This window comes from Acomys minous (genome assembly GCF_964271855.1).
Source record: "Acomys minous genome assembly, chromosome: 13".
NCBI lineage: Eukaryota > Metazoa > Chordata > Mammalia > Rodentia > Muridae > Acomys > Acomys minous.
In genome coordinates, this window is record NC_140495.1 from 95,475,610 (window position 1) to 95,763,967 (window position 288,358).

Consider the following 288,358-nt stretch of genomic DNA (forward strand, 5'->3'; position numbering starts at 1 on the left):
TTCGGTGTTTGAGGGCACAGTCCATTGTGGTAGAGGAGGCGTAGTAGAAGGACCACAGAGGCAACTGCTGACATTGCGTCTGCATCAGGAAGTGGAGAGAGACGGATGCTCATGCTCAATTCAGCTTCCTCTTTTCTTCAGTCTGGGACGGTGGCCTGGAGAATGGCAGCACCAGCATTCAGGTTAATCTCCCCACCCCAATTAAACATCTGTGGAAATGAGCGCACGGCCACTTCTAGAGACGCGCTTCATAGGTGGTTCTAAGTCCAGTCCAGTTGGCAATTGAGATTAACTGGGGAGGATGACATAGGAATGGACTATTTTCAGATGGGAACTAGGACGGTCATTTCAAAAAACTGTAACTTGTTTCTGTTCCTTCCGTCTTACCCAAAGCCATATCTTTGTAAAGGAATGAGGAGCTCCCTGCAAAATGCTTGTAGGTGGGAAGGAAGCATTGGCCTGGTGGCAAATCCAGATTCCTTTGTTGTAAGAAGCAAGCTGGAGGTGTGCTTGAGCTCCATGGGCAAGATCAGCTGGAACAGTCACCTCCACCATCACTAGGGACAGAGCTGAGTGTGCATGGTGGAGTAAAACACAAGCCTAGATCCTATCTGTGCTTTTGTTTCTTACTGCTTTTATTAGGCTGGGTTGGTAGAGGGACAGAAGAGATACAAATAATACATATTCCAGGGAGATAGATTAGCCTGGATTACCTGATATGCACTGGGTAATTCAGTAAGGGGTATTCATGGTGGAGAGGCTGGAGACTTAGTAGCTGCTAGGTTTATGAGGCTGGGTGTTTCAGGAGACTGGGGTGATGAAATCCTTGGGGATTTCTGGATGGGCACTGGTGATCTGTTTTTGTGTTGGAAAGCTGGAGAAACTAGGTTCTGCTGTTGGGGAAGAATGGAAGCAGAATCAGAGTAGATACCGTTACCAGCAAGTAGTGAAATCAGGCAGGCAAGAGGCAACAACTTTTTCTTTAATCCTCCCAATATCGATCACTGAAAGGTTCTTCCTGTTCCAAGAAAGGATTCTTTCCTTCAGTTAATCCTTTTAGTAATATCCTCAAAGACCTGCCTAGAGGCTTGTCTATCTTCTGTTTCCAGATTCAACCAAGTTGAAAACTCAAGAGTAAACACCTTGCACAGCTCTAGGATCTATCTAAGTCATAAGCATCAAGCATAAGATCATTCAGGAAGTGGTTAACAGTGGAGAGGAAATAACATTTGGGATGGAGGCAAACCAGTGCCCATTGGTCTGTTCCCTTGCTTTCCTACCTGACATCTTCTCAAGTCACTCTTTGCAGAAGAAAGCTGCTCTCCCCACCTCAGTTTCCCAGTTCTGGGATTATAAGTGGAAGCCACCATTCTCAGCTTAATGATTTCCTTTAGGTGTAGAGTACAGGAGGTAAATTAGTACGTTGCCTGAAGTTTCTTTCCAGATCTTAGATGGCTCAGCACTTTAGAAGACTAGAAGCAGGGACCAGGGGCAGAGACAACGGTGGGAGCCATGAACCGAGAGCAGTGACGTCATGGCCTTCCCTTGACAGGTGAAAGCAGTTTGTGGGATACAGTAACAGGAGGCATATTGGCATCAGACAAGTGCTTTTTTTTTTCCTTCCTGGTCCTTTGGACACAGGGGCTGGGGTGGTGGTGGTGGTGGTGGTGGTGGTGGTGGTGGTGGTGGTGCTGGAACTCAAAGAGATGTTTGGCAATACAAAACAATGATAAGAATCACACAGGGAAGGAAATACCGAAAGAGTGACAATCCTGGGAATGTGGAAGAGAAAATGATGGAGTGGTTGGGAGCAGTGCCAGCATTCAGGAATGCTTCTGTGGAACTGGATGGTGTAGCTTCCCATGTGGAACGTGGATGTGAGTTCCTGGGGTACTGGGTTTGATTAATCATGTGCTTTGTGAGTGGACAAGGGACAGCGAGCTGCATTCCTGCCATGTTCTGCAGATGATTATGAACCTTAGAGAGGAACCCTCATAGAGCACAGGCTGCCATTCAGCTAACGGAGGATATTACAGCTAACGCCACTCACTGGCCTGCCTGCATATATATATATATGTACACACACATACACACACACATATTAGCAGTTTCCTCAGCCATTTGGTGAAGACCTCATTTGACTTGCCTGGGATTAGTGACTGTGTGTCAGAGGAGGGTCATGGACAGCCAGTAATGATTTACAGAGTTACAGCTTAGCAATGACACTCAGAAACACACACTGTGAGGATGCCCCTGTTGTCAGAGATACCAGTTTTGTTGGAAGAAGGTTCCTGGAAACCTGAAGAGAAAGGCACCTTGGTAGAAAGAAAAAGGCCTCTGCGGGTTGCTGACTGATCCCAGAGGCTTGGAGGGTGTGGAAGCTATGTACCAACTGCACGGATGAGGTCAGCCTATCACACCCTAGCATTGTGCTCTCGCACTATGCTTGTGATCGGTCCAGATCAGATTCTTTGGTCAATGATATTGTCTCAATTTGTGCTAACATCCCAGGTTTTCTTTCTTCTTTTTTTTCCCCAGAGAAAAGAAGTTAAAATACTCATATAGTCACCAATTTTTATTGACAGTTATAAAATAATTAGCATTGAAGTAAAATGTTTCCATCCCATCTATCAAAGATAACTATCTGAAGTTTTTGCTGTGCATCTGAGTTATTTAAAACCAGTCTATCTATCTATCTATCTATCCATCTATCTATCTATCTATCTATCTATCACCTATCTTCTATCTATCATTTACCTATAATTTATTAACCATCTACCTAACTTCTACATTCAATCTAAGTATCTAAAAGTCTCTTCATTCTCATTTTTGTCATCTACCTATCTGTGCACATATCTGTGTATCCATATATCTATCTGTTATGAGTGTGTACAATGGGACTTTCTGTGGATCTGCTAATGATTTAAAAAAAAAAAAACATGGGGACTCTCATATAATTCAAGGACTAGTCCTTGAGCTGGGCTTCTCCTCAGCGACTCCTGCGATGTGGCCAGGTTACCTCTCTGCCCCACTCTGAATTACCCTCTACCTCCATGTCCACCGGCTGAATCTCTGGCTTCTTGCTTCTCCTCCCAGAGTCCCTCTTTCTGCTTACAAGTTCCACCTTTCATTTCCTGCTTCGACATTGGCCGTCAAATCTTCATTAAAGCCAATCAACAAGTAAGGAAGGATGAATGTTTATAAAATATGAGGCTGGTGGTGGGCTATAGGAATAACTATACTGTCCGGCACTCAGCTCTTTGCTTGTTTGGCAATCAGTAATGAATATACAGAGACAGCCTTCATGCAATGTACAAAAGATTACCCCAACAAATATGCACATTTACATAAGAACTTCATAACCATATGTCTGAAAAAATGGATTTGAAAAATACATCTTTACATATGTGAGCAATGATTACAATGAGAAAAATTCTGCATCATGTCCCATACAGTGTATCACAATTTCTTTTTTTTAATTTAAATAATTAATTCAGATTACATCTCCGCTGTTATCCCCTCACTTGTATTTTCCCGTTCCCCCCCTCCTCCACCTTTCATCCTATTCCCCTCCTATAGGCCTGTGACAGAAGGGAATCTCCTCCCTCACCATATGATCACAGCCTATCAGGTCTTATCTGGGTAGCCTGCCTCCCTTTTCTCTGAATGCTACCAGGGCTCCCACCAAGGAGAAGTGGTCAAATAGGGGGCATCAGAGTTCATGTCAGAGTCAGAACCTGCTCTCCAAAGAGCTGCCCATTGGCTAGACCGGAACAGGGGGGTATCACAATGTCTTTAGCTATTTCTCTACCTGTAGAAATTCAAATGAGTATTTTTCCCTAATTCAGTTGAAAACAATGTGCTGCAAATTTACTCTCTCTCTCTCTCTCTCTCTCTCTCTCTGTGTGTGTGTGTGTGTGTGTGTGTGTAATTTTCTTTCATTTCTGTTTGCTGGATTTCTAGAAGAAGTAGCATCAGAAAGGCAGGAGTCAACACATTAGAAAGCTTTAGAGTTCAGGCAATTAATATCCATCACCAGGTAGTCAGAGTTCCTGATTTCTGTTACCTCTAACACCACCTGGAGTATAGTTTTCAGTGAAAAAGTCTTGCCACATGGAAGCCCGAAAACTAGCATTTAATTAGTTTTTTTTTTCATTTGTAATTCCTTAGCAGATAGGAGGTTTTGTATTTTTGTGTGTTCATTGTATACTTGTATTTCCCTTTTCTCGCCTGCCTATTAAGACAGATCCTTGCTGAAGGAAGTAGGTCACTGGGGAAACGTCTTGGTAATATATGCTAGTCCTCGTCATCTGCAGCTCCTGGGCTCCATCCTGCCATACCCTCTACTATGATGTTCTTCTGCATCACAGGCTGAGAAACAATGGACTGCGTCAACTGTGGCTCATAACTCCTGAAACCAAAGCCCGAACAATCATTCTTATTTGCAGTTCTTTTTCTCAGGTATTTTTCAGCAAACCAAAATATGTGACTTTCAAAGGCATATTTTGGAACCCAAACCTTTTATTCAGTGTGACTCTCATGCCAAAGCTTGACAAATGCCATAGATAAAATTGGAGCTGCAGAATGTGATCCTTAAATACAATGGCTCACAAAAATACTCCAGGACTGTTTAGCAATGTAGTTATATCAGATTTGGGGTAGTAGATGACCAAGGCACTGAGAACAACTTCACACCTTGGGAAGAGTTGCCAAGGATCCAAAGTGCCATGTAATGAGGATCAAGCACCAACTGAGTCAGGTCCCACTAGAAACAGATTATGTCTCCATATCTACATAGACATATCTATCTGTCAATCATCTATCTATCTATCTATCTATCTATCTATCTATCTATCTATCTATCATCTATCCATCTCACTCTGAGAGAATCAAGAATATTAACTCCAGCACAGTAAAATGCACTGAGTTGGGTAAATTCATAAGTTCATAACAATGTTTTAAAAACAACCTTTCCACGATGCTAAAGGACCGTGCTGGTGCTATGGTTTCAATAGGTATGATCCCCATATGTTGGAAGGGCCCTGCTGTTTGAGGTTGCACTCCTCCCTGTCTGGGTAGCCATTCTGAGCTTGGCATTAGGTGTAGGACTCCCTCTCCTCAGCGGGCCCTGCAGCTCTCTGCCTGACTCCATCTGGAAAGTGTCTTTAGGCATAGATGCCCCTAATGACATTCGATATATGGCCCTTGACACAGCTCCCTGCTAGCTCTTCGCTCCCTGTGTCTATAGGATAATTAGGTACTGTGTTCCCATTCATATGATAGGAGAGTTCTGCCAAATGCAAAGCAAGCATCCTTAAAGTGCTTGGTTTCAACCAATTATGTATACCTGTCCTGGAGGGCCTCCCCCTCTCCTCCCCCATCCTCTCCTAGAGGACTCTATAGCCTTTGTTCTCCCTGAGTAAAGTTAAACTAGTTCCCTGAAGTAATTTCTGAAGTGTTTGATCTCTGTCATGCTCTTGGCCTTCCAACCTGTGCCTCACATTCTGCTCCTCCAGCCTTGGTGGGCTGGTGGCCAACAACTCCCCAAGGAACAGGAGAACCACACCCATAGACTCATGTGTTTGAATGCTTGGCCCATAGGGAGTGGCACTATTAGGAAAGGAGGTGTGGCCTAATTGGAGGAAGTGTGTTATTGTGGGCACCAGGCTTTGAGGTCTCATATGCTTAAGCTAAGCCCAGTGTGGCATGCAGTCTCCTTCTGCTGCCTGCAGATAACTCTCAGCTCCTTCTCCAGCACCATGTCTGTCTGCACGGTACCATGTTTCCTGCCCTGACAATAGACAACTAAACCTCTGAAACTGTAAGCCAGCCCCAATGAAATGTTTTCCTTTATAAGAGTTGCCATGGTCATGGTGTCTCTTCACAGCAATAAGACCCTAACTAAGACAGCTGGTTAGTTTTATGTCAATGTGACACCAGCTAGGTGCCTTGACTGAATAGGTGCTTCCACCAGATTGGCCTGTGGACAGTTCTGTGGTGTCTTTTCTTGGCTGCTGATTGATGTGGGAACACCCTGCTCACTGAGGATGCTACTACCCCTGCAATGATTCGTAAGCTCTGTGATACAGCTCTAGTGCCTTGCCTGTCTGCCTGCTACCATGGCTCACAAACCATTTCAGGAACCCATAGCAACATACATACATGATCTGTGTAAGGGCCATATAGGGCTACTAAGATCACAAAGGAAGTCAGTATTCCCTAATCTCAGAAGCCTCTTAGCCTTTAAAATACCATTTCCAAGCAATAACTAAATAAAGTCATCTTTGCCCAAGCCTCTGGCTCTACCCACCATATTATGGGAAACACATGGGACAGGAAACCATATTCAGTGAAACAATAGGTGGTGTCAGCAAAATGCACAATCTACACGATAAAGGGCATTATTTAGTGGGAGTGACGGGGGGAATGAGGTGGGAAGGAAAAGAAAGAGAAAACATTTAGATTTAAGGAGAATTGAGAGTCATGATTTCAATGAAGGTATTTTATTTTGCTCCTGATTTGAACCCATGCAATTAAAAAAAAAAAAACCACAAGATGCCTGGGGAAACGTTAGCACTGTATTTAATAATAACACGAAATTAATGTTCACATTTTAAGAAGTTAATACTTAGGGATGACGTGGTAAAGCAACATTCAACCTTCCCAATGCAATGACCCTTTAATATAGTTTCTCATGATGTGGCGACCCCCCCAACCGTAAAATTATTTTTGTTGCTTCTTCATAACTGTGATTTTTGCTACTGTTATGAATTCTAATGTAAATATCTAATATGCAGGCGCATCTGTTGTAGAAATACATGCAGGCAATATTCACAGATAAGATACTGTGACTTCTGGGATTTGCTGTAAATAATATAGGTAGTGAGGATGAAGACAGACAGGCAAGAAGACTGACCAGGAGTTTACCACTGTGGAAAACACTGAAGAGGTAGCTAGAATGTGATCTCTCTCTCTCTCTCTCTCTCTCTCTCTCTCTCCCTCCCTCCCTCCCCCCTCTCCCTCTCTTTCTTTTTCTTTTTCAGTCATTTAAAATTTATTTTATATGTATGATTTACCCAACTGCGTATGTGTGAACCATGTGTATACCTATTGTCTGAGGAGCTTAGGAAAAAGGCACTGGATTTCCTGACACTGGGCTTATTGATGGTTGTGAGCTACCATGTGGGTGCCAGGAAACGAACCTGAGGCCTCTGCAAGAGTAGCCAGTGTTCTTAACGTCTGCGCTACCTCTCCAATCCCTTTTCTCTCTTTAAAAAAGTAATTATTTAAAATTATCTGTGTATGAGTGCGTACATAAGTGCAAGTAGTCAAGAAGGCCAGACAAACTACATCTCCTGGGGTTGGATTTCTTGGCAGCTGTGAGCTAGGAGGAGTGTCTAGCTCCCTCCATGCTTTTGCAGAGTGGGTGGTGCACGTCAACAAGACAAAGGCTAGGCTGGTTTCATCAGGCTAGCTCAGGAAATATTAAGGTGGTGATTTGTATGAGAACGGTCTCCATAGGCTCATGTATTTGAATGCTTGGTTCCTCAGTGGTGGAACTGTTTGGGGAGGATTAGGAGGTGTGGCCTTGCTGGAAGTGTGTCACTAGCGGGTGCTTTGAAGTTTCAAAAGCCCATGTTATCCCCAGGCCATTCTATCTCTTTGCTTCACAGTTGTCTCAACATGTAAAGCTCTGTGATACAGCCCTAGTGCCATGCCTGCCTGCCTGCCTGCTACCATGTGCTTCTCCACGATGGCCATGAGTCACCCTGTCCATGATGGTCACGACTCACCTTCTGAAAGCGTAAGCCCAATAAACTCTCTCTTCTATAAGGCACCTTGTTTAGTGCTGCCTTAGCACAGCAATAGGAAGGTAACTAAGGCAGTTTCTTATAGACTACCCTGAAATTTCACACCCAAGGACCTCCCACAGACGACTGACTATTGAGCAAATGGACTTGTGGCTTTACTTTCAAAACTAGAAACCCTGAGATCTACTGGACACCGTGGGCTGCGGGGCATCTTGGCATCAGTCTTGTGATTCCATGTGGCAAGGCTAGCCCAACTCAGTTCCACAGAGGCCCTGTAGTCTGCAGAACGGAAGTTTGTATGAGCCATGAAACAGAATCATCTAGGGCCATATTATAAGTGAAGGTTTCTGGGGTGGAGAGATGGCTCAGTTGGTAAAGTGCTGCTCGCTGTGTGATCAGGAAAACCTGCTTTTGGTCCCCAGCATTCTAGTGTTTGAAGACCACTGGGCTTGGTGGCCCATATTTGTAATCCTAGCACTGGTTAAGTGGAGATTCCTGGAGCCCACTGGCCAGCCAGGTTAGACCTACTTGACCAGTGAGAGACCCTGTCTTTAAAAAAGGGTTGTCTTTGGTCCTTCCACGGATGTGCACACACCCCTCAAATGTGTGCATGCACACAAATATACAGGAACATACACACACATATATGTATACACAACGTATGTATACATGCATATACACAAATAAAATGCGAGTTTCTGGAACCTGATTCCAGAGACTTAGCTTTGTGAGATCCAGGTAAGCTATGAGAAAGAGAGAGTGAGAGAGAGAGAGAGAGAGAGAGAGAGAGAGAGAGAGAGAGAGAGAGGAGAGAAAGGTCACGATAAGGTCTCAGGTTTCTCAGCATTTCTTGAGACTACTTCCTCAGGCCCATGCTGGCCTTGCTGCAGGACTGAGGGCCCAGCATCAGCATGCTTATAGGGTGTCCTGCTTGGCAGGAGACTCAATAGTCCCCTCTTCTCCCAGACCCCATCCTATCTGTGGAGGTCCTTTTCAGACATAGGGGCTAGAGCAGGGGATCCTGGGTCCAGCCCCGTGCAGATGCAGCTTCCGGCTCATCTGTGAATATTCACTTTTGGAAGAGCACTGTTGATTTCATGGGGCCCTTACTCCATGCCTCAGGAGGCAACCCTGTGCTTCCCAGCTGCATGGTTTCATCTCCTTAGCATTTTTAAACTAGTTTTTGGAGGTGGGGCTTCCTGTTGCAATGGCTGCCCTCTGGTCTGGTTCTTCTGATAGTATGCTCCCTGTAAAGACTCTCAGAGAAAGGACCTCTTCACAGCTTGGGATTCTTGGGAGATTGTCTCCAGGTCTTGACTGGACATTTGCTTTTCTGTTATCTAAGCCATTTGATGAATCTAAACTATCGCTCATAGTTGCTGGTTAGGCCCCAGAGTTTGCCCTAGCACAATTATTTATTGCTTTATTGATGTGCGAGTTATTGCTCTGTTAAGTACCGTAGGGTGTTTAATTGTGTGAAAGGGAAGTGTAAAAGCAGCTGTTGAAAGCTAGAGTTCCAGAGGCTGGGTACCTGAGTTCTGACAATGTGTCACAAAACAGCTTGGAAACACATACGCACACAAAGGACGGACCTCGATCCAAAGTTTAATGAGCTTGGAAGCAGAGCCGGCTGAGGCAACTGCTTCGCCACTTTGTGGCCCCAGCACAAGCAACGACATCCGCATGTTTTCAAAGAAAGAGACGTTTCTTGGCGCTTGCACATATTTTCTTTTCATCACTAATGATTGAAGCGGAGTCTGTGACAGAGGCCAAGGCATAGGGGAGAAAAATGGCTCCCGCTGGAATAGGGGCACCTGGCATGACCTGGCCTTGCTCTGTGCAATCTGGACTCCTTCTGATTGGCACACAACTGCCCCCTCTTCAAAGTGCAGCCTTGCTCCTTCAGTGCCACCAGAGAATCGGTGTCACTCCGTGTGTGTGTGTGTGTGTGCGCGCGCGCGCTCGCGCGCGCGTGCGCGCACATAAACACAGTGGCCAGAGGAGTCCAAGCATGGGTACCGTTCTTCAGGTATGGTGTCTCACTGCGCCCCACGTGTATGAGACAGTTTCTCCTCCTACTGGCCGGGACTTGCCAAGTAAACTAGGCTGGTAGCTACTCACCTGCCTCCTCAGTGTTGAGACTACAACAGTGTGCCACCGCGCCTGGCGTCTTCAATGCAGGTTTTGAAATCTGACCTCAGGTAGGTCTTCATATTTACGAGACAAGTTCTCAGTCCCTACCCATCCCGCTTTGCGGGCCCGTCCTGTTCCCTCCAGCATGGAGGGGTTCTCCAGTGTGCTGCCAGTGGGGTCAAGGCTGCAGAGGCCTCAGTGAAGCAGGGGTCGTTTTTTGCGTTAAGAGCCTCCTAATTTGATGAGTCTGAATGCCGCCTTGAAGAAACAAAACAAACCTGGGACTCTGCGTCTTCATATTGGAGGTTTTGGTCGAGCAAGGCATGCGCATGCCAAAGATTAGCAACCATACACAGGGTGAGCTAAGCCGAAGCAGGCTTTAGTCCAAATATCTGGGCTGAGGCCTTGTGGGGAACCTCTCTGGAGACCTAGCATCCCACCTCATCTTCAAGGAGCTCAGCCTTCCCCCTTTCTACCGAACCTCCCAGTATTCTATTGATCCTTTACCCTTGCAACATAGTCGGGCACCCCACTATACCATATTTTTCCCTCGGACAATCAGACGCATTTCCCTCCCCACACCAAATGTGTTGGGGGTGGGGGGGGGGCAAATAGGGTACGCCTTATGGTCCGATTGCTGCTTTTACTGTTTTTCTTGTTTTACTGCTCTAAAAACTGGGTGCGTCTTATGGTCCGAAGAATACGGTAGTTTTTATTTAGGGGAAACGCCATGGTTTTTCTGGTCCCCCTACAAAATGAAGAGCACGCGTTCTTGTTGAAGTAACATGTTTGGTTGTCTACCTAAATCGTTTGTATCATGGGTTGGGATATAGGGCAAGACTCTCAACTGAAGAGTTAGAACAAGCTGAGTTCCTGCTTTGTTTCTTCAGTCCTAAGACCCTGGAAGTGCCCCTTCATTTCTCCAAACTCAACTTCCTGCTTTATAAATAGAACAAAATACCAGCCATAGCAACAGCTCGCTGTGCATGCTGGTGAGACAATGGCCAGAACAATCCCAGCCCTATCGCTAACCCATGATGAATGAAAACATTAATATTCATTTTTTCCCAGACAGCACACTTAACACTTGCTGCTTTTAGAGAATTAAAAAATAATAATAATAGAAGGTGTGCCCTCTTCTTGAACTTTCCCTATGCTAACTATTACAGAGACTCATGAATTTGTATACTATTACAGAACTAATGAATTTGTATATGTTTACTGAAAGTAAAATTTTACTAACATACACTTTCTAGGAATTTTGAAAAACATACTTAAGAAATAGGATTCTTATGTCTTGAGTGATTATATTTCCAGCTTTTCAATCCTATTCTATCACAACCAGGCTCCTTTTGGAGAGTTTCCTCTTGTTTTAAAATCTAAGTCTGTTCTCAAGAATTCCTTGGAACTAAGTTTGCTGAAGCACATTAAAAAATATGCTGCTTAAGAGACTCGAATAGCATATACTCACTTATAACTGGACACTAGCCCAAGGGACATGGCTCATGAAAGTCTTCACTTACTAGGAAAGTGGGACAGAGGTGAGGACATCCTAAGGTGAGAGAAATGTAAGAGGTAGGGAAATAGATGGATCCAGAGGATCCTAGAAACCTACAAGAACACTATGATGGGCAGATCTGGGCCCAGGGGTTCTGCTTGATCTATGGCACCAACCAAGGACAATACGTGCAGTCATCATCAAACCCTTACCCAGATCTAGCCAAGGACCAGGACGTTCTCCACAGTTAAGTGGAGAGTGGGGACTGACTTTCACACAAACTCTGGTGCCCCATATTTGGCCATGTCCCCTTGATGGGGAGGCCCGATGGCACTCGGAGGAAAAATAGCAGACTACCAAGAAGAAACTTGATAACCTAGCATCATATTCAAGGGGAGAAGGTCTTCCTCAGTCACAATCATAGGGAAGGGGAATGGGGCGAAAGCGGGAGGGATGAAGGGAGGAATGGGAGGATGCATGGGATGGGATAGCAATTGAGATGTAATATGAATGATTTTATTTTTCAATAAAAATATGCTGCTTATAATACTCAAAAGAGCATGTTTTCCCACTGTGAAGAATCACAGAGATTGATGACTTGGGACCCTGCACATGCTCCTGGGTGAACACAGGGGTCTTGGCTCTGAAGGTGGGACTTCCACTTACCAGCTTAAACCTGACCTTGAGAAAGTTCTGCTATTCTTCTGAGCTCTGGCTTTGCACTTACTAAAGATGGGGACGATCTGGGAGTGACTGCCATAGCTTAGGTATGGCATTTAGCCACTCGCTGCGGGAATTGTAAGTTAGCAATTATGATTTGATTCTTAGATCCCCTGTTTTAAAATAAGCCCATTGAGTGTGACTGAGGGAAAAGCTACTCGGAGGGAAAAAAAGTTGTGCTAATTACTTAAATTTATTCTTGTAGGCTTGGTTAAATTCTTCTGGAAAGGTAGAAATACCTTAGGAAAAGAGCATTTGGAAAGTTAATGGCCTTGCTTTTGTCTTCTTTTTACACAATATATTCATGATTTCAGTGGTAAGTGCATGAACTGGCAAGAGATGGATGTGAAATATTTTTTTTCCTATAGATGACTAAGGTTTAGAAATGCAGCTTATACAGCAGATTATTATTGTGTGGGTTTGGGTGTCCTGAATCCCAGGCTGGCTTTGAACTTGATGTGTAGCTACGGATGACCCTGAACTTCTGATCTTCCTGCTTCCACCTCTTGGGTGCTAGGGTTAAAGTGTGCATAGCCATGCCTTGTTTATACGATAAGGGAGCCTTGAACCCAGGGCCTTGTGCATGGCAGGCAGGAACTCACATACCAAACTGCAGAGCCGCATCCCTAGTCCCTTATATATTTTGCATGGCCCACAAGTTGCTGCGGCATTGTGGGAAAATGAGTGTCGGGCAGAGGTTTGAAATACCCTGGCATCAGACAGACCTGGGCTTCTGAAAGTTTTTCTAGCTTGGGCTAAACCATCCTTGGTTTGTTTGTTTGTTTTTTAACTTCAGTTTATCATCTGTGAACTAGACAGAAAAGAAGGCCGTTTGTCTTTGTACCTTCTACTCTGCCTGGCAGGTGGTTCCGGTGAGAAATTCTCATTACCAGGCACTCTGATTAGGCTTCTATTTCCCTGATGTGTTTAAAAAGGCCCTGCTTGCCTGGCCGCCCGCCCACTCCAGCCAGCTCCCATACAGATGCCATTCGTGGGTCTATAGCTCCTTCCTTACATTTTCCTCTTGGTTAATTCCTAATCTAAAGAGACTCCATCTTGATCACAAGCCTGCAGGACCTACGTGGGCCTGCTCCTGATGAGCAGTGCCTCTCCTGGCCTGAACAGCCATTATTCCTTTACGCCAATAACCCTACAGGCACCTGTGTATAGCCCTTACAGGTCTCCCTATAGGTCATGGTGTATAAACCACACAGAAAACAGACTTGAACATATACATAGAGCTGAGGGACGCCTCTACATAGATTTTTACATTGATTTTCCTATGCAGAAATAGGATAAAAACATGAAAAGACTGTGTAAACTATAAAGCGCTTCTTCAATGTGTTTCCTCATGATATCTGCATAAGGCTTCGTGTGTGTGTGTGTGTGTGTGTGTGTGTGTGTGTGTGTGTGTGTCCCAACAGTCAGTATCAGCTATGAACGCTCAGCTAATTTCTTCTATTGCTCTCCACCTTATTTTTTGAGACAGAGGCTCTCATGGAACACACAGCTTTCCGATTGAGGTAGAATGACCAGCCAGCAAACCCTAGGGGTTGACCTGTCTTTGCTTCCTCAGGGCTGGGATTACAAACATGTGTAGCCACACACAGTTTTCTCTCTCTCTCTCTCTCTCTCTCTCTCTCTCTCTCTCTCTTTCTTTCTTTCTTTCTTTCTTTCTTTCTTCCTTTTTAATGTGGATAGGCAGGGAATCAACTTAGGTCTTCCTGTTTGAGTGGCCTGGCTGAACTATTCTCCTAGTCCCTAAAGCTCTGAATTCTATAGAAAGAGCAGAAGATGTTGTCATCTGTGTTACAGCCTGTGTCAGAGAGGCCAAATAGCGTGCTTAAAGATCTGTCACTACAGGGGCTTAGTGTCAGGCACTGACCAGAGCTGTCCCAGTAGTCAGTAGTCACTTACCATGTGTCAATAACTATGGCAAACCAAGTGGTGTTTATTTTTCCACCTTTATATCAACACCATGAAATAAGCATCTTATAAACAGAAGAAAAGATCAGAGAAATGGCATAGTATGTTCAAGGTCTTAGACTCAAACTTTGGTCTGTTTGATCACAAACCTGAACTTATATCAGCTTCTTGAAGAAAAAAAAAAAGAAAGAAAGAAAGACTGCACAATTTCTCCATTAAAGAGTGATTAGATCATATCTGGGGAGTCTTTCTGATTAAGTTCTTATAATATCTAAGCAGTCACCATGCTGGACCCAGGAAGCGCTGCGTTCAAACTTCTCAGCATTTGCTGCCTATATTAAGATGTTGCACCAAAGGGGCCTCTTGGGACTCACCTGTCTCATGGCCTCTGACTCTGCTGGAAGACCAAGGAACCTGTCACTGCCTCCATTCTCTCTCCCTCAGTAGTCTCCACCAAAGCCTGTGCTGACTGTCCTCATGGCTGGCTTGAGGGAGGAGAAATGAATGCTTTTAGGAATAAACCTACCCAAAGCCTGACGGCAGTGGTTGTATCGGTTCCCAGCACCCACTCTTGGGTGGGATAATTCTGCGGTACGGATTCTACTCCTACTCCCAGAGTTCTCCCTTGGTATTAAAATCCAGGCACCCATGGTGATAGCTAGTTTGACAACACACCCAGTAGAGGCTCCTTTCTACACCTTATGTCATTTTCTTGTTCCTAAACTAGTATTTTCTGTGCTCCTCACGCTAACTTTCTGCACTCAAGTGGTCTCGGGGTCTGTTTCTAGGAGATTGCAAGTTCAGACAGAACTTGTAGGGTTCCCGCTGCATCTTACATCGCTGGTAGTTACTCTGAACCACAAGAAGAGGGGTGGCTGTACTTAATTTCTTAGGAGTGAAATATGTTTTTCTTATTTCATTAATAAAAATTTCACTTTACGTCCCGATTGTAGTCCCTTCCCTTGTTGCCTCCTGGTCTTACCCTCCCTCCCTCATCCCTCCCTCGCCCCCTCTCCCTAGTCCTCAGTAAGGGAGCAGCCCTCCTCCCCTAACCTCTGACCTCAGCCTATCAAGTCTCATCTGGACTGCAAGTACTTCTTCCTCTGTGGCCTGGCAAGGCCACCTGCCAGGGGGGGAAGTGATCAACAAGTGGGCACCAGAGTCCATGTCAGAAGTAACCCCTGCTCCCCTATATTATGGGACCCACAAGGAGACTGTGCTGCCTATCTACTACTTCTGAGAAGAGGGTCTACGACCTCCCCATGCACGGTCCTTGGTCTCTGCAGCAGGCCCTAGGAGTAAAATCATGATGCAGCGATGTTTTGCCTTCTGCGTCTCCAATATTCCTCAGATCCTTGAGAGTTGTCCCCTACTATAGCCTAGGACCTTAGCAACATATGGGAGAGAAAATGGACCAAATATTTTCCTGAGGGAGAACTGTTTTTTTACTTTACAGCGATTTCCTTAGTGAGGCCATGAACTCTGAGGGCATAATGACTTGAACATGATATTATTTTCTTTTCTCTTTCAGACCTGAGCATTTATTGCTCGACTCCAGAAGACTGGCTTTCCCCAGGTAAGGGGCACATCTGAGCAGGTGAGCCGGAAAGCCATCCTTATCATTGTTCAACAAAGGTTTATTGAACCTTAACAAGGTTTGAGCTTTAGGCTAAGCAATGTGGAACACTCATAAACACACACACACACACATGGAACAGTTCCTTCCCAGGGTTCATGAGTCTGGGATTAGCCATTGAAATCCCTCTTTTTCAGGGTTCATTTGTGTGGTAATACATTTCATCCCGGCGAACAATCAGAAAATCAAATTGACTTCGGTATGTTTGCTTGATTTTAAAAATATGATCCCAAGGGGGAAAATAGCCTGTCCACAGAGACAAATGATCACCAATCTCAAAATAGTTTCTACTATTTTTTTTTTTATAACCCAGCCACAAACATTCCCTTTTGGATTCTTAACCTAATTTCCCAGAGTTGCCCAGTCCATCTTCTCCTCTAATTTTAATGTTCTGCCTAAGTCTTTAAGGTCTCAGTTGGTTAATGTTTAATGCTTTCTACTACCAGTGTTTGATGTTTACACTTTATTGGGTTAACCAAATTTGTAGAACAAATTAAATGTGTGCAGGTCTTTGGCAAGCCACGCTTAGATATGTGTTGCTCGGAAACCGTCTCATTGTTCAACACTGCATGCCCCAAATAGTTTCAATTAACTGTTCTTCTTCTTCTTCTTCTTCTTCTTCTTCTTCTTCTTCTTCTTCTTCTTCTTCTTCTTCTTCTTCTTCTTCTTGTTTTTTTTTTCTTCCCCTGGCAATATCTGCATTGCTTTCAGGGAGTTATTGCTTTACAGATTTACAGATGTTACAGCCTCCTCCCCCTTTGCTTCCAGAAAACATGTTGCAGCAGAAAATGCCGCATCTGTGTGAAATGGAGTGTCAGCAACAGGTAACCTATTAAGTTAGAATGACCAAAGACCAGAAAAATATGCCAGGGGTGGAGCAGCGGGAACAGGGAGGGGGAGGATCTGTGGGGGGAAGGGACGAGGAACGAGAGTTGGTGTTTTTGTTACAACAAAGATACACACTAGAAGAAAACCTGCAGAGGAATGATATACAGTTTAGATAAAGAATATTAATACAATTATCTGAAAAATGTATGTTTTGAACCTAATGGTTTAGCTTTAATGTGTATTTTTTCTTCCTCCCTCCCTCCCTCCCTCCCTCCCTCTCTTCTTCCCTCCATCTTTCTCCTTTCTCTGTCTCTCTCTTTCTCTCTCTCTCTCTCTCTGTCTTCTGTGTGTCTGCGCACGTGCGCGCGTGCACACACACACACACACACACACACACACACACACACACACACACAAAGTTAGGGTACTTGCCCAGAGTAGCCAGAGGTAGCAGGTCCATTTTGAGCTGTAGTGAACTGCCTGATACAGCTCAGCTTGTGTCCTTTTAACTTTAACAGCATAGACATCTCTTTGGAGACCATTTTTTGTTTTTGAATAAATTCAAAGGGTCATGTGATTCCACGACAAAGGGTAGGCCTGGGGAAGCCGATGTTTACACTCTATGTCCAGCAGTGCTGGGCCTGCCCAGCATGGCTTTGGCCAAACTCTCTTTACAACTTCATTGAGCACCACACTATCCACTAGACAACATGATCTCTGGAGTGTCAGCTCTGAGGACCCGTTCCAATTGTCTGCCCCAGTTAAATAGTTAGTTTTGGGAATAAGAGGTTTATTTCACTTTTGGTTCTATGATTGCATCTGTAGGTGTGTGCACATGTGAGTGCAGGTGCCTGTGGCATCCAGAAGGGGGCATCAGATCCTCAGGATCTGGAATTACAGGTGGTGGTGAGGCCCCTCACGTAGGTGCTGAGAACCAAACATGGGTCCTCTGCAGGTGCAATGTGAGCTTTCAACTGTGGAGCCATCTCTCCAGTTTCTTAAGATTCTAGGGACGTGAGGGTGTGGCTTACAGCTCTTTTAAAAAGATGTAACTTTCACAAATACATTTTTCAGCAGACAACAGCTTAATTTCATATTCCTTCCCTAAGTGCCTTCATTGTGGCCATGAGCAATTCTTTCTCCATTTTCCTAAGCCGTATTTTCTTACAGCCTTGCTGAGAGATGCTGAGTTTCGACCCAGTGTGAGAAAATATTAAGATGGTTCTGAGATTTCATCACCAGACGAAAATAAGGAATCCCCAAACTGCAGGGTCATGGATGGACTTTGGGGCTCAGGTTTCCATGGGGGTCAGATTTCCTCTGGCTCCTCAAGTCTAGCAGAGAGGGGCCGGGCCTGGAGCAGTATCTGTTTTTCTGGCACCAGAACCATGGCTGAACACTAATGCGTTTAACAGTTGGACTTATTTTTAATCTACTGTATTAGGGAGTGCAAATTCAATCAAGAACAAAATGTGACCAGTGGTGTTTTTGCTTCGGCATAGGCATACGTCCTCAACGTCCCCAATGCTGTCTTATGGTCTCTTGTGCTAGGAGCTCTTCTGACTTCTGACTTCGTTCATAACATTAGTTTTGTTTTGTTGTTGCTGCTGTTTTGGTGCAAATGCATGTGGGGGGAGAGGAAAGTAAAATAAGGAGGAGCTAGATCCCCCCTCCTCCATCAGCCTCCCCCACCAGCCCCCCCCCCACGCCACCATTAGAGAAATAATCGCAGTACAGATTTTAACAATTACTGTTCCTGCTGCAAATGTTTTTATGGATGGAATTAATAAATGTCTTCAAACACCAAGGCTAAGATACACTTTCAGTTTATTTTCTGTCATTGGATGGCATGGCTGGGCTTAGACTTTCTTCTCCTCCCCCCCCCCCAACCCCCCACACCACCCCCCTTAGTCAAAGAAAGAGATCTTATCTCTCTCCCCAGCCTGGCTTCCCGACGACGACGTCTTTTGCCCTCCTCCCCCGGGTGCCTATTTTACTGAAACCTGACTTGCAGGTCAGGGAACTGGTAACAGATTAATTTTACTCAAGGAGGAACACTAAGAATTTTGGCCAGGACACATGAGAATCCTGTTATAATATTACCATTTTCCCCCTTCTAAATTAAATATTAGGAAAAATTAAGCCAAATAGTGACACACATGGTGCAGTGGAAAGTATTTCTCTCACAAACACTGGGAGATAAATGCCTGTGTAAGCGAAAGCACAATAAATATGCAGTACGTTAAAAAAAAAACTTAGATTATGCAGGTTTTAGAGTTATAGCTAAAAGTGGTTTAATGTTTCATGCCTAATAATAGATTACGCCTATCACATTTCTAACCTTCATTTCTCCTCTCTTTGAAGTCCAGCCATATAAAGGTTGTTTGTTGAACCACGCTAAAGTTAAGGCAAATATTACTTAGGGTGATTCATACTGGCAAGAATTTGCAATGAAGGCAGTCCTGTGTGTGTGTGTGTGTGTGTGTGTGTGTGTGTGTGTGTGTGTGTGTGTGTGTCTGAGGCAAAGGAAATGAAATGTTTGTAATATTTTTTGGTTGATAAATTTATTAAAACATTCTAGAAGTTTGTACATAGTTTGTACATAGACTCACCAAAAACAGATTACACTGGGCCCTGTGGGGAAGGCAGACCTTCAAGAGGGAGAAATTCCCTGGATTTCAGACATTGCCACCAGGTCAGAGCAATACTTAATTAACTGAATACATTAACAGAAGGCTATAACCTAGATGTAAGAAGGGGGAAAAGGAGAGAGAGAGAAAGAAAAAAAAAAAAGAAAAAAAGAAAAAAAAGAAAAGGTTAGGGGAGTAGTCAAATTCATTTAATCCTCTGTTCTTTGCTTACAGATTAGCCTTTCAGAATGAGCAACTTGATTTTTTTTTTTAAAGGATCCATTTACCTTCCAGGCCTTTTCATAGCAAAACATTTTGTAGGGTTGCAAAAGAGATTAATTTGTTGCCAGTTGCTCCATACTGGCAGGGATTCTGAATAAAGAATGCAAGCAATCTATCTTTGTTTGTAAGATATAATTAATCTGGCAGTTAAAATTCTTTGGAAACATTCTGATGACTTATGTGGAAAAGTAGAGCAAGGATTTCAAAGAAAACTCAGAACTGTGTGCAGGGGAAGATAAAAGATATACGAAGTGTTTGTTCTAAGCGACACTATTCATTTACAGATCATAATGTAGCCCCACCCTAGCAATTATTCTGGAAAACAAGACAAATCTTTGTCTAGAGCCTTCTGACGCGGTCTTGATTTGACAAACAAAATAAGCACATTACTGTTGTGGTCTAATAGACTGCAAGCTGTTTTATTAGAGTCAGCTGAATCCTGTTTTGCATAAAAAAGAACTCTGTTTGCTACGGAGAACACATTTATGTTAATAGGACTTTGACAAAGTAAAATAAAATCGCATTAAGATGCTGCAAGGAGATAAGACAATGAAATCTCAGTGAGAGAGAGAGAGTTTTGGCACACACTAATTACAGTCACGTCCCTGCAGGAAAAGAATATATTTTTACACCAACTATCCATGTGTTTGGAAATGCAGAGAGCCTAAAACACAATTCCTGGTTTCCGCATTTCCTGAATGCGTCGTCAGGGGCTCCTGGGTAACGAAGGTGGTGGTTGGTTTAAAGGAGTCTGCCTGATAAACACCCAGTTCATTTACAGCAGCACAGGCAGGTTTCTTTCTGAATGCGAGCCTCCCATCATCCCTGCTTTTTTTTTTTTTTTTTTTTTTTTTTTAAGGGGCTTTCCAATATAGGGCAGCTGAAAACAAGGTTTTAGATTACATGGTAATTTAGGAATGCATGAATAGCGAAGCAGTTACCATAATAGGGTTCTGGGTAAACGTCATGGTTTTCAGAGCAAAACATAACAACATATGTTTCATGATTTGTCTCAATGATTTTTTTTTCCCTCTCTCTCTATATATATTTTTTGTTCGGGTTCTATCAAAATATTTGGAGGCCTCATCTGTGCACAGCATTTTTATAACCTTATTTTGAAAACTGATGTCTCTTCTTTTAGTTCAGTCATTAAAAGCAAGGCGATGACGGACGCCGGGATGCCTTGGGTTTTATGACTAATCAGTTCCTGGCAGCGGCCATATTTCTTCTCTAGCGAAACTTTAATATTCCTTTGGCCTTGTTTAGAGAGAGAGAGAGAGAGAAGAGAGAGAGAGAGAGAGAGAGAGAGAGAGAGAGAGAGAGAGAGAGAGAGAGAGAAGGATATGAACTCTTTTGCTACCCTGGCTACTTATTAAGCATCACCAAACAGATATTACAGCAAGAGATCTCTGGGCCCACAAAATCAAGAGGCCAGAAGAGGGGATCTATTCATCCTGGCTTCAGACACATTCTGACTGCCCTGTGATTGTGGCGAATTCTTTCCTGTTCAAAAGCGTGGGGTAGGGAGAAACCCTCGTCTGAGTGGTGGAGGTACGGAGAGGGAAGTGAGCCTCCTCGGGATAGGACGGGCTTCCATTTAAATTGCTGCTTTGGTCTGGGATGAGGCAATTTTTTATGAGAGGCTTGATTTTCAGCCCAGACTCTTTGACGTTCTTGAAGTTGCAACACCAGACACCAGGTGTCTCCACTTAGCTGAGGTAAAGGTCCTGGGAAAGAAGGTTATATCCTCAGGAAAGGTGGCCAAAGCCTTGGGTAGGGTTCCTTGCCTAGAGAAGGGTATAAGGGCTTGTTGGGGGGGGGGGGGCAGGGAACTCAGTCTGTTCTGCTCTGGTAATGGTGAGAGCTTGTTGACTCAACAGAGCAGGGACCCCAGTTTTGTGTGGAATTCATGAAGGCTGGAGCCTCTGCGCAGAGCGAGCCAGGCTGCCGTCCACGTTGGCAGTGAGTCGCCATCTTGAATGGGAAGAGACCATCACCAAGAGAGTGTGGGAGTCATTTTAGTGAATGCCAACTCTGTGGGAACCTTCCTCCTAGGAAACCCTCAATGAGGAGCTCAAAGCCGGCTTGTTAGCTTTCCTCTAGCCGTGGTTGATGTCCCGGTTCAATGTGTGATTTCCAGGAGCATGCATTTATTTCTCCCAGCATTCCTTGCTTCCTTTCTATTCTTTGGCAGGTATTACCCTAAGCAGAAGTAACCTACGCCAGCCTGCTTCCTTGTGTACTTGAAGAGCTTACATTGAGATGTTCAACCTCCATTTGATGTCAGGGGCAGCAGCCGATCCCAGTTGTTCCCAAAATATGGCATTCCGAAGAGGGAAATAAGTATTTTTCAAAGGATCACTTTTAAGGTGGACAGGATAGCATTTGGAGTAGAGGAGACTTGACGAAGGTCTGCAGAAAGGAACTGGAGCTTTGGATCCCACAAGATGGTGGGAGAGAACAGACTACAGAGCTGAATGTTCTGGGAGTGTGTGTATGCCATAGCACCCCACACCCAGTAAAGTAAATAAGTACATGAGGCATTTTTTTTTTTTTTTACATTTCATTACCCTTCAGAATGACTTTGTTAAAAAAAAAAAATCCCTAAATGACAAACTCATTAACAACCACGTTGTGCTATTTTACATGGTTTCTTTTCAGATGTACTTGACCAAAGAATCACAAGCAAAACCAAAAATGAACAAAACCCAAAATCCAATCCTGCCACTGTCATTGCACTATGGATTATTGCAAAATTTTCACCCAGCTTGATCATCTTCATAATTCTTGTCCCTCTGTGTCTCGGTTAGATTTACCATTGCTATGATAGAATACCATGACCAAAGCAACTTGGGAGGAAAGGATTTATTTGGCTTACCAACGGCATCATTGGATGTTTGTCATCAAAGGAAGACAGGAGAGGAACTCAAACAAGGCACAAACCCAGAGGTGAGAGCTGATGAAGAGGACGTGGAGGAATGCTGGCTACTGGGCTTGCTCGGTTTCTTCTAGAACCAGGACCACTAGGCCCAGGGGTGGCATCACCCACAATGACACAATGGGCAGGGCCTTCCCACATCTATTACTAACTTAAAAAGCGCCCCCACAGCCCTGCCTACAGCCTGATCTTACGAAGACATTTTCTCAGTGGAGGATCTTTCCTCTCAGATGACTCTAGCTTGTGCCAAGTTGACACAAAACTAGCCAGCATATGTTGGTTTGCCATCCTTGTTTGATTTATATATTTGAGAAATCTAGAAATTATCCTGGATATGACTGAGTATTTTGGAGGACATACTTAAGAAGAAACCAAAAAATCCTTGAGTTATGGGCACAGAGAGTTGTCTTTTGTTTGGGGTTTGGCCTTAGGGTAACACTTGGAGGCAGAGAGGAGCTGAACAAGCCAGAGCTCACATGCCACCTGCCAGAGGAAGGCGTTTTCTCTGGAGGACAAGACCACAGGAGCCGTCCTGGTCTCATTATGGAGGACATCTCTGGTCCCTTCAGCTTCCCAGAGGCCATGAAACCTCTAAGAGATAAGGGTTTTAGTGCCAGCCCCACCTCTAAGTAACAGGGAAATCTTGGAAAAATTTTGCAACATTTCAGTGTCAATTCCTTATTCTGAATTATTGAGTGTTTACTATTAAATCCTGTAGAGTCACATAAGCAACCTTCTGAGTCAGTTCATGTTTTACCAAAGTTTTTGTGGACAAGGGAACTGAGATGCACAGGTGACGAGACTCTCTGGAGGTCACCATGTGACATAGTCGAGAATATTGAATGGCAGCCTTTTAAGTCCAGTGACCCTCGGAAGATCTATCAGCCTTTTAATAACCTATGCTTCAGCTAGGGCTACTTCCTATGTATTTCCTCAGGCCACTGCATCTTCTGAGCAGAAGGCACGTAGCACTCAACTGAGTTAGTCTCTGGGCCGGTCACTAGCTACCTCTCGCATTATTAACTTGTCCAGGGGAGACACGAGTAAACATCTACTTTCTCCACAAAGAACCCAGTCAACAGATCAAAGGACAGCTCCACCAAAGTCCAACTTAAAGTCCAGTGAGATACCAAGTTTTTTTTTTTACACAGTAAAAATGAGGGCTACAAGAGCTTGGGGACTCCCAAATGCCTTCTTCACATAGGCTCACCTCATCATGGATGAAGACCTCATGAACGCTGCATCATGGAGCTCACTTTTGGCTCTTTTTTTTTTTTCTAAAAGTTTTTTTTTTTTCCGAGGCAGGGTTTCTCTGTGTAGCCTTGGTTGTCCTGGACTTGCTTTGTAGGTCAGGCTGGCCTCGATCTCACAGCAATCCACCTGCCTCTGCCTCCCAAGCGCTGGGATTAGGTATACACCACCACGCTCGGCTGTGGAGTTCACTTTTGAGTTAACCTTTCACTTCTAGTTCACTGCCAGGTTTCACTTTGTGTTGTTCCTTCTCCTCATCATTTTTCACTAATTCCTGCAGAGTGCATCCCACCTACACACAGACACACAAACACACAAACTCATAGACAAACACACAGCACCACAAGCGTAAACACAAACATACAAACCCATAAACATACAAAGAAACAAACACATATACATACAAACAAACACACATGTACTCAAACACACAAACTCACAGATAAACACACGTGTACACAAACCCAAACTCACAGACAAACACATGCATACAATATCCACACAAATTCACAAATACACAATATACACAAACACATAAGCACACAAATGCACAGGCACACATATACACACACAATATCCATACAAATTCACAAACACACAATATACAAACACATAAGCACACAAATGTACAGACACACATATACAAACACACATATCCACACAAATTTACAAACACACAATATACACAAATACATAAACACACAAATACTTAAGCACACATTTACAAACATACACACAATATAAATACACGTATACATATAAATATACAAACACACACAGACCACACACATAAAAAACACACATAAAATTTCAAACACACATATACACACAAATACACACACACACACACACACACACACACACACACACACACACACATACACACACACACACGTGAGTCAATGTGGTGCCAGGCGTTGTGGCATACGCCTTTAATCCCAGCACTTGGGAAGCAGAGGCAGGCAGATCACTCTAAGTTCGAGGCCAGCCTGGTCTACAAAGTAAATCCAGGACAGCCAAGGCTACACAGAAAAACCAAAACCAAAAAATATTAATTTGTCAATGTGGCAGGATCTAGGATCACCATAGAAACAGACCCTTGGGTGTGTTTTTGAAGGAGTTTAGATGGAAATAATTGACATGGGAAGACACGCCTGAAATGTGGGCAGCATCATCCTGGGCCCAGGGCTGGAATTAAAGGAGAAAGGGAGCTGTGTGCACCAGCGTCCATCTCTCTGCTTTCAGACTACAGTTACAATGTAACCAGCTGCCACGTGCTCCTGCTATCGTGTCTTCCCCTCAGAATCTGAGAGAGAGGCCTTCCTTATGTGGACTTTATGAGTGACTTTGTCACGGTAACAGGAAGACTAACAAGTAAGGTACGTTTCCCCCAGACACAGCTGAAGAGAAGTCAGCATTTGCTTGCATTTGCTAAACGAACATGCACAGCTCTTGTTTACTGGTTCTGAGTTTTAAGATGTCAAGAGCCGAATGTGACGTCTACCTGTGTGAGGCCACAGGGACAAACACCCATCAAGCAAGCTGGTGGCTCTCTCCACAAACACACATATTTTTATATGTATATGTATGCTTGTATTGTGTGTATAGACGTCCCTTCCTTCCTTCCTTCCTTCCTTCCTTCATTCTTCCATCTCTTTTTTCCTTGTAAATAAAGTTATAACGATTGACCTGAGTGAAGAGGTTACCAGAGCCAATCAGACTTGCCAAGTGTCTCTGGGCAAGAGGGCAGTGAGCTCACAGACAAATCAAGGGGCCTGTTAGCAGAAGTCCTGGCTCAGAGTTCAGTGACTTGATGGGGCTTTCATTTTCTCACTGAGGACTGGGCCAGAGTCACACAGTCATGTGTGTCAGAGCAAACAGCAGCGGAACATTCCCCAGCCTCTAACACATCCCCTGGGTCACATTTCCTGAAAGCTGCGTCCTTAATGATTTGATAGTTCTCGGTTTAGCTTTTCCACATTCCTGGTCAGCATTCAGGTCCTGGCAGCCTTTCCTGGCAGCTGTAGTCTAAGGATTGTGGACTGAGATGGACAGTGAGACCTCCAGGACAGAAGCAGAGGAGGGTGTGGCTGTAATGGCCTGGAGGGGATTTCCTTGGCTTTCAATTTGCACTTTATAAAAGCTGTGGTTACACTCTTGTCCTGGCTGGTTTTATGTCAACATGACACAAGCTAAAGTCATCTGAAAAGAGGGAGCCTCAATTGAGGAAAAGCCTCCATAAGATGCAGCTGTAGAGCATTTTCTTAATCTATGATTGATAGGGAAGGGCCCAACCCATGATGGGTGGAGCCATCTCTGGGCCGGTGTTCCTGGGCTCTATAAGAAATCAGGCTGAGCAAGCCATGTGGAGCAATCCAGCAAGTAGCACCCCTCCATGGCCCCTGCATCAGCGCCTGCCTCTCGGTTCCTGTCCTGTTTGTGGTCCTGCCCTGACTTCCTTCAACACTGGACTGCAGGGTGGAAGTGTAAGCCAAATTGGCCCTTTCCTTCCCAAGTTGCTTTTGGTCATGGTGTTTCATCACAGCGATAGCAACACTGACTAGAACAAGTCTTCTACAAGTAAAGGAGGAGAAGAGACAGCACTCTGACCTTGTAAGACTGTTTTGAGGTCTGGGATTCCTTAACAGATTGTGAAGGATGGGGCTTTGTTTTCCTTTTGGAAGGGAGGACCAAGCCTGTTCTCTAGGCTCCCTGTTAGCCACTGACTTCATTTTTCCCTCTGTGTGTGCACATCTCTCTGGTCTTCAGGGACATTGACTCCCAGAAAACCTTTTAAGCCTTGAACATGTAGGAGACTATGCTATTTTTCTAGTGCCTCGACAGCAATGTCATAGAATAACATCCTATGGAAGGTTGCAAGGTGTTAGAGAGCATGGTGCTTTTGAAACCAGTGAGAAAGAATTTGGTTATTCGCTGGCTTCTTTTGGCTTGCAGCTGGACATCCTGAAGGATCTTAACCTCAATGACCATATGTGATCTTCTTCTGTCTTGACCTCAATGATCATGTCACCTTCTTCCTGTCACTCCTGCCAAATGCCTTGCTGTTTCCTTTCTTGTCCTGGGGAGTATGTTTCTTCTCATCCCACGTAGAGAAAGGCAACAGCAGACCAAAGACACAAATATATCCAAGTCCAGCTCGTTGATGCAGTGAGACTCTTAGGGTTACTCACAGAAAGTGTGAGCAACTGGGCAGCTACATCACTGGAAAGCTCACTCCAGCGTGAGTGGTGACTTTCTAAAGATGTGGGACCATCTTTAGAACAGGGCCCTGAGCAACTGTTAGGCAGCTGTACTGAAGAGTCTGCAGTCATTGTTTCCCCATTATAGGCCTGGGAGAGTTTTGTAAGCTTTATGAGTCTCCTAGCTTCCTCCAATAGGAAATAGCTAATATGATCTCTTTGCTAGAGCTGAACAAAAAGTATAGCTCTTACTGCTGGTTTATTACTGAAATTATTGTGTCTTAACATCTCATATGTTATTCCTTGTCAAAAGCTTATCTTGAAAGCTGACAAGAAAAGCCATATCTTTCTGAGGAAATATGGGCCCACTTTTTAGCAGAGAGACCCGCAGAACCAATAGTTTCCCTTTTTGATAGGGCTTCTAGGATTCTCAGAGCTGTGTTTAATGTACATGCATCCCTTGCTTTTGTTTTTAGTCTGTTTTTAGGTGATGTAGCCCTTTACTGTTCCTTTATTCAGCTAATTGTTTTTTTTTCCTCCATAAAGCTGCTTCGAATACTTCAGTGAAAGAGATGAGCCCATATTTAAAAAGATTAAATTTGATTGACTTAGATTAAAATAGGAAGTCCTCTGGTCAATCAAGATGGTAACCAAGTTCTGTCAGACTCAGGAAAGAAAGACGTTGAAGAAGATGATGATTTAAAGCAGAGATCTCTTGGGTGGCTCTCGGCTGGTTCTAGTTGCTCCATGATAACCAGTCATTACTTGTCTGTGGCGTGAACTGTCTGAGTGGGCTGTTTGTACGTTCTGCTTCCCACTGGGAATAAACAACCCGCTGAAGACAGGCAGCAAGTATAAAGCTTGAGACAGGAGATCTAAGGACCTGTGTCACCTCTGCATCTAAGTCCTCAGGTGACTTCCTGTAGGACACAGAAAACGTTCAACTGGTTAATTTTGAATGTCCCTTCAAACACAATCTTCTGTAAATCCATCGCCTCCCTGCTGTGCTCTCTACTCACCCTCTTGTATAGCACCTTAAGTCGATTCTGTTTTTCTAGGAAGCCTTCAGAGGTCTGGAGGGGGGGAGGCGGGGGGAAAGGAGCTATGCGCAAGCTCGGTCTTATATCTGTATGCAGTGTATCAGTTTATTTTTTATATACATCCACTGAGTTATATAAACTGCTTTCTACATAGATTCCAAGTGGCTTATTGCTGTGAATGCAATAAAATAGGATTAAAATAAATGTAAATTAAATAAAAACAGATAACACCCTGGGAACAGAGAACTGAGGCTGGAGACTGGAGAAGGCAGGAAGGACCACGTATGCACTGTATTCTGAAACACCAGAATCTCTCTACCTGCAGAGAGCACTGGATTTCTGCACACACTTGGAAACCACAGCAAAAGGGAATGAGAGAGTGGAGACATCTCTTTGTCTTAAATTAAATTTATCCATCATATAACAGAAACATCACATACCAGTGGAGTGTTCAGAGTTGATCAGTAAAGGCATTGACTGGCTATGGTAATTTCTTCTAACCAAAAGGAAGTTCAAGAGATACCGTAGGGACCATGGGGACAAGAGCGTGCTCTCATGAGCTCTTCAGATGCAAAGTCCTCAAGTTCTGAAGCACATAGGTGGGAAGTATATTGATCCAACAAGAAGTCTTAACAGGTAGCAGAAGAAACTTGGGATTCTGAAAGTTGGTGGCATCACTTTCAGCACTTCCTTTGATCCAGATTTAGTGGAGCTCTTTGTGCGCTAGACATCCAGCTGATATAATGGTGGGTTTTCACTGTCAACTTGGTTGGGGTTTGAGTCACCTGGAATGCACAGTTCTGGTTGTTTCTGTGAGGTTTAACTGCGAAGGGAACAGATTCACCTGGAATGTGGGTGGCGCCATCCCATGGCCTGGGGGGCCTGGCTTGAGTAAATAGGAAGAAAAGCAAGCTGAACACAAGGAGTCATGTATCCGTTTCTTGATTGTAGATGTAATGTTAAGCTGCTGCCTTACACTGGTGCTACCATGAATTACCTTCTACAGTGGACTGTGTCTCCTCAAACCTTCAGCCAGAACAAGCCCTTCCTTGCTTAAATTGCTTCTTTTCAGATGCTTCACCACAAGGAAAAAAGCGGGTGACAGCACCAATAATGATTAATATACTGTGTCTGTCTTTCAGAAGCTTACAGCCTAATGAGAGCATAGCACACAATAAATTTTCTTAATTCCCTCAAAGTATTTATTGAGAAACTATTACATACCAAGGCCAGGGCCAAGGGCTGAGGGCTGGGTATACAAAATAGGGCTGTAATGAATATTTTTCTGATTAGGAATTTGTGAACAAATTAGAAATATATAAACCAGGAATTTGTTTGTTTGTTTGTTTTGTTTCAAGAGAGATTATCAGTAAGATTTACTGCTAAAAACTGTAAAGGTTGAGCAGAGTTGGAAAGACTCTAATTAGCATATGATGAAACAAGGCTACAACCTAAGAGTTCTCCTTCTCTCGAGGGCAATTTCTTGGTAGGTTTATTATGAGTACATGGTTATGTAACTTTCATAAATAATAAGGTTCTGTAGATTGAGGTTGTTGGTATATAAAAAAGTGGCCATGTTTTTCAAATGATGGAATGTGGAAAATAGAGTTGAGTTTTCAGGAAAGGAAAATTCAGAAAGAGCATACATGAAGCATGTCACAATACCCCCATCCTATGTTTGCGGAAGACATTACTAATAGATCACAGAGCTTCTTCCTGCCATACTTGGCTGTGGTCTCAAAATTCTTTCATTTCTTTGTGCTAGATGGCCAGAACTGGTCTTGGCATCCAAAAATTACATCTTTTTGCTTCTTGAAGACTTCTCATCCTCTTAAGTATGCACCAACCCTTTGTGCTACAACACACTGCTGAAATACTTTAAGTTTATTTTGAATTATTTTCCACTTTATTTATTTTTTAAGTGATTGAAATTGCTATCTGACAGTTGTTGAGAAGGGATGACAGCATGCTATGCCTAAGGACTTTCACAGCTTTGGAAAATACTAACAACACACATTTCATTTTTATGTAATATGTAACAACTTAATGAATATGTAATATGTATATAATATGTAACAACTTAATTTCTTGTTATCTATAGTAATATCATTACCATCATTATAAATCTTTAGCCAAAAATGACCTATGTGTTATTTCCCACATAGATATTATCTGCTTTGCATGTATATTTTATTGAGCCCTTACAGTAATCCCATGGGGCAGGTGTCATTAGTGTCCCCTGGTATTTGGTTTTACCAGGCATAGGTGTGTCAGTAGCAGAACTGCAATTGAAACATCCACCACAAGTCTCATTGCTTGAATGACAAGTGTCCCCCATGGGCTTCTGTGTTTGAACACTTGGTCCCCAGCAGGTGGTGCTGTTTGGGAAAATTATGGAGCCCTTAGGATGTGGAGCCATGCTGGAGGAAGTACCTCACTGACGGTAGTCTTTGAGGGCTCGTGGCCTCACCTCACTTCCTCTTCTCTTTCTCTCTACTTCCTGTGTGTAAATGAAACGTACTATCTCTGCTTCCTGACTGTTAAGATGGCCTCTCCCTTCTACTGACACACACCTGCCTTGCCAGAAGGGACTTTACCTCTCTGGAACTATAAGCCAGAAAGAAACTCTTCCCTAACTTGCTTTTTGTCAAGATGTTTTGTCATAGCAACAGGAAAGGAAGTAATACTGGCATCTCACCCAGTGCTGAAGCTCATCCCTGTTAGCACAATCAGGTACGTGAGGTTCCCATTGAAGAACAACAACAAAATCCATGTGTCTGTGTTTGGCTTCTACTTAATGTTTGCATTTGTAACCCTTTCCAAGGACCATGGTTCTTCTAATTACTGAAAGTGCTATAAAGTCAGGGAGCCCGGTAACTCATTTACTTATATTTCTACTTATTTTTATTTTTTTAGATGTATGTGTAGCCCATACTTTTCTGTTGTATTTATTAATTTATTTGAATATATTTGTGCATGAGTGCATGTGTGCCATGGTGCCCGTGTGGAGGTCTGAGAACCACCTGTGGGAGTCAGTTCTCTCCTACCATGTGGGAACTCAGAATCAAACTCAGGTCATCGGGTTTGGTAACAAGTACCTTTATGTACTGAGCTATCTCCCTGGCCTTTACTTTTAGTTTTTAAACATGTTCTCTCTCTCTCTCTCTCTCTCTCTCTCTCTCTCTCTCTCTCTCTCTCTCTCTCTCTCTCTCTCCCAACCCCCATGCCGTGAATATGTATGTGCATGTGTTTGTGTTTATGCATGTATGTGTGTGTGTGTAGACATGCATATGCCATAATACACATGTGAAGGTCAGAGGATAGCCTTGGATTCCAGTCCTTGTACCTTACTTGAGACAGGATCTCTCCAGTCAGGCCAACTGGACAATGCACCCAAGATTTTTTATTCTCTGCCTCCTGCTCCCCATAGGAGCACTGAAACTGCTGAGACTGTGGACAGGGACAGGAAGTACATGCATGTGTGTGCTGAGGACCTGAACTTAGGTTGTCAGGCTTGCACGGCAGAAGCTTTACCCATGGAGCCACCTCTCCAGTCCCATAGGGCGCAACTTGAAACAAACAGCCCCAAATTCTGCTGTTTGTTCTCCGTGCTCTGGAACCATCTTTTTCTAAGTCAGGTTAGTCCCCTGTGGCCAGTGGTCTTCAACTTGTGGGGCGCGACCCCCTTGGAGTGTCGAATGACCCTTTCACAGAGGTCGCCTCAGACTACTAGAAATTACGGTATTTACATTATGATTCATAATAGTAGTAAAATAACAGCTCTAAAGGAGAAACAAAATAATTCTATAGTTGAGGTCACCACAACCTGAGGAACTATATTAAAGGGTCACAGTATCAGGGCGATTGAGAACCGCGGCTTTAGACGAAGCCGCACAAAGATCCCTGTTCTGCTAACTCTGAGCCTTTGGGATTCTAAGGAATGTTGTTCTCTTTGAAGTAAAGCATCTCAGCAAATCAGCCACTGACCCTGAGTGGCTCCACGTGTAGGACGAAGACACATTCGTTGTTACGGGACCCCTACGCTGAGGACTCAGTGATACTGAATGAGTGTTTGCTGGAAGATGCACGGAGTCCTTAGAACACAGAACTACCCTGAAACCGGGTCTGGAGTATGACTTGGACATTGGAATATCGGGACAGAACTTATTATATAGAATTCCTCTGCATAATGGTAGAACCGGGTCTTGCAAGAGAATACCAGGTCAAGCGATAACTAAGTCCTTCAAAGCTGTGTGACATCAGGCCATGCTGCTGCCAGTGATGGTGACAGATTTAGTCATAATAAAACTTAGTATTATGGCCCTGGTAATGACCTAAGAACTCTGCCTGGTGGTACCTTTGGAGCATCTTCTCACTCACCCTTTACAACTGGCATCATGATAAGATAGGCTTGCTCTTTGGATGAGGCTCTCTAAGCCCACAGAAGTTGTATAACTCCCCAAGGCCTCTCGTTATGCTATGGATCTGGGGCTAAAGTCCACCCTATGTGGCAGTAGACCCCAGCTCTTAGCTACTCTCCCGGCTCATCTGCATCTTCAGGAGCCAGATTTTTCCTTATCAGAAGGGTGTGACCTCTGCTATTTCTTCCTGCTCTCAAGTCCTAGGATGCTGTTTCCAAGCCATGAGCCTCAGGCAGCAAAGGAGCTCTTGATTTTTTTTTCTTTTTTCTTTTTTTTTTTACTAATGTGTTGTTTGTTTTTTTCTAATTGATCTCTGCCAGCTCTGGGTAATTAAAACCCCACAGCTCTTCAAAGCCATAAACACACAGAGGCATGCACGCTCACCACCCTCATAGTGTGCTGGTGACATTGTTAATGTGTAGCCTCGAAGAAGAAAACCAAGTACCTGGTGGAAGCAGCGGGTTCTGTGTAAATAGTGGAGTGAATGCACGTAGAGCCTAGGTGAGTGGACTATAAATTTCTGTTTATTTACCAACAGCTCTAAGCATTGACCTGAACCATGGTCCTCCTTAACAACCTCTGATGATCTGTTGGCAAACAGCACTTTATATTCGAGGCAAATGCACACTGGAATGTGAGCTTCCATGCAGAAGTGCATTAGGGAGCCTGCAGTCCAGGTGAACATCCCTTATAGTAATAATAATAGAATGAGCAATTCAGAGGAATGGAGCCTTTGAGGATTAAGATGCTATCATGGTGGAGTCCTTCCTGCACAGCTTTGGTTACCATGGGGATCATGGTGCAGGATGTCTCAAGCTGTTGGCATGGAAAGGTTTTAAGTGTTTATTTACTTTTTGTGTATAATCTATGCCTGAACGGGGACAGCAACAGAACAGAGTGTCCCATGAGTGCTATGGATGAGGTATGTCACCAGGACATCACAGCTCACTGAGTACACCCTGTCAGGATAAGGAAGGAGGCCCTTTGTGCACTTTGTGAATGGCCACTGAATCTAGAGTCATGATTTCAGGAGCTTGTAGCCAAGAGACACGTGTGTAAGAATCTCTGCATAAGGTTACTGTGGCTTGGGCATCTGTCTCTACTTTGTTCTCCTTTTGGTGAAAAGATGGCATTGTAGTTAGGCCTTAAGGGAAATTGAACTTCAGGAACTTGGCATGAGAACGGAAAGGGTAGAAAGACACGAGGAGAGATGAGATGAGATGGGGCAAAGAACAAGCTAGGTCCAGGATGCGCCTGTCTGTCTTCCCTTTGTGGCATGGGTACAGTTGTCCTCATCTGGGCTTTTGCTTGCTGATTGTGATAATGAGGGTTATCTAGGGGAACACAGTGTGAAGAATGACTCGACGCCCAAGGAGGGTTTATTAAATCGGCTTGCACCAGATGCTCTTGGAAGCCTGAGGTTGAGAACTCACTACCAACTTAGTCCATGAGGCTAGATTTCTTCTCCCAACCCCAGACTGGTGTTGACGGCCTGGAGGATTCCCAGGAAGGTGCAGATCTCCAGTCCCGGTTGAAGGTGGGATAAGCTGGTTATCATATCAGGGGAGGAAAGCAATGGTGTATAGGAACTCAACAGCAATGGGGAAGGAGAGATAAACCTGTTTTTTACGATCCCAAGTGCGGGATCGGAACGGTCTTGTGAGAGAACAGGTGAGGTTAATCCATTAGAAGAACAACCACCTTTTGCGGGAGCTTGATTGTTGTCAGCTGAAAAGATCCTATGAACAGACTCTGGGAGGAGATATATATAAATGAGCCCAGAACTGGAGGCGGGGCCTTTGGAGACTTCGGATAGTTTCGGCTGTTCATCGCTCCACTTTCAGATGCTCCTAGAGAGAACTGCTCAAGGGATGGCTTTGTAGCTCTGGCTCCTGCTGAGGTTCTGGGTTCTGGTTACTCCAGGTTCCAGCAGAAGAAATCCTGCTGATTACGCCAGGAGACTCGTTCCTCGGAACTGATATCCTTACAGTTTTGTTATTGTGTTCCTTAATCCTCTTTACCTATTGTTTCGGTTAGTTGGGTTATAAGTGATGTATGCTCGGTTAATAAGTTGTAATAAAATATATTGGTTAAGAAAACTGTGCCTACACAATGGTGAAGACAAGTGGGCAAAAAGCAAAGCCTTTTCTTCAGAGCTCTCTTTTGCCTGTGTTGTCAGCGGAAGGGGTGATCCAGACTTGGGGTAGGTGTTTCCCATTTTCTATAACTGAATACTGAAAATTCTTCACAGATGCGCCCAACAGCCCTTTCAGTTGATTCTAGCTCTCATCAGGTTGACAAGATAATTACATTGACTGGCATGTCACCTGCCTGGGAGCAAGGACTAAACATGTTGTCCATCACATTCATTAGCTTATATTAAAAGGCTGGTATATACATAGGAATGTAGAAGGGAATGGGTGATTGGATGCCATAGAGAGTGAGAAAGGGAGTACCAAAGGCTTGGTCAGATGATGAGCAATACATAGCCCCCACTCTCAGAGATATTATAATAATAATAATCTAATTACCCAAAGTTGTCTTGGTCTTACAGTACTCCTGGGAGCCTGGCGAGTGGCCAGATTTTCAAGACAGCATCAACATTAAGATTAAACAAGAGGCCAGATTGGGGGGGCAATTTAATTCATCTCAGAAAACATGTACCATCTATGAGCCGGGCATTATAGGATGGCAAAGGTGTAAGGCTACACAGGAGAGATTAAGATCAGTTCCATCAGAGTTTCAGGGGAGCAAGGCTGTGGACTTGGGGGGTTCCTAGTAGCTTCATAGAAAAGGCAAGGAGTCCAGTAGAAATTGGACAATGGGTAAGATTTTTCTAGAATGAAAGAAAGCGTATTCCAATAAAAATAATAATAATAAAAAATCCAACAGAGGTGTGCTTAGTGTTCAGCATGTTGTTTACTTTGCTCATTTTATTTCATCTTTGTAGATCAATCAATGAAGGAAGATTGTAGTGAGGAGTTAACCTTCCCAGGGGAGCTGCCCCTTGAATGTAGGCCTTTCCCACTGTAGTTTTGCAAAGCAATGATAACAGTTAACATTTATGGCCTTCTTTTCATAAAGCAGGGAAACTGCACTCTTTGTTGAAGCAGCTTAGCATCACTTGCCTACAGACTTCTATGAGCGCTCTGACTGTGCCTCACTTCGAGTGTTAATCTCCCGATACCGCAACCACTGTGAGTATCTGCTGCTTCATTCAGATGAACTCTGGAAACCAAATTTTCTACTGAACCTGGACAGGTAAAAGAGGAAATTTCCCAACATAGATGTGAGTGTTTGGGTGAGCTAATTCACCTCCTGAGGTGCATCTTAGAAAAAACTAGATCCTAGCTTGAGTGGGAGTGGGAGGTAGAGATACAAGAAGTGTGGAAGAAGTGACAAAGATATTGATTAACCTGCAATGAATGACCCAGTTAGACCATTCTTCGAGGTACCCGGTAACAGTTCCCTGCTGTGAGCCTTGCATGGGCATCATGGCAGGAAACAAGATGACCTGGGAGTTTTTGAAGATATCGAAACTATTTTAATGGCTGCCTTGATGCCAGGAGAAAAAGAGTGAGCATATCTGACCTGTGCCTTCATGCTATTCTTGTTTAGGAGGAGGTTAGGCTGCAGTTTAGAAGGCCACTCTCCATGGGGGACATGAAGCATCGATGCAGCAGCATGCTCCTATACTCTGGAGCGGATTCCGGCAGGGGGCATGAGTTTGGCTGGGCTTCAGGAAGCCTCAGAAATGAAGGTAAGGGACCAGGCGCTTCATGTGTTCTATGTGCTTGCTTTGCTTCATTAGAGTCTCTGTTTAGTTGCATCCTTTAAAGAGCAGTTATCAACTGCTGGATGTCAAATGACCCATTCACAGGGGTCACATATCAGATATCCTGTTTATCAGATATTTACATTATGTTCATAACATTAGAAAAATCACCGTTATGAAGTAGTATCAAAAATAATTCTGTGGTTGGGAGTCACCACAACGTGAGGACCAATATTGAAGGATCTCAGCATTGGTGAGCTTGAGAACACTGCTTTACGGGGTGGTGTGTGTATGTGTGTGCATGTGTGTCTGTGTGTGTGTGTGTGTGTGTGTGTGTGTGTGTGTGTGTGTGTGTATTTCTGCATATGAGTTCAGTACCTGCAGAGATCAGAAAAGGGCACCAGATTCCCTGGAGCTGGAGTTACAGGTGGTTGTGAGCTGCCTGACTTGGGTTCTGGGAACCAAACTGAAGTCCTCCGTGTAAATGTTACTTTTATTTCCTCAGATGAGATGTGAGCCGCAGCCAAGATGTACAAATACACGTATTGGGATGAGCCCAGAACATTTCTTTCTCTGTTCTAGCTTTCCCTAGGCCTAGGCCTGGAAAGTTTCTAGCCTCTGTACAACCTAATCATCTGCAAACCTGAACCTTGCAGGCTTTAGGTTCTAACCTCCATCTGCTCACCGAGGCCTAGAATGTTCCAGCCTCCAAGACTTACTGCTGAGGCAACTCACCTTTTCTCACTCTTTCTTAACTCTCGATCACTGGTTCACCTTATCTGTTCTGCCTCAAACTTCTCTCCAAGCTGACTGATTCAAGCTGGCTTCTCTCTTGGCTTCTACCTGGATTGCTCTGTTTGATCCCAATTAACTCCGGCAATATGTTCTAATCTTCTGGCTCCTTCTCCTTCTCTCCCTTGCTGCTCTTAAGTAGCCTCTCTTTCCTGTGCTGTTCTTGTGAGAGTTGGGAGTATCCTATGTCTGACTCATCATGTCAAATCTTTCTCTGATTAGTCACTTTGTCTGCCACTCAATTAGAGGTGACTTTCAAACTTTGCTGTTTTCTTCTATAAACTAATCTTATTTTTATTGTTTGTGATGAAAGGCACATACTAAGGGTGTGTCTGTACTCCAGCCAGATCATATGGTAATCTAGGGTGTGTCTGCATTCCAGATGGATCACATAGACCTACAAGGTCTTTAGCTGTGACCCCTTGCCAGAACAGCCATTTTGCTGAGTTAAAATTCCTCAACCCTTACAGAAGAGATATACATGCTCTGTACTGCTGAGCTATCATTCAAACCTCAGCAATAAGAGTTTTTAAAGTACATTTGATTTATTAACACTGGGTTGGACAGTTTATATCTTTTCTCTCATGGTAACAACTTTGAGATGAAGATGGACTTTCTCAAGTTATTTATGATGAAGTTGAAAGTCGAAGAGGCTTCTTGACATCATTTGAAGGGATCCTTGCTCTTAGCCACTTTGTCATACATCCCATATCCAATAACTTTTGTTATGCTTGGATGGGAAATAAGGGCAAAATTTCAAACTCTTAGGTCTTTCAGGTAGGGGTCCCTGCAGGAGACAAACTTCTAAAAATTTGACAAAGCTTCTCCTGGTCAGAAGAAGAAAGTAAGAAAACACAATTAATAAGCTAATGATCTTAGCCTGTAAAAGCTTATTACGTTTCTCATAAGAGAAGATCAGAGACATATATGTGTATGTAATTTCACATTATAAACAGTAGTCTACATTTATAAAAGTAATTATATTACATCACTAATTTCATGATTTGTTAGAAGCCATATAAAATACAAATACAAATACTTATTACCAATTAAATATTGGACAAGAAAAATTGAGATAGTATATTACATAAATGTTCATACATGTTTATGTAATCTGCTTTGGAAATGTTGATTTGTACAACAAATTTTTAGTGCTACAAGATTATACTGCTTAAAGTCTTGTTATTGGATAATTATAGACCTACAATATTGTTGGTATGAATAGATACCATTTCCACAGCAGTTATCAAATGACAACAAACCAAATTAATAATGATACAACAGAACCAAAGTAATTTGTAATTAAGAAAACAAGAATAACTGCAGTTAAATGAGCACTGTTAACCAACCGAGACATGCTGGTAACACGTTGACAAAGGGACCCTTGCAGGAATTACAGCTGCATGCACGAGTTTGTGTAGAAACTTGCAATGTTGCCAGGCATTGTGTGGGAGCCAGGATTGTTGGCAGAGCAATGAATTAATGTCCTCAATAAAGTAGCAATGTGCTAACTTGAATTTATGAAGACTGAAATGTAGTGATCTCTAATTGCCCACTTATAGTCCTTGGGTCTGCAAATTAAATCGGGTCAGTTTCTTTTCATTGCGTTGGTGGCTGATCTGTGGGCCCTGCTGGTTTTAGTTTATCTTCTACAAGTCTTTTGAGTCACATTGCACACGTTCTTTTCTACGTTGGCCCTACTTTCAATGTAAATATGACAAATACCTGCTGGACCGAAGCCTGAGGCTTTTGCTCCTTACACATTTTCCAAATGGTCTTTGTGGGTCTGCAGGGTTGATTCTGAGGATGCATTTGCTTTGCCAGGCGGTTGGCTGGAAGAGGAGTAGCTCATGTTGGGAACTTGTTTGGTTTGTCCTGACTCTGGGCATGAGTACTGCCCTTCTTAAGGCTCAGAGGATGCAATTGCTGTTGGCCATGAGTCTGCAGGATGACGTCATGAATTTCCATTGTAGTGACAACATCAAGAGCCAGGTGTGAAGATGATCTTGTAGTCTTGGCTGGAAAAGCTGTCTAAAGGCCTTTTGGTGGTTTTGCCCCATGGTCTGTCCGGACCACCATCCAGGTAATTTCTGAATCACCACTCCTCCATTATTTAAAAAAAGATTTATTTATTTATTATGTACACCAGAAGAGGGCACCAGATCTCATTATACATGGTTGTGAGCTACCATGTAGTTGCTGGGAATTGAACTCAGAATCTTTGGAACAGAAAGTCGTTTTCTTAACCTCTGAGCCATCTCTCCAGCCCAATCATTTTTTTTTTAACCAGCCAGTCTTGCCTTGCCTCCTCACTGCCCTCCAATAATGAACAGCAGATGACTGACTTGGGGCCTGTTCCAATGAACATTGAGTTGTTCCAACTAGAAGCATTTCAGAAACATTCAAGGTTGGTGATTACTAGTTTAAAAATATCTTGGAGGTACCCGTTCTTCCTGCACACTTTTCTAGTTTTTTTATACCCAAGTTATAGATTGGACTGTATTCTTCAAAACAGAGGCAATGTGTTTCTAACACCTTGGGACCTCAGAATGCCATCTTATTTAGAGACAAGGTCTTTACCGAGAGAGTCAAGGAAAATGAGGAGAGTGAATTCTAATGCATTATGACTGGTGTCCATATTTCACCTATGAGTCTGGGTATAGCCCAAGCTACTAAAAACCCTGAGAAAGACACAAAACAGATTTTCTCTTAGTTTCCAGAACTTAATAGAAGTTTATTATTTAACTCACCTATCTATGACCACCATAGGAAACTAGTTTGTCATGTCATTTTTCTGACTGTTTCAATTTGTTAAAATTTAATTCAGCATTATAAGTGTTTACAGAGGACATAGGTGCAGAGTGGAAGGTATATGACTATTGTTTAATATGCTGTTCCCTTCTCAGTCCTTCTCTTCCCTAAAGGGACCTCAATCCACTTAGTCTGCCATCTCTTTAGTGCATATGTAAAATTAAACTTCCCTGGACACACACTTGATCCAGATGACAATCCATTCTTCAGATCTTTCTGGAAAAAAACTATAAACAAAATGTTTCTATTTTCCTTCAGCTTCTTTCTTTTCATTCCCTCTTGAAGGAATTCCAAGCAGTCTATAACTTTCAGCACTTCACCAAGACTAATCAGACAATGATCACAACAGTAAGCCCCTCAAATCACCTCCAGCCTTTTCTAGGTTGGTGCAAATACTTATAGCAACTTTTAAATAGTTTCTTTGTTTGCCTCTCAAGATACCTCTGTTACTGGCTTGCCTCCCATTTCAACAAATACCTCTCCATTTCTTTGGAAAGGCTTCCCCTAAATCTTTGCTCTCTGACTCAAACCCTTCTTCTTCTTCTTCTTCTTCTTCTTCTTCTTCTTCTTCTTCTTCTTCTTCTTCTTCTTCTTCTTCCTTCTCTTTCTTCTTCAGATTTGTTTTCTTAGATAGGGTCTGACATAGCCCACATTGGCCCACATTGGTCAGTTGAGGATAACCATGAATTCCTGAACCTCCTGTTTCCACCTCCCAAGTAACTCCAAGAATTACTGAGAGATGTGCATGACCATGTCTGGTGACTCCACAGAATTATTCTCTTATACCTGTTCCCACCCCAGTTTGGGGAGAGTTACTCTGAATTCCAAGTTTCCAAAGGCTGATCATCACCATATTTAGTTCTTAGTTTTCATCTCTCCTCTGATACCAGGTGAGGCACCTACTTGACACCTCCATGTCCACGTCCAATTCATCGGTCCCTTGTGTTAAATGCAGCCAAACTCAATTACAGGTCTCATTCCTAACTAGTGTTTTCTTTGTCTTCACAGTATGTGGAAAGACCACCCATCAGTGGATTAGATTCAACTTGATACTCACTTCTAATATTTTATATAATCTTCCAGAAGAGAAGGGTATTGACTCACCCTTCAAAAAATCTATAAAAAGCAAGAACTTCTCCCACCTGCATGACTCATGATTTGGCTTGAACCACCCTGGCCTCACACCTGGTTTGTTCAGTAGCCTTCTAATTGGTTCCCATGAATCTGCCCATGACAGAGTCTTACCGAAGCAGCTGTGATGATAGAATGATTAAAAAAATAATAGCTTTATTCACATGCTATACAGTCTACTCCCTTTAAGTCTACCGTTGTATGGTTTTAAGTACAGTTACAAAGCCATACAACTGCCAACTAAACTTTAGAACACTGGCTCCCCTTCCCCCTGCCTAGACATCCTGTATCAATGATTAGTGACTTGTTTCTTCCAAATGTTCCCCGACTTCTTGCTCCCAGGCAATTCTAAAGGTGTTTCCTGTTTCTGTACACTAACTTGTCTCGGACACTCAATACGGCAGAACCACACTCTATTTTTATGTCTGTCCCTGACTTCTTTAATTTAGCACAATGTTCTTAAGGTTTATTCTGATTACACCATGCGTCAGTATTCCATTCTTTTAAGCCATCCAGTACTATTTTACAGTACGAATATATTACTTTACATCCATCAGTTGATGGGCATTGGGGACATTTCCATCTTAGGGTTAAATATGAAGTATCTGTCTATGAATGTTTGTGAATAAGTTTTTGCACAGACATATGCTTTCATTTCTCCTGGGTGTAGAGCAAGGAGGGGAATGGATGAGTCATTCACTTTTAACAGTTTGTGGAACTGACAGATGTTTTCCAACGTGACTGTACCATTTTACATTCCCACCAGTAAGGGGTCAGTTGTCTAATTTTTCTCCATCCTTGATATCATGCAACTGTTTTGCTTACAGTGGTCCTGGTAGACATGAGTGAATGACCATTGGCTAGACTGAAATCATGCACCCCCGTTTTCTTATGTTTCTGATGGCTGGCACTCGTAGTAAAACCCACAGTCCATTAGCCAGGTCTTTCCTCCCATTCTCTCAGTCCTGTTCTCTTGCCTCATTTCCCACCTCCGCATCCCCTATGGCTTAACCAAGTCCAGCGGGTCTTGGGTCTTTACTTATTGGTCTTTCTAGGATGTATGTTTTTTTACCAAGATGTCCTATGAGGTTGCTCCTTCCCCATTTTTGGGCCTCACTTGACACCTTTTCATTGGGATTCTGCTGATCCTATTATGCAGCCCTTCCCACCACTACTCCCTCTTGGCTTCTAACACCATCTGAACATTTGAACTTTACTTTCATGTTTTTGTGCTTTCCTCCTCACAAAATGCATAGTCTTTCTATTTCTTTTCTCCTCCTTCCCTCCCTCCCTTCCTCCCTCCCTCCCTTCCTTCCTTCCTCCCTCCCTCCCTCCCTCCCTCTCCCCCCCCCTTATACTGGGAGTTAAATCTAAGGACTCCTGCCTGTTAGGAAATTAATGGCTCTACCCCTCAGCTTCAACTCTTTTTATCTATCTATCTATCTATCTATCTATCTATCTATCTATCAGTCTCATCAAAATGCTCAGGCTGCCTTGAATTTAACATTTTCTTGTCTTAGCCTTTCTGAGTGCTGAGATTTCAAACAGGGTCTTCCAAATCCAGATTTCCCCTTCTTTTTATTTTATTTATTTTATTTTTATTTAAGTAATTTATTCAGATTCCATCTCAATTGTTATCCCCTCAATTGTATCTTTCCATTCCTCCTCCCTCCCTCTCTCATCCTATTCCTCTCCCGTAGGGCTGTGACACAAGGGGACCTCATCCCCCACTATAAGATCACAGCCTATCAGGTCTCTTCCTGGTAGCCTGTTTACTCTTCCTCTGGGTGTCACCAGGTCTCCCCACCAAGGGGAAATGGTCAAATAGGGGCACCAGGGTTCATGTCCAAGTCAGTCCCTGCTCTCCACACAGTTGTGGAGAATGTGCTGTCCATTGGCTAGATCTGGATAGGGGTTCTAGATTTATTGTATGCATTGTCCTTGCTTGGTGCAGTAGTTTGAGCTGACCCGCCTGGGTCCAGATCTGCCAGCCTTAATGGTATTCTTGTAGGTTTCTAGGACCCTCTGGATCCTTCTATTTCCCCATTCTTCCTTACCTCTCTCACCTACAGTCCAAATAGGAAGTCCTAGTACCTATCCCACTCTCCCCTTCTTTTTAAAAATCTCCTCTGTTCTTCTTCATTTACTCAGAATAGTGTGTAAAACATGAAAGAAACTCAAAAGAAAAGAGTCATCTGAGAGAAGTATGGGCAGCTTTTCTTTAATCCAAAAGATGTCTTCTCTCCCCCTGCCTCATACCACAGTCAGAAAGTGCAAGTGTTATGGACCAGAAAGACCTCTTAACAGGCCAGTAATACCAGCCATGTGGGGTTAGTAGGTTATGTCTCCTTCTGATCAGGTCTATATGCTTAGGGACCTGACAGAAATTGATATAATTTAAATGTAGTAAACATTTGTATATATCCATGTAATATACATTAGATATACATTTTATTGTTTTCTTTTGCCCTAAATATGGTTATTTTAGAACAAGGGGGAAATAGGAACAAGTGGAATGACATTATAATATTTTACCTGAGGAAAGTGCTGGAGATTTGACTCCACTTGTTCTTTTGGACCCCCAGAAAATTATAGGCATCATTATACAAAAATCACGGGCATATGTGTGTGTGTGCCTGCCACTAATTTTCTGTGGTACTCTGAATAAATCATATAACCCTCCTGATATAGTTTCCCTATTATGTACCAGAAGGTTTGAACTCTGGACTTTTTTACATGTGCCTAGAAACATCAGTACAGATTCTGTCATGTTTTTTTTTTAACCTAATAAGATATTAACACTGGCTTAAATTTCAGGACATGGGGTCCTGGCAATTGGTAACCATAAGCAAACAAAATTGATAAATAAACAAAGACACCTCTCAATGTAATATAAACATAGTGGTGCTTAATGTATTCTGGTATCTGGGTTTGGAGAGATCAAGCTATGAGTTGGCAATATGGGAAATTCAGTTACTATTTCTGACCATGGTTGGGCCTACTGAAGGATACATTGTATCTGCCAGCATGACTGACTAATCAGGGAACAAGGATGGAGTCAATAATTTCAAAATAGTTGAAGGGTTTTAATAGATGGACCCTAGTGAGAGCTCTCTATTCTTTTATGAACCATAGAGTACTTCTTGTAAAACCCTCATTATGCAGAATGAGCTACTTAAAGCCAGGGAGGAGGGAGGTGATATGGGAAGGAGAAGATGAGAGCTTTGGGCTTGGCGGGGGAATCCAGTGGGCTGGGCAAGGAGACGGATGCGCTTGTTCATGGTGGATCAGTCACTACATGGTGGAACATATAGTTCACAAGACTGCAGGTATGACAATTCGGGCATGATGAGCATGGGTGGACCTTGTGGAATTAAAAAGAAAAATTTTGTTCTCGTAAAGCAAAAAATAAGAGCTTTGTTCTTCACTTACTAATGTGGAGTGAAGACCAGAGCCAACGTGAGCCTCCTTAATGACGTGTTCCAAAAGCTGGCTCTTTCTGTGACAGGTTCGGGTGTGACTGACAGGGTTTGAGGTTACCTCAGCTTCGAGGCTCGGGTGGTTGTGGCTGGAACTTAAGCTTTTTGTGGGACTTCTAGCCACAGCCTCCTTAGAAGAAGAGAGGGTGAAGGACATTGGAGAACACGACAGCTAGGTGTGGGACTTCTCCTGGCCATCCGAGTGTTCTCACGGCCTCCTGATTCTGTGTGATCCTAGGATAGCTCTACCTTCCAGTCCCCTCGGGGGCTATCTTGGCTTGTGCTTCTCTGTTCATGTCTCTGAGCATGTGGATTCAAGAAGGGAGCCTGGAGCTCAGAGGTGGTCTGTCGTCTTCATGCTGAGCCCTGGAGTTGATTAATTAGCAGTGATTTCCTGGAGCAGTTTGCCGAGAAGGATTTCTTATCTGGGTTCAGCAGAAGAGACTGCCCCCTTGGCTTAGCAGTGTTGTGCCTCACACGAGAGGGGTAAGCAAGTACACACAAGCTGTGCGTTCACAATATCAGATGTAGCTCATCCTTCCTAACCTGAGGGAGCAAGTTGAGGCCAGAAGAAGGGAAGTGACCTGCCTGGGGTCACGCAGCTAATTAGACAGCTGGTAACACACCCAGGCTTCCTTCCTTGGATGCCAACTACTTGGAAGTGTCCTGGTTGGGGGTTACGTTGATAAAGACTTCTGCTTCTTAAGGACATGAAGCTGTGGGGGAACTGGGCATGAGACAACAGTTGAACAGCCTACTTTGAGAGGAATTGTCAGCTTGGCTTTTGTTCTTGGCGTACCAGGGCCTGGAATAACCCAGGTCGGCTTCCATTATCTGTGAAGGCTGCAGGTTGATGGAGACTGCAAACGCTACCCTTCGAGGGATGAACCTTTCTAAAGAAGTTTATTATTTTATAGAGGCACAGGGAGTGTGTCCACCTCTTTGAAATAGTCTAGCCTTGAAATGTATGATATGATGCCTTTGCCTTTGGGCTTTGGAGTTCAGTAGGTGGTTTTTCTTTTGAAGGCGTTGTTGCTGGCTTAGGTCTTTGAAGGTTGTCATTTTATCATAGGGGGTTGTGTCTAACGCTATCTCTTGTGGATGCTGACTGCCCCTTCAGCCCCTTTCACGCCCACAGGTACTGAGAGTGGAAGCTGCTCTGTAGGATTGTCTTTAGAGGAAGGAGTTGTCTAGCCCGTGATGGGTGTCTGCTCCAGGGGCAGACTGCATTTGGGAACCTGTGGATGTCCATAGTGAGTCTGTATATAGCCACTCCCTCCACTCAGTTTTCCTCACGAGATCAACGGGGGGCATCATTTAGAATTTTCTCTATGCTCCCCCCCATTTTTTCCCTTTCTTGGAAAGTATTGTTCCATAGCATTTACCCCAGTCAACATCCCCCATGCGTGTCACCCTCACAGACATCCCCAGAAATATTATCCCAGTCTGGTTAGCACATAAAACAAGCCACCACAAACATACCTGTTATCAGATCGGCATTCATGCGCTCCGTAGTCACAGTTGTTAAATAAAGATAATGGCATTGTAATTCTGCTAGTATGACATGACTAGCATGTGCACCCACAAGTCCTCCTCCTGAAGAGAAGATAACAAATTTAAGCAGTGCTAATTTCTCTCTTGATGGTCCATCGTTTTTAAATTTTTTTTAATTAAATGTGTTTATTTTTAATTTATTCATTTTATATCCTGGTTGTAGCCCCATCCCTCCTCTCCTGCTGGCCCCACCCTTCCTTTCCCTCCCCCCTCCCCCCTCCCATAGTCCTCAGAAAGGGGGAACCCTCCTCCCCTACCATCCGATCCCAGCCTATCACATCTCATCAGGACTGCCTGCATCTTCTTCCTCTGTGTCCTGGCAAGGCTGCCCTGCCAGGGGGAAGTGATCAATGAGTGAGTAACACAATCCATGTCAGAGGCAGTCTCTACTTCCCATATTATGGGACTCACATGGAGACTGTGCTGTGTATCAATACTCTGTAATTTAAATAGTATGATTAACATTTAAACACTGGTAGAAAATCAATATATTTTACATTTAATAATAGGGAATAAGAAAAAAAGAAGAAAAAAGAAACCCATACATTTAATATGTGTATGTGCATACATGTGTGTGTGCCTCTGTGTGTGCATGTGTGTACATATATATACACATATATGACATTTATATCAACATGGCTAAATACTTCTGTCTGAGAATTATGGTCTTTGCTCCTATACTGGTCATCGCTGGTGTTCGTTACTCACTGCTTTTTCTGTTTCCCACTCTGAACTGCATTTGATTCCATTGCAAGCTGGTCATGGTTCTTCATGTAAATTGCCTTGAGAATGAAAACTTAAGTCTTCAGCTCTGCTGAGATTGGGCTTTTGTAGTGTTTCACTGATATTAGAGGCACAGGGCAAGGTAATACTAGGGAGCCCAAAATATATCCCCTATTACAGATACAGTGCTTACCTTTATTGTGGCCTAGTCATCTGATTTCCCCTTGAAAGTCAGAGTCAGTGCATGCATCATAATGTCTATTTCAGTCTATCCATTCTGAGACATGAAGGGCCAAGACTGTGGGCTGGCAACTCAGTGCCATCACTGCTGTGTCTGTTGGTGGAGTCATTCCTGTATGTAATATCCTCAATTTGCTTGTGCATCACTGGGGACAATGTTGAGGGGTACAGTCTTACCTTATCCCCTTAGTTCCCGACTATGGGAGGACAACGCCATATATTAGATGCTGATTCAGAAAATATGAAGCCTTCTACGGGACCTTGCGACCCTCAAGGTATTGTGACCTGGATGGCCATGCAACTGAGTCCTTCAAGGGCCATGCGGCTTGTTCTGTCAAGCCAGCTGCTTTATTAGGATGTTGGTTAATGCAAGAAGACCAGTGAACTCCATAAGCATGGGCCACTGACACTTCTTTTCAGTAAGTTTCTGCGTCATAGGTTATTCTCTGTAGGAGATCATGCTGGAGGACCAGGAAGTCTGTGCATTCGCAGATGGTAATTTGATCACAATTTCATTCAGAGACCTAAGCCTATATCAGATTTTTTATTCCATGGCCATCCATGGTGCATTTGATCCAGGGCAATCAAACTACCACTCAAAAGCTCACTGATAGCATTGGAGGTGGTGCCATAGTAGAGACTGTACAGCTGGTACTCAGCGATGGCCATGTCGAGTCTGAGCCTATGACTAGTGTGCATCCTTGTCACCATGACTGTCTTATTCCATCACTGTTGGTGATGACGGGGATAAGTTGGTAAAGAGGCTGACTGTTGTTCTATCTGCCGAATCATTTAAATCTGCCTTCGATGAGATCATCTCTCTGTGAGCATTCATATCAAGCACACACATACATTCTTTTTGCTTCACTCAGGGTGACCTGTCCACCATCTCCTCCCCAAATTACTGTGTGAACAGTGTTTAAATCATGTCCCCATGAGTGAGAGTCAAGGCAAACTATTAGCCACAGCTCATGAGTTGCTATATAGCTCCATGTCTAGATCTCTCCTTCCAAGGGAAGCACACTGACCAATGTTCTGACCATTAGGAGTATTTCCCCTCATCATTGACCTTCAGCGGTGTTCCAGAGAAGGGGTACACTGCTCCAGATAGTCCTTAGGGTTCTGCTTTCATAACATGTAGGACAATCCACAAGGCAGGACCTGTGTTTGGTTCCTCCTCCAGATGCCCGAACAGACATTCCAAAGGGTGCATAGGTGCACAATACCAGAGAGAAGGCAGCATAGAGGCTGTAGGGACCAGGGGCCATTCAACCACTGCTTCTTGTGACTCACCTGGGTCCGTGTGCCTATAGGAACCGTATGCATGGCTGGATCACTTCCACATGATGAGCGGATGTTTGAGGATGTAAGGGTGATGATGGTCCATAATTATTACTTAAGTCCACAGGTTGACCCTCACTAAACTGAATGGGTCCCAGTCATCAGCAATGAGTCACAGTCTCAAGCAAGCAGTGGCATCAGTTTCTGATGCTGTGCTGGAAGAGATATCCTTGGTGGCCTCTGACATGGAGAGCTATGTCTGGTCATTGACCTAAGACGTGGATTCTTTTCTTTCCCCACCAGTAAGAAAGGTCAGAAGCATCTTATATTCACAAGGAAAGGGCTTTCTTGAGCAAGGGCTTTGTTATTTTTCCTTCTCACTGTCATCTTCTAGCCTGAAGAGGCTATGTGCAGAGCACCACATTTGTCTTTTACATCAATGGTGTCATAGCTCTAGGCTCAGATAAGCAAGTAAGTGGTGATTTTGGAAAATATGTGCATTTCAGAAGGCAAAAGATCAACTTATATAGACAAATTACTGAGCTGGTGATGTTTTTAGATAGTGGGTTATCAGGGTCATCCTGAGAGACATCGCCTTCAAAGAAAAGGACAGGCTATTTCGTTTTCCCCATCTTTCACCAGGGATGATCAACAATCAGTGTGGGTTTTTAGGTTCTAGGGAACTGATTCCAAACTTGGCATTAGTGCTTCATTCCACTCACTGTGTGACCTGGAACACTACCATATCCGAGAGGGGCCAAGACCAAGAAAGAACTTTCTTGCAGGTTTAACACACACCGCAAGAAATTCTGCCACTTGAACCATAAAACCTGGAAGATCCTCAACACTACTAGTCTGAACATAGAACATACAGGGTGCCGTGTATGGTAAGCCCTGAAGAGTAGCATGGTGGAAACCCATTGGGCTCTAGAATAATTCCCTATGCATTAGAGAGCAATGCACTTTGCAAAAAATGGTGTCTGACTGGTTTCTGGTCCGTGAGAGAATAGAACATCTGACTATGGACCGTTAAACATCATCAGTGTCACAGATGACCACCATGAGCTACAGGTTTTACAATTTCTGATGATTGAGTAGAACTATTAATAATAATCTCCCCTCTTCTTTTATTCTCTCTTTTCTCCTCCTCTTCCTCCTTCTCCTCCTCTTCTTCCCTCTCCTCCTCCTCTTTGTCTTCCTCTTCTTCCTCTTCCTTCTCCTCAATCTGACATCTGCCATAATATGACCAGAATGCATCATTAGCTCCACAAACAGCACGCCTTTAATCCTAGCACTCGGGAGGCAGAGGGCAGGCAGATTCCTGTGAGTTCGAGGCCAGCCTGGTCTACAAAGTGAGTCTGGGACAGCCACGGCTACACAGAAAAACCCTGTCTCAAAAAACAAAACAAAAACAAGTAGATGAGGGTGCCCTGTCCCACTCCCTACTCCGGTCCAGTCACCTTTCTTTCTTTCTTTCTTTCTTTCTTTCTTCCAGTCTCTTTTTTTTTTTTTTTTTTTGGCACATATGTGTAGCTGCATAGAAGGCTTCTTGTAACTGGACAACAGAAGAGAAAAGGACAGAGCTTGGTTCATAGACGAGCTGTGCTAGTACATGGTTGGAAGGAAGATGATGGCAGACTGAGGATGTTTTCCGTCCAGGATGAAAAGGCAAAACAAGAATCTATGGAAGAAAAACACGCATGTAGACTGCTGGTGTTAGTTGGGGTGACTGGCCAGGTGTCTAGAAGGAATAATGTTAGAAGATGCAGGGCACGCTCTAGATACGTATGTGGATGAGGAAGTGAGTTGATGGGAGTGGTCTTTAAGGTTTAATAGCCTAGACCCATGTCCCATCTCTCCTCTGCTTCCTGACTATGACTGCCATGTGACCAGCCACCTCACACTCTCATTGTGATACCTTCCCTGCTGTGATAGACTACACCCTGTCTTAAACAGGATAGCCACAGTAAACCCTTCCTTGAGTGACTTTAGTAAATATTTTTGTCATGTCAACAAAAAAGTAGTATGTATATTATACATATTTATTGACTAAGGGACTAGGACTAAATACGCTTAGGAGACTTATTCAAGGACACACCAGCTAAGTGTCACAGCTGGGCTAGGAAGGATTTCTTAGTGAATTGGAGGAAGACACTCAACACACGTGCCTGGTTTCTTCATCTGTTTATGAGGATGAAAATAAGGTCTCTCTTTGGGTTGATATGAGAATGACAGGATTTAGTATACACAAGTGCTCATTAATTTACATCAGCTTGACTTACTGGCTTTCTAACTTTGCATTTGTGTATAATCAGTGTTTATACAGTAGAAGCAGATTAAATGTAAAGCTTTTCCCAGGAGAGTGTTATGCAGGTGGAGGAGGACCACCGTGAACTGTGCTGAGAGGCTGCTGCATTTGGAAAGCGAGGTCAATCACTAATAATAATAATAATAATAATAATAATAATAATAATAATAATAATAATTTAAATAAATAATTAATCATTTTACATTTCTGATATTTTCTTCAACAGGTTTATTGGGAGTTAGCCCTATAAGAGGTTGAAGAACATGGGTTAAATATTTGTAATAATGCCTAACACATGCGAGGCACACATGGTAGACAAGCTTATGGCCAGTAAGTACTAGAAGCTGAGATTTAAACTTGGAGCCAGTTGGACGTGGAGCTTTAGCGGTGCCTCTCCATCTGGCACCTGAAGAGGGGCCTGGTTAACTGTGAGAAAAGAAAAGGTGGCGGAGAAAAGGAGGATAGTAAGTGATGTCAATGCCCTATCATTGTCTCGGCAGGTCCTGTGTGTTGAGTGTCTAAGGTATACCAAGCACATTGGTGGGCACGGTGGGTAACCTAAAGTTAACGATATTATGTTCTCATGGGTCCTTCTCCAGGACTTAGAGCCACACTGAGATCCAGGTTGTTAAGTTGATGAGAAGGCTGAGGACAGTGAGCCGGTCCTCTGGCACCTGTGGCTATCTCTCACTATTTATGCATTCCCTCATCCTGACATTTGGAATCATCTATAGGAAACCTCAGAGGGTGTCCTGTGACATTGGACTCCACTTCACTTTGATTTCAGTCACTTGGAGCTACACCAGATCATCCTCAGAAGGGACTGTTGATATGACCCATCTAGGACCAAAATCTATGTAGAAGACCTGAGCCCCTGCTCAGAAGAAATTGACTGGCTAAAGCTGCTTAGGCCTGTACCACTGGCTAATGGGAGCACATGAGCATATTGTGTTAGCTTTGGGCAGCAGTTCAGGCCAGCCTTGTTAGATGAATGCTCGGGGTGAGTCATGACCTGATATGTAGTTGGTGATGTAACTGTATGTTTTCCTTTCTGGATTGAGTTATAAACATCAAGGTATGTCACATGTCCTGCTAAGCCTTATTATATTTGTTTCCTGCCGTGGCCACAGTGGATGCTGAATTACTAAGAAAAGGGGATGGTTTTTAGTGCAGGATGCTGGGCAGTCAATGTTTTGCTCGTATTAAAAATTCAGTCTCATTAATTTTGACTATCAGTTTCATTGGGTCTCACATCAACTGCAAGAAGAGCCTTTTGGCAGGTGAATGAGGGCATTTTTAGAAGAGATTAACCACGGTTGGGGGTGGGGGGCAGGGGTGGATAAACCTCCAGAGTGAGCAACACTTCCTTGTGGGACAGATAGGAAGAAGACAGAGGGAAAGCAGAGGGCCCTGGCCACACTCCTGGCCTGTCAGATCCCAGTCTCTCTGGCCTTCCAATGGGAATGGAAGAGAGCTTGTATTGAGGGATGCACCCTCCCCTTTCACAGTGAGACTGAGCCTGCTGAGTCAACCAGCCTCCTGGGGTTAGCAGCCAAGAGGGGTTCATAGCCTTTCCAGTGTGCCGATGGCCACTGTTGGATTGCCTCATTACCATCCTTCAAGTGAATTTAAGGAAGCCTCCTATACACACCCTATGGGCTCTGTTCTCACAAAAAAGCCAAATCCAGGTCCTTTTAAAATGCAGATGTGTATGAGCAGTTCATATCCAGAATCACACCAGCTCTCCGTTCTCCCTCATCAGTGTGTGGCCGGCATCTCCTTTTCTCTTGGTCTCAGAAAAGGCTTTTACTTTAAGCTGTTTTAATAGTGTGTAGGTACAACACCATTAGCACAGCTAGGCTGCCTCAGGACGTAACTGCCAACGGCATGCGGAACAACGCACATGTCCTCCCTGGTTCCTTGAAGGATCACTCTACTGCGGCACGTGGTCTCATGTCACCTCCTCACTCTGCTGTGAAAATTTTCCATTACACATCTTAATCATCAAATTTGTTCCCTCTATTTAAGAAACGAATTAAGCCATTAAAGCAGTGGGATGACACCCATTTTTAGATTGATAAGAATCTCTTGTCCTCACTGCCAAAACCCAGTTACATTTAAAAATATCCAGTTAGTGTAGGTTTTTTTTATTATGTCACTAAGTGGCAGCAATTTTAAATTATTTTGTATTTGGGGTATGAACTGTACACATCTGAGTATCATTCTGTGTTGCCTAGGATCCATTCTAACAGGGAAGAAAATTTTCTTTATCAAATGATCTGTAAACATAAGGAATTATAGCTTAAGAGGCATAAGGAATATTTGTCCAGATATTCAAACTAAGTTTAGAAAGTGTGTGGGTTTGATAAAAATGAGCCCGATGGGCACTCATAAGAAAGACATTAACTGTGAAAGATCATCTATTATGTGACAACAGGGCTAAATTTCACTTGTATCATTGAATTTTGTTTGTGTATTTTTCTGTTGTTATTATTTATTAGTATTAATTTTGAGACGGGGTTTCACCCTGTAACCTAGGCTGGTCTGAGACTCACTATGTATATCAGGATAACCTCAGAAGTCGTTGTGATCCCCCTGCCTCAAACTCTTGAGGCTTAGCAGTGCTGAGATGTAAGCCACCAAGCTTTATTCACTTAAAAAAAAAAAAGACTTTTTCTTTAATGTATGTGGATGTTTTGTCTGCATACGTCTTTGCACTACAGGCACACCTGGTGTCCATGCAGGCCAGAAGGGGGCATCAGAGTCCCTGGAACCTGAGTTACAAATGGTTGTGAACTGCAGTGAGGGCGCTTGCAATTGAGCTCTGAAAGAGCAGCCAGCGCTCTTAAAAGCTGAACCCCTTTACCAGACTCTCAAGTACCATGTTTAGGTATTACTTCTTTCCTTCCTTCCTTCCTTCCTTCCTTCCTTCCTTCCTTCCTTTCTTCCTTCCTTCCTTCCTTTCTTTCTTCTTCTGAGCTGGAACTCCCTATGTAGACCAGGCTGGTCTTAAACTCAGAGTTCTGCCTGCCCCTGTCTCCCCCCTGAGTGCTGAGATTAAAGGTGTGTTCTACTATGTCCAGCTTTGAATGCTGATTTTTAACAAGTAGATTGTATACACCCATAAAGGTTTTTGTGTCATGTCCCTTGAGATAAAAGCTTTTGGCAGAGTGGATTGGCCAGGGAATAGTTCCGTGGTCATCATGTTTTCCCTTCTTCTGTCTCATCATCTTTCTTCATCTCAAAAGTAAAAAAAAAAAAAAAAAAAAAAAAAAGGTAAAATAAATATTTTCAGATGAATATGTTTATCTTGCTGAGAGAATTTTAAAAGGCTAGAAAAATGTGTAGACAAGAATAAAGTGTATTCCTCATTCTCTTTTGTCATGTGCCAGACACAATTGTGCCCACACTCACCAACTTCCTCACCACAGGGACAGTACATGGAAGTGTTGTGGTGACCACAGCTTTGTAGATGAGCCAAAGGAGACCGTACAGTAGCATCCCCAAGGCGTGCGAGCCAAACCTGCTCAGCCCGCATGATGACACAGGCCTGTGATCCCATCAGGAAGCTGAGGCAGGAGAGTCTCAGGCTTGAGAGCTAGTGAGGGCGATGCAGTGAGCCCATCTTTCCACAATGCACTCTATTGCTGGCTGCAGCAAGGCCTCAGGGGGCCTCCTTTGTCACCTCTCTCATCTCACAGAGAGGGGCACAGACTGGATATTTATAAATGCCCAAGGTAGAAATAAAATCACTATACAAAAGAAAAAAAAACCCAACACTTTATGTTGCTGAGAATAAATCTCCATGAAAAATACATGCATGGAGCAGAAGAAGCTAATGCCCCTACATGCTTTCTTAAGCAGTCAGATCACTGAGGCTGGAGTCCTGTGGTTGAGGGTACCTTTCCTTGTCAGGGCTGGCTGCCTCATCCTAAGCAGGCAAGCCCCTTGATAATAATTTTTTTCTTTACCCAGGCAATTATTTAGGGGATAGCTGTAAATTCTGACCAACCAACAAAGCTTTAACAGAATCCACTTTTCTTGACCTCTGTGAGAGTTTTTTCCTCCATGTGGTTTGACAGCCTCTAGTTTTCAATTAATAACCCATTCCTGTCCCTTCTCACCTTGCTTTTTGCCTGCAGGTTGAGAACCACTGCTCCAGAGAGTGGAATTCCAAGATCGTAGTGTCTACTGGCAGGTATCTTTCCTCTGAGGTTTTTCTACTGGGTTTGTAGAGATGGCCACCTTCTCTCTGTATTCACACATGGTCATCCCTCAGTAATGTGTCATCAGTGTGACACATTTCTTTTATGATTCTAGTAGTCATACTGTTGAAGGTTCACCTAGATGAAGCCACTTAAAAACTGAATAACATCATCAGAAGCCCATTTCTAAATATAGCCACTGTTTGAGGTATACGGGGTTCAGAACTCAGCACTGGATGTTATGGAGGTGTAATCTGGTCTCTAGTGGAGAAGGGAGCTCTGGCCCCTTCACTGTATGGAGGACCAGGGATTTTTGCACCGTTAGAAGATGGCAACTGTTATGCGGGTGGATGCTTGAGACCTCACCCCTGCCCTGTCAGGAAACAGTGTTGTGGTGCTTTCACTAACCTTAACTGTCTACTTGACTGGCTTGGCAACATCAACCAGATGTCTAAAGCATGTGTTGGGTGGGGATGATGGACGGGATTTCCAGAGATGGGTAAGGCTGGAGGCCTCCTACCCAATGAACAGATCAGTCTAGGGGGCACTGTTCATCATAGGATGGCCGGGAGCTCATTATATAAATTCACTATACATAATCAAGGTGCCCAAGGAAGGGTCTTGCTGGAGGAGACCACTGCAGAGACATCCTTAGCGGCGTATGACTCTCCCTGCCCCTTTCTGTAGTCTGTCTTTTTTCCCCCCTGTTTCCTGCCCTTCATGAAGTCAGTAGCTTTGTCCTCCTTGCCCTTGCTGCTGCGTGATAGTATGCCTAATCAAGGGTCTCTGTACCCAAGGGCTGAACCCTCTGAAGCCAGGAGCAAGTTAAAGGGTTCCTCTCTTTAAGCCGGCTTTCTCAGCTACTTGGTCACAACAGCATAGGGTCTGAGTAGTGTAGGCAGAGAAGGGATAACATGAGCTGCCACTGAAGTGAAAATGTAGGGGACGGAGTTTGATCTACCTAGCTTCTTGGAGCTACACATGAAAGTATACAAAAGCAAGAAAGATGAGAAATCCAGACTGTCCCACCCAAGCCTCTTTCTGGGTCCCCCCAGAATTGAGTCTACTCACAGCCCTGAATTTCCTTATCTGGTAAGTGGGAAAAATGAACACGACATTTTATGGCTCTCTGCAGAGAGCCATAGTGCAGAGACTCACACCAATGCACACTTGGTTAGTGCTTCCCCTAATAATATCAGGGGGAAAAAAGCCTTTCTTTACAGGACTAACAAACCTGCATTTTTCCAGGTATCAGAAAGTCATGCTTTGGGTCTGAGATATCCACTCAGTTATGATCTGAGATTATTCTAAAAAGGCTTTGCAGCTTTGTCTAATTGGGTAATTGGGATGTTGCCAGATGAAATTCAACTTGTATTTTTTTTTAAATGCTTTGAAGAACTGGTTGCCATGGCAGTGTTCTGCAGACAAGATCCCTCACTGGCTGCCACACAGCAGCAATAACGGGTTTCTGTTTATTGTGAGTTTCAGGTTACCCCACCTGAATACCCTTCAGGGAGGAGGCGGGGTGTGGGAACCCTTAGGAATTAATGGAGTCCTACCTAGGCTATCCAGAGAATTTGTCTTAGCCAGTAAGGTAGTTTGTCACTGGAAGGGTGGAAGGGCTTAGGGCTGTCAGAAGCCCAGCTGCTCCGAAGGGACTTCCCAGAACACTTAGCTTCTAGCAGCTCAGAGCTGAGGAAGAGCTCAATGCATGCCTGCCACAATATAAACTCGGTAGTTACCTTAGGATATGAATACGCAGCCTTTCATATCTGTGGGAACCGACCTGCCTGGCAAGAAAAACTGGTTCTAAGAAGTAGTGTGGTCTTAAGATTCTACACAAACGTGACAGTGTTACTATTGTACATTTGAGTTGGCCTTTGTTCTAAATTAATTTTCCAGCGGACACAATTCCTCCCATCATCCTTCGACCTCACGTACTCCAGTGTTTATTGTAAGAATATGAACTATCTCCCCCCAGATTCAGCGTTTTGGCTTCATTAGAAGTTTTTCTGGTTCCTCCTCAGTCATGTCAATATTTACCTTGGACAATGCTTTGTATCCTTTTATTTATAATTCCAGAATTCTCCAAGACAAACTGATCATTCATGACTCGCTGGCCTCACCGTTACAGTTTAAACATACGCCGGCTTGACTCTGAAGGGAACAAGCCTCCCAAACTACTCCCGTCTATATCTCTTCACAGATCTCCACACCATGCAGATCTATAATCTTTTCACACCTCACGCTCTTTCTCATGTCTTCCCAGAATGTCTTTTTCCACTAAAGCTTAGCTTGCAAACATTTTCTTGTAAAAATTCCAGGCTCTCTCCCCCCTCCCCCCCCCAAGGATGTTTTGAACTCAGTGTGTTGTTCTGACACTTTGCACACATGCATTGTTTTCCTATGGTACACAGTCGGCCTGTGCTGATTGCCTTTCATTGTCCAGGTGACACCCCTTAGAACCACCTAGGAAGAGAGCATTTCAGCGAGGAACTGCCTACATTTGGTTGGCCTGTAGGCTTGTTTGTGATGGATTGTCTTAGTTGATGTGGGGAGACATAGCCCACTGTGGGCAGCACCATTCCCTAGGTGGGGGGGGGGTACTGAACTGTGTAAGAGTGGAGAGGCTGAGCTGAGGAAGCGAGCATGTGTTTACCCTCTCTCTGCTCTTGATTGTGGCTGTGGTGTAACTACCTTCTTTGAGTTTCTGCTTTGACTTCCCTGCAGTGATGGACTGTAACCCCAAATTATGATCTAAAATAAACTCTTTATCATATAAGTTGTTTTTGAGTGTTTTATCTCAGAAACAGAAATGAGGCTCAGAACATTCCTCACTGAATAGCTGATTACTGGTGCAAAAGACAGGTGCCTCCTGTACCTACTGGAAGGCATAGCTTAGCCTTCCCAGTGAGTAGGAGACCTAAGATGCCAAGCAGACCTGAGACACTCAGATGTGTCTCTCCTGAAAGGCCCATTCAGGGCCAGGTATCTTTCTTTAACCACACAGGGTTTTAGAAACCATCTTCCCCTCCCCCCCCCCTTTTTTTTTTTTTGGTTTTTATATATGCCTTAAGGTTACATGTTTTACATTTCCTATGTATTTCACATACAACATATCATATGCCACTTATAACAGCATAGTTTAGGAGACCCATGAGATTCAAGCGACCACTTTAAGATCAAGAGGTGAGCTCAATAAGAAAGCTTTAGATCTCTGAGTTATTTATACTAATACTAATAGATCATTAGTATCTGTGCAAGTCTCTTTTACTTCTTTTAAACTCTATACTACTTGTTTTCTCTTTTCTATTTTTTTGAGACAGGGTTTCTGTGTGTAGCCTTGCCTGTCCTCGACTCCCTTTGTAGACCAGGCTGGCCTTGAACTCACAGCGATCCGCCTGCCTCTGCCTCCTGAGTGCTGCGATTAAAGGCGTACGCCACCACGTCAGGCCTTCTATACTACTTCTTAATTTGAGGACATTGGCTGTTTCTCTTTCCTTTGTGTAAACTACTCAACTTCCCCTTTGGACCAATCCATTTTTAAAACATCTCTTGCCCACTTAAGAAGAGAGTCCCAGTTCCAGTTTCAGTTTTTGTAGAAATTGTCTCTGGTTCCCAGAAGTCTGGGTGAAGATTTCTTTCCATCCTCTTTGTAACATCATTAACTTATACACATTAGGTTCATGACAGTGTTTATCACCTAGTGATACTAGGATATTTATCTCATTTTTATCTTATCTGTTTCTATCCTGAGTTTGCATGTAATATGTGATATATTACTATACTATATACTATATACTATATTACTGTATATCACATATTATATATCATGTATTATGTGTGTGTGTGTGTGTTTTATATTTCTGGTTTTATATCCCTAGTGTCTGACTCTGGGAAGCTGCTCATACCCACTGCATCATACCCTTTACCTTTCAAAGTTTGACAACTGAAGTGCCCCTTTATGGCTGTGACTGGCTTGGGTGACATTTCCATTGATCACTGACGCTGACAGTGTTCTGACGAGCTCAGTAGGAAACTAAGTAGTGAGGTGTTTTTTTATTATTTGGCATTAGTGGGTTTTGTTTCCTTATGGCTTTGATTTCCTTTGCAGCTCTTCATATGCGTTTGCATCCTTGTAATTAGTCTTGGGTGGTTGTCGTGAGTGGCGCGAACAAGCACGTGCCTGATTTATTTTTCACAGGCTCCATGTCATAACAACAGGCTCACTGCTGCGTCCCACTTTATATCTAAGGTGAACGTATATCTGGGACTCTTCTGAGAAGGCTGAGTAGGCTCCCATAGAGTTCCCATCCACATGCCATCCCCGCTGGTCTCCTGGGGCTGAACTGTGAGAGGAAAGATGTGTTGGGTTTGGGGGAGATGCTTGTCATATCATATAATTTAGTGACTGTCTGGAACCTGGAGACTCAGACCTCAAGGTGAACCTGACTGTGCAGTGTGTTAAGACCTGGGCAGTAAAGGCGTTCAAAGTCTTTTTGCAAACAGCCGTCTGCAAGGAGCTGACTGGGAAATCAAATGAAGCCATATATATCTGGTTCTCATGGTCACTGGACCACTGGTCTGTAAGAGCTTTGGTGATTCCATGGAGGTAGACTTTTGTTCTGAAGTCCAAATGATGGAAACCTGTCTTTCTCAGAAGTCCCCGTAAAGGGTCAAGGAATCTCCCTATTGTGGTTGATGGTCAGTCTATAAACTCACCCACTATTTTCTGTACTTGTGTTGTTACATTTAGGTGGGGGAGACTGAAGACTCATTCATAGAGATCCTGCTCTGCTTTTGCCAAAATATATTCTTGCGAAGAAGTTTCTGAGTACATCTCTGCATGGGGGAGGGGCGCACACATTCCTATTTGGTGTTGTGTTTGAGAATTAAGTTCCCAAACAACTTATCATAGGTGGTCTTCACTGTCACCAAAGCCAAAATACAAAGTTCAAAATAGTTAAGAGAATGCAATTAGTGTCTAATTACTATTAATCCATAAAACTATAAATTGATAAGTTTTCATTCAAATACATATTCAATTCTCATTGTATCTAAGTGCCTCAATCGTTCCTGGAGAACCCACATATCACGTAACAGATCGAGCTATTATCATGTTAGCAAAATGAGCAATGTGCTGGTTATAAAAGGTATTCCTTCAGTATTAAGTTCCTTCTGTTCATAACTGTGAAAAAGTTTTCTAGAATGGTTTTGATATTTTCAAAGCTTCTCCTGAATGGGTTTTCTATATCGGTTGCTTTCCTGTTGCTGTGATGAAACACCACACAACAACATTTAATGGAGAAAGGGTTTATTTTGAGACTCAATTGGAAGGCATATAGCCTATCGCGGTGGAGTAGTCATGGTGACAAGAGTCTGGTGCAACTGGTCACAGTGCATCTAAAATCAGAAAGTAGAGAGTGGTAACTGCTGCTCCTAAGGCCCCTTTCTCCTTTTCCTTCAGCTTGGGGCTTTAGCCCAAGGAGTAGTGGGTCCTTCAACCTTAATTAGCCTACTTCAATATTTTCCTACAATCATGCCTAGAAGTTTCTCCCCTAGGTGAGGATACATCTTGTTAAGTTGGCAATCAATGTTAACCATCGCACCTTCCTTTTCCCGCTCCCCTGTGTGGCGTGCTTACTCATTACATAACCAGCTACACTAGATAATACTTACCTATGATGATGCGCATCGTGGTGGTTACGACATCCATATTCCTGATGCTTCATCAGGGCACGCAGAAGTGACATGCAAATCTTCATCGCCACCTAGCAAAATTTAATTAGTAAAGACGAAATCACCCATGAAGTGACTTTTTTTTTTTCTTCTGTAAATGCTATTTCTAATCAGCAGATAAAATCTGGGCTGTGGTTGCAACTCAGGGCCAAGTACTTAGTCAGGTTGTATAGTGCTCAGCCTTTGATGTCCAATGTCAGGGGAAGACATGGAAGCAAGCAAACCCCTCACAGGGCTGGAGTAGGCCAACTTCCACAGGGGACATTCGGTAAAACTACCATCCTCTCTTCTTCTCAAGGTTGAGGTCTGTTGCTCTGTTCCCATGAACATAAGGTTTGGATTTAGTGGGATGGCAGATAGAGAACCCAGGACCCTTTAACTGAACCTGTCAGAGAGTTCTACCTGAGGGGTTTGAGACACAAGAAGAGCTGATCACGAGACAGCCTGTTTTCTTTAGTCAGAATTTGTTTTGCATATAAATTCCTAAGGAGGTGGCCATACATGATGGTTGTATTGGCTTCCAGCTAACCTGAAAATTCAATTAAACAGCTTCCTCCTGACACCACAGTCCACTGACGTTCAACTATGCACATTCTGGGAAAGGCCAGGCTAGATGAAACTAATATTTTGAGAGCCGTGTCTTGCACTGAAATGGAAATTGAAATCAGAATGTACTTTTTTTTTTTGCTTCCTTGTTTCGATAGTGATTTTTCTGATAGGAAGTGGGGGTGGTGGAGGAAATGGTGAAAGGGGACAGTTGTGTTTATTATCAGCAAGTGTTTCACAGCCTTCATTGCTTCCTTCATGAATGTGCTCCATGAAATTATGGACTTGCTTTGGCTTTTAGTGGCTACTTCCTGTCTTATTTCTCAGAAGATCTTTGAGTAGTTAAAGGTCAGAGCCATTGAGACTATTTTGGCTGCACCATCCAAGGGTCTCTGTTAATTCAGTCACAGGGTTAATGAGCACAACAAACAGATGTGCTGAAAGCCCTGGTCTGCTTGGTGACAGCCTTAACTGTGTCCTCTGAGGAGGCTGAGTCTTGCAGGGGACTGTGGCAGTGTCGGAGAAGAACTCTTGGGTTCAGCTTATTGGTAGCCTTGTCACACCAGTTTGCTTCTGGCGTTGAGCTGCTCGTGTCACAGTATCTTCTAAAACTCTGGTTAGGCGAGCCTCTACTCCCTGCCATGCATGTTACCACTTGGACATATTTCTTTGACACCAATATTTTAAATTCTTGACAGTTAAGACATCACATATGCTACAGTTGCTGACACTCTGGGGCTAATATTCCTTTTTAAAAAACAGACAAATTAATAATCAAACAACAATAACAACAATGATAAAACCCCACAGGTTTATTCAGTCTCCTAACAGAACCACAACTAGGAAAAAAAATTTGGATAAAAGGCAAGAGTCACTGAGTGGCAGAAGTCACTGAGCAGCTACAGCGTGCCTCTTCCAAGACTCACGTGGTTTGTGTTTGTGTTTTGTTTGATTTTGAGTGACATTCCCTTCTGCATTTCCTGCTTTTCTCTTGGACACATTCCCTTATGGTCCAGGCCTTGAGGGACATATATGTATAGTCAATAGATTTGTGAGTGTCTAGGAATGCAGATATTGGTTTTTACTCATTTAAAATAGTCTTGAATAAAAGAAAAAGGAGCCTCCATTTGTTTCTGAGCCACAAAAGAATAGTTTCTTTCCCAAAGGTCTACTGCAGAGCTGAAAACCCAGGAGACAGGGATGGGATGGATGGGCACACTCTGTCCTTCAGGCTCAGAGCTGTGTCCTTGAGATGCTCAGCGCTCACTGGCTATGCCATGGATTTTTATCAGCTGCTCTTTTTTTTTTTTTAAATAGATCTATTGCAGTGTTTCTCAACCTCCCTAAAGCTGTGACCCCATGTTGTGGTGACCCCCCAACCATAAAGTTATTCCATTGCTACTTCATAACTGTAATTTTGCTATTGTTATGAATCATAACATAAGTATCTGATATGCAGGATATGTGTGAAATGTAGCACCCAAAGGGATCTTGACCCACAGGCTGAGAACTGCTGATCTATTGTTGGGGGAGGGGGAAGAAAGCGGCTTGTACGTATGTAGTTGAATGCCTGTGCACTTCTATGCACGCACATGCGTACATGCACATTGTGTAGAGTGCTGTGGACTCTACCAGTCCGTCTCAGGGGTCTCTCTCCTCAGGTGTTGTGTCAATTACGTTACTGTTGTGATAAAAACACTCTGGCCAGAAATGACTTCCAGTAGGTCTATGGATGCAGAGGGATAAGAATCCAACATGGCAGAGGAGCATGGCAGCCAGAAGCGGGAGCAGGGAGTGGAGAGGGCTTACATCTTTTCCCACCAGGATGAAACCGAGAGTTCGCTAACTGGAAATAAGATGAGACTATGCAATCTCCAAGGCCAACTCCCTCTTCCCCAGTGACAGACTTCTGCTAGCAAAATCACGCTTCCTAGCCTTCCCCACACAGTAGAGGGACCAAGGATGTAGGAGACGTTCGTGTTTCAAACAGCCACTATGCTACCTGCCCATTTTCTCTGGCCTAGATTAGGAAGGTTCGACAACCAGTTACGGCTAGGGATCCATTTGTCTCTACCTCCCCATGCTGAGCACGCGCTACCACTCCAAAGGTTTTTATGTGGGCTGCGCAGACAGAATCCAAGTTATAAGGCTTTCCACACAGGAAACACTTTACCAACTGAATCATCTTTCTAGCCAGCGCGAGAGAGACTTTTAAAAACTGAGGTTGTGTTTGAAGGTTTCAAGATGGAAGGGGGTTTCTTTAATCAAAGCGCTCTTCTAAGGATGCTGGAGCCAGCGGGTTGTTAGAAAGTTCTTATTTGCAGTAGGGAAGTCAGCTCTAAGCTTCCAGGCTAGGAGTCCTGTGTCTCATAGATTTGGGGTGTGTGATACTACAGGTCCCTTCCAGGTCCAAACTTATGCAGAATCATTGGTTCTACAATTACCCTTTTGTGTGTATGGTATCTGATTTGGGGCCTGACCTATTTCCTTGTTAGGGAACTTGCCACATTAGCAGTGCACATCATTTGGGGTTTTTGCAATTATACATATTAACCTCCCTCCAGCAAATATCTCTTCTACTTGTTAATGTCTATGGAGCCGTTCTTCACATGATGGATATTGAATGTGTACAATTTCTAGATAGTTTATTTATCATTTATCATGTGTGTGTGTGTGTGTGTGTGTAGGCATACACATGTCATGCCCCAGGGTGTGACTGGAAGTCAAAAGACAACTTGCAGAAGTTAGTTATTTCTTTCTATCCTGTGGGTTCTGGGCCATTAGGCTCAGTGGCTATTTTGCCTGCCCATATGTTTTTCTCTCTGAGTCTTCTTATCCTTGGGTATTTGGCGCTACGTAGATTCCATCGCCTTGCCTTTTCTGCCTATCTGTAGAAGATGCTAGTGGTGTGTGAGGGCATCTGTGGTAGAAGGCAGCATGGTGATGTGAGAGCGTTCGGGTCCAGGATCAGAGTGGAATGGCAGAGCAGACCAGGGCTAAGGGAACATTTCTTAAAACTTTCTCACATTCTTAGTTACTGGAGAAAGCCCTCTCTATAAACAGGGTCCTAGGCAATGTCTAAAACTTCATAGTTCTTCTTGGACATCCAAAGGCCCATATGACACCAAGTTTCCAACATCTGAGCCCTGGTCTTTTTTTTTTTTTAAGATTTATTTATTTTTGTGTGCATTGATATTTTGCTTTGCATATATGTATGTCTGTGGGAGGGTGCCAGATCCTCTGGAACTAGAGTTACAGACAGTTGTCGCCTGCTGTAGAAGTGCTGGGATTGAACCCAGGTCCTCTGAAAGAGCTGCCAAAGCTCGTAACCACTGAGCCATCTCTCCAGCCCTTAAGTCATGGCCTTTCATCTCAAGCTGTAATCATGTCTTTTGTTATTCTGAAGATGAGACTCACCTCTTCCTTTTCTGACCACATCTTTTCATCCGGCTCCTTTCATGAGAGCTTTTCAGTATTCCACGGACTACCCTGCTCTTCTGCCCCGGTTCCTTTCCTCGATTCCAATCCGGCCATCAGCTCATTCAGCAGAATGTATGTAATTAAAGCTGTGCCCTCAGAACTGTGAATATCAGGATCTCTCGGTGAGGTCAAGTCAAGGAGGGCTTGTTACCTAACAACTGAATGTGTTCATACGGCAGGGGGAAAATAGATGGCGGAGTTATCCATTTCTGAAAGGGCCCAATGTTGAGAGGGCCAGGAGAGGGATACATCCTCAAGCTGAGCAATATCTACATATGGTTAAAAGGAAAAATGTTCCTGGGCCCTGGGCCATGGTTGCACTGGGAGAGTGAGGCAGAAGTTCTGATTGAGAACGTTGATTTCCCACAGATTGCTCATGTCTTAAGTGAAATTTGGAGAGATGCCTTCCACATCAAAGGCTGTTTCTTTTGGCTAATCGATTGAGTTTGTTATGCCCATCCTCCTTTGAGTCTTTCCCCCCCTCTCCCCAACTGGAACATATGTCAGATTCCTCCACTGCCGGTAATTTGGAAGCTTGGGACAATAAACGCCCTTTCTGTTGTTGGTTCCCCACCGCCTAAGTACCAGGAAGGGTGGTCCTGGGGAATGTTGCTGTAGTAGAGAACAGCAATGATTTGCTCTTCTCTGGAGAAATATACAAAGTCGAATCAGTCCCTCCTTATCTAAATATTATCTCCAAAATTTGAAAAGGGCTGATAGGAAGAAACAAACCCCACCTCGCTCAATCCTCTGCTCGCATTCACATCTGCAACAGCTGCCTGGGCCTCTCGGAGTAGATTTTCTCCTGTTCTGCAGGGCTGATTTGAAACCCAGGCAGAAAATGAAAGTGAGAAAATTTACCCCTGGCATTCAAAGAAATGCTTTTGGTCAAAGTGTTTCTGACCATGACTCATTTTCAAAAGAAGCATTGAATTCACTTTGTCATCTCTGGCTGGATCGCGCTCAATCGGCCCTTTTATGATTTTTTAAAATATCCTATATAGCTAGGACGGCATTTATTAGACTCCAGCTATTCAATATTGCATTTCAATGTATAAAAGTCACTGTTCAATTGAATATTGAGTTTTCTAAGGAAATAAACCTACAGAAAAGAAATTTGCAAGAATCTAAAATAAATGAGTTTGAGGAAGATCAAACTGCCCCTTTGGCTGTTCCAAAGATCAAACGATCTCTCCTTTATAGAAATCAGGAACAGTTTGAATAGCTTCTCTCTGCCGTTGCAAAGTCCCATTTGTCCCTGTCATCGATAGCTTGGGACCGCACCATAATGGCATGAAAGGCCATGGGGGTGGAGAGAAGATGGTTTCATTCTCTGGGACTTTTGCACCTGAAATAACAGCGTTTTAATTAATTTAGTCTGAATCCCAGTAGAAGGAGTGCTGAAAATATGTCCTGGGCTCCTTCAGGAAGGAATAGTGGTAACTGTGTAAGACTCAAGAGGCTCTCCTGGGGATCATTTTGAAGGGTTCCCCCCACAGGAGAGGCTAGACTATAAATAAGGAGGCTGTCTTTGGTCACAACTCATGGAATTCCACGTACCCTTAGGAAGGACTAACCCAACCTTGTCCCCAATTGCTTCATGCGTAAATGGAGAAAGCATTAGGTACCCCCTCCCCCCACACTGGCTTTGCTCTGTCCAACTTGGGTCATCATGTTCCTTCAACTGACTGAGGAAATAGGGAAATTGTGTTGCGCATCAGTGTCTTACAGGAAAACAAGAGCAAAATGTTAAGTGAACAAAAGCTGTAAACCCCAGCACATGGTTGGTGATGAGGGAACAGCAGATAGGTAACATGTAGATAGCACGTAAAACCCCAGCACACGGTTAGTGATGCGGAAATAGCAGATCCTTCTCTTCCCTTGTCCTGTGACCTACCCAGAGTCAGTGTGAGTTGACATGTAGACAGGTCTTGCCGGTCACCACTCTATGTCCGATTACTTTCTCCCCATGATTTCCCATCTCCAGTGACCTCAAGAACACATTTTCCCTTTCTGCCTGCTGCCTGCTGTTCTCTTTTGGAACCAGGATTGTCCTGGTTGTACAGAGAGCTCCATAGGAGACATCTGTAGTATAAAGGAAGAAGGCCAGGTGACTGTGTGAGGAGGCACTAGGGAGCTACAGTTAATGGCCAAGCCTTCACATCAGGACGGTCCTTCTCTGCCTTAAACATCAGCAGCATGGCCGCCATCATGAATGAATGACAACTCCCTTAGAGTTGGAAAACCCAAGCTGTTGTCTTCCTGTCTGAGGGAAAAACAAAAGTCTCCATCAACACTGGAGACCATTCCTGTCTGAATACCCACCATCGCAATCTGTTTGCCTGGGGCTGGGTACCAGGAAGATGTTCTTTATAAACATTACTTACCTATGAAGTAGTTGATCAACTGACTGTATCTGAGAAGACAGAGGCCCCTGGAGTAGGGCATCTGGTGGCTTAAGTGGAAGGCATGATCTCTGCCAGTTTACTTTAGATTTTACTCGGGCTGTCTTCAGAAGAAGGAGCTTTCAAAACATCTACCCTGGAAAAGCCTAGAAGAATGGCTACAAGCAGACATTCCAAGAATCCTATTGCAGGTGGACCGAGACCTGGCTGGCTGGCTGAGAGGGGTCATACCTCTGCCATTATCAAGCTGGAAAGCAGGGAGGTCATCTTTAAACTGGGACTCCTGAATACTGTCCTAACCCGCAGTGGCAAAACAGGTACCTTGCACTTGCTGTGGCACTAGGCTCTTAACTCCGAGCTGGAGCTGTCTTTTTAGTGTCTTCATCCTCATGCTGGCCTGGTTAAGGGTAGGACAAGAATGTCCTTTGTGGGACCTAGGCTGCAGGGATTTCTGGGAAATGAGGCCATTGGGTTCCCCCCCCCCCCCCCCCCGCCCCAGCCCATGAGGAGCCTGGGATGGAATGCTAAGGACCATTTGTAGATTCTACCACATAAGCAGCTCATTCAGGAGACCAGGCTTGTGGGAGAAATAGATGGGAGAAAGGACTTATTGGAAGCCACTCTCACTGGCCTCTCAGTGTTGCCTAGGGCTGGTCACTAGGGCAAAGCACTTTAGGAATTCTATACCATATAGACATTACTGTTTCTTTGGGGTAGCTGATCTGGAGAGCTTTACATCCACTTGTTTAACAACTGTCTTTGAGTCCTGCATCTTGGCCCTGGTGGTGGTAGGGGCATGCGAGTTCCTTCTTTAGAAAAGGAAGAAACGCCAGGCCTTTCTTGTTCCATTTTGGGACTCACTTGTGACTTCATGCTGTTGTCTGCTGGGTTCAGCCAAAGCCTCAGGATGATGAGTGGCAAGAGCACCTTTGGGTGCCCGCTGGGTACACGGAGAGTCTCATCCACTAAGCAAGTGTTTCCCTGGTGCCGAGAACCAATGGGAGCCTGAAGCTGCTGGATTTTGGTGGATCCTGGGAGACTCTGAGTATTTTGGAAGCTGGCAGTCATGGACGCTCTCCCCCCCCCCCGATGCCCACCATCTTTTTAACATTCAGTTCAGCAAAACACCTTAAGCTTTAATAAACAGCTTCTCCTTTAATGGTGTTGACTCCAAGCTAATACGGGCAACCGGCGAATCAAGTGAAGGTAAATTTCTCATTAACAATTTATTTAACTTTGTTGAGGAGAGCAATTCCAACTTCTGTTAATTGAATTTGTAGCAAAAACAGGGATCCATTTTACTACCACCCCCGGGACCTTAATCAAACTCCAGGAAAGGTAAAGTTTCTCTCATTAGCAGATGAAGAGAGAAGAAGAAGAAAAAAAAAATCCAGGATGAAACAGAAGGTACCAAAGTAACATGAAGTTCCAGAAACCTAACAGCATTATCAAGCTGAGGCAGAGGTTGGCTTTCTGTGGTGGTTTGAGTTTTATGGAACGCTAGAAGAATCCCTGTGACGTGGAGGAGCTAAGGCTGAACACCTACCAGCCTTTGAAGGTTGGCTGCAGTATTTGGGTGCCATGTTTAATTTCTCCTTCCTCGTTTAAGATGTCCCCCTAAAACCTGGAAGATGCAGCTGAGTAGACTGGTGAGGGCACTTGCCTCTCTCAGCCCATCCTTGTCCCGAGGCTCCAGTGATGCCTGTATTGGTTTGGTGAAGAAAGGCTGAACAGGACTGCCTCAAATGACAGCCCCTCAGGCAGAGGACACTCAGCGTGTCTGTGATGAGGCTGGGATTGAATTTGAAGAGATTTAATAATTCTTCTTAAAAAAAAAAACCAAACAACTCTTTTTTTTTTCTTCAGACTTTCCTCTGGAAGCCTGGTTAAATGCGTACTATTTCTTCTTAAGTGATTTTTTGGGTCGTTTATTTCAGATTTATGAGCACCAACACATTTTAGAAGGTATAAGGGAGATGTTCAGTTGTGGGCTTGGTGTCTTAATCATTTACTCCCATGAATAACTCCTTTCCCATTATATTTCTATATAGAAAACAAGAGTTTTAAAGTCCTTACTATGTGCTGAGCATGGTTAGAGGGTCTAGAAATACACAGTGAAGGAGACAGGCTTTTTATCTGCCCCTTTTGTTTGTGGGAACATAAAGCGATTGGCCTGGTAATCTCTCTATAATTGTAAAGCTATGAGGAATGGATTTGAATTTGGATTACTCTTCCTTGGCCATTCAGTTCCACCTGCTGAGTTACAGTCTAGGTAAGAGAGGCCTGAGAAGAATAGCTCTTCTGCAGTGTATGCGGGTATGTGTGCATGGCATGCGTGCATGCATTTTTGAGTGTGTGACTTGATTGCACATTTCTTCAGCGCCAACTTTATAGCTGACACTATCATGCTGCAAAGCAAAAAGATAGGATAAACGTGAAAGTCATGTCTCTAAGTGCTGTGAGCACCCAAATGCCAAACGAAGACCTCTTGTTAGGGTTCATAGCGGCAGTGGCCATCAACAGGTGTGTCCCTTAGGACAATTTGTCTACTCCATGCATGGTTTTTGAAAAGAATGAATAAAATATATAGGAGGACACCATCCCATCTCCTCTCAGGAGGGACTTTGCTTGGTTCATCCAAAGAAGAAGAGAATTCAGTAGGGCAGGAAGCTGAAGACGTTAGGACCCTTCCCATGGTCCCTTAATTAAACCCAAGGACTCAGAGACTGTGACAGTTACTGTTGGCTAGTAACTGGCGCGATCTAGAGTTGCCTAGGAGACAAGCTTCTGGGCATGCCTGTGAGGGATGGTTACTTCTGGACATGCCTGTGAGGTGGGAGAGCCCATCCTTGAAGTGTGCGGTGCCATGCCCTTGTGAGGGTCCTGGACTGCCTAAAAGGAAGGAAGGGAGCTGAGCACCAAGCACTCAGTACTTGGCTTCTTGACTTGTGGATGCAATGTGACCGGCTGCTTGCAGCAATGATAACCACTTCCTTCCCTAACTTGATTTTGTCACAGCAACAGGAAAAGCGAGACAGAGGGTAGCCAGAGAGCAAATAGTTCTTCCGCACCTGACAAGCTGAGCTTGAAGCCAGCACAGTAGGCAGGGTCATGTGACTAGGCGGAGCCAGAATTCAGGCTGAGCCTAAGGCTCTTCTTTGTATCTGCACTCCCTTTCCCATTACAATGTACAATTATGCTAATGATATGCAAATATAAGCCAGTGATGAAACAGAGCATCACAAACACCACCTCCCCATGGTGGCTTCTTTGCGGGAGGGAGGGGGCAGATCCCCCTGGTTATATCCCTTTTTGCTTTCTTAGCCCTCATAGCACACAGATACCTCTTAACGTTCACCACACTTGCTTCCCCTGTACACAGTCACCATCACCAAGGAAATTAAAATGGCAGGAACCAGGAAGCACTTTAAGTAAGTAAGTAAGTAAGTAAGATCTCACTCATTCCAGTACATGACTAATGACATATCCTTCAGACATAAATCAGGAAGTTCTACCATTCTCTTTGCCTGTCTTAGTTGGGATATCTGAGGGAAATGGGCTTAATTCACCACTCCATTCCTAACTAAAACTTGGTTGATGTGGTGGTTGAAATGGCTCTCATAGGCTAATGTACTTGCATGCTTGGTCCCCAGTGGATGAATTATTTGGGAAGGATTAGGAGATGTGCCTGATAGGAGGGGTGTCTTATAGGAGGGGGCGTGGCCTTGTTGGAGGAGGTGTGTCACTAGGAGTGGGTTTTGAGCTTCCAAAAGCCCATACCCTGGCCAGTGTCTCTCTGTTTGCCTGCTTTCTGTAACTCAGGATGTGAAACACCCAGCTCTTGCTCCAACACCATGCCTGTCTGCTTCCCACCATGATGATAATAAGCTAACCATTTGAAACTGTAAGCAAGTCCCTAATTAAATGCTTCCACTTTCTTTTATAAAAAGAAAAATATGTGTGTGTGTTCATGGCAATAGAATAGCACCCAAGACATTTCAAGCTTTACACACACACACACACATACACACAAACACACACACACACAGAGAGAGAGAGAGAGAGAGAGAGAGAGAGAGAGAGAGAGAGAGAGAGAGAGAGAGAGAGAGAATGTTCTATGGAATACAGCATCAAGAATACATGGTTCATGTATGATTTACTTGAGAGTAAGAGGGTTAAAGGAAATGCACACTGAGGAAGAAAGAAAGAGTGTGTGCCTGCATGTGTTTCTGTTCATTTTTGCTTACTTAAAAAACAAAAAAACCCTCAAAACATCTCTAAATGTAGTTTAATCCGCTTTCCAACTCTAGACTTTATGCATCAAGATTTTGGACAAAAGGAATTTGAAAAGGACCGTTCACACCAAACCACTTCAGTGGATTAAATCTGCAGTTCAGCACATTAAACTGAAAGTGTACAAGACTCCTTGAAAGCCTTTTGTGTGCATAGCCACTATTTGAGGGAAATATTAAGAAAGATGAGATTCCAGCTACTCTAAAGAAATTTAAAGAAGTTAAGACTTTTTTTTTCTATCTCCCACTTATTTTAGAGATGAGCATGAAGGATGACCCATCTAAGCAGTTCTGCAGAGTCCAGTGTCCTTTCAGGAAAAGCTGCCACCATCTGAGATACATGGACCATGAAAAGACTTCCCGAAGGGAACCCATGCAGACAGTTGCCTTCCACAGGCAGCTTCCAGTTTAGCGCTCATTTCCTACCAGGTAGAACATCTGGACAGGAAGTTCAGCACCCACCCGTAATTCCTCAAGGAGGAAGGGATGCTACACAGCATGGATAGCACAGCTGGATGCTTGCAAGGCCAAGCCAGTGACATCTCTCATTGCCGATGCATGTGTACTGGATTCTTGGGCTCTTGATAACTCTGTCATCATACCCCAGAGTCAAGGCACCATTGGAACAGCATGCCTTTAGCAGTTGGATAGAGTCCCGATTCACCAAGAAAGCCCCATTTTGTGAGTTGTTAAATGTGAAGGTTGTGGATTGACAGGCAGAGACTGATCCTTGAGGAGCCATGACTGCTCTAAGCCACAGGCTTATCCAAACAGTCTAGAGGACATCTGAAAGTGGACGATGGAACCTCTAGTTTTTCCAAGTTGCTGAAAAGTTCCTGGTGTTGTGGCGGTTGCCTGGGCTACCACTCAGTGTTGACAGCTCTGGCCCCTTCCTGGTAGCTGAAAATCTACACAGTAACCAATGAAAGAAGAGCATTCCACTTGGAGTTTTCCATTAGGCTGGTGATTCATTTGGAAACCCATATTTTATGAAGGCTGTGAATTCAATGCCATGTGGTTGTTGAGGTGTCTATATTCAAATTGGATTCCATTAACTTTATGGTGTGATTAAGTGCCTGGACCATCAGACTAACGATTGAATTTATGTGCTTTCTGAAAGCACCTTTGATGCCTGGAAGCTTTGATAAGTATAATTTGATTCAGGAGATTGGGAGAGCAACCTAAAGAGATATCACCTCAGATGCAACAAGGATCCGGATGTTAAGCTCTGAGAGTGGAGGTGGGTTGTCACTCGTGGGTAAAGTAGAGCTGCTATTCTGCTTGCATTTTGTTTTTTTCCTTCTAGAGTCCTTGATTTTTACAGAAAGATTTAGATTTTTCAACCATTAAACCACCTAAGTCTTAACTGGGGTTCTTGTTTAAAGTGCTAGTTCACTGTCCCGGAGAGATAGACCAGTTGGTAAATTGCTTCCCTTGCAGGCACATGCCCTGAGTGTGATTTCTAGAAGTCATGCTATAAAAAGTCACATGTGGTGGCATACACTTGTCATCCCCACAGTGGGGGGCAGGTGCCTGGAACTCACCCAGCTTTGCCTACTGGATGTTATAGGCCAGCGAGAGACTCTGTCCCCCACAATAGAAAAAGGTAGGTGGTACCAGGGGAACAACTCTGGCCTCCACACAAGCATGCACACATGAATATGCATACCCACATACGTGAAGGAACACATACACACACACACACACAAACACAAACACACACACCAGTTTAATTGCCTCCACTTTGTGTTTCGGAAAGGTGGCTGTGGGATGCGAGCTTCCATGACTCCATCAGGAACAACTACAGTGCACTTGTTACGTATGTAGAGAAAGCATGGTTGGTACCCAGATCGAGACTCCGCATATTTTCTGCTCAGCAATTGTTCCATCATCTACTTCATTTATCCTCACCCGGATGGATATTTATGACATGGAAATTATCAGTGGTGTGAAAGTTACACATGCCGTGTTGGAAAAGAAGAATGTGGGCTGGCAGAAAGAGTGAGTGGCATATTGCAATCTACCAAAAAATGAGTCCTGACATCTCGCCCGAAATTTAAAGCACTCTTTAAGACAGAGAGGTTAAACGCGAAAGGCATAGTTCCTCCATGTCTGAGGCAGCCTTAGTTCCTGAAGGACAGCGGACAAATATTTTTATTCTGCTTTTCTCTTTAAAGATTTCTTGGCATTTAAATGATTTAAGCTGCAACATGTTTAGATTCAAGAATTGTTGAGCCCAAACACCTTGCTATTGTTGATAACTTGGGTTTATTAATTTGTGAATTTTTTTGTCCAGTTTCCGACTGAGTTATTGAATCATTTGTGTTGATTTAAAAGGGTTGTTTCTATATAAAAAATCATTAATTTTAATGCTGGAAATATCTTCTTCAATTTTCTTCTTTTATGTTTATGGTGAATTCTTATTCTTTCCCATGGAAAGATTTAAAAACTTCCATACAAATATTGGAGTTTCTTTCTAGAGAGAGAAACATCTGAGAAGTTAAAGGTGTGTTTGTTTATTTATTTTATTTTTGACTATGTGCTTAAGCCTTCATGACTTTATGTGCATCTCACAAATGCAGGAGCCCACAGAGTCCAGAAGAGGGGGTCAGATCCCTTGCAGTTACAGTTACTGGCAGTCTTGATCTGCCCTGATGTAGGTGCTGGGAACCATCAAACCCTGGCTCTTACCTCCTGAGCCATGGTGGCTGGAGAGATCACTCAGGAGTTAAGAGAGCTTCCTGCTCTGGCAGAGGACATGGGTTCAGTTCCCAGCATGCATTGCTCAGTGGTTAAGAGCACAGGCAGCTGGGGTTTGATGGTTCCTAACACCCATGTGAGGAAAATCACAGTGGCCTGTACTTTCAATTCCAGGAGATATGACACTATCCTGTGGCCTCCTTGGGTCTCTGTCTCTCTGTCTCTGTCTCTGTCCCCGCCCCCTCTCAATAAAATAAGATAAACCTTAAGTTGTCTTTTTTCTTGTATTTTTGTGATAATACTGCACTAGTCTTGTTATAGTTTACTCCCTTGTGAGAAAAAAAATGAAGCACTCAGATTTTTCTCATGGCTAATTTGTAGTTTTATACTTTCTGTAAAATTTCACACATGAAATGCAAATGTAAACATTTCCCCCATGCCATAAAGTGTTCTAGAATCATTCCTTGTGGGATGCATCCCTGTTGCCTTGTTGCTAACTATCGCTAGATGGATTACGTTGCCTGTTTGATAATAGACTGAGATGTTAGGTCAGATCTCTTTGTGGAATGACTCCAAAATTAGAGACCCCACCCCACCCCCACCCCAGTAAACTGTGCCATGAAATAAATCCAGTCCTTGGCAATTTCAAAGCCCTCTGCTGTGATTTGATAACTTGGTTTCTATTTTTGTGTGATATGCTTCTAAGAATCTGAGTTTTATAGTGTTCTCACCTCTGAAAAATGCTAGTGCTCCCTGCTGCTGGCGAGCTTTCTCGTCTCATCTCCACTCCCACTGCCTCATCACTCGCACCGACCTCAGACCAACATCAGCAGATACGAAACTACTGCCCGAGGTTTTCTCATGTAATTGCATTTAAAACTCAGCCCTTCTACTGTTTTTAAACACTGTGCCGCATACAGTGTCCTTCGGAAGATTAGTATAATTTTTTTTCAGACAGGTTATTTTTCTTGCTGTCATCTCAGGACATCTGTTGTAAGGGATTTCCGCCCCTCCCACTATATTCCTCACCATTATTAATTTATATAATATTTAAAATATTTATGCATCATCCTACATCTTATGATGTTTTTTTTTATAGTAGTTTTCCTCACGGGTTTTCAGTTAAGTAATCTTATTATTTACACATAATAATGATTTCAGCTGTGGGTTAATTACAGTTCTAATCTCTACATGTTGTCTTATTGCAGTCGTAAGAAAAGCAAAATAGTGGTGCTGGGAATAGTCAACCAGCCAGCGAGTCTGTCTGCCATCTGCTGCTTCTTCCACAAAATATTCATGAAGTACCAGCTCGGAGCCAGGCACTGTGTTCAACCTGGAGAGAGTGCGTCAAACAAGATGGGTGCTGTACCTGCCCAGCCTCCTAGAGCACTGGTTCCCAACCTGTGGGTCGTGGCCCCCCCAGAGGGTCTCACGTCACATATTTACATTATGATTCATAACCATAGCAAAAATTATAGCTGTGAAGTAGCAATGAAAATAATTTTATGGGTGGCAGGGGGTCACCACCACATGGCTAACTGTATTAAAGGGTCATAGCCTGAAGAAGGTTGAGAACCGCTGCTCTAGAGCACCAGCCGTACTGGAAGCAGGCGCTAACTAGTTAACTTTCGCCACAGTTCTCAGCTCCTTGGCTACTACTATATACCCGAGGTTCAGATTTGAAGCCATTTTGAGATATTATTTAATGGTGTGCTTTTTCTATGACAATGTGTGTGTGTGTGTGTGTGTGTGTGTGTGTGTGTGTGTGTGTGTGTGTGTGTGTGTGAAAGCCAGAGGCCAACCTCAGGTACCATCCTTGAGTGCTGTCCATTTTAAAAAATTTTATTACTATTACTATCATTTTTATTGTTGTTGTTTATTAAACATTTTTCATTTTTTACGTAAACATTTATATTATTACATGTATATACAATAAACTACCTATAGCAAGAAGAACCATGACACAATCAGGAATTATATAAATGTTACGTTCTTAGTGTTTTGTCTGTTTGTATTTGACAGCCTTAAAGAAAACATCTTTCCTATTTTGGTGCGTCTAAAATATTATTATTATTTTAAAGACAGGATCTCTCACTGGCCTTGGCATCTTCCTTGGATCTCTTGCATTACATGTGTCCCATCGTGTTTGACTTTTTGCTTTTTTTTTTTCTCATCCATGTGGTTTTGGGGGAGCCCAGGGAGCCACACAAACCTCTCAGATGTAGATTGCTACACAGCCTCATTTATCCTTGTCTCAGGAAGACAAAGTTACTGTGTAAGGCTTTCATTACTGTCATAAATATGGGAGACAACAACTTAAGACAAATAATGCTTGCTTTGGCCTCTGGTTTCAGAGGATTCAGTTTATATCACCTGCCTCAGATGTCCCTGAGCTGCGTCAGGTATATAACAGAGGATGGTTTGGGGGAGCAGAGCTTCTCATCTCCTAGTGGCCAGAAATGCCTACCCCCAGGCGCCTGGCCTCCCACCCACCCTCAGACTGGCTCCTTTTCTCCCAGCTGTTGTCCTCACATGATGGACTTGCCCAGGACAGCCTCACGGTGTAGCCTACTTGGCAATCCTGATAAACCATCACCTATTAGCATGTCCGGAAAACAGAAACATCAAAACAAGCTCACCTTCTCAGGATCAAGCACCCAGCACCGTTTTGCTGGGATTTGCCCAATTTCACCATAATACAGTGTAGTATTATGGTATGGTGAGAACTTCTGCCTTTTGTCTTTTAGGTCGTAAGAAATGTCTTAAATGTCCCAAACTCACTTCATCATTTTGTCTGTCTCCTCAATGTTGGTCCTGGCCCCCCCTCCCCCCATGTCTCCTGTAACCCATCTGGCTATCCTTTTGTGGAAAATTTGAGGAATATAGAGGTTCACCAGGATGCCTTGAGCAAATCAGCTGAATCTGAGAAGGCCATACTTGATGAAAATTAGTGATGAGCATGCTATCCAAGCCTCAGTAGAAAGTAGTAACTGGCCACAAGTCAAGGTGAAACCAGCACCGTACGTGAGGAGCAGGACTGCCTTCATGTGTTTCTATCTTTCACAGATATGTTGGGAACAGTAGCTTCCTCTGAGACAAACACTTTTTTTTTTCCTTTAAAAATAACCCACATCCACACACAGAGATAACGATCACTGGCAGAAGCATAATATCTGAAAACAAAGAGAGGCCGGAGCTGTGCCCTCGCCTATGGGTGCCACTCCCCCATCTTCCCTCTGCATCTACGTCTGCATACGAGAATGCCCAGAGCGCTAAGACATACCTGGTGCCAGTGCTACAGACGGAGACTATCTGGAGCGGTGGACGTGATCCCTGCTCACCCAGGACCACCCCCTTTCTTCTCTAACAGAATCATTTGTTTTGTTCAAGGACTGGCTTGACCATGTGTTATGAACCACCTTCAGCCGCAGCTGAGGACTCCCGCCTCACCAAACTCACTGGCAACGTTCTCTCCCTCATCTGTCTCTTTTTGTGTGGCATCATGGTTCTGGCCAAAGGGGTACAGGAGGTTATGGGAAATGTTATTTTTCTTCTCAGACAGACACACAAGGGGCTGGAGAGATGGCTCAGCACTTGAGACTATACACTGCTCTTCCAGAAGACCAGAGTCTGGTTCCCAGGGTCCAGGAGAGATTGACAACCACCTGTGCCCTCTCCTGGCTCCTCAGTGGCCCCTGTTCCTAGAGACATGCCTGTGCTCACACGTATAATAAACATGTCAAAAAGGAAATACACAATTGGGATAATCTTTTCATTTCCATCTTTGTTATTAATTAAATTGGCTCTTTGGCATTTTCTTATGTGTGTAAAATGCATTCTATGTTAATATTATGGTTTTCACTTCATACTATTGTTTTATAAGATGTAATTAGGCAATCCTTGTGTATTGCTTTTATAAATACATATGATAATTATTCCAAAATAAATTTAAATTGAAGAGAGAGGCGGGGGGGGGGGGGGGGAGAGACGCCAATGAAGAGAAAAAAAACTTTTGAGTATACCAGGATGTTGTTGTCATCCTTAGATTACAAGGGAGCAGCCCTGAGGATGGAAACCAGGGCTGAACTGTGTGCACCACAGAGAGACAATCAGGGTTCCCAAGGATGCCCCCAAAGCTCCTTGTATTCGAGTTTCATTCTTCTGGTTATGAAATATGGCTTATGGAGGTTGATGTTTAAACCATTTCAAGATTTAGATTTCACTTCTAGAAACACCCAATATGACTGTCATGGTCACTACAACATGTAGAAAAGTGGTTAGTGGGCATGCCTGAGGGAGGAAAAAATCAAGTTGTTTTTTTTTTTTCCAACTCTGAACATGCTGCCCTTTCTGTTAAGCCACAGCTGAGGACTCTGCAAAGCGGAATGATGGTTAGGAAGTAGGTGTCAATCTTCTGAGCTGGATATAATTATTATCTATAGCAGCCAACATATCAATGCTGGCTTTAGGAAAGGCATGGAGTAGTTCTTTGGTATGTAATTTTTAGCGAATTAAGTAGTTCATCAACTAAGGGAAAGTCCTAGGCCAGAGGGAAAGAATGTCAGCAAATGGGTAAGGATCTTTGTGTTATATATATATATATATATATATATATATATATATATATATATATATAAATAATAAAACATTTATAAATGCAATAGCCTTGCTTACAGGAGAACAAGTGGGAGATGGGCCCCTGTCAGGAAGTTCCTAGATGTCTAAGTGGTCATACTTGTGGTAGTGTCAATTATATCCTAGACTACCAGCTTGGGAGAGAAGCTCAGGTTCACATGAGTGAAGAGACAGTTACCTCACATAGTACAAGGACACACAGGCCTCTAGTTAGTGAATTGGTCAGTTGTCACATCTTATAGAAGGTGACGAGCAAGGGGCATGCTGTGAGCCAGTTCCGGCATGTTAGATAGAGACAACAGTAATCCGAAGGTGGGTATTGCTAGGGAACAGCGCCGCCCCCCTCCCGACCCCAGCCCCTATTGAGTGCATAGCAGTTTTGTGTTTGTTTTTTTTTCATCATTGTAGGGTGACATTTGGGACTGTATTGGACAGAGTTCTTTAGAAGAACAAAATGGAAAGTGTGTGTGTGTGTGTGTGTGTGTGTGTGTGTGTGTGTGTGTGTGTGTGTAAGGGAGGGGATTCTGTTCAATGGTTCACAATTGAGCAGGTCTGGTAAATCAGTAGTCTGTGCAATGGAGAGACTGAGAACCTTATCAAGGCACAAAACTTGCCTTAGCAATTCCATCTCAGTGCTCAATGCTTGTAGTGTTCTTAGAGAGTCTCAGGTCTTCAGTCCCCATTACACTGAAAGGCCAAGAGGCTGGATAATGATGTCATTGACAGATAGACAGACTGCATCATCATCATCACCATCACCACTATCACCACCACCATCAGCAGCAGCAGCAGCAGCAGTAGCAAGGAGGGGCACATTCAACATCAAGGAGCAAAGGTACACAGGCGAGAACTGCACCATTTTTATTCGTGGACCTCTTTATATCTGAGTTGTTGTCTGTTGGAGGGTGCTATCAACTGTGGTAGGGTCTTTCCTCTCAGACAATGCATCCTGGAAATGTCCTCATAGTCTTGCCTATGAAAGCATAGTCATACTTTCAAGTTGATAGTCAAGGATCAAGATCAGCCATCACAATGAATTACCTCCCTGCAAACCTAGGGCCTTCTTGAAACTGAGCTCTTTGGGCCACATCCATGGATCCATTACAGCTAGCCTTGCTTCCTTAGCAGACAGAAGGAGTTCTGAGCCTGGCAAAGCAGAAGAAGGATTCTTCCTCTTTGTGAATCTTGACTCCTATAAGTTTAATGTGACCTATTTACTTTATCCTTAACCCCAAGGTCTAACTACAGGTACAAAGGAGAATGAAGAGAGGCAATGAAAAATAACAGCACAAATTCTAACATTTACAAGGAAAGACAATCGTTGCTGTCACCAGGAGGATCTAAGAGACTTGGACCACTTGATGGAAGGGTGGTCTCTTCATTTAAGACCAGCTAATTGACTGACTGTATTATGTATGAAGCTATCTGTAGAAATTTCCGTTCACTTTAATACTCATTGTTTTTACTTATGTGTGTGTGTGTGTGTATGTTTGTGTGCCTGTATATTTATGTGCACCAAGTGTGTGCAGGGGCCTGCAGAGGCCAGAAGAGGGCATCAGGTCTCCTAGAACTGGAATTAATGGTAGGTTTTGAGCTGCCTGGGTTGGGTACTGAAAACCAAACTTGGGTCTAAATGCTCTTAACCACGGAGGCATCTCTCTAGCACCGAAGTCTTAGTTCTAAAATAACTCAATATGCTCTCTGCTTATAAAGTAAATATATTTTCAGAAAGTTTTGAGCTTTTTCAAAGAATTGAGAAGTGTGTGGGGAGATTGTGGAATGTGAGACTTCCACCCGCCTCAAAAGTGGTCTCCCTCATCACTGTCTCCTTCATGAGCGTTTACTCTTTAGTTTTTAAGGTGAGTGGTTTTTTTTTTTTAGTATTTTTGTGTGTGTGCCATATATAAGGCAGGGTCATTTCATCAATGACAAAATGTAGCCAGGATCATTTTTCTTCCTAATTACTTTGTTTTATTCTGTTCAATATTCCTCTTTTAAAATTAATTAATAGATATTATTTTTGTAGAACTGTTTTAGATTTCTAGACAAGTTGGGCAGGTGTCATAGACTCATGTAGTCTCCTTCATCCATTCCTCCCAGTTAGTACTAATTATTAACGTTGTCACTAACCTTACATTAGTATGATGCATTTGGCTCAATTAATTACCTGGTAATGAAGGATTTTTGTGCAACTCCATTATTTATTCATAGCTTTTATATTCCCTCTGTGTTCCATCATCCCATTCAGCTACCAAAGTGCACTAGGCTATCATGTGTCCTTAAACTCCCTTTCACATGAAATTCTCTTATCCCTCCCTCATTTCTGATGACCCTTGAGAGCACTGGGCAGTATCGTTGAGGTATATAGCAGCTCTCCCCAATGGGATTTTCTTGGTATTTTTCTTATGGCATTTCCCCTTACTTGGGGAGGGAGGTGATGGAGGTAGAATATTATTTTCAGTTGTTAATTAACATGACTTGTGAAGGTTGTTATGGGCCTGACCGCTCACGTGAAACAGTGCTGATCAAGGATGGGCCAGAGTGAGGGTTTGATTCCTCTCTTTTCCACACCTCATACTTTGGAAGCAAGTCACTCGGTCCTTCCATACACAGGTGGGGCTAATATAACTCCATCTTTAGAGTGGCATGCCTACAGAACTGATGTGTGATTCTCCTATGTGAGAAATTTCATTGAGCATTTCATAAGTGGAGGGGCTGCTGGCACTTTAGGGGGTCACAGTGCTGAGCATTTCATGGCTACACTGCTGCATGGTCTTTGGAAAAAGTGGTGCCAGAGTGCCAGGCCAACAAGAAGCAATAGGAAGAGCATTGAGTTAGACGTGCTAGGGCCATTTTACCAGGGGCATGGCCCTGCACACACTTCTTTTCCCCAACGCTGTTTGAGTGACAAGGGGTTCTGCTTGGCAATGCAACAGAAGGGTCACTTCACTTGCATCTTTGCTGCATGGACTTTAGTTGACTCCTCCTACTCCTCTTAGCTCTACGATCACCACTTCCAAGCCATCCCCAGAGCATCCTAGGCTGAGTGGACTCACGTCCCTGCCTCATGCCTTTCTGTCCTTCATGTATGTCATCGCTTATTGTATTAAATAACCCTGTTTGTTCACTTGGTTATCATCTGCCATTGGATGATGACTATTATTAGCTGCATGCCGTCAAGGACGTTATCTGTCCTATTCACCCTAGTACCAAGAAACTGCCCCAAATAGATTAGATTAGATTGAAAAGGAGATACAGACATTGAGGACAGTTCCATAGAAGATTCTCTGAAGCTACAAATTAACGTAGATGCAAAAGCTCTTTCACAACTCTAATGGAGTGTGAGGAGCCAGGCTCCTCACGTGGCTGCGCACGGAAAGGGAAGAAGTCCTGAAAGCCAACTGTATTTTTAGCCTCTGACCTTTGTGTGGGCGTGTAAATCCTAGCAAGATGAGCTCCTTCTGATTTTGACTGATTCTTCTTAGGACATTTAAATCAACAGGTAATTTGGCGGCCATAAAGGAGATCTGACTTAGTTATCTAATGCGCTAATTAAGGAAAAACCCTGACTTGACTTTTATGTCCAGTGGAGGATATCCTGCCAACACTCTGAAAGGCTCAGAAGACTCACGTTTATTCTCTAGGGCCGCAGAAGACCAATGGAATGCCACCCGAGAAGGAGCAAACCTGGTGACTCTCAGGATGGCTGAAAGGTACCATTCAAGCGGAGGCTTCTTGTTGGGGACTTGGAGAAATGACTACACAGCGTTTGTCAGGGGCGACTGCACCCGCAAAGACCTGAAGTGGTGGCAGCTGTGGCTTGCTCAAAACACAGTGACTATGATTGCCTCGAAGCATTGCAGGGCTAGAAAACCCCCAGTGGACTTAACTTGTATAGATGGTGAGAGCAAGGCCAAGTCTTGTCTCAGGCATATATGGATGTGGTTTTTAATTGTCCCCTCAGGGTCTCCACTTAGAGTGGAGAGACTCTACAAATTCAAGTCATTAAAAAATATAAATATATCCCTAGCTGGGCATGGTGGTGCAAAGCCTTTAATCCTAGCAATTGGGAAGCAGAGGCAGGCAGATCTCTGTTGAGTTTGAGGGTAGCCTGGTCTACAAATCGGGGTCCAAGACAGCCAAGGCTACACACAGAGAACGCCTGTCTCAAAAACAAAGCAAAACAAAACAAAACATATCCCTACTATATAATCTCATGATACTGGAGTCTTTTCATGAGAATATTCTCTTTCCCAGGGACCCACGGATGGTAGTCTTGGTACCGGAGGGAGCAATCTTGTAGAAACATCAACATCATTCTGATGGTTTATGTAAAGCCTGTTCATGTTGTTTCCTGTCTTTTCCTCCTGATACAGGGTTTCTCTGTGTAGCTCTGGCTGTCCTGGAATTCCACTCTGTAGACCAGGCTGGCCTTGAACTCAGCTCTCTGTCTGCCTCTGCCTCTCAAGTGCTAGAGTTAAAGGTGTTCCCCACCTGCATCCGGCAACAATGTCTCATGCTTTATTTTAGCCTAACAGTTAAAACAAATGTGTCCAGTGACCCTACAAGTGCTCTGATCTGGGAAGTTATACAGCCTTCATTACTATTGTAGGGACTTTGCCCGTGCATCTCTGCCTGAAATGCGTTTTCTTGCAATTTCCTTTGAGTAACTGCCCCCCCCTCCCGCCCCCGTGCCCATCTCTTGGGTCCAAGCCCCACTGTAGGTACTTGCATGGTACTCTTGAATGGCTATTCCCTCTCTGACCTCTCAAGCTGGACCAGGATGCTTCATTCAGTTTTCCCCTAACTCCCTGGAACTTATTTTGGCCATAGTGTTCACCGTGGTAGATACTCAGGATGAAGATAAACTGTCTCTGGATGACCAATCAGTGCCTAGTCACACAAGCCATGCTCAGCTGAACAGACAACAGAGGATGGGTTGATGGGCCTGGGGTAAACATCTGGTCCTCTCATGAATTTCCTAAATGCTGGATGTACTGGTCATGTAAGTAGGTTCTCTTTAATGTTATATTCACCATGAGAAGATGAAGACAAAGGCTGAGTATATCAGCTTTGTAATTATGAGCGCCCAGGTTCAAAACTCTTTTCTACCTCTTGCCAGATGTGCAATAATGGGAAAATGACTGTAAAATCCTTCTACATTCCATGTTTATCCTCTGCAAATTATGTGCAATGGGATTTGTGGCGGTGACCCACTTATCTTTTAAGTATTTATTTTATATTTCTTTATGTATGTGAGGGCTTTGTGTGCATCTGTGTGTGTGAACTGCCTGTGTGCCTGGGTCCTGCAGAGGCCAGGAGAGGGTGCTGGATTCCTGAAAATGGAAGTATGAGCAGGTGTGAGCCACCGTATGGGTGCTGAGGACTAAAATCGGGCTCTTCTGCAGGAACAGCAGGTTCCCTTTCCCTCTGGGCTAGCTCTCCAGCCCTGGCCCACTAATTCTTAATTGTGTAACTTGGTTTAAATTATGTCTGTGATTTAGTCTCATAATACCTACCTGTCTCTCTCATGGCTACAAAGTAGATTAAATATGTCTATCATCTCTCTCTGTGTAACATCCATCTCTCTCTCTCTCTCTCTCTCTCTCTCTCTCTCTCTCTCTCTCTCTCTCTCTCTCTCTCTCTCTCTCTCTCTCTCTCTCTCTCTCTCTCTCTCTCTCTCTCTCTCTCTCTCTCTCTCTCTCTCTCTCATCTGCCTGTCTGTACTGTCTGTATCTATCATTTGTCTCTCTGTCTGTCTGTCTGTCTGTCTGTCTGTCTGTCTGTATCTATCATTTGTCTCTCTGTCTGTCTGTCTGTCTGTATGTATCACTTGTCTGTGTCTCTATGTATGTGTCATTTGTCTCTATGCATGTATGCATGTCTCTGCATTTATGTATATGTATGTATGTATATGTGATATATCTACATATATCTTGCACTGTTTTTGATTGGGTTTACATGCCTGCAATACTTGCTCAAAGATGCCCCCTTTTAGGTCCACTACATACATGATTGCTGTTGAAGCTTTGCGTGGTCATTTCCAGATGCCCCTCTATTGCCTGTCCTTGGTTTGTTCAGAGCCACTGCTGTTGCTGGGGGGAAAAAAAACATCTTAGGGAATGTGGGCCAGGGCCCTCCTGGTGCTCTGCCACAGCCTCTCCTGTTTTCTGTAGGAAGAAGACCAGGGCATGGAAGGAAGTCCCAGGTCTCTGCATGAGAAGCAGGAGTGCCTTTGTGTTAAGAATTCCTTCCATCTCTGGAGTTGGGGATTTAGCAATGGTTCCAGCTTCCTCTCTGTCCTAGAAGAGCATGTTCTGGGTGGTTCCTGGGATCCATATCTTCCCAAGTGCCTCCCAGAACCACATCCCTCAGCTATGCGTGAGGGGCTCCCCTCCCTCCAGCACTGTCCTGTCCTCATTCTAGAATGTTCCTAAGTCTAGGAACATAGGAAGGGGGCATAGGCAGTGATTAATTAATCTTTCTAACTAGGGACAAACCAGCAGCACACAGCTATTTTCATCCTGGAATCGCATTTTCATGAGGGTATTTAACGGCTTGAGGTTTTTGTTTTTTGGTTTTGTTTTTGTTTTCTCATGATTCCCCCCTCCCCCACCCAGTCATCCCTGTGCAGTATAATGGTTAATTTTAGGAACTCTGAGTTTCATTTGTATTTAAGATTTTTTTTTTTTACAATCTATATATAGGTTGGCCTTTAATAATCATTTATACATTGCTTCTTTTTATATAGGTCACGTGGTCCCCTGGGAGGGTAACAAGATTAGAAACAGCAAATACAGTGCAGAATAAATTAAAATGCTTCAAACTGCATTATGTAATTTCAGAAAATTGGTTTCACACTGAAACGTTTAAATAAGAAAGCCAAATGAGTTAAATAAGGGGGGGAAGAAAACCCCACCAATCCTACAGCACATGCCAAGATGGGCATTGTTTAGCAAGTTTACCCTTGGAGTGACGGATGGCCTCTCCTCACAGTGCTGCACCTCCATGAGAGCCAATCTGGCCAATAATGGGTAAAATTGATATTATTTTTCTTTTTTTCTTTTTTCTTTTTCTTTTTTTTTTTTTTTTTTGGCTATTTCCAAGTGCCGGTTTCATTCCTATGGAAGAGGAATAGTATTTATTAGTCAAATGCCATAGGGGCCATCTCAACAATAATTGTATTTTCATATCTAATTTTCCAAATTCTTGCACACAAAACAGCGTTGTTGCACTTGGCACTGCAGGCTCAGGGGTGGGCGTGGGACGGGAGAGGCTGGACAACCAGCCGCTTAATCAGTCTGGGTAATGAAAAGTGGGTTCTTCTTTCACAGCTGCATGGAGGTGACAGAGCCCTCAAGAGACTCCATTATCCTGGCCGGTTTTGTTGGTTTCTCTGAAGTTCAGCATTGCTTTGCTCACACTGAGTCCTCAGGCCTTTTTCAATTTCTCTATCCGCGCATTAAAGGCTTCTTCCTGTACATGCAGTTTTTCGTTTATCTCGTTCTGTGGAGACAATCATAAAAAAAAAAAAAAAGTGGTTATGACGGAGCTATCTTTGGCTGCACATTGTCTTTGTGGTTTTGACATACCATAGTGCCTAAAGACAGACATGATCCCTCACACACCTTCCTGTTTTGCAGACGGAGCCGTGTTCCAGCCTGTGGTGATTTGATAACACTTTATCGTATTTCTTTGCACATTCCCGATGTATAGTATGTCTACTGTGGACAGGAAGTGGTATTTGCACAGCCATTTTTCACACAGGCTCATGCTGTAAGATAGGACAACTGACCTGCATTTCTAGACAGACTTGCCAGGAAGGGCTGAATCAGAATAACTGCTCTGGGCTCAGTTGGTGCGGTGTTGTGGGCCCCTCCGCCCTTTGCTTTGGCCTTCCCTCGAATGCGTTCTACATGGGATCCCTGGAAGCTTCGGTGTGTGAAATAGCAGCACAAATAATCTCACAAGGAGGGCAGCTCTCATAATTAAGAGCATTCATTGTACATTACAACTCCTGCATGCCTTCCACTTTGTGATACATATTTGGTGCTAAAAACATCTCTCATAGTCCGTTGATGACGGGTTTTAGTGAACATGGCAGCCTCTGAGCAACGATATTCTGCACACTAACACACCTACCTGTGTAATCCCAGAAATACACCTCACTGTATTTGCACATTTTCTCAACACTAATGGGGGCAGGGGTTGGAAAATGCTTTCTTTTCATCAAGGTGAATAACACAGTTGCACACAGGGACAGTAGAAGTTGGGGGACTTGTTACTGTTGAGTGACCCGAGGACTTTGTACTCTTGTGCGTGAACGAAGTTAAAGTCTAGAATATTTAAATATATAACATAATTTTAAATTCTTATGGTAACTTTTTCTGAGAAACTTTTATTATCTAATTTAAACTGAATTAAAAACACTACTGTTTCATGTGCAGATATGATTAAAAATACTTTTATATATTTATGTGAATTTTGAGAAAATAAATGTCATAGGTGATTTTGAACTGTTCCCCTGATTATCATGAAAGGAGTTGCTATTTCTGATGGGTCACATTGGTGTCAATAATTCTAGATTCGGAATTAGTATGAGTATAGAATGGGTAGGGAATTCAAGGTGGTTCTTCACCATCATCATCATCATCATCATCATCATAAACATTTGACTTCTGATTTCTTCATTTTTCCTCTTTGTGAGCAGATGAGGGAAGGGAAGAGATAAAATGGTCCCCTAGTCACCCTTTTTCACAGATACCCCAATGCAGTACTTTGGCAGAGCTAGGAAGAACATGTTTTATGTGCTATCATCAACTAGCCTATGGCTCAGTTTGACTCCATCAGTTTGGACAAGCCACCTATCCTTTCTTTTTCTAGAACATGAAGTAGCTAATAGGGGTGAGTTAACATTTCACATTAGCTTTGCATTCATAATCCAATTCGTTATTTCACAATAAATATACTCTGCTAACGGCACAGCTAACTAATACATTATCAAGGAATTGTAAAAATTGTTACACCTTATGAATTGACAGACATTTATGGTCTATTGCACCGTGTAGACATTGAAATGGTCTGAAGAATCATTTTTATACTGTTCTAATGGGTCGGGAAGATGTGCTCTAGCCAGACCCAGACCATGGGCTTCTCCTCTCATAGATGCTCTTCTGTGTACACCCAATCACCTTATGTTTCCCAGAGAAGGTCCAGGAAGGTAGCGTGAGCCTAACAGAGTACAGTACTGGCAGGAGAGAAAACTTCTGGATGGTCAGACCTTAGCAATCTGTGCTTTTGTTGTGCTACAAGCAGAGCCTGAGTGAAAGAACTTCACGTCCACTCACTGGATCTGCTCATTTGCTGTGTCTCCTTGTTCCTCCCCAGAATGTTTCTGACTAGACATGTTGCCTTTAGCTTGAGGGCGGGTCCCATTCTATCTCCTTTAGGGACTGTTTTGAACACCCTGCCTCGTGTTCAGTAGCTTTCACTGACTACTACCTCAGATGACTTTTCTAACCCGGGCAGCTTACAGTTGACCTATGACACTGCCAACGGTGGGGTGGTAAACTCTGTCCACTTTTTTTGCTCTCCTTATTTTATTCCTTTGCTGTGTCAGGGCCAACAGCCAACATTTAACTAAGAGTTTAGCATTATCATTCCTATTTCTCTAAAACACGATTCTTTAAATATATTAAAGTTTGTTCCATTGGGTCTTGTTTTTATTATGCAGCTCAGGGCTAAACTAATTTCATTTCAAATGTATCTTTAAAATGAAAACACCTAAACTATATTGGCTTAAAATGTTTGGTCTATTTTGTGTAATATTAATTGACATCTGAGGGCCAAGGTAACTTCATTCTTAATAAACCTCTAAAACTGCAAAGTGGATCATGGAAAGAATAAGTGGATGAACATAAAAAAACGAAGGGCTTACACTCCATTCCAGAAGGTTCTGTATTAGAGAAGTTGGTATTGGCTTGGAATTACAATAGAGGCGTAGCTCTGAGACAATGTACTGAAACATGAATTCTCTATTGACCTTTTCTGCAAAAGCTGCAATAACTGTATGGCTTTTATATAAAGAGGAAGAAAAAAAAATATATGTATAGAGAGATCAGAAACCCTGAGAGCGAAATGCATTTACTGTGTGCGGCAGACGCTTGTATCTGGTGCCCAGTGTCGCACAGTTTTGAGAAGAGGTGTGGCAGGTTTTAGAACTAGGGTCACTTAAAAAGTGGAAAGTAACTCAACCCATGTGACACCGAGGGGAAAAACTGAAGCGAGGCTCAGGGCAATCCCCCAGCTTGGAATTTGTCCAAGAGGAAGGCAAGCAAGGAGGAAGGCATGAAGCCACAGGTGTATTGGCGTATTAACAGTCAAAGTAGCCTTGACCTGGTGTTAGATGTGTGGCTTCCTTGGGTGGCTCTGGAGTTACAACTGGGACCAGGCTCATAGCACCTCTCATAGCCTCTGCTGCACCTGGAAACTATAGACAAATGGCATTTTGCCCTCACCCCCACCCCTTTTGTTGATTTGTCACCGAAAGTGCCCTCTTCCTTTGCCTGGAGTTTGTCAGGATTACAGAGAGAAAATATGAAGGCTGGTTTGCTATCTTGAGACACTACAGGAATCCAAATCATCTTGCCACTTTGTTGGGGGAAAAATCAGCAGTAATTTGAGCCAAGCTGTTTCGATCCATCCAGCACAGAGATGCTCACAGTACCTACGGGGTCTGGGTGTCTCCTCTCTGGTCCACGTTCTCTCTGTGCACAATTGCACTTAGCTATACAAGCTACTGAACTTCCAGGATGGCTCCGTGCTAATGGGAAGATAACAAGAGCTTATGCCAACCCTATTCTTTCTGTCGGAGAGGAGAGGCACCGATGCTGCAGACTCCAATGCTTTAAAAGAAAAGCACCATGAATGGTTAAAACCACGCAGCTCCCTTAGTGGAGCGTGGCCTTGGTAAAGATGTTTTCAATTGTGGGTCCTGCAAACAATTCTCTTGCTTGTCTAGTAGTTCCTCGGCAATAATTTCAGAGCTGTGGGATTGCAAAGGAGCCCTGGGCCATGATTATACATAAACTATATTTAGAGGAAATGTTATCAAATCTAAAAGGGAGGTATGTTCTGAACTCGGCTTAATTCAGCTGCACTCTGCCCTTCCACACAGTAACCAGTTATTACATTCACAGGGATGTTAACAATAGCCCTTTGTGTAGAACGTGTTCTTCCACTATTTCTGGTAAACACCAAACACCCCTTATTAAGTAGGGGACTTTGGCTGGTTCTGTTGGCACCAGATTGTTAGATGCTCGTGTAAATATTGCAATAACGCTTGATGATTCAACGAGCAACAAGGTACGCTTAGGACAACCTAAGCTTTTGCTCTTCCCAAATTATTTATTAATACAGTGTGCTTTTTATATATGGGCCTGAGTTCAGATTTTTAAAAAATTAAATCTTCCCCTCGGATGCGTAAGCGTTATTGTGGTTTACGGTCTTTTCTCAAGATAAGCAATTCTTTAACTCTAAGCATTTGGCGTAGGAAACTGTGGGTTCCTGTAAGTCTTTACAGGGAGGTGGTACTTGTTATTTGTTTCTTGGACAGAATGGAGATGTGTTAAACACAAAGTAACCCTATGAGAGGGGATGGGCAGTTGCCCAGAGATACACTTGGTGCAAATAGCTTAGCAATTAGTGATATGTGAAGGCAGGAAGTTCCTGAGAAGAACTTCAAACCTGAGACTGGGTGAGGTGACTTAGTTAAGCATAGTGGATTGATCTGTAGTGTGAACTCTTCATTGATCCGCATTGTGAACTCCTCAGAAGCCCTTGTGTGTCACCCACGCTTGTGTAAGGCACATTTAGTGTGGTATGGCTCAAAGTCTTCACTGTGCTGTTTTTCCTCCCCTGGGGTTTCAATGTCGAAATATTTAGTGAGATGATAGGACACAGCACACGAGGTGCTACTGACAAATCTTGCTTTTGTCATCGTACCGAATCCACCATCTTACCGAGTCCACGAGACTCAGCTGAGGAGTGTGGGGCCTTGTGAGATAAAGTGTGCAAACCGTTAAGTCTGGCTCTTGCTTGGCCAGAGTGGAGCAGTGCATACAGATGCTAAGGGGGGTGCCTAATTCACCGAGCATAACGGGGAGTTCACGGCCCATTCCAGTACCTGAATGTTGATCAGAACCTCATCTGTCACTCGAACCAGTGCTGACTTTACATCATCAATGGTGAAGCCAAGTAAAGGATCTACCTCTGCCATTTCACTCTCCAGCAGGGGCTCCTGAGGACCTTGCTCTTGATCCATCACCTAAGACATCAGCAAGACATGGGTTCAGACATCTCAAGGAAACAACATTAAACTCAGTGCTTGAGTGCTCAGAGGCTTCCGGGCAACCTTAAACTTCTACTCTGTGCCATTGGCCTACTGGGAGCAACATCCAGCTGGAAGGAGAGTGGGGTTGTATGTTACCACATATTTTGGGGGATTGCAAGAGACTTTGGGGGGACTTCAAAGGTGGAGCCTGGCTGGGTAGGACTTGGGGGAGGAGAAAAACAAAAGAGCACCTGACCACCATCAGCTGGCCTATATGTGAATCAACTCTAAAAGGAATATTTATATTGGCCAAGAAGAAGTCAGAGGCAAAGGCAATGGGAGAACATGGGGTTTCTTCTGTCTTGTGCTCTCATCATGCCTGGCTGGGCGAGGAAAAGCACACTCGAATGTACCTTCAGTTCAGTCTCTGATGTTGGCAGCGACTCTATGAAGGTTGAATAGATGTCCAGTGAGATTCCTTCTTCCAGGGGGGCTGGGAAAGGGTAGTCCGCAGGCTTGACAACCTCAATGGTTTGCTGGAAAAGAAGAACTTTTGGTGAGTGGCACCGTCTCAGCCAGTTCCCTCACCAGATCGGCATATTTCCAAATCTTATTTAAATCTTATTTAAGTGTCACCTGATTCGTATCTTTGACGCCACTGCCCTCTTCGCTGCCGAGCACCATCTCTCACTCACGATTAGCGTTGTCTTCTTATTGTTTCTGTATCCTGCACTTGAGGGTTTATTTGTTTGCCTTGGTCTCTGCATCATGGCCCTACCTCTCACTCCTATTTACGAGAGTAGGGAGAGAGCCAAGCTTCAGACCCCTGTGTATCCGTCTTCTCCGCTGATGGCAGAGGGCTCGGTACTTAACTACACCCAGTCGACAGCTGACTGACACAACTTAGCAGGATGCCGATGCTCTTGCAGATACCAGCAGTGTGGCTATCAACAACTCGGGGCAATAGGCTTGGCCTTGCCAATGACTCAAGACAGGACACAGACACACACACACAGATACAGACACACAGACACACAAACACACACACACACACACACACACACACACACAGAGAGAGAGAGAGAGAGAGAGAGAGAGAGAGAGAGAGAGAGAGAGAGAGAGAGAACCTAGCAGTGAATACAAGAGAATCTCTGGCCTTCAATGTGTATACAATACCAGAGCGCTGTGAATCAGCAAAGGGACTCACTGAAAACTCATGGCAGGCAGACTTCCCTGGAAGCAACTGATGATACTTTGCCAACAGGGCATATATGCATGCCATAGAGGAAGACTGTCAACAAAGGCCGTGTAAGAGAAGGAGAGCCACCGATGCCAACACTGGCAGGGTTCACCCAGCCACTGCTAGGTAGAGAGAAAGAGGAGATGAGGGCACTAACGGCATTAAACCTCTGGATCATTTAATTAGTTCCTCTTGTTCCAATTCCGTGTTTAACAAGCAATGTTTTTTTGACCATAATTTAATTTCCCATCTCAGTCGATCTGTAAAGACATATCCACTTGAGTGTTCTGTCTTTTTTTTATGTCTTCTACATCCCTCACTATAAATCAATAACTTGTCCCAAGCTACATAGCAAACTCTCATGAGCTTGTTGGTGAATCTCTGAGATGACGTCACTCACTGCTGTGCTGATGGAGCTGGGCCTGAGCACACGGATTTGAAGACACAGCTGTGGAAAAGCAAGCCCTACCCTACCTACCACCTTAGGATGCGTTTGGAAAAAAAGAATCATGAAGGAACCATGCAGTCATTTCTAATGTCTCTGTGTTAAACTCCATCATTTAGATATTGTTTTTCCCTTACAGGTTTTTGGATAGTGCTGGAGGAAGATTTGTTTTTGTGGGTTTACAAATGCATATGCATTTGACCTGAATTTATATCATTAGCTTTTGTGTGAGCCTATAGGACGTTGCTATTTAGTTGTAGATATATCCAGGCAAGGAGATTCGGCAAAGAAGAAATCACTGGTATAAGATCAAATAATTATTTAGTGACAGTGGCAGAGTTGAAGCCTGGGGCAGTGGCCCTTAGCTTTGGCCATTTTAAGTAAACTATAATTTATCATCAAGTGGCCATCCTGGGAAACGATTGATATTGCTAAGCATTTAGCTTTTATTCTATAGGATGATGTCATTGCTGCTTTTATCCTGAGTAGAATAAATGTTCATCAGAACATTGAGGAGACATCAGGACAGTGGGGTTTTCTTCCGGCCACATTCACAAGCTGTTGCTTTTTGCCAAGTGAGGGGTAAAGGACCCTCACCTCCTCACTGTTACGTGCCCCTTGTCATGCTTGCCTTGCAAACTCCCAACTCTTCTATTGGTTTTCACTTTTTCCCAGGCAAGAAAAAAAGAGACCAGCCATACTGCAGTGTCCGTTGAAACCTTTCAGGTAAAATACAGAACCTGCCCGAGGGAATTGGAGACCGACCTGGGAAGGAACTGGGGTGTTAGCCTGGAGGCATGGACTTTCATATATGGCGAGAAATGCAGTGCGTATAGTGCAGGGTGTATTGGGGGGTGATGACGAGAAGACTCCGAGCTGACTGGATTGGCTGCTGACACTGAGCATGCGCTGACAGATTGGGGGGATGCACTGAGCTTGTGCTTTTGGGTTCCGGGGGAGATGCTTTTCTTTTCAAGGAGGTAGAATGCTGTCTTGTTGTCGGTCACCACATTCCTGCTGTGCTCTGGGCACATGGGCTGGGAGATTTCTGTTTATTTGCCCTCATCTACTGACACTCTTTACAGAGAGCCTTTCCATTTGGTGAAGCAGAGCCCATGGCCTGCCCTCTGCTGCCCCAGTCCTCCTTAGATTCTACACTTAAATGCAAACAGATGTTTGTGTTCAAGTCTTAAATTGTTTTCTCCCTGACACCTCTGTGGTCTAGATTGATTGACTGAGTTCCTTTTAAAAGATGTGTATGTATGTATGTATGTATGTATGTATGTATGTACATTTGTATTGTGGTGTCTTGGATGCTAGAAGATGGCATCAGATCCCTAAAGAGCTGTAGAGTTTTGAGGTGACTACCATGGGTGCTTGGAACTGAACTCAGGTCCTCTAAAACTCTAACCACTTAGCCATCCCTCCTCCTCTTCCTTCTCTTTTGTTTTTGCTCTCTCTCCGCCCCCCATCTCTTTCTGTATGTGTCTATGTATGTGAGAGTGTGTATACATGCCTATGTGTACGTTTGACTGTGTGTATGTGTATGTATATGTGTCTGTGTAAATGTATATTTGTGTAAATGTTTATTGTGATGTGTAACTGTACATGTGTCTATGTGCATATATGCGAATGAGTGTATGTATATGAATGTATGTGTGTAGATGCGTGCATCTGTGTGCACATATATATGATGTGCATGTGTAAGAATATACATGTGCATGAGTCTATGTTTGTAAATGTATTTCATCTGCATATGTATACATGTGTGTGAATGTATGGGTTAATGTGCGTGTGTGTGTGTGTGTGTGTGTGTGTGTGTGTGTGTGTGTGTGTGTGTGTATGCATGTGATTACCCTAGCATACACATGGGCTCTTGGATCTCTCTGGCTTCACACTTCCTTTCTTTGGTAGATTGAAGCTTACATTTATTCCCAGAAGCTGAAATTATGGCTGACAGTTGAGGTTTTCTTTCTCCTGATTTTTTAAATGTGTGTAGTTCATATAACTATTAAATTGATTCAATTCCTGCACAGGAGGGGGGGTGAGAATTTCTTTTCTTTGCATGCTCTGCATACTGTTAATGAACCAAACCACAGCTGCTTCTCTCTTTCACGAAGAATTAAATTTAGCTGTGTTAGGCAGTAGACGAAGGTGCAGTTTTAAATACAGAGTTTGAAATAAACAAAAGGCTCCCAAGTACCACAGTGAGTTTTTCCCTATGGAAAGTGGTCGCCTTCCTTAAAAAACAAGTCAAGGGGAAATTAGAATCAATAATTGTGGTGAGCACACGGAGCCAGCAAACATGCTTAAATGAAACCTTCTGATGCAATACTTTCTTTAAAAAATACAATTAGGCCTTTGTATTTTTTTTTTAACAAAACCTCATGTTTTACAACATCACTGGCTCTGTAATAAAATCTATTTAAAACAGAGAGGCATGGTCAGCTTTATTGAGTTAGAATTTCTGAGAGAACATTATAATTTCCTCAAGTCTATGAATAGTTGAAGCAAATTAAATAAAGCCAGTTTTATAACTATTTTTATACATTCCTGTAGGATGGCAATTGTCTCATGGTTTTTTCCCCCTCAACAGTCTAATATGTTACCTTTTAAATCTGGAAAAATAAAAACAGAAAAAGGATAAAGTAAGCTTATTTAAAAAACAAAAAAGCAAAAAACGAAAACCAACCTATTTGGCCTGAATTTAACCAGCTCGCAGCCCCACCCCTTTTCCACAGAAGACCAGCACCCATGGTATTCAGAACCAAGGGCAAATGCTCAGGATGCCTTGCCTCAGGCCTAATGCTGAGCTTAAAGCAGCCAGGACTTTCTGATATATACACACATCCATTTGGCCAAATGACTGGTTTTGCTTGCCTTTCAAATAGCCCCTAAATATTACTTTGGATGTAAAAGCAATCAATGTGTTTCTCTGGCCATTTCTGGATGCTTCCACACAAACAGACGTAATAAAAACAGCCACGTTGCTCCATGTGAACACCACTTATATATTTTTTTTTTCTGATTATGAGCAGGTCATTCGAACTGAGGTGAGTACATTAAGAGCTCTAATAAAGAGGAGAAGAGATTTCCAAACACAATAATGGATTGTTCAATGAACATGTGATAAATAACGTCCACAGATGTGGTCACTTGCAAATTAGTTTTGCATAACTTACTTTCTGCATTTCCCCCAGATGTTATCTGTTACATGGAAATTACCTGAAGCTGGCTATATTGTTCTTTGTGTGCGCATTACATTTGTGTTATTTAAGATACTTTGTAATCTGTGCTTGACTTGTGCTACGGTATTTAAGGAATATCAAATGATGGCTTTCTGGCATAATTTAACACTCATCAGTACAAAACCTCACCATCAAATACTGTGTGTGTGTGTGTGTGTGTGTGTGTGTGTGTGTGTGTGTGTGTGTTTTAATGTAAGTCCTTTACTTATGAGCCAAATCAAATCACCAGAAATCTTTTGAAATGTCCTGTTTTTAATATGAACTGACTATCTACCATGGGAATAAATGCTAGGAATTTTGACCTCTCCTGGGGGTCATTTTGACTCTGAAAATATGCTTATAAGAAATCAGACTCCATCTTCAGATCTTAGTGTGTCTGAGCAGTCCTGTAAAGATGTCACATGGTTCATGTTGCGGTACCCCATTCTTTCTTCTAGATTTTCTGAACGCACAGTACCAACACTATTGACTCCCAGCCACTGCGTCTCTTCGTGGAATGGTTAAACCGTAAATGGTTTGTGGGTTATGTTTGTGCCATTAACAAATCCTTAAGGTGGTAAGTTTGCAGTTATTAAAATCTGTTATTAGATCCTCCGTGACGTTAAAGAATCTACTGAGATTATAACTTTCCACTCTTTGGAGTGGGTTGAGAAGCAAGAGAAAAGAAAATCTAGTCAGTTCTGTTGTGAGCCAAAGACAAAAAGTGGGCTTGCTTTGAAAAGACATTTGTTTGGAATTGTTGGGGGATGACTTCATATGTAAATCAGAACTTACTAAAATATGTCAGAAGTTTCAAAAAGCGAACTTGATTGCCAACTTTCCCCACTATTAACTGAAGGGAAAAGGCAGTCACAAAAAAATTCCTGTAAAGTTTTAACTGTTCATCTCCTACCCAGTCCCTGGCCTCCCTTCCCCAAAGGAAAGGCATGACTCATTTGCAAGTCTAATGAAGACGTGCTCATGTGCTTCTGGACAAATGTTAACAACAACACATGCAGCCTGGTTACCCACAATATACTGTAACTAAAATCCTGGCCTGTGAATGGCACCTGCAGGTCACAAGGAGGCCATAAGCCTAAAATGAAAAGAGAAAATTCACAAGCTGGGATGGTCAGAGAAAGTAAGCAATCCACTTCTGGAGTCGTTTTCTCTTTGTGTTCCCGCCGTTACAAACTAGTCCTATACCCATTGCTACAGATATCACTTCTGTTGGAAGTGCCCGGCACCCTCCCTCCTCCCCTCCTCTTCCCCTCCCCCTCCGTTGTCTTCTTCCTCCTCTTCCTCCCTTGGGTTTTTGACTTGGAAATGCAGAAACAGCAGATTAATTTTTCTCTCCTATGCTTAATATGCAGTATTTACATTTTTGAAAAGGTTCAAAACGTTGCCAGGCTCCTGCAGGCTATGAATTGACATCTAATAACGGGTGCTATTTTTACCCACAGCACACTGGTAGCTTGAACATTTATAACTTAACAGAGCTTCGGGACCGGCAGACCCACATACACACACATGCTAATCACCTAAACAGAGACCTCTGGTAACAGCGCACAACAAGCCGAGGCAGGAAATGAAGACGCCCCACTTCAGCTGAAGCTGCAGTGAAGAATTTAAATTGGCAAGCCCCAGAAAACCAATTTACAACCTGGCTAGGGTACACCAGTTAACACCTTGGGCCCATTTTTATGAATATACTTCGACTCGGTCTTGTTTGTCTTAGGCTTGAATTTTTTTTTTTTTTTAAGTTGGACAATTAAATAAACTGATTCTAGAGCCTTTTAAAGACCTTTGGGATTTGCACGGGTTCTTCTGTCGATGGGACCTGGGTGTGCCCCTCCTCTGGACTGCCGATGGTCAGTGCCATGCTAATGAATCGAAAAAGACCTAACTTCTCTAGTGTAAATGCAATTTAGAGGCAAAAGATGTTTTGTTCTGGCTCTGGTGCAAACATTTCCTGAGGCGTAGAACTGTTCGTCAGATGCCCAGATATTTTCTGAGGATGCAATAATCTGGAAGACGGAAAGCTGAATTATAGACTCTGGGCCTGGCTCTGTTCCTAATTGTGTGATGCGAAGAAAATCCCTAGGCCTCAGTTTATTTATCTATAAAACAAGGGTAATGATAATTGCTACCTGGCTACTACATCGAATTGTTTCAAGCACAAATTAGATAATGCGGATAAAAATGCTGGGCGTTCTTCAAAGGGAGAGGTATTATTATACCTTATTATTATTTATAATGACTGTTATTATTCAAAGGATCATCTTGTTGGGGGGGGGGGATCACTGGAAGACAGGCTACAGCAGCCGTATTTGACAGTATGGGTCCAGGCTATCTGTTTTTGTTAAAGTTGCGTGGGCAGACTGGTCAGCTCAGTAGGATGTGCTACCACAGTGCTTCCATTCAGTGAAATGTCAAACACACCCAATGCCAGCTCATTGGATGAGCTCCCTGGGCCCAGTGACATTCTCTTTGGTATTATTAGGTATTTCACAACTGTGTCACGTTATCAGAAGGTTAAGCAGCTCATCCGCTTAGTAGAGAAAAGGGTATTTACTCTCTTCCTTGCCTGATTTATCAGTCTATCTTTTGTTTTTCTGTGTCAAATGTGGTTTGTGGTGGCCTAGATCTCACTTGTTCCCTTTGACACATTTTTTTTTTAAATCAAAAGTAAAGAGTTTGGACATTACAAGGCAGGCTTGTGAGAGGTCTTGCTTGTGAAAATGAAGTCTCAGTGATCTTGAAAGTACTAAATTTGGATTTGTACTTTTAATTCTTACCCTGACTATCTGGCAACTTCCTCAGAGTGAGAGTCAAAAACTCAGTTATAAATAGCTGGGAAACACCGAATGCGTTTTCAGAATAAGTTTTCAGACCACCTGCAGTATGCTTGTTTGCCCAACCATGTTATACTCTATGATAAGCACTCAGAAACAATATGAAGTATTAAAAAAAAACCCTATAGGCATACATCCATATTTGTTGGCTTTCATTTGGGACAATATATTATTTTTTAGGGGTTTAGGATTAAACATTGAAGCATGTTAAATTATCTCTTTTTTTTTTTAAGGGTCTGACTCACCATCAGTCAGTGAGTCAGAAAGGTGAGGTAGGCTATTATCTTAGTAGAAAGGCAGTTTTGAACTGTCAGATATAAACTCAAAATCTTGATTTTTGCCCTTTTGGCGTTGGCCCTGCTGAGGGCTTATGTACAAATGAAACTACTTCATGGTTTTCAAATTTTAGAATATTCTCCCCGTTTTTTTTTTTAACAGCTAACTACGTGTAATTTGCAGAAATTATCAGAGGCAGTAAATTACAATGGTTAGAAGAGAACAACAATGAGGATATTAAAGCATTCTCTTCTTTGTGGGGAGTGGGGGTGGTGCTGATCAGGGCTGCTTTCTGTTATTTTGACAGTTTAAAAATCGCCAAGTGAGAGGAGGCTGAGTCTATTCGGATGAAGCCATCACATAATTCCCAAAGAGTTCTGAGTGAATTCCACTTCGGTTCTAGAGTAGTCAGAAAAATTGGGAAGGGGAAAAAAAAACCCTTCTTAAAACCACAGTGAAAAGAATTTCATTTAGAAATCTAATGTTTGGGAGGCTCAACATTTAGGATGTTTATAAAGTGCTATGAAACTTAGAGAGGTCAATGCTGTTATTGTTCCTGACTTTGAAGACCCGAGACATCTATTTTAAGCAATCTGACATTAAAAAAAAATGTGCTGACAAATATAGATTTGAAAAACAACACAGGAAGTTGTAAATCAGCCGGTAACCCTTCCCATCCAAGGAAGCAAGAGACCATGAAAATGTAGCCATTTGCTTTAGTCAACCTCAGCCTTCATTTTTTTTTTTTTAAACTAAAGAAAGTTTGCCAAAGGCATGATGTTTACATTTTGGATTTTTTTTCCTTGTTCATAGTTTGTGTGCTACCCTCGTCTCCAATAGGCTCATAAGTTATTACTAGAAAACATGTTGTCATAGCTATAAATATTTCCCTCTCTGGTTAGCTCTGCTTGGTCTCCCTGTTCCTCATTTTAATCTCTGCTGGCTGATTCTTTAATTCTATTAAGTGCTGTCTTCTGGCAGGGAAAGGGTTTCCTGTGTTGAACACATCACTTCGGATCACTTTCTGGAGCTTGTTACTGTAACTCAGGCTTGCTGAGGAGGAGCCTGGGCCCTTCCACTTCCCTGTTCAGCCTTTTATTTTATATAAAGGGTTTGTAAGCATGGCAAGCATCTGGGGAAATCATGAGTTTCCTTGCAAATAACAGACTGGAAGGAACCCTAAGGTTCTGGAGTGTTGCTGTTGTTGTTGTTGTTGTTTTAATCAAGCAAGAAATCTTAGAAATTAAATCGAAGCCAGGCTGTCTGTTTATACACGCAAAGTTCACCAAAAAAAAAAACCTTATGCCTATTTTTAGCAAATTATGACAGTTGAGTCTTAAATATATGTCTGAAATATTTAGGTGATATCTTGATTCTAGGCTGGAATGTTCTAGAAATCTCCCCCTCCCCCCCATACTCCACCCTGCCCTGCCCTATGTATATTGGAATCCTCCGTGGCTCTTTCTGCTCCCCTTGAGAACAGTTTCTTTGTGATGTCCTCAGGCCATCTCTGTTCTAGCCACAGAAATTACATTCCATGTTGCTGGATTTCAAGTGACCTTTGCTCTGTTTACACAAGACAGAAGTTGCCTGGACCCAGTGTTTTCCTATAGTGATGTAGGATCCTCAACTCCACATTCTTCCGTGCTAACTGGAGTTTTACTAAACAGGCCTGGGCTTGTCCACTTACACTGTTTTGTTGTCTTCCCAAGCTCCCTCCTCCTTCCATCTTCTCTCCCTGACTGATATCAGCAGCTTCCAGCCAGCTGGACGCAAAGTAAGGTGGTTGTTCCCGCGGCCGCCTTGTGTCTGACATGAGATCAGCCACCAAGCTCACTGGGGACAGCTCCAGGATGTCTGCTGATGGGACGACCGCCATACTCTTCCCCCTTGCTTTTTGTGATCTTGCTCATTTGCATCTTTGAGGTCCAAGCTCTTGCCTTCAGACCTTGGGCTGTAGCTGTAATGAGTGACCAGCCTTTTCTAACTCCTTTCCAGCCCGCAAAGTGCCTGAAACACAGTGGGTGCTCCATACGTATTTACTAGATAGAAAGAAGTTTAAAGAAAGACGGAAGGGCTCTGAGACAATGGCGCTCGGTATGAAAACCTGGCAGCTAGAGTTCAATTGCCCAGGCCCCATGCAAAGGTAGACAGAGTTGTCCTCTGACCTCTATGTGTGACACACACACACACACACACACACACACACACACACACACACACACACACACACACTCACCACCACCACCACCACCACCACAGTCACCAAAACATTAAAGAACAGAAAGATCAAAGGAACCAAAAAAAAAAAAAAAAAAAAGAAAGAAAGAAAATGGAGGGATGGGTCTTGTCCACGTCCATCTTCCCAGAGAGCGCCCTCTGAGGACGGCCTTTCCTCTGCATCGTTGTTCCAGCTGGCCCTCTGGACCCATCCGTTCATTACAATGATGTTGTTCTCCTTCTCTAGGGTGGTGCTTGTCACAATGGCCCGGAGTTGTAGCTGGGTGTGAGCCATGTTGTCCTGTTCTACGGAAGTAACCGGAGAGCGAGGGAGAGTGGCTTGCTTATATCTCAGCGACCACCTAGGTCAGGGGCACACTGTGAGCTGTAGGCATTCGGGGTGCTCTAACTTCTGTTTGACGATGGTTTGTTTTGTTTGAGAAGCAAATTTTGGCGTGATGAAGGTGTGATGAGAAATGGTCCCACGTGGTAGCTTTTCACTGGTTTGCTGCTATTGAAGGATGGTGTTGACTGACAATTAAGCTCTCATGAATTGACCAGTGGTGGTGTTTTTTGCTTGTTGCGTAGTGTGTGTGTATGTGTGTGTGTGTGTGTGTGTGTGTCTGCATGTGAGTAGACACACAGCTGTGTATGTGTGTGTGTGTGTGTGTATTAGTGTGCTCTCAAATTCTGAAGAGCCATCATACCTTCATCTAGAGCTCAACAGCTTCAGAACCTGTCTACAAGGCAGTAGAGATGTTGTACTCCAGGACCACGGCTCCCAGGTTTTGTACTGCTTTTCCATTTCACACTCCTGCCACACCCCACTCCTAGTGCCCCGAGAAATGTAGGGGGTGGAGCTGTGGAATGGGTGAGCCCCCAGTAGAGTGCCACCTGCCATTCGAAAAAAAGAAAGAAAGAAGGAGAGAGGGAGGGAGGGAGGGAGAGAGGCAGGGACAGAGGGAGAGAGGAAGGAAGGAAAAATTCTAAGGAGGTAAAGCATTCATTTATGAGAACCAGGCTAGGGCTGGCTTACAAGCACATCATAAGCAAGCTCAGGAAGACAAGGATTTAGTGACATCATTCTTTTTGAACTCCCCCAAAACAAAAACAAAACCAAAAAGCCCCACTAAAACCCAGAGATGTTAAATGACTGAGCCAAGGTAGAAAATGGTGAATTCTAGTCATAAGTTGAATCTACATTGACAGTAAACCTGGTGTTATCTGATCCTTGGGGTTGGGGGGGGCGTAATTCTAGGACTACACTAGTTCTTGATCAGCTAAAATATCTGTCTGTAGTTTATGGGTGAGGAAATGGCAGGTCAGAAGAATAAAAGGACACACACACACACACACACACACACACACACACACACGATCTGAAAAGAAATGTTCTCAAGTAAATTCAGAAAGACAACTTGTCCCCAGACCAAGCCCTGAACCTAAGGCATGGGGGCTTACATTTTCTCTAATGTGGCACTAGGTGAAAAGCACTGAGGTTTACTCCAAAGCCCAAGAACAGGACTAATCTGTGGTGTAATTGAAAAAATGGCGTCAGTGGTGATGGAGCGGCACGCTTTGCTCAACCAGTCATTTGTCCTATTGGTTGTAATTGTAATTATTGTTTTTAACCAGGACCAGTTTTCTCCAGGAAGAAGGATGTGGAAAACCATTCAATAACCTAGACAGAGTAAAAACGATTTTTAGGAGTCGTTATGGTTGTGTGAGCCGACCTCTCACACCCTGCGTTCTAATACACTTGAATCTATTTCCATATTTTTAATTAACACTTAGTTTTTAAAAAAAAACTTCCTGAAGGCCATTTAAATCAAAATGTTGGTGGTAGGGGGAGCAAATTTACTTTATCAGAAAATTGACTAAGGGCTATGTTGGCGGCTTTTTATTATTTTTTATATATTAATGATTAAAATTAAATATGGCCCAATGACTCGGGATGGAAGACAGTGGGTGAAATAACTTTTTCATGGTTGATATGATTTTCAAGTCTAAGCTGGGTGAATGACATATTAGTTCCATTTTGGGTAAGTTTTTGGTCCACCTGGCCCCTAATTCTAGAGCTGATTCACGCCTCTTGTGGAAGGAGTCGAAGGGTGGGACTAAGATGTTCTCCCAGCTGAGACCTCTGGGGCATCATTGCATTGTCTCAGCTGTACCACGGGGACTGTAGTATTGATTCTGCCCTGTGGAATTCAGACTGCCTTTTTCACTGTCCCTATCATTCCTGTCTCTGAGTGGGAAACAGAGGAGAGAAGTTTGTAACACTCCGCAGACTGTATGGAGCAATCCAGCGCGCCATAGACTGTGTCGTCTGCTGTGTTGACACAGAGTCCCCGTCACAAGCCACAGCAGCTGGGAGAAGGCCTGCTCTTCCCTGACTCCAGGACCAGGGCAGCCAGTAAGATGGAGATGCAATAGCTGTCCAGCCCATGGGTTTTAAGTGCGGTTCAGGTCAGTGTGTAGAAAGTACCTGTACTATGTCTAGTGTATACGACAACTTAAAAGTATGCATTCATTTGTGTGTGCACGTGTGCACATGAGTGTGTGTGTGTGTGGCTAGCAAGTGGCTGGTAGTGGGACAGTATACAATATTAAGAACACATGGTGTGAGCTCATATGGCCAATAAGTCTCCATCGCATGACATCATCCTCGATAGAGATGAAAGATGAGAGTTTTAAGATTCAGCCCCAGTGGCCGTCTCTGACTCTGTTGCCTGCCTTTGGATCCCTTTTCCCTAGCTGTGCTGCCTTGTGTAGCCTCAATAGGAGATGTGCCTAGTCCTACCGCAACTTGATATGCCAAGATGTGTTGCTATCTGTAGGAGGCCTCCCTTTTCCCAGAAGAAAGGGATGGGGGAGGGGGAGAGGGAAGGAGAGAGGGAGGGAGTGGGAGGCCAGGACAGAAGGGGAGCTTCCATTAGGATGTAAACTAAATTAATTAATTAATTAATGAAAAAAAAAAAAGAAAGATTTCCCCCTCCTGAACTCTATCCACATCCTGGACTCAGGCTGCTTCTTATTGGAAAATCCAGGGTTGCTCACTCATTTTTAAAATTTCTTCTTGTGACTACAGGAGCCTGCTCTCCCAGTGTGGGACTTATGGGTCTGGAAGACCCTAGAAAGTCTTTCTGGTTTTTCACTCTGTGTGAACATTATGGCCGTGGAATCTGGTCCATGTCAGTTTACTCCATTCAAGGAACTTGCTGGTACTTACAAACCAACTCTGTGCATTGGGCACTTATATTTATGTAAGAACACCAGTAAACAGCATATCTTGTAATAGGCTGCTTCCACACATTGCCCTATCAATCTGGGGAAAAAAAGCTAACATTGCTGCGGTAACCAAAACCGAGGAAGGACAAAGCGACTGTTTCAAGATTCCCCTGCCAGAAATAAGAAACCGGGACGAAAAGCCATTCAAATAATAAAGGTGCATTGTGAAACCGAGCTATCTCATTAATTGGGTTAATCTAATTATACAGTCTGCAATTAAGCCTTAACATATCTCTGATTGTGAGTCTTGCTGTAAACACCAGCCATCTGATCAGCATCACTGCCGGGGGAGGAGAGTGGGAAAGGCTTTACTTCTGAAGGAGCTGGTGTTTAAGGTGTATTTTGGGGAGCAGGGAGCCTATCAAAATGTTATGAAAAGACACACTCCATTTCTTTAGCTTCCTGTGTGTAGCGCACTTCTTTATTCTCATTGGGCTGGACGGTGTAATGTGTAAATATGGACTTCTGGGAAGATAATATTCCATATCTCTAAATCACTTTTCTGTACAGTCTATTTTGTGGTAATTGGCTCATCTATTTGCTTATTGGCGAACAATTTTTTCCTTTGGTCTCAGACACGAAAGTGTAACATTGTAACTGATTCACTCTTTTAGCGGAGCCAATTTTTTTTTTCCTATCGCTACGTAAGACGCTTTATTATTTTAACGAGAATTTTCTAAGGTGTCTGCAGGCTTGCCTCTGCATTTCACCATTCCCTCGGCATCTGTCAGATTTAATCACCTCTAGAGGTACCTTACACGGATTACCTTCTCTGAAGTGCCATCTCGCGAGCTTACGTGTGAGATCACAGAGCGGAGCTGCCTGCACCAACAACTGCCGTGATAATTTATTGTAAATTATGTTTGTTGTTGTTGTTGTTGTTGTTTGACAGAGAGGTAAGGCATGAGGAGTGTTTCTATTTAGATTCATTTTCTATATTATTTCAACATAAATACAGAATAGCTCCGCAGGGGGGAAAAGAGTGAGAATGCAGACTAACCCTTAAATAGGTTCCAGTGACAGGAACATTTCTTCTCCAAGCTGTGGGCAGCAGGAATGGCACGCTGTTCTAGGTGCCGCATTGCACAGCACAGTTAATGCAAAACCTTGGTGCTTTGCGTGCTGTGTGGAAGCTTCCGGTTGCTGGAGGCCAAGCCTGATTTAGAGGCTATGACTGGGAAATAATTGCATAGCAACCTGATCTACAACGAAGCTTTACTTCACAGGGCTGACACTGTAAACTTGTAATCCACGGGCCCAGAACCAGTCCTGAGAGATTGCAAATGTTCCCTGCACAGAAGGCGGGTCCCATTCACAGACAGTCTGGGAACTCAAGACCAGGTGAGCCTCGTAAGAGACAACGACAAGGTTTTAACCGAGTTGCTTCTATAAGGAATGTAAAACACGTGCGTCATATGATTAAAATCCAGAACTAGGTGGAAGTGAATCACGTTAAGTGACTGCCTTTAATTCAGTGAAGAGAGTGGAAATTGAGCCCTATGGAGCTCTACTGGTCTCAGTGTACCAGCAAGACAGCCCTCTTAAATAAGCAAGGCTTTATTATTATTTTGCTGTTATAATTCTTAAACGAGACTGAAGTGTAGGGCTGGCATAAGTGAAGGGCTAATGTTGCTGGCGTGAGCCGTGGAGCACAGGCCTGGACTCCGTACACTCTCCATGTAGCGTTGCTGGGGTATAGTAACCTGGCTTTGTTTTGACACACCCATGGTATGGTGCTTGAGCGGTCTTTAAGACATTCATTAATGGACAATACCCACTGCTCCCTTGGTTTTATTTTTAAGATTTATTTTATTTATGTTTGTGTGTGTGTGTGTGTGTGTGTGTGTGTGTCTGTGTGTGTGTGTGTCTGTGTGCATGTGCACATGTGAGTGCAGTGCCCAAGGAGGCCAGAAGAGAGGTGGGTCAGATCCCTTGGAGGTAGAGTTACAGGGATTTATGAGTTGTGCACGTGGGTTCTAAGACCCAAATTCCATTCCTTAGGATTGAGTAGCAAACAAACACTCTAACCACTGAGCCATCTCACCAGCGCCTGTTGCATCCCTTCAAAAACTATTTCTTGCTTCTGTTTTATCTTATTTGTTTATTTTTTGGTGTGGTGTGGTGTGGTGTGGTGTGGTGTGGTGTGGTGTGTGTGTGTATGTGTTTGTGTGTGTATGTGTTTGTATGTGTATGTGCCTGCACATGCACATGTATGTTAATGTCAAATTGAAACTGTGCTAGGCCCCCGTACTCTGGTAGTAATTTCTCCACTATACATAGTACTAAACACAGTAATATGTAGACATGATCTAGGCATTTGTCATGTATTAGATATGATATAAGCAAGATTTGTCCTCACAGGGGGTATGGTGTAGAGATCTAGAGATTTTGTTAGAAGGCTAGAGAAACAAACATCTGTACAATCAATTATAACACAAATGTAATCAAAATGGCTACTGTTGAGGGCCACTGGGTTATTCCACCCTTTATGTAAGTGACAGTGGAGTAATGTGCCAGTCAGAGATAGCCACAGATGAGAACAGGAAGGGAAAAGCCATCATGGGTTCTGGGGGACGCCTTTGTCAGGCAGCTTTTTATCACAATCTGACCCGAAGCCAAAGAAATGAATAGCAACAAACCACTTAGAAAATAAAAATGTGTCAAAACCAGATTTGTCTCTTAGGGAATTTGTGAATAACTGTTAGTTTCTGGTACGTATTTCTTTGATTATAGAGAACAGGAGAAATATTGTGTTGGCTAATAGTAATTTTTTACTTAAAATGCTTATACTTAGCAGAATTGGTGATAGATTATGGAAAACACATTTGACAGCTAGATATACACAAACAAAACAAAACAAAACAAAAAACACAAATTCAGATCCTGGTAACTATTGACACTTAAATAGATAGTCCTTTTCCTCAACAGCTGTCCACAGTAAATGACTGACTCTTTAGATGCAGGATCAGCACCTAAATGTTGCTACACTTTCAAAGGACTACGTATTCATCCCAGAAAAGAGCCTCAAATAGAAAATCTTCCTAAAATGTAAGTTTACAGAATGAAGGTGAGCATTTAGGATGAAAATTAATGCTGCCTCACTTCCTAGTCAAAGTATTTTTCATGTGTTTTGTTTTGTTTTGTTTTTGAGATATTGATCTCATTTACTTCCTGAGACTCATTCTTTATGTGTAAGATTTTTGTTTTTGTTTGTTTGTCTGCTTGCTTGCTTTGCTTTTTTTTTTTTTTCAGATGATCTCCATGGTGATCAAGGGATGCTGTGGAGATGTGAGAAAGCAGGTGATGGTTTCTCCTTTTGAAGACAGTGGCTCTGGCTCTTTAGCATCTCCTACTGTGCAAAAGGCTGATTTGCAGGTGTAGCACACGCCCACCATTTACAGTAAGACTAATTCTGTTTCATCTTGAACTAAAAATGTGTGTGGTTATCTGAGAAACAACACCTGTCTCAGACCAGTTTTGTTTATAAAATACTTGATCAAAGAAATTGTTTCTGAGTTGCTTGATGAGGTTGATAAGGCAGCGCCCTATTTCTCAGGCTTGATTGGACACCACGGATATGATATGGCAACAATAGTTTTTAAAGGCTGGAAAATAGAAGATGTTTAATATGCACTCTTAAAGGCCTTAACTTGAGATATTATTTTTATCTCATTCTCAAAGTGTGACTGTCAATGACATAAATACAAAATATGATTTTTTTCATATTTCCTGATATGGTGTTAAAATGTGAACATTTCAATTCAAGACTTCAAATGCTAACATTCCCCTTTCCCACCTCTGTCGGTCCCATGGGACTTCAAAGGTTGTGTCCAACTTGAAGCATTTTTTAAAAGGCTTTCTTAAATATATTCTCCTTTTACAGAAAAAAAAAAGGAGCTCCATATTTTTCAAATGTATTTATGGCTAGTGTGTCAGCATATACTTATAATACTAGCACCAAGGAGTCTGAGACAAGAGGATTGTTAGCCTAACGCGACCTTCAGCTACATAACAAGGACCTCTCTCAAACAAAGCTTCTCAGTCATTTTGTCATTTTCCAGATGTCTTTACTGGCCACGACACCCAGGTCTGGGACTCAGCAATGGACAATACAGTTTCTCTTTCTTTTCCTTCCTTCCTTCCTTCCTTTCCTTCCTTCCTTCCTTCTTTCCTTCCTTCCTTCCTTTCCTTCTTTCTTTCTTTCTCAAGATTTCTTTATTTTTATTTTTTTAAATTTTTTAAAAATTTTATTTTATTAATTTATTCATATTACATCTCAATGGTTATCCCCTCCCTTATATCCTCTCATTTCTAGAGGGGAGAACATCCTATTGGGACTCTAGATGAAAGATTTCTTTATTATGTATACATGTTTCTCCTGCATGCACAACTACAAGCCAGAAGAGGGCACCAGATCTCATTATAAATGGTTGTGAGCCACCATGTGGTTGCTGGGAGTTGAACTCAGGACCTTTGGAAGAGCAGCCAGTACTCTTAACCTCTGAGCCATCTCTCCGGCCCCAATTCTTACTTTCAAAGAGGTCACAGCTCAGTGTGTGGGTATTCAGTGAGGTTAAGGGTGACAAGGGAGAAAAATTACTCAAAGAGTATGAAGACCATCCTAGAAACACAGCTATTCGTTGGCAGAGGAGAGCAGAAAGCCAAGGATTCAAGGAGGATGGGTGAGCAGAGGATGCCCAAGTTGAGTCAGGGTGAGGAAGAGTGTGAATACAGGGTTGGATAGGGTGAAAGACAGCCGACCAACAGGGGAGGTGACAGCACACATTGAGAAATAGACACAGAAGAAGAACATTCCAGAGCACAGGACTTACACAGAGTTGCAGAGAGATAAAGCCATCAGGCCTGGGTCCAGGCCAAGCTCTGACATCTAATAGTCACATGACCTTTGGGAAAACTCATTTGATTGCCCATAACCCTTAGGTTTTTTCACCTCTTACACATAGGTAAGTGGTCTTCTGGTCATGTAATCAGCAGAGGCAATTTTCTTGGAACTACATCAAAAATTCCAAAATTGGAACAATGAAAAAAAGATGCTGTAAGAGTTTAACAACAACAAAGGAATTTAGTCTAGTCAAGGCCTGCTAACATTTAACAACACGAAAATGTAAATGTTTTAAATGCTTCAAATGTGACTTACCACCATGCCTACAAGTTAGTGTGTGTTTCTCTTTTGTTATGGCTACAATGAAAAGATAGAGGGGAAAAAAAAAAACACCCAGAAGAAAAATAAATCAAGGGGCCTATTTTCCATATGTTTGAATAATATCCAGCAATTTTTAGAAATGAATTTAGCAAAAGTTCGAACAATGCATTTCCCTCATCATTTGCTGAGAGGAAGCCTCTTGATTAATGTAATTAAAGGGTTGCTTGTAACTCAAGACTCAATTAAGAAAATAAATTTGGCCTTATTACTTTACTTCCAACTGGTGGTTTTCCTAGTGTGATTTTTGAGCTAAAATCTGTGGCTGCTTTGTTCATGACACATGAATTGTTTTAGCACATCCTTTCCCCTGCTGTGCATATGATTAAGAAAGCAGAGGTTAAATAGTGCACTAAAGAACTGGGTAAATTCATTCTATTTTTGCCCACAGTGCCTGTTAGTCCTCCCCCTCTCCCCTTAGGACTGCAAGAATGAAGAAACCCATTATCTTGTCCTGAAATTATTTAAGATATGTTCTTATGCTCACAATGTGGCTTCTCTCCCTTCACATTTTCCAGTACACTGATTTTGTGCTATCCGTGCTGAAGGTCTTACACGTGCCAGAACAGGCAACCAAACGCAAGTGCATTCTAACCTTTATTAAGCGCGCGCGCGCGCGTGTGTGTGTGTGTGTGTGTGTGTGTGTGTGTGTGTGTGTGCTGGACACCGTGATAAAAATTTCACACGCATTATTTTATTTTTTACCTTATGATAATCCTAGGCATGTGTTCATTCTCATCTCTGGGTGAGGAGCAAGAGGCTCTGAGAAGCTACGTTGCTATTTGCAAGGCTCCCAGATAACAAGGGACAGAAACCAAGGTGCTAATTCTGGTGTCTTTTTCCTCAATCTGGGCTCTTATCCATGTTAATTTTTTGTTGTTGTTAAAGAGCTTTGATCTCTTCAATAGTAGAGCATCTCATATACGGTTGACACGGTGCATGGGTTTAATTTCAACTGTAAATAAATCTTAGGTTCCATTCAACAAATTCGAAGCAGTCAGTCTTGCCTTCACTGTGCTCGTAGTCTAATGCTGTGGGGACTCTAGTGTCTCACAGGCCAGCATTGTGGGGGGTGAGGCAAGGCAGAGGGGAAAACACGCACTTGACAAGCTGCAAACAAAACAACCCACTTTGCTTTGCTTCCCATAAGCATGTGCAGCCCATTGCTCTAGGTCGTAGCGTTGACAGCCATGCAGCTGTCAAACTCAGCCCTGAGAAGCTTCTTTGATCCTCTTTCTTCACTTATGCACCAGTTGATCCATAAGTCCTTCTAGGGCCACTTTGGACTACTATATCTAAAATAACTTCTTTCAACCTTTTGGGCCTCCATTTTGTTCCAAGATACTGAAATCACAGCTGTCACCAAGGTAACATTTGCTCTTCCTCTTTTCCTCAGGCAGCCATGGACAAGAACACCCAAAGCAGACTATGCAAGGGTCACAAAAAGGTTGTCATCAAAGTCTACACAAAGGTGAATGGTGTGTGTGTGTGTGTATGTGTGTGTGTGTGTGTGTGTGTGTGTGTGTGTGTGTGCACGTGCTGTGTGTATGTCTGTGCTTGTGTGCTCATGTTTATTTCAGCTCACAGCTGTGGAACGTTCTAGTCCATGACTGACCAGTGGCACCATGGCTTCAGGCCTGTAATAAAGTGAGTTGGCACATCACAGTGGAGAAGAGTTATTCCCCTCTTGGCCAGGAAGCAAAGATAGGAAGACAAAGGAACCAGGCCCACACGGACCCCTTCTCAAGGGTGTGCCTCTGCTGACTGAAGGCTCTCCTGCAAGATCCCCGCCTGCTGAAGCAACCCCTCCCTGACCCTTCTTCCTGAAGGCTTTGTCACATCCCAGGAGCAGCATTCCAGGGACCAAGACTTTGGCACTTACACCCTCAGGGGACCCTTATTTCAAGCCACAGTATGTAGATTTTCCAAATGTGAGCACACAGAAAAACAAAATAACAGAAAGCTAACAAATCTTAAAAATGCAAAACTACCGATTAAATTAAATGTGTCAATGACCCTATCCATATCTAATACTGCATTTTTGTAGTTTTTTAGCTTCAGACTCTGACCAGCTCTCCAGACACAGCAATACTGCAATGTTTTTCATAGACAAAATATTCAATTGTTCCTCTATCCTGGTTAGTAGAAATGCTTTTAATCACGGATGGTTTAGGGCCATTTCAGCCTCAGAAGTTCTCACTGGTAATAACCAGTGCATTTTAGGATTGACGCAAACTATCAGCAGACATTAGCAAGTTTCCTTCAGATGTGGGCCACAGATTTAAGGTTCTGATCAGTTTCTTTTATGTAAGGGACAATTTGAGATGTTCTTTATTCTTGAGTGAATGACAGCCATTATCCAATTTTGTGCTGATGCCCTCACTGGGGAGGCACGTCATGCATGTCAAGTGATCTTAGTAGATACTAGGATTCTTTTCACTAAAATGTAAGAAATTTAAATGGCTTCTCCAGCGCTGCCACGTGAGCTCCTCTTCTCCCTTAATGATGTTAAACACTCTAGAAGCCTGCCCACTGGTGCTTAGCATCTTTTACTGGTTTTTCCCCCATGATCTGAATTTGGGGGAAATCGCACGTTAGGGTTTTTTTTTTTTTGTTAGAAGAACTTGTTATGATTTTTAATACTCTTGCTTCATCTCTCATGATTGTATGATGATTTTTTTCCTCCACTGTTTTTTTTTCTTTTTCTTTTTCTTTTTTTTTTTCTTTTTTCTTTTTTTTTTAGTAAACCAATTTTCAGATGACAAAAGATGTCTTGCATGGAGATCCAAGTCAGGAGGTAATCATTTCTCACTTGTTGAACTAAAACATTCCAAAAGTCTGTCCAAATTACAGTTAAAATGGTATACTCAAAATGTATTGAATCAAATGTTTGCATTTCATTTGCACTTTGGTTTTTATTCCAAGTCTTCAAAAATATATTTTAGAGTTCTTAAAATGTCATTTAAACTCATAGTAGAACTTGACTGGCTTTTCACGCAGCTGATGCTTAGAAGAATTTTCCACATGCCAGCTTCTGGTTTCATGCATCTTGGAGCTAGTTTCTCCTCCACTGTTCATGTATGTCCAGAGCCTGGCCACAAAAGTATACATTCACACTGCAATGTGACCTCGGACCTGGCACCACCTTTGTACAACGATGTCACAGTGGATGGTAGGAGAATCCTGTACAAAGATGGCTGCAGAAAGTTTACTGTACAAGTCCTCTGCCTCACGGTGAATCAACAGCCTTTCCACTATGCTTCTCTGGCCTTGGGTCACTAATTGTCTGTAGGACTCAACGCTTATATGCCGCACTCTCCATATATTGATCTTAATGTAGTTAACACTAAACTCTTTCCATCGCAACTTCTCTCAGCATTATGAAAAAAGTGATTTTTACTAATTATGTTGATGGCATAATCACTCTTTTAGGTAATTACTCATTTGACCTCCCTGTTCCTCAGAACTGTGCCGGCTTTGATTCATCTTGAGGTCCTAGATCAAGGATCCCCACCTCCTTAATGCTATGGCCCTTTAATACAGTTCCTCATGTTGTGGTGACCCCCCCCCCCACCATAAAATTATTTCCTTTGCTACTTCATGACTGTAATTTTCCTAGCTGGTATTTCTGATGGTCCTGGGTGACCTCTGTGAAAGGTGACCCACAGGTTTGGAAACCATCGCCCTAGTGGTCATTAAATTTGGCATCAAAGTTTCTTTACAGTAGAACAGTTGTCTCTACCTTTCCATCCTTATAGCCAAACCCTAGCCATGTTTTGTAATTCCCCCCTTTCTTATCTGGCTAATTAGTCTCTCTGTCCCTAATGGCTTCTACTTCAAAATGTTGTGTGCATCAGAGCCAAGTTACTTCCCTCAAAATTCCACTCTTATGACAGTCTCACACTCAAAATCTACAAGCTAAAGTGCTGTCAGTAGTGCTTTTTACCACAGACAGAATTTTAACTTGAGTTCCCTTCCCCTACAAACTAAGGCTACTTTTATATTTACCAAATAGATGGATTTGGATGAGTTGGCCTGGTAAGCCAGTTGTGATCTGATGGCAGTGTTGAGTGTGGGATGTTTTCTAAATAGACAGTGTATGTTTTCAAGGGGGATGATTTCATCCTCAAGCAAGATTTGCAAAACCAAAGGTACCCACTGCTTGCCATGAATTAACTTCCTGGTGCATACATACTAGCCTTCAAAGAATTCAGAATTGTTATTGATTTCTGTAGGACTCTGCTTCTTCTGTAACCTCTGCTGAAAGAGATTGCTAGAGTAACTGTGGTGACTCATAAAGCGTTAAGAGTAGATGTTCTGGAGGCTACTTTAATGACTTAGAAGAACAAAAAGACAGAACAGAAACGAACACCATTTATAATTAGCAATAGCCATTTGCATATAAACAGCAAATGTTGCCAGATTCAAATTTGATCTTATTAAGAGAGTGAGAACATAAATGTGCAACCGAAGAATAGAGGTCTTGTGGCATCTATAAGTGTGTGTGTGTGTGTGTGTGTGTGTGTGTGTGTGTGTGTATGTGTGTATATGTGTGTATGTGTGTATGTGTATGTGTGTATATGTGTGTGTGTGTGTGTATGTGTGTGTATGTATGTGTATGTGTTTATGTGTATGTGTGTGTGTTTGTGTGTGTGTATGTGTGTATGTGTATGTGTGTGTATGTGTGTATGTGTGTGTGTTTGTGTGTGTGTGTTTGTATGTGTGCACGAGTGTGAGGGCACACGCTACATATGATACAGTTTTCTTTTCCCATACCCGTGAAATTAAACTGCCTCTATGTAGTAGTATCTAAATTGCAATTGTCTTTATTGTTTTATAGACCAGAGTTTATTATCTCTGTAGTCAGGCTGATTGCCTACAATTGAAAATGATTTGGATTTAAATTAATAGAGTTTTACTGTACATAATTTGTAAGAAGGCTTAAACTACTACATAATTTATTTTCCAATGCAGTTAAAATATAACATAGCATTTATTAAAATAATTTTCTGCTAGGGTAATACAAAAACTTATCCAGTTTTGGCGTGGTAGGGATTGCTGGAGATGAGATCCAGGGCTTAGTGAATGTTAGGCAGGCTCTCTGCTACTGAGCTACAGCCAAGATTTCAGGAAAAAAATATTCTGAGGGAGAAGAATATACAACCAATGCTTTGATTCTGAGCTTCTAACCAAAATTTTAGAATAATGAAACATGAAAAGCTGTGGAGACAGGAGAAGTGGCTCGGAAGGTAAGAGTGCTTACTGTGTAGTCGTGAGGATCTGAGTTCGCACTCTAGCAACTGCATGAATGCCAGGAAAGGCCTCATGTGTCTGTCACCACAACAGTGTGGGCGCTGAGACAGGGGGGTTCCAGGGGTTTGCTAGAGACCCTGTCGCCAGGGTCTAAAGCTGAGCATGATAGACCGAAGCACGTGGTATCCTCCTCGCCCTCTATAAATGCACAGGACATCATTTGTGTACACATATGCATGTAGAACACACACACACACACACACACAGGGTAGGAAAGGGTCGCTGTGTTTGTTAATAGCATAGTGACTTTGGTGTATTTGGAAAGTATTTAGTTCCTAAAGTGACAGAAAACTCTAACTTCCAGGAGACTTTCAGGAACCAATATTTTATCTTGTCTTCAGGAAGAAAACCGTTCAAAGGCACCAAGGTGGCTCGGCTTTGGGGAACCTAGTCTCTTTCCAGGCGCTCCTCTGCCTGCCTCTAGTTTAAAGACCAACCCAGAATGACTGCTCGGCTTTCAGGTATCTCTTTCACATTCTTGACAGAAAGATAGACAAGTAAAAATAAAACAATACGAAACTTACCTCCCACCTCCCAGCCCCCACCAGCCATCAATCTTTCCCACCAAACAACAATAGCAAACCATCCCAAAGCTGCAAAACCCGGTAGGTCACGTGGCCTCTGTTTCACTTACTCTCCATCCTGCTAACTGTCTTCTGTGACTAAGAAAGCAGGAAACGGACGGACGCTGAGAGACAGTACCTAGACTGGACCACCAGATGTTGTCCTCTGTGTCCCCAACTGTGAAGTAATAAACCATAGCTCCTATCTTCCTATATCACCAGAGAAGGGGGTGGTAGGAAGACTTATTTTAGCCAGTCATGCCCAGCTGCAGCAGATTACAATTTAAATTTAGTTAATTGACTGTTTTTTTTTTTTTTGGTTTTTTTGTTTTTTGTCAGCCAGAAGCTAAAGGTGTTAAGCCACTGCCTACAGTAAGTGCTGTGACCCCTGTCAATACTTTTCTTTTTCATTGTGCTCCATGGAACGCAAGCCAGTGACCCGGTTTTGCAGACAGCACAGGGACCCCCTGGTAGGACATCAAACCACAAGGCTTCCAGTGCCTTCAGGGAAAATAACTTCAGGAGTCAGGTCTGAGCCCAGGCTCCCCACGCTTTTTTTTTCTTTCTTTTGCTTCTCTGACTCTCTCATCCAGAGTAGGTTTTGTTCTAGGTCACGTGACAGGAAAAGCAGAGAGAGGAAAAGTAATTTAGGAATAAACAAACTTTCCCCCCAAGGGATGTCGGTGATAAAACAACATGAACATTTCCAGCTGAATCTTGTGCACTGGAAAGAAGGCCTTTGCTGTTTGAAGAGGACAGTGGGGATCTCCGAGAAGGCAGGTGTGGAGACTTAGTGCCATCGGAAAGGAGAGATTGCAACAACCCGAGGCTGGTTGGGCTGGCCAGAGACGTAGGCTCAGTATTTAAGGATCACAGTTACCCAGTTTTAGACAATTTCACTTTTGAGACATTGTCCAGACCAAATTGACAGAGGTTGCTTTATTATCCGGGGGTCTAGCATGGGCTCTAGGACATCATCTCTTTGATGGTGACCTTTCCAGAAGAAGGCACACCCTAAAGTATGGGATGGTGTGAAGGTTGTGATGAATCTCCTTGAGGAAACCTATTTTATCTTATTTATTTGAAGTCTGATGTATTATGTCTTGGATATCACCCCTGTTGGCAAATATCGTTTTTTCTAGAATTTTTGTTTTTTTAAACCCAGAAGGCAAAAGATGCCCAGCACTAAAATTTCTTCACCTACTTTTTGTCATTATTTATTTATTTTAATTTTAATCATGTGTGTTCAATATATACAGCCCTGGATTATACACAATATCTTCATACAAGTGTATGTTATGCATTGAACATAATTTATCTCAACCCTGTAGCCCCCTAATGTCTTTTTTCTGAGTTTGTTTTTTTTTTTTTTGGGAGGGGGAAGGGTAGGTTGGTAGGTTGAATTTCTCAATTAGGCTTCTAATCTAATATGGTCCTACTAATTAAGGCATTTTTGCTAAAGGAAGCTGTACTCCCGCCACACGTTTTCTTATGCTATTTCTGTTTTGAGGATTTCTGTTTGTCCTACAGTTCTAGTGTGGATGCGCTTGCTCTTAATCTCTTGATCGGGGCTAAGGCTTCAGACAGAGCTGAGCTCACTTCTCAAGTTCTGAGCTCTGCAGTTACCTAATAGTCTGTAATTACTGACGTTTAGACTTTGAAAATCCAGTGTTTTCCCATTTCCATTTGCAGGAGACAGATTTAAAGAGATTTACATGAAGAGCAAAAAAAAAATCCATTGTATTTTAAAGTCAAATGCTGCCTATATTTTTCTTGTGTCCCCCTGAGCACTGTTAAGGCACCTCCTTTCCTTCTTAAAGAGAATTTCCATTAGGGTCTAGTGAGGTGGTTCTCACCTGTGGGTCGTGACCCCTTGGGGGGGGGTCAAATGATTATTTCACAGATGTTTACATTATATAAATATTGCATTAATGTAAATATGTCCGAGATTTACATTACAATTCATAACAGTAGCGAAATTACAGTTATGAAGTAGCAACAAAAATAATTTTATGGTTAGGGCGTGCTACAACAGGAGCAACTGTATTAAAAGGTCGCAGTGTTAGGGAGGGGGAGAAGCACTGGGTCTGGCGGTTCTTAACACATGTTGGGGAGAGAGGCAGGCTTTGAGTTTTGCGTAGTCACTGGGGGGTCTGTGTCTTTACCATAAGTGAATTTGAAAAGGTTGCATAAGAAATCCATGTGCTGGTGCAGGAAAACACAACAGGGGAAATACAGGTCATCTGAGTCCACCAATTGGAGGATTTTGCATATTTTGAAATCTACTTAGAAATTTGTATCAAGAGGGAAGACATACTGGGGTCTATGTGAGTGCGTGTCTACGCATGTGTGTATCTGTACCATATGACACAGATCACACTTTCACATCCAGAAAATTGATCGTAAGAGGAGAATCAGTGCTGGGAGAAAAATATAAGTAAGCGAGTGATTTTGAGACAAACGTCTAATAAGCGACAATGATTTATTCCAGGTGAAAAATACAAGTCTTCTAATGGGGCTAAAAATTTAATGGCTTGAAATTTTAATAGTCACCTTTTGCAAACACTTAAGGAACACAAGTTCATAGTGTAATTAAATTAAGAAGTTTTTTTTTTTTGTCATTACAAATCATAGTCTTGATGCTTATAACATGAAAACCAGTTTTCATTGAACAAATCTGAAAACTGTCTTTACTGAAGAATTTATCTTTCTACTTCAGGGTCTGAGGTTTTGGTTCCCACTTTAGTACTTAATTATTTAAGTTAAAAATCAAGGGAAAAGTGACTTCAATGAAATAATTAAGACGTAAAGATGAAAAGCTGCTCCCCTCTTTCGTGCGTGTTGATCTGCAAATCCTGTGAACTGTAAATGCCTTTTGGATTTGAAAAGCAGCTTAATGTCTAGTTACAAATCGAAGAAGTAACTCAACTGGATAGAATTTCCATAATTCTGACTACCTTAATTTTTTTTTTTTTTTTTTGCCACTGCCTATGGAAGAAACGAATCTTTCTTAAGGGCAGGCAAATGGAGCTTTAAGCAAACCTCCACAGGAGGGCACCATAACGTGACTCTGCTTCAAGCTGCAGCCGCTGAGGTCCACTCTGTCCTTATCCTGGGTTTGATGAAGTGTCTCAAATAGACTGCGCAGTCCCTGAACTGGAAAATTCTGTCGTCAAAACTCAGGAGAGTAGGGTTCATGTGAGTCTGCGCATCTCTATCGGTTAAAAAAATGACTGTAAGCAATTTAATCTTTCTTTGGAGGGATGCAGTGATTGTAAAATTTTTATCTTAAAGCACAGTAAAATGGGCCCGACGCATGCTTTAAACAAAGCAAAAGCTAAACGGGTCAAAGCTACAGCATGCTTTAAAAACGGCTGGTGTATTTTAGAACCGGGAAGCTAATTAATCAAAACTGAAGACATTACAAAAAAAAAAAAAAAAAAAAAGAAAAGAAAAAAGTGCACTTATTGCTTATCATTGGGATGCGTTTATAAATTGTTTGCATAGATCACATTATTTTCAAATGATAAATATTACTTATGATGACATGTTTAGCTAACTAGATGGTAGATAGGTAAATCAATCTTAGCAAACATGGAAACAAACTCAAAATATAAATTCTAGAGTGCCTCACTCTATTGCCATACAGACTCTGGAAATACCTACTACAGTGTTTACGGTGGATATTTGGCCTAACTATAAAGCTTTTAAAAATGTCCCTTTTCCTAACTCACAACTTCAGTAGTATATTTTCAAACCATTCTCCAAGAGATAAGAAATGTTAATATTTTACTAGATTTAAGTCGATATAAAAGTAATTATGATCTTGGCAGTGGCCATGCCTCTTTGTGAGACTGGCCTTATTATCCTGAGGACTAACAGAGCCTTGTAAGACCAAGCCAGCTGCACTGAATAGACAGTTTCATTAAATTTGAAAAGTAACAGGCCTGGTGGATATCGATATAGATTATATGGTTCCAATAACTGTTTATGTAACATACATATTTCCAGTAAGAAAACTATTCATCTCATTATAGTTCTTGCCCAAAAATTTCATGTGGGCTAATCTTAACAATGTGTGTGTGTTGGGGGAGGGGTCAGGGCACTGGGAATTTTGAGAGCCTCTGTGTGGGGATGCAAGTGACTTACTTTCAAATCATGGTTTGATAGTCTAGGAATTTGTTGTTGAAACCAAGTAACATAAGTGCAGCATAAACCTGACAGCTACCGGAGGCTACATTCCTTATTAAAAACCGATGCGATCAGGATTTCATACCAAATGAGCCTGGAGAGATGTCTCAGTGGGTTAAAAGCACTTGCCATGGGCAACCTGAATTCATCCGCAGAGCACATGGTAGGTGGAACTTATTCCTGAAAGTTGTCCTCTGACCTAAACACACACACACACACACACACACACACACACACACACACACACACTCATATTTCACACACACACAAACAGAAAAAATACCATATAGATGAAAACACTGCTTAAGTAGAGGAGCTGGTTAACGCTTGGTGATTCACACCTGGCTTGAATAATTAAATTTGTTAGTAATTAAAATGCTAGCTCGTTGCTTTCTCAGAGAATCTAGACACACTGTCTCAATTTAAATATCTTTTCTTTTAGCTCCCACTGACAGACCTTTATGTCAATAAATAATTCAGAAGGTAGATTTAAAAATACAAAAAGACTTGGATATGTGTTTATGCATAATACTATTTAAAATATTGTCAAGTGGATTTGGCAACTTTTATATAGTCAGATACTTTAATAATTCAACCACAGCTGGGCGCGGTGGCCCACTCCTGTAATCCCAGCACTCAGCGAGGAAGAAGTAGGCAGATATATCTGTGAGTTTGAAGCCAGCCTGGTCTACAAAGAGAGTGCAGGACAGCCACGGCTACACAGAGAAACCCTGTCTCAGAAAAAGACAAAAAAAAAAAAAAAAACTCAACCACATTTAATCAGTTTTTGTTTTTTATTTTAGAGATTTATTCTATTGTATATCTCATAATATTTTATTATTGAGCAGTGATGGAGATCAGTCAGTGCTCTACCACTGATTTATGCCTCCAGCCCTGCCATCCAGAGTCTAGTCAATCAGAACCTTTATGAGATGCTTTATTGCTTCAAAATCTTAAGAGATTCATTGTTATGAAATGCCATGATATCAGGAAGTCAAACTAATTCAACTTCTGAGTCAGCTTCCCCTAGAGTTTTGTACCATTTTGAGATATCGGCATGTTGCTTGCACATAAAAATGTCTTATTGATAACGTTTTATTTTGTTTTATAGTTTCTTTCTCTTTATCCTTTTTTCTTTTCTTTTAAACATTTTTATCATTGTTATTATTCATATGTGTGTATGTAGGTGTGTATGTGTATATGTAGGTGTGTGTGTGTGTGTGTGTGTGTGTGTGTGTTTTGAGAGTAACACCAAGCCTGAGAGCTACACTAGCCTATGAATATAAGCATAAATACATAGAAAGCAATTTGACAACATGCCTGTTTAACACACAAACAGAAATAGCACCCCTCCTCCCTGGGGACTGTGACCTTCCAAACCATGAGTTTCATGTTTGAATGTTCAGGTATGAATTCCTTTTTGTCAAGTAGGCCTCAAACCCAATCCCAAAGTGGTGGTTGTCCACTAACCCCATGCTGCTATTGCACAAGTGGGCACATCTTGCCTGGAAGGTCAGAATTAACTTCTAGCAATGCCATCAATAATTTTTCTCTGCTGTATTTTCTTAGTTTTTAAAAACTGGCATATATTCACAATATATAGTAATGCACTTCAAAAGGATATTTTGTACATGCGTATGATGTATTTCGACCATAGCCCTGGTCTTCTTCATTCCTGAAGGTAGTTACATATCTCCTTTTATGTACATATACATCTATGATTTATGTGTCAATGTAAAGTCTAGGAACCATAAAGAGAACACATATTTGTTTTGCTGATCCTGGCTTAACTCCCTTAATATGACAATATTAACTCCATCTCCAGTTCATCCATCTTTCTGCAAATGATGTAATTCCAGTTTTCCTTATGGGTGGACGAAATTCCATCGTGTATGTACAACTTGGTTTCTTTATCTCCTCTACTGTTGAGGATCTGGGTTGGTGCCACACCTCACCCACTGTGACCAGTGCTGGACTTATCAGCCCTGTGAAGGGACTTGTGACATGTGCACACATAGTCCTCTGGGCTTCCTTCCTTCCTCTTTTTTCCAAAGTAAGAGAGATTTTTTATTTCTTCAGGAAAAACAAAAAGTCAAAATGAAATCAAATTGTGATGAAAGCAAGATGTTTCATTTCTTAAGCACTAATTAAAACATTGCTGTAAAAAATACATTTAATTTCTAAGTTTGACTCACCTAAAACAATCAATTTTGAGAGGCAATTACTGTTTTTCTTTTAACAGGAGAAAATAGCAAATCAGAAAGCCATAGCCCTGGATTGTACCTTGGCTTTTTCTTCAGGGGAAGGAAATGGTACCTTAGTAGCGAGGATTCATCATCCCAGCCCCTCAGTAGTTGACATGAACTGCCCCATGACCCTATGATGCTGACCTTGGGACTTAAATAATCTCGTATTGCATTTTGGTCAACATTTTAAACTGCTTTTTACCTTTTGCTTTTTTGATAACTATAACTTGCCAAAATAATATTTAGTGTTCTGATCAACCACCGAGACAAATTGCAGACTAACGCTAGCTCCATTGCTGTAGCTCAGAGTTCAAATCTTAAGTACAGTGTTATTTGTTATCATTTATTTTTATTAGTTGAAACAGGTGATACTAGTTCCTTTTTTCTGACATTTGTAAGTCAGGAGCTAGGTGCTGGATGTGCTTATTTTGTTGTGGCAATGTCTTCATTACTTTCATATTGTGGTTTAAAAAAGAAACTCATAAAAGCAACTTAAGGAAGAGAGGATTTATTTTGGCATACAGTTCCGGCGGGAACCCAGTTCATTGTGTGAGAAAGACATGGCAGCGGGCAGGGAAGTGTGCGCGTGGGGGCAGGAAGCTGTGAGGTCATATTGCCTTCACATTCAGGGGGGGAAAAAAAGCACAGGAAGTAGGGTTGGCCTCTTGTAAAGCCTGAAAGTCCACCTCTTAGTGGCCCATTTCCTCCAGAGATGCTTGGCCTTTTCAAGCAGTGTCATCAGCTGGGCCAGAGGGCTCAAATACACAAGCTTTGGACCTTTGGGGGAGATTTCACTCTCAAACCACAACATGCAAGAACACTCAGCCTGAGATCTCTATTCTTAACAAGCTTTGAAGAGTGTATTTTTTTTTTACACAGCGTCCTAAAGGAGTTCTCAACAGTTTATTCACCATGTGTGACTGAAACTTTATGTACTGTGTTATATCAACCCTACATCTCCATCGTTATCTCAGCTCTCTTAACCTTCATTCTACTCTTTGAATCTATGAATTTGCCTGTGACAAAGCTTTCCTTCTTGTGTGTGTTAGTTGGGTTGTATAATAAAGTTTAATTGTTAATAAACTGAGCCAACATTTGCCTTCTGTGTAACTAGGCTGTTTTTCTCATAAGTGTTTTGCTGTAGTTGGTTTGTTTCACTTAGCACGATGTCTTCCAGGTTGATCTATGTTGTAAGATGCTTTTCTTTTTAAAGATCAAATTGGACTCCACTGTGTATATCTACATTTTCTTTATCAATCAATCTCTTGGTAGATGCTAGTGGTCACCCTTTCTTAACTAGTTATATGCTGTAGTTAGAGTGAACAGGAGAGTGCTAATAAAACGTCTTCCAGATTCGCATTCTCTTATTTTAGATAAATCTCTTCACCCTGTCCAGTCTCCAAGAAGAAGGAAGAAAGAAAGAAAAGAGGAAGCAAACAGGACCCAGGAGACCCACTCCTGGCCCTGCGAGTCCAGGGCAGCGGCTACATCTTCTAATGGCTGAAGACTGGGTGGGGCTGAGAAAGCAGTCGAGGCCCCTGACCTCTGTGCAGGTGAGACTTCTTAGCCTGGCCAAGTCTCCTGAAAATTTACTTTTGAAAGCAGACTTCTTTAGATCTTTGACTATTAATTGACATCATCAGGTTAACCATGTACCCACAAAAAGGAACCTGGCATTGTCCTAATTCCTCTCCTCATAATTTCCAGGGATCAAAACTTGCTGTCCTTGTTTTCTTTTTAAAAATGTGATATGAGTATGGAGGTATTATTTGCTTTACTCAGTTGGCAAGGGGATTGCAAATGATCTTACTTATGATGCTAGTTCCCATTGCTATGGCTTTCCCTGGAGATCTGTCATTGCCTGGTGACACACAGCACTGCTTTGTGACTAGGCCAGGCCAACTGTGGTACTGTCCTTATGTCCAGGAGAGAGACTTTTGTGGTCAAACATCTGAAAATTGACATGCCAAGTATTAAAGACGTGTATGTAAACACAGGTATGAACATTGTATATTTAAAACAAGAACAAAACAGAAAAATAGAAAAGACAGTAACGCGCTAAAAGACTTTGGAATTAAGGACGTCATAAAGAAAGACTTTTAAAGAATCAGAAAGGCAACTCACTCATATTTTTAGAGACACCCAAAACGTTCTTGAAACAAAGGGAGTTTCGAAACTGATTAGTCTGAGGACCACATAATCTAAAGAACACTGATGTCAGTGACACACTGGCTTTAAGGCTCTGGCAATAAGATTTAGATGTGAGTCTGTAACAGATACCAATGTCAACGATGCATGAAGACATTGGCGAAATGCTTTGCCCGCCTGCTCTTAATGTTTTCCATAATTACACTGTGACTTAAATAGTTTATATGGAGAGATGACTGTGGAACAGGGAGAAGTGTTCCTGCATCAGCGTTCAGAGTTCAGACATCTAATTATTTCATCCCTGAGGATATTTTAAAATATCACTGGTTAGGCACTCAAAATTATTTTAGATTTTTTTTTAAAGAAATTGAGTCATTCCGATCATTTGAAAAAAAAATGTTCTTGCTGAACAAAAAGGTACATTACAGAAGACAGAGAAAAAAAAGATAGAGTGGAAGGTATTCCTATTTTGCTTATATTTTAGATGTATGAGAGAAAATTATTTTTAAAAAAACCCAACCTGTGCTATTTGAAGAGAGTTATGGATGAAACAGACACATCTAATTACTATTTTGATTTTGACTGGAGAGATGCGGTGGGCAAGGGTTTGGGCTGTACATTCTTTGAGATCTAGAACCTTTTGAGCTATGTGGTAATTAACCTGAAGCAATTTAAATAGCTTTCTTCAGCATTCTGAGAACATCGCTGGGGGAAAAAAACCCTCACTATTGTAAAAATTATCCTTGAGATTTATGTAGCAGAAAATTTATGGGTCTTCTTCATTGCAACTAAAGAGCTCGGAAGGTTTAAAGTGTTTATAAATTCCAGTTGCACTCACACAGATATTAAAATGGTGATATTTTCATCGGTTTCACGAATGCAATTGGTTTGACTCAATAAATGTTTAATGAGTATTTTCCTATGTTTAGATCTGTAGAAGTGTCGAATAAATAATAAATAGCCCTACCTTTAGGAAGCTTATCATCTAATTGAAGGCAATGGGTCAAAGGTCACACTTCGTTATTTTGGTAAGTACTATTCTCCGTGCATGGATTGCTTTTCTCTAGCCATGTTTGCTTAGACTCACTCTTTGGCTGCGGCGCGGCCCCAGAGAATTCAGATGCTTTCAAGCTGCCTCTGTTGTGTTGATTCGGTACACATGCTCTTCATCCCTAATTGTAATCAATCTTGTCAGATGGGGTTTCGCGTGCTGTGTATAATATAGGAATTTATCGCAGGCTATTTTATAAACTGAAAGTGTAACATCTGACGGACTCCTACAACTATTTCCGATGATGTCTTTTCTATGGGCCAGTAGATAAAGGGTGTTTATGTGCATGTGTGTACATGTACCCCAAGTTGGGGGCTGCTAGAGATCATCCACTGCCAAGAACAAGTGGAGAAAATGGCGCAACCAGTTGTCATCAACGAGCCTTCTCCATCAGCTTTCTGGGGGGGCTTGTGGGACAGGCACAGGAGTGACCATTTGGACCCTATGTAGTTGCTAGGACGGATTGCTGTTGCTGCAGGGATGTGACATGGGCGGGTTTGAGTTGGTAGTTCATCATCTGCATTGTGCATCAGCATCTTTCTCTGTGCATTCCTGCTTGTCCCCCTCCCCTTCACAGTTACTGATTCTGAACTCCATCTTGACATCTGATTATGGGAATCCAAGCTTGTAATATGGAGTGTTGGTTGGATTTCACTGACGAGGGTTTTTTTTTTTTCACCAGTGATTCAGGGATAAGCAATGGATAGGCTTCTTCAAATTTTGAACTTACTTCCTGTTGTGAGAACAGCTAAATATCAACTTGACTATGCAATTCTAGAATTTATTTGATATTTTCCTACAGATCTATTGCATTTAATGATGCTAATCAAAATTCTTAATTTGGGGGGGGCTCTCCTGCTTCCTTCCTCCTCGTCTTCCTCCCTCTCTTCCTCTTCCACCTTCTTATCCTCTCTTCCTCTTTCTCCCCTCTTCTTTTTGTTGTGGATCATTTAATGATGGGCACTTTGACACTGAGTACCAATATCTTTATTAGACTCTGCCTTGGAGTTTGTCATTCTTTGCCCTCTTCCAGAATGATTGTACCTTTTGTTCTTTAAAGCTTGTCGTCAGGCACTTTGGAAGTAGTGTTCCAGCATCATGTTTGGACGGTCGTATCACCATTCCTCTCTTCCTAGTATTTGGAGATAGTGGGGCTCTGTGAACTATATCCCCATTAAAACCCCAGGACCCTTGTCTGTCTTTTTCTTCCCATTGATTGTACAGTTTTCTGGAACTTGTTCTGCATGTCACAGGTTGCTTTCCCCACTTGGTTGTTTTTAATATTTTTAATATTCAATTAAATCATATTTAATATTATTTTAGATATTTTTAAGTCCTTTAATGACACCATCTACCCTTCTGTTACATTATTTTGCTTTCCACTACATACATGTCCCCTTTAACTTATTTAGGTGTTCAAAGCATGTATATGTTAAAATTCTTCCTTTAAGTAAATCTTCATCTATCTCTACTGATTCTATTTATTCTTTCCGGACACTGGCTTTTGTTATTTTGTGGGTTCTTCTTTTTCCCACCCTTCATCCCCCGGGTTTCACCCCTACCACAAGATAGGAGAGAATGAGAGATGGAGGGGGAGAGAGAGAGAGAGGTAGAGATTCTTGAATCTGATTTCTTTCTTTTTCAAACACGACTACTAACAAACCGCAACCAACTCCTCTGAATGACCACCAAACACCAACCTCACCTATCAAGGCTCTGTCATTATATACCCAGAATCCCAAATGTCACACAATCACAGAAACTACCTGCAGCTGGCAAAACCACTCCTCTGCTAGAGCACGAGGCAAATCATAGTCAGCTGCTGCAAAGCAGCCCCATATCCCCACACATGGGATTAAAACACAAACATATTCTTATGATATTTGTGTGTATGTGTGTGTGTGTTTTAAGAAACCAAAATTCCAGAATTCTCACTACACTTGCCCTCCTGTTTCTTCCTGCTCCAATCCTCTTCCCTTCTTCTCCTCCCCTCTCTTCCCTTCCTCTTCCTTTATTTCTTTCTTGTCTCCATTTTACTTTTATTTGTATTTCCTTTATCCTTTCCACCTTTTCCTTCTTTCTGGCTTTGGCACTGCTATCACATGTAATTTAAAAACTGTTATTTAGTTTTAATGAAGCAGACCTAATGAAGATGGCCTAGTGCTCTCTGGCCATCAACTAACTTCTACATGAAGAAGCTCAGGGCTGTGCCACAAAGTAGACTAAATTACTACAGAGAGAATCCGCCTCCACTCTGTGGAGTTTTGAAAGGTTTTGAGAAAAAGGCAGGTGGAAGGAAGGCCCTCCCACCTGAGTTACTGTGTCCTGGACATGATGCTGCTCTCAGGGGGAAGGTCAGGTCAGAAGCAGCAGGCGCTGTTTAGAGGTGGTACTCCCAGCGATCTCTTAGTCTTGTCGTCAGGTGGGGAAGAACAGAGACCTTTCCACAGTTCATCCAAACTAAACACTCTTTGCTCTTTGGATTTTCTGTTGTGTCACTTGTGACCCCGCGTTGTGTTCATATCTGGGGAGTTTAAGCTTGGTTTTCAGCTCCCTCCCTTAATACCATTTATATAGCTTTGCTTTCCTCAGCTTAAGTTGAAAATCCAACAAAGTGATTTGATAAGCACACCCTTACATCCTTACCATCCCAAGAAGGACAACTGTGACGGTTACAAGTCACGGCTACCTGAGACACAGGAAAGCAATGACAGAATTTGCTGTTTGGTTTATGACACAGGAAATCAGACTCATAGTACTGTTTCCTCAAACTGTGCCCTGGAATAATTCTCCTCCACCACTGAAGGTTCCAAAGCAGGGTTTGTCTAACCTGGTGGCTTTCTCTAAAACTGTTTCAGAAGCAAATGGAAATTCATCCCTGCGCCTTTCATCTGTCTGTTTTGCTATACTACTTTTTAATTTATTTTTTTATCATGAATTGGAAATCAATCTCTAAGGACCGAGGAGGGGTGGGCAGAAATGGACATGGGTTTGTGGGAAATAGTACCAGACGTTTAATCAAACCTAGTTATGTGCGACAAAGTTTGCAGTTGTTGAATGTGGCGATAGACACGGTGCTTTTAAAAGAAGCTCTGTGACTTTCCATAATTAATTGGTAAATATTTGATCATAAACTTAGTTGCTTGAAGGGTTCCTAGTGACTTTTCTTTTTTGAGGACGGGAATAACAATTTGATGGGTTGTCTCGACTCTATTGTCATAATGACCTCCTGGTCTCCACTTATGAAAGTAACACACTCACACATGCACGTGCACGCGTGCACACACTCTTCCCCCCCCTCTTTCTTACACATGCTCAGATCTCTGCTTATTTAAAAAAAACTATGTTTAATTATGTGTATGGTATGTGTTTATATATTGGTATGTGCTTTTGAGTTCATTTGCCTGCAGGAAAGCGTTGGATCCCCTGGAGCTGTAGTTTCAGGTGGCGCTAAGCTCCCAGATCTGGGTGATGAGAATACAACTCTGGTCCCTCCTCACCTCCAGGAGCAATAAGGGCTCTTAACTGCTAACTCATCTCCCCAGACCCTGACCTTTGATTTTGTTTAAAGAATAATTATTGCATGGAAAACTGTTTACTTTTCACAAATAATTCATAACTTACTTTAAACGTAGTTGAGCAGACATTTCCCCAGTGAACTGCCTGTTGTTTATTTTTGTACTGAACCAACAACTTGACTGGTTGCCATAACTGTGTATTGCTCTAACTTGCCTTCTCTCCCTGACCTTGGAAATTAAAACACATATACAAATCATCATGTTGTGGATGCAAACACACACCCAGAGTCTAACCTTTGCTTCGTGTCAAAAATAATACTCTCTTTATGGAAAACCAAGCCGGTTTCATGGAAAACAAGTAGGGAGGTTTCATTTCAGGCACGCTTTGGGGAAAATGTTCCAGTGGTAAAACTCAGTTAAAAAAAAAAAAGAGGCCGCAAATTTAAAGGAGAGTTGGGGTGGGGGGAGTGTGTGGGAGGCCTTAGAGGGAAGAAAGAGAAGGAAGAAATGTAATTAAAATACAATCTCAAAAATAAATAACACCACCAAAGAGATCATTCCAAATATTGAAAACAAATAAGCCTCAGTAAAGTCCCCTTTAGCACTATGTATATTCGCACAGCCAAAGGCTTCAGGCTGTTTATTGGGCTAAGCCTGCACCGTGCTGAGGACCATTAAGCTAGTTTATGCGCTACAAGCGTGAACTAGCTTGTCTTCATAATCTGGACTTTCCAGTTCCTCCAAAACAGACATGATGAACATGCTCAGTCCCTTCCCCTGTTGCTGGGTTGAAAGGTCATGGCTCCCTTCTGGACTCTAAGTCTTTGTTTATGTTGTCACCAATCTCCACATTCTCAAAACTGAATCTGGGAATGTTCTGGGGTAACCTGTCTAAATTCTGTCCTTGAAAGGCCGCTTCTGCTCTCAACTCCTTTGACATAATTTTACTTTGCTGTTGCACATGGGTTCCTCCATTTCTTAGCCTCTTGGCTTTGTTTTATGGATTTAACTTAGGCTGTTAATTCCCTAAATGTTTGATTTTATTTATTTATTTTTTAACACATCAGAGTTCCTTCATGCCAAGTTCTATATAATGCCACTCTTCCTTCCGCCCATTTTACTGTTTCAACAGCCATCAGGTATTGTACAGGACACCCAATGGATTTGGCTGCTAAGTGAAAGCATGATAAATTTGATTTATTTTTTCCACAACAATGCTAGTGTACAATTTCCTCCATGTAGAACATGGTTTTTTTTTTTTTCAAACCAAGTTACCATTAGGATTTCTTTTCCTAAATGCTCGTTTAAAGATTTTAACATTACGAAAATGGAAGTAAATTGAATCCTGTAAAGTTCGAATAGGCATAAAATTGATGTGTTTTTCAAAAACTGAATCCATGAACTAGATGGTTTTGTGGGTAATATGAAAAGGGTACATAATAATTCAGAGCAAGGACACTCCTTCCTTCTGAAGTTTTCCCACCTGTGTGTTCCTGGAGCCTAGCTTTCTTCCCCAGTGCAGCAGAGTGTCCTGGCCTGGAGCTGGTCAGAGTCTACAGGATAATTTTTTCCTGGCTCTTTTGTTGTCTTTGGCTTTAATTATTTTGCTATTTTCTTTTCCTTCCAAACCTTGCAGGCAGCTATATGCTCTAGCTGAGCCTAGCCATAGTTAAGAGCTCAGCAAGTGGCTGTACTGTGCTATTTTCCTTATTAAGTATGGCTTTCCCCCTCCAATATGTACCTGGAAAATACTCAGCATTATTTTGTGTATCTATAGCTAAAATATATGATTGAGTATAAAGGAGAAACCAGCGAGCCAAATAACCTCGAGAGAAACCATATTTCAAACTATTAGCAAGTTTGGGTTTTAGTTGGCATTCCGTTTGCAGAGCTGGCGTGATCAGCCCTAAACTAATTCCTCTGAGTTAAGGTTATTTCTAAATAGATGAGATGAGATGCATACACATAATTCAAGGTTTAAAGTTTAAGAGCACCCCCCCACCCCAAAAAAGTAGAGTCAAACTGACTTGGCGGTTCCTGGGTGGCAGTGAGGACGGGAGGGGTGTGAGGGTCAGGGGAGGAGCTCTTTTCTGGCAAGGGGATTAGTCGTTCAGGAAAGAGAGAGGATTTGAAAGGAACTTTGGTGGTGCAGCTAGCGTTGGACAAGTGCACACTGAGGGAGGTAGGAAAATACAATGGCGGCAGAATCTCTAGAACCTTCCCATCGAGACGTGGCCTTTGTTTCAGCTCCCATAGGGTTCTAAGTGGCCGAGGGACCTCTGTAGGCACAGGAATGCAACCAGTGTAGAGCTGGACCAAGGCCAAGAGGATATTGGCTTCTGCTTTGTACCTGGGTAACTTTCGTTTGGGGAGCCTGCTATCATTGCTGGGTGGGTTTCAGCTACGGACAGAGACATTCTTGATTTAGACCACAGTGAAAGTCAATGGGCAGCTCAGTTTGTGGGTTCTTGATTTCTAACAAAGCTGAATAAAATCTTACCTTTGGAGATCTTCACTCATAAACTACACATTCAAGCTCTTGCCCATTTCAAGGTGAGGGGCTTGTCTCCTCATTTATTTATGTAACCATGTTTTTTTGTCACACATTTTATCTTCCAGTTTTAAACAAAACATTTGTTTTTAACTATGTGTCTGTGTGCAGGTCTGTGCACTGAGTGCAGGTTCCCAAGGAGGCCAGAAGAGGATGTTGGATCCTTGGAGCTAGAGTTGTTGTGAGTGATCCAGTGTGCCTGTGGGAACTGAACTTGGGTCCTCTGTAAGACCAGCATGGATTGTTAACCTCTCTCTCTCTCTCTCTCTCTCTCTCTCTCTCTCTCTCTCTCTCTCTCTCTGTGTGTGTGTGTGTGTGTGTGTGTGTGTGTGAGAGAGAGAGAGAGAGAGAGAGAGAGAGAGAGAGAGAGACAGACAGACAGACAGACAGACAGACAGACAGAGATAGAGAAAAGAGAGAGACAGACAGACAGACAGAGATAGAGAAAAGAGAGAGAGACAGACAGACAGACAGAGATAGAGAAAAGAGAGAGAGACAGACAGACAGACAGAGACAGAGAAAAGAGAGAGACTGACAGACAGACAGAGACAGAGAAAAGAGAGAGAGAGAGAGAGAGAGAGAGAGAGAGAGAGAGAGAGAGACAGAGAGAGAGAGAGAGAGAGAGACAGAGACAGAGGAGAGAGAGAGAGAGAGAGAGACAGAGAGAGAGAGAGAGAGAGAGAGAGCACTGTTGAAGGCTATCCTGCCAGTCTTCTAGAAGACTGAGTAGTTTACCTTCATGTTGAAATTTATAATTTATGTGGACAGGATATTTCCTTATATTGTGAAATGAAGGTCCAAATTTCTTGTTTTCCTTGTGAAAAATAGTCTTTCAACCCTTAATCATTTACGAAAAATATCACTTCTTTCTCTTTAAAACGTAATGTCATATTGTAAATGACTATGTAAATATGGCTGTATTTTTCTTCTTTTATTTCCTTCCAGTGGCCTGCCCACATTTATGCCAGTACACATTAATCAGTGTTCTGAAATCACTATCAATATATAAATCCTGGAACAGTAATATGTCCTTTAATTGGAATCTTCAGCATTATCTATTCTTTGCCTTTATTCACTGATATTTTTCACTTATTTTAAGCATTTGTTTTTATTTTTAATTATGTGCATATGTGGGTGGGTGGGGGTGGGGCATGTGGACATGAATGCAGTTGCCCCTGGAGGTCAGAGGAGGATGTTGACATCACTGGACCTGGAGTTACAGGTGCTGGGAACTGAAGCAGGGTTCTCTGTGAGAGCACTTCTCACTCTTAAGCACTGATCTACTTGTCAAGGCCTCCCCCTGCCCCCCCATTTCTTCATACACTTAAAAGGCCAAATGGCAAGGTACAGCTTCAGTTTTGCTCATAGCACTCTGCTGTCTGCATGCAAGTATGCCTCAGACGTTTGTAATTAGACGCTTAATGTTTTTGTTATGTTCTTCTAATGCCATATTATTGTTTTCTTTTCTAGTTGCCTCTGCCTGGCATATTGAAAACTTACCCCGTCTATCTGTCACGTGCTCAATTGGCTGACAAGTTCTTTTACAGGTTTCATCATTTTTTTTCTGCAAATACCTTTCTATTCTACAGATACACGAGTGTCACATGTGATAAGCACTTCAGTTCCCACTTTCCCCATTCTATATTCCCAGGCTTCTTCCTTCTGTTTCTCCAGACTGTATGGAGCTGCCGGTGTAGAGGAGGCACTGGTGACAGATGGCCTCTCCCTGACTCTCAGGAGGCTAGGTTTTGGTAGGGGACCATTGATGGCAATGTGTGATGTAGGCTTTGCAGCAACCTTTAAAGTCTAGTTATACAGTAAGAGATTCCCCCGTCACTCTGCATTTGCTAATAGGTTTCATAATGACTACGCATTGGATTTATGAGATAAAATTGCTCTGCACCACCCAAGGAAGAGGACACAATCCCTCATTATTATTAGTGTGTGCAGCTTCCTTGACTGGTTCTTGCATTCTGCAAAGATACTTGCCGCGGTCTCAGGAACCATTAGGTGTTACATTCTTGGGTTTGATTGGTTAATATTCTGTTTCTGGTTTTTTTTTTTTTTTCATGCATTCTCAGAGAGGAGGGAGCATACAGAGTGTTTTTTTCTTTCTTTTTATCCTCCTGGTCAAGTCTGGCCAGTACAACTCATCCTGATCTCTTTCTATATACCCTGCAGGTGCATTCAAAATTAATTTCATTTCTTTCCTAATTATTAAGTAACACAGACTTGGGAGCTTTCCTTGGGAGCAGGATTTTGGGTTAGTTTATTTGATACATAGCTATTAAAATGGTCCAAACTTTATCACTTTTACATAGTATGAAAAATCAGTGGAAATGCTTATCCTTGAGTGCCTTCTGATCCTTAGGCACCTGGCTTTGTTGACCATATTGTAGTCTTTGCCATCCTTATATTTAAAAAAATATAACCTTATCAGGAATTTTTCAGTTTCATTAGTTTTTCTGAAGAACCACCCCAAAGCTTACTACTGTTATTATTGTATTTTTTTAAACCTAATTTCTACTCATGTCTTTCATTTCCTTCTATATCCCCTCGTTCATGTTCAATTTGTTATTTTTCAGTTTTTAAAATTGTCTTTATGAGCCTTCTGTACGTGATCATGTTTTACATATGTGAGTGAGTGTGTGAGTGTGTGTGTGTATGTGTGTGTATGTGTGTGTGTGTGTGTGTGTGTGTGCGCGCGTGTGTGAGTGCACCACATATATGCAGGTGCATGAAGGAGCCATAGGATAGCACTGGAGCCCCTGGAGCTAAAGTTACAGATGGTTGTGAGCAGCCACATGCATGCACAACCTTGCTCCTCTGCAAGAAGCAGCCAGGAATCTTGGAATTTTTTTCCAGAGCCTATGATTCAGTGACGCATGAAGTCAGAAGGGGGGGGGGGTGGGTGGGGCTGTAAAATCTTAGACCTGGCTGTGTTCCTTCCGGGTCCTTTCTCTTAGACTTTACGTCTGTAGAGGTTTAGCTGTTGCTGTCTCTTATTTCTGATATTGGTGGCTTCGCCTTCTCCTCCTGTCATTTGTTTCCTGCTCATCCATACTAGAGACACCAGTTTTAATGAGTTTTTAAAAAGCCTCATTATTTGAAAATTGATCTCTGTTCTTTATTATTTCTTCTGCTTGGTTGTATTTAATCTTCTCTCATTTGCTAGAATTTCAAGTTAAAGGTTGAGGCCATGAAGTTAAGATTTTTTAAAATATAATAGTTTTGTTTATTCTTTGAGAATTTCATACATGTATACAATGTATTTTGATCATAGTCATTTTCCAACTCTGCCCAGCTCCCTGGATTCTCCTCCCAGCTTCCTGCCTCCCTCCCTTCCTCCCTCCCTCCCTCCCTCCCCCTTCTCTCTCTCCTTTCTTTTTTCTCCTTTTCAAAACTCAATGAGTTTAACCTGTCTAAAAACACATGGAGGTGGGGGGTGGGGAATCCACTGGGCCATGGCCAACTTACTAGTCACCACACCCATAACAAAGACTGACCTGCCCTTCATTTACTGATTTAGCCTTGTCATGTAAGTTTTGCTTTGCTTCTGTTTTCATATCTTTCAAGATTCTTTTGTTATTTCTTGTATCGTTATGTTATTGGGAACTATTGTTTATACACGTTTGATGTCTATAACTGACTTTTATTTTATTTTTTAAAATGTGTTTTACTTTTATTTTTTTTAAAGATTTATTTATTATGTATATAGTGTTCTGCCTGCATCTAATGCCTGCACGCTGGAAGAGGACACCAGATCTCATTATAGATGGTTGTGAGCCACTATGTGGTTGCTGGGAATTGAACTCGGGGCCTTTGGAAGAGCAGCCAGTGCTCTTAACCTCTGAGCCATCTCTCCAGCCCCTATTACTGACTTTTAACTTAATGCAGTTTCAATAAAAAAACTTGGTATATGGTAAAAAAATCACGACCTGTGTCATAGTGCAGAATGTGTGGGCTGCTTTCTCAGGATCCTTTGTTTGTGTAGTTGTCTGTGTTGTCTGTGTTGTTGTCCTATAAATGTCAATTACACTGACTCGTTTGCTAGCTTTAGTCAAATTGTTTATGTCTTTGCTAATTTTATCTCCCTAGTCTATCAGTTATTGAGAGGAAGTGTTGAAATCTGTTTTTGTGGATTTATCAACTTCTCATGGTTCTGTTGAATTTTTACTTGCAATTTGAGTGTCTCTTATGATGTACATGCATGTACAGAGTGGCCGTGGATTCTGGTTCAGTTGGCCTCTTTGTCACGGTAGAGTAACCTTCTCACTGACAATTGGGTAAGCCTGACATCAGCTGATGACTATGACACTATTACCGCTTTCTTTTTACTACGGTTAACTGGGTGTTACAGTTAGTATTGATTGCCAACCTGGCAGAGACTAGAATCACCTGGAATTTGGTCTCTGGGCAAATCTATGAGGGATTACTTAGATTAAAGATAACATCTGGCAACCTTTGTGAGAGATCCACTTGATTATGTTAATTGAGTGGGAAGACCTGCCCACCGTGGGTGACACCATCCCCTCTCCGGGAGTCTTGAATTACAAAGAGAGAGGGAGTTGAGCAGCGAGTGTTCATCGCTGTCCTCTTCCTGGATGAGGATATGAAATAAGCAGCTGCTTAGAGTCCCTGCACTCCTCAGTTCCCCACTATGATGGACTGAAATCTTACATTCTGAGTCAGAAGACGCATTTTCTCCCTTCGAAGTTGCTCTCGTCAGGGTGTTTTATTACCGCAACAGGACAAGAAGTAGACACTTGATACCCACCTCCCCGTTCGTTTCACTTCTTGTGTGCTTGCACGCTTGTGTTTGAAGTGCACACCCTGGAAGCTTGGCCCTGTTACATGGATTGGTACATTTCAAGTGCCAACTGATTGAGTTGGGTTTAAGTCTGCGGTGTCACCATTTGTGTCTCTTTGTTCCTGGTCTCCCGTTGCCCCTTTTCCTGCCTTCTTTAAGGTTGAAACTAATTTTATTTCATTTCCCCTCTTTTATTTGCTTCTTGGCTATGAGTTTTGGTTAAGTATTTATGTGGGGACACTGTACACCTTCAACTTGATCCAGTCTACCTTAAATGATAGTCCATCGGTTTGTGCAAAGTCACTTTCGACGGCATCTTTTCTTATCTCTTTCCTGTTGGTGCCTGCACTAATGTTCTCTTACACTTTAGTTTCTATATGACATAAATCCAACAGTGCACTGCTTTCATTTTTACTTTCTGCAATGCCTTATCTTATTAGTTAAGAATCGATCCACACAGGGGCCCGTTTGTGTTGCTACCATTTCTTCATGCAGCTGCTATGAGGACTTCTGTAAGGTACCGCTCTCCCCTGCCTGACGAACACACCTCGACGTTTCCTGTGATGTGAGTCCGCCCATGATGAACGTTCAAGCTTTTGTACCCCCGGAGACTATTTCACCTGCATTTCACAAAAACCTTTCGGGCATACACAGTCTGGATTGACGCTTTGTTCTCCGTCTGTGGTCCACTGTCTTCAGCAATAGCTCCCATCTTTGGGCCTCCATAGATAACTGGTTACCTCACCCGGGAAGGCTGGAACAGGAGCAGATCGCTTCCTTCCAGCTATGTAGGAATTAGGCTGACTTGGGTCATACATTTCAAACTTGCTGAGGGGAGGTGCTGACCACTGACCCCTGACTCTCAAGGCAGTGCTCCAAGGTCACGCCCACTGACCTGCTTTCCTCTGGTTTCTGAACTTTCCCTATCTTGTGGCTTGACTCCTGCCAAAGTGTCCACTCTGATGAATATATATATATATATACACACATACACACACACCAGCCAGTGTCCGGAATGGAGCACTTCTGCTACGCCGACCATGTGACCTTGTTCCTGCACATGCAGCCTTTTCCTGCCTCTCTGTCACCTGATCCTCCTCGCTGCTTTGGCAAGTCAACATGCACTCTACCTTTCTGGTCTCAGGATGCTGTCAATCGTTCTATTGGCTTCTCTGCTTTGTAGGGCTCTTCCCCTATTTTTCTAGTTCCTTCCTAAACCTCTGTAAGTGCACAGGGGTAAGATAGCACATCAGTGCTGGGCCACTCAGAAGTCTCTGTATCTCTCTGAGATTTTGGAATCTGTGCTGGCTAGTTTTATGTCCACGTGACATAGGCCAGAGTCATCTGAGAGCTGGGAATTCCCATTGAGGAAATCTCTCCACAGAATTGGGCAGTCTGTGGAGCATTTTCTTAATTAGTGGGTGTTGGGGAAAGGTGCACCCCATTGTGGGCGGAGCCATCCCAGGGCTGGTGGTCCTGGGTCCTATAAGAAAGCAGGCTGAGCAAGCCAGTAAGCAGCATCCCTCCACGGCCTCTGCTTCCGCCCTGCCTCCAGGTTCCTGCCCTGCTTGAGTTCCTGGCCTAGCTTCCTTTGATGATGAACTGTGCAGTGGAAGTGTGAGCCAAATAAATCCTTTCCTCCCCAACTTGATCATGGTGGTTCATCATAGTAATAGAAACCCAAGCTAAGACAGCACCTTAGGGCCCGACAGTCCTAGAAGGTCCTGGCCTTGAGATGGACCTTGGGCATCATCCCTTTCTACTTTCCCTAATTAAAGAGTGCTCTGGTCTAGGTACAGCATCAGAATAAAAGACACACAAGCCAAAAGGGCTGCATTTTGAATGAAGTTTTTTTTTAAAATATGCTTGGAATTATTTGTAAACTTTTATTGTTAACATATTCCTACTGTTTGAGAGAGTGAGGACATCTCTGCATTGGTTGCATAGTCAATGAAGATGAACAGCACCACCACTACATGAGGCTCAGACTGTGCAGCAGAAATGAACAGTCTCTCCAGTGACCTCTGAGGGCTTCTTAAAGAAGCAATCACAAGGTTATCATCACTGTCTCGGTGCGATGGCTACACAGACATGTACACAGTCAGACAGCATACACATACAAACATACACATAGGCAGACAGCACACATATAGAGGCAGACAGAATACAGATAGCACAGAATCACAGACACATTTTGAAGTGAGCATTCAGACACAGACACACAGACATATGCAAAGTCAGCATCTAGACACATATCACACACACACACACACACACACACACACACACACACAAAGACAGACACCACATACACATAGGTAGCATGCAGACACAGACAGGACACAGGCACACACAGGTGCACACAGATAGACATGGACACTCCTAAAGACATGAACACACAAACAGACATGATCACACACTTACGTACAACATGTAGATACACACAGACACACAGGCATGTACACAGACATATGCATAAAAAGACAGATATAAACACACAAATAAACATGGACACCCAGACACACAGACATACACATATACATATATACCATATATTCACACATATACACACATATGAATATGCACATAGGAAGACATACATACTCAGACACACATGTAAACATGCATACATACACATTCAGCATTTTGGCTCTCTAGTCATAACACTGTATTAGCATTAGATATCTGTAGCATAAAACAAAGTTTGCACCAACCACACACAAAGAGCTCAACAGAAAAACAGCGATCAGGCACATTTCTTCTAATTTATGGTTAGTAAATACACTATGTACTTAAAACTGCATTGCATGTTTGGGGTACAGAAACCTGATTTTCTAAACTGCGGGACACATGCGCATCAAGTCCCACAGGCTGTGACAAATGCTCACCCCTGCCTAACTTACTTCCTCATTTTGGGGTGACGAAAACAGCTTTTCATCCCCCCCCCCCCGCCACAAATATTTCCTTTCATCTGAAAAAAATGTGGGTTTTTTTTTGCAAAGCCGCTGAGCACACAAAAATCTATAAATAAAGTACCCCTCACCCCCCCCCCCCATTGGCTTGGTTGGTTACATGTCAGGCCCAGCTGTAGTGCCAGAGTTCCAGGGAAAAGGAGTGAAGGAAGGAGGGCATTGAACTGCACTTGTGACATGTACTTTTTGTGTTTTAATTTGAAAGGAAGAGTCAGGAAACTGGTGGTTTTAATGATCTTTGAAACCTTAGAGTGTTTGCCTTTAATGGTTCGGTGGGTGTTTGTGTTGACTGTTGGATGTAAAATAGATGCCTTTTAAGGCTACATCTGGTGTTTGGAATTTGAGTAAAAGCACTGTGCACCTACTGTGCGCATCTATTACGAATTTTTTTTTTTTACTGAGTTTTTATGGCTGAGGCATAAAACTCAAAAACAATACAAATATTGTAGTCATGATTTAATGCAAGGTGACTCTCTTAAATGGACTTAATTCCAAATGTCTGGCCTTATTTTAATTTTAATGACTCCATGTCTAAGCAATAATCTAATTTAAGCTTTTTGTTTATTTCAAGTAAAGTCAGACAATGTGTGCATTTTTTAAGAATAATCCTTGGGTGACACAAGTTGATGTCTCCCATTAGAGATGATTAGGTGAGCCTCTTTTGGGGGGGGGGTGTAAATGCTGTAAAGTGTCTCTTACGATTTGCAGAAACATGGGATGTAGAATTGACCGTGTAGCTTGCCTCTTCAAAGTTTTCACTGCTGCATGTTAACTATTTTCTGTGTCTGTTCATTTTGGATTTATTGCAATGACTTTCACAAGTAGGATCAAGTCCAAATTCCTGGAGCATTTTAACCATAAAAGGCGTAGAAGTATTTTTGCAACCCCATGGGCAGTAATCTGATATTTAGGGGTTTCATAAAAGGAACGATTAGCGTATGGGCTCTCGGAACGAGAGCTTTGTCCAGCGGCCTATCACGGATGCTTAGTTCAGAGCCTGTAACACGCTCAGCATCTGAAATACTAAAGGGACAAGAGCAAGAGAAACAAGATTTATGGAGTCCTCTGAGTTTCTACATATTTCAATCGCTCTGTAATTTATGTCTTGTAATACTCCTTCTAGGATAGAATTTGGCTGTGGTCTTAGTGTGTGTTCCTCTGAAATATGCATATTGAAATCTAACTCAAGTGTGCAGTATTGGGGTGAGGCTTTTCGGGTGAGTGAGCCCTGAGGACAGAATTCCTGCCTCATATAGATTAGCGCCTTATTAACGGAGCTGCGGGGAGCTTTTCTCTTCCAGCGAAGACACCTGAAGGAGGTACCATCTAAGGAGGAGAAAGTGAACATTCTTGAGACACTAAGTTGCCTATTTCTTTGACTTTGGACTTCTAAGCCTCTTTGATTGTGGGAAATATTTCTGTTATTTCTAAGCCACTCAAGAGATGACTTTTTTTTTTGTCACAGCAGCACATACGGACTGAGACAGAGGGCATGTCCCAAGATGGCGGTTCCAGAGCGTATCTCTGACTATAAAGACACTACACTCCGTGATGAGGAGGGAGGAAGTTCAGCTGAGGGAAAGGAAAAGACAAGAAAGGGATCATCCCTAATGTGGCCTCCTCAAACGCAGCCACAGTTGCACTCAACTCATGGTGAGGAGCATCTGCTCTGTGCTGGTCTGGGTCAGGAACCAGGGTATGAAACAAGGTAACAGATAATTCTTTCCACCCCAGATTTGTAGTGCAGTCTCCTGTTCTGGGTCACAGGCACTGCAGGAGCAAGCTTAACTTGCTGGCTTGACTTAGTCACCTTCCCCAGTCAGGCCCCATTTTGTTTAATCCTTGTGACATGGGAGGCTAGAAAAGGACAGAACCCCTCTTGTTTTGTAGGTGAAATAAAATAATTGCAGAGATTAGGAAAACTACCGTGGGGATGTGTGAGGAGTGCTGACCTTTGACCCAAGCCTTCCCATCAGCTTGTGTGTGTGTGTGTGCCTTCTGCCTGATTTAAGGACTATGTCTCCATTTTCACGTTATGTATACAGGGTACATTCATTGGTGATTGCTGCAGATTTTACTGACAATTTCCCTTAAAATGTTTAACTGTGAGCTGGTGAGATAGATCAATTGATAAAGGGTTTGACAGGCTGGGTGTGATGGCACATGTCTTTAATCCCAGCACTCGGGAGGCAGAGGCAGGGGGTTCGCTGTGAGTTGGAGGCCAGCCTGGTCAACAAAGCAAGTCCAAGACAGCCAAGGCTACACAGAAAGACCCTGTCTCAGGGGGAAAAAAAAGAAAGAAAGAAAGATAAAGGATTTGCCGTGCAAGCATGAGGATCTGAGTTTGGTCTCCAAAATTCACATTAAAAAGCTAGGCCATGGGGCAATCCTGGCATAGAGAAGGTGTAGTCAGATGGATGTCTGGGGCATTCTGGTTTAGAGGCTAGCCTGTTCAACAAGTTCCAACTCAGTGAGAGACACTATCTCAGTAAAGACTCTGTGGACCATAGCTGAAGAATGACGCTAGATGCTACCTCTATTGTGCGTGTGTACCTGCACACAGATGCGCACCCATGCACATACAGAAGCATTCCATCCTAGTATCTTACTAATAGCATAGAATTCCATTCAGCGATTAGGAAAACACAAATACATTTAGGGACTGGTGAGTCGAGACTGCTGCCCTTAGCATGGTCTCCTTCACAAACATGGTTCTAAGCTTCCCATATTCAGGAGTTGGCTTACAGTGCACGGTAAGTGCCATGGTGACCAGTGATGGTGGGGACCTCCACAGTATTTTTTGTTTGATTGTTTGTTTGGTTTTGGTTTTTTGAGACAGTTTCTCTGTGTAGCCTTGGCTGTCCTGGACTCACTTTGTAGACCAGGCCAGCCTCAAACTCACAGCGATCCACCTCCAAGGTATTCTTAGTGTCTTGACAAGGGCATTGAAAGAAGTTATGGTCAGGAAATTGTAAACTGTTTATATGTGAATTCAACTTCTTGAGCTGTCAGGGCCCTCCCTCCCTTCAACACTAGAGCCCATCGTCCTTATTGTCTGTTAGACAATAGTGAGTCCAGCTGTCAGTCGACCCACTGAGCAGACTAGTGATTCCTTTTTTGGGTGATGTAGCCACAGTCTCAGGTCCTACATGAGCACCAGCGCTTCTACCCTGCCCAGGCTTCTACTCAGTTCTCTTCTGTCATAGAACCTGATTCTATCCCAGTTTCACAGCTTCTCCTCCACTCCTGCCCAGTGTTATCTGGATCACACACACACACACACACACACACACACACACACACACACACACACACACACACACACACACACTATCCAGACATATAATGCAATCCAAGATGGCACTCTGAAGGCCAATTCATGGGCCTCTCTCCTGGTATCAATTATTATAGTCAAATTTTGAAGAAAGAAAGAAAAAAGGAACCAACAGTGAAAAACAGTAATTGAGGTGGGTTGAGTAAAGGGGCCACTTGCAAAAGTCTGGCTTGGGGGGAAAGTAATGATATGTTTGTTGTGTGTCTGCTAATTCTGGGGTTATCAGGGTTGGGGAAGAACCAGGTTGCCATTATCCAGAGAGAAGGGGTCGGGATAGCTATTGTAGTTGCCTGTGGGGAGAGAGAAGTCTCAAAAGACGGTGACATCAGCAGTGAGGCAGTTGAGAGAAAAACCACTTCTTGTTCACATCCCTGGTTCATGTCACCAGTGACCCAGACAGAGGCCCAAGGAGGAAGCCCATATAGTGAGGGTTTCCCTTGCAGTGGTACCCGAGAATGGGGCAGGGTAAGAGAGGGCAGAGGTGAGTCTAGTGAATCAACAGAAGACACCCAACTATGTCCTGTCATGCATCCCTTGTTGTGGTAGTTGCTGCTGCTACCTGGACAGTTCATGATGTTGAATTGCTGGTCTGTCTTTGTTTTGTGAAAACAGAACAATTAAATATTCGGAACTTTAACCAAAGAGTTTATCTGAAGAAAACATTCAACTTTAAAAAAAAAAAAGTGCATTTCTAGTACTTATGCTAATTTGTACTTAATGGTCATATTATTTAAAATACATTCATTATTTATCAGAGGCTGATGAACTGCACCCGCCTCCCTCTCCTCAGCTGTGGCTGTAATTTAATGCATGTAGCGTGTCCATTTTCACACACTGTGTGTTAAGGGAAGCACACATAATAGATTAGCATTATTTACTGTGTGAACGAGACCATCAGAAGGTTCTTGGGTAGAAAGCACAAGGAAGTTGAGAGGGTTGTAAAAGTGATGAATATTTAAAATAACTTTGTTACGATGTTATTTATGCCACACTTAATTTTTTAAGGAATGTATGTTTGGAAGGCAGTAAAGTTGAACTAGGTCCCATTTTGTGTTTTAACTGTTGAAACTTCCGAGGGTTATCAACATGTCACCTACAAGTGGGCCCCACAATCCTTCATTACTGAATGTCTTCATCACATTTCCCGAAGGCATCTGGGACAGTGGCTAAGCATGCAGCCATCTTCCTGGGTCCCATAATCCTTAAAGTGGCACCTACCTCCTACGGCTGCCTGGAAGGGTGCACAGATTGAGCATTGCTAACGTATTTGGAGGCACCAGGCAAATGGTAAATGCTCAGCTATCTTGATTGGCCTTGCATTTTTTTTTTTTTTTGCTCAGTTTTTACACTTTATTCTGTGGTCTCTGTTCAAGTCAATTCCTTCCGTTCAAAGATCACCAGAAAGCTTTCTGATCCAACTTGTTCTACTAACCCAAATCTTTCCTTTGGCTGCAAGTTGCAGCCTCAGTGGTTTACCTAATGGATGTCAGTTTGTGTTGCTAGTGTTCGGGTGGTGAGCAACCAGGGCTGTAGAGCAAGCTGACGTCAGAGACTCATGGTAAAAGTATGGTCTGTACAGGAAATTGATGACCTTAGATACTAAGCCCCAAAGCACATATAAGGATGTTAGACCCAACCAGTTTTGCTCAGTAGATGTGATAACCACATAGCTAATGGTCTCATGCAATACCAAGACTTGGAAATGTTTGAGTTGGTCAACCTGGGGACTGCCTCTTACATCAAAGCCCCTGTTGGGCTTTCACTGCACCACAGTTCTGCTTGTGAGGGAGCAGAGGTGTGTACGGGCTCCCATGGCAGACACAAAGGACTGTGCAAGTTGGTTGGGTATCTAAAGGGTTCAGATGTGAGGGAACGTGCCTTGGCTGCCAGGGCAAAGCCTTGTTTCTAGGAAGATTAGCTCCAAACACTTAAGTGCGTCTCTCTGGACATTAGTGTGAATCATTAAGATATCAATCAAGGGATGGTTGTCTCTTAGCATAAGGCAAAAGAAATTGATGGTTGAGTTGTGTGTAGATATTTGCTGAGCAACAGTAGTGTTGAACTGGCTATCTGAACCAGAGTTATAGCATTGTTTTAAGAGTGTCCACCCAAGGCAGACTGGACAGGATGAGACTGGTAGCGACACAGATGAGACTGAGCAATTGTGGGTGGGTTGCTTCGTACACACAGCGAAGGGAGCAGACATATGTTACCTAGGGCTTTATAATAAATCGTTCTGCTTAAATGGATGTTTAGGGACATGGAGTCCTATGGAACAGGCACCTCAGGACGGGTCTGCCAGGGGCCTTTCTTCAAGCACTCTTAAGGCTGTGATCAAGTGATCAAGAAAACCTATGCTCTCGCTGGGCTCAGCCAAGCCTATGCACATGACACTGTGGAATGCTATGGGACCTCTGCAGTGGCTCCTGGGTGTCCCATGTCACAGAAGAATCAACAATGCATAGATGTCAAGGAAGCCAGCACACAGGCCTATTGTGTATCAGTGTCCTTTAAAATTGACACATTTCATCTCAAAGAAGCACCTTAAGACAGAGTAGACAATTCAGAGGAGCTACAGGCAGTCCCTGAAACTGACCTGACTCACTGGGCCCTTTCCTTCCCAGAGTAAGAAAGAAGCGTAGCTGAGGGTCACTCTCAGCCAGACAAGCCAAGCTGGGAAGAAGAATCTGAGACTAGGTCAGCTGCCCGGAAAAATGTTTAGATCATCCGAGCCACCTGAAATAACACTCTCTGACCAATTGAGCTGCCTGCAGGCTGTGCAGTGTGCTCCAAGTCCCCAGCTTTTGTAAGCTGTCACTCATGCTGGGGTGGGCTTTGGTGATGCAGCTGTTTTGGAGTCATTTCTGCTCTGGTAAGTAACTCCTCACCCATACTCGTGTGGAAATAGTCCCAATAAAACTCATTGGCTCCCTAAGTTGGACTTTGGCGGTATCCGTACTTTGGGCTTCCTATCTGTGGTGAGTAGGTGTGTGTGTTGCATCCCCCCCCCCCAGGGAAAGTTTGGTCACACAACAAGACACTGGAGCCCTGTTCAGCCATTACAGAGAGTGGAATCATACATTTTCTAAGAAAAGTTCCTAGGTCAAGGAGACCACTGTGTTAAGAGGGGGAAAGCTAGACATAGCAGACAATATGTTGTATGTTATCTCTTACATATGTAAGTTAGGGTTTAAATGAAGACATGGAGGTAGAAGGCCACTACCTGGGAAATGAGGAGGGGCAGCATGCTGGGAGGCAGAGGGGGAAATATCATGAGTATAATAAAGTTGCATTATTTCTGCATAAAAATGTCCGGATAAAATCTATAATGGTCACAATTAATATACAGTAGGGAGCAAGTGGGGACAGAGGGAGTGCACTCAAGAGAACATCACGGTTTCTTTACAGACTAATTCTGAAGGAGGCATTTCATCCCTTCCACCAAAAGCCAGCCACTGACAAGTTCAGTACTCACTCTTTCAGAGCAGGGCCATGGGCTCTGTTGCCTGAGGGCGGGAGAGCAGGAGGACGTTTAAATACAACACAGGGACTACATCAAGTCTGGACCATCTGGGACACCTGCTTTGTAATGTCCACTTTAAAAGTAATGTAAAAGATACACATAGTAAAAGATAACTACTTTCCCCAAACTCCCAGGGACAACCCCGCCCCCAACAACCCATTGATACAATTCTAAAACTTAAACACACCACACTGAGTCCCTCGTATGTGTGTGCGTGCGTGCATGCATGTGTGCATGCGTGTGTGCGTGTGTGTGTGTTTGTGTTTGTGTGTGTGTGTGTGTGTGTGTGTATGTGGTGTGTGTGTGTAGAAGAGCTAGGCTTAAAGCCAGCTCTGGTCAGAATACACATTCGCTAATGCTGTAAAGGACAACACCCTGGTCACCTAACAGCAGTGGCCTGTAGGGGCCATGTTGCCTCAGTGAGGTTTATCGGAGTTAGGAAGACAGAGGAGGCACCTGACTTGTCAACTGAATATTAATACACAATGTTTACTGAGGACAGTTTGATTTTTTTTTTTTTAAGGAATAGATCATTCTCTATTTTTCAAGCCTTGAAACATCAGCATAGGTACATTTTCCCCACCAAAATCCTCCATCTCTTCCACTGAAAAATCCTTAATTCTTTAAGTTATCAGTACTAAAATAATCTACTGTTGAGGAGGGGGGGGGGGAACGGATGAAACTTTTTGTGTGTCCTAGGTACACACATCTGGAAACAAGGGCACATGGCTGCTTCTGCCTCCTGTGATGTCATCATGCCACTGCTGGCGGGTGGGAACTCCAACCCTCCAAGTCTGGAAGCTAATCTTGCCTCTCTTGCTGCTGTCATTAAGAGTTCCAAGCAGAAGAAAGAGGGATGCTTGGACCCACGCAAGCACCCACCCCTCTCCTTCATCCATCATCCACGCCTTATGTCTGCCCCTGAGCAGCACCTGCTTTACCACAGAGCACATTGCAGGGTGCTCCCTCTTTGTCCGGTCGTCATCTGCATAGAACGTTGCTGGTGCTCACAGTTAAGAATACCAACAAGGCAGCCAGCCTCTTTCTACCTGTTTCTTATCCCCTCCCACACCCACTGGGCCCTTCCCTTGTACTTTGTGCACAACGCAATCCTTATTGCTGGTTCTCAGGCACGTGTAAAGTACACGCCAAACCTTAAAGATGGTGGTCATCAAATGCAAACACCTACAAACACCACAGAGGAGTATGACAGAGCATTTTCTAAAGAAAGCTACCAAAAAAACCATATATATATATATAGGTTCTTGTACCTGCTTATATTTGTTAACACAGACCTGCAATTTAGAGCTGGGTGTGGGATATCTGTGTAAACAGCCATTTCTCTCTGATCCCCAGCCCCAGAGACCAGACCATCCTATTATATGCGCTACCCTGGCTAGGACCGGCACAGTGCAAATTATGGGCCTTATTGATGAGATGAACACTTGGAGAGGATAGGATAGCTTAAACTGTCTAGAAGAATCTGGGATTTATGATGCCGTACTTGTGGATAAATCAACTAACGCAATTCTCAGCCGATTCCTTGAACAGTTGGACAAAATATTCCAGTGCGAGCAGCATTGTGAAGCTTCAGATCTGGTCAAAATAGGTGATCGATTACAAACTGCCGAGGCCTGTGTGCCAAGGCCTGGGCCAAGAGTCAGTACCGTAAGAGGGAGGTAGGCCTGAGCTCAAGTCTTCTCCAGCCTGTCCCCTCCAATTTTGGATAATTTCATTATTTAAAAAGAGCATTTATGTAGCTCCAATCTTGCTCCAGACAATCTACTGGTTTTCGTTTGTCCTTGGGAGCTCTGTGGACCAGGTTGATCCCTTTCTGTGTTTGTTACTGCACTGAGTGGAACCTCCTATTCTTCGGAGGCTGCTGGCTCAGAGAGAAGTCCAGGTTGCTTTCCCTTAAACAGTTGAAAATGTTCCTTTTAACACTTGGGCTGTGCAAACAGATGCAGCTACCTCGGGCATGTCTGGACGCCTCAGACAACACTGAAAAGGCTGCTTTATCTGGGAACTGGATCTGGGATTATTAATGGATTCTGTGGGCATGCGATCACAGAACAGAGACATGTTGGCCTTTTTCAAATTGCATCTGTTCCTCTATGGCCTGCCATCTATTGGCCAGATAAGACTTTAAATAGCAAATCTCTGCGGCTAGAGTCCTTGCTTTCTAGATCTCACTTTTCTTGCCCTGGACATTCTTTGTGTTGTGTGATTTAGACAACTTGAAAATAGCGAGACGCCTCTCCTGCTCGAATAACTATGGAACTTTCATCTGCAGTAGAAAAGAAAAGCATGCAGCCTAATCATGTGATCATAAAATATAGCCCTTCAAAAGAATCCAGGCGCTTTCATGGTGTGCAAGTCTCTGAAGTAAAAAAAAAAAAAAAATGCAAGGAAGACATAATGCTGAATAGTGAAAATAAAGAGGCCAAAGTCAAACTTTGATATTGATGCCTGTACTCTTAAAATCAAACAGCCTCGTGCTGATGGTTGAAAACTATCTTAGCATACAGACCCAAGAGCTTAGGAGAACCAGACTTACTTGGTACACTGTCAATAAAGAGTGAGTGCTATCAGCAACTTGAAATATCCTCTAGGTGTATTATGTAACAATTTCCTGCAATACTGGAATATGTAATATTCCATCTTGCAGGGAATGCTCCTTAAGCAGGAAGGTAAACAATTCAAAATAGCTAAAGGAAGTTCCTGAAACTGGCCAGATTCACTAGGCCCTACCCTGCGTGGCTAAACTCTAAAAGAAAAGAGTCTGCCTTAGACGAGAGGCAGGCCAAGCTTCAAAGAAGACTGAGTCCAGAGCAGCTGCCTTGAAGGAGTAGAAAATAGGCAAGATGCCTGTAAGAGGTTTAGATCAGTCACATGGAAAGAGACTTTCCAACCTGTTGAGCTGCCCTCAGGCTCTGCAGTGTGTTCCAGATTCCCAGCTTTGTGAGTTGTCACCCACATGGGGTGGGCTTTGGTGATGTTGCTGTCTTTGAGTCATTTCTGCTCCTGTAAGTAACTCATCACCTGTATTCCTGTAAGTAACACCTCACCCATATTCATGTAAGTAACCCCAATAAAACTCATTGATTCACCAGGCCGGAACTTGGGTCTCTTGTGGGCTTCCTATCTGTGGTGAATAGACATGTGTGTTGTCTCTTCCTGGAAACAGCTTTGTCACACAACATAATTGGTGTCCAAAGAGGGGCAGGGCAGAACCAAAGATGAGAGGGGAGAAGAGTGAATATATGGTCCTGGCTATGGGTAGCAAAGCATACAGCTGAGGCTGAGGAGCCTGGGGAGTCGGGGGAGCATCCGTGGAGGACATTGTGACAGACTTGCCCTTTGCTGAGTGATGTGGGTTAGTGTGCCTTGTGCTATAACAGCAGTTGCACGGGTCTTGCTATAAGTAATGAGAAGGGCAACTAAGGCCGAGTCATCAAGATTGAGTGTCTGTGGAAGGAATCACAGACTTCCTCTATGCCTGCTTGATGAGTGGGGTCCACCACATGATCACAGAGATGCCCTGAAAACAGCTAAAGCTTTAGAGGAAACTTCACAGACGTGTTAGTCAAGCAGAGGCAGAGGTTGTCTGGCCTTTGTGGCACGTCATTAGAAATGCACCTGTGGCCAAAATGGCGGCCGATCAGGTTTCATTTGTCTAAAGCAGGAATTGGTTTATGTAAATGAGAAATTGGAAGAAGAAAGGGAGATTCAGTTAGCGTCCTCCGTGTTAGCCTGTGATTTGGCAAATAAGGCAGATAAAGGAGAGGATGGTGACTTGCAGCTTCTTAAAGCATGGGAGCCAGAAAGAAAAGAGAAGTTAGATATATGCTCAAAAACCCAACTGGGATCCAAGAACTCGGAACCCAGAGACAGAGAAGGAGACCACGGTAATACCCTAAGGGTCTGACCTTTAATAGGAAAAGAAAAAAATTGCGATCCAACATAAAGAGGGGAGCCTTCACAGTGGTCTGGGCATTTCCAGGGTGATCAGGAAATGCTTAGCACTTGAGCTTCTGAACTTAGGGGAGACATTTTAAGCAAGAAATGAGAGAGAGAGAGAGAGAGAGAGAGAGAGAGAGAGAGAGAGAGAGAGAGAGAGAGGCTGTTGCAGTCTGGTTTTGTGAGGTTATGGGACATGGGAACAAAGGAGACCAGCCTGACTTGTGTGGGGGCAGAAAAACTGAGTCATGTGACACACACACACCCACGCTTAAGGCAAAGGCTGCATAACCTGAGGAACTGTGAGTGATATCAGCCCCTGCTGGACTTATCAGTCATTAGGAACACTTGGTCATCTTCATCTGAGGTCCTCACAATAGAAAGGTTTGGATAAAGGAGGGATAGATGCCCTTGAGAGAACGGATATCATGAGAGAATAGAAGGAGAGAAGGTGGTTTGAGCCGCAGTTCACTGTGCCAGAGAGAACTATGCTTACAGAGGGGTTAAAGAAAAGGCAGATCCAGTGGCCAGTGGGTGATCTGAAGGACGACAGGAGGTTGAACCATTTCGCTGAGCCCTTTGCTGGGGCAAAATCTTTCTAAGCAGGAAAGTCTTTGGCAGATCGTAACAACAGACCAGTGTCAAGAGTGTCCATAGTGCAAGAGAGCAATGTAGGGGGGCTGAAGAGATGGCTCAGAGGTTAAGAGCACTGACTGCTCTTGCAAAGGTCCTGAGTTCAATTCCCAGCAACCACATGGTGGCTCCCAACCATCTATGATGAGATCTGGTGCCCTCTTCTGGCCTGCAGGAACACGCAGGCAGAATATTGTATACATAATAATATAATAAATCTTAGAGAGATAGAGAGAGAGAGAGAGAGAGAGAGAGAGAGAGAGAGAGAGAGAGAGAGAGGGAGGGAGGGAGGGAGGGAGAGAGGGAGGGAGGGCGGGCGAGCGCAATGTAGAGATGAGAAAATGGCGAAGTGGAGGGAGTGGTCTGTCTGGGTTACACAAAGACAAAAGTGGCCAAGATTTGTGTCAAGTCAGGGTCCCTAAGGAGAGAATTGATAGAAAGCCTAGTTCTATGCTACGCAGCTTCTTGGGGGCTGGAAAGTCTTGTCCCACAATAAGGTAATTACGGTAATACACAGCCGTGTGAGATTGAAGCAGGAACTGTATTTCCAATAGGCACGTTTCATTGGTTGTCTTCTTAGACCATATGGACATGATATGGATAATGTTCCATATTCTGTCATAGTGACTTCACTCCACGAACACGTCTTAACATTTGGTTCTTTGTTGGTGCCACTTAGGAGATGGAGACAGGAAGAACAGGAGTTCAAAGTCATCCACAAAAAGACCGAGTTCTAGGCCAGCTTGTGATACATACGATCCTGTTCCAAACACCTAAGACATGGCAGGGGAGATGGCTCAGAAGGCAGAATCCTGCTGCCAAGCTTAAGGACCCATCCCTGGGAACTATCAGCTCTGGCAGTTTGTCCTTTGGTCTCTAAAAGTATGGAGTAGTGCATATTCTTGCCTACATGCATACAAAAGAACATAAATAAAAAAATGTTTTCCTTCCTTTCTTTACCGCCCCCCCCCCCCCCGCCTTCTGTTTTGTCCAGGTGCTGGCAAGATGGCACATCATTTCAGAATAATTGCTACCCTTCCAGAGGATCTGAGTTTGTTTTGCCACTCATGACTCCCTATAACAACACATCCAGGGCATCCAACACCCTCTTCTGGCCCCAGTTGGCACCTGCACACAGGGACCATGCATACCCATACATAGACCCCCACTCCCACCCCAAGCTATATCACAATTTATTTCATAGTTGTTTTTCAATATTGCACACAAACACTCATATTCCTGCCCCTCGTCTTACTATCTACTTGAGATAAACTCGGCAAAGTATAGAACTGCATGAAAGGTGACTGATCATGTTTCAAAATTGCCCGGTTGTCACTGGAATGCTGACCCATTTCAGTTCCTGCCAGCCCACTGTAGAGGTGCTTATCACCACATTCTCACAAGACAGGGCGCTGCAGTTTAAACTTTTCAGGATGGAGGAGTTTTGATTGGGGTGGGAGAGCCACCCTGAAAGTGGAGCCTCCCTTTAGCCTTCGCCTACCATGAACTCACATAGAACTCACTGTGTATCCAGGCTGACCTTAAAATTGTGACAGGCCATACCCACCACAAAGGGCTTTTAATTTGCATTTCCTTGAGAACTGAAAATGGTGGAATTCTTTGCGCGAGTCTATTGGCCATTTCTGCATCTTCTTGTGTAGATATGCCTTAATTTAAAAAAAAATTATGTGTGTGTGTGCCTGTGTCTGTATTAAAGTTTGCGCACATGCATGCAGGTGCCTGCAGAAGTCAGAGGGCATCAGATCCCTACCAGCTGGAGTTGCAGGTGTGTGAGCCAATTGACATGGAGGCTGTGAACTGAACTTAGGGCCTCTGCAAGAACAGTGCAGGCTCTTAAGTGCAGGGTCACCGCTGCAGCCCCATCAGCAAGCACAAGTCTTTTGTATTAATTTGCAACTTGGAATTACAGAGAGCATCAAGAGGACCATTCCCTTTCTTTTAGATGCTTGAGTTTTATATTTGTCAAGAGTTACCTCCTACCCCCAAGTATTAATTTACAATTCTGAAGTAGGCAAAGACATCTGGTATCTGCATGTTGACTTCTAATGAGCTGTATTTTTTGCCATTTCACAAGGTGTTCTGTTGAGAAAATATCTTGTGTATTGTGTGGATGCATTGCCTATCAATTAAAGAAAAAGAAAACCTATGGCCTATAGGAAAGGGTGGAAGAGAAGGTGAGACATCTGGCATGCAGACAAGATTCAGGGATAAAGTCAGGTGTGGAGGATTCGTCTGGGGAGATGTGAGGATGACAGATGCATGGTACCTGAGCAGAGGTAACCAACCACATAGCAGAATGCAGATTAGTATACGTTGCCTATTTCAAGTTATGACCTAGTCAGAGAAGAGCCTAGCTATATGACCTAGGCATTTGTCAATATATTTTGAGTCTTGTGAATCATTATTCCAGGAGCTTGGGGCTGGGAGGAAAAACACGAACCCTACTACAGTGTTCCATAGGAAAGAAAAATTTGATAATTAAACATGAGTAAAGGAAACAAATTTTCTTTTCGAGGCAGCACATGAGCCCTAGTAAAGGGCTTAGTGAATGGTCATTTTATAGTTTAAAGATTGACTTAGGTTTTTAAATGTGGTGTTTTCAAATCAGGCAATGAAATACTGCTTCTATTAGTATTCATCACTTAATTTGGTAAAGTTTTGAGCACTGGTTGAATGTAGCTGGGCCTGTGTGGGGGCAAACCAAGAAAAGTAATAATGGCTGGTGCCCCATGATGGAGAGCTATAGTTTTAGAAGTTAGCTTCTAAGGCAGAAAAAGGAGATCGTGATCTCTATCAAGGGAATCAATGCTGAAGAAAGAAACATAGTATTGGTAAAAAAAAAAAATCCCTCTGTGTCTTCCCTCCCTCCCTCCCTCCCTCCCTCCCTCCCTCCCTCACTCCCTCCCTCTTTTCCTCCTTTTCTCTTTTCTACCTTCCTTCAGTAAAAACATTTCTAAAGCTCAACAGTGAACAAATAATCATATTAGACCGGCAAAGAAATAGAGAACAGCAGCTGAGGCCTTACATGCCCGGGTGGAGGAAAGTGGGGAAATGTAATTACCAAAAGCCAAGCCTTGTTCATTCAAAGACCAGGCCACAGACATGTGGAGATGGATGCTCCAGTGGTCCAGGAGGGCAGGAACACTTGAGTGACAGGCTCAAGAGCTGAGGTGCCAGGTGAGCTGCTATGGAAACCATCTTTAAATTATGCACCTGCCATTTATCAATTGTTTGGCTAGAGACAAATTCGCCCAAATTTCTCTGAAAAGATTGATATTTAAGGGAGGATGATTATTTTTCAGAGCTTGAGGGAAAAGGGCGAGAGTGAAGTTTGATGAATTGTGGGCAAGAACATCGACCACTTTCTTTAAGTGATAGATTCTCCAGTCACTTTGTCACACATGCCAGGGAGAGCAGATAAAGTTATTTCAACACAACAGTTTCTGATGGATTTTTCTCAGCATAACCCATTCCACTGGGTCAAACGACAAATTACATGCTGCGTGGTGTTGCCTTCTAGTGGCTTGCTAATGGCCTAATTCAAGGTAGAAACCTCTTTCGAGATGAAATTAAAAAAAAAAACACCACTTGTGCAAGCTTAGATATAATTTTTAGAGACCTACTTCATTTTAAACTGTGTATATATTTGTGTGTCTGAGTGTGGGTATGCATATGTGAGTACAGGTGCTGGAGGTGGCCAGAAGAGGGCGTTGGATACTCTGGAGTTGGAGTTATAAGGCATTGTGATTTCAGGATATACGTTATAAGGGTAAACTTGAGAGGAGAAAAGCTATCAGTAGCTACCTTTCCATTGTCTCTTTCTTTTCCAATCTGCCCAGACTTGAATGCTGTTTACATTTCTCTCTTCCTTAAGACAGTGGCTACAGTGGATTGTTACAAAGGCTTCTCATTTTGTTTATCCAACTTTATACTTTAAATGAATAAAAGAAAACTTATGTTCCAGTCTTGTTATTTTCTTTCTTAAACTACAACGTCATTAACACCCATAATCTAGGTAACTTTTGAAATAAGGGATTTAAAAAAATGTTTCTTTTATCTTGTTTTTGCTTAAGAGTGTATGCTCAGAACATGAAATTATATCCCATTGACATCCGCCGAGTTGGAAGGGCTCTGAATACCTGTGTTTGCTGACCTTAAGTGCTATTATTTTGGGATTTGAAAGTCTGCCAAAGTATAACTTCAGGCAAGGTAGGCACTTAGGTGTATTTATGATTCTCTTTAAATATCTCTGTACGTACATCTATCACATTCATAATAGTCATATCCGTGGCACAGTACTACTTGTAAAAACAAGGTTTCTGCCAATAGCTACATGGGATGTGCTATGGCCTGCCCTGTAACCACACATGCTACAGTGTGAACGGTTTCTGGGCAGCTACACTGGGGGCTTGGGGAAGCATCTGCATGACGACGGAGCATCTCCGGCAGAGTAGTAAGCCTGTGGGTTCCTGGGGCTAGCCCTCAAACTGCCCTTTTCATCGCAGTTCAGAAGCAGAGAGAATTATTGAAACAGGCCAAATCTTATGAAAATTTTCATCTCCCAAGTGCACATGTGTATATATGAATTGTGTGTGTTTAAGCACACTCACATGTGCACACACATGCACGTATACATGCACAGGCATGATAACCTTTCCGTGTGCCCATGACTCAAGATCTATTTTGTCGTCACATTGCTTAAGTTAAACTGAATAAATATTTTAAGACGTGATGCACAGCTCATGATTCATGAAGCCCATTTTATTTTCGTGGGGGAAAAATTGGGATGTTACAGTAGAATGCCAGCTTTTCACTCTATAAGTGACTCTTCAGCTAGACCCAGTTTGTAGTTAAAAGTTAAATATGGCAGAACAGTTGTAAAGCATTTAAATTTATGGGCTGAGAATGCACCAATTATTTTTCCGTTTAGCTTTCATCTTGCGAAACTCCAGGTAAAGTCTCTCTGACCGACTGTCTGTCTGTCAAGATGCTGGTGGTGAGTGTAAACATACACCCGCCCTTAGTTTGCAAAATGTGCCTTCTCAGAAATCAGCCAGGAATTATTTGCTTCTTTTGCAAGTGGTACTCAGAGCCATTCATGTTGTTAAGTGCCAGCATCAATCTGGAACAGACAGGGCAAAATGCCCCTTTCCACTTGCCAGCCAATTCCCACTTATACCCTGCTACCTGGAGGCAAGCCAGAGCAATGTCTACTGTGGAATCTTTCTGTTCTTTCAGGGCCATGTGCATGTCTATACATCTTAGTGTTTACCTACCTTTAAAATAATTCCTGGGACACTGTCCATATTATTCTTCACGCCAATACTCACGATGTCCTTTTAGGGTCACTCATATACCTGTACCTAGCACCCTAAGTATCCCTCCTAAAGATGTCATAGCTTTCTATGGCATCACATTTAACCGTTTCCCTTTTGATTTGGTGATTTTAAAATAAGTTCTTATTTTATGCATTTGGGTGTTTTGCCTGCATGTGTGTCTGTGTTCTAAGTACATGCCTGCCACCTCCAGAGGCCAGGAAGGGTGCTTAGAGACTCAAACTGGACTTTCCGATGGTTGTGAGCCTCCAGAAAGGAGCTCGGGGTTGAATCCAGGTCCTCTGCAAGAGCAGTAAGCCCTCTTAATGGCTGAGCCAGCTCCCTAGCCTCAGACGTGACAGTTAAAATGTTCTAATTTTGATTATTGGTATATGTGTGTCCGTATGTGCACATGAGTACAGTGCCCAAGCAGTCTAGGATATCCTGGAGCCAGAGTTGGAAGTGGCTGTGACGCACTGCAGTGGGTGCTGGGACCGGAACCTCGGTCCTTCGCAAGAGAAGGATGTACTCTTAACCACTGAGCCATCTCTGCAGATCCCAGTTTGACAAAATTTAGCTGCTATAAACTTTGCATTTTCCTTACACATATTTCCCCTGTCTGACTTTTGTTATACATTTCTTTATTGTATGAACTACTTGTAAAGTATTTTAAACGTCATTAGGAATTTCCAAGTGTTTTTCTTCAAGTGACTTAAAGAAACCGATCTGTTTCATCAAACAGTTGAAATGCTCGGTATGGTGGCTCACTCCTGTAATCACACCGGGGAGGACAAGGCAGGAAAGCTGTAATGTATTTGAAGTCAACCTAGACTACAGAGAGAAACAGACCCTGCTTCCATAATCTGATTTCCCTTCCCCTGCTCCCCCCCCCCAAAATCCTGCCAGTGTATAACCATGGCAGTAAGAAGTCTGAGGCAGGGGAATTTCAAGTTCTAGGCTAGCTTGAGCTATACAGTGAGACCCTGTCCTGAAAACAATGTAGAAAAATCAGGTGTCTTATTCCACATTAAAGTAAAAAAAAGTTTCCTTACGCACATTTCTCATGTTTTAATAGTTCTGTAATTCAAACCAGGTCCTTTCAATTCCACTGTCTATTCCCTCTTTCATTAGCACAGTGTTCATATTTACCCAGTACTTTTCCCTAGACACTTAATTTTAAAACCAGTAAAAATAAATTCCCCAACTCTGGCAAATCCTGTACCTAGGTTCAGCAAATCTTAGCCCTGAGAGGCTGGTGCAACCAACAATAGAGGGGGCGGACCTTCCTTTCAGAGATGCAACAGGAAACAGATGGACAATCAACTTCTCTATGGGAACTATGGGAGCCAGAAGACAATGGAGTGACTTTAAATTGTGCTAGGAAACTAATTGCCAGCCTGGAATACCACAGAGAATAAAACTTTTCTTCAAGAATGAATCTTTGTTGGGGGGGGGTGGGGCTAAGGAGATAGATATCTCAGCGAATAAAGGCTTGCTGCCAAAGCCTAAGGGCCTGAGTTCGATCCTTAGAAGCACATAAGAGGCTGGGCACTGGGACACATTCATCCAGTACTGTAGGGGGATATACAAAGCTGCAAGGCCTTCTGCTCACCAAGCCCAGTCTAATCAACGCGATATCTAGGCCAGTAAGTGCCCCTGTCTTAAAGATACATTTCTGCCAAAATTCAAGATCCTGTAGTTTTTGGAGAACATCTTTTTATTTAGGATAATTATTTGGATGGGACTACCCCACTGTGCAGACCTCCTGCAGTCTGTTTATATTTTCTGTGATTGGGGACTTTAATGTGTGGTGGGTACTGGTTATGGGAACATTGTCACCACCTTCTGGAGTGCAGTGCAATTTTGGATTAGGGGAGGTTAGCATCACACATTGTTGATTTAAATACTCCAGAGAATCTTAAACTTGAATTCGGCCCACAAAAGGACTGACTTCCCCAAAGGTGATCCTTTGGGGGTGTGGCTTGGCTTACAACTCTTGGGTTTACCTAAACTCTTCCTTTCTGTCACTTGGTTTTTCTGTTCCAAGGGTCCACCAAAGACCCACATTTTATTTTCTAGGTCTCTTAGCCTCCTTTAGAAATAGACACTTAGGTAGAAAGCATAACTAAATGCCAGGCTTACCTCTGAAATTCATACTTTTTAAAATGATGTATTTATTATTTTTAATTATGTGTATGTGTGTGGGCATGTGAGGTGAGTGCATGTGTCTGTGGAGACCAGAAGGGGGAGCCAAAGTCCCTGGGAGCTGAAGTTACAGAGAATTCTGAGCCACCTGATATGGGTGTTGTGGACCTGAACTAACGTCCTCTGCAGAAGCAATATGCTCTTAACTGCTAAGCCATCTCTCCAGCCTCAGATTCATAATGCTTTTGACCTGATAGCTGAGATCTCAAATACTTAAGTTAAAAACATATCTTGTCCTGTTTTTCTAGCAGCGAAAAGGTTAGAGCAAGGTGAATTATAGTTTGCTTATACTGCATGTGTCTGCCACTGGTAAAGAGACCTTGGGCGAATTTAACTAATTTTATAGTTTTGTATAAGGTGGAAATCTGGCATACAGACAGGTCCCCCAGTTGATATTAAATAATGTTTTCCTAAGTACTCATATATGCCATGTGGTAGAAACCTACACATAAAGCTTCTACCTAAATTTTATAATATAGATAATGATCAACAATACTTAATCTATTGCTGAGAAGTCACAGGGTTGTCCCATAACAGATGTCAGGACATTTGACTGAATGTCAGCCTCTTCATTTCAGGCCATGGTGCTTTGTCTCAATCCACCCCCCTTGCCCCACATTAATCTCTTGCCTTTCTCTTTCTTTTCTGAGGCAATTAATGCTCATTTCTGAGCCCACTTGAGGTATCCAGAATAATTATGCCTCCCTCTCAAATTCCTCCACTTAATGAAATTTGCAGACCTTTCAACATTGAAAATAGTTACACGAATTAGCATACAGGCATTAACAAATACACAGCTAGCTGGTGTTCAGATACCCAGAGATCTCTTAACTGAGCTCATGCTTTAGGTTATTTCCATGGTTGATTGGACTAGGGCACACTGGTCTGTTTTTTCATTACTATAGCAAAATCCTCGGGGCAGACTAACTTCATAAAGAAGAAAGGTTAATTTCCTTTGTATTCCTAGAGATTAAATGGCAAGTTGCTTACTCAGTGTGGACAGGAGAGGTCCTCATGGTGCGTGGTAGACAGGGACACTATGGCAAGTGTGAGTGGGAGGAAGAGCTCTCATCTTGACTCAAGATGTCATAGAGACATTAGGTTGCACAGTCCCTTTTGGGGATGGTTCCCTAATGGCATATCCTGTGACTGGGCGCTGCCCTGTTAGGGTCCCATCAGCTCCACAGTGTTACACTGGAGATCAAGAATCCAGTATGTGTCTCTGATGGGCATACTTAAGCCATACCCACGTCATACCCTGTGCTCAAAATAAGCTGCTTAGAGTGCACTCAGAGTTGAGTCATGTTCCATTTGGTGCTTAATCTGACGGAAAGGTGGGAGATTGGTGGGGTCCCCTCTCCACTGTTTCTGGCAATGACTGTGCCTGCCCCTTATCCTTCTAGAAGATGGTGGAGCTGCTTAAGGAGGAGGAGACTTGTCTGGAGCACTCTCCGTACTGCCTTCATCTCACTGAGATGGTTCCCCGCTCGGGGCTCATTCCCAGTAGCTGCACTTGTGTGATTTATTGACAGTGCCTCCTTGTATCTCCGTAGACCATTTACTTACCCTAAAACCTTCCTTCTTCTGTTTGTCACCCAAATGATTATTTAGGATTAATTTCAGGATATCATGTGTCCTGTGTGATACCATAGAATGTCATTTTAGAAAAAAAGATGCCCATGACCTTCTTCCTGGGGAACATTCTTGCTGAGTTGCTTGACTATACTGACCCACAGGAAAGACTGAGAAATTCACAGGATGATGAGTACTTGTGTAAGAGGAGCCAACATTTAGCAAGAAGAGGCCAGTTGAAATTAAGGGAGGGGGGAAAAGCTTCAGAGGCTGTCTGTGTTTAGTCAATGAGCCCAAATCCTTTGTTGGAAATACAATGCCCTGAATGCAGGTTTGCTTCAATAAAGACTTTTGAGGTTTGAAGTAGGCCTTAAAAAGGAGCAAAGGGGAAGGAACACAAAACCAGAAGAGACGGACCTGACTTGCTCACCTCTGAAGTACTCTGACTTCATTTGGGTGGAGGTGTCAGAGCCCCATTCAAGAGAGCATTGTCCAACGATCCTTAGATCCCTAAATATGCGTTCATCAGTGCTCCCAACACACAAAGATAGCTTATTTTCTTAATTGGAAGCTCACCTGGCCTAAGTATCCTTTTTCGTTACTTCTTGGTTGTGTTAACTTTTTAATTTTTTTTTTTTTTTTGCTTTAAAAAATAATGGGATAACCATTGAGATTTAACAAGAATAAATTAATAAAAAAATAAATAAGATAAAAAAATTTATTCAGATTACATCCCGATTGTTATGCCCTCACTTGTATCTTCCCGTTCCCCTCTCCCTCCCTTTTTTACCCTATTCCCCTCCCCTAGGCCTCTGACAGAAGGAGACCTCCTCCCCCACCATATGATCACAGCCTATCAGGTCTCATCCAGGTAGCCTGCTTCCCCTTCCTCTGAGTGCCACCAGGCCTCTCCACCAAGGGGAAGTGGTCAAATAGGGGGCACCAGAGTTCATGTCAGAGGCAGTCCCTGCTCTCCACACAACCATGGAGAATGCACTGTCTATTGGCTAGATCTGAACAGGGAGTCTAGGTTTACTGCATGCATTGTCCTTGGTTGGTACAGCAGTTTGAAGAGTGGATAAAGAAACTATGGTACATTTACACTATGGAATACTACTCAGCTATTAAAAACAAGGAACTCTTGACATTTGCAGGCAAATGGATGGAACTAGAAGTGATCATCCTGAGTGAGGTAACCCAGACTCAGAAAGACACACATGGTATATACTCACTTATAATCGAATACTAGCCCAACATGGATGTCCTCTGAGAGTCCTCACTGAGCGGGGCAATCAGAACAGATGCTGGGACTCACTATTGGACTCCAGGTGAGAGTGGTATGGAAGAACGGGGAGATAGAAGGAACCAGTAGGTCTAAGAACCCTACAAGAAGACCTTCAAGACTGGCAGATCTGGAGCCGGGGAAGGGGGAATGGTGGGGGAGGGGGGGTCTTCACAAGCTTCTTTACCAACCAAGGTTGTATTAACTCTCGAACGATTGTGACCTGGAGTTGCTTTGAGCAGTTCTGGATTCAGATACACTAAGTGGTTCAGCCGCTCCACCGCCCATTACTCACCTCGGTTCCAATGACAATTTCTTCCCTGGTCGAATAGAACATAAACTCGTAGAGCCTGTAGTGCTGGAATATGCTGAAACACAAAGCAAACACGCCACTAGCATACCTTAACAGCAGGAGAGAAGAGCAAATACCCGAAGGTGTGTGACTCAAAGGAAAAGGGGCTTTGGCCGAGCTAGAGATAGTCCACAGAGGTACAGAAATCCACCTCCTTCATTCCAAAGTTAGCAGACTGGGAATGCTGGGAGATTCAAATTTTGCTTTCTGAGACACTGACAATGTCAGCAGATCCATCCGTGACACGAGGGCAGGGGGACCATGCATGTGCGTCTAGGGTAGAGAAGCATCCAGAGCAGCCATTCTCAACCTGTGGATTGCGACCCCACCCCACCCTCTCCCCCACCCCTGGCATCGCATAATGGATATCCTGCATATCAGATATTAACATTATGATTCACAACAGTAGCAACATTGCAGTTTTGAAGTAGCAGCAAGATAATTTTAGGGTTTGGGGGGGTTCACTACAACGTGAAGAAATGTATTAGAGGGGTGCAGCATTAGGAAGGTTGAGAACCACGGATCTAGATAGAGTGTGTTTCCTAATTTGAAACATAGCACGCTTTCAGGCAGCTGCCGACTTCACAGCATTAGCTGTGTTTACCTCTAGATCCTGGTGTGAACGGGGCTATGTTTCGGTATAAGAAAACACATAACATCTCATATTGCCAAAATGTTTCAAGATTAAATCAATCTCTAAGAACCCTGGAAAAATGGCATGGCAAGGTCTGATTTTTTTTTTTTAAGATTTCTGACTTCCTGTGGGATGTGTCGTCACACATCCAAGGCTGGCATACGTTAAGGCAGATCATTTCCTTTCTTCTCACTCGAAAACTAAGTGGTCAGTTGACTGTGGACTAAGAGGGGCTCAAAGTCCCAAGCACTTATAAACAAATATTTCTAGCAAGTTAAGAGCTTGGCAGTGTATCATTGAGAGTTAAAAATGTTACTGAAGGGCTGACTTCTCATATCCTGTTTGTGATAATATTTGAATTTTTCTAATTCTCTCCCTGCTGGTTGGGAAAATTAATAGACTCATAATACAGCAAAACGCCCAAGAACAAAAAAGAAAAAAGAAAAAGAGAGAAAAAAAAAGATATCTTAGTGGTTTCTCTTTCAGTCTGTTGCCTTCTGCTATTTAGGAAAATTGATTTTAATATAACTGAGAAATTAACATTTGCAAAAATGTAGCTACAGAGCATGTGTAATAATAGCTTCTTCTGGATGCTGTAATGGATCAAAGTTTCAATTCATTTGAAATCAGTGAGGAAATCCTCAGGCAGCTGGGCCCCTCTGAGTTACATTAGCAGTGGGTCTCCCTAGGAGCACAATCCATTAAAGAGTGCTGGCTGTGTGGGCCCAGTCAAGTTTCCTTTCTTCTCTGCAGACCTGGAATATTGCATTTACTCATCAACACTCACAAGACCAGCTTGGTTTTTGACGTTGCTCTGATGTATGGGCTAGAAAAACAGGAAGATTAGTGGACACCGATAATGCAGATTCCCCCTCCTTCATGTTAGCGACCTAGAGAGAACTGTAGGGTCAAAACCATCGCCCTGGCAATAACAGGGTTGGGGCTGTGAAAAACAAATGCCGCATTTGGGGGTTAGCTTGCTACCCTCTAAATCGGAAGTTTTCAACCTTCCTCAGACTGCGACCCTTTAGGACAGTTCCTCATGCTGTGGTGACACCACTGTGAAATTATTTTCATTGCTGCTATATAACTGTAATCTTGCTACTGTTGTGGAGTGTAATACAAATTTTTCTGGAGACAGAGGTTTGCCAAAGAGGTCCTGACGTACAGGTTGAGAACCTCTGCTCTAAATGAACTACAAGAAAAACCCGCTTTGCCCATCTTGGCCACCTTGTGCTAGACATGGAACATAGGGTAAAATATTTCCACCCTGAAATGTCATAATCCTTCAGTCCCGGTGTCCTTGTTACATGTAAGGTTGTCCCATGTCAGTCCAGAGGAAACGTAAACAATGAAAATGGCATCCAGGACTTGGATATGATGGTTAAAGATACAGTAAGAAAGTAGGTCCTGGACTAGCAACAGGATGTGTGCCCAGGGGAAGATATTTAAGGGGACACTTCCTGAGAGACAGACCAAGTTCCCTCCCTGAATCTCTGCACCTTTCAGGGTCTCCAGGGAGCTAATAGGGACCTCGCCTGAGAACCAAGTGACAGTTCAGTTATGTTCTTGTCCATCCAGCTCTCAAGTCAGACCTTGAAGCAAGATGAAATTAAAGAAAAAAAAAAAAAAGGTCTGAGCTGTCTGTCTGGATCTGTGTCCTGTATTGCTGTGTACAAAGTGGGGATGTATTGTGGTTCTCTGGGAAAAAGAACACTCAGTGAAAAAAGGAGTAAGCAACATTTGCAGTTATAATTGCATGTCATATATTATATATTATACATAATATTATACATATTGTATAAGTGGATAGCTCTGTGTGTGTGTGTGTGTGTGTGTGTGTGTGTGTGTGTATGTGTGTGTGTGTCCTTATTTAGATAATTGCCTAAGCAGACAGCAGCAGTACCCATACTCATGTGGAGAAGAAATTTTGGTAGCAATATTTCTAGACCACAGGTTAAAAATATACCATTGAGACTAAAGTGAGAGTATCTGAAGAAATGCAACTTTACTGACAAGTTAAATTTTACATCATTTGACTATTTCCTCCTTCCTGAAACATGACCTCCTGGAGGGAGAATTTTATAAGAGTCGGAATGACAATAAATCTTACAAATCTGGAGAGATGCTGAAACCAGGGGCTCAGAAAGTCCAGAAAGTGACAAGATTCAGAGGTCCCACCCAAGGCTGTGTACACAGAGGCTGGGGAGAGAGTCATCAATAAAGCTACGTGCCATGCTGTGCAGGGAGCTCAGAGGATATGGCTTTCGTGAGTTGTCACCCAGGCTGGGGGTGGGGTGGGTTGACTCAGGTGTCTTCGAGTTATCCATGACCCCATAAGTAAGTCTAACAAACTCATGATTTCACTAAGTTAGACTAAGGCAGAATTATTTCTTTGGCCTGCCTGTTCATTCTCTTGGGGGGGGGGGACAGGACTTTGTCCATATCTCTCCAGGGATAGTTATGTAATGCACATGCCATGGGCTATGGTCCAACAACTCCTTGCCTTAAGTTGAGTATGGTTTTCAGTGGTTAGGTCAACGGACTATGAGACCAAACTGAAACACACAGAGTTTTGATAGTTGGTGATCGTCATACTTATAAAACCCAGCAGTCGTTGAAATGAATACATTATGTAATTTCACTGCCACTTAATCTCTATCTGTGGACCCATGAAGGATTCAGATCAGTTGGGGGAAAGGCTCGTGTTTCTTCATACAACATCATTATCGATTCCAGATACCCTAATAACTGATATTTTATCTTTTGTGTAATAACTACATTTACACGCATAGTTACTTTGTAGTCACAAAGTAGAGATTTAGCAGCATTACGCTTGGATTTTCTGTACTGGACTAATCTCTTTAAACCCTCTTTTTATCAGGAGATCTAAGATCGGGCATGCGGAGCTGTTAAGATGTACAGTGATGAGCATGTCCTGGAGAGACGAGTTGAAACAGGGAAGGGAGCTTGTCCCTCACTGTCAGGAAAGGGTCATCGTGGCGTGGCTTTGATGCTGTGGTTAGCGGATGCCATATGCATATAAACCTTAGCTCAGGGCTCAGCTATATAATATATATATATCCCACCAGAGCAGACTAGTGTGGGGATGAAGATGGAAACCAATGCCAAGGTGCATGATCAAGTTATCCTGTCGGGGAGAAGGGCCTCAAAGCACAGATTCTCGTGTGTGTGTGTGTGTGTGTGTGTGTGTGTGTGTGTGTGTGTGTGTGTAAGTTCAGGTGCATGCTGGGTGGTAGAGGTGAGAAGACAACCTAGGCCTTCACTTTTGCTTTTCCCCTTGTTTGCAGATGTGGTCTTTCTTGGTCACCACTGGAGAGGCCAGGCTGGCTGGTCCAGGAGCTCCCAGGGATTCTCCCAGCATCCTCCTATGTCCCTATGTGTCTGTCCTGGTCTTATAGATACGCATGGCTTTTTGTGGCTTCTAAGGATTGGATCTCAGGTCCTCAAGCTTCTGCAGCCTTTTACCCACAGAGCCATCATCTACCAGTCCCAAGGGGGCAGGTTCCTGCTCACATCCCCCTTCCCCCACTAAAAGGACTTGTCTTGCTCTAAGAGATAAGGAAACTTCTATGCCTTTTCAGTGAGACTAACACATTAGGAAAAATGTTTTGTACTTTAAAATAAAATCCCACCATATTAAATGCTGTCTTATAAAAAGTACTGTGCCACACCAGAAGTCAGTATATAAGCTTTATCATGTTAAACACACTAATGTTTATAAAGCTTCCAGACAACAACCTGGATCTTTGCCAAGTGAGCCTTGAAGCTGTGGAGGGCATTCGGTGGCCCTCTGTGTTGAAGAATACTAGATGTAATGTTGAGAAATAGAGACACAGTTGAAAAGAGAGAGAGAGCGAGGAGACTGTGAAGAAAGACGTAGTTAATCTTAGTCAGAAGTGAACTTTCATCTACCAGTGATCAAGAATTTGTGAAATGTCTCTTTGGAGAGAGGCATGCCTCACACACACACACACACACACACACACACACACACACACACACACACACTTTGTGACAGGCTCCATAAAGACAGATTTCAGGCTGGGAGATGGCTCAGCACTTGCGGCGCATACCCGAGGACCAAAATTTGGGTCCTCGGCACCCATTCTGGGTGGGCATGGTGGACCACCACCACTTATTCCATGGCTCAGGAGGTGGAGACAGTGTTCCCTGGGACAAACTGGCTAACTGAATATGCTGAGTCAGAGGGCTCTGGCTTCAAGAGCGAGACTCTGCCTCAATAAATGAAGCGGGAAGCAATGAGGAAGACACGTCGACTTTGAGCCTCTAAATATGTTTGCACATGTATGCCCCCTATAAGCTGACACACGCACACACACCACACACACACACACACACACACACACACACACACACACACACAAAAACTGAGACAGCTGTCTAGCTTTGGTAATGGGGTCACTGTGATATGAAAATACTTCCACTCCACCCACCATCATTTTCTAAGTAGAAACCAAGACTTAATAATGAAACCAGGCAGTGGTGGCACTTGCCTTTAATTTCAGCAATTGGGAGGCAGAGGCAGGTAGATCTCTGTGAGTTTGAAGCCAGCCTGGTCTATATACAAAGAGAGTTCCAGGACAGCCAGGGCTATAACACAGAGAAGTCCTGTCTTGAAAACTGAAAGAAAAAAAAACTTAACAATGAGTTAAATTGGCCATCAATTCAAAATATCTTAGGGTATTTAATAAATTTGATGAAATATGTGAACTTTTTACTTTTTTCCATACTGTAGATTGAACGTATAGCCTTATGCTTGGTAGGGATAAACACTCTACCAAGAAGCTGAATTCCTAACCCTCTTTGCAAATACTAATTTGCTTAGGCTGGTCTTAAACTTAGCCCCAGTATCTTAGCCTTCCCTACCTGGGATTACAAGCTTCTGCCATAAGGACTTGCAACTTTTTCATGGCAAACACAAGTCATGTAAAATCAGCTTTTAAGCAGAGATGAATGTTACTCTTTAAAACGTAAGCATGGCTCCATGGATAAACCAGCTACCTAAATTGTAGATGCAGTATAACTATATGCAGTTCTGTTGATAAAATGCTGCTAATTACACCCCCAGGGGGAAAAAACTGTCCCCAGTGGTGATGACAGGCCAGATAAAATCACAGCTTCATTCAGGGATCAGTTTAGCAACACAGTGTGAGACAAATGTGTAAGTCCCATTTTCATTTGTTAGATGGAAAAGTTGAGTCTTTTCTACTTTTAAAAAGTATTTTTTTGTGGGCTGGAGAGATGGCTCAGTGGTGAAGAGCACTGGCTGATCTCGCAGAGGACTGGGCTTCAATTCCCAGCATCCACATGGCAGTTCACAACTGTCTGTAACTCCAAGATCTCAGACCCTCTCACAGACATGCATGCAGGCTAAGCACCAATGTAAAAGAAACTTAATTTCATGTTCATGTGGGTGTGGGTGTGTCTGTGACACTCCTGCATGCCAATGAACAGCTTGGAAGGGTTAGCTGATTCTCTCCAGCTACTTTGTGGGAGGTGGAAGTCAGATCATCGGGGCTTGGTGGCAAATACGCCTTTACTCACTGACCTGTTTCTGCTGCCCACCAGTTATTTGCTTGTTGAGTAGTTTTTGCACACAGTCTACAACATCTGAATTTACTGAAATCTATGTTATCTTTAATGGGTGTGTTCTAGAGGTCATGGAGTAGGAGATAAATGGGATGAATACAAGTCCTACCTGATTTTTAAGTAATCGATGATTGCGTTCGCTTCTTTGACATCAAAGGTGTGCAGCTCCTCATTCTTCTGTGAACGGTTTGGTCCAATTTCTGCCATCACGTCCCCGACCCACTTAATGCTGTCTTCTAAGGACATATGCAGTGCTGAAACCAAAGCCGGGGGAGCCTTTCCATTATCTTGATAGCTATTGTGGGGGTACAATAGTCCATGATGTCCTAAATGTGCCCAAACTTACCTGGTCCAGCATTTGTGGTCTACAGGGACAAATCTCTGTTTCTTTGCAACAAGTTAATAATTGCATTTTGGATGAATTGGTAGAGGTTGGGATAGTCAGCACCATGACCATCAATACAAATGGTTATCTGGACAGTTCATTTTCATTAAAAAACAACAAAACCACAAATATTTTTCTAAATACTACTTTTAAATAAAAAGAAAATATTTAAAACATAATTTTAGTAAAGAAGGAGAAGAAAAAGAGGAAGAAAAAAGAAGAAGAAGAAGAAGAAGAAGAAGAAGAAGAAGAAGAAGAAGAAGAAGAAGAAGAAGAAGGCTATATAAAAATTAGAGAAAAGTTGGCTATCACAGGTGGCTAAGAGACCCAGATAATGGGTGCAGCCACTGTGAACATCAGTGCTGGACTCAGGAGGGATGGCCAAATAGTAGAGTCCCCTGATTCTTGGCTGGGTGGTACCATGTGGAAACTTGGCCTGGAGACTTTTGATAGGAGCCAAATATATAGATATTTCAAAATTTATAGCCTTTACGTTTCATTTACTTTGTATCTCTGTATGTATCACATAGGTCGTGCATAGGGTAGAGTAAGGTTTCATGGAATTGGTTCTCTACCCTAAGCACTGAACCTGGGTTATCAGGCTAGGTGGCAGGTGCCTTTGCCTGCTGAGCCATCTTGCAAGCCCTTTAAATATTTATATTGAAAATGGGAACTTCTGTATGAAATATCACCACCATTAAAGACTTCAAAGACATATAACCTGCTTGTCAAACGTGCCTTGGTGGGGCAATCAGATCTGGATGGAAATGACACAACTACCTCACCGCAAACTCATGAGGAGCAGCTTGGTGGTTCTAGAAGATTCCCAGAAAACTACAAATAGACACCAACAAAACACACGGTCACAAAACCAAACAATGACATGCCTCCACAGGCTATTTCCCATGACACTTAGTCAGTTGAAAAACAAGACTAAATATCAGTAACCTCAGTCTTAACTCTAGGGTGCCTTCTGTGAAAATATAAAGTCCACCACCCTTTTGGATTGGTACCTTGTCTTTGGTTTTCTCTTTCTTGTGGCAGGTAGAATAGCATCTGCAGTCCGTGTGCCCTCTCCCGAGCATCTTGGAGAATGGATGCCGGGAACTGGCGTGTCTAGAGAATCTTTCCTGACACTGGTGGGTAGGTGTGCACAGAGTTGGCACCAACGGGTAAGCATGCACGCGAAGCAGGTGGCTGGAGGCCGAGGTGAAAGGTCTCAGAGAGATGTGTATGCACTGTGTGTCGTCAGGGTGGGTGACAGTCAGCTGTGGTGCCCAGCTGAGGGGCCCGAGGGGAATTCGTTGAGAAAGCTGCAGCCCAGAGTTGAAGATCTCTTAGGAAACCATCAGTAAACCTTCTCCGTCCTGTACGAGGACGGAATGTTGGAGGATGAGGACAGAGATAAAGGTGACATGAGAATATACAGAGAGTTGGATCTTCCATACCTAGAGTGGCTGAGGCAGCCACCTACCCTGGTTCTTTGGAATGTACATTCAACAAGCACCAGACATCAAAATCACTAATATATGTTTTAGAAAGACATTACAGGCAAACACTAGCCTACAATTTTTTTTAGTTCAATTTTTTCTTCTATCTACAGCAATTAGAAAGAAATGTAAGGTAATTGAACCCCACTGAGCACTGCAGTAAATATACTTGGTGCTGGGAGGAGCCCTGGAAAGCCCAGTCCCCAGAATTTACCAGGGGTAATCCTTATGCAATCACACTCTCCTACAGGTCTGATGATCACGTAAGGCATGCAGGACTGTAGGAAGGGGCTTCCTGTTTCTCACCTCAGGTAAAGCACACTCCAACTGTACGTTTCTCAATTCACAACAGACCTTAAAAATCACTCCACGGTTGAAGGGAATTCAGGAAGGAAAGATGAGTAGGATGAGAGCAACCCGTAATCAATGAAAAATCAAACTCATTAATTCAAGAAGCTAAGAAAATGGGAATTTAGATTGTTGATTTGAAATTGGGATGGAACTCTAGTTATTAAACACAGAATGCATCTATTTATGACAGTTGCTTATGTTGGCCCATGGCTGACTCTTGAGAACTGGTTTTGGGAGGCTTCCTGATCGCCTTGAAAATTATAGGTGTTCCCCTTTCACTTATCTGACTGAAACCCCACAAGTGAAGGGAGAAGACCCAGAGTGATTAAAGCAAATGTATTCTGGGAAACCGGGGTTAGGACGGAAACTCTAGGTTTCTAATTAGTAAGAAAACCTGGGGGTGGGAACCAAGTAAAGGGATGCTTGCTAGCTAGGTCACCAGTCTCATCACTTTAGCATTAAACTCCTGCAGCTAAGATGAACAGGCTGTTGGGGCAGCCAAATAGGAAATTCACAGGAAACTTCTGGACAGCAGTGTGCATCACTTTAGCACATGCCAGTTTGTATTCGTCCATGAATGGGGTGCATAGGGTGTACCACTTTTTCATCTATTATGCATGTACTATTTCTACGGAGAACCAGTCTCAAGCGTATTCTACATATGCTGCTCAAGGTGTGTGGTGCTTCCTGGCCCTTTACATATGTGTCCATCCTAACATGTACCCATTTCTGGTCCACTACATATGTGTCATTCCTAGCGTGTATCATTTCTCATCTATCACATGCTCACTTCTCTAACATTCTACTGTGTGTCCGTTTCTCAGTTTTGCTCTTCCCTCTAGGTTTCTGACTCATGCCTGCTGTGTCTGATGTGGCATCAAAGGGACAGACTCTTGTTTGCTGAGGTTGACCTCATGTCACCTTAAAGAATTAACTGAGTCTTTCTGACTCTTACTTGTCTCTATCTGAATAACAGCATATAAATTATTTGCCCTCTTCTATTGTTCAGGGAATGCTGACAAGAATGAGGTGTCTGAACTTGTTGAAAGATGTGTGTGTGTGTGTGTGTGTGTGTGTGTGTGTGTGTGTGTGTGTGTGTTTAAAGATATATTTTCTGCCTTTCGTGGGTACAGCTCATAAAAGCATACTCTTCAGATAAGTTTTTATACATTGCACTTTATATCTTTGAGATGATCTGTTTTGATTTGGGGTGAGCTCTCTGCAGACTGGCTTATAGAAACGCAACAACAAGTTTCAGACAAGGATCAGGCCAGGAACCCAGGTGTCCGAAAGGGGGTGTTTTGTGGTCTGGGCCACTGGACAACCAAGGCTGGAGCCATGGTGGAGAGGGGCGTGATGACTTCCTGTTGAGGAACCCCATGGGCCCTTGGCCTAACTGTGAACACACTTTACCTTTTTGCTTTGTAAACCAATGAAAGCTGTAGTCCTTGTCACAGTCTAATTACATCAAAGGGTTTGAGGGGAGATTGTTGTCTGAGCAGAGGTAGCAGTGACTTTGTTTGTTTTCCCCTCATTTTAAATTTATAGTTTCATTCTCTCTTGATTTAGCTGGATGAGACCAGCAAGTGCAAGTTTGACTGATACCAACCATGCAAAGATCAACTAAAAGGCCACCTGGAGGCTGCTGGGAGGTGTGGGAAAGGTGTAAAACGGAAATATCCACTCAGATTTGGATTGCAAAGCTCTGAAAAGTGGTCTCCTTCTTCTCTTCTCTTCAGACTATGAATACTCTGCCCAGAAGTTGCAAAGCTCAGGGCAGCCTCATCAAACGTCTTTTGAAACTTTAATTTTTGTCTGACTGACGGATTCAAGTTTTGCTTTATATGCAGATCCGGCCTGAAAAGGCATCCTCCAGCCCCTGCGGTTCACACCCTAGTTTCCACATCCTCCCCAGAAAGTGTTTTTTTTTTTTAAAGACTCATTCTTGTTGTGTGTCAAGTTCATCTTAGACTTTCAATTCCCCCCTCAGCTCCCACGTACTAGGATTCCTGTGCGTGTCTCTATGCCTGGCTTCACAGGCAATTATGATTTTTTTCTGTATTCTTTCTGCTTTCCTGTATGTATATAAATAAAAAAACACATTCCTTTATAAACAAAAGTGCATGGTTTTTCATTTTTTTTTAACCCTAGTAATACATAGTCCTTTCATACGGTACCCAGAAAGCTTCCTCATTTTTCCTTTTTTTCTAACTACATAGTATTCCACTTTAAAGCTAGATTAAATAATACTTGGATCCCAAAATCATTTCAGATATACAGAAAGATATCAGACTATCCTCAGATATCTGGAGTGTGATTGGTGTGGAGAATACCAATTAGAATATCTTTGGCAAATCAGCAGAGAATCTTAGTCTTATTATGAATTCTTTGAGGATTTGCCATTCAATGAGAAAGGAGCTGCCACTGTTGTATCTAGGAAACTAACCCGCAGTTCTGATCGAAGGAATCACAGTGAAGCAAGCATCTTGGCTTTCAAATATTAATTTACACAGACTACATTTTCTCCCCTTAGGACAACAGAGAGGGACTGCACTTACATTGAAGATTATGAAGTAACATGCCCAACAAAGTCATAAATTTTGAATGTTGGTTGATAGAAAAGCTCATCTGTTTGGCCCATAAGAATCCAGACACATAGTAGTCTAAGAGGATGGCGTCTCTTAGGCAAGTCTGAAGATTTTTAAAATTCAGAAATACTCCCATTTTCCTGTAACAAGAAAAACACAGATGTTGCATGGGATTTAATACTGAACAGCATCTAGGAGTTTTAAAAGCAAATACTTTAATGAAAATTCTAGAGTGTTTCTTCATCTTAAAGTACTCAGTCATGTCAGAATCCAGAGGGAGGGAGCGAAAGAGGGGAGGAGGAGAGGAAAAAAAGAATGGAGAGGGGTTTGCTCTGTCTCTCTCTCTCTCTATCTTTCTGTCTCTGTCTCTGTCTCTGTCTCTGTCTCTGTCTCTGTCTCTGTCTCTCTCTCTCTCTCTCTCTCTCTGACTCCCTTCTCTTCTTTCCTCTTCTCTTCTCTTCTCTTCTCTTCTCTTCTCTTCTCTTCTCTTCTCTTCTCTTCTCTTCTCTTTCCTCCAAGTCTCCATTTCTTACCTGGTATTTTTTCCACCTGAGACTCAACATTCACTACAGGCCTTCATGCAGTCTAGGCTGGCCTGGAACTAGCTATGCAGCCAAAGATTGACCTCCCAGCTCCTGATGCCCCCGCCCCAGTCCCATTGCTATTTGTTGGGATTAGAGGCAGGCCTGCCAAATGAGGTTCAAGAGAGCTCCAGATGCTCTCCATACCAACCCAGCCACACATACCTCTCAGCAGGATCTCTCTACAAATCAATCTACTGAGTAAGTGTGTTTTATTGCTGAAAACAGACTGTTAAATATTCTGTCCTTTTCTCTCTGTGCAGAAAAGAAGTGGTATATATTTCACTTGTTTTGTGTTAAGTACGTTTATTTTTTTTTTTCAAACATACTTCCTTTCTTTGAGTCTATTTCTTATTACTTATTCTCTCTCAGGATGTGTTTAGCAGTTGGTCCTTCCCTGAGCTGTTGTTGAATCTTTCTTTTTCTATATTTTTCTTCTGATGCACATAACCTTTTCTTTTTCATGATCTCTTCCTACAGTTTTTGTAAGTGTGTTTTACGTTCTTCTTGCAATTGCTTTATATGTTTTTTTTGAAAATTGTGACAATATTTGCCTGTATTTTCAGCGTGTCCTGCTTACATCTTTCTGGCAGTGTCTGTGTTCTATTCCTGTTCTGTTCTGCTCTGTGTTCTGCTGCTGTGTCTGTATGCATAGTCCTCATGTGCTAGTTATCTTTGAGCGGACTGAGTTTATGTCTGTGGGCAGCTGCTTGTGGGAATGGATGTGGAGACCTGGCTCTGATACACACTATTAGATGCTTCCTGTGTAATTGTATCAACTGGTAGACACTTCCTGTGCCATGATACAAACTACTTGGTACTTCCTGTGTTCTGATAACAAACTCCTAGGCATTTCCTGTGTGCAGTTACTTTCTGTCAAATTCTTTTAACGTTTATTTCTGTTTTGATTAGTGAGATAAGAGAAGGAAAATGTATAGGTCATTTTACTTGTACATAAACAGTCTGTTTTGCAGACATGTGTGCTCCATTTCTGCATACCCTGGCCCTCAACTGCAAACTGGGCTTCTTGGCATGGCATCTAGGGTTTTCTCCTCCAGGAAGTGTCCTGTACCTTTTCTTCCTCCTAAGACCCATAGCCGTGTGTATCTCCCTCAAATTGTCTGTGATAATTGTGGGGGATCATGGCTTAGTCCTTCAGCATTCTCTTGTCCTGACAAAGGCTTAGTTGGTTTTTCCTGTTGCTTATATGTGACCTCTTGGGACAAGTTGGGTGACGGCACCTGTGGCCAATTCACCCCACCATCTTCAAAAGGGGAGCCTTGGTCCTTTGCATATTCAAGTGTGATAGTTAAAACAAGTTTAGAAGTTAATAAAATATTTTTTGACATGCGTGCAACAAGTCAATGTCCATTGCAAGTGTTGGTAACTGAGTTATGCAGGATGATCAAAGAAAGAGAGACACTCAAGGACATAATGAAGCTTTGACAGAGCTGGGAAGAATGGCTTCCGTGGACCGAACCCCAAGCAGCCTTGTAGAGCGTTTTTACTGATTGTTACACTCAAGTGCAGCCCCATCAGGGGAAATCACAAGTCTGATGATTTTAAGCAATGATTATATCTCCCCTCCCTTTCTCGTCATGCCTCACAATCCTGTTCAGCCTCTGAAATTGGTCTGAGAGAAAGGCTTTGCTGTAGGTATCTGATTATTTATTAATCCACAAGGACAGATAGCTTTTCTTCCATTGTACAAAAATAAAGCACAATAAATAAGTAGCTTTGATTGCTACTGGCAGCCATCTGGTAATCTTTGCCTAAAATATCATGTACCAGAAAACTTAAAGGCAGTTTGACTTCATAATTGAGTTTGATAGTGACATTATATATAATATATGCCTATGTTTATACATATTTATGTGTTTACATATATAATATTTATGTATATTCAGCCACTTAAACACTTTAATGTGTATTTATACATGTGTGGATGCCAGAGGACAACTTGCCAGCTTGCCCTGTGTTCCACTGTCTGCCTCCACATGCCCAGCTTTAACATGGTCACTGGGTTCCGGATTCCAGTCCCCGGTGCAAGATAAGCCCTTGGTCCATTGAATCATCTCCTCAAACCCTATTGATGGCTTTTACAAATGATTTTTTAAGAACTTTTTTTTGTGTAATGAGGAATATTGCCCCTTCACATTTGGGATACAGTTTTTACAAAGCATTCTGAAATTGAGTTTTATTTTTGCAAAAGGAAGAAATTGGGTTATTTCCCCCTCATGCACATACTTATTTTTGCCAGAATGTTCTAGAATAGTTGTTCTAGTTTATAATTATACTGTTTGCCTTTATTTTAATTTCAAATGAATCTTGTGCTTACTGCCAGGGAATTATTTTACTTTTTTAGATCACAGCTTCTCTTTGGCAGGTTTCTTCTTGTTGTCCTACGATCTTGTTACTGTTAGATGCATTGGTGAGTTGGACAATCTCTCCGGAGGCAAGAGGCGGACTTTTCCATTAAACCACAAGACACCATAGTTTTTTAGTTCTTTACCTAAAAAATATCTTGAACAGTCTCTGCTAGAGTTTGATTCTGTTTTATTTTATTTTTTATTTTTTTTTGTTTTTTTGTTTTTTCGAGACAGGGTTTCTCTATGTAGCCTTGGCTGTCCTGGACTCGCTTTGTAGACCAGGCTGGCCTCAAACTCACAGCGATCCGCCTGCCTCTGCCTCCGGTAGAGTTTGATTCTGAAGTCATCTTCTTTTCACGAACTAGAGTGTGATGGCTTATCTGTTCCCTCCAGACAGCTGCTGTCCAGCCCCGACAGGGAACATTGTGGGGCCTGCCCACTTATTGTCCTCCCTGGGCCAATTTCTGCTGGACGTAATGAATGTCTGAAGTTTTGGTCCACCGAAACAGGAAAACTGCAGCACATATTACTTGAAGTTGAATTATTTTCTTGGCCGTTGTGTCAGATGTGTAACCCAATGTGCCCTCATTGCCTTAATACACACGCATTGCTGTGAGTTTTCTTACATTTAACTTCTGGTGTCACTAGCTTCCTTTTCGGTAAGGCAGAGTCCACATGAGCTTCATCCTTGATATCTTCTTTTAGCTCAGACACTCATTTCTGTGCATATATTACCAGCTCTTTAATCTCGCGCTTTGTGGAATTGGTCCAGTCTTTAGTCATGAGCTTTCAGTTAGCGTTTCTCTCACTCCTTTTCTTTAAACTTTCACTTTGTCTGCCATCTGCAATCTGTGTGTGCATAAGTAAATATTTGACCTGATTGTACATGCTCTTTGCTTCTTGTTTTTACTTTTTAGTGCCTGTGTTTGAAGGAACTCAACATCTTTTTCAAGTGTATTTTGGTGACTACTTCCTGACCTCCCTTCACCCCAACTTTGGCTGACATCCCCCCCCCTTTGCCTAGTCCAAGTGGACTTGCTCACTTGGCTTGCTCTTTCTATTCTTCTCCTGGTCATTTTCCTCCAAAGGAGGTGACACAGGGGTAAGGGGGGGTCATGTATAGCAAGGTACTGACTGCCACACCTGCAACACAGTTTCTGTGTCTTCTACTGGCTGGTTTGGGCATAGGCGAGGATGGCACAAGAGAGACATGAGGGAGAGACACAGCTAGTGGCACATGAAGGGGAAGCGGCTCACTGGCATCTCAGGACATTGTGATGCAGCAGGAGTATGGAACCATCTTCTTTGCCTCATCAAAAATTCCAGCATCATTCTGAACTTGGAACGCTTTTCCCTTCTGAAGTGAGTCCTCACGCAGAAACCAACTCTGCAGACCGTGGAAGCAACTCTGGAGAGGTCTGGCTACAGCAGGCTATTAGAAGGCATCTTGGTAGACCTGGTGTGGTGGTGCCCGAAGGCTGAAGCCCAGCACTTGAGAAGGGGTGTTCTCTTGAGCTTGAGGCCAGCCTGGGTGACGTTGTAAGACTCAGTTTCCAAAAAACACAGGCCAAAAAAAGCAAGGTTCAGTGTCATTTTTATTTATTTATTTTCTTTTTTTATTAATTTACTCATATTACATCTAAATTGTTAGCCCATCCCTTGTATCCTCCCATTCCTCCCTCCCTCCCGCTTCCCCCCCTACTCCCTTCCCCTATATCTGTGACTGAGGGGGACCTCCTCCCCCTGTATGTGCTCATAGGGTATCGAGTCTCTTCTTGGTGACCTATTATCCTTCCTCTAAGTGCCACCAGGCCTCCCCATCCAAGGGACATGGTCCAATATGGGGCATCAGAGTTTGTGTGAAAGTCAGATCTCCTTCTCCACTTAACGGTGGAGAATGTCCTGTCCATTGGCTAGACTGGGTAGGGGTTCGAAGTTTACTGCCTATATTTTCCTTGGCTAGTGCCATAGTTTGAGGAGGACCCCAGGGCCCAGACCCGCCTGTAGTTTCACTATGGAATACTACTCAGCTATTAAAAACAAGGAATTCCCAAAATTTGTGGACAAATGGATTGATCTAGAAATTATCATAATGAGTGAGTTCACCCAGAAACAAAAAGAGTCAAATGGTATATACTCACTTATATCGAGACACTAGTCCAAGGGGTACGTCCCCATGAAAAACTTTACATGTCATTTCTATTTATAAAGTTGTTTTTTTTTTTACTAGCCTCTATAATTTTAAAGGGTTTTTTAAAATTCTTTTTAATTTTTATTTTAGGTGTATGTGTGTTTTACTTGTGTGCGTATCTGGGCACCACTTGTATGTCTGGTACCCAAGGAGGCTGGAAGATCACATCTGATCCCCTGGAAATGGAGCTACAAATGGTTGTTACCCACCTGGTAGGTGCAGCGAATCAAACCCCAGCCCTCTGCAAAAGCAGCTGTGCTCTTAACTGTTGAGCTACTTTCGCAGATTTTTTTTTCATAAAACTTTGGGGTAGACTTGTAAGTACGTCTGAGTTACATACAAATAAAATATTGGAAATCATGAGAAAGACAACAGCGTGTGAAGTCTACTTTAAAATGTATCTTAAATAACCCCTCATATTTCTTGGGTTGCCTGTTGGTATAAAGAAAAATTCTTCATTGTGAAATGTAGGGAAATTTGACGATGCGTTGTAATTTATTTAAGTAAGTTTATAGCTTTTCAAGCTGCATGATCTGGGACTGTTTTGGTCACCAGGGAGAGGATAATTAAATTACACTACTGTCTTTTTGAAAAATATATAACCATTACTTACAAGAATGCTATTTTCCAAGGAAAATAATTGAAAATATATGTAGATTACTGTTGCAGAAATTATATTTAAAAGCATGAGGAAATTTTTTAAAAAATGGCTCCTGAGATAATGCTGTCCTAAGATCTGATGCCCCTTTGTGTGTTCTCAGTGTTCAGGTCTCTGCACATGTCACCCTGCATGTATGGAAATGTCGTACAGCTGTTGTATGTATTTCCTATATTGCCCTGTTTTATGTTGTGTTTTGTTTTGTTTGGGTCTCTGGGATAGACTCCGGCCAGGTGGCCCTGGCTGTCCCAGCTGTGAGCTAGAAACCAGGCTGCCTGTGAAGTGGTGGAGAGCTTACGCTTCTGTCCCTGACTGCTGTGACACCTGTGGTGTCCTGTGCTTTGTTCCACATGTACACTCCTGATGCTTAAATTTATTTTCTGAATTTGGTGATCTAACAATGAAGGATGGTCAATAATTGAAAAAAACATTGTGTCCTATAATGGAGGGTACACAGGTAAAGCACAGCTTATGGTGGAAACACACAACTCTAAAATCTAACATTTTATTTAATATTAATTACTATTAAATAATAGACATTTGAAATTTTTAATGTTGACATTTTCCTTACTATTCATTACAAGTAAATTGGAAGCGGGATTAAATACTTGTCACTTTGTCACTTGCATTGTATTACTCTCACTTAGTGTTGAGTATTACTTTGCATGACAAACATTGCTTTCATATAGTGGCCTGCACGTGGGAAAAATAGTTTACATAAAGCCACATTTTGTTTCATTAATGCCATGAGTATTTATTTTAAATCAGTTTTTAAAACTGTTTTGAGTTTGTTTACGTTTGTGCCTATGGTGTGTGTGTGTGTGTGTGTGTGTGTGTGTGTGTGTGTGTGTGTGTCTGCACACCATAGCACATGTGGGGACAACAGAAAAAACAACCTACTGGAGTTGAGTTTTTTCTTCCACTCTGTAGGTCAGCGCTTAAACTCAGGCAACAGGATCCATCTGTGACTAGTGGTTTTGTTTTGTTTTGTTTGTTATCAATCCCTACACTCAAGAATCAGAATTCCCAATAAATATTTATTTTGTCTGACTAATTCTTGGGAAGCTGCAGACAGTAGACAATAATGGCTCAGTCACTGACATCACTTCCCAGAAGACTCTGCAAGCATTGGAGGTGAAGTGCATCTTGGGAAAAAAATCTCTCAGTGTTACTTGCGTGCTCTTGATGAGCCTCCTCTTCTCAGATTCCTCTCCTGCCTAGAGTATCTGTCATGGCTCCTCAAAGGGGAATCACGTCAATGCCATAGCATTTGTAAAATCTATCTGTGGTCACCGCTGATGGAGTCATTTTCCATGAATCCATTATGGTCTGTGACACCTTGCTTGTGTCCTGAGTACTGGCTTGCAAACACCAGATTTCAAGGGCACATCACACCGACCCAATACTATACCCTCCAAGGCCAAGCAGGTTTCCACTTCAAAGTGGGGTCATTTTTCTTTAAATGAGTGACGACAAAAACATCCTTTGCTATAAAAGATTTTGTGTGTGTGTGTGTTGTGTGTGTGTGTGTGTGTGTGTGTGTGTGTGTGTGTGTGTGTGTGTGTGTCTGCATGTGGGTATTATGTGTGATTCAGGTGCCCATGGAGGCCAGAAAGAGTGTTGTATCCTTTGGAGCTGGAGTTATAGGCAGTTACTTGTAAGCTTCCTAACGTGGCCACAGGGAACAGGACTTGCCTCCTCTGTAAGACCAGCCTGTGCTCTCAGCCACTGAACCACCTTTCTAGCTGCTAATAGACATCTTTACGGAAATCATGTTGATTGACTTATCTGGCTAATAAATTACGTGCTCTAGGTACTGTATACCCAAGACAGTGCGATGTTAGAATTACTGTGACAAATTCAGCCTTATCCACATTTTAAAACAACACATGCTGTAAGAGTCTAGAGTAGAGCATCTTTTTTTTTATTATTATAAATATCACTGGTAAATGGCTAGTATGGAGAATTTCCAAAATCATAACTGTGTTGGATAGTTTTATGTGAACTTGACACAAGGGTCATCTGGGACCCTCAAATGAGGAAATGCCTCCCTAAGATCAGGCTGCAGTCCCACCTATAGGAAATAGTCTTAATTAATTATTGGTGGGGTGGTGGGAGGGGGAAAGCCCATGGTGAGTGAGGCCACCCCTGGAGTTCTAGGAGAAAGCAGGCTGAGCCAGCCAGTAAGCAGCATTCCTCACGGTCTCTGTCTGCATCAGCTCCTGCTTCCAGGTTCCTGCCCTGTTTGAGTTTTGTCCTGACTTATTTGGATGATGAACAAGTGATACGGAAATGTAAGCCAAAGAAACCCTTTCCTCCCAAGTTGCACTGGCCATGATGTGTGTGATCACAGCAATAGCAAACCAAACTAAGACAATAACCTAGTTAACTCTCAATGTTATTAGCATATTTACCATATTATACTAATGTAATTAATGTTACAAAAGGATGTTCTTTAGACTACTAGACATATTGACAATTTCATGAGTAGAAGAGAAGAGGGCACAGGGCAGAAACAGGTGGCTCTTGGTCAATATGAACAGGTCCCCGAGGCTTGTTACTCACCAGCAATGGCTGTTGAGCTGTGCAAAGAGCCAGTTATTTTTGCATTTGTGGTGGTGGTGGTGGTGGTGGTGGTGGTGTGGTGTGTGTGTGTGTGTGTGTGTGTGTCTCCCCAAGACTTGGCATATTTTAGTGTAGACATAGTTTGAAGTAAACGCTTGCTTTAACATGTGTAAACACTGCCCCATGATGCTTAGCGGTGAGCCTGGAAGTGCGCTCTACTTGACAGACATTCTGAAGTCCTTACTCTTGAATGACATCCACGTCTTCTTCTTCCAGCAGGTCAATGATCTGGTCAGTTGAGAGAACATCTGGAGACAGGATCTTTTCATTCTCCTGGAATTCAGCATTTTTCCATTAAGCAAAACAAAACAGAAAACAATGAGTTAGCTGAATCGTACATTTTGTATATTAACGCCAATGACATAAAAAATATCTCAGTCATTTTTATTTTCGGTTGTTATGTGGCAGTGGCTCCCCTCTGAGAAGCCACACAGTTAGATGGTCCATCCTCGGGCAGATGCACAACTGAGGGGTGCTTTATGATTCAGCAATCACGGACTGTCTTACACTGTCCCCCTTGAACTGCAGGATCAAGAGGCAGAAAAGCGAGGAGAGACTTGTTCACTCTAAGGAGCTCAACATGGAGTCAGGGGAAGGAACCACAGGTGAGTGAAACATGAGCCCAACATGGCGGCGGGTGGGTTGCGGGGGGAAGGAAGGGGGACTGATCAGAACACACAGTCTGTGTGTACAAAATTCTCAGAGAACAAAAAGGGACACTTCAGAGAAAAACTGACATCCACAGATGAGCTGTAATAAGTGGGGCCTTCCTTCTCGAAGCAAAGGCAAGGACAGGAACATGGGTGGACCTTACAGAAAAGGTCCCTGAACCAATTCCCAGTGGAGCCTAGGGCAGGCACCATGAATGAGATGAGAGACAGGGCGGGCTGTGCTCACTGCAGCAAGTTGTGGGCGGTCCTAAAGTTAAGACGATGGTATATGCCTCCTAAATTCTTAGAAAGTACTACAGCTGTATGTGGAATCACAGACATTTTAGACACTGGCCAGGGGAGAGACGGCGAGCTATGGAGTTTTCTATCACTAACACAGGTGACGGGGATGCATGAAGGTTTGATTGGGGAAATGACAGGACACAATCATAACCCTGGGCAGAGGTGGGAAAATGGGCAATGCAAGCATATGGAAGAAGAGATTAGAGAAAACAGTCTTAAAACACATTTTTGATGGAGTCTCAAAGGCAGGTGTTTCAGGGCCCTTCACAGTGATGCACGCCCTCTTTCAACAGTAGACTTGACAGTGGAGTGTGCAGAGCAAGGTCCAAGTATTTAGAAGTCAATTAGAAATGGCAGGAAGATCAAGTTTGAAGATGCTGGTTAAGGAATGAGACCGTCCCAGTTCATAGTAGGAGGAGAAGAGTTGTGAATTAAGATAGAAGAGGAGACAAGATCCAGCCAGGACATGAAGGTGGCTGCACAGAGAGACCTAAGCTTGTAGGGAATTGGGCAACCAGTAAATGCTTGTCAGTTCATCAAACAGGGATGGAGCTGTTTACGTGATGGGATCCAATAAGTAAGAGCAAGGTGATGCTCACTGTAGCTAATAACCAGGCTACACAGCAACCATCACACCCCGCCCCCATCAAGACAGCGTGGAACTCACTGTAGAGCAGAGGAGGGCTTTGAACTTCTGATCCTCCTGCTTGCATCTCCTGGTGCTGGCATTGCAAGTGTGCACATACCATGGCTAATTCACGAGATGCTGGAGAGAAATCCAAGCCTTCTAGGCCTTCCAGCCTGCTACACAAGCACCTCACCCACTGAGCTGCAGCAGCAGCAGCCCCACTGCTTTCTAACGGAAAATTCCAGAGTTAGCACAATCGTTATCGGTTAGTGTTTATAGCTTAATATTAGATTGTTATACTGATGGTGCACTATTCATACAGGGTGAGTAAATTAAACTCAACCAGCTCGTATGATTGATTGGAGCTGATATTTTAGCTCCTTACTGTGATATACTTTGCACCTGCTGGGCTCTCAGACGCTTCTACACCCAATCAAATCGATGGGTTTGGGTACATGATAGTATTTTAGTCAGATGCATGGTGTTATGCTTGCCTAGGTGTGTTTTGACTGCACACACGCTTTAGTGGAACTAAAGTATACTTGCTCCTATACTGACAATTCTCTCACACACTCCTTCCATCCTCCCTTCTGTTTAGAATGTTACAAACCCTGCTGGGTCAACATGTGTTACTAAGGGATGGCAGAGTTTTGTCTCCATCCCACCACGATGGTGTTGCTGGCTCGGAGAGAGCTGCAGCTGAGGTGACGGTTTGGTTGCTGATTAATTTTTATCACTTAAGCCAACTCATTGGATCTTAAGTTCAGATTCGGAATTTAAAAGCAAAATCACTTTCTGTGTTTGGGTTCTCACAGGACGGCCACGATGAGTCAGAATGAGAAAGAAGTCCATGGAAAATGAACGACACAGACATACAGATCAATTTACTTGACAAGAAAGATTCAGGATAGGAAAAAAAAAATTAGGTCACTTAGAAAGAACTATATGAAAGAGAATCCAATAATACCAACCCTTTGACAGCCAGAGCTCAAGCAATGATGGTCCATATCAGTGTCACTGGTTTTACTAAAATTTGTGCATTTAAGATAATCAGCTCTCAGCAGAGGTTGCCTGTCTTATTGGTGTTAGTGTTAATAATGGCAGCATTTAAACAAATACATATTTCTAGGCCTATTTTAAATGAGACCTCCTCCCCTTCCTCCTTTCTTTTCTCTTTTATTTTTGTATTCTTTTCTTTTTGTATTTCTGTGCTGCCTTGCACTAGAAAGAGTACCAGGTGACTAAAAACCTTTGATCTTTCAGTGCACATATTCTGATCTGAACAGCCTAAAGATACAACAGCGATTCATAAACAGGCTAAACTTGCCCGTCTGTCTCTGTGGCTTTCTGTGCCGCTGTGTCTCCAGCTTGGAAGCTCCGTGGCTACACAGCACTGCTAACTCATCTCATCCCACCACTGCTGGATGTTAGCATCTATTCCAAAACCAACACTTTAAGCCTCCTATTATTCACCAGCTAATTTTCATCTGCTCTCTCTTCCTACAGTGTCACCTAAACACTCCACATTTGCAAATATGTTTTCTCCCCAGAACTCAATCCTTTAGGAGCATGTCCACACCCAGCCTTGATAGTGCTTCATATAGGAGTGCCTCTAAAAAAAAAAAAACTCATTAATGGAAAGACAACATATTTATCTGATCAGGAAAGAGGGCTTTCCCAGTTAGAAGAAACACAAGCTTGTCTACAAATGCCAGATTTTGAAAAGTTTTCTTTTTCAAGCCTAAAAATAAATGAAGTAAGGAATAGTGTTGTGTTAAGCCATATCGGAGTCTGAGGCAAAAGAAAAATCAGGAATATTGATGCTGTCTTTATTTTAAAATTTGAGCCATCCCAGCATTTCTGGCCCCCCACTTTGATTTTATCAGCATGGTCCATTGAAGCATCCCCTGTCTGGATTGCTGAGGTACTGGCTGGCACCTCTTGGATGCTGAGCTGGGTGGGGCCTCACCCCCTCATTATGACTTTCCTACGGGGGCCCTAGAAGCCAATTATTTTAGAAGCAAATAACTAACCAGAGGAAAGCAAAACAAGTAAAATAAAAAAAATTAGCTACCTAAAATATGGGTAAAAAAGCAACTCTCTAGTAAATATGATTAAAAAGTAAGGGAAAGCGAATGTCTGCCACAGCAGGTGGAAAAACATTAAAAACTACAAGGGGGTGAATGATTTCCTAGGAAAATATAAATTGTCAACTCTTCGTAGGGATAAAGGAGAAAACTGATCTTACCGAACAGGATCCAAACTGGATACTACATGTTGTAAAGCTAATTTGCCCGTCTGCTGTTATACCTGGCTGTTAATAATGGTACTCTGCTAAGAGCTCAGGTTTTAAAAGCTTCACACGTACATTAAAAAAAAAAAAAGCCCAAAGGTGAACAAAGAGAATACAGGAACCCCAAATCACTAGTGAACTTGGGCTGTCATCTGAGTTAAAAATAGATCTGGACAAATGTGAGTTCCACTGTGATTAGAGGACATGGGACCATCACCTGGACAGAACCATCACTCCAGGAGGGAACGTAAGCTTACGCGTCTAATTCAGCATGAATTCCGTGACGGTGACTGCTATGTAAATGTCGAGCAGGCCCCTTCTAAATGGAGCAGCAAAAGACTGGCAACTTTAAATGGAAAAGAAAACAACGCTAGGCAAGAGCCTGCTTGCCAAAACGAACAGCCACCGTCCTCTCTAATGGTGGGACAGTAGTCGGTGTTGTGGAACGTGGGGTCCAGGCTAGCAACTTTACTGTAATTCAACATCTAGAGTCATTCTTCTCTATTATGGTAAGACGATAAGAAAAATGAAATATGCGGCTTAAGCATCAGACACAGAGGAACAAAAAGGCCTCTATTTGAAGATTACATCATAGTGTCCTTAAGAAGGCTGACATTGTACTAAGACTCAGCTAAGAAACTGGGCAGGGTGGTTCTACATCGCATACATACACAAAGCCAGACTCTTTTCCTCTGCTTGAGGAACTAATTAGGAATGGAAATGCCCAAAGCCTTGATTAAATTATACTTTGCTCTGAGAATAATAAAGGCATAAAAATTATCACAAAATCCTAAAACTTTTGTCAGCAGTTGAGGGGTAAAAAAAATTGATAAAAGAAATATATTAGAGGCTCCTTCAGATTCAAGACATGAAATTGCTCTCAGATAATAAATGCGACTCGAAGACAATTCTGAATTCCGATGGGATTGTCCTAGGACTTTACAAGATACCATTCAAATTCTTTTTTTTTTTCTTCCCCCGTTTAAATTCTTATGGGAAGAGAGAGACATTTGGGTTAAGATGGTGGGAGGGACCTTCCCAAACTAGATGTAAAAGATGAATAAAACATGGTATGACCCTGATAAAGAATGGATGGGCTAAGGGCTAGGCAGATGGCTCAGGGGATAAAGGCCTTACCACGAAATCACGAGGACTCGAGTTCAGATCCCCAGACCTCACGTGAAAAGCCAGGGGGTACACGCGCATAATCCTAGCACCCCGGTGGCTGAGACAGGCAGTTCTCAAACTCTGCTTCATGATCCCCTTTGCGGGAAACAACCCCCCCCCCCACACCCCCCACAACCCCCCCAGCCCTCACCCCCACCCCCTCACTCTGTCTCCAAAATAATTTACATTAGATTCATAACAGTGGCAAAATTACAGATATGAAGTAGCAATGAAAATAATTTGATGGTTGGGGGGGAGGTCAGCACATGAGGAACTCTTACTAAAGGGTCGCAGCATTAGGGAGGTTGAAAACCACTGGACTTGAGGGATTGGTGAGGTCCACATCCCAACAGAAGAACCTGTCTGCCTCACAAATGAAAGCAGGAAGTGACTTGAGGCAGAAATCCTATGTGGCCCTCTTGGCTTCCACATACATGTAAACACACACACACACACACACACACACACACACACACACACACACACGTCAGTCAGTAGAAAAGAATAACAGGTTTTTTTGGCTTTGGGGTTTTTTGTTTGTTTTTGTTTCGGCTTGTGTGTGTGTGTGTGTGTGTGTGTGTGTGTGTTTCAAGACAAGGTTTCTCTGTGTAGTTCATGCTGCCTTGGACTCACTGCATAGAGCAAGCTGGCCTCAAACTCACAGAGATCCGCCTGCCTCTGCCTCTCCTAAAGCTGGGATTACAGGCATGCCCCACTGCATCTGGCAATAACCTTAAATACATAATTTACAAACACATTGAAAATCTGTATTCTGCTTCAATGACTGGTCCCTCATTTTACCACCACCTGTTATGTGTGTGATGGGAGGAGACAGGCTGGCATACTCAAAAATGTATTTCAAATATATTTTTATATTTTTATTTATGAAATATATTCTATAAATAACATATTCATATATATTTGGTATATAATTTATATATTGTATGTAGATAATTTATATATAATATATTTATACATAATTTATGTATTACATATAAGTATATATAGTGCATATACAATATCAATTATGTATAATATATTTATTAAATAGTTTATACAGTATATATAATTTATCTATTATGTAACTATATAATTTATATTTATAATAGACATATTTAGATATAATTTATATATTGTATGATTATATGTAATACACTACGTAATTATATATGTATGTAACATGTATATAATATAGGTAATATATAAATTATATCTTTATAAGAATATAATTTGTGAATAATATATAATATATTATTAGTTATATGTTATTAATTATATATAAGTTATATATTATACTTGTATAAATATATAACATAAGATTGCTAACAGGGTGTTTTAGAGGACCACCTATTGTAGATGGAGTCTATCTACAGATTCTTACCAGACATGTGGACAGTCACTAAGATAAACATCAGCATCTTTCCCCGTAAGATAACGCCTGTGTTCTGCTGAATTCTCAGAGGCAAGAGGTTCAATTTTTTGTTTGTTTGTTTTTTTTCTTTTGCCCATGCACATTCATACAAATAAAGGCTGAAAGTTTAGTCTTGCATTTCAAAAGACATTTTCGTCCAATATTACTGAAGAAACTGGGTTGAATAGTTCAGATACTAGCAAGCAGAGCTCATGGGTTGCCACACCCAGAATCTACTCTCCTGGTTTTGTGCCCCAGTGCCCTCTCCTCTGCTCAGGGCACCCCAGTGTGGCTTGTACTTTCTGGTGCCTGCTTTGTCTCGTACATGGAAGGCTGCCTGTGATTTAATATGCTACCATAATTGAACAGGAAAACCATTTTATTCTAGACGTTGCCCATCACCAACACATGGGGTACCACAGTGATTGAAGCCTGTGCTTGATTTCCAATTGACTTGGCCAGAAAATAAATATTCCATTCTTGCATGCCGCAGACAATGAGATGGGCTTCTGGCTAAAACAATTTAGATACGGAATTTACCAGAAGAAACCCTAAAGTGGAAAACTGTGAGGAGGTCAACTCTGCGAGGACCCAAGGGCCTTTCCCTGCAGCAGTCTTGGGAATGGCCTACAAGGATTGTCTGTTTTCATGTGTTCCTTCTAACTGCAAAGTCCATAGACAGATGGGCAGTCCTGATGGTGGACCATCTTGCTGTGGTCTACAAGGACTCGGTTTTACCGGTGTGGAAAATGGAAAGTCCACCACTTCGCATATTAACTGTCATTCTTTGTCAAAGAGTGATGCTAAGTGAGTCTCTGGTACAACTGGGCTTCTTCAGTTTGTTACTAATAAAAAGACTGGGCTAATAAAAATTGAAATATATAGGTACATATGTGTATATATTATGTATATTAGCTCATACTTTCTATTAAACACACACGCACACAGGCATGCACGCACGCATGCATGCATGTTCTTAAATTCCGATTGATTAAGCCTCAAATTACTAAATGTTCTTATAAGCAGCATTACATCCACTGGTACGTTAGCGTGTGTGCACAGGGAGACTATATAGTCTTGGAAGTTTTGTATATGTTGAAATGACGCAGAATTTAATTGGAAAGTTTCCTATGCTGGTTTTAAAATTATGTTAACTTACATTAGTGATCACAAGGGAGGAATGGGCTTCGAATTCAGTTTATCATGTTAAAATGTGCATTTAATGTATGCTAATTTTATTTAGAAAGGCTCATGGGAGAGCCTGCAGGCTTAGCGGACTGCCTGCAGTATTGGGGGACCTGGTGGGGAGAGGGAGGGAAAGACTGGCTTGCTTGTCGGAGAAGCAGGCATGAAATTATTGGCTTTGTGTTCCCTCACTGCTGAGACTGCAGCGAATGCTTATCTTCCTCACAAAGACTGTTGTTTAGACTAATATGGAGGCTGAACAAAGCCGTGTTAATTAACACTTCATTATTCACTCTTCGGAGTCTTTAAAAAAAAAGGAAATAAAAAAATAACATCCTTGAAACAGTATTTCATAGACGAAGCGAGGAGGCTTAAACATTAAAAAAAAATTAATAATAGATGGTTTAGATGATGCGCTTGTGGTTAAAATCTTAGCACAGGACAGTGGCACCTGCTGTCAAGGTTGAATACCTGAAGTTCGCCGTGGGGACCCACACGGACACCATCTAAGAGGTCTCTTGACCTCCACAGTGAGCGCTAGCAATTAGGCTTTCATCCACCCACCCCCAAATAAGTAAAAATATAATAAAAATAAACCTTCAAGCATTAAGCCTATGGGCAAAATGGCTTAATGTCTCCTTCCCCACCCACCCATAGTTGGTCTAGGAGGGGACCTTAAGGTGACAGACCTTGTGTTACCAAACAGGCCCCTGGAATACCAGGGACAAGTTCCCAATGAGGCAGGAAGCAGAGGCAGAGAAGAGACCCTCAGCTCAGGGTGTGTTTGGTCCTGTTTCCTGGCAAAGGGCCTGGTGAAAACAGAAACTAAACTGCAGGTAACAGCAATCTTTAATAGCTTTTGATCAGTTGTGACTGATTTTCACCATCATTGGCAATTGCAAAAAGGGTCTGGTCCCCTTTAAGATTAGAGATTACTTTTTTTTTTTGTTGTTTCCAACTGAAGATTTGCATGGTTGTGAGTGTGTGTGTGTGTGTGTGTGTGTGTGTGTGTGTGTGTGTGTGTGTGTTTGTGTGTGCGCAATGGACCTTTCCGGAGTAAGCTCACAAGGTTTGTGATGAGCTTCAGGAGTCCGGGGGGTGGGGGGGTGGGAGGGGGCATCCCTGGCCACAACAGAGCAGTTTGCAGGCCATCACAGGTTGCACCCCAGCGACTCTGACCTTGACCTTGAGTGACCTCGGCGTTAGCAGAGGACGCAGTCCCAGACAAGAAGGGGGTGCATACCTCAGAGTTAGCTGTGCTGCCTGCTGGTGTCACGGCGGGGGTCATTCCCCCTGGGATTATTCCGGTGGACGACCCTGCCATGTTGTCTCTAGAGGAAGCAGCCCTCGTCACCTAGGCAACAGGGGTGGGACCCAGTTGTCGCGCAGAACGGAACCCAGGCCCCGCCCATTCATGGGACCTATGAGGCCACCTGCTGCTCGAATTACAGTGGAAACTGAGAATTTTACTTAAGTAGCAATTCCGGTGTTGACGCAGAAGGCTAACTATAAAAAGGAGGTGATAAACGATTTGGGGGCTTTGGCTATTGACGATCTAAGCAATTTCTGTGACGTTTAGAAAAGTCTTATCGTGGCACTGTGATCTGTAGAAGGAAAACTGACCCTAATTTTGGAGGTGCATATTTAGCTAGTGAGGGAGCTGATAGTCTGCAACTTCCTCCAAAATACCGAGGGAGGAGGAGCGACTTGTGAATTGAGACTGCCCTTAGAGGTGGAGTTAGTCTTTCAGGCACATATTTGACATTTCCATAATAAAAAAAAAAACTTGAAAAAAAACCCAACTATATATTATACTGGGATTGTGAAAAGCTTTAGTACACACCATGCTTGTTTGGTTTGAAAGGTTCTCTTGTAGCCCAGGCTGAAGATGACCTTGAATTCCTCCTACCTCCACCTCCCAAGTGTTTACAATCAAGGCCATTTTACGTAGTGCATAGATTGGGCCCAGGGTCGCCTGAGTGCTGGGTGCTGGGCAAGCACTCTAACCCCTGGCCTATAAATCCGACCCTGGGTGTTTCAATGCATTTACCTGCTTGGAGGTTGCTACGCAAGATACTTACCGGCGAATACAAAAACTGTGGGCTCAGGTCCTCCATGCATAAAATAAAACTGCAACCGCTACTGGCCTCAAAGCTCCTCAAGGACACGGGACAGATTAGCGCATTGGAAGTGTTCAGGGGGGCTCCTGGCACCTCCTGGAGTTCTTAGTGCCGGTGTTTGTAGTATTCTTTTCCTGATTGGGTCCATCCTGTACAAAACTACTAGTACCATAAACAGTGTGCATCTCTCCTGCTCAGAGCCAATTTAACACGCTGTCTTACATAGCTATGTAGCTGCACCTCTCCTTCAAGTGTTTTCACAGTGCAAACAACCCAACTCCGGTATAGTCCACTGTGTCCCGGAGTCCTCTCTAGAGCAGTTGACATATGGTCCATCTCTTCAGGCACGCTGTCATGTTGCTTTTTCTTAGAATTTTTACTCTTCAAGGGGACTGGCTGAGTTCTCAGTAAAAAGTATCAACTCAGCAATGTTGTTGTGCCTTCCAACCCCATTTTTAAAAAGGACTATATTAGAATGTGTTCAATTAGTGGAAAATACAGTCGATTCATAGTGTTTGCCAGACTTAACATGAGCTACCGACGTCAAAACTCATTCCAGTGTTTAATCTCCCCCCCCCCTTTTCCCTTTTGATCTTTACTCCAAAGAAATGAAATGCAGCTAGCCACCTTCTGTGAGGTTAGACTGGCTCACCTTCCTGCAATTTAGTGCTTGCTAAACTGCAAACACATTCATTTCTCCTAAGAGTAGTTTGTGGTTTCCTCGACGATGAGACGCATTTAGCTGCTGTTTGGTTGGTCTGCCCTTTCTTTGGCAAATTGACAGTGGTCCTCATCACTTTTCTAGTTTTGGATCCTCAGAAGCAGTTGGAATATTATATTAAACATGGACTCAATGCCGGGAAAGCCACCTCAGGAAACCTGAAATTTCAAAATTCACCTTAATACATTTAATGTTACAGTTTACAGAGAAGTGAGCTTGGAGGCAGCCATTTAATTTTATGGGGCAGAATGCCAACCCCTCACCCCCACCCTGCCCCTGTATAGAGTACTGTTGAAATCCCATTAGCCGGAAGGTTTCTTTAACTTGTAGAGGTTTCAGAGGACCTTAGCATCATCCCACTTTTTTGAGAGAAACATGCCGGTGGGTGAGGAAGACATCTCATCAGGGCTGGCTCAGCTAAGGCTTCCTGCTCAGGCTCCTCTCGGACTTACAGTCTTGTATTGCCACTTCTCAGCTTTGCATTGTTGTTTCAGTACTGGGAAGGAAAAAAAAATATCGATCTTGGGGTTTACAGTGATTTATTTATTTTGATCTTAATGGTCTCTGACTTTTGGCACATTTACAAAATGTGGGATGATTTGGTCATTTAACTAGACCCCTATTGTAATGAAAGTGTCCCAGTCTCTATACTTGTGGCAAGGAGTATTTTCAGAACTTTTCTAATTCAAGTATAGGCTGCAGGTTGGAGAAAAAAAAATGTGTTTTTAAACCTGGGAGAGCTCTGCATGCAGAAACATAGAAGACACTAGTTTGGTGATGAACAGAGATGGTTTTGTACAGCAATAAGTGACCAAACATGGTGATCCTGAGATCGCAAGGCTGCTTTCTGTACCAGTTAAACATTTCACCTTCACTCTTCATGACCCCAGCCTTCCGGGTTCGTGTTAAATATCAGTCAAGTTCTTGGACAACTGATGAAATAATGTCGCAACAGAGACCCACAGTGTCTTAAGAGTCCATGCACTATCCTTCCTGAAATTTTTGACTAAGTAATTGATATCTGGGAAATTCTTTAGAGGATCGGGCCAGAAACATTCACGTTCATGCTTTAAATGGTAGGAAGAGAATCTGGAGTTCTGGAGATGGAATTTAGCTCTACAGAGGGCACACAGGGCACGCGGTGCTGTGCTGTGAACTGCGAGTGCCTTGGTTGCTTCTGGCTCTGCAGTCTGGCTCTGTTCACTGCATGGAGATGTCCAGGATGCATGCTCTGCCTTCTTCAAGTTGACAATACCTTGAAGTTTCCATTGCAGCGTAGAAACCTCAGCTTGACAGCTTCACACGTTGACTCCCCGCAAGGATCTGATCCTATTAGACGCTACCTGGATTTGCAGGCATTCCAGAAACCTTAATGGGCGAGCCCAGGGCTTTGAAACATTTGCGGTATCCGTACCTACAAAATCACCACTATGTATAAGGTCACAGTCAACCACCAGCTCAGATGGAAGCCAGATTTCCTTGGATCACAGCCACAACAGGCTCTGAGTGCCTGGGAAAACACTTTGTAGGTATCTCTTCAGGAGCAAGGTGCTTGTCACCAGGGAAGGTATTCTAAATAAGTTTACATTGTGGGTGGGGCCTGGCACGTTTCTATTGACCTAGTGCAAGGCACTTTGCTTCTCTGTAGTGGTGTGATCTCTTGTTAGTCCACACCCCTCTCATCCACTCCTTTCTTGCCAACATTCTGGTCATTTAATTCCCCAGAATTTGCCTTTTGCTCTTAATTCTCAAGGCAAATATGGCTCCAAATGGCCACCAATGACCTGCTACAGGCTGAATGCAAGGCTGTTTTGAAACTCTTTCTGCCAAAGTAACTTGGAATTCAAGTCTGAATCCAGCCTTCCACAAAGTTTCAAGAAAAAAGACAAATTGCAGACAAATCATTTTTCTGGAATATACCATGAATGACCTCCTGTTTGGTTCCCACCTGACTGTAGAGACAGGTTCTAGAAGCCTGTGAAGGGCATGGTCAGGGTTAATCAAGGAAACAGCATTTCTTTTCTGGTAATGATTTGCTATGTTAGTTCCTTTTACTGTTGCTGTGAGAACAATACCCAATTCAAGCAACTTAAGGAATGAATTATTTACTTCAGCTCAGGATTTCAGAGAGCTCTGTTCAGGAACACCTGTTTCCATGAGCTTAGCCTAAACATCATGGCAGAGGTCACATGGAGCATTGGAGAGCTATTTGAGTTCACGGATGACCAATGTTGACAGTGATCATGAGCTTTTGTTTTGTTTTGTTTTGTTATCTCCTAAGTATGGTTTGTCAGGATAAGATATCACCAGGTATCTACCTCCGTGAGTGAAAACCCTTAAGACACGTGAGTGAAATAAGAGGAGCTTCGAGGATTAGGTAGTGGTTTGGAAAAATTTTAAATGTTTCATAATTGATTAACTACTTTCTGTACTAGTTAATCTTCACTGGTAACTTGTTACAGTCTGGAGTTATCTGGGAAGAAGGAACCTCAGTTAAAGAAGTGCCCATGGTCTTGTCTCTGAAGACTTGTCACGGTGGATGGTTGATGTGGGAGGAGGGCCCAGCCCACTATGGGCGGCACCATCCCCAGGCAGGTGGTTCTGAGCTGTCATAAGAAAGAAGAAAACCGAGCCCAGAGAGAAAGCCAGAAAGTAGCGTTCGTTCCTCCATGTTCTTTGGTTCAGTTCCTGGCCTGACCCACCTCAGTGGTGAGTTGTAACCTAGAAGTGTAAACCAAAGGAACCCTTTCCTCCCTTCACTTGCTTTGTTCAAAGAGTTTTATCATAGAAACAGAAGGCAAACTAGAACGCTTTCCCTGACAGGCATGCAGGGCAAGTGGTGTGATGTGACTTTTCTTTTTTTATTATCAATTTATTCAGATTACATATTAATTGTTATCCCCTTGCTTGTCTCCTCTCGTTCCTCCCTCCCTCCCTCTTTCACCCTATTCCCCTCTCCTAGGTCTGTGACAGAAGGGGACCTCCTCCCCCACCATATGGTCACAACCTATCAAGTCTCATCTTGGTAGCCTTCCTATTCTTTCTCTGAGTGCTACCAGGCCTCCCCGCCAAGGGGAAGTGGTCAAATATGGGGCACCAGAGTTCATGTCAAAGTCAGAATGTGACCTTTCTATTCCTTCCTTTCTCCCTTTTGGATGGGATGTCTCTTTTGTGCCATTGCTTGTTGGAATCATATAAACTGTTGCTTGGCTTTTTATAAGGCCTTGGATCTAAGAGTTCGGCTTGCCACTCAAAGGAGACTGCAGACTTGGATTTTGGAACAATATTAGAAGCATCAAGGACACCGAAGCTTATGGATATACAATTTATATTAGAAGGAATCAGGACCCTATTGGAGGCTAGAAGTGAAATACACCTAAAGTGACCTGTTTGGGTGTTAACCTGAAAAAAGGGGAGTGGCCTATGATAGGTAACCTTCATTATCAGCTTGACTGGGTTTACATTGCTTAGGAGATTTGTGAAGCATACTTCCCTTGTGTTATATGAGGATGCTTCTGAAGATGGTTGAAGGATGTGAGATGTACCATCCCTCGGGCAGAGGGTCCAGATGGAATCAAAGGGAAGAGAGAAGGCACCAGTGCTCCCTTTACTCTCTCTGCATCCCTGTCTGCCATGATATAAACAGCCCTTCGTTATCATGCCCTCAGTGCCACCATGAACAGAGAACCCTTTGAAACTGTGCCCCAAAACAAACCATCCCCTCTTGGAAACTTGTTCGGTCATGTATGTTGTCACAGTGGAAATACGGTGACCAACGCAGAGAGTAACCTTGCTGTAGTGGTATACAGTCTAAGAGTGGCTTCCTGTAACAGGCTGGGTGGGGCTCTACTTTCCCAGGCAGATGTGGTTAAGCTGTTCTCCCTCATCCTTTCTCTCTGCTGAATTCTTCTGCTCCTCTGAGAAGCATTCTGTCCCTTCCTCTAAATCGGGAATCATTTTCTTTGCCTGTCCCCGGGACATTTAAAAGACAGTCTGTAAAGCGTGCCGTTGTCTTTCTGTTCCACTTACTGAAAAGTTTGTCCCTCATGCATCGCCCCTCCCTAGCCACACCAAGCCCTGCAGTTGTCCCTCTTTTGCTTTCTGGATGCTGTGCCCTCAATGGCTGCCCCTGGGTCCTGCCCTTCGTGGTATGTGGACATTTGCCTCTTGCCGATCAATTACCCATCTCGGCTTTTCCACGAGGTCTTGTGTATTAGCGGTCTCATCTCTCTAGGCTCTAAAAGGTGGTTCTACCACTCCTGTTGCCTCTGGCTTATGGTTGCAACTGGCCAATGAGAGCTCGAATAATTGGGCACTGAAGGGTAGAGACATGAGGTCAGAGTATTCTCCCAAGTCCCTCCCCGCTGGACAACATATTGTCAGTTATTGGGTTCTTCTTATACGAAAGATACTGAAGGCAACAGCTCATCCCTCTGTGCTTGTACGCTCTGCAAGTGTGGGTAACTATTTCTCCCTTTACCATTTTAGACCTAAGGGTGATGACTCCTTCCTGCAGCTTGCCTAGCCCATCTTGACCTCCTTCATAAATATTAACACAGTCATAGATGGGTTTGAATTAGCCAGCTACATATGACCAGATGGTTTGAGGGGTTTGGGGGAGGGGGGGACGGGAGTGGAGAGATGGCTCAGCAGGTAAGAGCACTTGCTGCTCTTGCAGAAGCCCTGAGTTCAGTTCCTAGAACCTACAAACAGAGCCTCACAGCCTCCTGTAACTCCTGTTCCAAGGGGCCAGATGCTCTCTTGTGGCCTCTGCAGACACTGAACCCATTTGCACGTAGCCATACAGACAGGCACATATACACATAGCTAAAGATAAAAATATAATAAAGGCACTTTCATTACTTTTACCCCTTCCAAAAATACCTAGAAGTGACTTTGTGCTGGAAACTCTTCTGCTTTTCAAATACATTTTTGAGCAGTCGTCCCTTTGGGAATCCAGTAAGTGCCTTGACTGAGCAAGCATTGCCCCCTTCTCCGCGGGACCTCTCAACTCATCCCGTTTTTTAAAAAAAAATATAGGCATTCCTGTTTTATCTGTTTTACATAATAGCTTTCATGCAAATTCTGTGAGGAAGGATTTTTGAGCTTTAAAAAGTTTCCAAAACCACCAGATAAATCTCTAAGGGGGCTTCATCTCTGAAAATTCTATTACCATATAATTTCCCCAAGCGTTCATTGCCTGAGCCGTTCCCTGCAGCAAATACACAGTGTGACTGTTATTAAACATGGTGTTTACGAATGTGGGGAGGCGAAGTCACCTCGCTGGCTCAGCTGCTCAACCAGAATTTCTGTAGCCAGACGAGGGCGCTGGATCTCCCAGCGCTTGGGCAAACTGACTCCCTGTGTCTCAATGGCTACAACTGGGACAGGCAGATGGACCTGGAATGCTCGAGGTCCCGTGATTCTGTGGCCCTCTCACTGCCTCACCCCAGCCGTGTGGAACACTCTGGAGCTGAGATGAGTACATGGGATTTTTATCTGGATCCTTCCACCTCTCCTTCTCTGCCTAACCCCTCTTCTCCCTACCTTCCCTGGTGCTTTTATAGTAAATGTCAACTCAGCCAGCATCTTTCTCTTGGTAGACTGGCAACCCTAGTGGGCAGTAATGATGAAAAGTATGAGACAGTGTAGCCCAGCACCTACTGAAAGTGGGCATTTGTATATTATAGGAGACCCTTGAAGATGGACAATTATTTTGTAGCACGAAAGAGTGAGACTCCAGCAGAGGATTTCCAAACTGGGGTTTACACCATGGGAATAGAAAACCCTTCTGAAGCCTTCTTAGACCTTACTTCATATGCTTAATTCCGTATACTCAAGTTAGGGCCGCAACTGTGATTTCTTCCACCATCTGCAGAATGTTCCAATAAATATTTTTAAAGAGTCGAGATGAGAATTTAATTAATCAATAGAAATTATCCTTGCAGTTAGGCTTATTCCCAGTTCTCAACACAATAGCAAAATCCACATATTATTTTTGACTTACCACTCGTGTTAACCCTTTCCAGCCCACCTTGAAGGCATTTAAAAATGTGTCTCACCTGGAGCCCAAGCCAGGAAGGCAGCAATGACAACTGACTTCTGAGCTGTTTTTATATATGGAGGGATAAACTCAATATTAAGGGTTAGGTTTAACTCAACATCCACCTATGTGTGCTCAGCAATACTAGAGACAAAAGACTAGATCAAAGGAATGGCCCTCATAGTTGGGAGAGGCTCTAAAATCTACGATAGGGTGTAGGAAAGCAGTTACTTAATTTGCCCAGGATAACCTTGACCTTGACCTTGCTTTGTTGACTAGGCAGTTTTGAACTCTCAAGCTCTCCTAGCTTTCTCAGTAGGCACGCCTACAGAAATGTCCAACAAATCACGCTCACCAGTAGCTAGGTGATATTGTCACAAATGTTTCACCAGCAAACTAGATAAAAGAAGAAAAAGAGAAGAAAAATATTCTGCCCTTCTAGAAATTTCTGGCGTGTGAATTTGTAAGCCCGGGTGCCGTTTCAAGATGGAAGCCGGTCCCTCTCCTTAATTATTAGTTTGGAAAGTGTTTGTCTGTATGTTGAGTAGTTAAGACCCACAAAGAGCCGAGTATCACGCACAGTGTTTAAAAACTGGAAACTGTACTCGCTGACCGATGACTGAACAGTTTTCTTTAAAAAGTGAGGAGTGCGGGGGTGGGGAGGTGGGGGGGCGGGGCGGAGAAACACACTGAGGGATTCAGCAATGCAGGACTGAGGGAATTCCAGCGGGCTGCAGCTTTCAGTCCTAGACAGGGGCAAGCCTGAGAGGAAAAGAAATGTCAACCAAATAAAGCTTATCACAACCTACACTCTAGCTAACCGCTTTTTGTGCGCTATCTCCTTTAAAGCTCGTAACAGATGTGATCGCTGGGGCTTAAAGGAGTTAATTATTTACCCAGCATTACAGAGCTATTTAGTGGAGGTGATAGAATTTAAACTCAAGACTATCAAATTAAGAGCCCATGTTACAATACACTGTATTGTGACTCAGAGCAATAGTGTGCACGCAGCAGTCTGAGGTTCTACTAATATTTAACTTGATATTCATGTTTAAAGTACCTATTGTTAGTCATGTTTTCAATTTGTAATTAAAAGCATGTACCGAAGTATACCATTATCCACACATGAACATACTGGAGAGTCTCCATCTGTTAAATTGAGTGTTAGAGATGTTTTGCTTGCGTGTAATTTTTAAAAATCCGATCTTGGTGCCTTTGAGAAACGTATAAATGTTTCAATTTTTTTTTTCATGATTAAACCAAAAGGCATGAGGCTCGGGAGATGGCACAGTTGATAATGGGGCTCTCCATGCAAGTGTGAGAACATAAATTTAGATTCCCAGCACCCATGAGTAAAGCCAAGGGCTGCGGGGGAACAATTTGTAATTCCCATGGTGGGATGGCGGGGACAGGAGGTTCCCTAGGAGCTAAACTGGGCAGCTCCAGGGTCAGTGAGAAAGTCTGTCTAAAAATACAAAGTTGGAGAATAACCGAGAAAGCATCTGAGATCAACCTCTGATCACCAGCTATTTATGCACACAGTAATAATAGTATCTAAATTAACAGCACAGGCAGTGCTAGGGTGACCTTTAATATGACACCATACCCGTGTGCCATAGGTTTTCTTGTTAATGAGTTGTCAGTGATTCCAGGTGATTTGACTTTGTTACAAGGATGAACACAGCAGATTCCACTCTGTACATTTGAGCTGCTTGGTGATTTTTATGAGCTAAAGTCTGATTTTGTGTGTGTGTGTATGTGTGTGCGTGTGTGTGTGTGTGTGTGTGTGTGTGTGTGTGTGTGTGTGCGCGTGTGTGCACGCGCGCGCGCATTGTGCTCTGCTGTGCTGTGCTGTATACGTGTAAGTACGTGCTGCCCACAGAGCTTCAGGTGTTTTTATGTTTTGCTTGTTTGGTTGATTTTTAAAAATTTCTCTCCACCTTAATTTTGATACAGTGTCTTCCTCTGAACCAGGAGCTCACTGATTCTGTTAGACTGGATGGTCAAGAAAGCTCAGAAAGAACTTGAAGAAGGTATTAGAACTTGGAAGCATCCCCCATGCTTACAGACTGGTAGGATTAATATAGTAAAAATAGCCATCCTGCAAAAAAGCGATCTGTAGATTCAATGCAATCTCTACCAAAATCCCAACATAAATTTTCACAGGTCTTGAAAAGATGACTTTTAGTTTCCTATGAAAACACAAAAATCCCAGGATAGCTAAAATAATAATAAGTGAACTGCTGGAGGTATTATCTTTACCTAAAATTATACTACATACCTATAGGAACGAAAACAGCATGGTACTGGCACAAAAGCAAAGACTCCCACATAGTGTTGCTCTCTGTTGTGGTTTCAGTGAGATTGGCAACTCCGATAGGCACATATATTTGAACGCTTGGCTCCATTCCTGGTTGGTGGACTGTTTAAATGACTAGGGGGTGTGGCCTTGTTGTGGGGGTACCCTTGGAGGTTCCAAAAGCCAATGCCAGGCACAGTCTTGTTCTCTCTCTCTCTCTCTCTCTCTCTCTCTCTCTCTCTCTCTCTCTCTCTCTCTCTCTCTCTCTCTCTCTCTCTCTCTCTCTCTCTCTCTCTCTCTCTCTCTCTCTCTCTCCTGCCCTCCTCCTGCCCTCTTACACTGTCTCTCTCCATCTTATGGATCAGATGTGAGCTCTCAGCTACTGCCCCAACACCATGCCTGTCTAGCTGTCAAGCTCCCTGACGTGATGGTCATGGATCAGAGAAGAATCACTTTGCCTCCAACTTGACTTAAAAGCCCTCTTACAGTAAAGGTAAACTAGATTCATTCTGGTTTACGATTAAACCTCTGGTTTCTGGGATTGAGCTACGTCCCACTTGTAACCTTAACTACAAATGGTTCTGTACTGCCCGTTCCAGAAACGGAAGCCACGTCTTTGTTTCAAAAGCTGTTTATAACCATTTTGCTAACCTACCTTTATTTCAAAAGCTTATATGACTACTTTGTTATGACTACCTATTGTTGTGACTACCTTGCTATGCTCACCTAGCAACCATGCCTTTGGTTCAGGAGCCTGTGTAGGACTAACTTGTTATGCACACATGCTGCTCCCATAGCCCCACCTATTTTGCCCTCCAAATCTCCCATTTGGAAATTCCCTCCCCCTGAGCTTTTATATGTCTTTATGATTTTGTCTGCTGCACATCCAACGCTGACCTCTTGAACATCACTTTAGGGGGAAGGCAGCCAGTGTACACACACACACACACACACACACACACACACACACACACACACACACTCACACACACACACAAACCCTTGTTTTAATTATTTTGGCCATTATTATTTGGGCTAATGGTCTTTCTTCTCTTCTCTTTGAGAGATTAACATTATTCCTCTGAAACTGTAAGCAAGTCCCCAATTGCATTTTTCCTTTTATAAATTGTCTTGGCCATGGTGTGCCTTACAACAATAGAACAATAAATGGACACTTTCAAAGGTTGGTTAGTATGAAGAGGACGGCTGTGGTCCTATAGAAATCATATCCCAATGCGGGGAAATGAAAACATTGAATAAGAGGAATTATAGAAATAAATTTAAGGTAATAAGAAACAGTGATTTCTCTTCTCACCTAGAAAAAAAGGTAGGGACACCCAGAAGAAATGTTTTAAAAACTGAAGGTTAAGGCTATCTTTGTTTTTCTTGCTTCCATGGTAAAATAGGCCAGCAACGGAAGGGTAAAGGGTTTATTTTACCTCACAGTTCAAGGTACAGTTGTTCATGGTGGGGAGGTTGAGGCACTCAAGGGCTCGGAGCAGCTGGTCACATAGAAGCCAGAAGCCAGAAGCCTAGAGGAAGGAATGTGTGCTGCTCAACACTTGGGTCCCTTTCTGTATGCTGGGGCCAGGAAATGGTTCCACCCACAGTGGGCGGGCCTTCCTGCTGCAAGGAAAACAGTCAAGATGTGCCCATGGGAATGCCCAGAAGCCAGTTTCCCAGGGGACTACAGGTCTGTGAAGTTGACAATTGACATTAACTATCACAAACTATTAACAATCTTACTAACGGCAAAAATTCAAGTTATTCATAATTCGTTGCTTGCAAGATTGACAATCACACGGGTGTGGCGATGTGGACACTGGTGACCATCTATAGTTGACAAAAAAATAAATAGCACTTTTGCATCCTCTTATGAGGAAATGTGCAGAAAAAAATTTTTAAAAAAATTATTTTCCAGTCTTAGACTTGGGAATTTTATTTTCTCAATTGTGTCTTGAAGGCATAGTTATATTACCTAAAATATTACTGTTCAATTTTAGCGTAAAGTTCTTAATAATTGTAGGGGAAAGCAATAGTTAATATCTGGTAATCAGGGCATGACATAGAAAATGAATTTAGATTCATAAAATGAAATTTTAGGTGGTTGCAAAGAAGGGTGCTTGAGAAATCATTTATAATAAATTAAGAGAGAGAGCAGTGCAGTGTGAGGCATATGCATGTGCATCTATAAAATGATATTGCGTGTGCATGTGTGTGTGTGTGTGTATGTGTGCATGTTATTCTCTGAGAGCTAAAGGAATGTTGCCTAAAAATACTACCTGCCAGAGATTCTTTTTTTTTTTCTTATTTGCACTTTACAAATTTTCTGTAATTAATATGCAGCGTGATTTTGACTTGTGGTAGGAATTTTCAAAGTTGGGAAAAGTGCAGAGGGTGGTGCGATGACTTCCTATGTGTCTGTTATTCCACCTCAGCAATTTTCTGCTGTAGTTCTTAAGGAGAAAATATTGAAAGAAGTTCAATTAGCTAGAATCCATTGTGCTCACATTTCCCGAAATGACATATTCATTGTGATTTTAAACAATACATTTCATGTCTTCCCTTTAAAAAAAAAACTTGTTTCTTGGTAGTTCAAATACTATTTTCAAACTACTGACCTCATCATCCAAAATTTGGAGAGGAAAGCTAAAATTATTTTAGTGCTGTTAATAACAATAGATCAGATAATATGATTTTTAAAAATATTTTTAAAAATCAGAGCAAAGCCCATCTCTTTGCTTTCTGGAAGCTTCTCTTAGATCTTTTAATAAATGAGCAAGAAGCAGGTGGGTGGTAACATTTAAAGGTGGTGTGGCCGTGTGTGGGGGCCCCCACTATCTCTCTTCATTTAGCTTGAGGATCAGAGGAGAAGCTGGCATGACACACTTATAGCGAAGGGTCACCCTGCCATCCTTTCCAGGAGCACTTTCATTCTTAAATCCAGAATCTGGTGTATAGCACATTTTTATGCAAGTGGATATGGTAAGAAGCTTCTAGAAGTTAAAAAGCTACATGCACTCCAAAGAATTGTGGGCTTACATCCAAAAATACAGGCTTCCGTGAGTTTAAATATTTTCCCTCTGAAGAAGAAAAGAGAGAGAGATTCACAGTGTCCCCTGTAGTATATTTATAGCTTAGCACCTTTCTTCCGCAGTCCTGTGTTTTTTTCCCCCATGCTTTAAAGGCCCATCCTTCACACTGTGTGTTAGTGGGTGTCTGTGCACTTTGATGGACTAACCCCTCTGGAGGACTTTGTGTGCTATTTTTTTTAAACACCCTGGATAGCATGCTCTTGGAAGGTGAAATGCTGTTTATACCTTTTATTTCCACCCGAGACTGGTTCTGAGACGCTCCCTATAACTGGACTGTAAAAATAATAAAGCCAGCACAACGTGAGCATAAATGTAATGAATGCCAGGCTTTCATGTAGAGAACTGTCAATATTTATTGACATTTGTTCTCGTGGCATAATTTAGGCCACATTATATTTATTGGCTCTGGCTTGATTGCGCCGCTCCATTAACTTGGTAATTCCATTATAGTTTAAGGGGGATTTTAGCTGCTGGGTTTTAGTTTAAATTTTATGCAGAGCCCAGAAGAAGTGCTCTGGCCACTGAATACATTTCATAGAAATAAAACAAACAATTAATGAGTGAAAGCTGGTTTTGGAGGGACAGAAAACAATAGAATTATGATAAGGAAACTTTCTAATAACACACACTAAGAAATTGCTCATAGAGGTTACAGCCATGAGCTGTGTCAGGGGTCTGGACTCTTTCGTGTCTCGGTTGGTAGAAGTGGCCACAGCAGAGGGAACAGTCATCGCTGTGGACATACAAATTAAGCCCACGCAGACAGGACAACGAGAGACCGTGCTTACAGGGCAGGAAAATGGGCAAATTAGCTTGGGACTGTATTTTAAACAATGTTGCAGTAATGTGTTGACAATAACGTTCACCCTGTGGAAACTCCTACTAAGAGCTGCCAAAAGGATTGGAGGAGGGATGGTTCCACTGAAAAAGTGCTACTGCAGGGGCATCAAGAGTTTAGTTCAGATCCCCACGCCCTGCACACAAAGCTGGGGAGAGGGGGATGGGAGGGACTCTGGAGTTTTCTATTGAACTAGTTGTGCCTAAGCGGTGAGCTTCAAGTACAGCTGCAGATTGTGACAGAAAAAAAAAGTTGAGAAGAAAAAGATCTAACAGGCAGGCACACATGCATACATGTACATAAGCATGCACACACACACACACACACACACACACACACACACAGAGGCATGCACACACATGAGGATATATTAGGTAAATACTCCTTCATCCTGGGGTCAGTCTCACCTATAAAACATACAGGATACAATGTGTTCTTTTAACACTGTGTTTATGAACAGATCATAGCTCACATCTGACTTTTAGCCTTTCTGTCCTCAGCCCACGAATTTGCCTAGCATACTGGTTTCCTCAAAAGGTCTTGCAATATTATAAAAAGCAAACCCTTTCAAAGCCCCAAAAAGAACAAAACAAAACAAACAACAAATGAGCGAACACACTTTACTTGGCATTTGTCACATCACCCTGAACAAAGCCCCTTCAATGAGCTTCAGCGCTCTGACCTGAAGACCAGCACCACCAGTTAAATAAATAGATGACTTCACGGGGATCGGAAAGTTCTGGCAGGGGGCGATTCGTTCTCATGAGCCTTAGCTCTGACAAAAATCTATGTGCTGGAAATAGCCTATGTGCCTGTAACCCCGCCCTCATCATGTTAAGAGATTGGGATTGGCTAGTTCAGAACCAAGCTGGAGCATATATGCTGGAGAGTCTTGATAGTGGTGGGAAGGTAGGCTAAAAATTCTGCTGAGGTGGTTTGCTGACGGCGGTTACAGGGTGAACACTCTAGACATGTGTACGGTTACCAGCTGTTAAGAAAGCTTTTTTTTTTTCCCTTCCTGCAATGCTGGCTCTTTACTTCTTGGATTCCCTTAGAGAATGGTCTGTGAGCTTTTTTTTTTTTTTTTTTTTTTTTTTCTCTGCTTCCAGGAAGTAAATGGTAAATAAGAGCCGACTTTGGGGACATTAGCAGCTATTTTGTACTGTAAACTTTAAACAGGCAGGGCAATTTAGGCAATGATATTAACAGCTGGGTGGCCCTTCCTCCTCCTGGGCTGAACTAGGACACAAAGCCTAGCACTGTCCATGCAGATTCCAAGGGGAGTGCACAGCAAAGCAGCCTGTGGAGCTCCTGTCAGCAGGAGACCCCCTGCCAAATTACTACTGCACTGAAAAAAAAAAAGGCTGTGGTGATGGCACTGGGTGAGGTCATCACAGTAGACTTGTGCTAATGCTTCCGTCATTCCTGATCTGAATGTAACACCCGGGAAATTCATTTTCAGTAGCAAAGTTGTAGCGAGAATTGCTTCTTTGCTCTGCTGGAGGCTACATTATTGTTAGTTTAAAACCCACTTAATTCTCTGAGAATGCAAACAAGCACGTCCATTTGCTCCATACCTCACTAGGGCCAGCATCCAGGCCGTGAGCTCCACACTAGGCTTTATGATCGGCATGCACAATTCTGCTGTGCGTGAAATGTTCTACCAGTGAGCTAAACTCAGGGGAAAAAAATTAGCCTTCGCCAGCTTAAGAGTCTACCACTGAACTATATGATTGATTGACCCTCTCCAACGTCACTTCTAAAGAAAAAAAAATAGAAAGAAAAGAAAGAGAAGCAATTCTTCACATTTCCATCAAGACCCTAATTTTGCATTTTTTCCTTTTTTTTTTTTTCCTATTTTTTCCCCTCTGCATTCTCCAGTGTCCAACGGAGAAATGGAGGCTTCTAGAAACATGAGTTCTTAGAAAAGGAAGGAGCTGAGACACAGGGAAACCATGTGGTCTTGCTGTGAATCATCATAAATACGAGCCAAAGAAAAGCTGGGCAGAGTATCAAGGCCCTGTTTCCCTTCCAGGTTTTGCTAACTCTGGCTGCGTTTTCCAAACACTGCAGGGGAAGTTCAGAGTTTCTGCGTCGGATTCCTGGATCTTTCCTATGACCCGAAAAATTGCTTAAGCTTACAGATGCCTTCAAGATGGATGTTTCCCCACCTTTCAAAAACACATCAGCAGCAAAAGGTGTTAAGTTGGATAACCTTCCTTCGTACACTCAGACAAAAGCACCGGAAGAGTGATAGTATATATTTAATGCAAAGGGTGATTCAATTTTCAATAAGGCCAAATATCTGGCTGCATACATTTGTTAATCAGTTTCCTCTACGTGTTTTCTTTTGGTAATGTGGTTCCCATTATCCTTCCCCATTCTGCCTGCAGAGCACGTGTTTAAAAATTCAGTTAAAAATTGGTACCCTTGGTCCAATTCCAAGGGGGGGTAAAATCAGCAGTAAAAAAAACTAATCCCACAGCCTTAAGAAGAACCTTTCAAAGCATGAAAGAAAGAAGAAAAAAAAACAGTATTAGTACTAAAGTTTGAATAAAAGAGCTATAAATGAGTCCTGGAACCTTCTTTACATTGTAATGCACATAACAGCATGATGTCTATATCAATTAGCTTGAGTATTTTTTAACATCCGTCTACCGCAAGTATGTAGCCATTTAGTTTACGGTTACGATTGCGCTCTCTCTCTCTCTCTCTCTCTCTCTCTCTCTCTCTCTCTCTCTCTCTCTCTCTCTGTGTGTGTGTGTGTGTATGTGTGTGTTGCTTTCCGAGAGCAAAAGCTAAGGCAGCAATGTCCAGAGAAGCAGTAATCCAGGAATAATTTATGTCAGCTATGAATCTGCCTTGTTTCATTTACGCTTATTTATGGATGTGGGGTAGATACAGCGCCTCAATAATCCGTGCATGCAGAACAGAATATAAAATCTGACTGTAACTTAATCTCTGTGAGTTAAAGCAAAATGCATGCACACACACATTTTTTTTTTTGGAATGCTTTCCAGCAATTGTCCATGTGAAGACTCCTGTCTTTTGGCCGTGTTCAGTCTTCTCCAGGCCCTGGTTCTCGCTCAAGGTGTCTGGCCCATGTGTGTGAGGTGTGAAGCGGGACAGGGTTTGCTATTCATGACCTGAGGAGAATCTAGGTGTTTGACTGGTCAGTGATGCACACGAGGACAGTACTTTTGATGGGACACTGTCCATTTCAGGCACGATTCCTTGACGTTAGACTGTCTTCTAATGTGTTTCTATTTTGCATTTGCACCAATATGGAATACATCATAGATTGTCTTCCTAAGAAATCTGTTTTGCTTCGTTTCCAGGTGTAAGCACTTGAGGATGACTAATCCTTCTGAGTTGTGATTTTACAATACAAATGCTTGTGATCATTGAGCCAAAGATATGCAGTTAATTTCAATGTAGGTAAGGACAGCGCTTTTTTAAATTGAGGAATAAATGCCATTTATTTCCTTTATTTTCAGTATAATTTACCTGTAATGTTATATGTTTTGAAACCGTTGACTCACACATTTTCTGAAATTTTAACAATCATTCGTATATTTAAGTTTGGGGCACCATTATGACATCACCATTTGTGTGTACGTACATGCATGTAGATATATTTATATATATGTACGTCTAGACCCACATGCACAATATGTCCTCAAACATTCATCATTCTATCAACCTATCTATCACACACACCATCCTTCCATCCCCATCTTTAAAATGCCCTTTTGAATATGAACATGTATGATCCCAGATAAAATCTTAGCACCTTGTTTAAGAAGGCATTACCTGGCACTCTCCCCCTTCCATCCCCCAACTCTTCCATACAATTTGCAGCTACACAGAGTCCAGATGTGAGTTTTAGTATCTGTCCTGATCCCTCGCTGGGTGGAGTCTCTCAGAGGACATCTATGTTGGGCTAATATCCACTTATAAGTGAGTATATACTGTAGATGTCTTTCTGGGTCTGGGTTACCTCACTCAGGATGATTGTCTCTAGTTCCATCCACTTGCATGACAATTTCAAGATTTCCTTGTTACTTTTAGGTGAATAGTATTCCATTGTATAAATGTACCACAGTTTCTTTATCCACTTTTTGGTTGAGGGACATCAGGTTGTTTCCAGATTCTGGCTATTACAAAAAAGGCTAGCCAGGCGGTGGTGGTGCATGCCTTTAATCCCAGCACTCAGGAGGGAGGCAGAGGCAGGCAGATTGCTGTGCATTCAAGGACAGCCTGGTCTACAAAGTGAGTCCATAGTTGAGCAAATGTCCTTGTTGTATGGTGGAGCATCTTTCAAGTATATGCCCAGGAGTGATATGGCTGGGTCTTTAGGTAGCATTATTCTTAATAGGCTGGGGGATCTGGACTCAAGGGGGGGCTGCACAAACTGATGCACCAACCAAGGACATTGCAAGCAGAGAACCTAGATCTCCTGTTCAGATGTAGCTGATGGACAGCTCATTCTCCACATGGAGAAGGGGAGGGGAGGGGGAAGACGGGGCATGGGAGGGGGATGCCTCTGATACAAACCTCTGTCCCTTGCCAGAGAGGCCCTGTGGCAACACAGAGGAAGGGGATACAGGCTATCCAGGTGAGACCTGATAGGCTGTGGTCAGACAGTGGGGGAGGAGTGCCCCACCAGGCAGAGGTCTAGGGGTAAGAATAGGAGTGAAGAGGGAAGGAAGGAGGGTGGGAACAGGAAGATAAGAGTGAGGGGATTATAATCAAGATGTAATGTGAATAAATTATAATAAAAACTGTAATAAAAAATTAAAAAACAAAACAAACAAACAGAATATCAGAAGCTCATAAATAGAAGAAGGAGGTTTTTCTCATGAGCACTTTCATGGACATGAAAAATATTTGACATTGACCATGACTACATATATTTAGAAAACAAATCTAAATTTTGTGTCTTAGCATCATTTCAAGTACAATAATACAGAATTGTTTTTGAAGAAGAAGAAGAAGAAGAAGAAGAAGAAGAAGAAGAAGAAGAAGAAGAAGAAGAAGAGAGCATCACCTTGGAAACAGCACTGTCTGTGTTCCCACCTATGGCTGGTAAGACTTCATTCTGCGCCCTTATTTCTTGGCCTGTTTTGCTTTGCATACATCAAGATGGGAACTTGTGTTTGTTACCCTTATTCCTGCCCACCCTGGTTCCCCCTAAACAGCAGGACACTTCTGGCCCCTGTATGTTGGAGGTGAGAGAAGGCTGTGGTTCCTAATGCTGTGCACGCTACAGTGTGATGTTCTGTGTGTAATGGTCTGTGCCTTTGTTAATCACACAGTGGAAGGATTCAATGTACTGAATCATTTGCTTTAGTACAACTTCAGCACAGCACCGTAGATGCTTCGTGGGTGCTTCCATGGAGAGAGCGACTCTGGAGACAGTCACCATATAAACACATCTCTTCAGTTCCTCTAAGTGGCGCTGGGGACATTGATGAGAATAAGTTGAAGCATACTGCCACATGACAGAACTTTTCTATAAGCGTTGAGCCTCTCGTGCTGTATTCAATAACATCTGTGGTTTAAAACTCACCATAAATTTTGTTATGGTGGCAGTCAAATTCAACATTGTACATAAGAATATTTTGACATGGTGCCTGGCAGGTGTGGATCACTCAACACGCGCTTAAATACCCACCAATGAATGCATTGGCTATCAACCATCTCTGTATGGCGTGTTATATCGCAAATGGGCACTCACGTATAATTTTTTTTTATGAAAGTGTGAATTGCACCGAAGGTTAAAAATATGAATTTTTTAAAGGTTCACAAGACCCCTTTAATTGGACCCACCCTTTTTTTTATATTCTCTCAAGTCTATCCAACAGGATGAGTCTGCCCCACTCCACACCGTCTCCTGTTCCACTGCCCTCTTTTCTGTGTCCTATGAATTTTCTCATGCACCTTCAAGCCTTGTCCCTAAGACCACAGCATGGTAGAGTGACCATAACTATGCTGACATGTACAGTCTCGAGATACATGCAACTTGCAATTGAGCATCAATTAGAAAAGAGAAGATATTGTTTCTCTATGCAGGTCTCCCAGTACCTAAATCATGATACAAGATTGCAAAAAAAAAAAAAAAAAAAAAAAAAAAAAGGGATCTTATATACTATAGAGGTCGCCAAGACAAGTTTGTCCTGGTTTTGATCTTCAAGTTGAATACGAATGACTTGAAGAGAAGAGTCCACATATAGAAAAATAACTGGGAGTGACCGGCTCAGCACTGCTGATGTCATCCAGGCTCCTGGGATCACTGGGATGATGACTGTTAGGGGTAAAGGCAGATTACTGTGGTTGGAAGAAGGCTGGTTTGCAAGATGAGAGCTGTGCTTCCAGGCTGGCGCCGAAGGCGGTGAGGCTGAGCTACAGCTGCCAGGGAGAGATTAGCGTATTGTAGGTGAACAATGGACAGAGGTAAAATCTGCCTGACAGAAACAATACGACCAAGAAAGACTATTCTTAAGGGAGAGCTGTACAAGTAAACACAGAAACGCACAGAAAACCATCTGGTTTGCGCTTTATTCAGTAAGTGTTTTCCCAGAGAGGACACATGTATTTAGCTATATATATATTTTTTTCCAGAATATATGGCAACTAGCTTTCTCATCAGAGTGGATGCCAAGTAACTAGGCTCTTATAGTTGCCAAGTTTACCTTAGCATAAATAAGACAATTGCACGAATGCTTCCCCAGGTCATGGGGTGGGGATGGGGGGTGGGGGGCTAGTCTCTTCTGCAGAGGTAATTATCCAGCAACTGCCATCTAACTTGGATAATGAACACACAACCGTGTGTGCAGTGCAATACGTTGCTCTCTGATATTATTTCTGTACGTATGTGAATGCCACTTAGGCCAATATAATTTTTTGTTACTATTAATTATCTCAACATATCCCTGTGTTATATGATACTTTTTTTGAGGAAAATTAACTTAGAGAGGAATTATATCCTACTCGTACATTGCTAGAGAGCTCCTATTCCCTGGATCATTTTTGAATTCTACAAAGTTCATTAAATTGGTATGAATAGGGCTCAGCTAGCTCACCTTTCTCACTGTGTAGCGTGTTGCTTGAACCCGTGTGTCACACTCTATATGGTCAAAGATCCATTTAGTGGAAGACTGTTTCTGTTCGCTCAAAAGGACAAAAGGAAGCTAGAGACTAGAGGTTACTCAAGTGACTTCCAACCACTCACAGACTTAATGTGCTTATTTATTTGCTTCATGGAAACATTTTATTAACATCTATGGCCAATTTGTCAGATTGTGTCATTCTGTGTAACGTTGTAAAAATATTTCAGATTTCTTTTCCTTCCTAAAGATCGATGTTCCTTTTGAGTGTTTGTAGACTGGCCACCCACGGATATTTTTCAGGAGGGTGATGGGGGTGGGGGCGTGAGATGTGGGGAGCAGAGGGTATATAGACAATGCATTTTTACATCTTCATTCCAAATTGCTAGGCACCTAAAGAAGATAGAGTATTATTGTGATTGCAAACATTGAGTTGGGTCTTAATTTGGTGACTTTGAATTAGCTTTTCATCTGAAAATCGGCTGCAGAGGGACACAGGGAAGGAGTATTCAATTCTCATCCTTTGAAAGCAATCAATCAGGGGACAGTTTCTCTTTAATGTCTGAATTTGACCTATACCTGCTGAGTCAATTTGGTAACAGTGAATTAAAACTACAATAACAAGATTCAGTGATCTTTAATCATCCTTTTCCTGATTTTCCTATTGGAAATTCAAAAGCCAGGAAATGGCAGGGAAACTCCCAGCCTTAGAATCAACATATTTAAACAATCTCCATAATGTAACATACCGGGGCCAGCTAGCAACCAATCAGGAAATCAGAATTAGACCACACAGTGGGACACATTTGGAGGAAAATTGGTTATTTTCATTTGAACAGAATCTTAGTTTTCCCCCTGTTTGTATTATTTTGTAGGCTAACTTAACTGGGGATTGAAATGACCTAACTAAGGTTCAGAATATTCTATGGTGAAATTAAAAAATAAAGATATAGTTAATTTTCATCCAAAGGAGATGCCTTCAGTTGCATATTTAGAGACTGAACATGTAACTTTCTGTGGTAAACATCACCAGACTTCGAGAAATGGGAAGGACATTAAGAATTTCTAGGTTCCAATACTCCCCATCATTAACCGTTAGAGTTTGAATCCAACTAAACCATAACAGGTATGATTCCTTATTGATTTAAATAGTTATTACAGATAAGATGAGAGATTAGAAATATGTTGGTGAAGACATGAGGAGGAAAAAAAATCTTTGCATACTGTTGCTGAGGATATATTGTTCTGTAGTAACATATTATAAAAATGTCGTGGAAATTCCTCAGAAACTTACAAGGAGAACCGTCATGTGATTCACTGGTCTCTCTAGAGCAATGATTCTCATCCGTCCTAATGTTGTAACCTTTCAATACAGTTCCTCATGTTGTGGTGACTCCCCCCCCAAAACATGAAACCATTTATGTTGCTACTTCATAACTGTTATTATGATACTGTTATGGATCATAATGTAAATATTTTTGGAGATGGTTAGTGGTCAACAGAGTCACGACATACAGGTTGAGAACCATGCCTCTAATGGATACCTAAAGGAAACAAATGGTTTGGAGAGATCTGGCATATCCATTGCAATGCTTTGGGTGAGAAATGTTCCCCCATAGGCTCATGTGCTTGAAAATAGCACTCAGTTGGTGGCACTACTGGGAAAGCTATAGAACCTTTAGAAGAGGCCTGGCTGAAGAATATATGTCACTTGGAGGAGAGCCTTGAGAGCTTAGAGCTTCTCCCTCCAATTTCCAGGTCCTTCTCCCTGCTTCCTGTGTGTGGACAAAATGTGATCACCAACTTCCTGCTCCTGCCTACAAGATGTCCCCTCCATTATGGACTCTAGTTCTCTGCAGTCTTAAGAGCTTTTTTTTTTCTTGATTTAATTTTTATAAGAGTATTTTACCACAGCAATGGAAAAAGTAGTTAATATGTCAATATTCGGTTTAGCCTTTCTCAGTGCAGCCAACATAAGAATTAACTTAAGTGTCTGTCAGAATAGATAAATTAAAATGCTGTATGTGTTCACAATAGAACATCATCCAGCCTTAATAAAAGGAGAGTGTGTCGTTGCAATGATGTGGATCAACCAGGTGGGCATTGAGTTAAATGACATAAAGTAGGAAGAAAAACAAAATTAGATGAACTTCACATGTGTGGAAACCAATATCCTGCATTGACAGCAGTGTAGACTAAGTTGATAGATGGAAGACCTGGGGTGGTGGCCAAAGGACTTGTGTTGGCTGGGAGGTCTTTAGGATCTGTTTCCAAACACAGTGACAATCATAAATAACAATTTGTAATACTTGAAATTTTCCACGAGAGTAGATTTTTCATATTTTCTTTAAAATAAAGATTTATTATGTATATAATGTTCTGTCTGCACACCTGCAGGTCAGAAGCAGGCACCAGATCTTATTATAGATGGTTGTGAGCCACCATGTGGTTGCTGGGAATTAAACTCAGGGCCTTTGGAAGAGTAACCAGTGTTCTTAACCTCTGAGCCACCTCTCCAGCCTGGATTTTTCATATTCTTACCACAAATATATAAAAATTATGTAAATAAATATATGTTTGCCAGTTTGCCTTAGCCATGCTGTACCTACATAGGTCTCAAACCATCCAATCACTTTCTCAAATTTGATCAGTTATTGACCATCTGCTAAAGTTTGGGTACAGGTTGGGTTCAGAGCATGAACCTTGCTATGTGATGAGTGTGGGCTGCCCTCCTGGTTCTGCCAGATGCCCAGTGACAGTTGACAGGTCACTTACCACACATCTCAGTTTCCTGCTGAGGAAGGTAGCATTTGTTCATCTCTGTGAGCAAAGTGAGTGGTCAGTCAATACTGCTGTTAATATTGTTGAATAAACCATCTTTGAATAGTTGAATATGGAAAGGAATTTTGGGTTTAATGACCACGTTCGAAAGCATTTTTCATCCCATATAACTAAAAAAGTGATAGTTATAGTAGTCAGAGATACAGTTACTACACCCAACCATGTATTTTTATAATTGTAACACTTCTAGATTTATAGACCAGGAGCTTTCTGTGATGAGCACCTGGGAATGGGACAGAAAACCTGGAACCCAAAAGTAATTAGTTGACTAACTGGCCACCCAGAAACCATATTACTCACGGTTCTGTTTTTTTTTCCCATCTCTCCTGTCTTCCATCAATGTGTGTGCTTCATTGCAATAACAGTTTGGAGAGGGAAAAGTTGGTTCCAAATTTTTACCAAGCAATGAAAGAGAGAAGCTCTCTCCTCTCAGCTATCAGAGAGTAAGATGGAAACCAATTCCTTTAGAAACTCCCTGCAAAGGTCTCTCTGTGTTTTCCTCTCACTGGGTTCCCTCTGGCCATTCAGTGGGAGAAAGAGTGTGCTGATATGTCAGTCAGGAACCATGTTTAGGTTGGGATGGTGTCCTCACAACTTCTCCTGAGCTGAGAGTGCTGTGTTGGGAGGTACAGGATCACAAAGAAAAATTTAGAGCATGCTTATCAAGAGACGATCAGCACAGTAGGTAGAACAAAATGTCCCACTTATCTCTCCAAAGTGTATACGTCTTAAGATCATACTTGGTGGTGGGCATGGGTCTGCAAAGTTCAAAAGATGAGGTCCTCAGTGCATTCTGAGGAGGATGATTATGTTTCACAGCTGCACAAAAATGTTCACCCTCAAGAGCAGCCTGATTGGGAGGAAACACTTAGCGCAATGTATGAGAAATCCAAGATGGCATCGATTGCACACTGTGTCTGATCCGCAGAATAGCAATGACTACACAGCCGCCAAAGGAGCATACTCAGAGCTCCAAAACACAGTGCTGCTGTTTCCCAGAAAGAAGGAAATCCTGTTATGTGCATCGTCCATGCCCTCCCACCACAGGAGCATGGGACCACACTCTGGTGAGTTCTCAGGCAGCCCTGGCTCAGTACGGGCCAAGGAAATGGCTTTTGAGGAAGGGGGTGCTATTCAAGTCAAGCCTGAGCAAAGACTGCACCACCTACACCACAGGCCTCATGGACCTCCTCTCACAGGCCAGGGCCATGCTCAGTGCCCAGAGCTGGATTGTGCAGAAGTGGATACTAGGGGCAGCACTGAGGCAGGGGCCCATGTCAAATGGGGCATGCAATGGAACCAGAGATTCAGGAGGCACGAATCAACAGAGCCACAAGTTCCTCAGGACAAGAAGCTGAGCTGGGCCAACGTCAATGGTTTCTGTGAGCTACTCAACGAAGACTTTGAAGGGCCTCCACTTGCCACCTGCTTGATGGCCCACAAGATGCAGTGCCCATAGGAGTAGGAGGCCATCCAGGCCTTGATGGCCAGCAACAATATGGTGAATTGAACGGGAGCAGGAGAGCTGGCCCTGAGGACATGGAAGCAGGAGAGCTGACCCTGAGGACACAAGAACAGGAGAGCTGGCCCTGAGGACAGGGAAATAGGTGAGCCAGCCCTGGGGACATGGGAGCCTGAGAGCTGTCCCTTCCCTGAGAACACAGGAGCAGGAGAATCAGCCCCACCCTGAAAACATGGAAGTCGGAGAGCCTGCCCTGCCCTGACAACATGGGAGCAGGTGAGTCAGCCCTGCCCTGAGGACATGGGAGCAGGAGAGCCAGCCCTGCCCTGAGGACAAGGGAGTGGGCCCTGATCCAGGGATCTGAGAGAACCTCACCCCAACATCTACCCCATGTATGACCTACTGAAACACATGAAGGGGCTGGACCTGCAGATTAAAAGATTAATAATCTCCTTGACACATGGCAACAACAGGATATCCCACAGCAGTCCCAGTGAGGATCTAGTAATGCTGGTGTAGGCCTCAAACCAGACCCATGACTTCTAACAGTGAACAGTTGAAAGTAAACATTTATGGACAAGAGGCTATACTGTGTGACACACTACAGCTTCTGTGACAAAATGTTTTTGTTTGTCTGTTTGTTTTATTTTACCGGGGGGGGGGGGGCAGGGAGGGGGGAGGAGAGGGATTTTGGTGCATAACATGTAAATCATAGACATTCAATAAAAGTGAAAAAAAAAACCAAAACCCACACTTAGTGGTGACTAAAGCTCTTCAATTATTTTATAGATCATTACACACATTGCTTTTGCAAGGGTTAAAATCATCATTGTGGTCGCAACCAACCCATTATGATACGCTGAAGGAGTTGCTTATATTTTTGTTCACGTTTTCTCAGTTTCTTCCAGAAGAAATGAATCGTGGAAGATTCTAGTACTGTTGAGGAGGAGGAGGAGATCCAGGTGAGTTACATTGAATGCTATTTAGAACATCTTGGGATTCTGAATCTGAAGGGATGTATTTGAAGCCTCAAACCCAAAGACAAGAGACTATTGGCAGTATTTTGTATGAACACGTAACTGAATTTTCTTTAGGAAAAAAAAATCTTATTAAGAAAGATTGTGTTCTCTATTTTGACACCATGTGTGAGTCACATATGGGTTTCTGAGGGCACAGAAGGCATCCAACTTGTGGTAGGCTGAAAATAATCACAGTTTCAAAGTAGTTGGCCTCCCAGTGAAGAACACACATCTCAACCAAAGAAAAAGATCATCAGGGGATGTAGTGTGCACAGGCCAACAGTGGCTTCAGAGTCAAGAAACTTTTGCAGCAACACATTTGACTTCTTTGGAATAGGATGAATTCTGAGCTTACAAAGAATCCCCAGTTTGCAGATTTGTAGCCTCAAAGAATGGAGCATGTGGGCCACTCCTTTAGTTGTCAGTTCTTTGAGAGCGGGATGATTTAAAAAAAAAGCTCACAGAAGAATAATGGCCCTCCATCATTTTAGGGATTCACAGACTCCTAGAATTTACTTGTATAGACATCCATATAGGCATCTACAAGAATAGTAGTCTTATCACAATTCAAATTTGAATATGTCTTCCTTGAATTTTAAGATGTGGTATTTGGCTTGCCACAAGCATAATTTTAGGGACTTGAAAGAGCTGGTTCCATTGTTTCTCAGAATATATTTCTAGTAAGACAAGGAGACAGGCCTCCAGGAGGGGTAAGACGGACAAAGTATTAACTCACTCTTCCAATCCTGTGTGCACAGTGGCACTAATGGCCTTATATGCAGAGAGAACAGCCCCATGCTAACACGTGAGCAGACTAGGCAAATCCCCTCCCCCTCTTTCTTTTGTTATAAACAAATTGCTTCACTACAATTTTTAGGCTACATCCTAGTTTGCTTAATATGTAAACTATTAGAATATGCAAAACAATTTAAATTCTTGGCATGTATCCTTCAGTTTCTTGTCTTTAAAATGTCAAGAAATGTTTCCCTCAAAATAAATAACATATTATGTTTATGAAAGAATTCAAATACTTTCCTGAAGACTGTTCCTTATATTCTACACTTTTAAGCCTATTTTAGTTCTGTCTTTTTATTTATGTTTGTATTTAATTGCTAATAAAGTGAGTGTTTCTAAAATCAGAGCTCCCACTGGAGATGATCCAGCATGTCAGCCAAAATGATGAAGAAGACGCCATTGTTGCTAACTCCCAGAAAAACTATGTGGAAAATTTGTAATGATTTGTAAACATTTTTGCACTTACTATGATTTGGATATGGATTGTGGCCCAGAAAAGATGTGGATTTATTTTGATAGTCTGTTGTAATTAGCTCAGCAATGTTTTCCTAAGTTATGATTTCATACTGACTATTAAAAATTGCACATTTCTGAGATGCATCTTTTAAAGAAGGTATGGGGTAATATGGTGACAATTAGTAGGGTCTACAGACAAGCACGCTTGAACTGAGTGTGGTATAAATAGTCCGAAGAGTCCAGTAGACAGTGATATTCTTTAGGTACAATCCTAAGCACCTGGTCAGTTTATTTTTATACAAATATGGAAAATCTCATGCAATAATGAGAGAAATGTGGACTTTCATGATGGCGTAACTGGAATCAGCTTATGACTACAAAGATGCGTCTTGACTCACACACTACACAATCAAGGTCTTTCCTGCTAAGATGTTTGCCAGGTAGGACTGGAAACCTGACTGAGCATTCAAGAATGTTTGGTCCACACTCCCTATGATCTTCAAAATGGTGGCCTCATCACTTCAAACTCAGGGCTGGCCCTGGCCCTGTGGTTTTCTGTCCTGATGACCTAGGAGGGAGAGAACTACAGAGATGTTTCTGAATCCATCCATCCCTGCCTCCTGCTTGCCCTAATCCCTGAGAAGAGGTTTAGTGTATGCCTAGGGTGGGATTCTGTTCTGATGTAAGTCCTCTCAGTGAATGCAAAGCTAAGGGCTCTCTTCCTTTAAACCTTCCCTTTGGATTGCTTGCGAGGATTAATGAGTTAATATCGGAAAATGCTACAGGGCGAATCCTCACTTGCCTGAAAGAGCATACAATTTTTATTTTGTCTTTTATGTTTTCTGACAATCCTTTCTGTCTGCCACCAGGCTTTGAGTGGAGTTTGCAGAGAATTTAGGACAAGATGATGAATCTTACTCAAGGGCATCTCAATGGCTTTGCAAAAACATAATGCAATAATGTGGATCTTGGGCCCTGTGTCGTGGAGAAAATGAAGACAGCCAAATTTCAGATAAAAGACGATATAGCTCTTCTGTTATTATTTAGGAGAAAAATTACATCAATGAACTCTCCTCCTAAAATCTCTTTTATCACTGCGTATCTACCTGGTTTTATAACGAACAGCTAGGAAGTTTAAAAAGTCACCTGATGGAATGTTTAAGGCTGCATATTACTTTAAATAATACATAAACAATTTATTTTGTGTTTCTTAGAAATAGGGAAGAGAGAGAATTCAGGTTGCACTACTGTTAAGTAAGGTAATGCCTGGTGCTGGGTAGTTTTAATTGTCAACTTGATGCAATTTAGAATCACCCGGAAAGAGGGTCTCAGCAGACGGTTGTCTACATTGGGTTGGCCTGTGAGAATCTGTGTGAAGGGATTGTCTTAATTGAATTAATTGATGTGGGATGGCCCAGCCCACAGTGGGTGGCGCCATTCCCTAAGCAAGAAGTTCTGACCTGGAGAGATAGATGCAGCATATGATTAAGATCTAAATGATTAAGCAGCTAAATGAAACCTGCTGAATCAGTTGCTTGTCTTGCTGCTGTGACCATACACCCAGCAAGAAGCAACTCAAGAGAGGAAGAGTTTGTTATCTTGGATGCTACAGAAGGGATACTGTCCATCCTGGCAGGAATGTAAAGCAATGATGGCATTGCATCTACAATCAACAATCAGAGGGAAGACAGGGAGTGGCCCCTGGCTATAAAAGCCCAATACCCTCTCCAGTTAGTCACTTCCTCTAGTGAGGCTCCACCTCCTTAAGTTTCCACAGCCTTTCAAATCAGTGTCACCAGCTGGGGACCAAGCTACAAGAACCGCCCCCCCCTTATGAAATTCAAAGTAAAAAGAACAGATAACATATTAAATTCACATGCTTGCAAGGATAAAACCATTAGCTGGTTGGCCAAACTTTTTGTTGCTTATTTCTCCAGCAAATTTATTGAACATGGGCCTGCAGACATCTGAGCAGACTTGCTCTGCAGGACACTTCACTCTGTGCTCTTTTTATTTATTTATCCGCCTTCAGTTAAGTTTACTATCTTACTATGTGTTTGCCTGCATGTATGTCTATGCACCATGTGACTCAAAAAAGCCAGAGGAAGGTGTCAGGTATCCTAGAACCGGAGTTACAGATGGTTGTAAGCTGACATGTGGGTGCCGTGAATGGAATTTTGGTTGAGCTCCGAAAGAGCAGCCAAGATCTATCTCTTTAACCACTATTATGTGTTCTTGATCAGGTCGGTGTCCCTTATTGGATTAAATGACACCATCACTAAAGGTAACAAGGTCAACTATTAATCAAGAAGGAATGAAATTAGAGTCGATCTGATGCCTCAAACACAGAGTTTTAATAATATGGTTTTTTTTTTCACTAGCCAGCAACTCTAAGCCTTGAGTGTCACCCAGGAGCAGAAGGAGAGGAGCAAACACTTATAAAGGGATTAAAAACTTTGGTTTTTATGAAACTTTGTCAACTGTTTCTCTTTTCGAGCAATATAAATCTTTCATCAGTCGCATGCTATTGAGCCTTGAAGGGGAGAGGACTTTGTCAATACTTTGATAAAAGCACAGGAAAGTTCTGGCATATAGCTCTCTTGGGTGGGATGCCATACTATACAGGTAAAGTGGAAAGGGTATTTATCATAGTCAGGATGAGGAAAATTAAACACTAATAAGAGATCTTGCAGCCACACATTAAGGAAAGAGTATAGCTGTAGTCCCATACAAATACATTAGCTGGCTTTTCAGATTTAGCTGAAGGCCTAAGTTCTATTTTAAACCAATGATTAAAAATTAAACATGAGAGTATGAACACCAAGTGTGTTCTTTCACTTATGAGTGACCAGAGTCTTCAGGTTGAAGGCAAACACAGGCTCATGAGGCCACGCAATTCAAGCAGGTACAAACACGGCGGCTGACTGACTCCACTCAATATTTTTCAGAGGTTGGGGTAGGAAGGGACTGAGTCAGGCGTTCCGGTGAATCACTGACTATTCTGAATTCCAGCCCAACTCATAACCTTCCCCAGAAGACTTGCCATTCTGCCTCCAGCAGGCTGTGCTTCAGTTGCCCTGACACGGGTATACCTGTGGCGCTCATTAACCCTCCTGGGAAGCCGGTCTCCGAGCAACACCCAGCATAGCTCTCTGAAAAATGGAGTTCTAGAAGTCAGTCAAGGAGATGGAGCCTTTGTCTTGTTGTCCCTTAAGGTGCGAAGGAAATAAGTTAGTGAGGGATGGATTGAGTGCCCGCTCCACACACACCACAGGACGCAGCTCTCCCCTTCTCTGCACTTCAGCCTTCAGAGCTCAGAATTCCGGAACGTAGCTACTCCATTAACGTTTAAACGGTGCTGGAAAACGCTGCTTTTTAGACACGGAAATATCACTAGCTGTCCTGCACTGCCAGCAGATGTTCCTTTTTCTAGGATGCGCTTCTTCACCAATGACCTTACCGTTCTTTTGCAAGCACGGAGCTAGCTAAAAAGGAACAGAGATTTCCTCTGCCTTGTGAGTTTGTATTCTCTGCTCATAATCAAGTCAGTAACTCTATATATGTGGCTTCAAAGGAAGAATTTTGAAATAATTGAATCATGACGGGAGTAGTTAAAATGTTCACAATCCCAGAGACAAATTTCTTGATAACTCTCTGTTCACCAGATCTATCAAGGATGTTTCTGGAATATTGCTCTGCCTTTCAGCAGCAAGTCCCACCAATTCATCTGGGTAATTTCTGATTCCTGAAGAACATAGCAGGCAGAGCTTAGAATTCCTGTCGCTTTGAGTTTATCCCTGAACCATCAGGTTTCTGAAGAGTTCTTTCCACTTCTCCTTTTTCTTCTGTCCTGTTCTTCTCTTCCCCTCCTTTAGTGTGAGGACAAGCAATTCATGTTTAGCAAGCTCCAGCTTTAACGCGTGTGGTAAACACACACACACACACACACACACACACACACACACACACACACACACACACACACACAAAAGTCCAGCAACTAGCAAAAGTAATCCCCATGCTGTCATTGTTCAACATGAGTGATTCTGGCAGGGGATGTAACACATCCATGTCTCAGACATACCCACTTACCAACACCAACGTGATTTTGGGAGTTTCCAATCATACCGGCTTGGAGGAAGTACAGAGGCAAATGGAAAATGGACATGAGCTACTTTGAGATTATTATTATTTTTTGAAAGCCTTGAGTTCTGGATCCTCCTCACCTTGCATCCTGCACAATGATCTGAAGCATGGCTTGCCAGGGTGTCCATAGGCAATGCTGACCTTTGAGAGGATTGTTTTCTCATTCCCTCCTGCACACGTTTACAGTTGCCTCTCTTCCTTTTGACATTAGCATATGAGAAATTAACCCAAAGTCACAAAACTGAGGCAGAGAGCAAGAATTCGAAACTAGTTGGTCCAGCTGCTGAATATTTTTAAGTGAAATTTTCTTTTATGCATTTATGTTCATAACTGATCTTTATTGTAAACATTTTGGAATATATGCCAGTTTGTCATCCATTTATGAATCTCGTGTATCAACAAAATTGGAAAACCAAGATGGCCTTAGGGACCAAGTATCTAAGTACAGTTCTTCACGTGGACTTAAATACAGACTACAAGGAAGTGCACATCATTTTCCATCATTAGTTCTAGGGTTTAGGGATCTGAAGGTGGGAGGTTACTGTGCAAAAGGCATAAAGTGACCTCTGTGGGTGACTGAGCTGTTTTTCTGCTTAATGGGTGTGGTGGCCCTACAGGTCCACACATTTGTCTGAAGCCACCTTCATGCTTAAAATGGGAACATTTTGTTAAAGCGTGCATCAGTAGGCTGCAGTTTTAAAGCAGGGCTACCACCATCCACTTGCTGCATGGCTGGGCAAACTAACTAAATCGCCCAGTGTCTTCTGGGTACACGGAGATACTATTTGTACCAATCTCATTACCTTTGAGAAGTATTAAATCAGACACACCATATAAAGACACCACCATCACATTTGTCCACATGGAACAAAAGATTGAGGTGGTGCTGTTGGAGGCAAGTGAAAAGGACTTTCTTTTCTCACAGACACTTTATTCTATATGTGTGTGGTGGGGAGGGGAGGGTTCAGAGAGTAAGTAGGTAAAAAAAAATAAGAAGAAGAAATGTCTGATCAGGATGGTACCCAATGTGATTGATGACTGAGGAGCAATCAGAGAACACATCAAAAAACTCCGTGGGGAGTGTCACCCTAGGTCGTGACCCCCCAAATGGCAGAAGACCAAAGAAAGCCTGTAGCAAGTGTGTCAGGTGTGTGAAGCACCTGCTGGGGGATCAAGAGTCTGCCTAAGGGAGTAAAGGCACGAGAAAGGACAAAAGTCTTAGGATGCTTGGTAGCTCACCCATGTAGTGTGTAGGAAGATGAGGAAAACTAAAGGCAGGACTTTGCTGAAGACAGATCTTTCATTGCTGTGTGGAGCAGGGACTCAAAAGACAGAAGAGAAGTGTTGGAGAGAGCAGGGGAGAAACGGTGAGGCTTGGACTGAGATGGTGGGGCAGCGAGGCCATGCTTGGGATCTGTTTAGAAACAGAGAGTGGGAGGTCTCGGATGTGCAATGGTTTGGATGCAGAAGGGCTGCTGAAATCTGTTTATTTCTTTCCCCCGCCCCCCTCTTGACTACTGGTTATAATATTGTTGCTATTTCCAGGTGTGACAATTAATGTTTTTTTAAAGCTACTGACAGGAAGGGTTTGTATAACGAGTGCTAGTGCGGAATCATTCATAGGGTGAACGTCTAGCTTTCAGGCCCCGCAAGCCTTTTATCAATAAAGACAAAGACTTACTCCTGGCATCAGACACTTTGCGTTTGGGTATGTGCAGTCCTGAGTATGAACGCTTGTGTGAACAGTGTGCTCAGGACACTCTGGGTCTTGGTTTCAGGAACAATGTTCAAGAATGAGATTCTAGAATACTCTTCATGCTATGCTCCCAGAGTTCACTTGCTCACTCAACTTGCATGCTTCTGTGTGACCTGTGATGTTTTTATGGAGCTAAGACAGTAACCGTTCCTCGTGTTTCTGTTCTCTGTTCCAGAAGCGACAAGAGCGAGAAGTTCTTGTGTCATTCTCTCGAGTGGCCAGAGAGAAGTTTATACATGGTTCCTTTTCATCTCAGAAGCCAATGGCTGGAGCCATTACCCCTTGGTGGGGAGGTGAGGCATGCGCATAGCTGGTCACTATGGATTTCCCGTCTTAATGGCTCTTCCTGTGTTTTTTTAGTACCTGCCAAGGAGGTCATATGTGGGTGCCAGATCCCCTCTAACGGTAGTTACAGTCGCTTGTAAGCTACCACATGAATGTTGAGAACTGAACCTGGGTCTTGCTCTTAACTATAGAGTCAGCTCCCCAAATTCCAGCTTCAAAATTTTGTACATTCAAAACGCCACTTAGACGGACTACATAAATGTTCCGTACTGGAGGGAGTTTGCACATGGGATGCTCGGCAAGTGAGTTCAAAAGGAGAGGTCGAGGACTAAGAGACACAAAAGAGGAGCTGTTTGCTCATGCTACTTTAAGTTCTGGAAAGAACTTGGCAAGGTAAATAATGAGATGGAGGGAAAAAGAAAGGGTGAGTGATGGAAAGAAAGAGAAGAGAGAACGAAGCACGGGGAGAAGAAAAGATAGAGAAGTAGACAGAAGAGAGAAGAGAGAAGAGTCAACGAGAAGAGAATTGAACTCAGGCCAGTGGTGTTTCTGACTTGCTTGAAAGTACAAAATCTGAATATATGCTTGAAAGGAAGTTTTCCTGTGATCTCTACACCACTTTGGAAACATGAAATGTTTGCCAGTGTACATGATCTACCGCTGGCAGTGGACACCAGCTCCATTCCTAATAAAAACCTGTAACTCACGCCTTGTGCTGCAAACTGTCATTGCTAGAACTGGGACCCAAAACCTGTTCCACCTAAGAAGAGAAGCCTTCTCCCTGTGACTCTGGTGCACTTCCTTTGACTGAGGGAAAAGCCTAATTCATGGACCACAAACCAAGCCCTGCAGATGAAACAGGGCACACCTTGCTCCTTTGTTGTTGTTTTTCTTTCCCCTCCAATTGGCACTTCTTGCCTCTCAGCTTTGAAACTGGTGAATTAAAAAAAAAAAAAAAAACGCCTCTGGAAAGAAAGCGCTGTGACTGGGGAGCTTGCGAGACACACAGTACCGGGAGCAATCTCTTTTCTGTTCGTAGCTACATCTGGCATTGCTTTCTCTTCTTCAGGAAGGTCAGGCAGACACAAAGACCCACGACAACACTTTCAGTCACACCTTTGTTCTCATCCCAATCCAAAAGAAGCAATTTCTTGTAGGGACTTTCAATAATGTTTGTGGTGATTTTTTTCCCAAGCACAATACTAGTTTATATTAATTGCTGCTCATATGGGGAGTTTGTCCAAGTTCCCAACAGGAAAGAAGTGTAAGATTTATTAAATATTTTAATCCCAGCTCTCCACAAATAAATTACCTAACTTCCTGGTCTAGAAGCTTAGTCATCTTCCATTTGTTTTGTGGGCATAAGGAAAGGATTAGTTATTATTTTCAACATGATTCTTGAATATTTTTACTACATATATATATATATATATATATATATATATATATATATATATTTGTATGTGGCCATGTGCATGTCATGATGAGAGTGGATGTCAGAGGACAGCTTGTGACAGTCAGTGCTCTCCTTCAATCATGTGACTCCAGCAGACGGGGCTAAGGTCAGCTGCAAGGGCCTTCATCCGCTGAGCCATCTCACTGGCCCTCGGCATGATTTTTAATATTAGAAGGCCTACTCTGCTATTCAGGGTGTGATGACATGAATTATTATTATTATTTATTTTATATTATTATCATTCCTAAACCCTTTTCATCCTTTCTCATATCGAATGGCTGGATAAGGTCACCTCCACATCTACTAGATACCCCCAAACCATAATAAACTGAAGCTTGGGGTCTCTCACGAGGAATTCAGCCCATTGCATTCTGATTATCTGTAGCCAGTCCAATGCACATTTCTGTGTGGTTTCTTTTTTAATACGTCACCCATGAGCTAAATAAAAGTGAGGGAGAGAGACTTATTTTTATGGCACAATTTGAAAGATTCTTCCCTTTTTTTGAGACATTTCACACGATGAAGATGACTATTTCTGAGGCCTGGTGGACATGGTAGCTCAGTCTCTGAGGGAAGATAGAAACAAGGGATTCCGCAGAGCAAGCAGGCTATGGGGACAAGCCATACTGGGCTAACACGGGTTTCACTGAGAGGCCCTGCTTCAATGGAGAAGGTATTTGAGTTACTATGGACAATTCCTGGCATCAGTTTCTGCCCTTCACATGCACACACAAAGTGTATCTTACACTTACATACACATACACACATACACACAAACACACACACATACCACACTTACAACACAACTCATATACATGCATATATACACATATACACACACCACACACAAACACACGCCCATGTGCACACACACACACACACACATACACACACACACACACACACACATGAGCATGTATAGCAAACTGAAAAAGGAAAAAGAGTAGTTGATTTGAATCTGGCCATTAAGGTGGTAAATAAAATAAAGGACCCCCTTTGTTTTTCTATTGGCCTTTGCTTGAACTTCAGTCTGAACACAGTTCAACATCTCCTCAATTTTCTTCTGAAAAGACTTCCCTCTATTGTGTCAGTTTCTAGAACATTCTATTTTATAAACAAAACAAAACCCCTCTAAGATGAATTTCACAGGGGACCAGGTTCTGTATAAGCTGGCATTTTCATGTGTTTCTCTCTGTGGTTTCTGTCTTTCTGTCTCTGTCATCTGTCTGTCCCTAATAGAAAGAGATAATGTAGTCTTCACAGGTCACAAAAATCTATAACTAAGAATGACATCTGGCAAGATTTTTGTTTCTATTGACAAATAAAGAATTTTCTGGAAAGAAATTGACTAAAGGGCAAGCACACACTGTCCACTCTTTTCTGTAGGTTGGAATGCAGAATTCTTTTTTTCTCCTCCTCCTCTGATGATTTTCATTTAGCACACACATCAAAAGAATGACAGGGCTAAGTCGTGCTTTTGCACGGCACCAACGGTGACACATCTGATGTGGCTTAGCAGCTTTCCGCAGGTAATTGAAGGCACATGAGCACACCCAACTGTTGCAGAAAAGGATCCATCGTCATATTCTTCACACCGTTTCACCGCGGTTGCACCTTGCATACCCTGTGCCCTGCCCCAACTCTCCACTGATAGTCTGTGCGTTGTGTCAGCAGATACGGTCACACACGCTGGATATTAACTCACCTGTCTGCTTCTGGGTGAAGAGATAAACTGTGAGAGAGCAAGAATCGTCTGGGGACGTTAGGGAGTTAACTGTGAGGAATCAGTGTTTGCAGAAGCCCCTGACCAGCAGGCAGCTATCGCGGAATAATATGGATCGTTTGCATACTCAGATAGTAAATTCACACACAATGCATAACGGACGACTCTGCAGAACTTTGCCATGACACTGAGATTCTAATTTGGTCGGAGACTACAGGCAGCCTTTCCCTCAAGTAATCTGGGTAGTTGAGGCATTTCTTTTTTCTCAGATTCCAAGGTGCCAGCAATTTAGTTTTTAAATACGGTAGTCATCTGAAAAGGTACTGAAGAAAATGAACAGCAAATAGCCAACATCACAGGCAGTTAGCCAGGGTCAATCCACAGTGCCTTTATTTCCCACGTCTCAATTCAGGCAGCTACTTCTGGCAATTGTACCCGAGGATGCTTGCAACGATTGCAAGCTGAATGCTACACTTTCCTGGCCTAACATCTCTGTACGGGGCTATCTTCTGCTTTCATGTTCCACAGGAATTAGATTTAGGGTCACAAGAAAATAGGAAATAGATGGCTAAGCAGAAAAGGGCATTGGCTGCCAGGATAGGCAGCCTGAGGTCAATCCCCAGGACCAGTTAGAGGAAAAGAGAGAACCAACTCCTTCAAGTTGTCCTCTGACCTCTGTATGCCTGCCCACATCCACGTGTGCGCAAACACACACACACACACACACACACACACACACACACACACACACACACACACAGAGAGAGAGAGAGAGACAGAGAGACAGAGAGACAGAGAGACAGAGAGACAGAGAGACAGAGACAGAGACAAAGACAGAGAGAGAGAGAGGGAGAGACGTTTTTGTTCTAACCTCCTTTACTGGAGGGTCAAAGATAAGTTCTTAGGATTTTCCTTCAGTCACGGCAGTCTTTTGTACTAAATGGTAGTAAAATATTATTTCCGGGTTTTATAGTACCTAGAGTTTAAGCTCCTAAAATCTTAAACATAATACGTCATAATCAGATGACTTATCAGTTAAAAAACATTAGCTCTTGCCATGACTGTCCCCCCCCCAAAGACTTGCATAAACAATGGTCACTCTAGAGATAGAAAAGATAGAAATTTGGAATAAGCAAACCCAGCGGGTACTGCCCATCATATATCGCCTTACAACAATTATGAGTCTTATTTGGGCTCTATCACTTCAACTTTAGATAAGATTATTAATGGCCATTCTTTAAGGAAATAAATAGGAAATTCCAGGCATTAATCATTGTGAAATATATTTATATACGCATTTATGTGTTTACATTGAGATAAAAGTTTCCATATGAACTATACACAAAGTGCACATGCTATTTACAGTTTTCTTCATTTGTGGAGTTCTGTGGAGCGCTTTGTGTGCTGTCTTGTTTTTACGTTGGATTCCTCCCTTCCCCTGTGGCTTTACTCTATTGTATAGAATTCTATTTTCTTATTGAGAAGGTTAGGGGCATGCATCTTTTGTGATGCAACCTAGACACTAGTGACAGATCCAGCACCTCCTGGCCAGGGACTCATAAGGAGAGACACTAACAAAGGAAAACCATCCCCAATAACCTGAACCCCCAAATTAAAATATTTTTAAAAACCCACCTGTAGCTATGATGGGAAAGCTTGACATATTTGGCATAGGTCCAAGGATGGGGCTTCATGGTGGGGAGTGGATAGGGTCATATTTCACTGTGTACACGCATGAGATTCTTAAGCATAGAGACCAATTACAATGAAATAAGTTCTGCTCCTATCCGCCATTCATCCAGTCACAACTGCTTCCCACCCATGTTTATTTCCTAGCTATGTAGAGACTTTGGTTACAGCCACAGGTACCGACACATTGTTACATCTGTATAAGGCTATGCTGAAGGATATCATTTGTTACATAATCCTTGTTTTTCTATTGCTGTCCAAAGTTTGGTCGCCCCACTTCCCAAAGTTAATAGATGTTTTGTTTCAATTTATTTAAAGGAAGAAAGAAGAGAATTGCTAACCTGCCAGTTTTATTTTATTTTACTTTTTTTTTTTTATTAAAGGTTGCTGTGTAACATTCATTTATGAGTGGTGTCTTGGGTGGTTCTGGTTGCTATAACAACAACAAAATAGCATAGACAAGGTGGCTTAAATGGCAAATATTTATTCTTCACAAAATTAGATGCTAGTGGACTGTTACTTCCTGGCAGCAGGGTTGAGTGACTGGGGAAGAGCCTCTCTTGGTGTGGAGAGATCTGCCTGTGTCGTCTTCATTAGGGAGAGAGGAGTGAAGACAAAGAGGCTTTTTAAGGTTTATCTCTCTAGCAGTGGTTCCCAACCTTGGGGGTCACAAACCCTTGGGGGTCAAATGGCCCTTTCACAGGCAGTTACCTAAGACCATCTGTAAACAGATATTTACATTGACTCATGACAGTAGCAAAATTACAGTTAAGAAGGTAGCAATGAAAGTAATGTTATGGTTGGGGACGGAGTGTCACCACAACACGAGGAACTGTGCTAAAGGTTTGCTGCATTAGGAGGGCTGAGAAGCTCTGCTCTCTCTATAGGCGCAGGTCTCATCCTGAGGGCCCCGCCCTGATCACACAATCATCTCCTAGAGACCTTTCCCGGACCCCGTTATGTTGGGGACTGAGGTTTCGCTCTGCAAACTGGAGGTGGGACCACAAATGTTGAGCGCATAGAGGCTGCTTTAGGATCCAGAAAAGAGCTGTTATAGTGTTCAGGCTGTCGCAAGCAATACTTAGCATCTTGTTGAAGAAGATGGGGGTAGTTGGAAACACGAATCAGTCTATCAGTTGTGTTGCAAGTTCTAAGTTCTCATCCTTAAAGTGATCGGGGGGGGGTGGGGGGGTGGGGGGGTGGGGGGGGCACTGAGTGGCTTTCAGTTAGGGTGTTGGTTAAGGGTTTGTTGTGTGAGAATAAATGCCAGAAGAGGGTTTTTTGTTTTGTTTTGTTTTTGTTTTTTTTGTTTTGTTTTGTTTAGGATCACCACCTTGTTTTCTCAAGTCAAGCAAAGTACAAGACCCACGCCCATAAGAGTAAGATCGCTTGTATGTGTCCTGCTGAACATAATAAAGTCTGTATACTAGCAATGAGCAGAAACAAAATCAGGCTTGTTTTTACAGATGTTTAGCTAACACCTCCAATCACCGGAATCGTCACAGGCATTTTCTTTACCGGGTGGCAGAGGAATGTTTTGCATTCTGAAAACGGAAGATTTATACATTTAAAAAGAAACCAGAGGGTATGGTCAAAGTCTTTGCTTTAGCGACCATAGAGATCCCTATCCCACCTCAGAGAAGGAAGCCGCGAGGAGGGCAAAACAATTGAGGAACTGTTTAACACACATGGTTAAGTGACGTGTCTGATCTTTTCTACAGAAAGCGTAATCACTCACCCTGGGTGTGAGAGCTTTGCAGTACCATGAGCTAGGAGCCGGGGGAATGTAAATCAACACTTTGGCTAGAAACCAAACTGATAAGGAACAAAACCTGGCGATAATTCATAGGTAGCGGAGTGGTAGCATAACCCGCGATGACTTTATGTTATTCTGTAGGCAGAAAGGGCCTCCGAGCTGTTCCTAAACACCGCGCGATATCTGCGAAGGTGAGATGATCATTGTAAATCAGGACGGAGCTGGAAAGAAAGAGCTGTAGCTGGAGACAGATGCTCTAATTAGCAAGATACCCATTTCCAAATTATTATGTTTTCAAATAAATCCTGACATGCAATTTTGGAACACTGGAAAATAATACCAAGCCAACCCGAGTGGAAACAGGAAGTAAATCTTGGCAGTGTTGTACGCCCTCAGCATACTACTAATAATTCATTACATTGCTGAGGAAGGGGTAAGGAGGGTGGTGAACAGAAGGGTTTTCAGAACCAGCCTTTAACTCGGGGCGATTTTTTTTCTCTCAGACTCATCAGAGTAACAAATTGAAATTGGCAAAGTCAGAAGAAGAAGAAGAAGAAGAAGAAGAAGAAGAAGAAGAAGAAGAAGAGGAGGAGGAGGAGGAGGAGGAGGAGGAGGAGGAGGAGGAGGAGGAGGAGGAGGAGGAAGAAGAAGAAGAAGAAGAAGAAGAAAACCCACCTGTAAATCCTAAAGCAGATAGTTCAACCAGTTAGCTTAAATTGATCTGTAAGGACCCTCATGTTTGCAAGTACCAAATAGGGTTGTGACGTCTCTCTTAATTTTATTCTCTGGTACGTGGGATGTATCATTACACATCCCCGAAAAATCTATACTGTCCCTTCATGCAGGGGTAAAATCCTACTTTCTTTTCACTAACTCCATTTATTCTATAAGTATTGGATGAATGGAAATCCATAAAAATATTAAACATATTCCCAGTCTCTCCAGTTTCAGATTCAAATTGCATCTGTGTTTGTTTCTGCTTGTCATCGCCGAATCCTTACTCACCTAAGGTTTAGAACCCCCACCCCAGGCACCCCCACACCCGGCTGGGGTGGTCCATGGCAATAGAAATCAGCTTTTCATAGAGAAAGGGCGTATCAAGGCAGGTGTGGGGAGAAGTACTTTTTTGACTAGCATAGGGAAGGGGGAGGAGCCAGGTAGCAGTTTTCAAATCATGAGCCGCTTAGCCTAGGAGGGAATTCTATTGCTTTCTACTAATGTAGTTTTGCCATGTGGATCCCAGCCCTGTGAAATCAAGGTCTGTGTAGGAAAGTTGAACCTATGTTTTAGAAATTTTCCATTTTGTTTGTGAGGATGGGTGTTTTACCTGGATGCATAGCTGAACTCCACACATGTGCCATGCCCCTGAAGACCAGAAGAGGGCATCAGACATCTAGGAGTGGAGGTTCAGACCTTAGTGAGACATCTTGTGGGTGCTGGGAATTGATTTTGGGTCCTTTAGAAAAGCAGCCAATGCCCTTTACTGCTGAGCTGTCTTTCCAGCCCCTGCATCTGTATTTTAAGTTGACTTGCAGGGAACAATCAATGCATTGACATTTGGGTATCATTGGCTCAGTGGCCACGGGAGAGTTTTTTTTTTTCTCCTAGCACTCTCCACAACCTCTAGGATTTTGGGGTCCTACAAAACCAATAGGAAGGAACAGATGCTGTGACTTAAAAACAAATAACGGAGCTAAGATGTCAAAAGAGAACAGGGAGACTGACAAGACTGGGGATCAAATAATTTGAGGCTTGAGCATCTGTGTAGACTGTGTTGGACACATGTTGACAGAAGCTGTTGGAATCAAGAGCCACAGTCTGGGAATCAAGCAAAGGAAGGGGAGAAAATGGTTGTCCTTTAGCTGTCATTTATGGCAGCCCATCACTTGTCACTAGAAACGAGTCGAGAGTCTCCTTGAACAGCTCAGTCACAAGTCTTAGAGATCCTTACAAGAAATGCTTAGTATCATTTGAAGCTTATCTGGGGGAGTGCCGCTGTATGCGGCCGTTGCCAGAGTGACAAAAATAATGGTGATTATGCCAGGAAATACTCTGAAGCCTTTAGAAGTAGCACCTCAACTGGTCATTACAACACTTCCCTGAGGCAGACAATGCTCATGTTCCTGTTGTAGAGGGACACACCACCAAAAGAAACCTAAGGCTTTGCTTAAATGTTTCATTACTGGGTAGGGAGGACTGGAATTGCACACTGAATACCACCTACCAAATCCATATTTTTAACCAGGATGCTACTCTCTCTTGAGGTTTGCAGCATATTATGCACTGTAGATGGTATATATCATGATACAGTGAAAACCAATGAATGAATAGATGGGCCATGCCCCAATAAAACTTTATTTATAAAACACACAACAGGCTGTTCAATAGTATTTTTAAAATGTCAACCCCCCTGGTTTTACATAACAACCTATGCATTTATTTGTTTCCACATGAGGTCCTTCATGAACAAAGATGCAATATTAATATTCTGTTCTGGTTTATTTTTAGAAATGTTTATCCTTCTTACTTCCCACACGTAAAGGGCCGTGAACTCAGAGGAGACTTACAAAGATGTGATGGGTTTGCCTTGAGATTGCCATTCAACTGGTTGGTCCTGTGATTTCTGAATGAGCTGGGCTTGAGAGACGGAACTTTCTAGAAACAAAGATTTTGCACTTGGAAAAATGTAACTCCTCTGGATGCAGACTTCACCTACAGTTTCACTTACCTTGTATTTTCACTCTTTAATGATGTGTGTCCAAATCAGATAAAAACCATGACTCTTGAGGGCTGCACTCCTGAGTGTGCTGTTTTTGTTTTATTTTGGTTTTGCCTGGTGCATGTTTACTCCAGCTGAGCATTGACTGAAAATATTTGCATCTCATTTTATCAAACTGAGGGGACCTTTGCAGTCCAAGCTCCTTCAGATGGCCTGCTAATGAGTAACTAGCAGACAATTAATATTAATAGTGGCTTTCAGAAATTCTCTAAACTCGATTCAATTTTGTTTTTCTCCATCTGGGAGTGGGGACCTTGGCAGCTGCCATAAGTGACAGAACTTGTAAGACTGAGTGAGGAGACAGACAGCTGAAAGCTGTGTTAACTTCAGAAGAATAAGTACTGACTCTTATTGGTGGGGGCCATCCAACAAGTGTAGTGTGTGTATGTGTGTGTGTGTGTGTGTGTGTGTGTGTGTGTGTGTGTGTGTGTTTTCACTTGTTTGCCAGCTAATCATCCTCAAAGCCTGTATGTATATGGGCATAAAAAAGAGCCCTGCATAATATTTCATCAGTTCTCATGAAAAATCTTTTGTTCCAGTGATAGTAGAACATTCTGGAACTGTGAAGGGCTTGAGCACACTACAATAGACACGGGAGAGTGGACAGTGACTTTGTTTTTCAGTAACTTCCAGTGGTTTGCTTGCATTACCACTGCAGTGTTTGGAGGGAAAACAAGGGTCATACTTTAAGCAACCCTGAAAGACCTGAGCCGTCTTACCTGAGCCTTCTTTCTTTCCTGAGCATTGTGTGCCTGGATGCCATTGTAAGCTGTCCCAGTGCCAAAGGTCATTTGTTGATTCCAAGGGGACTGATGACCACATCCAGGAAAGAGCCAAACAGTTTCTCACGTTGCCTATATAAGATGTTCCTAACTCAAAGCTTGAGAACTCCTTAGGTGAGCTCTTTTTTCTTCTATCTTTTGGGAAAAGAGTGGGTTAGCAAATCAGAAACAAATGTGGTGAGGAGGATGGCACCAATGCCCACTGTTGGTCAGTCATCAACCGGGACACTTAACTGTCACTATTACAAAGGGCCCCTCTGGGGCATCTGTATTGTTGAGGCAAGCACAAAAAGGTTTTTGAGTCATTTCATTTATCTCTACAAAGGAAATGATGTTATGTTCCACACGTTTGGAGTTTTTGGGGCACTGAATGGATGCACACAACGAGTAAATGCGATCTCCAGATCTGTCTTGAGGCCAGGGACTTCTAATGCTGGAACTGAGCCTCATCCATTCAGAACCAGAATGAGAAGGGATCTCATAAAGAACCTTAATGGCATTACTGAAGAAGAGAGGAAACACCTAATTGCTCTGCTCAAGAAACTCAGCAGGTCACAGTGAAAGATATTTTCTTAGAGGAAGTATCAATGCCATTATTAACGTCTCTTCCTGAAGCCTTCTGGGTTAGGCTATTGAAAAAAACATCTGTGTCTTACTGTCCAGTCTGTTGCTCTATATAGCCTGTCAGAATATAAGATTTATTTATTTTTATTTTTATGTGTATGGGTATTTTGCCTGTGTACATAGACATGTACATTATGAGCATGCCTGGTGCAGGGAATCCCCTGGAACTGGAGTTATAGATAGCTGCAAGCTGCCGGACGGGTGCTAGGAACTGAACCTGGGTCCTCCAGGGGAGCAGGCAGTGCTCTTAACTGCCAAGCCATCTCTCCAGCCCTGACCTGTCAGGATTTAACATCATTTCCTTTGCAAAATTTTTTGATTTTAAGTTTGTTTGCTGATCCCTATGCTACCTTGTTTGCTTCTGCAAATATCTTCCAGCATTTCCCAGGAGCATCAGAAACTCCCAAATTCTAGTAATAATGAGAACCCACATGAAGATGACAACATGCTGTTGTGTTGGCTCATATACACACCTCACAAGCATCTTCTTAGCTAATCCTTATGATGGCTCAGTGAAGGATGCACTTATGTTAGAATATTGAGAAAGTGATGAAGACATATGTGGGTTTTTCTTTCCATCCTACTGGCCCTTTCCTATCCCTTACTCTGTGGCTCCATTGCCTGCTATTTCAGTGTGTGTGTGTGTATGTGTGTGTGTGTGCACCTAACACACTCTAAAATGTGATTTTACTCAATATATACATACTCACACCCAGAGGGATTTATCCTTTCTTTGTCAGTGGGCTTTCTTGTCCAACAAATCACTGATAATACCAGCAGTAAAGCTGAATGAAGGTGACTTTCATATCTCAGCTGAAAAGGGAATCAAATAATCTCAGTTTCCCAGAAAGAATAACATCTAGAAAAGGAGAGAATCACATCTACTGGGGATATATATTTTGAATTTCTGGTCCATGTGTGTCTCCAGTATTATGATGAATATAAGTGAAATTCAAGACTCACTCTTCCCAGTAAGAAATATGTAACTTTTACTGAGAGGCAAGAACTACGCTTATCTGTGGATTTAAGGGTATATATTATAATGTACTTGAGGATTATGCTGGCCTAGTAAAATGGTAGTTGTAGGCTTTCCTACAAGAGCTATGACTTCACTAGCCTTAGGTTGTTGGCTAGGTTTTCTCTTTTTTGAGTTACCCTAAGTACAATAAGAGAGCTACTGGTTACTACCAGGATACATGTGCCACTATGTGCAGGTTCTGGTATCCCTAAGGGAAGGTTGTCCACATGTCCTTGGACATTTGGCCTGATGCTCTTGACTTACACACTAAGTCAGTCTGCTGGTAAATTGATTTATAAAGAGAACCTGTCTTCAGATTGATCAATGCATGCCCCAGATCCCTATTCAGTGAACAGGTACCTGGGGAGAACATCCATGCCTAATAGCAAATGTTAAATGTGCTGCTACACTAGCCTAAAATAAACTGGGAACGTGGGATGTACCAAATGAGACCAGGGCTGGAAACTAACAAAACAGCTATCGTTTAGATGATAAAGATGTTCAAGTGCATGGCACAGAGTTAGTGACAGAATCTTGTATATACTAAATGTGTGATAAACACTTGCTTTGACGAGTGGATTTCAAGGTTGCTTATTAGAAGCCATTGCCTCCCTCTGCTCCCACTCTTCAGTAGAAGGCATTTACTTAAGAAACGGGAAAGATCGCTTAGTTATTTTTAACTGTCCTTTAGAACAAGATTTATGCAAGAGATTTCTTTACTTTCTTGCTTTCCTCTTCCAGTCTGCTCTTTGCCTGTCATAGATCATTTTTCTCCCTCTCTTGTTTTCTTCTCTGCCCAAGGGACTCATGACTTCCACTCTTATACGTATCTATGCCATATGGGCAAAAGAACAGAGGGGGGCAGTCATTTGTTTTATCTGTCTCTGTAAACAGTCCCAGAAACATGAGACCCGACCAAAGGAAGTTTATATAATCAGATGCCTGACATAGGGAAATTATGTCAAGACTAGGGGTACAAAAGAAGGAGATTTGGGGGTATGACCTAAAAGGGAGCTTAAAGGGGAATCTTATTTTTAATAAATAATGATTAGGATTTCTTCAAGATCTAAATTAGTCTGCCTTCCCCCCCCCCACACACACACTGAAAGTGCTCTTGTTAAAGGCAAAGCCAAGAATCTGTAAAAGGCATGAGTCTAAGAGATAAACATCCTCCCATTGAAAAAGTGTGGGAATATGCTGTGCCAAAAACGATACTGCAAACCATACTTCTATCATCCTGGGATGAGGGGGAACCCCTGGCACAAGCTTGCTGTTCAAGAGCCAATCTTTCTGTTTTCCTAATGTGGGAATCTGGAATGGCAACTTTCGGGAGTAGTTTGGAGACTGAGGTGCTCATCATAGGACAGGAGGAAACGTCTTTGACCACAGGTTTCCACATTCTTCACAGCAGGCTCATAGAGTTAATCACTCAAATTGGCTGCAGAACAAACAGGAAAGAAGGGCAGCGGTCATAGCATGCGTGGAACCACGGACCTGAACATTTGCTCCAGGCTTGTACTGACCACTCTTCCCCGAGGGAGGGATGGAGGAAGGTGGTAGGGAAGCACCGATTAAAAGCTCTCAGGGAGATTTCCCTTTGACCACTTGACTTCTTATATGACTGCGTCCTTGGGTAGGTTGTGCCAAATAACGTCTCTGCCTCTTTCTTACCCTTCCAGGAGTGAGCCAGTCAGAGATGAGGACATGGCAGTGCTGCCTTTTTATCACACTCATGCTGTTTGTTCTGCTTTAACGTGCAGTGAGCCTGGGAGTTTTCTAGCAATCTTGTCAGGAACAGTGATCCCTTGCCTTATTGAAGGGAGAATAGGAGTTAGAGAGATTGTTCAATAGTTAAAATCCCATGCTGCTCGTGTGTAGGACCTCTGATCAGTTTCCCGCGCCCACTTGGGTACTCACAGATGTCTGTTTAACTCCAGTTACAGAGGATCCTATGCCCTCTTCTGGCTTCTTTGGGTACTGCATGCACATGCGGGCAGAACACTCATACACATAAATTTAAAATAAACATTTTTTTAAATAAAAAGAATAATTATGTGATAAGAAATTGAAAAACAATTCAATTTTCATTTAAATTATCAAAAGTGAAAATGATGTTAAATCTACTTTTTAAAATCTTTATTCTTTGAGAATTTCTTACAATATATTTTGATATATTTGGCCTCAGCCCTCAACGTCTCCTAGGTCCACACCCCTTTCCCTACATACCCATTTTGTGTGTCATTTATTTGTATTTGTTTATGTTGTTGCCTATGTATTCTTGGATATGTGATCTTCTATTGAAGCATGGCTACACTCTTACAGATAACAGACTCTTAATCTCCCTGAAGCTATCAGTGGCCAACAGTGCCTCCATTAGGAGTGGGGCTTTGAGCCCATGTTCCTTCTCAGTGTTGGGATTTGGCCCAGCTTGAACTTTCACTGTTTTTGTATGCGCTGTAACAACCACTGTGAGTTTATATGGGGAGTTGACGTTTTTGTGGCTGAAAGTCAATGCTTCCTTGTAGTCATCCATTCCCTCTTCTACAAAGATCCTTGAGCCTTAGGAGGAAAGGATATGAGTATAGAGGTCATACATAAGGCTGGGAATATTTGAGCCTTGTATTCTCTTCACTTGGACCAGTGGGGAGGAAGGCTTTCATGGTAATCACTACCTACCGCAATTAAAAAGAATCTCTGATGAAGGCTGAGGGATGCAGGGTTCAGTAGAAGAGTGTTCATCAGTCTTCCCTAGCTGAGGACCTATGAGATGCAATATCGATTGGCTTGGAAAGACAAGCTCACTGGTGCAACGGTGGCACAAACATTGTGGGGTTAACCAACCACTGTTTGATAAGATTTAAGGCTCACCTTTACCATGGCTAAGAACTTATGATTAGACAGTCTATAGGCCACAGGGCAAAACAGTTTACTGCTATTTTGCTAAAAGAACACATTAACAGATTTCTAATGAGTTATTATAATACCTGTAGGTTGTTAACTATTTTAGTTAAAAGGGGTCATATAACTATGCAGCAAATACTTTAGAAAGGATGAGAAAACGCAATACTAGGAAATAAACAAATTAGGAATCTCTTAAGATGGCTGTTTGATTTTGACAGTCAACTGTTTTTGAGTAGTTGTAGCCTTTGTTAATATGGGAAGGGAAATAGTAGTGTGAGAGATTGAAGGGTTGCACTTCCAGCTATTTCAGTCATTCTGCTCCTAGTCAGGAGTATTAGGATTGCGTTCATTTTTACTGAGAACGGAATGGAAAAGCAACAACCAAATGAGACGTGGCTATTACAATGGAAATTGTAGTTCTTCCCAGTTCACTGGGCAGAAGAAAGATGGCTTCTCTGGATGCTGTAATGCTTCTTTAGGATATGCCACGGACTCCTGCATTTTCTGAATATTGGAAGTAAAGGGAACTTGAGCCCTTTTCAAAAGAGATGACGGAAAGCCTGAGCACACTGCCTCTGTCCCTTATGGAGCCCCCCGCCCCCAACACTTTCCATATCCCCCGGTGGTTCCAGGCTCAGAGAGAATGCTAGGCTGGAAACCTGAGCTGATGCTCATCTTTTGGTGGTGCTCTTTCCTCCCATGGCGCATCTGCTCTCTCTGAACTTCTCTTTTGTCGGGCAGAAACAGGGGTGCGGGGTCTAACTCTGCCATGATGTAGATGATAAAAGAGCCAAGTAAAATCGGGAGCATGGTACACCTGCACTGTAAGCAGATGAGAACATGCATGAAGAATTAGATGAGAGTGTCTGGTTCTTCCTGTTTTCTCAAGCACAACGTTCACTGAGGATCTACGAATGGATTTTTGGTTGGGGACTTTCATCCTTTGGAGGTTCCAGGGACTTTATGAGATTCAAGGAATGGATTCTCTACTCCAAGATATGTCCCAGTGGCTATGTGTACATGGATATTATGTGCATATAAAATTTCAGTATTCAACTGTACATATCACAGCAGAGCACAGTGGAGTAATCGCAAATGCCCAAGACATTTCTCATTCTGGGCTCAACTTCTGAGACAGAGCTGTAACTTTCCTTGAATTACTCATGTTTGAGTTTCAGGTTAATTGTTTAAATTTTAGTACAGAGGTAAATCCCCTTAGCATATGGAGGTCACATGACTATCAGTTGATGATGGGAGTGGTGATATATATATTAATAAGCTCTAACGTTTATTCAGGGCTCTGAGGTTCTGGCTTGGTAGACACCTCCAAAGATAAAATTGGCCCTGGGATTGTTTTTAATATTGTCAAGTTAGCAGAAAAGGAAGCTTAGGAAATCTTAAAATTCTACTAGTAAGATGTCCTCAAGTTGGTAACATTTAGTAGCTATAACTATGACAAAATATTTTTGCTAGAAACAAAATATTTAAAAATGCGTAATAGACCAGATAAAATCAGCTGTAAATTTAACTGAACTTTTGAAAAAGGGCTGTTAATTAGGTAACATCTTTCATTAGTCTTCTATGGAAATTTCCTCAATTAGTCATAAAAAGGTAAAAATAACTTGGCATGGTGGTACAAACCTATAATCATCCTAGCACTGAGGAGACAGAGGCAGGAGGATCACTCCTGGTTTGAGGACAGCATGGGCTGTATAGCAAGTTCCAGGAAAGCCAGGGCTACACAGTGAGACCATGCCTATAAATAATTAAGTTATTTTCATTAATTTACCAATGTTAGAAATAAAACCAAAAATGAATCCCTCACTATTGTGCTGCCTCTGATTTTGATTTAAGGGGTGGCTGACCTTAAGATGCTTTTACACATAAATTGTTGTGATGATGATGATGCCGATGATGACAATGATGACGACTACAGTGATGATGATTCTGGGTGGTTGAGATCGCTTACTTTAGTGGTTCTCAACCTTCCTAATGCTGTAACCCTTTAATACTGTTCCTCATGTGGTGACCCCCCCAACTATAAATTTATTTTACTGCTACTTTATAATTTTGTTGCCGTTATGAATCATAATGTAAATAGCTGATAGGCATGGGGCCATGGCTCCCAGGTTGAGAACCACTGGCTTAGTGGGTAAAGAGCTGGCCACACAAGCAGGACAACCTGAGTCCATTCTTGTGGTGCTGAAGTGAAAAGACTGGGCACAATGGTGTGTGCCTGGAACCCCCGTTCTGAAGAGGCAGAGGCAGGAAGACCACTCTGGCTTGCTGACCAGCCAGTCTATCTGAATTGGTAAGCCTCGGGTTCAGTGAGAGACTCTGTCTCAAACCACGTTGCCCTGTGGTTAAAAGCACATGCTGCTATCACAGAGAACCCAGGTTTGGTCCTCAGCAACCACGTGGCAGCTCACAACCATCTGCAACTGCAGTTCCAGGAGAGCTGACACCCTCACCTCTCCTCTGAAAGTGCCAGGAAGTCTTGTGATGCACAGACACATATTTGGACAAAAGCACTCATACACACAAATCAAAATTAATAGCCGAATGCGGTGGTGCACATCTATAATCCCAGCACTCAGGGAGACAGAGGCAGGTAGATCTCTGTGAGTTCAAGGCCAGCCTGGTCTACCAAGCGAGCTCAGGACAGCCAAGGATAACACAGAGAAACCCTGCCTCAAAATCCCTCCAAAAATAATAAACATGTTTTAAATAGAAAAATAAATTGCGGTCTGGTCTCCACACACACGTGTGCGCACACACAAACACATACACACAAAATAAATACATGCATAAACAAAGAAAAATCTCTAATCTGCCTATATTAAAAATCATCTCAGAAGGTATATCTAGAAGCCCCTGGTGGGTATAATTCAAATCAATTCATTCTACACATTTGAATGTGTAAATTCAAAGCAAATCATTTCTTTTGTGCCTCCAACTTTAGAACTAATTTTTACTTGTTCAGTCTTTATAGTCTTAAACATTTAAAATAAAAAAAGGCTCATTCTGAGGTGACCAGTCTTCTCCCCTTAAGATGTTTCTAAACAGTCTTTGAAAATTAGCAGCCATGACGTCACGGGCAGATCACACGTCAGTTCGGAGTGAAGGGCGTGCAGAGAACGCTAATATTTTTCTCAGAAGAGAGGAAGTTTAAATTCTTATTCACGTGGAGAGGAAAATTCACGAACTAAACCTTCTATTAAAGAGCCCCCCCCCCCAAAAGAATGTAATTTAGAAAATGTGGCCTGGAGATACCAGCGCATAAAAATGCCTTCATTTTCATCACAGCCCACTTCTGACTTAACTCGCCTTGAAGAGAGGAATGCCAAGGCAAGCTTAAAGTCCTTTTCTCTGAAATTGGGAAATCTGCCAACCACTAGCAATTGAGTAATTATTTCCCCCACAGGACACTTCAGGCTTATTGGAATGTGGTTTAAGAGAATAATCAGACTCAAAGAAATCCTGATGCCAGGGTAACGCGAAGTGGTCACGATGTTCTTTTGGGGGGCATGGTGAGCTCGGTTTGTATAAGCGTGTTCATGGTCTGCTTCCGGAGCATGCGCAGCTCAGGGACTCCCAGGAGACTTCTGCAGTGTTAGAAAGCTCTGGCGGCTTCGTTTATCCTTAATCTTTAACAATAAACACAGTCAACATCTTTTGGGCTATCACTCTACAAGGAATATTATACTTGGTGCTGCTGATCAGATGTCAATTCTGTTTAAACAAGTGTCCTAAATGTGTTTAGTAGGACACCGCCCTTTGTTGAGAAAAAAAAAATAAAGTTAATGTATAAGTTTGCAAAAAAAAAAAAAAGTGTCACTCCAATGACAAGTAGTTATCATTTAGACATGTCACAAAAGCCATATTAAGTAACTTATACACATTGTCTTTGTAAGGTTGCTAGTTCTCACTAATTTCTTACCATGGCAACACTGGCAAGATGGGTCGGTGGTTAAGAGCACTGGCTCTTCTTCCAGAGGACCTGGGTTTCAGTCTCAGCACCCCCAAGATGTCTCGCAACCACATGGAACGCCTGTTCTTTTGATTTCTTTGAGCACTGCTTGCACAAAGGTGCACAGACATGGAGGCCGACGAAACACTTCTGCACATTCAAATAAATAAATAAATAAATAAATAAATACATTTAAGATGGCAGTACTTTCACTCTGTAGTATCGTGTGGGGCTGTAGAGGGCCTTAGTAATTATTTCCCAGAATGAGCTAGTTCATATGACACTAACTCTTAATGTTCACGGTGAATTATTTATATTTATCCTCGGAGCCACCTCAATGAAAATTTTAATAGATCCAAGACTTTATGTCTTTGAGATACCTCTCATGCTATCTAAGTTAGTTTCTCCATCAGGACTGTGGCAGCCCAACCCACGTGACACCTCCATCTAAAAGCCAAGTAGCACAGGATCCGGGAATCTGAACACAAAATGTTGTTCGCAGGGTATCATCTCTCCAGGTCTTCAGCGCTGACTGTGGCTTAGGCTTTAAGCAGATGGAAGTCTGAAAATATTTACTAAGATACGGAACTAAAGTATCATTAGGGTTTTTTTGTTGTTATTGTTGTTTGTTTTGTTGTTTTTGCCTCTAAATGAAAGATTTGCTGCTGGCACAAAGTTGAGTTGCTTGTAGAAGACAGAGTACAATATCAAAAAATGATGCTGTTTTCTACAGAACAATCTCTCCTCCCTACTGTTTGTATTACCTAATAAATGGCAGTTATAAATAAAAAATACTAGAACACAATGTATCTCCAACTGTGGAGATGGAGTTTATGTCCTCAGGTAGAAAGGATGTGAGAAGTCTTGCAGTTTTTTTTTTTTAAGCTGGATGTTTGACACAGTCCAATCCAGAATTAACATATCACTTATATTCTGTGGGAGACAGTATTGTTCATGCAGGAGCAAGCATTTTAATACCAAATGTCTTCTTTCCTATTTGTTTAATTTTGTTTCTTAATCTTATTTTTTTTAATTAAAGCATCCACATAAAGAAATGTGTACTGAAACCCAAAACACTTATGTAATAGCACTTTAGATTTTACCACAATGCTTCATCTATTTTTAAAGGCAATTTAAAAGTGTATCCCACACTATGTTTTTTCCTTATGTATCTTGGTGCACTTTTATAAAAACAAGAAGTTTCTTTACATATGTGCAACATCTCCGTTAAAACTAATAATACTTCTCTAGCATTCAATTCCTGTTTGTATTTGTGCTTGCCTTATGTGTTTTGTATGTTTTGCCTTGTATGTATATGTATGCATTGTTGTATGTGTATATGAATGTGTATGTGCATGTGTATATGTACATGAGGAGGTCAGAGGTGTTCTCTGAAGCTGGAGTTACTGATAGTTCTGAGCTGTCTGATGTGGGTGCTTGGCATTGAACTCAGGAACTCAGGTCCTCTTCAAGATTAATACATGCTCGTAAACCACAGAGCCATCTCTCTAGCCCGCATAGGGCTCATTTTTTAAGGGCACAGTCTAATGGCTATGAGTATCAGAGCCAAGGCAGCCATCATTCAGTTGGCTTAAAATTGCTTCATTATCCTGCTAACAGTTCAAAGTCCTTTGATCATCAACCCTAGTTCTCACATTTGCCCCGCCTTCCAGGAATGAATAACCTATGCTTTGTTTTTGACCATCTGTATTTGGGGCATTTTAGGTTTCCCACATCTGCTAATGTCCCTCTGTGTCCACCCCGACTCATGCAGCATAAGGGTTTTAAGATCTCTACACAGATGCATATTTCACTCTTCCGTTTCTTTTCATCACCAAGTAATTTTTTTCATTGCATGGGCATACCACAGATTTTCCGTTCACCAGTTGATGGATATCCACATAGCTTCCACTTTCTTTAGAGCAAAATACACCTTTTAGAATAAAAATTCCAGACACAGAAATGAGAGAACAACATAGTAAACCACCAAGCAACATCTCCCAGTTCGTACCAGTACACTCTCCTGGTACCCACTCCTGTCTGGTGTAATGCATGCATCACCACTTTCTTAATCACCTGGTTATCTAAAGCAAAGCCAAGACACTATTATTTTACCAATAAAAATTTCATTGTGCATTTGTAAATGGTATCTTCATATACTTTATGGTATCATAAATAAATAAATAAATAAATAAATAAATAAATAAATAGTAACTCCTAGGTGTCATCAATCTATGGCTCACTGGTATCTTTACATCAAGGATGATGTTTGTCTTCATATATCAAATTTGATTTGTCTCGTGGGTATTAAAATCACCTGATAGACTAGAGGAAAATTATTCTTTCTTGGGAATTGCTAGGCAGGATGACTTTCCCACCTGCAGGGCTGTCACATGCAGAGTCTGCAGGTTTCTTCTGGTTCCTAAAATATCTGTGCTGAGTTTTAGAAATGCATGAGCCCAGAGGTCAGAGAGGTCAATAAAGCAGGAATTGCAAAATCTGGAATTCTCAAGTTAGACCCAAGACTCCATGAATCCAAGCATTGGGATGCTGATAGACCTCAGGAAGGATAATTTATCCAGGAGTCCCTCCATGCACCCAGGCCACAGATGAAAGTCAAGCATAAGGCCATAGTCCCAGAGATGGCAGTGGTGCCATGGCCAAGGTGGTGAAGCTAGTTAAGTAAACATCCCAAACCATCATCTGCTCTCTTCTTCGGTGTCTTTTTCCACTGTTTTGTTTGCCTTTCTTCCCTCTCTGGGGAAAAATTATACTGTTTTTTTATTGAAATAAAATGAGGCTTTTAAAATAATATTTAAGGGCTTCTAGAATTTTTTGTCACAAAATTCATGCTTTTCTAGGCTATACAAGGAAATAGCAACATTATTCTCCCATTATTATTGTAATTGTTGTTACGTTTACTGAATACTTGTATAGTTACTGAGGTTGTGTGTTTTGCCTTGCAATTGACTGATGACCTTCACTGGTATAGAAAATGGTGTGTGTGTGTGTGTGTGTGTGTGTGTGTGTGTGTGTGTAGCATGTGGGGATTGCAGTTGCATGCTTTCACCTGGGTATGGCATGAGGATTACAATCATGAACCCACAGCAGCTGCGACTGCCTGCTTGAATTCAGGAAAAGAAATAAAAAGAGACTCATCATGTGAGTAGGAGGAAGACTGTCTGGAGGAAGGGGGTCATCAGGAGTCATTGTGGGAGACGAGAGAGGGTGAGGGGATGTGACTGTCACCACCGCAGCGTGTTGTATGCAAGCATCATGCACGTGCCAGTCTTGTAACAGTGATGGGTCCGGTGCTATGCATACTGAGACATGAAAAGCGTGACAACTACCATTGAAGTAGAATGGGAGGATGTCTTGGATGGAGCAGTCTGTCTTAAGCATGTGTCCCTGGGAGAGGTTAAGGAACACGGGAAACTATGACGTAATATCTGAACACTGGTACATCTGTCTAGACTGATATGTTTTGTGGAGTTTTTGATTTGAAGGCCAATAGCTCCCAGTTTCTCTATGGAGTATTTGATCTTCTGCCTCCAAATCAGTATCAATTAATGATCTTGGGGTTTAGTAAGGGGAACCAGGCCAACTTCTTTGGAGATGATGTAGTTTTCCCAAGTTCTTATATCTGATTAGATAATTTAAAAGACCACAGACCAAACATGGTTAAAGCAAAGAATCAGTGGACAGATCAGTGAATAAATGGATGGATAGTTCAGTAACTGCCTCTCTTTCCTTACTCAAGGTTTTGAATGTTTGGTCTAATCAATGGTGAATACTTACCAATTGCTCTACCAAAGACTCCATCAATGCCATGCATTGAGTTTTAATAGGAGAGAGACAGAGACAGAGAGAGAGAGAGAGAGAGAGAGAGAGAGAGAGAGAGAGAGAATATGCCCTACATGGGATATAGCACCTACAGAGGGCAGGTGTCTTGGTAGGCCAGGGCTAAAGAAATATCTCAAAATTAGTTCTCAGAATCAACTCTAAATGGACAATTCAAGGTCTCTGTATCTTTATCTGGAGACCACATACAGGTTATTTAAACTCACTTGAAACAAACATGTGTTGAGTATGCTGGACACAGTCTAGGCTCACTTATCCACAATCCAATAACCTTTTCAGCAAGATGAGACCCGGTGAATGCAAAGCACTTTGCTCCTTAATGGGAGGTTACTTGGAGAAATCAAGAATAATGTTAACATCTGGAACCACGTCCTCAGGGATGTGGCCATTTGTGCAATCTTGTGTTTTGTGACTGGTCTCTTCATTCATTAGGAAGAAGATTTCTCTTCTCTTTTCTCCTCTGAGCAAAAAGTGATGGCACTAGAGGCCATGGAAGGTTGATAATATGAAAAGCAAGGAGCATTTCAGAAGGATTGGGCATTCCATACTGGCATTGAAAACACATTGGGACCACAGTGTCTTAGTTTCTTAGCACAATCATTGTCCCTGGGGTGTCATCTTGTAGATGTGGCTGTTCCATTTTAGGAGTTCCATGATAAACAACTGCCACATGAGAAAACCAAATAAGAGCAGGAAGAGGAAGCTTGTTAGGTCTACTGCCAAAAATAGGACGTCTTTCATTAGCCATGCAGTCAGGAATTAGACAGAGGACACATAGGATAAGTGAGCAGTGGCTCTTTGTGGCTCTTACAGCCAGCAAGATGGAGCTCTATCTTGCTTGCAAAAGGCTGTCTAAAAACTTTCCTGAGTTCCTGCCTCAATTTGCATTTTGGAACCCAGAGAAGGAAAATTCATTTAAAATAGATTATCTGATGACAAGGAGTCAGACTTATGAAAAGAATACTTAAGCTTTATAGCAATGAGAGAAAAAAGAAAATGTTTTCCTTACTGGAGTATAATCTTTGTGAAATTAAACATGTGTAATGGTTCTTCCAAACATGTCAAGAAACTTGACAATAGCAATGAGGTCAGAAGTGGAAAAGATGGAAAACATCTCAACCAAGGAAATACATAAATATATGATGTGACACATATAACCACAAATCCTAATTCACATGCATTATGCATCTTTTTTGCCCAACTAGATTAAAAGATTACCATGTGGATCCACATGATTAATATTAGTCAAATATCACTTCAAAATTACTCTTGAATGGAATCAGGAGCGAATCAGTAAAATACAAAGTTTATATTGTAAGCGTCACAGATGGTCAGTGGATATCTTGACGGAACAACGATAAGTATATGCCTTCAACCATTTCAAGGAAATTCATATTTTTCATTTTCTTTTGCAACTAAATTAAGCTCAAGTTCTGTTTTCTGTTTCTATTCAGATGTGTCTGCCCAGAGAAAGTAATAGACCCAGAAATCAAATCAAATATAATGTGTTAAGGAAAAAAAAATCAGTTGACTAGAGTTAGTCGTCCTAGATATTAAGTGTTTTTTGTGGTTTTTTTTTTAAGCAGAAGGACCTTGGCCAGGCCTAACTCCTCTTCCTGTGCTTGGAGCTACTCAATAAATCAAGGAAAGTAGATTTAAGTGTCTTTTTGGTTCTAATACAAATAAAATTCCAAATTGCCCCATGAACTTAATCAGCAATCCTTAGACCGGTTCATTTTACACTCCTTCAAAATGGAGACCAGCTCTTGCAAATTTTACAAGAAAAAAAAATGATTCATTGGTCCATTTCAGTTTGCCTCTGAACATGGTGTCAGATTCTCAGCCTGTATGGAGGCATTGTCTGTCGATTTATTTTTTTTCCAAAGAACTTTTACTGTGATGATTTGATAAGAAACGCTATTTTTTCCAAAGGTATTCAGTTATTCCCTTGGTTTCTATTAGGGTAGATAAGTCCTTAGAGTTTTTTTAAAAATGAGTTTACATTTTCATTCTCTTTTCTTTGATTCAAACTGAAGGCTTTCTACTTGGACTATTTTATCTCTCTGCTTGAGGAAAGCCAGGCTTTAAGTTCTCCCTAAGGCATCCCTGGCTGCGTGCCACACCATCTGTAATGCACACATATCTCCACCTTTTCAGTCTACCCAAGCTCAGCTAGTTCTGGGAATTTCATATTACCAGAGTCTTTGAGGAGAAAGGCATTCACTCTCGACTGATTTATTCTTTACTGTTGCTCTTGAACTCGGAATTCAGCTCGCGAGTGATCTAATACAGAAACAAAATGCTAAGATTTCTCACAATGAGTTTTAAGTAACAGAAAGTTCTGGAACCCATTCATTGTCTTTATTGCAGTGGACTGGCCGAGCACATTTGGACACCTTCGACGGATTCCAGATTTGAATTTAGGAGACTTTAAGACAGGACAAATGCTTCTTAGGAAAGCTGGCTTGTCATTGACATGCCTCTGTAGACTGCCTTTTTCTCTTCCCAAGGTACTATCAGATTTTTCTCCTTATTTCTTTCCCTAGTGACAGATTCAGATTTAGTTTTTTTTTCTTATCATCATGATTTTAAAAAAAATATGCCTTCCTTTTCCCAGTGCAAGCTTCCAAAAATTAAAAATTTAAATTTAAACACTGAATATGGATTTTAAAAGAAACCGTTTCATACATGTGACGCCATGTACGTGGAAACTGGCAAACAGAGGAAAGCTTAGTCACAGCAGGAGCTCTCCTATGCAGGCTTTTGGTTATAAAAGTGCTGCAGTGGAGAATAATGAAGGGAAGCCACCCACGGTTATAAACTAGGCAAGAGTTCTAATCTCAGCACTCACATAGTCAGCTATGAGGCGTCGAGGACACACGGTCTGCTTCAGCATCGACTTTCGTCACCAAGTAAAATTGGGATGTCTGTTCAAAAGATAAACATACTATCTGAAAAACTGCTCAGCATCAGCTTTCATTAGTAAGAGGTGCCAGGCGGTGGTGGCGCACACCTTTAATCCTAGTACTGGAGAGGCAGAGGCAGGAGGATCACTGTGAGTTCGAAGCCAGCCTGGTCTACAAAGTGAGTCCAGGACAGCGAAGGCTACACAGAGAAACCCTGTCTCGAAAAACCAAAAAATAAAAAATAAAACATAGGAAAAAAGTGAGAGGTTATTTTTATGAATCCTCTGTGCTAATAGCATTGTATTTGTCATTGGGCAAGGTACAGGGAATTAGATGTCATAACTGACCTCTAGGAATCACAGCCATAGTCAAGCTTTGCTGACTGGGGATGTAACTCAGTGGCAAAGCCCTTGCCTAACAAGCCCAAGGTCCTGGGTTTAATTCTCAAGCACTCACTGCAAAGAATAAGTAAAGGAACAAGTCAATATTTAAAAATTAAAACTTATTGAAACAGCCAGGTGTGGTGGCACAAGCCTTTAGTCCCAGAACTTGGGAGGCAGAGGTAGTCAACTCTTCGTGAGTTTGAGGCCAGCCTGGTCTACAAGGGTGCCCGGGACTGCCAAGGCTATTCCACAAATAAATGCTGTCTCAAAACAAACCAACAAACAAAACCAAAAACCTTCCTGAAACAGAATAGACTTCAGTACTCAGCCTCTCAGTTGTACCAGGCATGTAAAAACTCAATCAATAAATAACTGCCAGATATTCCCCTGTGGTCCTGGGATCTTCCCCAAGCTGAAGTTCACAGCTGGGGTCTGAACACACACCAATAGTGCAGCTTGTGTTTACAGGGCACTTAGCATGCTGAGCGCTGGGCCAGGTGCCTTGTTCACATGACCCATCAGCCACTGGAGCGTCTTGTTCTGTGGCGTTCGTGTAGAACTCTGCTGACCTCTCAGGGAATCTTTTCAGTTTCTGCAGAAGTTCTTGGGGTGGAGATAGTGTTTTCTTTAGCTGTGATTGTTCTTTTCTTTTCTTTTTACATAGAGTTAGTTATGCTGTGAATGTCTGTCTTTGAGCCATTTCTCTTATATATATGTGTGTGTATGTATGCACAAATGTATGTATACATCCCCACATACGTATGCATATGTACATATACATGCATGCACATGTGTGTATAGATAAACACATATATGTATATATACACATGTGTATATATGCCTGTGTATGTCTCTATCTATGTGCATGTACATATGTGTATGTATATATGTGTATACATACATGACAATATACACAAACATTATATGCATACACATATATTCATATGCATAATCACATAGGCATATACATAATTGCATACATATGCCCACACATATACATATGTAGTGAGATTTTTGTAATTTTGGTTTCTTTAAAAAACAGAAATACAGCAGTTTATGCAGGGCCTCCTGGGTCCAGATCTGCCAGCCTTGATGGTCTTCTTATAGGGTTCCTGGACCCTCTGGGTCCTTATCTCCTCATTCTTCCATATCTCTCTTACCTGGAGTCGCAGCATCTGTTCTGATCCCCCACTGAGTGAGGACTCTAAGAGGACATCCATTTTGGGCTAATATCCAATTATAAGTGAGTATAGTATTACCATGTGTGTCTTTCTGGGTCTGGGTTCTTTCACTCAGGGTGATCATTTCTAGTTTCATCCATTTGCCTGCAAATGTCAAGAGTTCCTTGTTTTTAATAGCTGAGTAGTATTCCATAGTGTAAATGTACCACAGTTTCTTTATCCACTCTTCAAACTGCTGTACCAACCAAGGACAACGCATGCAGTAAACCTAGACTCCCTGTTCAGATCTAGCCAATAGACAGGGCATTCTCCATGGTTGTGTGGAGAGCAGGGACTGCCTCTGACATGAACTCTGGTGCCCCCTATTTGACCACTTCCCCTTGGTGAGGGGCCTGGTGGCACTCAGAGGAAGAGGAAGCAGGCTATCTGGATGAGACCTGATAGGCTGTGATCATATGGTGGGGGAGGAGGTCTCCTTCTGTCACAGGTCTAGGGGAGGGGAATAGGGTAAAAAAGGGAGGGAGGGGGGAACGAGAAGATACAAGTGAGGGGATAACAATTGAGATGTAATCTTAATAAATTATTTAAAAAATAAAAATAAAAAGCCCACAGAAATATTATGGGTATGTTTCTGTTTTAATCTCAGGTGTAGGGTTTTGGGGCTGATTCCAAGCAGGTGACTATGATTTGCCTTGTGCTCTGGCAGAGGCATGATTTTGTCAATGTCAGATAGTTTCTACAATTGTGTAGTATTTGAAATTCTGGGGACTCTCTAGGGGCTACGTAAATGCTAGGGTCCCGAGAGGCAGTGTGTGTTGCTGGTTGGTGGTTGGATGATGTTGCTTGCTCTTGGTTGCAGTTTGCTAAGTCATATGAGCAAAGAAACAATAATAAGGAGAAATTAGATCTCGTGATGATGGCAAAGATCAAACTTGCCCCAAGGAATTCGATAATTCGATGCTCCTAATCAGTAGAAATAGTCAAACAATAATGTTGTCCCCTTTCTCATCTATCCTTTTTCCTCTCTTATTTAGTGCTGGAGGTGGCAAGGAGCAAGAAAAAAGAAGGGTGGAGACGGGTGGAAAAAGACCCCCCCACCTACATACATGTATACACACATACATGCATATATATGTACACATGTATGTATACATGTGTATACACACATATGTTATGTGTATTTGTATGTGTATAATGTATATGAAGACTCTTGTTCTTAACACTAGATTCCACTTGGGCTCTTTAGTCTTCAAAGGACCAATGACACAAAAATAAAATGTGCAAAGAATTTTCAATTGCAGACCCAGAGCTGAGTCAGGACCATTTCTCAGGAAACATCACCTTATTTTATGATGGATATCTCCAGTATGAACACATAGCACTCAAAGCCCACTGTGCCGTCTCGTGAGCATTGTCCATCTGCTGTTGCAGACTTTCTGTGGTTCTGTTCCTTCCCCTACTTCACACACTCTCAGGCAATCTTCTCACAATGAGCTACATGCTAAAATTTATTTTATTTAACCTCAGACTATCATCTCTCTGATAATAGTGTCATAGAATAAATCTGCTCTCTCCACACATACATCTGGGTTGAAATTTGCCAGTGCAGGCTGAGGCCAAAAAGTTCCTGGCAACCTTATATCAACATCTGACAACTACTGCAAGAATATCTGTACCTTGGTGACTCCCAAGTGTGTGTGTGTGTGTGTGTATGTGCATGTGTATATGTTATTGTATGTATGTATAGTGTATGTATGTATGTATGTATGAATATATGTGTATGTGTGTGTGATTGTGTATGAATGTGTAATTGTGGGTGTATGTGTAATTGTGTATGTATGTGCATGTGTGTGTATGTGTGATCGTGCGTGTATATGTGTGTGTGTGATTGTATATGTATGTATGTATGTGTGTGCATGTGTATGTGTGTGTGTGTGTGTGTGTGTGTGTGTGTGTGTGTGTGTATGTGTGTGTGTGTGTTGGGGGCACCTAGAAGAAGAATCACAGTTACCCAAATTCTAAAAGACATTTGAAAAGTTGTGGGCTTAGAAGTGAGAGAAGAGATTAATTAGCTAGAAAAAGAATTCAAAACCCAGGGAGCTGTCAGGAGATAGAAAGAAAATTATTTTCTTCCCTCCCCTTTATTCTTTATAACAGATCAACAGCTTGCAAATTCCCTTTTTATTACTATGCAATCAAGGTGCATTGCTTTCTCACAAGACAATTAGTTCTTATTTGTTTGAGTGAGTACTCTATTATTCAAAAGGAAATAGAAGAATTCCTTGTACCAAACATCTCCTACCTAATACTAATCTGTAGCATTCATGTTGGCAATAGAATGCTCAGTTTCATTACATCCTAATAATGATCACAAATGACAGTTTATCTGTGGCATTTGTAATGACGTTGAGAACAGTGGGACTTGTATGTTGACCATTCCTCATGTGGTAGACAGCCGTGCATCATCTCAAGTCTCCCAGCAACTCTGTAGAGTGAAGCCAAGTCCACTGTTATTATTGTTTTCCTTTTAGATCTATGGAAAAGAAACATAAGCTCAGAGAGTACAAAAAGTGAACAGGAAGCCCCTACTGTGCCTGTGGCAAGAAGGTTAGAAACATTCTTGGGTGTTCATTTGTTGCTAGTTGGTTCATACGCAGACTGTCTTAAAGATTAGCATCTAGTAACGGAATCAACTACTGACCTGACTCCAACCAAACATTGCTATCTTATGATTAATAATTTCATGATAAGCCAGGCATGGTGGTGGACATTTTTAATCCCAGCACTTGGGGAGGCAGAGGCAGACAGATCTCTATGAGTTCAAGGTTAGCCTGGTCTACAAAGCAAGTCCAGGGCAGCCAAGGCTACACAGGGAAACCCTATCTGGAAAAACTTTAAAAAGCAGAAAGAAAGAAATAGAAAGAAAAGAAAAAATTAACTTAAAAAGTTCATGGTAAAGTAATAAGATAAGTCAAAGAAAAGGAACACAACCACTTGCCAACACTACTGCAGAAATTAGAGAAATTTAAAGAAGTTTCCTTCAAAAAGCTTTACTTATTCTTTTTTATGTGTATATGAGTGTGTAGCTGCATGTATGTATGCATATCACATGAATGCAGTGGCCAAGGAGGCCGGAAGAGGGTATCAGAACCCCAGGAGCAGGATTACAGGGAAGGAGGTCCCCCTCAGTCACTAACATAGGGGAGGGGAGTAGGGGGAAAGCAGGAGTGAGGGAGGAATGGGAGGATATAAGGGATGGGCTAACAATTTAGATGTAATATGAATAAATTAATAAAATATTAAAAAATAAGAATGGTTGTGAGGCACAGTGTAGGTGCTGCTGTGGACCCTGGGCTCTCTGAAAGAAGAATAAGGGCTCTGAACTGCCGGCCCCTCTCCATCCCCAATAGATCTCTCAAGGATGGGTAATTAAAACTAAGAAATCTGAGGGCTGGGAAGTGGGTAGTCCAGTAAATGACCAGCCTTGCAAGCATAAAGACGTCCAGTTCACACCCCGAGCATCCACATGAGAAGCCGTGACAAGCCCCAGGAGCCTGTAAGCCTAGTGCCAGCAGATGGTGATAATTTCTGGGCTTTCTTGACTATTCAGTCTAGGAGAACCAGTGAGCTCCTTGTTCAGTCGAAGACATTGTTTCATAGTTAAGGTGGAGAGAGATTTAAAAACAAAACAAAACACCCAAAGCTTTGGTTTCCATAGGCAGGCACACACTTACACTTATGCAGACACACACGCACACACACACACACACACACACACACACACACACACACACACACACACACACTCAGGAAAAAAAAAGCAACAACAACAACAACCCCAGAATTCTGAGGCATACCTGCTCAAGGTCAAACAGTGTGTCACTCTCATATTTTTCTCTGTCAGGAGAAGTTAATTGCTCTAAGTAACTAATTTGTTTTAATGTTGGGAGGTCTCTATGAATCTTTCTGCGTTATTTAGATAAATAATTTGCCACTACCATTGTTTTTCAGCAATTCTGTTTGGCTATTTTAGTGTGTGCTCTTTCCATAATCTCCAATACTGAAATTCCCATCAATTCCGACCTCCAGATTTTATTAGGTTCTGCATGCTCAGGAAATAACATCATCAAAGTAGAGTTATCTTCACACAAGCGGGACAATTATATTGATATATCATGTGTTGTATTTTAATTTCAAAATTATTGCCTCATTGTTTTCTTGTGCAGCCCAGTTTTATTTCTTTCTTCTTATCATTAAAGGTACAGTGACAGGCAATTCACCCTTAGAAAAAGCAAAGGGAACAGAAAAGGCTTTCTTTAAAAAAATAAAATAAATAAATAAGTGTAGCTAGAAAAAATATCTCCCACAGAGCAAATTCCCACAGTGTGATAGAGGATGTAAATTTAGCCCAGTGTGAGTCAAACAATCAAGTTAGGAATTTTAATTTAATGGTTTGTTCCTTTGAATTGTTAGAGGCTCCACTCATTGTGTAAGTGTTGTTTGAACTGGAGAAAATTAAACTAAAACGTGCTGAATTTATCCCAATCAGGTTACTCTGGGAGTTCTCATTCATAGGCAAAATGATGGACAAGGAAAGAGAGAAAGAATATAAATTGATACGCATGCAAAGATGTTTATTTGATGCCACTTCATAATGATTGTACCATCCCTCAGTACCTTAGAATTCAAATATTTAGCGTCCTGGTGGCTGTATCCTCCTAACACATTTAACAGGCTCTTGGGCAATTAATCACTTTTCAGTTCCACACAACCTGGTACAATCCTGTGTCTTTGTGTATGTTGGTGAGAAACCTCAATCCCACCCAGATTCAAGTGGTCTGGAGTCAGCTTGGCCCCCACTCACTTGGCAAATAAATGGCTCGAAGAAGGAGCAAAATGAGACGTAAAACAACCCATCAGCATCTTTATAATTTACTGAATAGGCCAATTGGTCTAATAGGACCAGATGATTGTGGAGCACATGTTTGGAATTGGAATCACGATTGTAAGATTGGGTAACGCACGGCTCGGCTCTCTTCTTGGAAAGTAAGAACACATTTTAAGCGCCCATCAAGAGAGAAGCAGCTTGGCTCTGAGCCCTTTGTGTGTTAATTCTCCAGGAAAGAGATGCTAATATGGTGAACTACTGGGCAAGGAAACGGGGCTCTTACTATGAAAAGGCTTTGAGGTTTCTAGGACTTTCTGGGCACTTCTATTTCCCCATAGCCTATATTTCTCTTACCTAGAGTCTCAGTAGGATGTCCTCACATCTATCCCACTCTCCTGGTAAGTGAAGACTTTCGTGGGACATGCCTTTTGGGCTAGTGCCCAATTATAAATGTGTATATACCATGTGAGTCTTTCTGCTTCTGGGTTAACTCATTCAGTATGACCATCTCTAGTTCCGAATGGCTTTGATATGAACTCTGGTGCTCTGTATTTGACCACCTCCCCTTGGTGAAGAGGCCTGGTGGCACTCAACAAAAGAATAAGCAGGATACCAAGATGAGACTTGAAAGCCTATGACCATATAGTGGGGGAGGAGGAGGTCCCCCTTGGTCATAGGCCTAGGGGAGGGGAATAGGGTGAGAGCGGGAGGGAGGGAGGAATGGGAGTATACAAGTGATGGGATGACAGTTGAATTGTAATCTGAATAAATTAATAAAAATTTTTAAAAAAGACTTTGAAATATGAGCAGACACGTTTATTACAGCCATATGCACTCACCAGTTTTGTTTCAGGTACTCTGACCCTAAGGTTCAGAGGGACCAGATCGTGTCAGGCGCCAAGCTGCCATTGCTTGAGATAGAGAAAGGACTCCTTCCATTTGACAGCATGGATTCTGCTTGCCTGAGAGCATTTGCTATGCCCCACACAGCTGTTATGACTTCCGGTTCGTGACTCATGTGTCAGGAGGCTGAGCTCTGGTAGATCCCTCCTTGCTGGCTGCAGGCAGGGGGATGGTGCTTAAGTTACCAAAGTCAGGTAGCTCTACCCGCTGCATTCAGCATCTATAAAAGACATTTCTCATGTGGTGGACAAGCACGTGAGCGTAGGGCAATTCGGCTATAAAGAAGAAAATGAAGCAAGGAAAGGCATCATGAGTGTACAGGTGACCTGCTGTGTCCATAGAGGGTGATTCGGATCACTGGATGGTTGGTCCTTGTTCCTGTATGAAGTTAGGTTATCCTTTTCGTGTGTGTGTGTGTGTGTTTTGCTTGCAAGTATACCTGTGCATCACTTTTGTGCCTGGCACCCAAGGAGGCCAGAAGAAGAAGAGGAGTTGGATCCTCTAGAACCGGAGTCAAGGATAGTTGTGACCAGCCATGTGGTTGCTGGGAACTGAACCTGGGTCCTTGGCAAGAGCGAGAAATGCTCTTGACAACGGAGCCATCGTTCCAACCCCAGGGAAGTTACTTTATTTATTTTTTTTTACTTTATTAATTTATTCTTGTTACATCTCAATGGTTATCCCATCCCTTGTATCCTCCCATTTTTCCCTCCCTCCCATTTTCCCCTTATTCCCCTCCCCTATGACTGTTCCTGAGGGGGATTACCTCCCCCTGTATATGTTCATAGGGTATTAAGTCTCTTCTTGGTAACCTGCTGTCCTTCCTCTGAGTGCCACCAGGTCTCCCCCTCCAGGGGACATGGTCAAAGGTGAGGCACCGGAGTATGTGAGAAAGTAATATCCCATTCTCCACTCTACTGTGGAGAGTGTTCTGTCCATTGTCTAGATCTGGGTAGGGGTTTAAGGTTTACCGCCTGTATTGTCCTTGGCTGGTGCCTTAGTTAGAGTGGGACCCCTGGGCCCAAATCTGCCTATCATAATGTTCTACTTGTAGGCTTCTAGGACCCTCTGGATCCTTCTACTTTGCCATTCTCCCATGCTTCTCTCATCTAAAGTCCCACTAGAATGTCCTCCCCTCTGTCTCGGTTTCCTGGTAAGTGAAGGCAAAGCAGTCATCTCTGTTATGAGAGGGAAAATACAAAATGGTATAGGATAGTAACTGTTTTAAAATCCTGACGGCAATATCATCCTCAGCTAAGCCTAGCCTCATTTGCATGGCTTTCCATTGGCCTGAGTAGTCTCTCAAGCTTTGGATGGATGCTTTTCAGATTAATGTGTACTATGTATTGTTTGTTCAATGCTTGGGACAACAGTTTTGGGAATGGTTTTCCAGAGCCATCAGCAAGCAACCAATAAGCATTGACTTATAGTTCAAAGCAGGACTTGCCATAGAGTTCAAATCAGTGCAGCAGCTAGCTGGATTTTTAGGAGAGTTTGTAGTGTTGGGGAAGGGGAATATGGTAAAGGGAATAATTGATTAACTGATAAATAAATGATCCAGAGAATAATTGTAATTTGTGTACTAAACCCCTTAATTTGCCCATGTACATAATTCTATTTGTTAAAAATAAATACATTTATTTGAAATTGACTCCTTTAAATGAATAATTGCACTCTTATTTTCATGTAAGTAATAACAATAGGTGTGTGGTGTATATATGTGTTCATATGTATGAGAGTACATGCATACACATGTGGGGCCCAGAACTTGACTTCAAGTGTCTCCCTCTATTGCTCTACACTTTATTTATTTATTTATTTATTTATTTATTATTTATTTATGTGTGTGTGTGTGACAGAGAGAGAGAGAGGGGGGGGGGAGAGAGAGGGGGGGGAGAGAGAGAGAGAGAGAGAGAGAGAGAGAGAGAGAGAGAGAGAGAGAGAGAGAGAAGAGAGAGATGCACCCGAATGCAGGTACCCAAAGAGGCAAGAGCATCAGATTCCCTGGAATTTGAATTACATGCAGTTATGAGCTGCCCAACATGGATGCTGAGAACCAAATTCCATTCCTCTAGAAGAACGTTTCGTGATACTAACCCTGAACTATCTCTCCAGCTCCTCCACTTAGTTTTTGAAGCAGACTCTTCTCGTTGAGCTGGTCAATTCGGCTAGACTGAGAAGGTCAGTGAGTCCCTGGGTGCTGCCTAGTTTAGCAACACCAGCACTGCAGTGACAGACATAAGCTAGGTGTTGCCGTCCAGAGGTGTAGAGAGGCCAGCAGCACAGGCTGAAGACCTAAGCAGCCTCTCAGAGACCCACCCCTGCCCCTCGCCCTGGAGAGCTGGAGAGCTGAAGAGGCGCCACCCAGAGAAAGATATACGGGGTGCCCAGAGGTAAAACTTGAAGCTGCAGGGCCTGGCTGCTGGAGTTCCTCAGGTCGGGCCTAGACACTTTGCTGCGAAGTATACAAAGTTTACAAAGGGACTCCTTGACAGCGAAAGGGGTCCAAACCTCATTTATTAGGTTTGTGTTTCAAAAAAACTCAGCGAGCCCTGCTTTCACTCAACGTGGCATTGGACACAGCTTAAAAATTACAAGTTTACAACTTCGCCTACATTATAACAACAACAAAAAGCCATAATACATAAACATAAACCCCAGATCATGTTCCCATACTGTACTATGTACTATACCCAACAGAAGCACCAGCCTAAGTGGCAAGTTCTCTCCTCCGGTCTTGTGTTTTCCTGGGATGTAGATGAAGTGTTTCGTGTGGACTGGCCATTTTAATTCATCATAGGGTTGACAGGCCATATTGATGCATACGGTATCTATCTGTGGATGATACAGCTTAAGTGTTACCCCTTACAGACAGCAAGAAAGAGCTTGGATTCTAAGTGCTACCATGACACCATACATAGCCACGGACTTAGGGTCTCCAGGCAGGGAAAAGCCCGGCGCCCCCTAATTTCCTTAGAAGCTGTTGTTGACTCTGCTACCTGTGAGTGAACATATTTCACATTTCCAATGGATAGGCATGAGTACTAACCACATTAGATCTTGTTGGATTTGTAGAATCTTCTTGGAATTCCAAAGCCCCATGTCGGGGGTGTGGGTGGGGCAAACCTAATTTTAATAATAAAGAATGGTCGCACCGTGGATACAGAAGATGACATCAGAAGAGGAGGATTCTGCTCGGAGAGCCCTAGGAAGTGTTCTCTGACAGGGTCTGGTCGATCTTCCATCTCTTCATACACATCCTTAGGACTTCCAAGGCAAATGGAAACAGAAAATATACACAGGACAGGGGCATATCTACGGCAAAGCGGAAGAGGGTCTTTGGCTCCTAATCAGACACATGTAAAGCACTGTATATTAAAAAAATATTTTTGTGGGAAACACAGCGGGTCCCAGAGATTCTTTGAACTGGAGGTTTGCACGAAGCTCGCCGGCGTCATGAGATGCTCAGAGCAGTTTGTGCCGCGCCCAGGCCACAGCCGGCTCTTCTATGATTTTGGCTACTTGTTCTGAGTTGCGATTGCTTTGCTGGCACTTTCACCAACATGGCCGGCAGAGAAAAGCGAGGTGGAGCAGTGCCAAAGGAAGAGAACCTGACACGGCTTTCTGTTCTTAAGAACGTGGCTTCTACATCATTCCTGATTTTTAACCTCACAGAAACTTACACGTGAATTTGACAGTTGAAGTAAACTGGAAAAAAATGTGGTAAACTGTTTCCCTTTTCGGGATTTCCTCATCCTCAGAATCCTTAGGAAGCCTGAGTTTTCCTCTCAATGACATGAGGAATATTCTTCAGATGATGGCGGCATCATGGAAGAACTTGTGTTTAACGACAGTTTTAAATAAGCTGTTTTTCCCTTAAGACACCACCCCACTCCACACTGACCCCTTGCTGGTACTCTCACTCGACCTTTTCCTGTCTCATGGACAAAAACTTTTTCCTTTAAAATGGTGATGAAACTGACAAAAATCTCCCTGCCAGGAATTACTGATAATATTCCATCTAGAGTATTAGGATCCTGTTTCAACAGAAAAAAAAAGTTTTACTTTGTTTTAATAAAGTGTCTTAGAAATCAGAAGCCCTGAAACAAGGTCTTGGAAAGAAAGCCATTGCCCCCCCCCCCAATATCCAAGTAATACCAAGTGTTTGGGGGTTTTATTTGTTTGTTTGTATTCCTACCTCATCCTCAAAGCCAGCAGTGTCTTTCTGTCTTCCTTATAAGGATAGTATTTTTTTCTTAAGGTCTGTAGCTTCTCATATCTGCATTGTCCCTTCCATCATCTAGTGGTGACCTACTCTCAGGGGCCTGGGACTAGGATGTGAGCACAATTATGCAACATTACTGGCCCTGTGAGCACTGTCGGGCTTCCCTGCATTGCTTCACACATGGTGCACAGTATAGACCATCCCCCGGAAGAGCAGAGCTGGACCTACTGTGTGGGAGGTCTCTCTGTCTGGGGCAGGAAGTGGGACTTCAGAAGGATTGAATTAGTGGTGACATCAGCTCACAGTGGAGAGCTGGGCTTCAAACACTGTGCTTCTGACTTAAAGTCTGGGGTTTGAACTGGCTTACTGTAAAATCCCGGCTTTCATTCACCATAAATCAGTGATTAAAAAAAGAACATACTTAAGGAGTAAAACCTAGGGTTAAATGAAACCCTACACATGTAAAAGATATTCTCCACTTCCTCATATAGGGGTTCAAAACAGAGTCATCTCTCTTTTAATATTCAAATAAAATTAATCCAGGCTCCACTTTGCTGTCATGAACATATCTCTGTTTTTTCCTTGGCCTTCTTTTCCCATAGCAAACCCAGAAACATTGTGTGTGTGTGTGTGTGTGTGTGTGTGTGTGTGTGTGTGTGTGTGTATGTATGTATGTATGTATGTATGTATATATAAATATAGATATATACAACTATACTATATATAGTATGTTATATATTATATAATACAAACAAAATATAAACCTCATTCATTAAAGAAATCCAAAATAATCTCATGCACTTACCAGGAACGAAGACTATCTCCATGGTTGCTGCAATGGCTACTGACTCCACAGGGAGTCACTGATGGAGATGCACTACAGCACATGCTCCTGAGGTCATCGGGGAGTCTCCTCTACATCTCAGAACTTCTTGCAGATGATTAGACCCTGGCAATGGGAAGTAAAAGGAGGCTTCTCCCATAGTGTCAGGCAGAGCTCCCATTACTGATCCTCAGGCTCCTAGGACTCTACCATAGGCTTGTTCTTTTTTGATGTATGCTACAGCCATTTCCTCCAAAGCAATGCAGCCCACTGTGTCTGGAGGCCTGGTGCATGGGGACATTTATTGCCTCAGAAACAGATCCCATTCAGAATGACTGCTTTATAACATCAGATCCTGGTGCCTGAGGCCTCCTTTGGGTCCAAGGTTTACCTCACTTAATGTCAATTTTTTTAAGGTGTTAGAGGTAGAGTGGGATGCAGGTGGCCAAAGCACCAAGTACCTAATGGTATGTCTCTCTCATGTTCCAGCTGACTGCTTGATAATGCATTCCTTTGCTCCCCAAAGTCAACATGTTCTCCAAGAGGTCACATGAATCTAGAACCTACAGACAAAAAGAAATACCAGGCTAATAGATGATAAATAGATAGATGATAGATAGATAGATAGATGATAGAGATAGATAGATAGATAGATAGATGATAGATTAGACAGATGATATATATATATATGATAGGTGGATCATAGATATATAAATAGATAGATGATAGATAAATAGACAAAAGATAAGTTATAGATAAATAGTGCATGATAGATAAGATGAGAGATGATATACATATAGATGATAAATAGGAGATAGATACATAGATCAAAGATGGGTAGATGATTGATAGATGATGGAAAGATGAGAGATATAATGCCCCTCACTGTGTAGAGCAAGGCCAGATTGCAATGCCTACCTGCAAGTTCTTGCAAACATTGGAAGCTGTTGATTCTAAGAAGATTCAGCATTCTCCATTCCAAAGGAGATGCCCCAGCTTTCCCATCATCCCAGTCTATGAGATAGATGCAAACAGATTGCTCTAATTGGTCTGCAGTTTCCTGTCTTATTCAGCTATCTAAACCATTGCTCTTAAGTTGAAGTGATGCTAAGAAATCTAGTCCAGAAAGCTTAGTTTGGAAACCAGAGCGCAGACATGCAATCCCACGACTGAAGTCCCTTTGACGCCCACAGCCCCTCACTCTGACTTTCTTTATCTATCTTTACTCTCCCCTGCTTGAGCCTTGCTGTTACTCTTGACCCTTCCAGTCCAGCTTCTGTTCAGTTAGCTACAATCCCTACTTGATTTTGATTCCCTTTGCTGTAAACTATTGCCTTAGGATCCTATCAGGGACAGCGCAGTGGATTCCATGGTAATGTCTTTGTGGGCACCTGGTTTGTGTGACAGAATCTCACACTTTCCTTTTATTGATGATCTTGGCAGTTCTGGCGAGGTGTTTTATGGGATGGCTCTTCATCGAAATCTCTGATACTCTGCCCATGACTAACCTGAGGGGTTGGAAGAGGAAGTCCACAGAGGTACCATTTTCAGGATGCCATTATGATTGCTTGTAATCATCAGGGTTCTGTCTAGGAAGTTCTTCTTTCCTCCCTTTCTATGGTGTGCTCCTTCAAAGGAAACCTCTTCACACCGAGTGACTGGGGGCCTTGTTCCCCTCTTGAGAGTCGAGCATCTACATTTATGTCTGGAATGCTTCGTCAAGGGAAATGTCTCTTTGTACTCATTTTTTTGGTCACTATTTTTTTTGTCACTGTAGACTCTCTTATTGTATTTAAAACTGTACATATATGTGTCTCTGTGCCTGTGTCTCCAACTTGTGATTGAGTGCTGACAGAGGCCAGAAGATTTGATTCTTGGGCTGGAGAATAAGAAAGTTTATTATTTTCGGACTCCTGGGCTGGAGTTACGTATGCTGTGAGTCTCCCAACATAGATGCTGTGAACTGAACCTGGGTCCTCTGGAAGAGTAACGAGAACTCCCCTAAGTCGAGCCATCTCTCTAGCCTCACCCACGTCTGTCTTACTCACTGGACCCAGTGCTATTTTACTTTGTACTTCAAAAGTTGCTGCTTCAGCACTTTGGAATTCCTTCAGGTGCTTGCCATGCCCTGTTGACTCACACCCAATATCCTACTGCCTTTTTTAAAAAAATTAATGAATTAATTTGTATTTTGGCAATCCTCTGTCTTTTAGCACTACAGGTTCAATAATCTCATCACGCTCAAATATTTAAGCTAGAATTTTTCGGAAGGATTCTGATTCCTTTTGTGGAAAAGATGATATTAAGAACCATGACTCTGAATTTGAGCCTCTCACTCTACTCCATCTGTTAATCTTAAAAATTGCATCTCCAGGTCTTGTGTTCCCACTTGGAGACACTTACACCCTCTTCCTCTTGGAGTTAGTACCAGTGTGAAAACATAATTCACACGGGGGCTGGAGAGGTCACTCAGCAGCCCATATATTTACTGCTCCAACAGAGGACATGAATTCGGTTCCCAGCATCCACATGGCAGCTCAGATTGCCTGTAACTCTAATTCTAGGGAATCTGATGCCCTCTTCTGGCCTCTGCAGGCAAACAGACTCACATGTGGTACATTTACATACATGCAAGGGAAATGCTTAGACATATAATATAAAAAATAAACAAATAAGTAAAATAAATAATTTATGCATTAAATTATATTATTAATAATAATATTTTATTTCTATATATGGTGTACAATCCATTATAGTATAATTAACTTTATTTGTTTTTAAGCTACATTGTACATTTAAATTTTTTGCCAAGCACCTACACACAGATAAAACATTAAAAGTGACAATTATTTTTTATTGCAAAATTATCTCACTAAATTTGATTACAGATTCCATAATTACTCATGCTCCATACAATCTTATATCGCTCAAAATTAATATCATTCTACTATAAGAATTGTATTGACTAATAAATTAAAATATTGTAATTCATACTGACACTAAGTGAGCCAATACTTTGGTACTAGCATGCTCTTGATGAATGCATGTATAAATAACATGTGTATGCACCTATTTGCACGTTTCTGTAAGTATTCATATATAATCAGAGGACCTAGTCACAAAAGTAGCAAGAATGAAGATGTAATTGTGACAGTTATAGCATCAAGGTGACAGGTGATAAAATCCCCCAACTGGTGCTCTGAGCTTCTGGCCTCCCCATCCCTTGTGAAAACAATTGCTCTTTCAAATGAGGACTTGCAAACTTCCTCTGACTCACAAACCCCTGTAAAGATGCTTCCAAGGGACCAGCAGGATGGACCAGTTGGAAGAGTGCTTGCTGAGGACTCAAGTCCCATTCCAAGCACTCAAGGAAAAAGACAGACTCGGTCTGGTGGTGTGGCCTTCTAGGCATGTCACCGGAGAGATGGACAGTGGAGACTGGCAAACCAGCCATGCACAGGAGACAACTAGGGTTTCTGACACTCCTGGGCTGCCTGAAGTCCTGAGCAGTGGGTCCTGGTGGAAAAGAAGGGATGGGAGCTCACGCACCTGGGAGCGGATCTCTCAAGCCTCCTTTCTGTTGTGATTTGTTTTCTGGAGTCATTTAACAACACACACACACAGACAAAGACACACACACAGACACACACACACACACACACACACACACACACACACCACCACCACTAAGAACAACAAAATTCAAAACAACAACAACAACCAACCAAATCTGTAGTACACTTCCTTCCCAAACTGATAACAGACATTTTATTTCAAACTGTTCCTTTCATGTGAGATTACGATGTCCGGGGCTCGTTTCCATTTCTATGATTTTTAAGAGGGAATTTGCATGGGTTCTCTAATGCACATCTCTTTCAACTTTGCTGGAGTTTCCTTCCCTGCACTCCAGTGGTGCCTATTTTAAAATGGCTGTAGAGAGTATCAGGGGGTTTGTTGAGCTGGAATTGTGTCCTGTGGGAACCCACATCTGTGTGGGACTGGAGGGGTTAACTGAATAAAACGCCACACATTTTTCTGAAGCTGTACTTAAAGCTGATTATTTCAAGGTGGCTTTCACAATTATGTCCGGATGTTTTAATGAGGTTGTTTTTCATTTTTCTCAAGACTTCTTTACTTTCACTGCCCCCCCTCTTTCCTATTGATTTTCCAGCCAGTCTCCTTTATGTTGCCATTGGCAGAGCTAGCCACATAAATGACCACAGTGTTGTCCAGATGTTTCCCTCCACCTCACAATCTCTTCTCTCTGTCTTCTGAGTGCTCATCATCCGAGGAGAATCTACTGGTGATCCGATTCCTAGTGCAGACCTTTTAATTGCAGCCTAAGACCCAGACCAGGTACACTTTTTAAAGTGTATTATTATTTTTAACAATTTATTTATTTACTGAGCATTTTATATATGAGAGCTCCATTTGCATCGTTCCTCCTTCCCTACTCCTTCTCCAGCCCCTCTGGTATCCCCCTTTCCTCCTCTCTCATTCGTGATCTCAGTGTTGCTCCTAAGCACAGATCACTTGGGATTGGTTAAACACTATGAGGCGGGGAGAGGAGGGCCTCATCCCTGGAACAGGCTCTCTCAGTAGGATTAATTGCCCAAGGCTTTTCACTTAGGGGTGGGGCCCCTTGAAACGTTCCCCATCCTCATAGGCGTGTCAACCGGATCTGTCATCATGCTGGTCTTGTTTAGGCAGCCACATTGTTGACATCCCATAGGTGCAGCTCCCCAAGCATTTATAGATTACCCCTGTCTATATTGTACTTTAAAATATCGATTGATTGACCCCTCATTTTGATTGCTGTGTGTTTGCTACACATGGTACCGAGATTTAGAAGGAGTTTTCATACAAATATATCATGTATTTTGAGCATATCTTGCCACTTCTTTACCCTTCTGTTTGCCCTGTCACCTCCCCGTCGGTTTTGTTTACTTTCATGCCATATATATATATATTTGCATGTATCTTTATAACATATGGGATCCACAAATGAAAGCTTGTGGTATTTGTTTTTTAAGCCTCCCGGATCCATTTTCCAGCTAATGGCGTTCGTTTTAAATTTCAGCCCGCCCATCTTAGTTGTAGTTCTTTCCCGTTGTAGTGCCATTGCTTAAAGATCCCTTTGGGCTCAAAGCCATGACATTTCATCGTTTATTGCATTTTTTATTATAAGCTTTGGGGATCTGTTTGGCCTGCAGTTCTTTGGTCCCAGCCTTTTCCCTTGGATACAACCCCCCCCCCAACCCATCCAGTGAGGGCCACCTTCCCTATTCTATCAGGAACCAGCATTCAATTAAGTTGCCCAAGGAAGGCAGGGCTGTGACACTTGTCACATGCTACAACTTTTGGACAGTTCTGTGTAACAGTATGTAACTAGACCGTACAAGCTGATGTCAGAGATTGGAGTCAGAATGTGCCTGCCACTCCTTCAACAGAGGTTCTGTCAGGTCATGACAAAGACTGGCAAGATTTATGGCTTCCTAAAGAGGGATGTCAGCCTCCTAGACTGTAGCTGTAAGCAACATTGGTATGCCAGACACTCCTCTCCTTGCAAACACCATGACACAGAAGCAAGATCCCTCCTAGCATGTTGTGTATTTCCCAAATGGTAATCATAGTAATTAGACCCGATTTCCCTTATTTTCCTTGACTATCTTTGAATCCAATAGTTCATTCTCACTTTAGTTCAAGATCTTTATAACTCTAATGGACTATGCTACTTTTTTTACTACAGATGTGGAGACATTCTGAATTGTTCTTTGAAATGAAAGAGAATGCATCATTTTGTAGTACAAAAAGAATGTGCATTTAAGGTAGGTGTCAAGCTCTCTTAGCCAAGTGCATCAAACTTGGGAGCATTTACATGGCGGCCCCTCTGCATATGTTTGGGTATTGAAGCTTATTGTTTGCTTCCTTAGATTGTATAAATCATACTGAAATGTTCTACCACTCGGTAGGGAGAAGACAAATTAGGTGGCTTGTTTTGAAAAGGCTTTTTAAAAATTTGGGTCTTTGTATAATGCTAATGTTAGTTTCCAAGACTCACCTACCATTTTTCATTGTTGTGAAAATACTAAAATAATAGATAATGGGAAACTGTGTTTTTCTTAGGAACCCTAAGGATTAGCAACTCTTGTGGGAAAACTGTCACTTCCCCCACAGCAAGCCGCAGATGTTTTCTCTACACACATCTAAACAAGCATTTTGAAATATCCATTTGTAACTGATATTTTCTCCTTTTAGTCAGCTGTCTGGCACCCTGTGGGCCAGGGAGCATGGCTGGCTGTGTGGCTAAAATTCTGTATTATGCACATTCATCAATAGGAGATGATGGAAAATGAACGTATGGAAAATAATGTTAGAAAACAAAAGTCACAGTATCCAGGTCTCTGTAGCATGGAGTATGTTCATGGGCAGGAGCCCTTCATGGTTTCTTCACTGGCCTAGGGTGACTGATTTGGGTCTAGTCCTCTTCTGCATAAGTGATTCCAAATTCAACAAAAACCTTCTTGAATCTATAGTAATCTATTAATAAGATGAATTGGCATCAAATTTAATAATTGAGAAAGGACAGCACCTAGGAAAGATAAAGTGGTGTTTCTGATGAGAAACGTGTACAGGAATATCAAACTGAGTGGCTGTAATCTTAATCTGAAGAAAAGGAAACACTATACCTCTTATTTGAGATGTCAGCTTGCTCTCTCTCTCTCTCTCTCTCTCTCTCTCTCTCTCTCTCTCTCTCTCTCTCTCTCTCTCTCTCTCTCTCAGGCAGCACAGTGGATCCCAGTTCTACATTCAACCCATGCCACCTCCAGCTCACAAAAAGTCTGATTCTGAAGTCAGCATCTTCTATGCTTTGCTTACCCTGAAGAGCACTGTCAAGCTGTACGCTTTTTGCTTTGTTTTGTGAAAATTTTATGTTTTTATGCAGACAGTAATGACTTTAAGCAATCCTGGTCAATGGCCCCAGCAACAATGAGCCAGGTCCTGCCTTGCCCTGCAAGGGGGTGAGGAACACCAGCTCACTTCATCAGCACCATCTATCATGGCTTGCCTTTCTAGACTGTTGCTCCCTCTGTCTTTCCTGACTGTGGCAACCTTCAGGGTAAGCCCAAGTTCCACCCATTCCTCAATTCTGCACCTCCTCTCTCCCACTCCCCTTCAGGGCTGACTGGCATCGACTTCTGACAGAGCCCTTGAGTAGGAACCGATCTGTCTCAGTCTCTCTTCCTTGACATATGTTATCTCCAGTCTCAGTGGGTAAGTACAGGCTACACATGGTAACCACTCCACAATTTGGGGTGTGCAGCATTATGCCAATGTGTCACATCTCCACTAGGGTGTTCGATGGACTTGGATGACCAGGGCAAGTTCCTTCTCATTGAGAGAAACCCTCCGAGAAGTTCATTTGAAAATATACCTAATGGATTGTAAGTGGTGACTAGAATTGCCCAGAAAGATGTCATAACTGATTAACTGTCCACTGGTGAATATTTCAGAAATGTCATCTATCACTCCTTCCAGACAAATCATTCTGATGGTGCAGTTTCAGCATCATATCTGGCACCTCTGCCTTTTCCTGATCCCTTGGGAAACCAAAACTAAATCAGGGAAGTATCTTAAAGATTGGTATGCCCTGCAGTACAACTGCATTTTAAAAATGTGACTTAAACCCAACCGCACTGCCATTGCACTTGTAGGCAATTTATTCTTAATGTGCTAAGTCAGGTTTTTGGGGTAAAGTAGCTATGTTTTATGACGGTTGGTCATTGGGCATTTTAGATTTTAATAGCATTTTATTTTGTGTGTAGAAGAAAAGAGAAGAATCATAAGTTGGTGTACTGTTGCTTTAGATCCAATGTGTAAAATTAGTTCAAGTCAATTTTAAAAAAACTATCAAGTTTCTGAGCATTCATTGACTCTTTATAGACTAGTGCGTTTGCATAAATGGGCTTACCACAGGAGGCCAACTAGAGGAAACATCACTCAGAGCTAAGACTACATGATTATGGAGAGGGGAGAGTTTCTGGTTCTTTTTTATTTATTGTTATTTTTCACTTATGTGCATTTATGAATGTTTGTGTGTACATCTGTGCATGTGAGTGCAGTGCCTCTGGAGGCCAGAAGAGGGCACTGGGCCTCCTGGAGCTGGAGTAACTGATGGTTGTGACCTGAATGACATGGATGCTAGGAACTGAACCTGCATCTTCATCAGGAACAGTGTACACGCCTAATGCCTGAAATGTCTGAGTCATGTTTTTAGCCTGAGAGGTGAGTTTCCCATTGCTCACCCAGTGGGAGAAAACTATATTCTGAACGCTGTTCTCTCTCTGCCCTTAGTGGGCAGAGCTGGCACGCATCCTCAACCCTGCCTCCACGTCATGGCAGACAGCAGTCCTCTGTATGGCTTGTGTGCCCACCTGGAATCAAACTTGAGCATGATCACTGTGATCAATAGCTTCAACTTTACTGACTCCCTAGTGTGCTGTAAGCAGATACTGTGGCCCAAACATTGTCATTGTCCCCTCCCTAGAGGTCAGTGGGGACTTCAGAACACTCTCCACTGAAGCCCTGGTTTGAACCAGAACCCAACATGGCATTCGTCCCCCCACACCCCCCGTCCCCCTTCCCTCCCCACTCTCTTTCCCTCTCATCCTGTCTTCTTGCTACTTGCCTCTCTTCCCTCCTTCATGCCTGTCTTCCACTTGAACTAGATTCAGCATCACTTTCACATTTCTAGCTTGAATGTTTGAAGAAATTAAAACAATATTTCTGGCTAGTGTTCTGGCTAAAAACAGAGCCCTTTGTAAAATGACACACATTTATTTTCCAAAGACAAACATTTCATATTAAATGTTTATTAAATTATCCGCAGGCTTTAAATCTTAATTAACGCATATTAAGTTGAAACAGTACAAAAGAAAAACCAAAAGAATTTGCTTATGAAGAATGCTTTGAGTTAGTGAAAGTGAATGGAAGCTGGCCATTGCTTGTGTTGAAGGCCATTTTGTTTACTACTGTGTTCTGTGAGTAAATTTAGCACACCAGTGAGATAGGTACCTGGATTCCTCGAAGACTGTGCATCTGAAGACTCCTCATTATGCAAATAAGCATCCCCTCATGGTATTCTTTGCTTAGGGACTCCAACCTGTGTTTCAAAGTTTTCTTGGTTCTCCACAGGGAGTGGTAACAAGTAAGCAGAAAGAGATGCTTTAAAATGAAAAAGGAGGGAAAAATGCAATCTGCCATGGTTACAGCTCTCTTATAGTTCTGGGAAATAGAGTTCACGATTAACACTGGTAGGGGGGACAATGACTGTATGTGTGTGTGTGCATGAATGTGTGCATATGTGTAAGTATGTATGTGTGCATATGTGTGTGGGTATGTATATTTACGTGTGTATGTGTTTGTATCTGTGTGGGTGGGCATGTATATGTGTATATGTGTGTACAGGTGTGGGTGTGTGGGTATGTATATGTATGTGGTATGTGTATGTGTGTGTATGTATGTGTACGGGTGAGTATTGCAGTGGTTTAAATAGGTTTGGCCCCCATAGTTTCATGTGTTTCAATGCTTGGCCACAAGGAGTGACACTATTAGGAGGTGTGGCCTCATTGGAGTAGGTGTGGCCTTAGGGAAGGAAATATGTCACTGTGTGGGTTGGTTTTGAGGCCAACTATGCTCAAGTTTCACCCAGTGTGGAATAGTCTTCTCCTGCATGCCTTTGGATCAACATATAGAGCTCTCAGTTCTTTCTCCAGCACCATGTCTGCCTGCATGCTGCCTTGTTTTCTGCCTTGATGATAATGGACTAAACCTCTGAACTGTGAGCTAGCCTCAATGAAATGTTTTCCTTTATAAGAGTTGCCTTGCTCATGGTGTGTTTTCACAGCCATAAAACCCTAAGACAGTATGTATATGTATGTGTGTGTGCATGTGTGTGGGTAGGTATATATATGTGTGTGTGTGTGTGTGTGTGTGTGTGTGTGTGTGTGTGTGTATGTGTGGGTATGCATATGTGTATGGATGTGTTTTAATGTGTACGTGTGTATAAATGTATGTATATGTGTACCTATGTGTATGTATGTGTGTATGCACACACAGGCATATGAAAGCTTTGCATTTGCAAAGGCATTTAATAACTCTCAAGAGCAACCTGCGCGAATATAAATCCTGAGATGTTGGTGGGTGGAGTGATGCTCTGCTCAATTCCTTGGTCTGCAGCAGTCCCTGAGTGCTGGCCTTCTACCATGAATGAACACATCCCATCAGAGTCTGGGTATCTGTAGGCAGTCAGCATAGCTCTCACTGCCTCACTAGCTTTTCTTTGTGTTCTTTAAAAAAAAAAATCAAAATCCCAGAAATGCTTTTCTTCAGAAATTGTATTCAGAACCCCAACACAAAGTGAGATAAAAGCCAAGGAACTGTTTTGAAATGGCCAGAGCTTTGGGGATCTGGTTCTTAGGGTCTCTCTGGTGCAATGTCCTCCCTGTTGCCAGTCCTGGAGATTATCCTAGTATCCAAGGAATTTTCTGGTTATTCACTGGTTTGGGTAAAGACTGTGAATGTCCTAGGAACAATGTGAACATCTGGAAGCAGTTTTATACTCAGCCATTACACTGTAGCCATTCCTAGTTCTGCTCTTTTATTAGCTAGCAATAAGCAGAGCTCTGAGCAGCTGAGAACCAGGGAGGTGGGCTTTGAGTTGAGGAAGACTGAAGAGAAAATGAAAACCTATTGGTTTATCTTGGGGAGAGCAGACATATTCTCACCTGTTCATGGTTTGGATACTTCATTTCCCAGTTGGTGACATTGCTTGGGACGTTTAGGAAGTGGGACCTGACTAGAGGAAGTAGGTTACTAAGGGCATCAGTTAGAAGCCTGTAGTCCTGCCTTTAGTTCTGAATGCTGACACAGGATCTGCCACGCTGTGAGACATGTCTACTATACAATACTACTACCGTGGACTATAGAGACCCCCAGAGACCAAAGCCAAGGTAAACCTTTCCTTGTGTAAATTTCTGTCGGGTGTTTTGTTATAGTAACTAATACATAGATTAAAGTTACTACTCACACTCTTTCCCGGAAGCCTTGGGCTTGCCATTTTGGTATTTGCTCTATTTGTTGGGAAGCTAAGAAGCTTCTAAAAGCTCATTCAGAATATAGGAAACTGGCTCAGTAGTTCAGAGGAAAAAAAAAACCTCCTTAATTGTCCCAAACTGTTCAGTGTAAATATGAGTTTCCTGGGCACCTTTGACTTGGAGATCTACTTTGAAATATTCTGGAGTCCTGTTACATGATAATTCATATTTGAATTCTTTCCAGGCTAAGCTATGCGTGCCTGAAGGTGCCTCAGAAATAAGAGAAGGCAAGAGGGTTATATCCGTATGAGATTTACCCTAATCTATGTCAGATCCTGATTTCATGCTTACTCATTATGTAAAGTGATCAGTAAAAGTTATTCATGTTTTCCAAGGGTGATGATGGAGACATGTGGCAGATGTGTAAAGGAATGTATAATGTTTTCAGGCTTGCTGCAAGCATGGTAGAATTTCCTTGTGTAACTGTGAGTACTGCAAATTTTAGGAAAGGATGTCTTTGATTAGAAATTCAATTTTAACACTTATCATGTCATGTCCTTTTTTTTTTTTCACCATTTAGGTCTTCAGACATTTATCAATTATATATGAATTCTCAGGTATATAAAGTTCAAAAACCCTCATACTGTGAATTTTTCTTTCTCACTCTGTAGTGCTTTGTAAATGTCTTCTCATTCTTTCTCACCTCCTCCCCGTCTCTTACTGAGGGCGAGTCTGTCATTATTGGGATGCTTTCATTGTCTTTGCGGGTAAAACGTATTGCATTCCTTGTTCGTTAAAATGATACGTAATCTTTGCTCTTGGGGTGGTTTGAATGAGAGAGCAGTTTCTCATCGTCTCCGACATTTGAACGTTTGGAGGGGACTTTGGAAGTGTGGCTTTGCTGAAGAGAGTGTGCCAACCTCCTCCTTGCTGTTCAAGACGTGAGTTCTCAGCTGCTGCTCCAGCGTCCACGCCTGCCCGCGTGCTGCCACTTTCTCCTCCCTGATAGGGATGCTCACTAACCCCCTGAGAACTGTAAGCCCAAATAAACCTTTACTTCTGTAAGTTGCTCTGGTCACGATGTCTTATTAGAGCAATATATTTAAAAAAAAAGGTAACTGGTAAGATCTTCAATCTTCTTTTTATTTTTAAAAATTAATTTATATTTTTAAGTTTTATATGCATTGGTGTTTTGCCTGCATATATGTCTATATGAGAGTGTCAGATATTGGATTTACATGCTGTTGTGAGCTGCCATGTGGGTGCTGGGAATTGAACCCAGGTTCTCTGGAAGAGCAGCTAGTGCTCTAACCACTAGACCATCTCTCGAACCTATTTCAACCTTATTTCTTTACTTTCAGATCTCTGTAGGTGTCAGAAATATATTTCTATCCCATGTCAGAAGCACAGCTCTATCATCTCTGTTTTTTCCTAGACACAAATGTGGATCTCCCCTCTGTATCTGTATTATTTATAATTATCCTATGGGTTGGAAGCAACATACTACTTTAAAATTTTTATTTTCTTGAAATACATCTCAGTATTGTCTATTATTATCATATTGTGATCACAATCAATAGTCTGGTAATATTTATTTTTTTTAAAGACACTCTATATAAGTTTTCAGATTCCCTCACCAAGACTAGAATGCGCTTCCAAGTGTCTGACAATAGATGCTTCTGGACAACGAATAATTCAAACAATGACTTTTATTATTCTTCAAAGAATTCATGAGGATATCAAGAGCTCTTCACTGTTCCTTATCTTCATCTGTTAAATTTCTGAAAAAGATGTGGTTTTTTTTTTTAAATCTCCAGTTCTCTCAGTTTTTGCTTCTTATGACGCCAGTTCCAGACTCGTGAAGGATATTTACTACTGTTATTTTTCAAAACAACACACCATTAAATCACTAAATTATCCTGTATTGTGCTAGTTTTTGCCTTCAGTTTTATTTCGACAAAGTTAACATTTTATCATGACTTCAGATTCATATATCTTGTGTGTAGCTTTGTAATTCTTTAAATTTCGATTCATTCCCAGCCTTCTATTTTAAATGCATCTGTTACAGGAATCATATCATCATTTTCTGCAAATCTCTGTGACTTCAAACTGATGATTTTGATTATATTACTATAATTATTGTTATATTAAGATTTATTTCAGCTTAATTATTTAATAAGTTCCATTGTTCTCATTTCATCATCATTTTCTACCCCCTTGTTTAATTTGCAAGTTAGATTTTATGTTCTTCTCTTAAAACTTATTATTTGCATACGTTCATTATCCAAAATAGTGGGTTTTGTTATGGCATTTTCAGACACTAATCATGTCCTTTGACACACTTACGTCCATTGCCCTTGGTGGACTCCATCACTCCTTCTTCAGGGCACCTTATTTCTCTCATACTATTCTACAGTGAATGAATTAGAATAAATCGCCTTACTGGCTTAAAATTTAAAGCATCCTTTATGCTGATATAGTTATGTGTGTGTTTAACCTAAGAACGGCTTCTCTAGTGATGTGGGAACAGTATCTGTTATATCAATTATCTACCACACTGATGCTGTAAAAAGCACATCCTCTTTTCCACCCTTTTAACCTTAACTGTCTTCAACATATTCCTACTATTGCAGGCTACGTATTCCTCATCTGAAAATCTAAAATCCAAGATGCTCTCCAAATTCTAAAAAAAAAGAGTTTTGAGCATTAATGGGAAGTTAATTCTCTACTTTCCCAGGTAACAATCTCTCAGTGTCTTAGTTAAGGTTTTTTTTTTTATTGCTGTGAAGAGACACCATGACCACGGCAATCCTTATCTAGGAAGACATTTAATTGGGGCTGAGAGATTCAGCCCATTATCAGTCAGCATGGGAATCACGGGAGCGTGCAGATGTGGCAGCCAAGAGTTTTGCATCTGGTTCTACAGGCATCAGGATGAAAGAGCAACCCTGAGCCTGGCTTGAGCTTGCTTGGAGCTTCAGAAACATCCAAGCACAGCCCTAGTGGCACACTTCCTGCAACAAGGACACACCTCCTAAAATCGATAACTCCTATGGGCCTGTGAAGGCTATATTTTACTCAAACCGCTACACTGAGATATGTCAATTTTATGTCCTTCCCGTCCGAGCCGTCTTCCGCTTATATGAGAAGCTGACCCTTTTCCTGTGCGACACATTTTTTTCAAGCCCACAGTTTGAGTGTTGGGAGAGATTCACGGATATTCCCTAATCAGTGAGTTCCTGGGAAACACAGGAAAATGTCACACAGCTTAGAAGGATATGGTGCCACCACAGGCATTGTCAATATGAGCATAAAAAGAAAAAGAAAAAAAGAAAGAAACCAAAATTAATCAAAAGACATGAGCAAGGACACTTCATACTCATCAAAGGTAAAGTCAACCAAGATGGCATCTCAGTTCTGAACATCTATGACCCCAATACAAGGGAAAAAGAAAAAAAGAAAGAAAGAAAAGTTGAACCTCCACCACAAACTGTGCAAACATGAGACAGACAGGAAACAGTGTGGTGAGATAACAAAATGGCACCCAGCAGTGAGCATAGAAGGGGGTTCTCTGGGCCAGCCCTAGAGGATTGTTCTTAATGCTTGATGTATATGTGCCTAGCTGAATTTCAAAACTGCATGGGACAAATGTCACCCCTTTATAGCCTTAAATTTCCTACATTTTTGAATGAAAATATCTATAACTATTTCCCAATGTCCATGCCACCATTATGTTTGGGGGAAGGAGTGTTTGCATCTTAAAATCTCTCAGGTTCACAGAGGGATAGGTCAATATAGGAACACACATAACTAGACTCAGAAGACACAGGTGATATTTTGTTGCTGTTGTTGTTTTTGTCTTCTTCTTCTTCTTCTTCTTCTTCTTCTTCTTCTTCTTCTTCTTCTTCTTCTTCTTCTTCTTCTTCTTCCTTCTTCTGTAGCTGATGAGACTCATAGTCTGGAATTAGTGTTAGTGGGTCAAACTTTGGGGCTGATTACAGATTGGATATAAAGAGTCGCTTTGGAAGGGTCATAGCTATTCAATCTGTGAGTCCCTGATAGTAGAATTCTTAACAGGTGATGGAATCATGTGGGTGCTAACTTCATCAAGGCTTTAAGCCATTATGGCTGCTGCAGCTGAACGTGCCCATAAGTAGTCATGCTTGGTTGGGAATATAGGGTAACAGACCAGTGGAAAATGAACCCTTCTTCTGGCCTGTCCCCAATTTGGGGACTTGAAAATATCCACTCCCATAACTCAGGGTTAAAGGCCAAGCATTACTTCTGGAAAAGCTGTACTTTGCCACTAGCGCACTGCACGTGCTCCAAAGACCCTATAAAAAGCCCACCCGCTCAGCCCAGGCCACAGCTTTTTCTCTTCCTGCGCAGAGGCAGCCATCATTCTGTATTTCTCACCAGGAAATCTCTTGTGTGAGGTTTGCTGCGTGGTGTGACTTTATGATAGTCTCTGGCTCCCGATTGCCAAGAGACCCTTGTGTCAGAAAATCCTTTTGGGGGAGGGGGTATCTGTTAGTCCCCCTCTTTTTATCTCTTTCTCCTTCCTAGCTTCCATGATGCGAGCAGCCGCAACCAAACCCACGCAGATGGATACTCTCCCCACACCACTTCCAAAGCATTGGCATCAGACACACTTGGGTCGAAATCCTCTGAAACCATGATCCAAGACAAACCTCTCCTTTAAAAATATTCTCTATTTCAGGTGGTATTTCATATCAGCGATGGAACCCTGACTGCCATCAGGTCTAAAGGGCAGGCTCAAAGGGTTAAATAATGTCACCTTAGACATATCTGTGTGCCAATAGTGGTAGAAGGAGGACTTGGAACATGTGGCGGAGTGAGGAGGGCTGAGGTGGTGAAAATGATGTGAACTATACAGCCAGAGTCTAATTTAGAGGATCTTTGTACAAGGGGAACTACTAATGTACCATGGAGTTGAAAGACTGGAGAAACCCTCGCTTATGCTGTCCCGAGAGACGGAAGGACCAGGAAGAGCTTCTTCTCCTGCCCAGAAGCAGCTATCCCTGATAGCACTGTGGGTCTAGCCGAGGAAAGCTAATTTTGGATTTCTGATGTCCAGACGCAAAGATGAGATTTGTACCCTTTAAATCTCAGCATTTCTAAAGAAGAGCAAGAGGAAGCCCACGCGTGGTTGAGGATGGTCACTGTCTTTCTCTAAGGCATTTCCTGGTTAGACTACAAGTGCGTAAACGGTGTGTGTGTGTGTGTGTGTGTGTGTGTGTGTGTGTGTGTGTGTGTGTGTGTGTAAGTGGTGTTTGTGTATGCATGTGTGATGTATATGTTTAAAACCATTGTTTGTATATGTGGTATAATTTTAGGTCAAATTCAGAGTTACAGTTATTTACTTTTATTATGTTTACATTTGTATCTTTCTTCTCCTATCCTGAAAATTGCAGTACTTGGTGACAAAACATTTTTTTCCTTACTCAATCACAGGTTATGAACAAACTGGCCCTAGAATGATAATATTCTAATGATCACTAAATATCTTATCATAAAAAGCACTTATGTTTTAGATTCTATACCATTATAGAGTATAAAATCAAATTACTAAGTCTTAAAGTCATTTGGAATATATATTCTCTCTGATTATGCATCAAATGGAAGCAGAATTAGCTTCGCATGTTTCACTTGTAGATTTTTAATGATTGCTTTTCAGCTGAACTTTATTTAATAACCATGTAAAATATTTTTATGGTTTGAATATTAAGCCTATAAATTTAAAAAGTTTGGCATCTATTCTAGTCTTTTCCACTCTCCCCATTATCCATTGTGAGGGCAAATACTTAAAATCCACTGGGAAAATGTTACTGATTTATTTTAATGAATTACTCAGAGACTTCATTATGTATCAGTGACGTGAATACAAACCCAAGACCATGCAAACTTTAAAACATTTTCAAAATACAGAGAAAAAAATCAGAGGAGGTACCCCAAATGCATCATCAGCCTTATGATTGCCTATTTGTTGTTTGCTATCTGTAATTGTTATTTTGTGTGTGTGTGTGTGTCTCGTTTATTTTGAAACAAGATCCTGAAAATAAGCATTCTGTTCTCATCCCTTTGTTAATAATTATCTCACAAAGGTAAGCAATTTTCAAAACACAAACATCAATCATTCACTCAAAGCCTAAAATACAGAGAGTATCAGTGTGGGAGCCTTGACTCATTTTTATAATTCTCTCCCTTCTTTGAGCTAGAATCCAAATAAAGTCAACTCGCTGCAAATTTTTCTCTTAAAACATTTTATTTTTAACCCGTAGTCTCTATTTCATAGCTATGTATTTTATTATTTTTTTTAACCTGGACTTGTCCATTGAGCCATTTAGCTATTCTACAGATGTTTCCATGGCTTGCACTTTACAGATTCTCTGCCTTGGATGCTATTGCAGGCATTCCTCCGTGTATCCCCCTCTAAAGTGTTATGTGAATTAAGATTTATTCAAAAGTGATGTTTGGTTTTCCAACCATGAGATGCCTTAGATGTTTCTGCCCTCATCCCTTTTCAAGGGTCTGTTCCTAGGTCCACTAACTCAACAGAGGCTTTCAGAATGATTCTGTTTTGATTCCAGCCAAAGCCTGTTTTCATTCTAACTGAAATTCCTCCACAAATCCAAGCTCACCATTCTACTACTTGTTTATATGATATAATTCACCTGGAAAGATCGGATTAGTCCTTGATTAATATAAAGATACTCAATTTTTTTCAAATTAATGGGGGGTCCCTCGATATCCTTAATCAGCAGGTTCTCTTTCTTTGTTTCTGTTCTGTTCTTCTCTTCTTTTAAAAAACCCACTTGGATGTCAGCATTTGCATGCATTGGATGACTCTCCAGCCCTGGAATTAGTTTCACTGTTACTGCTCAGATTTTTTCCCCCATCCTTAGACATGTCAATTTGGCTCCTAAATCATTTTGACACAATTATAGTAAATTTTGATAACTTCTTCCTTTTTTGATGTAATACTTCATGCTCATTTTTACATTTCTTGCCCTAAATTTGAATCAGTCATTTCTCCAAGGATCTCTGATTCTTTTTTAGAGTAAAATGCAATTATATCCAGGCCAATAATTTGGGTACCAGGGGTGCACATTATTAGCTACTAGGTTGATGGTAATTTCTAGATGTTCGTAGGATAAAAAGTTTAAAATGTGAAATCACTTCTTATTTAAATTCGGGATTATGGCGAGACTATGTTTTAACTAAACCCCCTTTGAAAAAACAAAAATGTGTATTTATGTTTTTTCTCCCTTTATGGGAATCCCAGTTACCAAAGACACTGGTCCTGGTAGAATTATCATCCCTTTTTTTTTTTTTTTTTTTTTGATTCCCCATTATCAAAATGGTGCCTGAGATGGCCAGCATTATGATGAAGTACCTCATGGCTAATCTTCATTCTTTATCCCTCATCATTTATTCAGTCAGAAAATGCAGTCAGATTATATTTTGAAGTCTCACGCTATTACCTTTTACATTCAACAATGCCCCTCATTCGATTCACATATTGTTCCGGTTATTTAACTTAGTAAAAAAAAAAAAACAACCAGAAGATATATTTTTAAGCACACCCTCACATTTACAGAAAACCTTAGCAGATAGTAGTGGTCCATATGCCCAGCTCTCCACACCTCCCCCAGGCCGTTCTGTTATTGGCGTCTTGCACTAGTGAGTTATGTTAACGCATAGTGTTAAAAGTAAAGAGCCAGGAACTGGGGAGATGGCTCAGTCAATAAAGTGCCTGCTATGCAAGGATAAGAGCCTGAGTTCAGATCCCTGAAACCCAGGTAAAAAAGCCCAGCACTGGTAGGGATGGGGGGAGGGGACCAAAGGATCCCTAAAGCCCTTTGTCTAGGCAAATAAACATTGTGGGTTCATTCAGAGAGCCTGTCTAAAAAAACTAAAGGTAGATAAGATAGACAGTGAAAGTGGCTTAGTGAGTAAAGATGCTTGCTGGGCGAGGCTAGGAACCCAAGTTCGATCCCCAAATGAGAATCAATCCCACAGATTTGTCCTCTGACTTCTGCACGGGCTGTGGCACACTTACCCTCACCCCCTACCAACACATATACATGCAGCACCAAATAAATAATATCTGAAAAACATTAGATGGGAAGTGATTAAGGAGGACAGGTGACATCCATGTCTGGTTTTTACACATGAATTTACACATGTGCAAGTCTGTTCCTACACATGCAGATGCCTACACAAACCAGTACATATTCCACACATACAACATTAACACAATCTACTGACCAAATATTGATATTGCTTTTAACTTATTATATCATTCATCGCTACTCATTGCTTTTGCTGTGTATTTTGTGGGTCTTAACAAATGTGCAATGGCATGTTGTCTTAGTTACTTTCGTAGTTCTGTGAAGAGACACCATGACTTAAGCAGCCAATAAAGAAAAACCATTTAATTGAGGGCTTGCTCCTAGTATGAGTAGGCTAATTCATGGCAGGAAGTACAGCAACAAGCAGGCAGGCACGGCACTGGAGCAGCACCTGAGAGCTTCCATCTAATTCACAAGCAGGCAGCAGAGAAAGACTTAGCCTGTTGTGAACTGCTGAAATTCTCAAAGCCCAGCCCTAGTAACACACCTCCGTCAGCAAGGCCACACCTCCTCATCCTTTCCAAACAGTTCCACTGACTTGGAACCAAACATTGAAATAGATGAGCCTGTGAGGGGTCACTCTCACTCAAACTACCACGCATGGACTCAACATTATAGCAATAATGTACTATAGCCATATTGCTATAGTTTTAGAATCACCTTCTAAAGATTGCTGGGCTTCCTGTGTGCATCATTTCTTACTCTCTCCACCAAAACCTAGAAACTACTGATTTAAAAAAAATCAGTTCATAGCTTTGCCTTTTGCAGACTGTCATATCTGAGACTGTGGAATATTTGAATTCTTACCGAGATCTTCCACTCAGCAAGGCACATTGCTGTTTTTATTTTAGCATGGTTTTAGAGTTAATTTATTTTTTTATCACTGAATAATATTACATTTTATGGATGCATGTAATTTATTTGCCCATAAACCTAGTGAAGTATATCATAGTTGCTTCTCTTTGGGGCAATGAACAAAATTGTTATAAACACTTGGTGTGTAGGATTTTTGTATAGATTAAAGTTTTTAACTCATTTAGGTAAACGCCAGAGTGTGATTGCTGAGTTTTATGGCAAGACTGTTTATTTTTCATGGAAGGTGTACATTGTCCCCAGATTTATCTTTCAAGTGCCATCTAGTGATTTCTACACCATTAACTGGAAGGACCTCCATTCACTGAACTGCCTTGGCTCGTCGGTCATGTAGGTGCATCCATATGTATATGGCTTTTATTCTTTCCCATACGTCCTGTTCCCTCTACCGTCTCACAGTTAACCACTTAGGAGAACGACATATCACCATTCTTAAGGAAGAAGATAGCCATTTTCTAATCTATGTTTATGTTCATCTTCTCACGCTGTTAGCTCTTTACAGTGTTTATCAGTAGAGGAGCTCGGTGGTAGTTTTAGTTTATTACTCGTAGGGCAGCCTTCAGTGTCTCCCTATCGAACAAGACCAGAGATGAGTGACAAGAAGGGCAACTAGGTAGATACAAATCTGAAGTGGAGGCTTTGTCAAACCTCACGACCTTCCTGTCAAACCTTTCCAAGACTGAGGACATTACATAGCATCAAATTATATATAAAATATTTAAATTAAACAATGTTTAACAGTATCCAATCGTCTTTCATAGTTAAGTGGTATTTAAATTCTACCGTCATAGACATTCTCTTTTGGCAATCGTTGCCCCATGGTTTCTTACTATATACAGCATGAGTTTTGTTTTGTTTTCAGTGTGTGTTCTCTTGTTTTGGAAGCTTCGGGACTTTTCTCTATTTGACATTATTAAATTTCATCAAGATGTCTAGACGTTAAGTCTTTTCTATTAGTTTCCGTGTGACATGAACCCCCTTTCCCAGTGCTGGGCAAATCCCAGTCCCTTTGCTTTACTGTCCATTGCACTGCATCTCTTCAAACCTCCGTCAGATTCTTCCACTGTCCGTATGTTTTTGCTCGTGCTTCTAATCTGCACGAGTCTTATTCCCCTTGTACCTCCTGCCCTTTTCTTTCCGTCCACTATTGCAGCTCACTATTATTTTCAGAGCTTGGTGCCCTTGATTCAGAGCCCAGATCACATCTCTCTCTCTCTCTCTCTCTCTCTCTCTCTCTCTCTCTCTCTCTCTCTCTCTCTCTCGTCTCATATTCATGTATGGTCTTATGCATTTATATAAAATTTAGGACTTGCAAATGAGAGGAAAAAATACTTTTATCTTTCTGATGCTGTTTTTTAATTTTTTTTCAAGAGAGGGTTTCTCTGTGAAGCCTTGGCTGTCCAGGACTCGCTTTGTAGACAAGGCTGGCCTCGAATCCACAGAGCTCCACCCCCTTCTGCCTTTCCAAGTTTTGGGATTACAGGCATGTACCACTGTGCCCAGCTCTGGTTTGTTTGTTTTTTTTTTTTTTTTGCTTTAATATAATTATTTCCAATTGTATCCCTGTTCTTGCAAACATGTAGCTTTCTTCTCTTTTATGGCTGAGAAAACCCCACTCTGTGTGTGTATGTGTGTGTGTATGTCTGTGTGTATATGTGTGTCTGTGTGTATATGTGTGTGTGTATGTGTGTATGCATGAGTGTGTGTGTGTATATGTGTATGTGGGTACAGTCCAATGCTCTACCCCTAAGCAGCGCCCTCCCATTGTATATGTCCATAATTTAATGTATCCTTTCATTTGTTCATCTGTAGTTAAACACTTACGTTGGTTTCAAAACTTAGGCATTGTGAACAGTGCATCCACAAACACTGGTGTGCACATATCTCTGTGTCATAGTGACCTTACTTCCTTCATTTAAATGCCCAAGAGCATTTCATGGTATTTGTTTCAAAGCTGGGTCACATGGTAGATTGTTAGTTAGAAGGGTTTACCATACTGATTTTTAAAATCATGTTTTCTTTTTTCTAAAAAGATGTATTTATTCATTTTATGAATATGAGTGTTCTATCTGTGTGTACACCTGCATCCCAGAAGAAGGCATCAGATCCCTGTATGATTGTAAGCCACTATGGGGTTGCCAGACACTGAACTCAGGACCTCTGGAAGAGCAGACAGTGCTCTTAACTACTGAGCCATCTCTCATGTTTTCTTTTTATGAACAAGGAAGGCTCAATGATCAGTGAGGTGATGTCTTTTTTTCTTAAAGTGTGTGTGTGTGTGTGTGTGTGTGTGTGTGTGTGTGTGTGTGTGTGTAATGTAGGCATGCAGCATTCATTTGTCCAAATCTCAGGTGAGGTTTTGATGGTTTATTATTAACACCACCTGTGCAACCAAAACCAACCAGGAGTCTTCAGTCACAAATGCACTGAGAACCGCGTCACTCTGAGGAGTTCAGGGACAAGAGCCTTTGCATTTGTCTATGTTTTCATCTCATTAAAGATAATTCACCTTATGCCCCATATGTGGGATAAGAACAAACCAGAGTGATCCCAAGCTGGTCAAATCAGCCTCCAACTCAATGGTATGACATACAGAGTCCCCAAAGCTGTCTCATTCTTCAAAAAATGCCTCCATTCCTACTCCGACCTTTTCCGGTTTGCCATAAAGTTTACATCCTGGTTTGAAGTTCAGTGACCCACAATCCTTTTGAGTTCAGTCAAACTGCAGCCATAGAACTGTCTCTAAGCCCTGTGGACAGAAGCCTTGTCGCATACTTTCTGTCAAGTGTTCATTAGTGATCCTCACTCCATTCTAGTTACTCGGGTAGTCTCTCCTACACTCGACACCATCTTTCTGCTCAAAGTTGTCATCCCTTCCTCTGCTCCCCAGGTCTGTACCTGCCATGACCATCCTGCCACCTTTCCCACAGTGGTGCTCACCTCTTTGTTTGCTCCCACGAGCTCACGTCTACTCCCTGGAATCTGCACGGTTCTGTTCAGCCCTGCTGCCCACCTTCTAGGCATCGCTTATTTACCTCTGTCCCACCGTGTCACGACCGTTCTCCGCGCATCCAGACTTGCCTTTCTCTGATCCATTCCCTACATATGCCCGCGTGTCTTTGCTTCATCCATATTTTGCTGAAACTTTGCCACCCAGTCGCCGTGGAAGTGGCTTGCAAATGTTCCTCCCTGGTCCCCCAAGAAGCATGATGCATATCCATTACTAGTAGAGAGGGAGGCAGTTGGTCGTATGATCTCATCCTGCGTCTAAGGGGAAAGTGGGAGACGTCTGCTCTTCCTGAGTCAAGATGACATTCCGGGAACACGGTAGACATCGGTCAACATCTAAGGGACTAATGAATGATGCTTAGAGATGATACGTTATTTCCTTTTACTTAAAAAAATATTACAGCACATTCATTGTGTATATACACGGTCCTGGATTCCATGAGGATGTGTCTGTAGAAGTTGGAAAATGTACATTACATCTTTCCCCCTAAGTTAGTCTTTTTCATTTATCTAGGGAGTTTCACTGCTTTTCATTTCAGATTGTATATGCCCACATGATTTTATATAAAAATCTATAATTCAAAAATGAGAGAAAACAGTATTTGGGTTTTTCTTTTTTTCTTTTTTTGAGACTAGGGTCACCCTCCTCACATGAATACTGCCAGCTCTAGCCGTCTTTCTGCAAATGACATAATTTCATTCCTCCTTATGACCGGATGAGACTCCAGTGGGTGTGCATATGATGTAATAAAGGCAAACTTGGTAGCACAGCAGTTAAAGACAGGATCAGAGCAGCAACGTCTATGACAGGAGAGAAGGGGGGAACTATTGGGAATCTATACAATCTAATGTGTGTGTGTGTGTGTGTGTGTGTGTGTGTGTGTGTGTGTGCACTTGCTCATCACATATGTAGATGATGTGTTCTTTGTATGGTAAGTTCATTACCAAAATTGGTGGATAACAAAAAAAAATGTTTAAATATTCAATCACCCCTTAATTTTGCTTGCATCTTGCCTGGATTTTTAAGACCTCTTTTAATAAAAAAAGAAAGCACCTTGACTCAATGCAAATTCAAAATTTGATCTAACACAATTATTTCCCAGTATATCTGTGGGATGTTTAAAAAATAATGAAAAGACTTCCAGGGTGTATTAGGTTTCCATGGCAACAAACCACAAATGTACTGGCTTAAACAACACACCTTTATTGGTTTACAGTTCTGAATGTGGTGCTTGCTGGGCAGCCAGCAGCTCAATCGTCTTTCCTGAGGCTGTACAGAATGTCCTTGCTGTTTTTTTTTTTCCTTCAGTTTTTAGGAAATTCCCACATCCAGTCCATTTGCTCTCCTTTCTGCCTTCAAAGCCACACTAACAGAAACTCTTCTGTCACTGTCCTTTACTGGTGAGGTTCATTGTATTGACATGACTCCCCATGGATAATATGAGATTATTTCCCCATCAAAAACCAGTCGATTAACAATTATAATAGCTGTAATGAGAGCTGGAGCTGTAATGACTCTTTGTGACATAACGTGACCTGTTGACACATTCTGGGGATTGGAGGACAGCTTGGAGAAGGGAACGCATTATTTTTGTCTGTGTACATAGCCACATCCTCCTTTTAAGAGCCTCAAAACTTAGAGATGAGTAATGGTGTCACAAATCTCTGTTTTTTTAGTTTTGTTGAATTATTCGTATGAGTGTCTTGCCAGCACGTGTTTGCACACAACATGTTTTCACTGTTTGTAGGGGCCAGAAAGGGCACTGGTTGCCCAGAACTCGAGTTATAGATGGTTGTGAGTGCTGGGAATCAGGCCTTGGCCCACTACAGGCGCAGCCAGTACTCTAAGCACTGAGCCATCTTGCCAGCCTTGCCCTATTGTGAATCTTAAGCACTTCCGTTCTGAATGACAACCCTGATTTGGCCCAATCAGGACATGTATCTATTGAGGTGCAATTGAGGGCAGAAAGTCCAAAGTCTTTTCCTCTTGAGTGGCCTCTCTCAGATAGTAAAACATAGATCAATTACTGTAATTAAAGTAGTGTGATGCCCACTTGATGGGACAGCAACATAGACATTCGGAACGTATATGTGAATATTTTCTTCTTGATTAAGAAACGTCACTTTTTAACCTGCATAGAGATCTTTCCATGCTTATATACGGACATCCCCAAGACTCTCCATCTAAATCAACATTTGCGTGGGATGCATGCCTTTCACCAACTCGCTGGGTCTGAGCCATCTTACCCACCCTTACCTAAAGTACAAGGTTAGTGCTGTCCCCGTCAGGTTTGCTACAGGACATTTTGGTGGTTGGAATTTGGGCTTTCATATAATTAAAGACAAAAGCAAGAAACCAGAGGTGCTCTTACTTCGAGCAGAGTGTGATACTACAATTAAAAATAATGAGGCATTCTTACCTAAGTAATGTCTTGCTTTCCCATTCCCTGTAGCTTTGCAGCTACAGAACTTCATCGCTTTCTGGTTTAGCTGTTAAGTCTATAATAAAGTTATAGATGATGCTAACTCATTCTATTATTTTATAAAATAGGCACTTTCATCTTCTTTATATGAGAACATGACGCATAAGTAGATAATGTAAAGAGAGCTTAAAAATTCTGGACCCGGGAGTGGGTTCTGGAGAGATGGTTCAGCCGTGAAGAGCACACACTGTTCTTGCAGAGGACCCCTGTTCAGTTCCCAGCACCTACATCTGGCAACTCCTGAATGTCTGTAATACCAGCTCCAGGGGTTCTGACACCTTCTTCTTGGCTCCCTGTTCACCTTACACACACACACACACACACACACACACACACACACACACACACACACACCCCTCCTTAAAAAATAAAATTTGAATTGGGTTTTAAAGTCTTCTTCCTTCCATAATTCCCATATAGGTTATTTCTCTGTACTCTTATTATACACTGAAGCAGTTTTCCTACTACAGTTTAGACTCATTCATTGGTAAAAGTGAAGGAAAAGAAAATTATATTTTAAAAACTGTTAGTAATAGAAAAAAACGTGAGTAAATAAAAACCAGAAAAACAATCCTAAAATATAAACATCAAGATGATCAATGAAGACAATACGTTTAATTCTACAAATTGAAGGCTTTCTAATAGCCAATTAAATGCAGTAAAGCACACTCTCAAATTATTCTTAAAAATTTGCATTTTATAGCACATGGGGGGGCAATACTGCCCAAAATATAAAGAAGCTTCTACAAACAAGAGAAAAAAAATGACCTGTGGAAAAAAATGCTAGCAATATGAACAGTCCACAAAAATAGACATTAAGATGGCTCCTAACCATCTGAAATGATGCCTAACCTCATTTATAACAAGAAAAATGCAAATTAAATGTTCTGCTAGAAATGTTTACTCCATCAGATGGGCAAAAATCCAGTCTGACAGCATACTTGGCTTAAAAGGCTATGTGTAAATAGACACATTTATATACTGATGTTAAGAACTAAATAGCATGAATCTTGGGAGAACGAATCTCCAATATTTTACAAAATTACAAAAGCATTTATCCTCTGATCCAGGAGTTACCATTCATGGGCATCTATTGCGGACAAGACTTTTAGCATTAAAAGGAGGAGGGCAGACTCTAGGCTGTGGGAGGAGGCACAGTAAGGATGAGTCACTAGAGGGTGTGTGCTGTAGGATGGAATGAGAGACAGGATCAGTCGTACAAGGCCATGAGACAGAACTCCTAGATAGCTTTCCGAGGCAAAGACCAAGCTGTGAGTGGATGCTAGTGCGACCTAAAGTTGTGGGGGGCGGGAACGGTGAGTAACCACACACAGCCCTTACACCTGAAAAGCAAGGAAGTTAGCCAACTGCGGGAGAAAGAGGGAGAACAGGGGTACCCACCATTGGATCTTTCCTCATTTATTTTCATTTGATGATTGTGTTAAGTAATGTTTGAGGCTTGTTTTGAATTATTATAAAATAACATTTAAAAAGTGATACCCTGAAACTGGAGCACACGAAGCTCCGCCTACAGCCTCTGGAATCGATCTTGTGCATCACGAATGATTCCAAGTTGCTTTTTTTTTTTTTTATCAAACTCAGAAGTTTGATTTCATGTTGCTAGTAGGCTAAGCCTTCATAAAAGATCCACAAAGGTTTCTATAACTCT

General features: G+C 42.4%; 2 protein-coding genes and 5 long non-coding RNA genes across 13 annotated transcripts; 4 read left to right on the forward strand and 3 right to left on the reverse strand.

Annotated features, from left to right (window-relative positions):
- The first annotated feature begins 9,442 nt into the window (after nucleotides 1–9,442).
- LOC311580336 (uncharacterized protein) lies at nucleotides 9,443–50,749 on the forward strand. Of its 4 annotated transcripts, XM_084751813.1 has the most exons (13): nucleotides 9,443–9,733; nucleotides 15,620–15,664; nucleotides 15,862–15,923; nucleotides 16,493–16,548; nucleotides 21,659–21,987; nucleotides 22,275–22,413; nucleotides 24,899–25,032; nucleotides 32,635–32,815; nucleotides 35,399–35,511; nucleotides 35,933–36,074; nucleotides 38,855–38,964; nucleotides 39,172–39,288; nucleotides 50,635–50,749. In XM_084751813.1, exons 1-5 carry the CDS (start codon nucleotides 9,601–9,603, stop codon nucleotides 21,678–21,680), a joined length of 318 nt encoding a protein of 105 aa, XP_084607939.1. In that variant the 5' UTR covers nucleotides 9,443–9,600; the 3' UTR covers nucleotides 21,681–21,987; nucleotides 22,275–22,413; nucleotides 24,899–25,032; nucleotides 32,635–32,815; nucleotides 35,399–35,511; nucleotides 35,933–36,074; nucleotides 38,855–38,964; nucleotides 39,172–39,288; nucleotides 50,635–50,749. The 4 variants fall into 4 exon arrangements, 1 of the variants encoding a protein (XP_084607939.1); XR_014773430.1 differs by lacking the exons at nucleotides 21,659–21,987; nucleotides 22,275–22,413; nucleotides 24,899–25,032; ... (4 more) ...; nucleotides 39,172–39,288; nucleotides 50,635–50,749 and adding an exon at nucleotides 16,972–18,336 and having other exon boundaries at nucleotides 16,436–16,548; XR_014773431.1 differs by lacking the exons at nucleotides 21,659–21,987; nucleotides 22,275–22,413; nucleotides 24,899–25,032; ... (4 more) ...; nucleotides 39,172–39,288; nucleotides 50,635–50,749 and adding an exon at nucleotides 16,976–18,336 and having other exon boundaries at nucleotides 16,436–16,548.
- LOC311580338 lies at nucleotides 13,776–31,069 on the reverse strand. Its single transcript, XR_014773434.1, has 2 exons — nucleotides 31,025–31,069; nucleotides 13,776–13,842 (listed from the first exon to the last, which is right to left on the reverse strand). It is a non-coding gene; the product is annotated as an uncharacterized lncRNA (long non-coding RNA).
- Nucleotides 37,578–46,690, reverse strand: LOC311580337. The gene is made up of 3 exons (XR_014773433.1): nucleotides 46,565–46,690; nucleotides 45,785–45,898; nucleotides 37,578–37,708 (listed from the first exon to the last, which is right to left on the reverse strand). It is a non-coding gene; the product is annotated as an uncharacterized lncRNA (long non-coding RNA).
- A 34,772-nt stretch (nucleotides 50,750–85,521) lies between the features above and the next one.
- CABCOCO1 (ciliary associated calcium binding coiled-coil 1) lies at nucleotides 85,522–189,608 on the reverse strand. Of its 2 annotated transcripts, XM_084754443.1 has the most exons (8): nucleotides 189,463–189,608; nucleotides 180,767–180,855; nucleotides 172,129–172,298; nucleotides 167,454–167,598; nucleotides 161,020–161,092; nucleotides 91,155–91,277; nucleotides 90,595–90,735; nucleotides 85,522–85,916 (listed from the first exon to the last, which is right to left on the reverse strand). In XM_084754443.1, exons 1-8 carry the CDS (start codon nucleotides 189,541–189,543, stop codon nucleotides 85,842–85,844), a joined length of 897 nt encoding a protein of 298 aa, XP_084610569.1. In that variant the 5' UTR covers nucleotides 189,544–189,608; the 3' UTR covers nucleotides 85,522–85,841. The 2 variants fall into 2 exon arrangements, with proteins under 2 accessions (XP_084610569.1, XP_084610570.1); XM_084754444.1 differs by lacking the exons at nucleotides 85,522–85,916; nucleotides 90,595–90,735; nucleotides 91,155–91,277 and adding an exon at nucleotides 115,839–115,998.
- LOC311581904 lies at nucleotides 107,552–184,569 on the forward strand. Of its 2 annotated transcripts, none has more exons than XR_014773924.1 (6): nucleotides 107,552–107,695; nucleotides 123,203–123,382; nucleotides 140,345–140,532; nucleotides 177,390–177,511; nucleotides 181,111–181,187; nucleotides 184,387–184,569. It is a non-coding gene; the product is annotated as an uncharacterized lncRNA (long non-coding RNA). The 2 variants fall into 2 exon arrangements; XR_014773925.1 differs by lacking the exon at nucleotides 184,387–184,569 and adding an exon at nucleotides 182,979–183,481.
- Nucleotides 189,609–197,410: 7,802 nt separating the features above from the next.
- LOC311581906 lies at nucleotides 197,411–206,773 on the forward strand. The gene is made up of 3 exons (XR_014773928.1): nucleotides 197,411–197,743; nucleotides 199,060–199,136; nucleotides 206,674–206,773. It is a non-coding gene; the product is annotated as an uncharacterized lncRNA (long non-coding RNA).
- A 1,550-nt stretch (nucleotides 206,774–208,323) lies between these two features.
- On the forward strand, nucleotides 208,324–224,528 carry LOC311581905. 2 transcript variants are annotated; one of them, XR_014773926.1, is made up of 3 exons: nucleotides 208,324–208,423; nucleotides 215,646–215,709; nucleotides 223,095–224,528. It is a non-coding gene; the product is annotated as an uncharacterized lncRNA (long non-coding RNA). The 2 variants fall into 2 exon arrangements; XR_014773927.1 differs by lacking the exon at nucleotides 223,095–224,528 and adding an exon at nucleotides 217,887–217,939.
- The last annotated feature ends 63,830 nt before the right edge of the window (nucleotides 224,529–288,358 follow it).

Coding starts and splice junctions, on each gene's coding strand:
- CABCOCO1 (XM_084754443.1), bottom strand. CDS start 189,543: ATGGCAGGGTCGTCCACCGGAATAATCCCAGGGGGAATGACCCCCGCC. Junction 180,856..189,462: donor GCAGCACAGCTAACTCTGAG/GTATGCACCCCC, acceptor GCTGAATTCCAG/GAGAATGAAAAGATCCTGTC. Junction 85,917..90,594: donor AGGTTCTGATCAACATTCAG/GTACTGGAATGG, acceptor TTGTCTCCACAG/AACGAGATAAACGAAAAACT.
- LOC311580336 (XM_084751813.1), top strand. CDS start 9,601: ATGGCTCCCGCTGGAATAGGGGCACCTGGCATGACCTGGCCTTGCTCT. Junction 15,665..15,861: donor AGAAGACTGGCTTTCCCCAG/GTAAGGGGCACA, acceptor CCTCTTTTTCAG/GGTTCATTTGTGTGGTAATA. Junction 16,549..21,658: donor AAATGGAGTGTCAGCAACAG/GTAACCTATTAA, acceptor ATTCTTTGGCAG/GTATTACCCTAAGCAGAAGT.